General features: G+C 42.9%; 2 protein-coding genes across 9 annotated transcripts; one reads left to right on the top strand and one right to left on the bottom strand.

Moving 5' to 3' along the window:
* Positions 1 to 11,604: 11,604 nt before the first annotated feature.
* On the top strand, positions 11,605 to 123,816 carry LOC110142110 (uncharacterized). Its single transcript, XM_070457386.1, has 7 exons — positions 11,605 to 11,740; positions 12,797 to 12,855; positions 14,987 to 15,196; positions 16,651 to 16,736; positions 16,922 to 17,001; positions 63,087 to 63,164; positions 121,688 to 123,816. Exons 1-6 carry the CDS (start codon positions 11,605 to 11,607, stop codon positions 63,155 to 63,157), a joined length of 642 nt encoding a protein of 213 aa, XP_070313487.1. The 3' UTR covers positions 63,158 to 63,164; positions 121,688 to 123,816.
* DEUP1 (deuterosome assembly protein 1) lies at positions 123,089 to 239,022 on the bottom strand. Of its 8 annotated transcripts, none has more exons than XM_070457129.1 (14): positions 238,810 to 239,022; positions 236,953 to 237,026; positions 208,901 to 209,072; positions 206,525 to 206,620; positions 198,253 to 198,387; positions 193,077 to 193,190; positions 190,869 to 191,111; positions 183,513 to 183,658; positions 178,731 to 178,836; positions 171,510 to 171,707; positions 169,530 to 169,616; positions 146,865 to 147,016; positions 141,280 to 141,394; positions 123,089 to 123,990 (listed from the first exon to the last, which is right to left on the bottom strand). In XM_070457129.1, exons 2-14 carry the CDS (start codon positions 236,997 to 236,999, stop codon positions 123,814 to 123,816), a joined length of 1,788 nt encoding a protein of 595 aa, XP_070313230.1. In that variant the 5' UTR covers positions 237,000 to 237,026; positions 238,810 to 239,022; the 3' UTR covers positions 123,089 to 123,813. The 8 variants fall into 8 exon arrangements, with proteins under 8 accessions (XP_070313230.1, XP_070313233.1, XP_070313229.1 ...); XM_070457132.1 differs by having other exon boundaries at positions 208,901 to 209,109; XM_070457128.1 differs by lacking the exon at positions 238,810 to 239,022 and adding an exon at positions 237,987 to 238,078.
* Between the last annotated feature and the right edge of the window lie 49,336 nt (positions 239,023 to 288,358).

A 288,358-nucleotide genomic window follows, 5' to 3' on the forward strand; every position in this document is an offset into this window, starting at 1 on the left:
AGTGCTTCCATTCCTATGCTCTTCATGCTATTTTCTTTTAATCTCCGCTCTTCTAAAGCATACTTTATTTGTCTAATTTGGCTCCTTTTTCATATCAGATGTTTACCATATGACTAAATGCCGAGATGAAGCCAGATTCAATTAAGCAGGTGTCCTCTGAAGAGCAGCTACGAGTCCAACTCTTTTCTGGGCATTGTGAGCATCATACAGGGAGAAAAAAGCAGTCCCCTGCTCTCCAAGAGCTTCCAGCGTAGGTGTAGAGGCTGCACACACATAGGAGCCAGGTACAGCGCTCATCTGCCCTGCCAGCCTAAGTGATGCACACTTCGGTGTTCAGTCGCTCAGTTGTGTCCCCACGTAGATTTGCAGCCCCGTGGACTGCAGCACACCAGGTTCCCCTGTCCTTCACCATCTCCTGGAGCTTACTCAAATTCAGGTCCATTGAGTCTATGATGCCATCCACCCATCTCATCCTCTGTCGTCCCCTTCTCCTCCTGCCTTCAGTCTTTCCCAGTATCAGGGTCTTTTCCAGTGAGTCAGTTCTTCGCATCAGGTGGCCAAAGTATTGGAGCTTCAGCTTGAGTGTCAGTCCTTCCAATGAATGTTCAGGGTTGATTTCCTTTAGGATGGACTGGTTTGATCACCTAGCAGTCCAAGGGACTCTCAAGAGTCTTTTCCAGCATCACAGTTTGAAAGCGTCAATTCTTTGGCGCTCAGCCTTCTTTATGGTTAGGTGAGACTTTACAAGCTGCCGCTGGGAGTCAGGAGTCGAGAGCAGGGTATGGGTTGAGTAGCAAAGCAAGACCCTGGGCATCCTGTCCTGGGTCTGTGCCTGTGTGGACACGGGGCTCTCTGGACTTCTTTCTGAAAGCAACGAGCCTTTGAGAAGTCGCACTTCTTGTCTTGGTCATGATCCAAGAAACACAGAATCTCTGAGTGAGGAGGACCATGTGGGCCCTGGGCCCCCCACAAGGGCCAACCCCCATTCACCGCCCAGGTCTCTGCTTTAAGGCACTTCCAGAAAGTTCCTCTCCAACCTCTCAATTTAGAACTAAATCCTATTATGAAACTTTCTCATGATACCTTGTTCTTTTTCTTCAAAACACTTAAGATCATTTGTAATTACATGTTTATTTTTCTTTCCACTGGTCTGCGAGGTTTTCTAGGTAGGCAAACGACTGTGTCTTTTTCGCTTGTCTCTGCATTCACAAAACTCAGTGCAGTGCCTGCACCTTTGAAGTGCTCAGGAAATACGTGCGGAGCCATTAGAGATTTAAGCATAGGCTACAGGCTTCCCTGGTGGATCAGGCAGTAAAGAATCTACCTGCAATGCAGGAGACCCATGTTCAACCCCTTGGTCAGAAAGATCCCCCTGAGAAGGGAATGGCAACCTCCTCCAGTATTCTTGCCTGGAGAATTCCATGGACACGGAAGGCTACAATCCACAAGGTCACAAAGAATTGGACATGACTGAGTGACTTACACTTCAGAAACCATGTCAGTGTTTTCTGATAATGATGAGGTTCAGTTGATAACAAGGACACCGTTGACAGGAAACACCGTTTGATGTTAAAATTGTGCCAGACCAAAGGGACAGCTGGTATATGTGTCATTGATGCAGATCTTAAGGGTTATGAATCTGAGAGTTAAGGTAATTAAGAAACACTGCTTTCTGGTTTGGAATTGAAAACCTGTAGTGAAGTACAACCTATGGAATAAAGCGGAGAGTCTTCTGCTCGGTTGCATCCATGCCAACTGTTTCAACTGTTCTGCCTTTAATGGGACTCTGGGGAGTTCTGTGTTACTGTGGTCTTATTTTCCCAAGCCAAAAAAAAAAAAAAAAAAAAGCCATGAAACCCTGAAAGGAATTAGATGACTACAAAGACAGGCAAGTTAATGAAACTCTTATTTCTCTTCAAACAGAAACTTAACATTTGCCAGCAGGGAGAAAGTTGTGAAGAAATGAAGTTGAAAGAATCCACTGGTGTTCCTGGCTTGAGAATTTGCTTTGGTTGTTGGCAGTGGGGTGGAGCAGGGATTCCTTTCCATTTTTTAGCTGAAGACTTAAACTTCAAAAATCAGAGGCAGTGAGCATAAAGGTCTTGGCTGAACTTTTCATTACTGCTCCAGTGTGTGTGTTAGTCACTCACGTCTGTCTCTTTTCGACCCCATGGACTGTAGCCTGCCAGGCTCCTCTGTCCATGGGGATTCTCCAGGCAAGGATACTGGAGTGGGTTGCCATTTCCTCTTCCAGGGGACCTTCCCGACCCAGCTGGATCTCCTGCACTGCAGGCAGATTCTTCGCAGTCTGAGCCGCCAGGAAGGCCCAGGGTCTTTGTACAAATGAAAGCAGAGATCCTGGAAGTTTCCTTACATGGGATTTTATAGCTTTATAAAAATGAGCAAGGCTCCCTTTACTGTAGAATTGAGTAGATATAATTTGGCTCAAAGTCGTTTTTTTTTTTTAATTTTGAAAAACTATGTATGTCTGATATTACTATCAGTGAGAAAAAAAGACGTTTTTATTGTAATACTTGTAACTTATGCAGAAGTCTTCTCTGAGGGATTCAAATTCCAGCTAAGTGTATGACATGGGCAGGCTTGCTCCTGGTGGGAATGTGAATTTATGGGACTTTATGCTACCCTTGAAAACACAAGAAGTTGGATATTTTCCTCTCGCAGCTTAGGGAAGATAAATTTCACCCCTTTTTTAGTTCTAGAAGAGTCTTTCTGGAATGTCAGCTTCTGGGAATTCATATTGGATTTAATTTTAACACCAGTTGAGTACCTGCAGAAGGAAGCATTGTCGAAGGTGTTAAGTGTTTGACCGCTGTATTCAGCTGGGCTTTGGTCTCAAACGTACTAGGTCTCAGTTTTCCCCTTTGTATGTGTGGGTTTTAAGTCTCTTCAATCATGTCCGACTCTTTGTGACCCCATGGACTGTAACCTACCAGGCTCCTCTGTCCATGGGATTATCCTGGCAAGAATACTGGATTGAGTTGCTATGCCTTCCTCCAAGGGATCTTCTCAACCCCGGGATTGAACATGCATCTCTTGTAGCTCCTGAATTGCAGGTGGATTCTTTACTGCTGAGCCAGCCGCCTGGGAGTCCCCACTTTGTAAGATTAAAACAACATCTCTTCTTCTTTTTTTTTTTTTCATTTATTTTCATTAGTTGGAGGCTAATTACTTTACAATATTGTAGTGGTTTTTGCCATACATTGACATGAATCAGCCATGGATTTACATGTGTTCCCCATCCTGAAACCCCCTCCCACCTCCCTCCCCACCCCCATCCCTCTGGGTCATCCCAGTGCACCAGCCCTGAGCACTTGTCTCATGCATCCAACCTGGGATGGTGATCTGTTTCACACTTGATAATATACATGTTTTGATGCTGTTCTCTTAGATCATCCCACCCTCGCCTTCTCCCACAGAGTCCCAAAGTCTGTTCTGTACATCTGTGTCTCTTTTTCTGTCTTGCATATAGGGTTGCGTTACCATCTTTCTAAGTTCCATATATATGCGTTAGTATACTGTATTGGTGTTTATCTTTCTGGCTTACTTCACTCTGTATAATGGGCTCCAGTTTCATCCATCTCATTAGAACTGATTCAAATGTATTCTTTTTAATGGCTGAGTAATATTCCATTGTGTATATGTACAACAGCTCCCTTATCCATTCGTCTGCTGATGGGCATCTAGGTTGCTTCCATGTCCTGGCTATTATGAACAGTGCTGTGATGAACATTGGGGCGCACATGTCTCTTTCAGATCTGGTTTCCTCGGTGTGTATGCCCAGAAGTGGGATTGCTGGGTCATGTGGCAATTCTATTTCCAGGTTTTAAGGAACCTCCACACTGTTCTCCATAGTGGCTGTACTAGTTTGCATTCCCACCAACAGTGTAAGAGGGTTCCCTTTTCTCCACACCCTCTCCAGCATTTATTGCTTGTAGACTTTTGGATAGCAGCCATCCTGACTGGCGTGTAATGGTACCTCATTGTGGCTTTGATTTGCATTTCTCTGATAATGAGTGATGTTGAGCATCTTTTCATGTGTTTGATAGCCATCTGTATGTCTTCTTTGGAGAAGTGTCTGTTTAGTTCTTTGGCCCATTTTTTAATTGGGTCATTTATATTTCTGGAATTGAGCTGGAGGAGTTGCTTGTATATTTTTGAGATTAATCCTTTGTCTGTTTCTTCGCTTGCTATTATTTTCTCCCAATCTGAGGGCTGTCTTTTCACCTTGCTTATAGTTTCCTTTGTTGTGCAAAAGCTTTTAAGTTTCATTAGGTCCCATTTGTTTATTTTTGCTTTTATTTCCAATATTCTGGGAGGTGGGTCATAGAGGATCTTGCTGTGATTTATGACTGAGAGTGTTTTGCCTATGTTCTCCTCTAGGAGTTTTACAGCTTCTGGTCTTACATTTAGATCTTTAATCCATTTTGAGTTTATTTTTGTGTATGGTGTTAGAAAGTGTTCTAGTTTCATTCTTTTACAAATGGTTGACCAGTTTTCCCAGCACCGCTTGTTAAAGAGGTTGTCTTTTTTCCATCGTATATCCTTGCCTCCTTTGTCAAAGATAAGGTGTCTATAGGTACGTGGATTTATCTCTGGGCTTTCTATTCTGTTCCATTGATCTATATTTCTGTCTTTGTGCTAGTACTATACTGTCTTGATGACTCTGGCTTTGTAGTAGAGCCTGAAGTCAGGCAGGTTGATTCCTCCAGTTCCATTCTTCTTTCTCAAGATTGCTTTGGCTGTTCGAGTTTTTTTTGTATTTCCATACAAATTGTGAAATTATTTGTTCTAGTTCTGTGAAAAATACCGTTGGTAGCTTGATAGGGATTGCATTGAATGTATCGATTGCTTTGGGTTGTATACTCATTTTCACAATATTGATTCTGCCAATCCATGAACACGGTACATTTCTCCATCTGTTTGTGTCCTCTTTGATTTCTTTCATCAGTGTTTTATAGTTTTCTATATTTAGGTCTTTTGTTTTTGCTATGGTCTCTTTAGTTTCTTTTGCATTTATTTTTGCCCTAATTTTTAAGATTTCTTTCCTTCTACTAACCCTTCTCTAGTTGCTTTAGGTGTAGAGTTAGGTTATTTGTTTGACTTTTTTCTTGTTTCTTGAGGTAAGCCTGTATTGCTAATGGACCTTTCCCTTAGCACTGCTTTTACAGTGTCCCATAGGTTTTGGGTTGCTGTATTTTCATTTTCATTTGTTTCAATGCATATTTTTATTTTTACGTTTTTTTTTATTTCTTCTATGATTTGTTGGTTATTCAGAAGTGTGTTATTTAGCCTTCATATGTTTGAATTTTTAACAATTTTTTCCCTGTAATTGAGATCTAATCTTACTGCACTGTGGTCAGAAAAGATGACTGGAGTTATTTCAATTTTTTTGAATTTACCAAGACTAGATTTATGGCCCAAGATATGATCTATTCTGGAGAAGTTTCCGTGTGCACTTGAGAAAAAGGTGAAATTGATTGTTTTGGGGTGAAGTGTCCTATAGATATCAATTAGGTCTAGCTGGTCCATTGTGTCATTTAAAGTTTGTGTTTCCTTGTTCATTTTCTGTTTAGAGGATCTATCCTTAGGTGTTAGTGTGGTATTAAAGTCTCCCACTATTATTGTGATATTGTTAATTTCCCCTTTCATTCTTGTTAGCATTTGCCTTACATATTGCGGTGCTCCTATGTTGGGTGCATATATATTTATAATTGTTATATCTTCTTCTTGGATTGATCCTTTGATCATTATGTCGTGTCCTTCTTTGTCTCTTTTCACAGCCTTTATTTGAAAGTCTATTTTATCTGATATGAGTATTGCAACTCCTGCTTTCTTTCGGTCTCCGTTTGCATGAAATATTTTTTTCCAGCCCTTTACTTTCAGTCTGTATGTGTCCCTTGTTTTGAGGTGGGTCTCTTGTAGACAGCATATATAGGGGTCTTGTTTTTGTATCCGTTCAGCCAATTTTTGTCTTTTGGTTGGGGCATTCAACCCATTTACATTTAAGGTAATTATTGATAGGTATGGTACCATTGCCATTTACTTTGTTGTTTTGGCTTTGTGTTCATACAGCCTTTCTGTGTTTCCTGTCTAGAGAAGATTCTTTAGCATTTGTTGAAGAGCTGGTTTGGTGGTGCTGAATTCTCTCAGCTTTTGCTTGTCTGTAAAGTTTTTGAATTCTCCTTCATATCTGAATGAGATCCTTGCTGGGTAGAGTAATCTAGGTTGTAGGTTATTCTCTTTCATTACTTTAAGTATGTCCTGCCATTCCCTTCTGGCCTGAAGGGTTTCTATTGATAGATCAGCTGTTATCCTTATGCTAATCCCTTTGTGTGTTATTTGTTGTTTCTCCCTTGCTGCTTTTAATATTTGTTCTTTGTGTTTAATCTTTGTTAATTTGTTTAATATGTGTCTTGGGGTGTTTTGCCTTGGGTTTATCCTGTTTGGGACTCTCTGGGTTTCTTGGACTTCTGTGACTATTTCCGTCCCCATTTTAAGGAAGTTTTCAGCTATTATCTCCTCGAGTAACTTCTCATGGCCTTTCTTTTTGTCTTCTTCTTCTGGGACTCCTATGATTCAAATGTTGGGGCATTTCACATTGTCCCAGAGGTCCCTGAGGCTGTCCTCATTTCTTTTGATTCTTTTTTTCCTTGTTCCTCTCTGCTTCATTTATTTCCACCATTTTATCTTCTACCTCACTTATCCTATCTTCTGCCTCTGTTATTCTACTCATGGTTCCCTCCAGAGTTTTTTTTTATCTCATTTATTGCATTATTCATTTTTAATTGACTCTTTTTTATTTCTTCTAGGTCCTTGTCAAACATTTCTTGCATCTTCTCAATCCTTGTCTCCAGGCTATTTATCTGTAACTCCATTTTGTTTTCAAGATTTTGGATCATTTTTATTATCATTATTCTAAATTCTTTTTCAGGTAGATTCCCTATCTCCTCCTCTTTTGTTTGGCTTGGTGGGCATCTTTCATGTTCCTTTACCTGCTGGGTATTTCTCTGCCTTTTCATCTTGTTTAGATTGCTGTGTTTGGGGTGGCCTTTCTGTATTCTGGTGGTCTGTGGTTCCTTTTTATCGTGGAGGTTTCACCCAGTGGGTAGGATTGGACAATTTGCTTGTCAAGGTTTCCTGGTTAGGGAAGCTTGTGTCGGTGTTCTGGTGCGTGGAACTGGATTTCTTCTCTCTGGAGTGCAATGGAGTGTCCAGTAGTGAGTTTTGAGATGGGTCTGTGTGTCTGGTGTGACTTTGGGCAGCCTGTAAGTTGACGCTCAGGGCTATGTTCCTGTGTTGCTGGAAAATTTGCGTGGTACATCTTGCTCTGGAACTTATTGGCTCTTGGGTGGTAGTTGGTTTCAGTGTAGGTATGGAGGCTTTTGAATGATCTCTTATTACTTAATGTTCCCTGTAGTCAGGAGTTCTCTGGTGTTCTCAGGTTTTGGGCTTAAGTCTCCTGCCTCTGGATTTCAGTCTTATTCTTCCAGTAGCCTCAGGACTTCTCCAACTATACAGCATTGATAATAAAACTTCTAGGTTAATGGTGAAAAGATTCTCCACAGTGAGGGACACCCAGAGAGGTTCACAGAGTTACATGAAGAAGAGGAGAGGGAGCAAGGAGATAGAGGTGAGCAGGAAGAGAAGAAGGGGGACTCAAGAGAAGAGAGACAGATCTAGGCAGCACTCTGTTCCCTAGGTGTTCTCCGCAGCCCAGGACACCCACAGAGATTCACAGAATTGGACTGAGAAGAGAAGGGGGAGGGAGGAAATAGAGGTGATCTGGGGAGCAAAAGGAGAGTCAAAAGGGGGAGAGAGTAATCATCACAATCCTGAGTAAAAATGGGTACTGAATATTGGATTCTTAAATGTCCAAAATTGATATCAAATACTTGAAAACAAAGATTAAAAATCTAGAGTAGAGGTTAGACTCTTAAAAATAAAATATTAAAAGCAAAAACAAAAACAAAAAATTTAAGAAATATATATGAAGTTTGCTTTAAAAATAGGGCCTTTCCAGAGGAATCGGGTGGAGAGGGAGGTGGGAGGGCGGATCAGGATGGGGAATACATGTAAATCCATGGCTGATTCATGTCAATGTATGACAAAAACCACTACAATATTGTAAAGTAATTAGCCTCCAACTAATAAAAATAAATGGAAAAAAATAAAAATAGGGTCTTTTTGTTTTTTGCAAGGTTCTAGTGGGTTATGAAAATGAAAATTAAGGAGTAATAGAGGAGTAATAGAGGACTTTAAAAAATAAAATAAAATAAAAAAAATTTTAATTAAAAAAACAGTAAAATTACATCTAGGAATTTCTCTGGAGCTGTTGCGAGCAGTGTGGGTTTGGTTCAGTTTTAGATAGCTCCTTGTTCCAGCTTACACTTCTCGGTATCTATAGGCCCCTTCCAGTGCAGTCAGTGTTAACTACGGGATTTTAATCTGTTGCACCTGTCACTTTTGAGGCGGTTCCCTTTGTTTATTTGGCTTCTGTTTGCAGGTCTCTTCAGTGTCTAATTTCTGCCCTGACACAAGCGGGCGGAGGGGGTCTCTTGTTTAGGTTCGCTTGTTCAGTCATGCTGCGGGGAGGGAGGGGCGCTGCAGACAAACGTCACTGGTGTGTGTGGGGAGCACTCACAGTGTTCCGGCCACTCTGGGTTTGCCCCTGCTCACGGTGTGTGTCTGTCTACACTGCTGAGGCTCCAGGCTGCTCTACAGGGAGCGGGCTCTGAGTTGCTGCACTTCCCAAGCCTAAGCTGCTCAGGATCAGGTTCTCGGGTACTCCACAAAGGCGAACACTTGGTTGGGCCTGTGTTTTGTGCCTTCCCCAGCCCGAGCAGCTCAGGCAGCCAGGAATTTGATGAGCACACTCTCCCCGGGTGCACGGCGCCTTCTCCCCTCCACGGTCCCAGCCTCAGTTTCCACACGCGCGGTTTGGTGCTCCTTGTGTCTCTTCTGGGGAGCTGCGACCCTCCCAGTGAATGTCAACCATCCAGAATCTCAGGAAGTCTTTGGTTAGAGACTAGAAGCCTGATTGCAGTTTGGTAGGGGATGCTGTCTCTGGGGCCGAGTTTACCCCTTTCCCCTCCCCCTGCCTCCTGCCTCAGGCGGGGGTTGGGCCAGTCTGCAGCCGGCTAGCTCTTCTCTGGAATTGCTCAGTCCTTCCTTTTTTCTGGCAGTGTGTTCAGGCCGGTTAATTTTCTCTCTCTCTCTTGCTATCCCACAGTTTAAGTTGCTGTCTCACATTAGCTCCCTCCGATTGCCCTCAGGGCATTCAGGCCTGGTCCTTACCCTAAGCAATGCCAACCACTCCTCTCCGTTCTGCCCCCACTTGCTGGTGGTGGATGTGAGCATCTGAGGTACTTTTCTGCTAGGAGTTGCTTTTAGGCATGTAATCTGTGGGTTTTATTTATTTTTCCTCCTGGTTAGGTTGCCCTCCAAGATTCAAAAACTTCCCCCAGACCCACCAGTGTGAGGATTTCCTGGTGTTGGAAACTTCCTCTGTTAAGACTCCCTTCCCGGGACGGGTCTCTGTCCCTAACTCTTTTGTCTCTCTTTTTTTATCTTTTATATTTTGTCCTACCTCCTTTCGAAGACAATGGGCTGCTTTTCTGGGCGCCTGATGTCCTCTGCTAGCGATCAGAAGTTGTTTTGTGGAGTTTGCTCAGTGTTCAAATGTTCTTTCGATGAATTTGTAGGGGAGAAAGTGGTCTCCCCGTCCTATTCCTCCACCATCTTAGCTCCTCCGATACAACATCTCCTTTTAGGGTCAAGTAGCCTCCCTCTGGTGAACAGTGTTGGTGACCTAAGGACTCCCCCTGCCACAAGCACACACCTGTGAGTGTGCACGCATATGCGTGTGCACACACACGTACACACACATACTCTGTCACTGACCAAACCCCAAGTCCAAAGTTTCAGTCCTGAGTCACCCCCAGTTTCTTCCTGACCCACAGCCACAGACGCAGTCCCTGGAGTGATGCCTCTTCAGGCTCCATATTCTAATCTGTTAATGTGTCTGCCACATAGGTGAGACAAAGGGAAGCAGAGGCGTGATTCAAAGGCTGAATCTTTGCAGGGGTCACCCAGATCTCTGAGATTGTAAGGCAGTCACATCCAAGGCTTTCAGAGGGCATGGCCCTGTAACATTACAAAAACATTTAAGGGGAAAACTGAGACTGTCAACGTTCTATTTTGCTGAAAACAAAACCCTAAGCCATCACGAGTATAATATTCACTGGTATAAAAATGGAATGCATTTAGCTTTACATTGCTCTAACAAGATCTCATTTTGCTTCTGAGTAGCAAAAACCTCTCCATGGGTCTGCAGCCATCAACAATGAGCCTGGGACCCTGCTGTAGAGAGGATACCAGGGCCAGGCCCGAGGGAGCAGTTTCGTGACCACAGATGCTGAGCGGTGCTCGGGGTGGCTGCAGCTAGGCCGTGCACCCAGCTTCAATTTTGAGGACTCCTGTCTGCGAACATGCAGGCCTGCTGCCTTCCTTGTCCCAGACCTCCCCTGTGAACACCCAGGCCTGCCACCTTCCCCACCCCAGACCTCCCCTTTCTTACTTCGTGGCTTTTAGAACTCATTCCCCAAGACTGGCAGTCCTGTGCCAGGGATTAGGAGTTCGCTGGCCAGTTCACAGGGCATGGATTTAATCCCTGGTCTGGGAAGACCCCACATGCTGAGGAGAGCTCAGCTGTGAGCCCCAACTCCTGAGGCCCACACACCCAGGGCCCACACCCCAAAATGAGAGAAGCCCCCCTGCTGAGGAGCCTGCACATCACAACAGAGGGACACCTGCTTGATGCAACTAGAGAAATCCATCCGCAGCAACCAAGACTTAGCACGGCCAAAAATACATACAACTAAAAAAATAAAGACAGCATAGTCCAGCACAACACGGCCCATCTCAGATGTGCAAGGTATCATTTCCTCCTTCACCCTGAGGGTAAATACGTGTCCTCCTCGCAGTATCACGGACAGACCCAGCACGGTGTGTCTTCCACAAATCTATACCCACCACATTCTCTTTGTTTTATTTTTTCACCATTCCTATAAAGCTAATGTCATATGGAATGAGTCAGAAGAGTCAAAGGCCTAGATTATTCATTCATTGATTCGTTCATTTAATAAATTTTGAGAGCCGATTATGCAGCAGACTCTACATCAGGTTCCAGGGATACAGCAGTGGGCAAACAGCACAGTCCCTTCTCTCATGGGGGGAGACAAACAAACAAACAAACAAATATGTAATTATAAAATGTGATGAGGACAGTGAAATGTCAGGAGTGTCATGACAGAGTATAAGAGATGCAGAAGGTAAGAGAAGCTTTCCTGAGAAAGCAACAGCTGAGCTGAGGCCTGAGATGATGTAGTAGATGCCCATTGGTTTTGGTCACCTTTGGTTCACTTTCTCTTCTTTTGATGACAACACATGATGATTCTTTGGGGGCTTTCTTTAGGGGAGGCCTATTCTTCTTGGGTTGGTGCTGTGATCAAGCTAGGCCACGTGACCAAGCCAGGTCCAGCTGGCTTTCATTCAGGGCTTGGACTCTGAGTGGAGTGACACAGGATGGAAGACAACCGGAGAGGGCAGGGCGTGACCAGCGACAGAAGGAGCCGAAACGATGCTCCCGAGGGCTGGCTGCACCAGGCTTCGTGGGGCCAGATGAAGGCTTTGGATTTTATCCTAAATGCAAAGGAAAGTTGTAAAGCTATTTTGAGCACAGGGAGGATATTTTTGTGAGCAACCAGTGTCACAGAGGAAAAACAACCCAACAAACAATCCAGTCCAATGAACAGTGTGAAGATTTTTGGTCTTCTCAGTTCTGCCCTAAGCTAGCTCCAGGACCCTGAGAATTTGTCAGGCTCTTGTAATCTCTAAATTCTCTGAGCCCCAGTGCCTTCATCTGCAAAATGAGGTAGGAGATTAGCTGATCTTTAATTTCCCTTCCTTCTCGGATGTTTCACGATCTACAGAGAAACCCTGTCAAATAGAACGAAGTGCTCATCATCAAGAAGTTTATAACCAAATGGGAGATATGAACACCCAACCTCTATAACCCCTGCTGTGTTCCAAGGAGCTATGTTTAAAGTGGTTTTTAAGCTGGTTTTGCCAGCTCATTGTCTTATTGGCTGCAAAAGGATTTTAACCAGGTTCAGTAGTCATTCAATGCAGAACTTTGAGAAGGCATTACTTGAAGTGTGATACTCTGTTAAGCTGAGACATGTTAACTTCAACTGAGTGCTTCATGACAGAAAACACGAATGAGTGTATTGACTCTTGTCTGAATTTCACCAAGACCTTGTAACTGTGGAAATGGCTGCGTGTGATATGTCTGCTGCTGCTCTGTAACTAAGTCACATCCAACTCTGTGACCCCATGGACTGCAGCATGCCAGGCTTCCCTGATTTCACCAACTCCCGGAGCTTGCTCAAACTCACGTCCATTGAGTCAGTGATGCCATCTGACCATCTCATCCTCTGCCGCCCCCTTCTCCTCCCGCCTGCAGTCTTTCCCCCGTGTCTGTCAGTTTATCTATTGCTGCCAACACTCAGTGGCTTAAAGCAGCCACCATTTTATTTCTTACAACTCTTGGGACGGCTGGGTCATTTTGGCTAGACTTGCCTGGGCTCAGTCATATGGCGGCATTCAGCTGGTGGGTTGGCTGGGGAACTGCTACAGCTGGGATGACAAGCCTCTCTCTGCCTCAGGCTTTCATTTTTGAGGAGGTTGGACCAGGTGTTTTTCACGTTCTTCACAGCATTTCAAGAAGGCAAGGAGCAAGGCGCAAGTGCTCGTCAAACAGCCCTCGTTTGCCGTGTTTGTGGATGTCCCAGGGGCCAAGCCCAGGCTTAACAGAGGAGGCTCCACACCAAGGACATGCATAGGAGGTGAGAGTCATCAGAGGCCATTAGGGTGACTGTGTGAACTGTCCCTCTTAGATATGCATTGCAAGACGTGCAACTTTAACCTATATGGTGCTTTCACAAAGACACAATGTTCATGTTATTACTAGTATAAGGAAGCATTTGGAGTCACCTTATTAAGGGACTGAGTCCTACATCAAGTGGTTCTGCTTGCCTCATAAAATTATTCATTAATTTTTGCAGTGGCCTTGGAAAGTTATGTACATATTTAGAGGAAAATACCATTTACAATTATAATGAATTAAAGCAATCTTTACTGCAGTACCACTGCCTCAGATTGGAACTAAGGCTTTCTAATTTCATATTAGCAGCATCTATGTCCGCCCAACCCCTCTACCCAAGGATGTGGGTGCCCTTCTCGTCGAGCAGACCTCAATCTCTTTTGAGGGCAGGAATCCTACCTCACCCATGTTTCTCTCCCTCCCTCTCCCAGCATGTATGACACTCAGTGGATGCTCCTTGAGCTGTGCTATGCTAGGCTCAGATGCTGAGTCGTGTCTAACTCTCTGCAACCCCATGGACTGTAGCCCGCCAGGCTCCTCTGTCCATGGGATTCTCTAGGTAAGAATACTGGAGTGGGTTGCCATTTCCTCCTCCAGGGGATCATCCTGACCCAGGGATCGAACCTGCGTCTCCTGCATTGGCAGGTGGATTCTTTACCACTAACCACCTAGGATGCTCCCTAAATGCCGGTTAAATAAACAAATCGACAGTTGCCTTTTAGTAAACACCTTTATGTTCCAGGCACTTCACTCACAGATTGGATCACCAATCTCAAGGCCACAGATGTGTCATTCTCCACAGTTTACAACTCAGGGGACTGAGTTCCAGAAAGCCCAAGGTGGACAGGCTGGGATTCCAGCCCAGTCCTGGCTGATGCAACTTCATTGGACCCCCTGCTGTTTTTCATGCAAAGCAGAAAGGAGACTGTCAAAAGTGAAAAGACGGCCTCCAGGTGTTGAGATAGGGGCAATGAGGAAACAGTAGAGGCTGTAGATTGCAGAAGCCTTTAAGCATTCACTGCCTTTACAAGAAGATAAACACTGTTCATTAAGAGATTGGCCATCAAAACCCAGGTGGAAAACCAGTAGGAGAGCCGGTTCTACAGCTCTTAAAAAACCCACTACCAATTAGTTAATTCTTGCGGGTGGGGAAGAGGAGAGACAGGAGAGGCCCTGTTGGGTAGGTGACAATTCCACACTCATAAGGGGTGTCCTCAGACGAAAAGATGGCCATTAGTTTACATTTTGCGTATAGTTTTTATTGCCTACTAGGTCAGTAATAATAGTAACAATAGCTACCCATTAGTGATCATAATATCGGCTTCTACCACTTAGTTCTGCAGCATAGGTGGGTGGAGGGGCTGAGCAAGGCACTTCACATACAATGCAAGGTCTCAATGCGAACAACAGCCCTGGGAAGTAGGTTTTACTATTCTCAGTGTATAGACGAGGTAACCGCTCAGAGAGATTAGCTTTCCCAAGAGCTTCCAGCTTTTAAGTGGAAGATCTAAATCCTAAGTCTGTTCGACTAAAAGCCCCTAGTAGCTGGGCGGTGGGGCCTGTGCCGCTCGGTGCTGGTCTGAGGTCTGAAACTGTGAATCTTATTTATTTATGCAACGCTGAGCACGTGTCTGTGTGTGTGTAATTCACAAACGAAAAAACAAATCCAGGTCTGGGTATCTGTTCTCTGGAAGTTTAGAAGCCTGCGTGGTGGAGAGCTGCCAACGTCTGTCCTCATTCATTCGCTCCTTGGATCCCGTAAGAAGTGTTTGTGGCGCACTTGGGTATTCCGGGCGGGGCGCGAAGCTAGGGGAGGGGACTGAAGCCGGCTGCTTCCCAGCCTGACCTGACTTTCTCCGGGGCAAAGGCTAGGGTTCAGGGAAGCAGAAACGGTATGGAGCCTCCTGGGGCGCGACCCGCACCGGCGGCGGGGCGGCGAGTGGCAGCTGGCCGGGGCGGGCTCCCCGAGGCCGGCCCGCGGCCTCCGGCGGAGCGTCTCGGAGCAGCGGCGGTGGAGAGTAGGGCGAGGGGCCGCGCGCGTCGCACGGGTGGGCGGCCGGGCCGGGCCGGCGCATTAGGGTTAGGGCGGGAGGATTCGGCTTCCCGGCGGCAGAGGGCGCCTGGCGCTGCCGGCCGGGGCCGCGCGCCCGGGCGCCGGGAGGCGAGGCGGGGAGCGCGAGCAGCGGCCACCGCCACGTCTTCCCGGCAGCGGCGGCGGTGGCGCGGGCGGAGGTGAGCGGCGGCGCGAGCCGGGCCGGGCCGGGCGGGGGGCGGCGGCCCCGCGGCTCCCGCCGCGCCGGCCCTGCGTAGAGCCGGGCGGCCGCCGAGGCCCGGGCTCCGAGCGCGTCCCGAGCGCAACTCGTGCCGGCCGCGGGCGGGGGCCGCGGGGCCGCGCGTCTCTGAGCGGGGCCGGGGTCCCCGCGCTGCGGGCCGGGGCCGCGCCCGGGAAAGTTGGGGCGGACCGCGAGCCCAGCGGGCCGGGCGGGAAGTGCGGGAGCGCGGCGGTCCCGGGGGACGAGGGCACGGGGGTCGCCGGAGGCGGCGGGCGCGGGTGCTCGGCGCGCGGAGAGGAAGGGGCGCGCTCGGGGTCCCCGGCTGGAGCCCGCAGGTGCCCGGCGGGGCCCGCGGTGAGCAGGGGGAAGGCAGGCCCGCGGGGGGCGCCGGGGAGCCGGGGGCGGAGTGGAGCGGCGGTGGGCTTGCCCCCTCCCCCCTGCCGGGGCGGACGCGGCGGTGGGGGGGTCGGGCTCAGAGTTGGGGACGGCTCTGGGCGCCCGGAGACCCGGTGGGGAGTTCCTGGAACTGCTGGAGGAGGCGGCAGAGCCGCGCTTCCTCAATCGCCTGGGCCAAGTACCTCCCCTCCCCGTCTGCTAGACTCGCCTCCCCGACTGCGGCGCTGCTGTCTGGGAAGTTGATGAGGGACCCCTGAGTGGATGGGATATTTAGGGGTCCCGTGGGCAGTAGGATTGGGCTGCATGCAGTCATAACCGTTGCCAGGAGAAAACGCAGCTCTGACCCCCCTCTGAGCCTCACGCACCCACCCCCATTCCCCTCTTCAGCACCAGCCTCGTCGGTATTTCCTGGGTTCGGCTACGGATCCGCAAAGCCTAGCAGCCCCTCTGTTCGCAAAGTTGTGGTCTTCCTGAAGGGGCTTAAGACATGGCCTTTGATTCTCGGGCTGAGGCTGGCTATTTCAGAAACAAGTGGTTCTGCAGATCCTTTATTGGAATAATCTGTGTGGTGCCCCTTGACAGTGGAGATGACTCACGTTAGCTTTTTTTTTCCCCTTCAAATAAACTTTGTATTCAAGACACAAGCTTGCCAGGTCATTTGCAACAGTGATAGAGCTGGAAATCCACACTGCAGGCCTTGAGACCTTGTGCTAGTCCTAGATGTGTTAGCAAGGATTATGGCCTCCAATAATGGCATCATCAACTTGATGGACATGAGTTTGAGTAAGCTCCGGGAGTTGGTGATGGACAGGGAAGCCTGGCGTGCTGCAGTCCATGGGGGGCAAAGAGTGGGACATGACTGAACGACTGAACTGGTGGCCTCCAGTGCATCACTTCCCCTCTTTGGAACTCAGTTTCTTTATCTGCGAAATGTGGTATACAGAATGAGCTAGGCAGTCTTAGGTGCCAGGAGTAGCTGTTTGAGGGAACCTGATATCTTTTTCCTTATGAACCTAGATCAGCCACACAAAGTCCACCTCAGCCTATTATGAAGAAATTAGGGTGGACTTAACACAGCTCAGAAGCAAGAGAGGCTGCATAAGGTAAAACAGAACCAAAAACTAACAATAATTGGTACTGGATTTTCAGTCGGGGTACTGTTCTTATGTGGACAATTAGTGTATTGCCTGTTCAGCTGTCATTACCGTAAAGTTGTTAACTGTGCTTTAAAAAATTATGTATGTCTCATCTGTGGACCTGAATTTTTTCTTTTGTTTGAACCTTCAAGCCTGGAGTGGATGTGCAGTGGATCCACTTGGAGCAGTCTTACTCGAAGAATAATACCCTCAGGGTCTCCCCTTGCTGTGGGTGAGTGCTCAGTCATGCCCGACTCTGTGACCCCGTGGACTGTAGCCCACCAGCCTACTCTGTCCATAGGATTTTCTGGCAAGAATACTGGAGTGGATTGCCATACCCTCCTCCAGGGGATCTTCCTGACCCAGGGATTGAACCTGGGCCTCATGCACTGCAGGACGATGCTTTACCGCTGAGCGACCTGGAAGCCCCTCCTGTTGCCACAGGACCATGCGTTTCCTTCTGTCTGGCTGATGCTGCCATCTGTGTACCACCACACTTCTGTCATCTCTTCCGTGCTGACTTGAGAAGTGGGGGGCTGATTCCTGTTGCATGTGGCATTTCTGAACCTCCCAGGTTTCAAGTGAATGAAGTTAATAGGCAAATAGTGCATTAGATACAGCACATTAAAAATAGCTCAAGGTAATAATGTGTCTGCTCCACCCCTATTCCCTAGACCTTCTGGACAGTCTGTCAGTGGAAGTTGAGAGGCACTTCCCGGCCATCTTGTTTTGGATGCTGAGAAGTTGAAATGCCATGGCTGGGTCAAATGGCACATTCACGGTCAAGCCATGGTGCTGGTAGGCGGGGAGGCTTCTGTGTGTGTGTGTATATTTTATCATAACTGAATGTTCTCTTCCATTAGTAGCTTTCAAATCCATATTGGGTCTGATCACATTATTTTCAGTAATCCTTTTCTGTCAGTTTCTTGTATAAAATTTTACTTTAACTGAGAGCTATTAAATTAATAAAAATTCTGGTGCTAATAATAGTTGTCATTTGAGCCCCTACCATGTATCAGGCAGGACAAGATACGGTGGCTCAGCGATAAAGACTCTGCCTGTGATGCAGGGGATGCAGCAGGGGTCGTGGGTTCGATCCCTGGTGGGGAAGGTCCCCTGGAGGAGGGAACGGCACCCACTCCAGTGTTCCTGCCTGGAGAACCCACGGACAGAGGGGCCTGTCAGGCTACCATCCATGGGGTCACGAAGAGTCGGACACGACAGCATGCACACATGTAATGTTTTGTGATAGTGGAAGAGTAATTTTTTTTTTTAACTTTTTATTTTGTTTTGGGATGTAGCTGATTAACAACGTTGTGTAGTGTCAGGTGAACGGCAGAGGCACTCAGCCATGCATATGCATGTACCCCTTCTCCCCCAAGCTCCTCCCCCACGGAAACGTAATTCTTAACTGTTTCTTACAGGATTGAGATATTAAATGAGATCTTATATGTGAAAACCAATGTGTAAACTATAAAGTGCCCTCCAACCCGGGGCAGGTTTTATCCTAAGCACCTGAGGACTCTGGAAGCTTATGAGTCCATGACTCAGGAGCCCAGTGTCTGGTGGGCCTGGTGTACATGCTGAGCCCGTCGCCTAATCCCTCTGAGCCTGTTTTCTGTGTATGTAAAATTAGGCTGATAATATCTGCCTTGCACTAAATGAGATGCACTTGTGAGTTGCAGCAGGTACTCAGTGATGGTTAGCATTCACCCCTTCCTCTCCCCTTGCCCATGGGTGCTTGGAATAATGGGATTGATTAAGTCTTCCAGTAGGAATTGTCCTCCAGGGAAATAGGCTTTAAAGTACGTTTTTGTACTTATAAATAATTCTTTTAGTTTTTGGTTTCCCACTGCACTCTCAACACAGTGAATATTCTGGGTCTTAGCATCATCCGAAAGGAGGGGATTGCTGGAACTGGCTCAGCCTTGTGAATCAACTACAAGTGAGAATTAAAAGAAAGGTGGGGCTTGAAGCAAACTAGAAACCAGAGGGAACAGGTCTTTGGTAGGGGCTAAAGATGGATGTGGCTAGTTACCTTTTGCCCGTTCTGTGCAAAAAGGGAAAGAGACCGAATTTGGGGACTTCTGGCCGGAAGGAGGCATTGATAGAGCTGTAGTATATGGTGGGAGGGTAGGGAAGCTATGGGCTGCGAAGAGGATGGAAGAGGTGATTTTGACGGTAAAATCTGGACAGTTTGTCATGGGGGAATTCGGTTAGATGAGGATTTGGCTAAATATGGGACCAATTTCCATCAAGTCCTATAGGATCTCTTGTGGCACTTTGAAGTTTTTGTGCTCCAGGCAGATTTTGACTGGTTGTGGTATCATCATAAATGAGTTTCCATAGTAAGTTGTATGCGGAAAATGAAATTAAATTCCAAGAGGGTGTTTGTTGTGACTGATGCCAGAATTTCTCTGAGAATTTTATTAAGATTCAGTCAGTCTATAAAAGTACTTCTTAGTTCTCTGAAGATATTAATTAAGAAACAATTTTAAAAAAAACCCCAGAAATGTCTCCTTTGTGAGCTTTTGAAATGTAATCTTCCTAAATCTTTGGAAAAAATGAAGTCTAAGAAAAAGTCGCAAGGCCATATATTTTAAAAGCAGTTCCTCCGAAGTGATTTTTTCTTCTCTTCCAGTCTCTTCCCTCCTCTCATATTATTGTGATAATGAGTTAATTTTGGTGTCTTTCACATCTTGGGAGCCTAATTTTTATGTTTATGACCCTTCATCTTTAGATCGTGAACGTGCCTTTTTTCTGAGCTTGCCCGTGTTCGTTCATTGTGAGGAAGTAGCACAACAAGGTCGTGAAGAGCGGAGACCCTGGGGCCAGCATGGGGACAGGGAGAGTCGTGGTCCTTCTTGGATAGCCGGGGTGTCCTCTGCTGGGCTCACAGGGGCTCCGGATGTCAGTCGTGTTATTCCCCTGCTCAGATGAGGAGACAACTCAGAAGCGCCTGCATCCCCAGAGCCGGGGTGGGATGTTCGCCCGCGTGGCAGCCCTGATGTTTGTGAGTCCAGAGTGCGGGAGGCAGGGGCCAGGCCGCCCTGCTGGCGCTGGACTCCGTCCCGGAGACGGGCTGGGTCGGGCTGCGGTTAGAGGCGGCCCCGGGGGCTGCGTGGAGCCCCCGAGGGGCAGCAGAGAACTGAGGCCGTCAGGGTAACTGGCCCGAGAGAGCGTGAGCGTTGGACTCACGCCGTTGAGGCTGGCAGGTGGTGGAGCACGGGGGCTGCTGGCCGTGGACGGTGTTCCGTCCTTAGCCCTGAGCTTGAGAGATGAGGGGCCAGGTCTCCGCTCTCCCCACTTACCCTCATGGCCAGTCTTGTGCCGCAGGCGGGTATTAATGCCATGTGCAGACTGAGAGCCTCTCTAGAAACCACGGCGGCCTCCTGTGGGCTCTCAAGGAGGAAGGTGCCAGGATAAGCCCCAAGCCCTGCCCTGTCTTCGCCCACCCACCTGGCCTTCGTTGCCACCTTCCCTGGAGCAGCTCGGGATGGAATTCAGGTTCTCAGACCCCAGTCCCTGAGGGATGGCAGGCTTGAATGTTCACACTTCAGGCGAAACGATCGCAGGGGAAAAGCCCCCGTGGAGGCCGCCTCCCTGGGTGGAGTCCGCACCCTCCTGCTCCCGGGGGACCCAGCGGGCCGCGCTGGCCATGGGCCTCCGCTCTGGATGGGGGTGGCGGGTGGTCACTAGGCATCCGGGGCTGGTTGTTGGGCAAGTTTTCGGGGTGGCCGGCCCTGCTGGGAGGTGAGCCCACCCCCCGAGGGGTGCAGTGCGGTGGGGAGCAGGGAAGCGGCGTCAAAGCCCAGGGGCGCTCGTGGGGCCTACGTGTCCTCATTGTACAGGGCCCGCCGCCACGTCAGGAGTGCGCTGGTCCCAGGCCCTCTCCCCTCGCCAGTGCCGGCGTCCGTTGCCCAGGCTTCTCATTTTCTTTGCATAAACACTCGGACTCTTTAGGTAGCTCCTGCTGAGCTGTGGCCCGGTGGTTAGGTCCTGGCTTTTCTTGGGCCGCTTCCTCACTGCGAGGTGGCTGAGGGTCCCTGCTGGGCCTGCCTGCTCCCGGCTTCTGCAGGCAAGGCCTCGCCTCGGTGAGTCACGCACAGCGACTCCGCTGCCCCGCCGTGTGGGGGACACGCCTTCCCCCCAAGACGGGGCTTCTGTCCCTTGTCCTGAGGGTGGTTGCCTCGCTGTGGGCTGTTCCAGTGCCCCGTGTGTCTGGTGCACTGATGGGTACCTGTTCCAGTGGGAGGAAAGCACCTGACCTGGGGACGCCAGCTCTCAGTCTGCCTCCTGAACATCATGTCCTAAGCAAAGCCCCTCTTTTTCTTTTTGCTCTGTGTTTAGCTGTGTATTTGTGTGTTTGTTTTAGTTATTATTAGGAAGCAAACAAGGTCTTTATCAAATCTTTAAATTTACAGACATGTTACTGTGGGCAAGCAGAAAGAGTAATTGTGTTTACCTAGGATATCACTGATTGATCTCTCCTTGTTCCACGTGGTTCTTGTTCTGTTGGCAGAACCCTCTGATGTGTATACTGGTTCAGCTTCAGTATTGAATGTGAAGGGAGGCTTGACTGGTTGTTCAGAGGGAGTTGAATGGGTGGACGCTGGGCTGCCAGCCCGGCTATCCTTGGAGCCTCAGAAAAGTGGCTCAGATGGTAAAGAATCCACCTGCAGTACACGAGACCCGGGTTTGATCTCTGGGCTGGGAAGACGCCCTGGGAAAGGAATGGCAGCCCACTCCAGTGTTCTGGCCTGGAGAATCCCATGGACAGGAGCCTGGTGGGCTACAGTCTGTGGGACCGCAGAGTGTGACACGACTTAACGACTGATACGTTTCCTGCTTTCCCTTGTTCTCCAGCTTCACTTGGGAGTGGCTCTGCTGGTGACAGGGTGACCTCCCCTCTGCTGTGGGAAAGGGAATTCTCCTTCACTCTGGTTCTTTCTTTCTTCTCATCCCGTGGGGTGAGAGGGAGGCAAGTCTTGGAACAGTGGCTCCTGGAGCCCAGCGGCTTCAGGGGGCAGCTGCTGCCCCACAGCGCTGCCCAGAGCTGTCTGCGCCATCTGCCTTGCCCTTCCTCCTTGTCGACCCTGATCCGTGTGTCTGTGGCTTAGAGATTGCACTTGAACTTCTTTATCCATTCTGGTGAAGACCTTGGAGTGTGGCCCCAAGCTCCTTCAAATTGCTGTGGCAGCTTCTGGCCAGAACACAAACAAATCCTGTTTTGGTGGTGGTGGTATTTTTCAATCAGTTTGTTGCCACTTTTCTAAGCCATACATGAATTTGTTACCCTCTTGCGCCCACCCTCCCATCATGATCAGTTTGTTGGCCTTTTTCTAAGCCATTCTTGAATTTGTTACCCTCTTGCCCCCACCCTCCCATCATGATCAGTTTGTTGGCCTTTTTCTAAGCCATACATGAATTTGTTACACTCTTGCACCCCATCCTCCCATCACTTAGTGAAGTCCAGCAGCAGATACAGAGTTCTCCTTCCCCTGGGACCCCTCCCTCAAAGGGCCCCTCTCTGCTGACTCCTCAGCCATGACCCATCGGAACTTCCAATCAGCCTGTCCAGACCCAGAGACATACAGTCTTGTTTCTTCTGTAAGCATAAATTGGATTGCATCATATATGTTGTTTCATATATATGGATCTTTTCATATAATGGATCTTATAGATCTTTTCATGCATTCTTCTTTCTTTGTCTACAAAATATTTTATAGTATTGATGTATCATAATTTATGAGTCAGTCCTCCATTGACAGACATAATCTAACTCGTTAATTTTGCTATTATATCTTCATACATGCATACTGTTAGGCACACATTCTCTAGGAGTGGAGTCAGTATGCCACAGGTTCCACATGTTTGAACTGGTAGAGCGAATCCCCATGCTGTGCTGTTGAGGGCTGGGCGGGTTTAAAGCACCAATAGATAATGAGGTCGCCCCTTCCCCGTGGGCTGCCGTTCTGCCAGACGATAGAAATGGATAGTGCTTAGTAGGCGTTTCTCCATCGCTGGTGTGGCTATGAGATTCACTTGACTTTCGGATCTTTCTTGTGGGGGAGGCATCACGGCCCTGGAGAATGGGGACGCTGAGCCCCCAGGACCACGGCTCTGCTCAGGGTGTCCTGCAGACAGGGGTGGGAATGTGGCAGTGGAAGCAAGTGCTCCTGGTTTCACGTTCTCTCCACTTTTCCCAGAGGCTGGGCACTGTAATGGATCGTTTTAATTCTGGCATGACCTGCCAGAGTCTTTCTGCGAGCCTCTCCCCAAGGAGGCAAGTGCTTGTAAGCAGCGCATTGATAGCAGTTCTGTTCTGCGTAGACGAGGCAGAGGTGCCAGGCCAGGGAGCTGAGCTAGGGGAACGCGTGCCAGAAAGTCAGACACTCTGGCTTCGGGACAAGCTCTGTTCCCGGTGTGAAGCAGCACCCTGCGGCGGGGCTGTCCCTGCAGCAGGCGGTGCCCCTCTGCCCCCTCCTGGCTCGCTTGGGAAGATCGTGACGGGCGGTCCCTGAGCGGCCTGGGCAGGCAGAGGGAGCATCTGGAGGCCTCACCTGGCCTTTCCCTGTGGACTGAGCCGCACAGTGGACTTTGGGAGGCTCTGACTTAATGGCAGTGTCCTGCACCTGCCGGTCAAAGAAGGCCCGGAGGCAGGAGTGATGGAGGCGTAGCTGGGGTGGGAGGAGGCTCCACTTCCTGCTCTCGCTGTCGTTCGTGGCTGTGTGACGTAAGTAAAGTTGTCTTTTCCCCCAGCCTCGGTTTCCTCATCTGTAAACCAGGAATAATATCAGCACCCACCCCACAGGGCTGTTGCGGGGATTCCGAGAGTCACGTGTGTAAGGATCAGCACACTGCCAGCACGCACTCAGCAGTAGTAAGCAACTACTACTTTCGTTTATATTCTTTCCTTAATGGCGGTTTAATCACTAGTTCATGTCCGACTCTGCGACCCCATGAACTGTAGCCCACCAGCCTTCTCTGTCCGTGGGATTCTCCAGGCCAGAATACTGGAGTGGGCTGCCATTCCCTTCTCCAGGGGATCTTCCTCACCCAGAGGTTGGACCCAGGTCTCCTGTGCTGTGGGCGGATTCTGAGCCACCTGGGAAGCCCCTTTCCTTGCGTTTCTGAATGCACAAAGGAGTGTTGCCTTCGGTAAATGTGGTAGTGCGCATCGTCTGGTGACGTCGAGGAGGATACAGGCAGAGCCGGGTCAGACGGGGCTGTGGGAATGCCGCGGGGTGCAGGGTTCGGGGTTCTCTTCCTGTGCCAGCCCTACCGTGGCTGTCAGAGCAGAGGCCCCCCTGCTTAGGGTGACTGGGTCCTGCAGATCCTCTTACAGCCTCTCTGCTTTGTTTCTGAGGCCGAGCCGGGCCGTGAGAGGGGCTGTCCAGCTGTGAACCTGGTAGCTCAACGTGGAGGTGGGATGGGGTTCTGGGCTTGAGGCTTGGGTCTGTTTACCCTGTTCTCCACGCCGGGTAAATGGGCCACGTGCTGCCTCTTCTAGCTGCAGGAAAAGAGGACCACGCAGTGTTCGGGGTGCCCTGCAGAGTCTGCTGTCTGCTGCTCCGGGCTCCTGTGAGCTGAGGTCGCTGCAGGGAGGGCCGGCAAGTGCAGCCCACAGTGGGGGGCTCTCGCTTCACCCCCTGCCTGGTTGCGCTCCCAACAGCACCAGCCCTGGGGTGCTGTTGCTGCGGCCTCCTGCCCTGACCGCGCGCGTGTGTGCAGTGCATGTGGGTGCAACGGCACGCTCTTCTGAAGTCCCTGCTGTTTTCTGATGGTTCCTGCAAACAGGAGAGGCCTGCCGGCTGAGCGTGGGCAAGGCTGTGCCCAGGGTTCCAGAGGACCCTGGCTGCCCGGGTGCAGAAGGGAACCTTGGTGCTGGGAGCAGAGCGTGCTGGGGGAGCCCTGTGTGCGCGGGGGACGAACAGAGCCGCCCGCCCAGTGGGGACACAGGTGAGCCCACAGACCGCAGGGCTTGCAGAGTTCTGAGTGCTGTGAGGCCAGGCGTGTGTGTGCCAGGGTGTGACTGTGGGGCGTGCAAGCACAAGTGCCCTGCAGCGCGAGCCAGACTTCAGAGCAGCGCTCAAAGGCGCTGCCCTGCGTCAGCTGCTGGACAGTTGTCCCCCGGCTCCCGGGCCTGAGAAGGCCTCGCGGAAGCAGCCCGGGAAGACGGGCCTTGCTTGCGTCTTCACCAGCAGGCCGGCCGGCTGCCCTCACTCTGCAGGCGAGGACACGGCCCTGGGGTGGCCTGGGTCAGGTCGAGGCCCTGCCCAGGGGGCGCCTGCGCTTCCTGCACTCTACTCCACGCGTGTGCTCTCCGAGGGCGCGCGTGGCCATGGCTCGCTCAGCGCCCGGAGGAGCTCAAGGTTGCTTCTCAAAGGAACGAACAGTTCTCGATTCAGTTCTGGTCCTGACTCTGCTGTCCCTGAGTGGAGCTGAGACACTGGCCCCTCAGCTGTGCCCTCTGTAGGGTGGGCACAGCCCCCCACCTCACTTGTAGGCTTGTCTTCATTCACTCAGACTCTGTCCAGCAAATACATGTTTTCAGGCGGACACTATTCCATGCGTTGGGCATTTTGCATTGAGCAAAAGACAGCAAAATCCTTTTCTTGTGGGGCTTAGTTTCTGGTGAGGGGCAACAGACCATAAATAGCTGATCACAATTCATGGTACACGTCCCAGTTTCCTAGTGTGCTGCAACAAAGGACCAACCAGATGGCTTAAGCACCAGGACCTTGTTCTCTCGCTGTCCTGGGGCTCCGAGGGCAGACCTGTCCCTTGATCGCCCCATTCCTGGGGGTGCCTGCGTCCTCTGCTCCCTGCCTTCATCACCGCACGGCGTCTTCCCTGTGTCTGTGGCCCGTCTCCGTGCCGGCCCCTCCTCCACGTGGCCTCGCCCTGACCGTGTACATCTGAAGGCCCTCTCTCCAGAAGGGGTCACGTTCTCAGCTTCCAGGTGGCTGTGGGTTTGTGGGGACACTGGTGGACCCAGAACAGTGTGTGAGGTGGGGATGGTCGCTGAGACGTCAGGGGAGCGCCTGGGCACGGGGTGGTGAGGCGCTGAAAGTGGGTCCAGGCAGGCCTTGTTGAGCAGTCGTGTCTGACGGGAGTTGTAGTGTGGAGGGGACGCGGTCCGGCCATGGAGGCCTCAAGGTGGATGCGTGCGCCTGCCGGGCTGGTGTGGGGGCGCGAAGGTGGAAGGTGTGTGTGTGCGTGCGCGTATGTGTGTTTGGCGGGGGGGCTTTTGCCCCCGTGGGATGGGAGCCAGTGTCGAACCGCAAGCACAGTGAGCATCACTGGCAGGTGGGCAGCCGGAGGAGGCTTTTCCAGGTTTAGATGGCGCTGCAGCGCCGTGTTCCTGGTGCCTGGGTATTTTGCTGCGGTTGTTTCTCTCTGCTCTATTGACCCTCGACCTACCGCCCTCTCCTGTTTGTCCTGCCTCCTCACAGATGCCTGTGCACCACCCGCTCCCCACGCGGAAATCACAGGCAAGAAGAGAGAGCAGATGAGGCTGGGGCGCGTCTTGCCGCCAGCCTGGCGCGGGTGGTGCCGCCCAGGATGGTGCCGCGCCCCGGCAGGCGTAGAAACTACTGACTGAGGCCTGTGCGCCCAGGGCGCTCGGCGCCCGCATCCTTCCGTGGATCCCGCCACCGTGAGAAGAGCGGAGTCAGCGCCTCGGGCCGCCTCCCCTGGCCTGCAGAGCGCAGGGCGCGCGGGCAGTCACGGCTCGCAGACCCTCCCTGCCCCCAGCTCATCGCCGCCCGGCAGAGCTGTGCGCTGTCGTTCCTATTTGCTGTGAAAACACTCGGGCCCGTGTCCAAGCCCCGTCGTCGACGGAATGAAGGCCCCCGGGCATGGCTGGCCTGATGGCCCGGGCCTGGGCTGGTTTGGCCCGCATGGCCCCCAGGGACTCATAACTGCGGATTGCTCGGCGTCGGAGTTCCTTATCTGGCTCCCGTTTGATTTCCTCTCGGCGTCTCCAGAGGAAAGGGCCTGGCACAGCTGCGATCCGGGCCTGAGAGGACTGGGCTGCGGGTGGCCCTGCTTTGGGCCGTCTCCCAGGCCTCCCTCTGCGACACTGGTGAAGGAGCAGCCGGTCCAGGAGGTGACCTGGGGCCACTGGTGCTGTCAGCCCTCTGGGGAGCGCTGCTTTAGGAGATAATTATGTGTAAGCAGAGATGGAAATAGAACTCCCCAGGGCCCGGAGCAGCTGCTCCTCTGTCAGATTTCAGGAATTGCCTTGAGGGTGCCCCTCGCTCCCTGCCCCTGCTTCCCTACAGAATACTCACCCGCCTGAAACGAAAGTGGGGGAAGGCCATGCCTTGCTGGGGACAGAACCTTAAAGTGCGTTTTGTGGGATCGTGTTTCTTTCTCCGGAGTTGGTCCTGGGGCTGCTTCCCCAGCCCAGCAGAAGAGCTTCCTTTTTTGCTGGATGCCCCGGGAAGTTTTGGCTCATGTGGCATCCCCAGAAGTCAGTGGAGTCTGGCCTCATTTTCGCATGAGAGGCAGAGAGGCCTTGCCGGAGGGCGGGAGCCAGGCAGAGCCCCAGGGTCCCGTTAGAACAGGCCCTTGTCCTTGCCCAGGCGCCACTGTCTCTGTGCTGATGCGCTCCCAGCGTGTGCGCCCGGTCGTGTTCAGCTCTTTGTGACCCCATGGACTGTAACCTGCCAGGCTCCTCTGTCCATGGGATTCTCCAGGCAAGAACCCTGGAGTGGGTTGCCATTTCCTTCTCTAGGGGATCTTCCCGACCCAGGGATCGAACCTGCGTCTTCTGCGGCTCCTGCGTTGGCAGGAGGGTTCTTTAACGCTGAACCACTGGGGACGTGCCCCAAGCACATAGTAAATAAGGACTATACATACATACTGGATATTGGCCTTGATGATTTCTTTTTGTTTATTGTGTGTTTTAATTTTTAAACTGGGCATCTGTGAGCTACCTCAGGACCCTGAGCTCAGCCTTCTGGCCCGAAGTTGGGACTGGTTTCATCCTTGCAGCCTTGGGGCCGTCACTTGTCTCCTGGACCTGGTGACCTCCTCCTTCCCGGGGGCTGGAAGGGATGGCTGTCATGCGTGTCTCCTTCCAGGCCCCAGGGTGATTTGCCTGCAGCGGCTCCCCTGTCACTGCAGGAGCTCCCAAGGGCGGGGACCTGGTGCGCAGAGGTCCCACTGGCTTCCCCGTGGCCCCTGTCCTCCTTGGCCAGGCCCCGGGGTCTTGCTCTCTGGGTGAGCGTCAGTGGGGAGGGAGGAACAGGTGGCCGGGGTTTGATGGACACCTCCCTCCTGGCTTTGGGGGCAGGTGTCCCCAGCTGTTCAGCGTGAGCTCTGTGTTCCTGCCTCAAGTTTCATGCAACTTTTGATCCTTGCCCTGAACAAAGTCCCTTTATTTCTGGATGTTGTAGAGAGAGTTGTTTCTGCAGTTTTGCAGAAAAGAATGGATCATGACGACAAAGTTGACTATATATTATATTCCAAATTTACGAAATATCTATGCTTCGGAAAAATACCATAAAGAATTTTATTTCAGTGGTTGCCTCTGGATTTTAGTATTAAAGGAGATTCTTTTTATCTTTTTGTTTTTCAGCATTCCATGTTGAGCACGTATTGCCTAGATAATAAAGGCTATTAATATTAAAATTTCTATAAATAATAAATAGCTATTTATTTCGCTTTAGTATGTGCTGCACACATACGAATTGCCATTAAACTCTTATTTAATCCTTGTTAAGAACCTGTGAGGTTCTCTAAGAATATAAATGCTAGCCCATTTTATTTTATTGTGGTGAAATATAGAAAACTTACCTTTTTAACCATTTTTAAGTTCTGTGGCATGAAATACATTCATAGTGAGATCCTTTTTTTAAACTCCTTATTTTAGAAATGAGGAAGCTGAGATTTAGAGAAACAAAGATGCTTAAGGTCACAGAGAGTAAGGAGTCCCGGAAACAGGATGTAGACCCAGGGTGCTGGCACTCAGAGGTCTAGGATCTCTGATTTGTGGCTGCTGGGGTCTGTGATTACCTACCCTGCCCTGCGATCACCATGTGATTGCAGAAAGCAGTGTGTGTATCTCTCCTTTGAAAGCTCTGGAGTTGTGTTTAGTGTGTTTACAGGGAGGTGGGTGGTCACCTGGCTTGGGGCACAAGTGGCTGACGTAAGTGACACCACGGTTTCTGCACCTGTGTGTGTGTGTGTGTGTGTGTGTGTTGCCTGTGTGTTAGAGTTCTGTCTCCACAAGGTACTCAGCCATAGGAGCTAGTGGGAAGACCAGCGGGCTAGAGCTCAGGTACCTGAAGGTCTGTGCAGTAGACCTGATTTTTACCATGGGGTAGACCTGGTGGCTCAGAGGTTAAAGCGTCTGCCTGCAATGCGGGAGACCCGGGTTTGATCCCTGGGTTGGGAAGATCCCCTGGAGAAGGAAATGGCAACCTACTCCAGTACTCTTGCCTGAAGAATCCCGTGGACGGAGAAGCCTGGCAGTCTACAGTCCATGGGGTTGCAAAGAGTTGGACACGACTGAGCGACTTCACTTTCACTTTCTTTCTTTCTAGACATGCTGTGGCCTCAATTTCCTCATTTCTAAGTGGGCGATGAAAGCAGGCTTGTTCTACTTGCCTCGTGATTGCAGAGGATTAAATGTCATGATGGGGTCAAAGTGCTAAACAAACTAAAGGCCTACCGAGTAAATTTCTGGGATGGATATTTGAGAGCTCAGTCTGGGAGAGGAGTCTATGCTGCTGATGCTGGAGACCTGGGAGGGTGGATTTGGATGCGAAGACTAGCAGCTTTGCTTCGACTTGTTCCCTTTGGTTTTGGCCGTCAGCTTGCTTCCTCCACCGTTGCTTAGTTGCTGAAAGACAATATTCCATTGTCTGCCTTGTGCTGTATGTTGGAATGCTCTGGGATTTTACTGGCTTTGACTCTGCCAAGGCCCTTGGATTCACTTTCCTGGTTCCCCGGTCTCCTGCCCCAAGGCTCACACCGTCCTAGTGAAATGAATTATGATAGAGGAGGTCTGTTTTGTAGCTACCTAGTGATTGAAACTATGTAGTAGCTTTCCCTGGTCTTCTGTGCCTTTCTCATCTTTATAGCCAGCAACGTCTGTCTCTTCCTATTCCCTAATCTTGAGAAACCAAGCGTGGGAGTGGGTGGGACCTGGAAGACTAGCTGGTGAGGCAGTGCTGATGAACGCAGTGCTTGCTTCTCGCTGCACCAAGATGCTGTGAAATATCACGAGTAAGAAGACAAGGTCTCAAGGAGCCCACTGTGTCCTGGCGAAGGTATAGATACTCCAGAAACAACTGTGAGGGTGAGGGATATAGGTAGCTTGAAAATGGACTGTCAAGAGAGGTGGCAGCCTTTTGTTTAAATGAATGAAAATACATCATGGGAGCTGGTCAGAGGGGTGCAATTTCATCATGACTTTGAGACTCTGCTTTTTAACAACTGTTTGAATCAGCTGTTTTTAAGCTAAGGTTTCTGTCTGGCCCCTCCCAAGATAATTTCTCTAGCCGTCACTGTTTCAGTGCACAATTTCGAATGACAGGAAAGCTGGGGTGCTGTGCAGGGCCCTGCGGAAGTCAGCGGGCCCGCCCGCCCCCTTGGGTCTGGCGTTGGGAATGGTACTGGAAGACTAAGTAGGTCACAGAGATCTATTTTGAACTCAGTGTGGCCGGGCTGCCTGGACGTCTAATTTCCGGATCAAATATTGTTGGGCTTGTTTAGCCCAGGAGGTTGGCAGCGAGCACTCTCTGGTGGGTCGTGTGGTATATTTATAAAGTGTGAAGAGTCTGGAGGTAAGGAGAGACCTGCCAGCCACTTCTCCGTCTGGTAGGGGCGCCGGTGGTGGAGAGGTTTCAGAATCCTTCCAGAAGGCGGGGGAGTGTAGTTTTCCCCACTCCGCGGCCTTGATTTTTCTGAAAATGGTCAGTCCTCATTAACTTTCTGAAGTCTTTTTCTTTTCGAGAATGAGATCTAGTTATTACCCAGGGCTGGGTGGTTTCTGCTTATGCTACTAGGAGTGGCTGTTTGCTGATGCAGTCTTTTAGGTGTGTTGTTTCATTTACTCCTCACAACAACTTAGGAAATGGGGAATCACTGTCCCTGTTTTGTAAGGCAAGAAACAGCATCAGGGGATGCCAGCAGACCCGGTGTGTAAGTTGCAGGGCTAGAGATTTGAACCCAGGTCTTTCTGTTTTAATTTCATTAAAACCTCTAATTTTGTACTGGAGCATAGCTGACTAGCAGGCTGTGATGGTTTCAGGTGCACTACGGCCCAGCCAGCATTGTACCTGTATCTGTTCTCCCCCGGGCTCCCTCCCATTCCCGCTGCTGCGTAACGCTGAGCAGAGGAACCCAGGTCTTTCTGCTCAGTGTGGCCTCTTGCTTCACTCCGCATGCTCTTGGGAGCCCATCTGGGAGTGGGGAGTTGGGTAGTGGCTCCTGAGCCTGTTCGGAGGCAGGAGTGACCTCCCCCCGGAGGGGAACAGGTGTGGGTGCTGGGGCACCGGCCTCCCGACTCAGAGATTCTGTGCGCAAATGGGGCCACATTTCAGACCAGCTCTCTGATCTGATGGACCACAGAATCGTTGGAATTTTGCTCTTTTTTGGAGTTTTCTCCCACTTCCCTTTTTTTTTTGTAGGTGGTCTTGCCTAAGGCCTTGGGTGAGTGCAGTGGGGCGGTGAGGTCCGTGAAGAGACGCAGGTGGTGATGGAGTCACCTCCACCCACTCCTCGGGACGCAGGGCCTGTCCGCCTGGACATCCCTCTGTCCTCAGGACTGCTTTCCCTGTGTTTCTGGGGAGTAGACACACGCGGCTCCTCCCCCCGAGCCTCTTGCAGCGCCCCGGCAGTCAGCCTGCTGCTCCTGGTGTCTCTTGTCGCGGGCGTGTCATTCTTCTCGGGCGCTGTGCACAGGCTTGCCTCCCAGACTCACAGACTGGTTCTTTTTCTTTTCTTTTTTTTTTTTTTTTTTTTTTTACAAATTTTGTTTATTTACTGACTGCACCAGGCCTCTGTTGCTGCGTGTGGCCTTCCTCGAGCTGCAGAGCTCTGGGCTGCTCTCCGGTTGCAGAGCACAGGCTCAGTAGTTGACGCACCCGCCTTAGTTGCTCCGCAGCATGAAGAATCTTCCCAGACCAGGGATTGAACCCGTGTCTCCTGTATTGGCAGGTAGATTCTTAACCACTGGATCACCAGGGACGTCCCCAGATGGCTTCTCAAGGGACATCACAAACCTGAGACTTTAGGGTAGCATACTGCTTTCAGACATCAGAGGGGGTATTAACTGAAACTCAGTTGTCTTCTGAGAGTGAACGTGTGCCCCCTTCACATGCTGCCCCTGCTGGCACAGATGCTGTGGGGCCTGGGGGCAGCGTCTGGGCCCATCTGAGTGTCCCTCCCAGTCACCTCCTGGCTTTTTACTCAACCTCTGTGTCTGTGTCCCCTAAGCCAGGCATCATAATAATAGCTGAAGGAGCTGAGTAGTGGTAAACGAGACAGTGTACGTGAGATCGCCTGTAACTCAATGAACAGGTTACTGCTTTCTGTCTTTATTTTAAGCCAGCATGACTTAGAGAGACCGCAAACCTTTAAATCGGGTGCAGAGGCCTGAGACACTCCCACCGCCCCCAGAGCCTTAGTGACTGACCTCCCCGGTGCACTCCCTCCTCCAAAGCGAGAGAGAGAGAGGACGGAGCATAAAGAGTCCTGTTTTAGCCAGGTGTTTTCTGAGATTTTTGGTTTGGGAGTTGGGTAGCTGACATTTGCTTCATTTGCTGGGACCAGAGCTCTAAGAGTGTCCTTGTTAACCACATGGCCATTCTCAAGTGCCCAGGCCCAGTAGTTTAAAAAATGAAGAAATGCCAAAATAGGATATTAGAAACAGATTTTTTTTTAAAATTGAAGTATGATATTTTGGGCTTCCCTGGTGGCTCAAATGGTAAAGAATCTGCCTGTAGTGTGGGAGACCTTGTTTCGATCCCTGGTTTGGGAAGCTCTCTTAGAGAAGGGCATGGCAACCCACTCCAGTATTCTTGCCTGGAGAACCCCTGTGGACAGAGGAGCCTGGCGGCTACTGTCCGTGGGGTTGCAGAGTCAGACACAACTAAGCATCTAAGCACATCACACACACATGGTAGATTTACAATGTTGTGTTAGTTTCAGGAGGGCAGCCAAGTGATTCAGTTATATACGTACATGTATATATAGCTTAAGATACTGAATGTAGTTCCTTGTGATACACAGTCCTTGTTGGTGATCTATTTATGTATAGTAGTCTGTATGTGTTCATCACAAATTCCTAATTTATCTCATCCTCCTCCCCTTTCCTCTTTGGTAACCATAAGTTTTATCTTCAGTGTCTGTTTCTGTTTTGTAAATAAATTTATTTGTGTGATTTTTTTAGATTCTGCATGTAACTGTTATCATGTGGTATTTGTCCCTCGTTGTATGACTTACTTCACTTAGGGTAATCTCTCGGTTCATCCATGCTGCTGCAAATGACATTATTTCATTCTTTTTTATGGCTGAGTAATATTCCATTGTGTATATATACCACATCTTCTTATCCCTTCATCTGTCATGTTGCTTCCATGTCTTGGCTATTTAAACAGTGCCACTATGAATAGTGAGGTGCGTGTATCTTAGACGAGTTACAGTTTCCATATTTTCTGGATATATGCCCAGCAGTGGGATTGCTGGACCATGTGATAACCCTCTTTTTAGATTGTTAATGAATCTTCATACTGAGAAGCAGGTATTTCAAATATACACATTGGACATATGAAACTTTTAGTACACACATATACAGTGACTTTATAATCTTAAGATGACTTTTAAAGTCTAATTTTGAGGGCTCTGGCCTCATCTTTCAGAAGACCTACTTAAGCATCCAGCAGATTCAGTCTTATTTTTGACTGCCTTATGGGAGGCTTTTCATCCTACCCACCCTTCCTTCCTCTTGTAATTTTGATTCTGGACAAATATAGAGCAAGTTCCAGAGGAACCGGAAAGGATTTTCCATCTTTCAAGATTCCAGTCTTGTGATATTTGTAATGTGATTTTGAACAGGTGACCTTACTTCCAGCCTCAGGGAGCTTACAGTCACACAGGGGGGGTAGCGCTGGAGTCGTGACAGTCCTGCTGTTGCTGTGGGTATATCTGAGGATGGGCTTCCCTGGTGGCTTGGTAAAGAATCTGCCTGCAATGCTGGAGATGCGGGTTCGATCCCTGGGTTGGGAAGATCCCCTGGAACAGGAAATGGTTACCTATTCCAGAATTCTTGCCTGGGGAATCCCATGGACAGAGGAACCTGGTGGGCTACAGTCCATGGGGTTGCAAAGAGTTGCACACAACTTGTGACTAAACAACAACAAGAGCAGACAAGGATGCTTTTCTTCCGGGCTTTAGACTTGGCTTGGTGGTGGCAGTTTCTGATTCTTAATACATTAGCAATTTGTGGTTTTTTCCTACTAAAAAATTCAGCTAGGATTAAGGAGTGGGCCTTCCAGCATGAGCTGCTCTCTCCCTGGACTCCTGGGTTTCCATTACACTGTTTGGCACAGTGGGTTATACAGTCACCTGTTTACCTGTCCATCTGCCCAGCTTGAGGGTGCGATCCGAGGACGGGCGCCTGGCTGAGGCCCCATCGTAGCTTAGGCTTGCTACCACCTCACTGGTCTCGCTTCCTGTAGAAAACAGACCTTTTCCACCTGAGAGGTCAGAAGGCGTGGTGCAGGGGCCGGTCCGCAGCTACAGAGCTGCCCGCGACCACTGGGGGGTGTCAGGCGCTGTGGGGTGGAGGCCAGAGTCAGATGTCTCCGCCTGTCTGGCAGCGAGGCTTGGCCCCCTCCCGCCTGCGTCCTAGGCAGTCCTAGGCCTCTGGAGCAGTGGGGACCAGCTCCCGGGCAGGTGGCCTGCGACAAGCTTGGGGGTGAGTGGCATTGGCTCGCAGTTTACAGTCAAGAATCCGGAGGGCTTTGGCAGTGCTTGGGTGTGGGTCAGCGGACTCCAGATGCAGGCTCACGGCCACCCTGGTCACTGCTGTGTCCGCCCCGGGACGTGTGCAGCCGTGCGTGTTGAAGTGACCTGGAAGCCTAAGACACTTAAGCTAGCTGTGAGGGCCAGCTTCCTGATTGTTTTTTTTTTTTTTCTGTTTTATTTATTTATTTTTAAAATTAGAGCTAAAACAGGGCATTCTGGAACAGGGCTTTTCAAGCTATCATCCAGAATCTTCGATCACAGAGTCAATTTAGTAGGTTGACACATTGAAGAAAAAGAAAAGGGCTTCCCTGGCAGTACAGCGGTTAAGACTCTGCACTACCAATGAACCTTCCGTAACAGGTTCAATCCCTGGTAAGAGAACTAAGATCCTGCATAAGCCGTGTGTGCGAGGTGCAGCAAAAAAAAAAAAAAAAAGGGAAAGGAACCTAAGAGTATGGGATTAAGAGATACACACTACTATGTATAAGATTAATCAGCAACAAGGGTATATTGTGGAGTTTCCCTGATGGCTCAGCAGTAAAGAATGAATCCGCCTGCAGTGCAGGAGACTGGGGTTGGATCCTTGGGTCAGGAAGACCCCCTGGAGGAGGGCATGGCAACCCGCTCCAGTATTCTTGCCTGGAGAGTTCCGTAGATAGAGGAGCCTGGCAGGCAACAATCCATAGGCTTGCAGAGAGTTGCACACAGCTGAGCGACTGAGCACACAAGCACATATTGTACAGCACAGAAAATATACCCAATATTTTATAATAATTTTCAATGGAATATAATTTATATAAGTATTGAATCATTATGTTGTACACCTGAAACTACTGTAACATTGTAAACCGACTATACTTGAATTAAAAAAGAAGGAAAGAGGGTTAGAAAGTGTCAGCGCGTCACACACAGCATGTGTCCCAGATCAGATGGAAATACATTTCAGGGCCAGAAATGCCCTAGAGATACAGGGATTTGTTTAAAGCCGTCTAGCTTAGACTGTGGAGTTCTTAGGGGCAGAGATGTTCTCTGTTCCTTTGATGCTCCCTCCATGCAGCTGGTTTGTCTGGGAGAACCCCTAGCGTTTTCCCGTCAGACTGGAAGTGAGAACCTGCCCTGTCCCAGGAAACGGCAGGAGGGCCTTCCTGGGCTTTGTGCCTGAGGGGAGGGAGAGCCCCGCGGGTCGAGGGCGCCAGGGCTGGGCGCTCACCTCTGAGGGGAGTGGGGGGCCCCCCCGAGGGGAGAGGGGGGCTGGGCGCTCACGTCTGAGGGGAGGGAGAGCCCCACGGGGCGAGGGGGCCAGGGCTGGGCGCTCACGTCTGTGTGACCCGGCTGTGTGGGTTGGCAGCGCGGGGTGTGCGGCCCTGGGTGTCTCCCTTAGTCCTGCTGAGCTTCACTGTCTCTGCCTTTAAAGCTGGCGGTAAGAGGGGCCACACGTCTCAACGTGGGGGGCGTGAGAAGAGAGAGCTGGAGCGCAGGGCCTTCACGCAGCACTGGGCCTCCCACCGTGTGCTGGAAGCCTCGCTGCCCTCGTCTTTGTGATACATATTGGGGATTGTGCCTCACCGGGGGCCTGCGGCAGGTGGCCCTGGTGGAGCTGCAGTTCTCTCAGGGTGTACGTCATGATCGGACCAGAAGCCCGAACCCCTGGTTTGCTTGTGCGGGGAAGGCCATGATGTTGCGCTGGGGCAGGTGTCTGCAGGGAGACGCCTGGTTCTGCAGCTTAGAGAACGAAGCATCCCCCGTGTAGGATGAAATGGCACTCTCACTGTGCTATCTGAGAAGATACATGCATTTCTTACAAAAGTCAGATGCTTTTTATTTAATCAAAAAGCATCAGTTTCAATTTAATGTCATTTTTTACATTTTGACAATTTTCAAAAATAACTCTTTTCTGAAACTGAAGGTAGCCACGCTTATGATTAAACTGGTGATTCTGTGATGTTTTTAGTGGAAGTGCCAAGATCTGGTAAACACTGATTTCTGAAATCACCAACTGGGCCTGGCAGCACCACTATCCAGTCAGAATTAACTATGTGAAAATAAATATGGAACTCATTGAAAGTGCGAGATGCCAGACAAAAATCCCAAAGGGACGTGTTTTGGCTCCAGCCTCTAATTTTTCAGGTCTGAGTCTAATCAATTCTGTTGTCTGGGCTGGAGAGTCTTAAGCCTTCTTTCTCACCAAAGTTAAAATATTTTTGTTCTTTATATCCCTTAGTGCTGATTTTTTTTTTTTTTAATTTTGAAGGGCAAGGTGATAGACAATAAAAACTATCCAGTGATAAGAAGTTTTTGGTGTACATTTTACTTAAAAATGTGACCTCCTCCCTTGTTTGGAGGCAGTCAAGTATTAATATAAGGGTCAAGAGCACAGATTTCAGCTAGACCTAGGTTTCTATCCTTCATGTGCTGCTTTTTTTCCCCTCTTATTTATTTTTCCTAGCTGTACTGAGGCATAATTAACAAATAAAAAGTATATTTTTAAGGAGTACCACAAGATGATTTGATGTACATACACTTTGTGAAGTGATTATTGCAATCAGGTAAACTGACACATGCGTCACCTCACATAGTCACCACTTCTGCTGTGTGTGGTGAGAATACTGAGGATCTACGCTCGTAGCAAATTAGGCACTTGGGTTATTAACTGTAGTCTCCGTGTTGCACGTCACACCCTAGGACATATTCATCTCATAACTGAGTCTGTGCTCTCTGACCATCATCTCCCCACCCCCCCACCCCAGCTACCACCATTCTGTTCTGTGCTTCTGTATGGGTTGTGACTTTTTTAGATTCCGCGTATCAGTGAGATCATGCTGTGTTTTATCTGTTTTTCTGTGTCAGGTTTCTTTCACTTAGCATAATGCTTTCCAGGTTCATCCATACTGTTGCACATCTCCCTGTGCTTCTACCAAGCTGTGTGACTTTGGGCCAGTAGCTTAACCTCTCTGCACCTCATCTGTGAAATGGGCTAATAATAGTACTGCATGTGCCCTAAGTCACTTCAGTCCTGTCCAGCTCTTTGTGGCCCTTTGGACCTTAGCCCCCCAGGCTCCTCTGTCCATGGGATTCTCCAGGCAAGAATACTGGAGTGGGTTGCCATTTCCTCCTCCAGGTTATCTTCCCCACCCAGGGATTGCACCGGGGTCTCTTATGTCTCCTGCCTTGGCAGGCATGTTCTTTGCCACTAGCACCACCTGGGAAGCCCAATAATAGTACTTACTACTGCCTTACAGTTTGTTGAGGATTGAATGGGATAATACATGTAAGGCCCTCATTGTAATGTTTGCTTGTAAATCCTTTAGCACAAGGGTGCTGTCACCAGCACCACCACCAGCAATACTGTTTGGTGGAAGGCCTTCCAGGAGACCAGTGTTTTAGACCTGGCCTTGCCGTTGTTAACAGTCAGTCCTGGATATGTTGCTGGATCTCTCCGAACCTCAGTATTGTTTTCTCTAAAACAAAGGAGGGGCATGGACGTCACACACTCCTCCTCGCTCTAATACTCCACTTTGCAGCCAGACATTCCATTTTTTCTTGGGCCTGAGTGATGTGATGCTGGGTGCCAGGAGAATCCCACTTTATCTCTGTCCTGATAACCTTTGTTTTTTTTTTTTTACCTAGATTTTATATTATTCTCAGGGTATGTCTGTTTCCCTTGCCTCTGTCAAATGAGTCCTTGTGCTTTTCTATACTCTTTCCCATGTATTCAGACCATAGGTCTACCTGGTAGGCGGGAATTAAGTCTCGACTTTCCAGAAGTTCACACATAAGGGATGTTAGAAGCAAGGGTGTGTGTGTGTGTATGCGCTCTAAGAACTGTAGCCACAAGGCTCCTCTGTCCCTGGAATTTTCCAGGCGAGAATCAAACTTGCAAGATTGCAAACTTGCAAAACGCAAAAGGCAAAAATGCAAACTTGCAAGAAGCCTCTTGCTTCTCTTGCATCGGCAGGTGGATTCTTTATCACTAGCGCCCCCTGGGAAGCCCACTTTGCTGTTGGGTTTTAAATCATGTCCATGTTTGTCTTTATCACGTTCCCCAGTCCACGAATCAGGTCTGCCTGTATCTGAAGCGACCAGGCAGAGCCACTCTTGAGAATGGAACGACTTTTTTTGATTCTTAATAAGCTACTTTTCGCTTTGTTTCCTTCCTGGCCTTGGTTTTAGTTTGAACTTTAAAGGGCTTGCTAGAGCTAATCTGGCAAAATTGGCCAAAAGGCAAAATTTGCCTTTTGCACATTCATCTTTGCTAGACTCTGCTGTGGCCAAAAGTGGGGCTATGGAGTTAATCTCAGGCCACTGCTGGTGTTTCAGGTGTGTCTTTGTGGGGAGCCATGCACAGTCAGCTGATGAGTTGCTGTCTGATGGGCCCCCTGCCCCCCGAGTGCCGCTGGCTCTCCTGCCTGTCTCCTGGCTCGCCGCCCCCGTCCTGCCGGTGTCTTGCTTGTGTCAGAAGAGTCGGTTTTGTCATTTGTGGTTAGCTCACTCTGCCTTCAGCGAGCTATTTTCTTCTTCACTTAATTTAAAGGTGTCGCTGTGGCCTCTCCTGGTGCAGTCCCTCCATGTTTCTGTCTTGCCACTGGCTGTCCTGCTAAAGCGTCGGCGGTGATCAGCCGCATGAAGCCGGTGAGGCAGGTGCAGAGAGGCTGCGTCTGTGCCCTGGGCCGCTCTCAGCTTGCTCATCCCTCCTCGGCCCAGACAGAGTTTCAGCGAGTCCTTCTGCAAGTGCTGCTCCTGGCTTAGAGCCGATTCGAAATACTATTTTAAGGGATGGGGCATACTTTTTTTTTTAAAATTAAGACTTTACATTTTAGAGCAGTTTCTGGGGCTTCCCTGATAGCTCAGTTGGTAAAGAATCTGACTGCAGTGCAGGAGACCCAGGTTCAATTCCTAGGTCGGGAAGATCCGCTGGAGAAGGGATAGGCTACCCACTCCAGTATTCCTGGGCTTCCCTTGTGGCTCAGCTGGTGAAGAATCCCCCTGCAATGTGGGAGACCTGGGTTTGATCCCTGGGTTGTGAAGATCCCCTGGAGAAGGGAAAGGCTACCCACTCCAGTAATCTGACCTAGAGAATTCCATGGACTGTATAGTCCGTGGGGTCACACAGAGTTGAACACAACTGAGCAACTTTCACTTTCACTCTAACTCTAGTTCACAGCAGTCTTGAGCGGAAGGTAGAGATTTCCCACATTCCTCCTGCTCGCCCCCACCGTGTACAGAACTGCCCCATCATCAGCCTCCCCCACCGGAGCAGCAGTTGTTGAAATGGACAGACCTGCATAGACACATCCTGATGGCCTGGAGTCCATCATTTACCTTGGGGTTTATTCTTGGGGCTGTCCAGTGTCCAGGTTTGGACACGTGCGTGCTGGCGCGTATCCGGCATCGTGGTTTCACACAGGGTCCCCCTGCCCTGAAACCCTCTGCACTCTGCCCCGTCCTCCTTCCTCTGTTTACGGTCCCCCTGGTTTACCTTTTGCACCACGACCTATGGTTGGAATGCACAGAGTGGAGCCCTCTCAGACTGGCCTCTTTCACTTAGGAATGCACTACAGTTTATCCACTCACCTACCTTGGTTGGATACGAAGGCTACCTTGGTTGCCTCCAAGTTTTGGCAGTCATGAAAACAGCTGTTATAAACATCCAAGTTCAGGTCTTTTGGGTGAACCCCAAGGGGTGTGATTTCTGGATTGATGATAGGAGTATCTTTAGTTTTGTAGAAGCTGCTAAGATGTCTTCAGTCTTCCAGTGCCTGTTTTACGTTCCCACCAACAGTGAATGAGAGTTCTTTGCTCTACATCTTCGCTAGCATTTGGTGTTAGTATCTGGATTTTGGCCATTTTAATAGGTGTGTAGTGGAATCTCATTCTTGTCTTAATTTGCACTTTCCTGATGACAAATGATGTGACAATATTATCTTTTAAGCAGTTCTGTTTTTTTTTTTTTTCCCTTTTCTTTTACACTAGGGACTTCTGTCTTTCCAAAGAGAAAAATGGTTTCACTAAAAATGAGAGCCAGAGCAGAGAATCCAGTCTTCCAGAAAGCCCACCCCACTTAGGGGCTGTGCTGGGCCCTACCAGCTGTTTTCTTTGGTTCAGAAGTCTCAGAGCCCGCCTCGTGGTTTTGAGTGGACTCCTGGCTTAGGAGTGATTTTGTTTTTAAAAATATTGTGGAAATGCAGCAACCCTTGTTAATTATCTGGTAGAGTTGCGTGAGAGTCCCTTGGACTGCAAGAAGATCAAACCAGTCAGTCCTAAAGAAATCAGTCCTGAATATCCATTAGAAGGACTGATGCTGAAGGTGAAGCTCTAATACTTTGGCCACCTGATGCAATGAACCAGCTCATTGGAAAAGACCCTGATGCTGGGAAAGATTGAAGGCGGGAAAAGAAGGGGACGACAGAGGATGAGATGATTGGATGGCATCACCGACTCAATGGGCATGAGTTTGAGTAAACTCCAGGAGGTGCTGATGGACAGGGAGGCCTGATGTGCTGCGGTCCATGGGGTCGCAAATAGTCGGATATGACTTAGTGACTGAACAACAAGAATTACGTGTCTTAGCTTTCTCCTGCTAGTGTTCTTGGCCTTTTAAAAAGAAGTGTACTGTTTGGGTTCCTTCTGCCCAGACTTGAGCTTATTGAAAGAAGGGGTGAGACTAGAAAAACTTTTTTTTTTTTTAGCTTCTTTGATCTCACTGAGGTTTTGCATTTTGCTTTCAGTGTCCTTCTGGCTTTTCTTTGTAGCATTTCCTATTTTCAAGACATGTTTAAGGGTTCCTTAAAAGTTAAACATAGCGTTACCATGTTGTTTAGTTTTGTTGTTGTTTAGTCACAAAGTTGTATCTGACTCTTTTGTGACCCCATGGACTGTAGCCTGCCAGGCTCCTCTGTCCATGGGATTCTCCAGGCAAGAGTACTGGAGTGGGTTTACATTTCCTTCTCCAGGGGATCTTCCTGACCCAGGGCTCAAACCCGAATCTCCTGCGTTGCAGGCCGATTCCTTCTCATCTGAGCCACCTGGGAAGTGCCCAGTAAATACTCGTGTTTGTCTCTGGTCTGTGGACGGAGCTCAGGAAGAGAAGCACGATGCTGAAAGCAGAGAAATGGAGGTGATTCCAGTGATCCAGGTTTAGGCTAGACCATTGAGAAAAGGGTCAAAAGCTCCCACTTCTTGGATTGCTTTTAGAAGTAATCATAGCCATGCACAGCAGTGGGAACAGCGACCGCAGAGAGTGTTTGTGAAGCAGCAGCGAGGTTGAGAGCTGTGTCTGATGAAGGAGAAGGAAGCCCCGGCGGGCTGCAGGCTGCTCGCCTCCCCCACTTCCTTCCTCCTGCGGGCCTGCTTCCTGTGTTGGCTCTTTAGTCTCTTCAGAGAGTTGGGCTCTGGCCTTCATCTTGGTTGACTTGGGTTTGTGTTTCTGATTTCTGCTTCCTTCCTGAGAAGCAGGGCCTTTAGTTGTCACTTGGGCAGAGAGGAGTAAAAAGACGTGGATCCAAGGAGAGACCTTTCACTCAGCTGTAGGGAGTCAGAAGGGAGCTGGGAGGCAGGCCTGGCTCTCGTTGGTGAAGAAACATGGTTTCTGTTTCATCCTAGCACAAAACTGAACTGTGGAGATCTCTCAGTTCAGTTCAGTTCAGTCGCTCAGTCGTGTCCGACTCTCTGCTACCCCATGAACTGCAGCACACCAGGCCTCCCTGTCCGTCACCAACTCCCGGAGTCCACCCAAACCCATGTCCATTGAGTCAGTGATGCCGTCCAGCCATCTCATCCTCTGTCATCCCCTTCTCTTCCCACCTTCAATCTTTCCCAGCATCAGGGTTTTTTCAAATGAGTTTCAGTTCTTCACATCAGGTGGCCAAACTATTGGAGTTTCAGCTTCAACATCAGTCCTTCCAGTGAACACCCAGGACTGATTTCCCTTAGGATGGACTGGTTGGATCTCCTCGCAGTCCAAGGGACTCTCAAAAGTCTTCTCCAACACCACAGTTCAAAAGTGTCAATTCTACGGAGATCTTTAGTTTTAGAGTATTCTGTGGATGTAAATGGGTGCATTGATTTCTCTGAATTCTGTTTGCAGTAAGCATCTTTATTGCACAACTGCTTTACAATTTAGTGTTCAAATAATGTCAGCTGTGGTGTAGAATGAGTTAGATTACTGGACTTGGGATCCGAAGAGCAGTGGCTTGGCGGTTGTGTATGCAGGGTTTCTGAATACTTAGGTGTGTGGTATTATTTCATCTGCCTTAAATAAGCCTTCTTCCTTTGTTGGAGACTGGTGCATCCTTCCTGTTTTTCTGGGGAAGCACCTTTCCTCTGTTTGAACTTGGGACCTGCCATGGGTTCTTGATTGGTCCCTGTGCTGTAAGTAGATTCTTGACCTACTTGGGCCAGGCAGGGCTCCCTTTGAATCTTCTTTTCTTTTTTTTTTAGTAAAAGGGAAGAATTTATTATGAGCCCCAGGCGTCTCACTCCAAGGCAGTAATTGTAGTCATGTGGGCTTCCCTGGTGGCTCAGATGGTAAAGAATCTGCCTGCAATATGGGAGACCTGGGTTCGATCCCTGGGTCAGGAGGATCCCCTGGAGGAGAGCATGGCAACCCCTTCCAGTATTCTTGTCTGGAGAATCCCATGGACAGAGGAGCCTGGTGGGCTACAGTCCATGGGGTCACAAAGGGTTGGACGTGACTGAGTGACTAACACACTAACAGTAGGATGTTAAAATGGTTTTCTTTTCCTGCCTCTGTTTATCCAGAGCTGCCAGTGCGGTGCTGTCCTGTGCCATTGCAAGCTTGAGGCAGCCTCCTGTGTGGAAATTACAAGGGGAAAGCATAATGCTGGTTTTGCCACTTTTGGACCCCTTGGCCATGTCAGAGAGATGAAGGGGAGGGCTTCAGACGTGGAGAGGATGTGATGACGGGATGTCTCTGGGGGCCATCCATCCCCCATCGCCCACCAGCACAGGGCTGGGGAGCAGCAAGGCATTTCAGACTCACCCCCAGAGTCCCGAACTCCAGGCCCCAGAGCCTTTCCGTGGGCAGGGACGCGGGCTCCGCAGTGCCGGTTTCCTGTCTGCAGGGGAGGTCTGGGCCGTTCAGGGCGGGAGGATGCTGCAGGCAGGGGGGGCACTGGGAGCCCCGCTGCCCGAGGCCCTCCTCCTTTGTCCTGTGACCCTGCTGCTCAGAGCACTTTCTTTTGTAGCTTATAACCAGGTCCTGAGTCACAGGAGCTGTGACTGTTGGGGACTCACTGAGCGTCTCTTAGTCTTGTTTTGTTCTTACCCCACAGTTACTGAGATGCTCAGATGAAGCCATGTATGTGGGGGAGTTGGGGAGACTGAAACACAGCAGATATGGAAGCTGTTACACATTTTGTGACTATTTTACTAATGACCTGACACTAATAGTTTGCTTAGTCTGAGCATAGTTAGTTTCTTAGTTTAACTAAACATTCTTAAAAAAAATTTTTTTTAATTAAAAAAACATATTTTTTAACCCTGCTGTGAGGCTTGTGGGATCCTAGTTCCCCAGTCAGGGATGAAACCTAGGCCCCGTTCAGTGTAAGCATGGAGTCCTAACCACGACCCTCAGGGAATTCCCTAAACGTTCTTTCAGAAAGAAGTGATGCCATTAGCACATTCCATTTTTTTTTTAAGTCGTGGAGTTAAAATAAGCTTGACTTGACCTATGTGCTCGTAGGAGATGAATGAATGAGTCTTGATAAACTGTGGCTTTCTCAAGCTTAAAGAAGCTTTCTGTGAGCTGAGCCCTGCTTAGGTCTTTGGTGAGTATTGACTATGGACTCCATATCAGATGGTCTGTTCTCTGGCCTCTGTGCCAGGGGAAAAGAGGGCAGAAACTTCAGAGTGATTGGTTTATTTGTCTTTGGAGTTAAGCAGCCTTAGGTCTGCATTCCAGTGTTGCCACTTACTCAACTGTGTTGTCTCTTTGAGCCTCAATCTTGTCATCTGTAAAATGGAAATAATAATCCCTACCTGCAGATTGAGGATTGTAGGAAATGCTGTATTTAAGGTCTTTAGTTGTGCATTGTATGTGCAGGTGCTTAATAAATATAGCTGTTACTATTAAAAATGACAGCTTTAGTAACAGTTGCAGCTAAAGGGTGTAGAACTAGAAAATCTGAACCTGAATTTGGTATTTAATGCAAACATGATCAGTATAAAAACCAGTCAGTCAATGGCTATTGAGTGCTTTGTTTATGCAAAGGATGGTGGTGTTTCCATAAGAAGGTGTGTATTACCATTCCAGTTGGTTGGGGGGACGAGTCACATACATGTAGGAAAAATAGGTAACCTCCAAGGAGCTGGGCTTTGGAGGATGGCAGAGGATTGGAATCAGAGGCGTGCCTGAGAAGGCCTTGAGCTGATGGAAAAATATCAAGGGGAGTGATGAGAAGAATCCAACATCCAGGGTGACCTTGGGAGAGGTCAAATTACATACACATGTTACGCCCCATCTTTCCAGTTTTATTTTTCCTTTGTCTTCCTGATTCCCTCCTGAACCTGCTTAATACTTCCCATCATTATGATGAAGATCCACACCCATCTCGTGTTGCGGAGTTTTTGCATTGTTTTGCAGCTTCCTTTTGTCTGTGAATTTGTTGGCCCACATCCTCAAGTGACCACAAATTCTCCTGGCAGGTTCTCCTGGCCTGTCCCATCTGCTGTACCTTATATTAGTGTCCTGAACTGTAAGTGGCCTTTTTGGGGGTTTTTATCATGTTGAATCACTGAATTGAGCACCTCCCAGAGGCAGTGGGCAGGGCCGCGTGCTGGGGAGGCTTGGGGAGTAGAAAGATGCGTGACCCAGGGTGGTCCCTACCCCGAGCAGCTCGCTTAGTGGAGGAAACAGGTGGGCAGATGGACTCTAATTGAATGTGATTAGTGCTTGCTGCTGGGCGGACCAGGAGAGACGTTTGGCCGGGGCCCTGGGTTGCCAGGTCCTCCGTTACTCACTCTTTGTGGGCGAGTTCACAGAGGCTGTCCATCTCCCCAGCACAGTCTGGAAAAACGCATTCTTCATGTGTAGCTGTGGTTTTGGTGTGAGATCTCTCCGCTTGGTTCCCTGCTTGGTGGACCGTGAAGGCCACTTTGTCCCCTCACCCTGTCCTGGCAAGAGGTTTAGACCCAGAGTCTCCTCTCTCCCTCCCCTCCCACAGACCCACAGCTGCACCCTGCCCTGGGGCTCCCCATCTCAAATGGCAACATCGCAGTAGGAACGGGGATCCCTCTGGGGCTGAGAGTGGGCTCTTGTCTAACACTTGGAAATGAATTTTCCCAGGAGACACAGGTGCCGACAAGGCAAGAGGCTTCATTGGGAAGGGTCGCCCAGGGAGCCAGGAGGACTGCTCTACTGTGTGGCGCGCAGTCCCGGGCTTGATGGTGCTGGTGAGTTTCCTCCTGTCTCTGGCCAGCCCTTCTGACTCAGGGTGCTGCCTCCTGCCGCACGCAGTGTTGAGCCAAGGTGGACACCAGCGAGGATTCTGGCAGGTTGGAGACTGGTGTCTCATCTCTCTTTTTGACTTCCTCAAAGTCTTTTGTTTGGTGGTAGCTTGTTAGTTCCTCGTTCCTTACTAGGACCTCCTGTTTAAGATAACTTCTGCAGGTGGCCACTGTGGTGCCTGGCCAGGGTGGGTGGTCTCAATTGGTTTTTCTCCCAACAATGTCATCACCCCAGAGGACTGAGTCACCTGACACCCCCTCCCCTGTAACCAATCACCCCAAAACTATCAGCTTTGTCCCCTCCATTGCCATCACCCAGGTCCAAGCCCTTGTCTCCAGCTGGAGGTCAGGACCGCGGTAATGGGGTTCCGAAGTTAATCCAGAGGGTCTCTGCCAGTATTAAAAAAGAAGACAGAATGGGAGGAAGGCATGTGAATGGAATACACTTAGTCAGGTTGAGTTTTGTGAAAGTTGTGCTGTGTACAGTAAGACTCTTACAGAGAAAGGCTGACGCTGTGAGCGCTTTACACACGTTGACAGACTTCTCCACAACTGAAGTCGTGGTGTTGTGGTTCTTGTCCTTGACTCACAGGGGAGGAACTGGACTGCCGGAAGTGGAGAAACTGACCAGGGTCAGGCCGGAAGCCTGCGTCTCAGAGACGCTGCGTGCACACATGCGTGTGTGTGCGTGCGCGCGTGCGTGTGTGCGCACGTACTGGGTTGCCATGTAAAGTGTCTTTCTCACTCTGCAGGTTGTGGTGAAAACAGAAGTTGGACGGTTTCTGTTTGACAGACGTCTGGACCTGTTCCCGTGTCCTCTCCCCCTCCGAGCTGCATCCTTGTAGCCTGGGTGCTCCTGGTCTCTGTCGCAGGGTCCGGCTGTGTTGGGAGGGTGTGCAGTCTGTGTGGTCACAGGGCCTGTGAAGCCTGGTCCTGCTGACCTCCTCGGCTTGGAAGCTTTGAGGGCCCCTGGGGCACCTGCCTGTGCTCCTGAGACCACGCAGACTCAGGCCTCCACGTCCTGCCCCGAGGCTCCCTGGACCGCAGGTTCCCAGCACATGTCACTGTTGTTTAGTCGCTAAGTCATGTCCGATTCTGTGTGGCTGCATGGACGGTAGCTCGCCAGGCTCCTCTGTCTGTGGGATTTCCAGCAAGAATACTGGAGTGGGTTGCCATTCCCTCCTCCAGGGCATCTTCCTGACTCAGGGATGGAGCCCACCTCTCTTGCATTGGCAGGCGGAGTCTTCACTGCTGCGCCGCCTGCAGAGCTGTCCCAGCACCTGCTCCATCTGCAGAGAAGCAGCTCCTTGTTCGCCTGGCGTCTGTCTGGGGGCCAGGGGACAGTGTTCGGCGCGTCAGTCAGTGAATGCGCCCTGGGTATTGAGTTAGCTGTGCATGGTGAAGGAGGGTAGGTCTCCGGCTTGGCTTGGACGAGGGGCTCTCAGCCCGCATCTGTTAGGTGGGCTTTCAGGGCCCTGTGTGGGCAGGCAGGGTGGTCGGGTGCAGGAGTCCTGGCCTCAGGTCAAGCGACGAGGTCTTTGGCTGCACCGCTTCTTGGCAGCTCAGCCATGAGACATAAAGTGGGTGATACCAGTGCACCCACCCGCATCCTGGCTGATGACATCAAAGGAGATAAATTGTGTGTGGAAGTTAGATGACCGTGGGGTTGGCTGTTCCGGAAGGTGATGCTTTGAGGTTTTCTCCCTTCTTGCTTGAGTCTCCTTGTCCTTGACGTGTCCCTTTGTGATTGGAGAGGCCCGCTAGGCTCCATGGTAACAGGCCCATAGGTCAAGGGCAGTTCTCTTGAGTGCATGTAGCTCTGGGCCAAAGCCATTCGAATTCCTGTTTTAAGCTTATGCATTGGTGATTTTTCCAACCACGTTGGGAACTTTCTGGCTTAGAGTAATGCAGTGACAGTTCTGTTCCGCATTGGCCCTGAAGCCGTGACTCCAGGGGTGTGAGTACAGCTTGCATCCGTCGAGCATCCGCTGCATGCCACTGCCCGCTCCGCTCCCTGTCCCCAGCTTTGGGCGGTCGGTGGTGGACTCCCCGCCTTGCAGATGAGGAAACCAGGGCCCAGGGAGTTTGGGAAACTTGCCAAGCTCTTCTGTTCTTCAGAGCACACCATTCTCATTTTCGCTATAACTAGCCTATGGATTTTTGTGGGTTTTGGTTTTCTTATCGTTCTTGTCTTTTTTGTTTGCAGCACTGCAAGGCATGAGGGACTTCCCCAACCAGGAACCAAGCTTGGTGCCCCTGGAGTCTTAATCCATGGACTTCCCTGGACAGCCTGGGAAGGCCCTTGGTTTTTGTTTTTGATTTGAAAAAATGATTAGAAGCTCCTTGAGAGCAGATTCTAATAGTTGTTGAGTCTGTTCTCGGTGGTCTGGGTTTCTGATGGGCGTGATCCATCTTTTCCTGGGCGAGAATCTGGTTGTCCAGGTGAGGATTCCCAGGCCTCTGCCTGTGCTGGACTCTGCAGGGGTCTCCTTCCTCAGCAGGTGCTTCGCGCCCTGTTCCCCCAGCAGCTCCCCAGCCCCCGCCCCACCCTGGAGTGGAGGGAGCCCATGCTCTGGAAATAGGAGCTGATTTCCTCCCAACTTTTTACTTGTGAAGACGTCTGTCTGTCTTCTCTGGGCTGCATTCATTTCCCCTCTTTACTGCTGCGTTTACTGCTCTTTACTGGCTCCTTTATTTTTACTTTTCAGATGTGCCCAAAGTGTACCTTGATTTTGGTATCTTTAGATCTTTAAAGCCCTGTACTCTGTTACTGATGATTTACTTCATTTTGCAGAATTCTAGTTGGTTGCAAGTCTATTTTGTGAGACCCTGCTTCTTTCCCTTCTGTCGTTAAGTTTTAATACTTTTCTCTTCCTCCTCTTTTATAGGAATTTGTATTTCATTTTTTTTAGATTGTAGTAATGGACCTTCAGTGTCCTGCAGTCTGACTTCCCATCAAACTGGCATTTAGAATCGTATGTGCATTGAGTAGGGGTCAGCTTTATGGTGTCCTTGCTCTTTCTTTGGCAGGCATGTCTGTTGCATCCTCTTGGTGCTCCCCACCCCTTTGCTGACTCTTATCGGATCAGCCCTGGCCTCTCACCACAGTGGGGGCCACTGCTGGCCCTCCGGCTGCCTCTTCACCCTCTCCTCTCCTTCCCCCACAGCAGCTCTCTAACTTCATTTCAGGACCCCTTTTAAGATTCTTAAAAGCTAGTGAGATCCCCAAAGAGCTTTCATTTATGTGGATTATATCTAGCAGTACTTAAAATATTAGAAATTGAAGTTGAAAAGATTTTAAAGTGTTTATTACATTAGTTTAAATGTAGCAGTAATAAACCTATTACATAATCCAGATAAAACTGTTAATGAAAAAATAACTATTTCCAAAGCAGAAAATGAAGGGTGACATTGTTTTGCTACTTTCCAGATAACTTTATTGCCTGCCTTAATGGAAGACAGCTGGCTTCTCATCAGTGGTTTTGCCTTCATTCTGTTGCAGTATTTTTTTAAGAATTAAAAAAAGTTAAGTTAATTTACTTGTGGCTGTGCTGGGTCTTCATTGCTCTGTGGCTTTTCTCTAGTTGCGGGGGCCTCACTTCGTTGGCGCGCACAGGCTTCTCACGGCGGTGGTCTCTCCTGTTGCCGAGCACAGGCTCCGGGGCGCGTGGCCCAGTGGCTGAGGTTCTGGCCCTCTGGGCGCAGGCTCGGTCGCTGTGGCACGCAGGCTTTGTTACTCTGCAGCACGTGGGATCTTCCCAGATCAGGGATCCAACCCCTGTCTCCTGCATTGGCAGGTGGATTCCTCTCCACTAAGCCACCGCGGATGCCCTGTTGTGTTTTATGTATGAAGAAAATACAGCCTTACCTGGATATAGTTGGAAAAGGGAGGAATGTTTTAACAACCTATTCAGTTAATTGTGGATAGTCTTTGAAATTACATCAGAGCTTCACAAGTGGTAGTTTCTTCAAGGTTTGTTGCAGCATAGAATCTGAACTCTTATATCAAAGAGTCTCTCATATTCTGTTACATTAAAATCTCAAAAACCACTGCAATGTTGTAAAGTAATTAGCCTCCAACTAATAAAAATAAATGGAAAAAAAAATTAAAAAAAATAAAATCTTTTGGTCTGTCTTGCACTTTGAAAGGATCTTTTATGCATTTTGTAACATCATGCATGAGTCATTTGAATAATATCACATTAGTTACTGTCACTACTGCTCTCCTCTGAAAAGCCTTAAAGTATTGAAAGACTGTAAAGCTCATGGTGGCCAATAGAGTTTTTCCAAATTTTAATTTTTGCTTGAAAGCTCAAATTTTTCTTTACTAACAAATACTGTCAGTTTTCCTTGAACTAACAAGCTCCCTTTATTCATTCTAAAAACACTCAGATCTGAGTCACCGTAGCTTTTCTGTCAGTCATTCTTTCAAGTTAAAATGGTGTTCATTGGGAAAGAGTGGCCAGTTCGGCTTGCCGCTCGGTTGTATGAGTGCTTTTTCCTGCCGAGAACCACCACGCTTGGGCTTATAGCAGAAGTGCTGTGTGTGTGCTTCTCATTCTGTCAAGGGATAGTAAAAAGATGTGTACTCAAGGTTAATATTTAATGGAATTAATAACTTTTACTGCTTCCATTAGTATATTCTTAGATGAAACTGACCTTTTTTTTTTTTTAAACTGTGAGAGTGTGGTGGTGGAGATTATAGTGACGGCTATCACAGTCAGATGCCACTGCCTTATTACTGGCTAAGGCTCCAGCCACTTTCCCCACCATTGTTTTTTTTTTTTTTTGTGAATTGAATTTTTTATTAGAAAAAATGCCCTATTTTATAGATCACCATTTATGAGAATCCTACCAAAGCACTACAACAAACTGGCCTTGAAGAGAAACACCACAATGACAGAAAACTCAAAATACTGTATCTTTGAGGAGCCTGCAACCAGGCTAATTGAAAATCAACACACAGCTCCCACCACACCACACACAATTTTGCACCATCAGTGCAGATGTCACACAACTGAAGATAGTTTTGACCTGGCAGCACCCCCAGAGAGGGTCTTGTACCATATTTTGGAAACCACTGGATAAGAACAATGTGTGCATAAAACCTCTGCACACATTGGACTCTCTTGCTTCTCATCTGTCTGGAAAACCCTCTCCCTTCCTATGTGCATGTGCAAATACGCACACTCATACATATATACATGTATGTAGCTATATGTGCATATATGTGCATGTCTTTGTCACTTCAGTTAATACTGGTTCTCCTCATCACATGTTCATGGGTCTCTTCCAGTGGACAGTAGACTGTGAGCCAGGTTTCACATTTATCTTAGGCAGTGAGAGCACCAAGTACCATGCCTATTAAATATTAATTTGTTTAATGTTGCCTGTCCTCATCACCCTTATATTATTATTGTTTCCAGGGTTTAATAAATGTGTTTTGAACAAACAAAGAATTGGGTTAGTATTTTCCCAGGGTTTTCTTAGAATGTTGGTTCTCTTATATCAGCAAGTGTTAAGCATGAAAGGGCGTCTGTGGTTAAGTTGATTTGGGAAGTTCAAAAAGTGTTTAATTGAAGGCTTTCCTGTATTCTTCATTGTATGATGTGCACTGTGAATTTTTAAGCGGGATGGGAGGCTACAAAACGTACTATTTCTCACCAGTTGAATAACACATGAACCTTCTTTTCTTGGCATGTCTCACAGGATTAGGTTCCTTGGAATTTTCTTTAGGAAATAATTGTATAAACTTCCTTTTCCAGTTTTTACAGATTAGTAAATTGATTACGTGTGTTTATTCATGCATTAATTTATACCTTGTATTTAGTTAGTACTTCTTAAGGTTAGACACTGGTAGATTTAGGCATTCAATGGCTAGCAAAAAGAAAAAATACTTTGAGAAAAAATTAATACACTACTTGTGTGGAGTAGATGGTCAAGTGGAAGATTCAACTATCATCAACTGATCCCTGCAAATTACAAGTGTTATGTTGATGGTATGTTTGAAGGTACAATTATCTCTTGGTACCCCTGGGAGATTGGTCCCAGGACTCCTGCAGATACCAGAATCATAAGATGCTCAAGTTTCTTGCATAAAATGATTTACTATTTGCATAAAACCTGTGCACGTCTTCCCGTATACTTTAAATCTATAGATTATGTATAGTACCTTCCCGTATACTCTAAATCATCTGCAGATCCTGTGTAAATAGTCATATGTGTGCTTGGTCGCTCAGTCATGTCCAACTCTTTGCGACCCCATGGACTATGGCCTGCCAGGCTCTTCTGTCCATGGAATTTTCCAGGCAAGAGTACTGGGTGGGTTGCTATGCCCTCCTCCAGGGGATCTTCCCAACCCAGGGATCGAATCCAGGTCTCCTGCACTGCAGGAGGATTCTTTACCATCTGAGCCATCAGGGAAGCCCAAATAGTCATAAACATAATGTAAATGCTATGTAAATAGTTGCCAGTGTGTGGCACATTTGTTTTGCTTTTGGGGACATTTTGGAAATTTCTTTTTATATTTTTTATTTTATTATTATTTTTTCATTTATTTTTATTATTTGGAGGCTAATTACTTTACAATATTGTAGTGGTTTTTGCCATACATTGACATGAATCAGCCATGGATTTACATGTGTTCCCCATCCTGATCCCCCCTCCCACCTCCCTCCCCATCCCATCCCTCTGGGTCTTCCCAGTGCACCAGCTCTGAGCACTTGTCTCATGCATCCAACCTGGGCTGGTGATCTGTTTCACACTTGATACTATACTTGTTTCAATGCTATTCTCTCAGATCATCGCACCCTTGCCTTCTCCCACAGAGTCCAAAAGTCTGTTCTATACATCTGTATCTCTTTTTCTGTCTTGCATATAGGGTTATCATTACCATCTTTTTAAATACCATATATATGCGTTAGTATACTGTATTGGTCTTTATCTTTCTGGCTTACTTCACTCTGTATAATGGGCTCCAGTTTCATCCATCTCATTAGAACTGATTTAAATGTATTCTTTTTAATGGCTGAGTAATATTCCATTGTGTATATGTACCATAGCTTTCTTATCCATTCATCTGCTGATGGCTATCTAGGTTGCATCCATGTCCTGGCAATTGTAAACAGTTCTGCAATGAACATTGGGGTGCACGTGTCTCTTTCAGATCTGGTTTCCTCGGTGTGTATGCCCAGGAGTAGGATTGCTGGGTCATATGACAGTACTATTTCCAGTTTTTTAAGAAATCTCCACACTGTTTTCCATAGCGGCTGTACATAGTTTGCATTCCCACCAACAGTGTAAGAGGGTTCCCTTTTCTCCACACCCTCTCCAGCATTTATTGCTTGTAGACTTTTGGATAGCAGCCAATCTGACTGGCGTGTAATAGTACCTCATTTTGGTTTTGATTTGCATTTCTCTGATAATGAGTGATGTTGAGCATCTTTTCATGTGTTTGTTAGCCATCTGTATGTCTTCTTTGGAGAAGTGTATGTTTAGTTCTTTGGCCCATTTTTTGATTGGGTCATTTATTTTTCTGGAATTGAGCTGCAGGAGTTGCTTGTATATTTTTGAGATTAATCTTTTGTCTGTTTCTTCGCTTGCTATTATTTTCTCCCATTCTGAAGACTGTCTTTTCACCTTGCTTATAGTTTCCTTTGTTGTGCAAAAGCTTTTAAGTTTCATTAGGTCCCATTTGTTTATTTTTGCTTTTATTTCCAATATTCTGGGAGGTGGGTCATAGAGGATTTTGCTGTGATTTATGTCAGAGAGTGTTTTGCCTATGTTCTCCTCTAGGAGTTTTATAGCTTCTGGTCTTACATTTAGATCTTTAATCCATTTTGAGTTTATTTTTGTGTATGGTGTTAGAAAGTGTTCTAGTTTCATTCTTTTACAAATGGTTGACCAGTTTTCCCAGCACCACTTGTTAAAGAGGTTGTCTTTTTTCCATTGTATATCCTTGCCTTCTTTGTCGAAGATAAGGTGTCTATAGGTACGTGGATTTATCTCTGGGCTTTCTATTTTGTTTCATTGATCTATATTTCTGTCTTTGTGCCAGTACCATACTGTCTTGATGACTGTGGCTTTGTAGTATAGTCTGAAGTCAGGCAGGTTGATTCCTCCAGTTCCATTCTTCTTTCTCCAGATTGCTTTGGCTGTTTGAGTTTTTTTTTGTATTTCCATACAAATTGTGAAATTATTTGTTCTAGTTCTGTGAAAAATACCGTTGGTAGCTTGATAGGGATTGCATTGAATGTATCAGTTGCTTTGGGTAGTATACTCATTTTCACAATATTGATTCTTCCAATCCATGAACACGGTATGTTTCTCCATCTGTTTGTGTCCTCTTTGATTTCTTTCATCAGTGTTTTATAGTTTTCTATATGTAGGTCTTTTGTTTCTTTAGGTAGATATACTCCTAAGTATTTTATTCTTTTTGTTGCAATGGTGAATGGTATTGTTTCCTTAATTTCTCTTTCTGTTTTCTCATTGTTCATGTATAGGAATACAAGGGATTTCTATGTGTTACTTTTATATCCTGAAACTTTACTGTATTCATTGATTAGCTCTACTAATTTTCTGGTAGAGTCTTTAGGGTTTTCTATGTAGAGGATCATGTCGTCTGCAAACAGTGAGAGTTTTACTTCTTTTCCTTTCTTGATTCCTTTTATTTCTTTTTCTGCTCTGATTGCTGTGGCCAACACTTCCAAAACTATGTTGAAGAGTAGTGGTGAGAGTGGGCACCCTTGTCTTGTTCCTGATTTCAGGGGAAATGCTTTCAATTTTTCACCATTGAGGGTGATGCTTGCTGTGGGTTTGTCATATATAGCTTTTGTTATGTTGAGGTATGTTCCTTCTATTCCAGCTTTCTGGAGAGTTTTTATTGTAAATGGATGTTGAATTTTGTCAAAGGCTTTTTCTGCATCTATTGAGATAATCATATGGTTTTTATCTTTCAATTTGTTAATGTGGTGTATTACATTGATTGATTTGCAGATATTAAAGAATCCTTGCATTCCTGGGATAAAGCCCACTTGGTCATAATGTATGATCTTTTTAATATGTTGTTGGATTCTGTTTGCTAGAATTTTATTAAGGATTTTTGCATCTATGTTCATCAGTGTTATTGGCCTATAGTTTTCTTTTTTTGTGGCATCTTTGTCTGGTTTTGGTATTAGGGTGATAGTGGCCTCATAGAATGAGTTTGGAAGTTTGCCTTCTTCTGCAATTTTCTGGAAGAGTTTGAGTAAGATAGGTGTTAGCTCTTCTCTAAATTTTTGGTAGAATTCAGCTGTGAAGCCATCTGGTCCTGGGCTTTTGTTTGCTGGAAGATTTCTGATTACAGTTTTGATTTCCGTGCTTGTGATGGGTCTGTTAAGATCTTCTATTTCTTCCTGGTTCAGTTTTGGAAAGTTATACTTTTCTAAGAATTTGTCCGTTTCTTCCGAGTTGCCCATTTTATTGGTATAGAGCTGCTGGTAGTAGTCTCTTATGATCCTTTGTATTTCAGTCTTGTCTGTTGTGATCTCTCCATTTTTATTTCTAATTTTGTTGATTTGGTTCTTCTCCCTTTGTTTCTTGATGAGTCTGGCTAACAGTTTGTCAGTTTTATTTACCTTTTCAAAAAGCCAGCTTTTACCTTTGTTGATTTTTGCTATGGCCTCTTTTGTTTCTTTTGCATTTATTTCTGCCCTAATTTTTAAGATTTCTTTCCTTCTACTAACCCTGGGGTTCTTCATTTCTTCCTTCTCTAGTTGCTTTAGGTGTAGAGTTAGGTTATTTATTTGACTTTTTTCTTGTTTCTTGAGGTAAGCCTGTATTGCTATGAACCTTCCCCTTAGCACTGCTTTTACAGTGTCCCATAGGTTTTGGGTTGTTGTGTTTTCATTTTCATTCGTTTCTATGCATATTTTGATTTCTTTTTAAATTTCTTCTATGATTTATTGGTTATTCAGAAGCGTGTTATTTAACCTCCATATGTTTGAATTTTTAATAGTTTTTTTCCTGTAATTGAGATCTAATCTTACTACATTGTGGTCCGAAAAGATGACTGGACTGATTTCAATTTTTTTGAATTTACCAAGGCTAGATTTATGGCCCAGGATATGATCTATTCTGGAGAAGGTTCCGTGTGCACTTGAGAAAAAGGTGAAATTGATTGCTTTGGGGTGAAATGTCCTATAGATATCAACTAGGTCTAGCTGGTCCATTGTGTCATTTAAAGTTTGTATTTCCTTGTTAATTTTCTGTTTAGTTGATCTATCCATAGGTGTGAGTGGGGTATTAAAGTCTCCCACTATTATTGTGTTATTGTTAATTTCCCCTTTCATTCTTGTTAGCATTTGCCTTACATATTGCACTGCTCCTATGTTGGGTACATATATATTTATAATTGTTATATCTTCTTCTTGGATTGATCCTTTGATCATTATGTAGTGTCCTTCTTTGTCTCTTTTCACAGCCTTTATTTTAAAGTCTATTTTATCTGATATGAGTATTGCGACTCCTGCTTTCCTTTGGTCTCCGTCTGCGTGAAATATTTTTTTCCAGCCCTTCACTTTCAGTCTGTATGTGTCCCTTGTTTTGAGGTGGTTCTCTTGTAGACAGCTTATAAAGCATATATAGCAAACAGCATATATGTGGAACAGAGGGTGGATGGTCCATAGCGCTACAGCATTTGCGTTTTGTTTTTCTCCTTCCTAAACCTCTCCTGGGCCTGTTCAGGCGTCCCTGTCCGCATTCTGCTGCTGCTGGCATTCTTGGGATCCAGAAGGATGATGGAGAGGCTCAGTAATGATGGGGCCTCACCTGACCGTGTCATCAGAGGGGATGGCGTGTTGGAGACTGGGCCTTTAGACATGTGAGCCAGCTTCCTCTTAGAGCCTGGCATGTAGTAGGTTCGTGTACGTGGATTGGCTGAACAGTGAGTGAATACATGTGCTCAGAGACTAAAGGATAAACCACACTGTGACCCCATCAACCCAGTGCCTGAGCTTGCTCCGCTGTACAGGGTGGGCTGATCAAAGCCCTGTACCTGCGTCTCACACCCTCGGCTCTGACCTGGCCTGTGTTGTAGGGAACCAGTGACTCTTCAGCCTTCTCTGCCACGCAAAACAAAATGTGAAGCATGCCCTCTTTTCTGCATTGATCCAGTTCTGTCCATGCATTGGGAGAAGATGTTAATGCATTCTTGATATGAAAGTATTTAATCGAAGGATATGATGTTGATACAGTGAAATTGGCCTTTGGTCCTCTGACTTCCTGGACAGATGATAGCAGGAGGGTTTTGCAACAGAATGAGCTCAGAGTCCGGACTTCAGTTAAGATTAAGCCCATGTTTAGTGTGATGTTTTGCTCTGTGAAGTCACCCACAGAGAAGGCAAACATTCCATTTTTAGTAACTAGTCCTCTTGGTTCTTGGCATGTGGCCTATGCCAGTTTGGGCTGGATGGACTCTGGGAACATGCAGACTTCTCCCAGTGCTCCCCTCTCCCCACCACCTCTTGTGGATGGGTAGATAGGAAAACATGCACCCACTCAGACTGTCCTCTTCTTTCCAAGCCTGAAACTTCTTCAGCCACATCATGGGCCTGCCAGACTCTGAAAACTGGTAGGTTTTAGAGAGGCTGAAGTTTGGCTAATGTCTTTTAGGAGATGAAATGCACCCGGGTGGTTGGTTTCTTTAGGTGTTGCTCTGAGACCGAATTAGGAAAATCCTCAGGGAGTTTTCTTGATTTTTCATTTTTGTGATTGAGTTAGAGTTGCAGAAGTATCATGAGTTGCTAATTAAAAAAATGTTTTTTTTTTCCATTTCTTTGTAAAAGAATCACATTAATTGTAGAAATTTGGAAAAATATCAAAAGGCATAATTCTGAAAATTACCCATAATTTCTAGTATTCAAAGATAATCACTACAAAACGTTTTGTTGTATTTGCATGCATTTTAAGTGCATAATTAAGATCATTGTGTATAAATTTTGATTTCTCCTTTTCCCATTTAGCATATTTTATCTTGCATTGAGAGCACTACAGCATGGGAACTTATATTAGTTTCCTCTGGCTGCTGATTTCCACAAACTGGATGTCTTAAGACCATGGAAATGGATTCCCTCAGTTCTGGAGGCGAGAAGTCTGAGCCGGGCCTGGGCAGGGTGCGCCCCCTGGAGGCTCGTCGGGGGAGTGCACCCCTCGATCCTCGGTTTCTGGTGCCTGCGGGCGATCCTGGCAGGTGGCCCCGTCTCTTCAACCTGCCTCTGTTTGCATCTGCCTTTCGTGTGTGTGTGTGTGTGTGTGTGTGTGTGTGAGTCTGTGTGTGTGAAATCTCCCTCTGCCTCTCTTGTGAGAGCATTTGGGAGGGCATCTAGGGCCCACCTGATGATCAAGGATGTCTCTCTATCTTAAGATTCTTCACTGGCAGAGGTGCCATATCTACCCAAGGTAGCATTAGGACCTGTTACCTTTGGGGACCATTATTCAGACTGTCAGAGGATTCAAGAGCATAGACTTTTGAGCCAGACTGGGTGGGCTCAGACCCCGTGCGGTCTCTTACTAGCAGGGTGATCTTGAGCATGTCTTAACTATTGGTGCCTCCATTTTCTGATCTGTAAACCAGGAATAATAACGTTAGCAAGCTGAGGATTAAGAGGGTTAATGTTTGTAAAGCACCTGATAAACTTAGGACAGTGTTTGACCCATATAAGGATTAGCTGTTGCTATTGTAGTTGGTATTTTTATTAGAAATTCTTTGTAAAATGTCCTTTTCATGGCTGCATAAGACATTATTGACAAATCTGCCATAATTTGTCTAGTCATTTTCTTTCGTTGACTATTAACTTCATTTCCAGTTTTTTTAATCTCATGTAAAACATTGCTGTGGATACCCTTGAGCATTAAGTTTTGTCCCCATTTCAGATTCATTTCCTAGGGTAGAGTTCTGAAAATGGATTTATAATATCAGAGGGTGTGTACAGTTTTAAACCATTTAATAAGAATTTGCCAAATTACTTCCAGAAAGATTTTGCCTTTCATACTCCTAGTTGAATGATGAGAGTAGCCACTTTGCTATGGCCATACCTGGATTGAGTGTTGTTATTTAAACATCCTCACATATTTTGACATGGTCTGCCCTTAAGGCTGAAATGTGACATGTAAAAGGACTCAGAATTGTAGTTTCTTTGCCAAGGAATGCTCCTGCAAGGCAAGCAAGCTTCTAATGAGAAATGAAATCCTTGCTTTGTCAGATTTCCAGGTGCCTCTTCCATCCTGTTATGAAGCCTGGATCTGAGTGTTTTAAAAGTTATAGGGCAGGATGTTGCTGGGAAGCAAATATTACTAGTAAGACAGTGCTGTGGACACAAGGATTCTAATCAAACAGTTTTGTTTCTGTTCTCAAACTCGGACATTGAAAATTCTGAGCATCATGGGATGAGGGAGGCACCCTTGAACAACAGCAACAGCAACAGAGGATGAATTTAATCCCTTCACAGCTAAAGCTGTTTGGGGGCAGGTAGAGAGGAGTGGCCCCTGCACTGCCTGCTGGTGAGGGGGCCTGCCCCATGCCCTGGCCTCCTGTCAGCCTCCTTTCCTTTCCTGGTGGTTCCAGGCTGATCTCACCCGGGCTCCTGGGCTGTAGCGGCGGAGCCAGGGTCCCAGCAGAGCAAAAGTCAGGGCAGTGGTTTTCTCTTCCAGTTGTGAACTAGTATGAGTGTACAGTGCACACCATGTAACAACTGGTCGCACATGAAGTCCACAGTATCTGAACCAGTTGAGGTGGGTGGGCTGTATGGTGGCCCCAAAGATGTGTCTGAGTAATCTGACCTTATTTGGAAAAAAAATCTTTGTAGATGTAATTCAGATAAGGATTGGAGATGAGGTCATCTTGGGTTGAGGCTTTCCTGGTGGCTCAGATGGTAAAGAATCTGCCTGCCAGTGCAGGAGACCCAGGTTTGATCCCTGGGTCGGGAAGATCCCCTGGAGAAGGGAATGGCAACCCACTCCAGTATTGTTGCCTGGAGAATTCCGTGGACAGAGGAGGCTGGTGGACTGCAGTTCATGGGGTTGCAGAGTTAGACATGACTGAGCAACTAATACACACACACACACACACACACACACACACACACACACATCTTGTGTTATCTAGGTGTGTGACTGTGTGCTCAGTCATGTCTGATTCTTTGCGACCCCATGAACTGTAGCCCACCAGGCTTCTCTGTCGGTGGAACTTTCCAGGCAAGAGTACTGGAGTGGGTTGCCATTTCCTTTTCTAGAGGATCTTCCCGACCTAGGAATTAAACCTGTGTCTCTTGTGTCTCCTGCTTTGGCAGATGGATTCTTTACCACTGCAGCACCTGGGAATATTGGGTTATATCTAGGTGGGTCCTAAATGTGACCACAGGTGTCCTTAGAAAGGAAGAGAGTGATTTTGCGTACACGCACACAGACAAACACACACACACATGTGTACACATGAGAAGGCACTGAAAGGAAAGACTGGTGCGGCCACAAGCCAAGGAATGCCAGCAGTCACCAGCAGCTGAAAGAGGCCAGGAACGGACTCTCCCCTAGAGGCTAGAGGGCATGTGGCCTCACCAACACCTTGATTTCAGCTTCTGGCCCCCGGAACTGTGAGAGGATAAATTTCTGTTGTGCTATGCTGCTCAGTTTGTGGTGATTTTTTTTATTGCATTTGCAGGAAACTCATACAAAAGTCTGTGCTCTGTTCAGCAAGACAGTCTCCCTGATCATGTGCTTGGCTGTGTAGCAGTGTCATAAGCACTAAAAGCTTTTGAACTGCTCTTAATTTCTTTACTTGGCTTGTTGGGAACCGGCAGCAGAGAGGTCTGGTCTGCAGACCACCCTCTGAGGGTCATGAGTCCTGTCTCCCTCCCCGGTTTTGTGGATAAGGAAACAAGCCTAGAGAGGAGAAGGTAGGGCTGAGATTAGAGCAGGTGCCTCTGCTGCTTGGAACGGACAGATGGGGATGGATGCTGGCCTCCTGGGGGCCAGGTCTGGGGTGAGCAGACAGGATCGCTGCCCTTCAGCCTGCTTTGCAGGCCAGCTGGTATCCCTGTCGCTGGTCTGTACCCCGCAGGGTGAATGCTGATGCTCCAGTGAACCCCTGGAGCACCAAGCTGCCTAGAAGGCCCGAAGCCAGGAGATGCTCATGAAGCCCTTGCTGCAGCTAATGAGCCAACAGCAGCAGGCAAAGTACCCTGTCAAGGGTAAAGATCATGGCTACTGTCGACTTAATTTCCAGCTGACTGCTTTCGTCTTTGTGCTTTGGGTCGTATTTTCCCTCTGTAGCCCAATTTTAACATTCTACATTTTCAGAGTGGTAATTATCTCTCAGACAATATGGGATCAGCCTACAGTCATCTTGACTCTTAAGCTGCTTGAATAAAGTCCATCCAACTTAACTTGGGGCTTCCCAAGTGGTACTGTGGTAAAGAATGTGCCTGCCACTGCAGGAGATGCTGGTTCAATCCTTGGGTCCGGCAGATCCCCTGGAGTAAGAATTGGCAACCCACTCCAGTGTTCTTGCCTGAGAAATCTCATGGACAGATGAGCTTGGTGGGTTACAGTTCACGGGGTTGCAAAGAGTCAGACATGACTGAGTGAGCATGCATGCAATTTAACTTGGCGTTCAGACCCCCTGAAAAACCATCTACTTTCTAGTCCTGCCTCCCAGCCCTCCCTTTCATAGCCCTTATCTTTAAACTTCATGGAAATTTTACTCCCTAGAAGAGGGATTAGAAGGGATTAGAGTCCTGAAGCCCTACAGTAGGTGATTTCATGGTTGACCCACTGAGAAACCATTGGAAAATCAGGTCAAGGGGATGGTTGGCATAAATCTTTCAAGATCTTAGGGGAGAAAAATGTTTGCATTTACTAAAATAGACTCTAAAGACAGCATGAATAACTAGTACCAATCACTAGTATGTGAACTGAGGCAGCTGGTCTACCATCTGGCTCAGCTGAGTCACAGATGCCTGTGGCCACATGGGTAAACAAGGCAAGACCAGAAGAAAAACCACCCCACTGAGCCCAGCACTAATTGTTGACCCACCAACCATGAGTAAATAAAATGTTTATTAAGACCAAAATAGGACAGCACAGTACATCAAAACTTATCTTTAAATTATTTCACTTCTCATTGTAGTATTGATAGGCATTGTATGGTTACTCAATTATTCCTCATGTGCTGTAGAAACTTTCAGAGTCTCTCACCTTTATATTTTTATTGAAATTCTTTTTTTATTCTGTTATGGGTAATACCCATATTAGGAGCCCTCTTTCCCCAGTGTCTGGGTCTCCGTCCTAGTATTGAATACCGCCGAGATTTTATGACTTGTTTGCTGGGCCTCCTCTCTGGGTTTCACACCTCTCTGTCTTCCTCTCCTCTTAGATATTATGGGACAGTAGTTGAGAGGCCCAGGTCACTGTCTCTCATCTTTTATTTTTCCTGAGGCTTTGTTTCAGAAGTCTATTTCATCACCCTCTACTTGTGTTTTTTTAGTCCCAACCCTGGATCTCATCGTTCTAAATAAATAACTTTTGGTTGCAAGGAAAAGAAATGCTCTCTTTCCAGCTTAAGTCATCAGAGGGTCTGTTGCGGGAAGCTCAGGAAGGCAGGGAACAGCCTGACCTCCGTGCTGGGGGCTGGGGAGGCCGCTCCTCCGGCTGGGGCCTGGGATCCCGCCTGGTGTGCTGGAGGGAGGGGTGGACTGGGTGAGGGCTGGTGAGGAGCAGCGGGGGCAGGGGAGCCACCTGACCGCCCTCTCAGCAGGGACTTGGTGGCAGAGTCACAGGAGGTCTGCAGAAAGCAATCCCACCAAACCTATTACACCTCTTCTGATTTCTCAACAGGAATAATCCAAGTCGCCTTTCCTGGAAGTCAGTTTGCTGAAACTACTGAAGCAACAGTTCTTGGAAGTTGAAAAAAAGGTAAATAGAAGCAAATTCGTGTCTGCTAAAGTCCTCTTAAGAGGGAAAGCCGTGTTTGGAGGGTCCCTGTTGCTCCTTGGACATACCCAGCCCTGTGTGTAATATTTTACCTGCCTCTGCCCGGCCACGCCCTGGTTTGCCTTCACCCGTGGCTGCCGCCTCGGAAACGAGGGCTTTCCCCTCTGGCTGGTGTGCTTTCTCCTGCCTTTGAACCCCCACTGTACCGCGTTCTCCTTACTGACCTGTATCCCGGGGGCCACTCTGTGGCCCTCCTCTCTGCCCTCCCGCAGCCGTGCGGAATGTGGGGGCTGCTTTCTGTGACCTGCACCCCGTCGTAGCACTTCCATGCTGGTTATAGTTACCTGTTTGCATGTTTCCCCCAGTCACTTCTTTACGATGTATCTGAACTGTGCCTCAGACATAGAAGCTGCCTCCACGAACATTTATCGAATGAGTAGTGGTCACCTCATGTGTAGATTCACTAGTACCTCCACCGTTCCACCCTTATAGGGCCTATACTACAAATCCTTCTCAAATTGATTTTATTCTTTGAGCACTCACCAGAGATTTCTAATCTCTGGTTGCTTTTTGTGTTTTGGCTATTGGGGAAATGAAGCAAAGCTTTCATATCTAGTCTTTCTTTTTCGTGGGCACTTTGGTTCCACATTAAGAGCTGTGATCCAGAAGCTTGAGGGGAAGGAAGGTGACAGGCAGGTCGGGGAACCAGTGACCTTGGAAGCGTGGCTCCCCACCCCACTCCGCCTCTCCGTGGGTGGTGAATGGGAATGCAGGAGGTGGGGTTTGGTCATGCTCTGTCTGTGGCCCTCTTGTCTGCTGGATGGCAGACCCCTCCTCCACCCACCCACCCATCTATTCATCCATATGATCCTCCAGACTGCCTCAATCAACAGAGAGTTGCATCTGAGCCCACCTCCCTGCTCCAAACCTTTTTTTTTTTTTTTTTTGCTTTAAATTATTGTCAGTAGATTCCTTTTCTCACCTGCTTTTACTGAACATGTTGAATATCCCAAATATGTTCCTTACTTATTTTATCTGTTTTGTTGGTCACCATCCTCTTAAGAGGACTCATTCCAGCCACCTGCCAGTAACCAGCAATTTTCTGCTACATTTGATGAGTTCTTCCCCTTTCAGAAAGTGCTTCTATACTCACCACCAGAGTTCCTTCTCCCACCAATCCTAGGAAATAGGCAGGGGCAAGTAGTAACTTCCCATTCCTGGAAACTCGGAGTACTAGATATTCCATGTGAGGCCCACTGCCAGTGTGAACAGCGTCTGGTTTTTCTCTCCCTGGCACCATCTTGCTCATTCGCCTTGAAAGCCGCTTCTGTCACAAAGCTGGGGGCCCTTTTCACTCACTCCAGTGTCCTCTCGGGTGGGAGCCTTGACCTGTTGACCAGAGATGTGTCAGGTGTTTCCTCTACCCCCAGCCAGGCCACTTTCTTAAAAAAGTAGATCTCTTCTTCCCGAGAGCTTCCAGTCTTGTGAGTTTTATTTTTTGTTTGGGCTTATTTAAACGCAGGATATTGAGTTAGTTTACATGAATGCTGCACTGTTTTACTCTCAGAGCACAGAAAGACGCTAACAGGGATTGGGGCGGCTTAATCTGGCTGTCTGTAACAATCTTCCTGCCTCTCCTCTAAGTAACTGCAAATGGGGCTGTGCATCAAGGCGGGAGAGCACAGTGCTTTATTGCCGTGTGCGATTGTTTAGTTAAATGTGTGGTTTTTTTTTAAAAAAAATGGCTCAACTTTTAATTGGAAAGCAGAATGTTGAATGGCATTTTGATTTGTCCTTTGGTGGCAAAACTGGAAAAATAGATCCATCCTGATAGGAAACTAGGTGCCGGTCCTGAGGAAGACATATTAACTTCAGAGCAGGATGCAAGCTCAGAGTCATTGTTTCCTTAAGACAGGCCAAATTCAGAGTCATTGTTTCCCAAAATCAGGCCATCTACTCTGGGCTTTTTCTTGTGAGACCTTCTTCTGCATCTGTACCACCTAGACTGAAGTTTCCCTGGGGAGGTTCTGTTTGGGATCCTCCAAACAGGGCAGTACCCCCAGCAATGTAACTGTCAGGACACAGGGTGAGATACTGAGACCCTTCTGCCTGGATGCCTTGAAAACATCAGTGTCAGGAAATAAGCACACCTGTTACAATGATTGTAATTGAAAAAAATACCAGGCTGTATACTTCACTTCGGGCTTCCCTGGAGGCTCAGATGGTAAAGAATTTGCCTGCAATGTGGGAGACCTGGGTTTGATCCCTGTGTCAGGAGAATCCCCTGGAAGAGGGCATGGCAACCCACTCCAGTATTCTTGCTTGGAGAATCCCATGGACAGAAGAACCTGGAGGGCTACAGTTCATAGGATCACAGAGAGTTGGACATGACTGAAGTGACTTAGCACACATGCACGCTTTACTTCTCATTGTGCTATGATGCAAATTGCATTTAATTGTTAACAGGACTGTTTTCTTAGCCCCAAAGCTGGTGTCTGCTTTACTTAAGGTGATCTTAGAAGCAGCTTGCACATGTCCTGGCTGAGTTTGGCCACATGAGCTCCCCGTGAGGTGCATCCCACCTTGAGCTGGCACAGAGGTGGACATATGAGCACCCAGAGAGAAGGGCAGGAATGATCATTTGTGAGATCCGCCCCAGGCTTCCATTACTCCATCCTCTGTGCTTCACGGCTCTTTTTGTATCTTTTAAAAAATGTTTGTTTATTTTTTAATTGAAGAATAATTGCTTTACAGAATTTTGCTGTTTTCTGTCAAACCTCAACATGAATCAGCCATAGGTATACATATATCCCCTCCCTTTTGAAACTCCCAGTCCCTTCCCATCCCACCCCTCTAGGCTGATACAGAGCCCTTGTTTGAGTTTCCTGAGACACACAGCAAATTTCCGTTGGCCATCTATTTTACATATGGTAATGGAAGTTTCCATGTTACTCTTTCCATACATTTCACCCTCTCCTCCCCTCTCCCCATGTCCATAATTCTATTCTCTATGTCTATTTCTCCTTTTCTACCCTGCAAATAAATTCTTCAGTACCATTTTTCTAGATTCCATATATATGCGTTACAATACGATATTTCTTTCTTTTCTTTCTGACTCATTTCACTCTGTATAATACAATCAGTTCTAGGTTCATCCACCTCACCAGAACAGACTCAAATGCGTTCCTTTTTATGGCTGAGTAATGTTCCATTGTGTATGTGTACCAAAACTTCTTTATCCATTCATCTGTCGATGGACATCTAGGTTGCTTCCATGTTCTAGCTATTGTAAACAGTGCTGCAATGAACAATAGGATACATGTGTCTCTTTCAATTTTGGTTTCCTCAGGGTATATGCCTAGGAGTGGTATTGCTGGGTCATATGGTGGTATTATTCCTAGTTTTTTAAGGAATCTCCATACTGTCTTCCATAGTGGCTGTATCAATTTACATTCTCACCAACAGTGCAAGAGCATTCCCTTTCCTCCACACCCTCTCCAGCATTTATTGTTTGTAGACTTTTTGATGAAGGCCATTCTGACCAGTGTCAGGTGATCAGTTCAGTTCAGTCTCTCATTCGTGTCTGACTCTTTGTCACCCCATGGACTGCAGCACGCCAGGCCTCCTTGTCCATCACCAACCCCCGGAATTTACTCAAACTCATGTCTATTGTGTTGGTGATGCCATCCAACCATCTCATCCCCAGTCATCCCCTTCTCCTTCTGACTTCAATCAATGCTGGGAAAAGACCCAGCATCAGGGTCTTTTCAAATGAGTTAGTTCTATGCATCAGGTGGCCAGAGTATTGGAGTTTCAGCTTCAGGATCAGTCCTTCCAATGAATATGCTGTTCTGATTTCTTTACGATTGACTGGTTTGATTGCCTTGCAGTCCAACGGACTCTCGAGAGTCTTCTCCAACACCACAATTCAAAAGCATCAATTCTTTGGTGCTCAGCTTTCTTTATAGTCCAGCTCTCATATCCATACATGACTACTGGAAAAATCATAGCTTTAACTAGACGTACGTTTTTTTGTGTGGTGTGAGGTGATATCTCATTGTAGTTTTGATTTGCATTTCTCTAATAATGAGTGATATTGAGCGTCTTTTCATGTGTTTGTTAGTCATCTGTATGTCATCTTTGAAGAAATGTCTGTTTAGGTTTTTTACCCATTTTTTTATTGGGTTGGTTGTTTTTCTGGTATGGAGGTGTATGAGCTGCTTGTATATTTTGAAAATTAATCCTTTGTCAGTTGCTTCATTTGCTATTATTTTCTCCCATTCTGAGGGTTGTCTTTTCCCCTTGCCTATAGTGTCCTTTGCTGTGCAAAAGCTTTTAGGTTTAATCAGTTCCCACTTGTTTACTTTTGTTTTTATTTCTGTTACTCTAGGAGGTGAGTCATAGAAGATCTTGCTTTATGTCATCAAGTGTTCTGCCTATGTTTTCCTCTAACAGTTTTATAGTTTCTGGTCTTACATTTAGACCTTTAATCCATTTTGAGTTTATCTTTGTGTATGGTGTTAGGAAGTGTTCTAATTTCATTCTTTTACATGTAGCTGTCCAGTTTTCCCCGCACCATTTCTTGAAGAGGCTATCTTTGCCCCATTGTATATTCTTGCCTCCTTTGTCAAAAATAAGTTACCCAGAGGTGCATGGGTTTATTTCTGAGCTTTCTATCTTGCTCTGTTGGTCTGTATTTCTGTTTTTGTGCCAGTACCATACTGTCTTGATGACTGTAGCTTTGTAGTATAGTCTGAAGTCAGGAAGGTTGATTCCTTCAGCTCCATTACTCTTTCTCAAGATGGCTTTGGCTATTCAGGGTCTTTTGTGTTTCCATATGAATTGTGAAATTGTTTGTTCTAATTCTGTGAAAAATGCCATTGGTAATTTCATAGGGATCACACTGAATCTGTAGATTGCATTTGGTAGTATAATCATTTTCACAATATTGTTTCTTCCTACTCAGGAACATAGAATATCTCTCCATTTGTTTATGTCATCTTTGATTTCTTTCATTAGTATCTTATAATTTTTTGGGTACAGTTCTTTTGTCTCCTTAGGTAGGTTTATTCCTAGATATTTAATTGTTTTTGTTGCAGTGGTGAATGGGATTGATTACTTAATTTCTCTTTCTGATTTTTCATTGTTAGTATACAGAAATGCAAGTGATTTCTGTGTATTGATTTTGTATCCTGCAACTTTGCTAAATTCACTGATTAGTTTTAGTAATTTTCTGATAGTATCTTTAGGGTTTTCTATGTACAGTATCATGTCATCTGCAAACAGTGAGAGCTTTAGTTCTTTTCTGTTATGGATTCCTTTTATATCTTTTTCTTCTCTGATTGCTTTAGCTAGGAATTCCAGAACTATGTTGAATAATAGTGGTGAAAGTGGACACCGTTGTCTTGTTCCTGATCTTAGGGGGAATGCTTTCAGTTTTTCACCATTGAGAATAATCTTTGCTATAGGCTTATTATATATGACCTTTACTATGTTGAGGTAGGTTCCTTCTATGCCCATTTTTTGAAGAGTTTTAATCATAAATGGTTGCTGAATTATGTCAAAGGGTTTTTCTGCATCTATTGAGATGATCATGTGGTTTTTATCTTTCAGTTTGTTAATATGGTATATCAAATTAATTGATTTCCATATATTGAAGAATCCTTGCATGCCTGGAATAAACCCACTTGATCATGGTGTATCAGCTTTTTGATGTGTTGCTGAATTCTGTTTGCTAAAATTTTCTTGAGGATTTTTGCATCTATGTTCATCAGTGATATTGGCCTATAGTTTTCTTTTTTTGTGTTGTTTCTTTCTGGTTTTGGTATCAGGGTGATGTGGCCTCATAGAATGAGTTTGGAAGTTCCTTTCCCTGCAATTTTTTGAAAGAGTTTTAGAAGGATAGGCATTAGCTCTTCTCTAAATGTTTGATAGAATTGTCCTGTGAAGCCATTTGGTTCTGGGCTTTTGTTTTTTGGGAGATTTTTGATCACAGCTTTAATTTCAGTGCTTATAATTGGGTTTTTCATAATTTCTATTTCTTCCTGGTTCAGTCTAGGAAGATTGAACTTTTCTAAGAGTATGTCCATTTCTCCCAGGTTATCCATTTTATTGCCATATAGTGATTCATAATAGTCTGCTATAATCCTTTTTATTTTGGCATTGTCTGTTGTAACCTCTCCATTTCTAATTTTGTTGAATTGGTTCTTCTTTTTTTTTCTTGATGAGTCTGGCTAAAGGCTTGTCAATTTTGTTTATTTATTAATCTTTAGTATTGTTCCTTTCATTTCTTTCTGCTTGGATCTTTATGATTTCTTTCCTTCTACTAGTTTTGGGGGCTTTTCTTCTTCTTTTTCCAGTTGTTTTAGGTATAAAGTTAGGTTTTCTATTCCATGCTTTTCTTGTTTCTTGAGATAGGATTGTCTTGCTATAAACTTCCCTCTTAGAACAGCTTTTGCTGCATCCCATAGGTTTTGACTTGCCATGTTTTCATTGTCATTTGTTTCTAGAAGCTTTTTGATTTCCCTTTTGATTTCTTCAGTAACCTGTTGGTTATTGAGAAAGGTGCTGTTTAATCTCCATGAGTTTCTGTTTCTCACAGTTTTTTCTTGTAGTTGATGTCTAGTCTCAGTGTGGTTGGAGAAGATGCCTGATGCAACTTCAGTTTTCTTCAGTCTACTGAGGTTTGACTTGTGATCAAGGTTGTGGTCTATCCTGAAGAATGTTCCATGTGCACTTGAAAAGGTGTATTCTGCATTTTGATGGAATGTCCTAAAGATATCAGTGAGATCCACCTCATCTAATGTATCATTTAAGACTTGTGTTTCCTTATTAATTTTCTGTTTTGATGATCTGTCCATTGGTGTGAGTGGTGTCTCACAGTGTCTCCTACTAAAGTCTCCTACTTTTTTTGTGTTACTGTCAATTTCTCCTTTTATGTCTGTTAGTATTTGTCTTATGTATTGAGGTGCTCCTATGTTGAGTGCATAGATATTTACAAGTGTTTTGTGTTCCTCTTGGATTGATCCCTTGATCATTATGAGTGTCCTTCCTTATTTCTTGTAATATTCTTTATTTTAAGGTCTATTTTTTCTGATATGAGGATTGCTACTCAAGCTTTCTTTTACTTCCTATTTGCATGGAATATATTTTTCCATCCTCTCACTTACAGTCTATATGTGTCTTGATGTCTGAAGTGGGTTTCTTGTAGACAGCATATATATGGGTCTTGTTTTTGTATCCCTTCAGGCAGTCTGTGTCTTTTGGTTGGAGCATTTAATCCATTTACATTTAAAGTAATTATTGATATATATATATATTTTTTTTTCTCTTGCCATTTTCTTAATTGTTTGGCCTTGATTTTGTAGATCTTTTTTCTTCTCTTGTGTTTCTTGACTATATAAGTCTCTTTAACATTTGTTGTAAAGCTGGTTTGGTGGTGCTGAATTCTCTTAACTTCTGCTTGTCTGAAAAGCTTTCTATTTCTCCCTCAATTTTGAAAGAGATCCTTGCTGGGCACAGTGATCTTGGTTGTAGATTTTCCCCTTTCAGTACTTTAAATATATCCTGCCATTCCCTTCTGGCCTGCAGAGTTTCTGCTGAAAGATCAGCTGTTAATTGTACGGGGTTTCCCTTGTATGTTACTTGTTGCTTCTCCCTTTCTGCTTTTAATATTCTTTCTTTGTGTTTAGTCTGTTAGTTTGATTAGTATGTGTCTTGGCATGTTTCTCCTTGGGTTTATCCTGTATGGGACTCTGCGCCTCTTGGACTTGATTGACTATTTTCTTTTCCATGTTGGGTAAATTTTCAACTATAATCACTTCAAAAATTTTCTCGTACCCTTTCTTTTTCTCTTCTTCTTCTGGGACTCCTATAATTTGAATGTTGGTTTGTTTGATATTGTCTCAGGGGTCTCAGAGACTATCCTCAGTTTTTTCATTTTTACTTTATTCTGCTCTTCAGAACTTATTCCACCATTTATCTTCCAGCTCACTGATTCGTTCTTCTGCTTCAGATAATCTGCTGTTGAGTCCTTCTAGAGTATTTTTAATTTCAGTAATTGTGTTGTTTGTCTCTGTATGCTTATTCTTTAATTCTTCTATGTCTTTGTTAATTGATTGTTGCATTTTCTCCATTTTGTTTTCCAGGTTTTTGATCATCTTTGCTATCATTATTCTGAATTCTTTTTCAGCTGTTTCTTCTTCATTTATTTGGACATCTGTGTTTCTAGTTTGTTCCTTCATCTGTGTAGTATTTCTTTGCCTTTTAATTGTTTATTTCTTTTTTTTTTTTTAAATTTACTGTGTTTGAGGTCTCCTTTTCCCAGGCTTCAAGGTTGAATTCTTTCTTCCTTTTGGTTTCTGCCCTCCTAAGGTTGGTCCGGTGGTTTGTGTAAGCTTAGTATAGGGTGAGATTTGTGCCGAGGTTTTGTTTGTTTTCCCTCTGCTGGGCAAGGCTGAGTGAGGGGTCCTCCTGTCTGCTGATGACTGGGTTTGTGTTTTTGTTTTGTTTGTTGTTTAGATGAGCTGTCCTGCACAGGGTGCTACTGGTGGTTGGGTGATGCCGGGTCTTATATTCAAGTGATCTCCTTTGTGTGGGTTCTCACTATTTGATACTCCCTAGGGTGAGTTCTCTGCTAGTCTAGGATCTTGGAGTCAGTGCTCCCCTCCAAAGGCTCAGGGATTGATCTCTGGTCAGGAACAAAGATTCCACAAGTGGTTTGTTATGGCATTAAGTGAGAGTAAAACAAATAACCTAAAATAAGAAACTAAAGGCGAACCCAAGGCAAATGGCAGTTACAAAATCAGGGAACAATAATTAAAATAATGGAATATACACATATACATATACACCCATCAACAAATCAAAACAGTCTAACAAAAATAAAGTACAATAGATTGACCTGGTGAACAAAGGAAATCAAAAATTATATTTACCAGTTAAGAACAAAACTAACTAAAGCACAAACTGGAAAACAAAACTGAAGCAAGGTGCCATGTGGGAAATAAAGTTATAAAAACAAAACTAACAAATTTGTTTAGAGGAAAGGAAAGAAAGAAAAGAAAAAAAGAATAGATATGCAAAGTTAAACAGAGGTAGATAAATAAGACTTATATACATTAAAGTTTAACTCCAAGGGGTAAAGAACAGTAGGAAAAGCAAACAAAGGAATAAATGTAGAAAAAATAAAATAGGTTTAAAAAATTCAAATTAAAAAAAGAGGGAAAAAAAGGAAGAAGATTGAAAAACAAAAAGGATAAATCCACAGAACTGCAAAAGCCCAATGTAGAGGCAGAGGTTTATACCAACAATAAAAAATATGACTTAGAAAAAAAAAGCTCAAAAGCTTAATTAGATTTCACAGTGCCAATAAAATCGATAACTACAACAGAGGGAAAAAAGAGAAAAAAAAATCCAAAAGAATCTATAGAACATGTCAAAACATAAGAATAATAAATGTTTCTCTTGAGTCACTGCTGTCAGAGTCCTTTCCCACGCTGGGAGTCACAGTCCACCTCACCTCCCTGTGATGCCCTCCAAGACTGTGCTGGTCTCTGGACCTGCTGTGGGGGAGTCTAATCTGGTCCTAGCCCTGTGTGTTCTTGCCTCCAGTGTCCATAGCTATCAGAACTAGTGCGTTTTCTTTTGTGGGAGCTCTCAATGGCCTTTATATATTCCATAGACACAGAGAGGGGTTCTGACAGCACCAGGTACTCAGGGGGGTTGGTGGCAGCGAGGGCAGCAGGAAATAGAGTGCTCCAGAAGGGTATGGCAGCCAGTATTGGACAATATGCTCCAGCATTCTTGCCTGGAGAACCCCCTGACAGAGAAGCCTGGCAGGCCTCAGTCCACAGGGCTGCAAAGCATTGGACATGACTGATGCAACCCTGCATGCATGTACAAAAGACTTCTTTTGCCTGTGGCAGCTCTGCCCCAGTGAGGGTTGAGCATGAAGGTGGCGCAGCTGCTTGGCTTGCAGGGACCCTGGCGACGCCAAGTGTGCAGGGACACAGACTGCCTCCGCTGCAGGAGTTATGGCCCTGTCAGAGTCTTTTCTCCAGCCTCTCGTAGCTGGCAATCAGAAGGCCTCTCTGGCCAGTCTTCTCTGTAGCTCTGCCCGCTCAGGCACTTAGAGGGCTCCCTTGCCTGGGGTCCTTCTCTGTTGTTTGGTGCATCAGGCACATACAGGGGCCCCCGGGTGGGGTCCTACTCTGTAGACTGGCGCATCAGGCGATTAATGGGCCAGCCTCTCTATTGTTCCCCTACAGATGCTGGCTGTGGGGAGACAGGCCATGGTGATGCTCCACCCCCTACACGGGACTCAGCAGTATCACCTTGCTTCCACGGTGCCTGGCTTTCCTCCACAGGCATTTCCCACCATGATCTCCTCCCTCACATCCCCTGGATCCTTCTCTCCACAGTCAACAGCCGCCCTCACCCTGGGGTTGCTCCACAATCCCTAAACGCCAGCTCCCAGCCACTGTGCCTTCCAGGAGGCCAGCGTCCCTGTCCGGGGTATGCATGGCTGCGGCAAGGACTATCTGATTCTCATTCCATTTAGGCTGCCACAGATCAGCTGTTTCACTCTCAGCCTTAACTGTTTCTCCTCTGACTCAGACAATCGCCCCGCTGTGGGAATAGGACCCTGGCTTCAGTTCCCTCACCCACTGAGGGCAGGTCCAGTCCTACTAATACTCCTGTTTTTCCCCCTAGTTCCTTCGTCCAGCAGAGTTTTGTGTGGTTCTATACAGTCTTTTCCACTGGTCAGGTCCTCCTGCCTGTCTCAGCTGGTGTTCTGCATGCACTTCTGTGTCTGAAGGTGTGTTCCTGATGTATCCGTGGAGAGAGATGTACTCCACCTCACCTGCTCCTCCACTGTCTTCTTCTTGCTTCTGTTTATACCTTTGATAGGAGTTAGTGAACTTCGCTGTCTCATGGGCCCCTCAAGCTTAATGGGTCCCAATTTTAACTCTTGGTCTCCTTCTACCACAGCTCCATTCTAGCCTTCCCTTCCCCCCATCTCATTAAGGAGCACAACTGTTAGTTCACTTTTTCTGTCCAGAAACTGGGGAGTCATCTGTCATCCCTTACCTTTCTCTTCCTCCAAATTGTCAAGTCCTAGTGGTGCTTCTGCCGCCTTTCCTCATGTGTCTCCCAGGTCTGGTGACGTTGTTTGCCTGGGTCACTACAAAGTCCCTTGAACTGGTTGCACTGCTTCTACTTTTCCTCCATTTTGTTCACCATGTTGGAGGCAGGGGATCTTTAGCAATGCTTGTCTCATCATTCACTTCTTTCTCAAAGCTTCAGTGACCTCCTCCTGCACTGGGATGGAACCCATGCACGCAGCAGGGCCCGTGGAGGGGACTGCGAAATCTGGGCCCTGGGCCCGGCTAGAGATCCCACAGCATTGTTGCCCTCTCATTGAAGTAGGTCGTGAGATGCTTTGCCCTTTCACTTTTGACTTCCTGGGCAGATCGCAGTGACTCTGATTTTCCTAGTGCAATAAAAGATAACACTTAGGGTGGCTACAGAGCTCTGGGAAATGGTGCAGGGACTACTTTGTTCCTCAAACTCCAGAGTACCAACCTATCGATGCTTAGAACACAGAGGTGGGCCACTTTGTTCCTCATGCCCCAGAGTATCAACCCACCAATGCTTAGAACATAGAGGTGGGCCACCATTTCATCTGAAGCCTTGATAAGTAAATAATCAATATGTAGTTAACGAAAATTCTAAAACCTAATACTGCTAGTGTCTAAATGCCCCTCCAAGTATTTTGACATAAAAATGTGTACAACGTTTTAGCTTAGAAAATCATGAAATGAAACTTGGTTCCAGGCCAGTAGAAGAAAAGACTGACATTCTATAAGGGAAAAAAGAGACAGACGAAATACCAGTACACAGCTTTTCTTTTTATACACATTTCTCCTGTTATGATGCCTTCTTGCTTTTTTCCCTTTTACCTTGAACTTTGCTTGTGTGTGTGTGTGTGTGTGTGTGTGTGTAGCCATGCACACACAAACAGCACCTGAAAAGTGGGTTCTGTCTGAGTCCAGTGACACTCTCCATTCTCCTTGAGCCTTTCAATCAAGGTAATGGGAATACTGAAATTCCAGCTTTATTTTTGGTGCACTTTAGCTTCAAGTTAAGACAACTTTTCTGTGGCCTTGAGTTTGGAATTTTTTCTAGTACCAGTTGGATGAATCACCGTGATGACCTGCAAACAAAGATTATAACGTGATGGGAATAGCAGACGAGGGCTCTTAGTGAGTGTGGTGAGTGCTGGGGTGCAGTTTGTCCCCAGGTGTTGTGGGAGAGATGCACAGATGTGTTGTGCACACAGATGCACTCACGTCAGAGACCAGGAAGTCATGAAATGTTTTCAGGAGTGTGCGACCCTTGAGATGGGTCTTGAAGGAGGAGTTTGCCAAGTGGAAGGGTGGCTGGGAGAAAAGACGTGTATGAGGGCATTTCAGATAACTGCACAAGTGGAGGCCTGGGAGGTCAGCAAGGGGGTGGCACACCCAGAGGGCCCAAGGAGGATGCATAGTCACTGTAGTTAGAGGCATGGACTGGGCTGGGGGCTGAAAGGTGGGCAGGGGTTAGGTCATTCTGTAGAATGCCCCCATGGGACTTTACACAAGGGAGATCCTGGAGGTTTGATTTTACAGGAGGGATTCTATAGTCTGGGTCTCTACTTACAAGGCTTCTCCTGGATGCCAGTGATCTGATTCAGGCACGCAGTTTCTTTAAGCGGTTCCTAAGGGTGTGGGTCTCAAAATTCCACAGACGTCCAAGTTGAAGGTATGACTGCAGGCTATCTACTTGTGATCACAAGGATGTCATTAAAAGCTACCGAAACGTGACTGGTGTTAAGTTGTGGTCTGACCTCCGTGTCCTTGAGTTCCCCATTCGTGGCTCTAATCAGCCTTGGATCGAAAATATTTGAGAAAAAGAAAAATTCCAGAAAGTTCCAAAAAGCAAAAGTTGAAGTTGCCACATACAGCAAATAATTACATATCATTTACATTATGTTAGGTATTACAAGGAATCTAGAGATGATTTAAAGTATATGGGAGGCTGTGCCATAGTTTATATGCAAATACTATGCCATTTTACACCAGGGACTTGGGTACACATTGAAGATGGGGGTCCTGGAACCAACCCCCTGCAGATCCTGAGGGATGACTGTCCTGTCTGCTGGAGTTTCTAGATGAGTCTGTCTTGTCCTTCAGTTGGAGTCTAGTTCCTCACCATGTGAGCAGTCATGGGTTTCAGGTTCCCATAGAGCATGGACTTAGACAGGCCATAGAATTTCCCATAGATTTTACAGCACTGTAATAGAGTGTACTATTGCCAGCATCTTGAATTTGTGACAGTTTTTAATTGCTAGGAATCTACTTGTTTATCAATCACTGATAGCTTGGCTTTCTCATTATTAGTTGGTTGATTGTTTACCTTAAAGTGTGAAGTGCTGCCCATTTACACTAGGAATGTGTTTTGGCTTATGACTTTCCAACAGTTCAGTTCAGTTCAGTTGCTCAATCGTGTCTGACTCTTTGTGATCCCATGGACTGTAGCACGCCAGGCCTCCCTGTCCATCACCAACTCCTAGAGTTTACTCAAACTCATGCCCGTTGAGTCAGTGATGCCATAGACTTTAAAACATGTATGCAACTTAAATGAGTCATCCACGTGAAAAAAGTGAAAGTGTTAGTTGCTCAGCCCTGTCCAACTTCTTGCGATGCCATGCCCTGTAGCCTGCCAGGCTCCTCTGTCTATGGAATTCTCAAGGCAAGAATACTGGAGTGGCTGGCCATTCCCTTCTCCAGGAGATCTTCCCAACCAAGGGATCAAACTGGGTCATGTGCCTTGCAGGCAGATTCTGTACTGTCTGAGCCACCAGCGAATGAGTCATCCATACCTTAAATGTGTACATCTCCCGCATTTGCTTCTGCAGTGATTCTTCACAACTACTACTGCATATGTTTTGCTCAGAAGGGGAGAGTGTGTGGAGTGGGTCCACACCCATCCATGGGCAGTGATTTTAGAGAGATTTAGTAATGTTTGTACTACTTAGGGCTTGAGAAAGCAGCAAGGCAAGGCAGGGAAACACAGGTTAGGCTGTTGCAAAAATCTGCATGAACCAGACAAGGGCCTGACCTACTGGTAGTGGGAGTGGAGCAGGAGAATGTATTTATTGAGAGATGTTTAGGAAAAGGGATTAGTAGGTCTGTTTTGCCAAAAGTTTTACTTTCCTTTTAGGTTCAAAGGATTCATTAACAAAAGAAACCACTCATTACATACATAAACAATTTCCATTTTTTGTAGAAGATTATTTGACTTAATTCCAATATGCATTCATTAAAAGAAAAGAAATAGAAACAATAGAAATAGCAGTGTACACATCACCAAATTGGGCCCACCTACATCCAGACTTCAGCAGTGCTGGAAAGCCCTCATTAACAGCAATCTGGGGTCCCAACTGGGACAGGGTTCCCAGGTGGTGTGTCATCCATGGGTGACGTTTCAAATTGCAGTTTTGTGGGCCCCTGCTTGTAATTCCAGGCCGCAAACTGATATTGTCATCAGTTTGCATGCAAAAATGCAGGTCTGGTTTTACACTGTAACCATTTTACAATGTTCATTTCAGTTTGTGAGTCATAGGATTTCGTTAGACCCTGGGGGGAGTGGCCAGACCTCCAGGGACTCAAAAATTCCAAGACCCACTCCCTTTCTTATCTGAAGTGTTGCCTGACTTGCTGTGTTTACAGGCAGGCAGGGAATCTGGGCAGTGTCCAGGCAGGTCAGAGGCCTGCTCTCCTGCTTTGAAGCCTGAACAAGACTTCCTCTATTTTAATTTCCCTAACACAGGTCTTGGGGGATAATTTGATACAAGGAATTGGGGGAAGGGGAGGCATCCAAAAACCCCCAAACTTCTGCCTTGGGTGACATTAGTAAGAGGAACAGGTTTAGACCATTCAGTAAATGCTTACTGAACTTCTTCTGGTGAGGGAGGTGGACAAAAATGATGAACTCTTTAAAAAGAAAGAAGAGTGGAGCAAAGACGGGCTATTTTAAAGGTGTAGACGTAGGTAAAGGGGCACCTGAGCTTTGACTAAGGGGCCAGGCTCTCTCATCTGTGTGTGAGCAAAGCCAGCCGAGGTGAGAAGCCGTGGGCATGAGGGCATGTGGGCTGTTGGTGTCGCCACGTGCAGGGGGCCAGGGGTGCGGCTGCTGCATGCCCCATGGGGACCGGGCAGTGCTGCGCTGGGGAGGCTCTGCACAGCAGCCTGGCATGCTGATGCCTTTTGCAGGGTATTTGGACTTTGTCAGCGGTCAAGGCTTGCGGTGAAGCTGTGGGTCTGTAGGGTCCGCTTTGGTGTGATCTTCTCACCTCTGCTCCTCCTTGCGCTCATCGGCCATCAGGCACCTGTGAGCCCTCACTGTGGTGCTGCAACGGTGCCGTCTGTTCAGGCCCTCCTTCCCTGGTTCTGCTCAAGCCTCACTCCTGCCTCTCCTGGAGGCCTCTGCGGTCTAATCAGATGCAGGCCCTGTAAGGCTGTTGGTGTGACAGTGTGCCCTCTGCGGTCTAATCAGATGCAGGCCCTGTAAGGCTGTTGGTGTGACAGCGTGCCCTCTGCGGTCTAATCAGATGCAGGCCCTGTAAGGCTGTTGGTGTGACAGCGTGCCCTCTGCGGTCTAATCAGATGCAGGCCCTGTAAGGCTGTTGTGTGACAGCGTGCCCTCTGCGGTCTAATCAGGTGCAAGCCCTGTAAGGCTGTTGGTATGACAGGGTGCCTTCTGATGTCACCTTACGCTGCTTTGTCTCTCTTCACAGCACTTCACTCCTTGACACGCTATGTATTGATTTGTCTCTTGTCCGTCTGCCTTTCCTGGAATGTGTGTTCCATCAGAGCTGGAACTTTGTGTTGTTCGTGATTCCATCTCCACTGCCAGGACAGTGCCTCACGCATCCAGGTGAATCAGTGACTGACGAGATGGACCGGTCAGTTCATCTGTCTGTATGTGCAGACGAGCAGGGCCTGGTGTGCAGTAGGTGCCTGCTAAGTGCTTGATGGGATGAACTGGTGAGTGAGTGACTGTGTGTGTCACTGGCTAGTCCCCACACTTAGGTGCCCAGCGAGTGTCTGCTGAAAAGATGAGTGGTCCAGAGAGCTTGCCCGTCTCTGTGAGGCAGGCCCTCTGGGGCCAGCCCCAGTGTCTGCGCTTGAGAAGAGCCCAGGCCTGCAGTCTCGGTGTGTGTGGTTGCCGTTGCTCTTTGCACCTGATGTTTCAGTCAGTGCCTCACTCTCTCTCAGGATGTCTGCCATCAGCCAGGTGCTGTAATTAACTTGCCATAATTTAGCATAGAGATGCATTTTTTATTTTAAAGATGCCACAAAAAACTGGCGCTTGTGATACATTGGTTGTTAATGAAGTTCATGCCTAAGAGAACATGAGGATGGTGTCCCATGTCTAGGAGAGAAGGGCTCTTAGCCCATGCCTGGCCACAGAGTGTGAGAAAGCCAGAGGAGTTCTGGCAGACTTAGGGTTCCACACACCCAAGGTGCTTCCCAGTGTGTGGGCAGAGCTTTGGGTTGAGTGTGGGTCCTGTTTTACCCAAAGGTTTGGGGGAAACAACGTTTAAGAATATTGCTCAGGACTGGGGAAGCAGACTCTTGGCAGGCACAAACAGAACCTTGTGCACCAGGACCCAGAGACTCCACAGAGACTGAGCCAGAACCGTGTGTGCGTGTCTCCTGTGGAGGTGCGGGTCAGCAGTGGCCTGCCACGGGGGCTCTGGGTGCAGCAGACCTGGGTCACACAGCCTGTGGCATAAGCCCTCAGGAGGAGGTCACCATTAGCCCCAACAGAGAGCAGCCTGAACTCACACAGGCCTGGGGAAGCAGACTCGTGGAGGGCACAAACAGAACCTTGTGCGCACCAGGACCCAGGAGAACGGAGCAGTGACCCCACAAGAGACTGAGCCAGACTTGCCCGTGAGTGTCCAGCAGTCTCTGGCGGAGGCGTGGGTCGGCAGTGGCCCGGTGCAGGGTCAGGGCACCGAGTGCAGCAGTGCATGTACAGGACCTTTTGAAGTAGATCATTATCTTCATTTTCTCCACCATAGTTTGGCCTCAGGTCAAACAACAGGGAAGGAACACAGCCCCATCCATCAGCAGAAAATTGGATTAAAGATTTACTGAGCATGGCTCCACCTATCAGAACAAGACCCAGTTTTCCCCAGTCAGTCTCTCCCATCAGGAAGCTTCCATAAGCCTCTTATTCTTATCCATCAGAGGGCAGGCAGAATGAAAACCACAATCACAGAAAACTAGTCAAACTGACCACATGGACCACAGCCTTGTCTAATTCAATGAAACCATGAGCCATGCTGTGTAGGGCCACCCAAGACAGGTCATGGTGGAGAGTTCTGACAAAACATGGTCCACTGGAGAAGGGAATGGCAAACCATTTCAGCACTCCTGCCTTGTGAACCCCAGGAACAGTATGAAAAGACAAAAAGCTATGACACTGAAAGATGGAGCTCCCCAGATCGGGAGGTGCCCAGTATGCTACTGCAGATCAGTGGAGCAATAACTCCACAAAGAATGAAGAGACGGAGCCAAAGCAAAAACAACAACCAGTTGATGTGACTGGTGATGGATGTAAATTCCGATGCTGTAAAGAGCAGTATTGCTTAGGAACCTGGAATGTTAGGTCCATGAATCAAGGTAAATTTGAAGTGGTCAAACAGGAGATGGCAAGAGTGAACATTGACATTTTGGGAATCAGTGAACTAAAATTGACTGGAATGGGTGAATTTAACTCAGATGACCATTATATCTACTACTGTGGGCAAGAATCCCTTAGAAGAAATGGAGTTGCCCTCATAGTTAACAAGAGTCCGAAATGCAGTACTTGGATGCAATCTCAAAAACAAGAGAATGATCTCCGTTCATTTCCACGGCAAACCATTCAGTATTACAGTAGTTCAAGTCTATGCCCCAACCAGTAACGCTGAAGAAGCTGAAGTTGAACAGTTCTATGAAGACCTACAAGACCTTCTAGAACTAACACCCAAAATAGATGTCCTTTTCATTATAGGGGACTGGAATGCAAAAGTAGAAAGTCAAGAGATATCTGGAATAACAAGCAAATTTGGCCTTGGAGTACAGAATGAAGCAGGGCAAAGGCTAACAGTTTTGCCAAAAGAACATACTGGTCATAGCCAACACCCTCTTCCAACAACACAAGAGAAGACTACACATGGACATCACCAGATGGTCAACATTGAAATCAGATTGATTATATTCTTTGCAGCCAAATATGGAGAAGCTCTATACAGTCAGCAAAAACAAGACCGGGAGCCCACTGTGGCTCAGATCATGAACTCCTTATTGCCAAATTCAGACTTAAATTGAAGGAAGTAGGGAAAACCACTAGACCATTCAGCTATGACCTAAATCAAATCCCTTACGATTATACAGTGGAAGTGACAAACAGATTCAAGGGATCAGATCTGATAGATAGAGTGCCTGAGGAACTATGGACAGAGGTTCGTGACATTGTACAGGAGTCAGAGATCAAGACCATCCCCAAGAAAAAGTAATGCAAAAAGGCAAAATGGTTGACTGAGGAGGCCTTACAAATAGCTGTGAAAAGAAGAGAAGAGAAAAGCAAAGGAGAAAAGGAAAGATATACCCATCTGAATGTAGAGTTCCAAAGAATAGCAAGGAGAGATAAGAAAGCCTTCCTTAGTGATCAATGCAAAGAAATAGAGGAAAGCAATAGAATGGGAAAGACTAGAGATCTCTTCAAGAAAATTAGTGATACCAAGGGAACATTTCATGCAAAGATGGGTATCAATAAAGGACAGAAATGGTATGGACCTAACAGAAGCAGAAGATATTAAGAAGAGGTGGCAAGAATACACAGAAGAACTATACAAAAAAGATCTTCATGACCCAGATAACCACGAGGTGTGATCACTCACCTAGAGCCAGACATCCTGGAATGTGAAGTCAAGTGGGCCTTAGGAAGCATCGCTACAAACAAAGCTAGTGGCCGTGTGGAATTCCAGTTGACCTATTTCAAATCCTAAAAGATGATGCTGTCAAGGTGCTGCACTCAATATGTCAGCAAATTTGGAAAACTCAGCAGTGGCCACAGGACTGTTACAGGTCAGTTTTCATTCCAATCCCAAAGAATGGCAATGCCAAAGAATGCTCAAACTACCACACAGTTGCACTCATCTCACACGCTAGCAAAGTAATGCTCAAAATCCTCTAAGCCAGGCTTCAATAGTACGTGAACCATGAACTTCCAGATGCTCAAGCAGAGGAATCAGAGATCAAATTGCCAACATCCATTGGATCATAGAAAAAGCAAGAGAGTTCCAGAAAAACATCTGCTTTATTGACTATGCCAAAGTCTTTGACTGTGTGGATCACAACAAACTGTGGAAAATTCTTGAAGTGATGGGAATACCAGACCACCTTACCTGCCTCCTGAGAAATCTGTATGCAGGTCAAGAAGCAACAGTTAGAACTGGACATGCAACAATTGACTGGTTCCATATCGGTAAAGGAGTATGTCAAGGCTGTTTATTGTCACCCTGCTTATTTAAGTTATATGCAGAGTACATCATGCGAAATGTCTGGCTGGATGAAGGACAAGCTGGAATCAAGACTGCTGGCAGAAATATCAATAACCTCAGATATGCAGATGACCATGCCCTTATGGCAGAAAGTGAAGAAGAACTAAAGAGCCTCTTGATGAAAGTGAAAGAGGAGAGTGAAAAAATTGGCTTAAAACTCAACATTCAGAAAACTAAGATCATGGCATCTGGTCCCATCACTTCATGGCAAATAGATGGGGAAACAATGGAACCAGTGACAGACTTTATTTTTTGGGGGCTCCAAAATCACTTCAGATGGTGACTGCAGCCATGAAATTAAAAGACGCTTGCTCCTTGGTAGAGAAACTATGACTAACCTAGACAGCATATTAAAAATCAGAGATATTACCTTGCAGACACGGGTTGGTCCAGTCAAAGCTCTGGTTTTTCCAGTAGTCATGTATGGATGTGAGTTGGACTGCAAAGAAAGCTGAGCACTGAAGAATTGATGCTCTTGAACTGTGGTGTTGGAGAAGACTCTTGAGAATCCCTTGGGCTGCAAGGAGATCAAATCAGTCCATCCTAAAGAAAATGAGTCCTGGATATTCATTGGAGGGACTGATGCTAAAGCTGAATCTCCAATACTTTGGCCACCTGATGAGAAGAATGGACTCCTTGGAAAAGACCTTGATGCTGGGAAAGATTGAAGGTGGGAGGAGAAGGGGACGAGAGGACGAGATGGTTGAATGACATCACCGATTCAATGGACATGAGTTTGAGCATGCTCCTGGAGTTGGTGGTGGATAGGAAAGCTTGGCCTGCTGCAGTCTGTGGGGTTGCAAAGAGTTGGGCATGACTGAGCGACTGAACTGAACTGAAAACAAATATGGCTCTTTGTTAGAGGAGAATTCAAATAGCTTAGTGGTTACGGTGGGGTTCTGAAGCTGGACTGGGTGCATTTGAATCTGTCCTACCACTTCCTTGCTTCATGGTCCTGGGCAAGTTACATTGACTCTCAAGACCTCATTTCTCAGGACATCCCTGGCGGTCCAGTGGCTATGACTGAGCTCCCAATGCTCAGGTTCCCAATGACCCAGATTTGATTCCTGGTCCAGAAATTAGATCCTACACGTCCCAACTAAGAGTTCACATGCTACAGCTAAGTTCACATGCCGCAACTAAGCATCCTGCATGCCACATCAAAGATCGAAGAACCCGTGTGCCACAACTAAAACCCGGCACAGCCAAATTAAAAAAGAAACAAAAACACTCCTTGCCTGTAAGGTGAGAGCCTGGGACACTGAGAGCCCCTTTAGCACAGTGCCATGCACGTCCCAAGTGAACAGTAATGGCTGATGTCATATATGATTGCTTGACATTTTAAAACAAAGAGAGAAATTTTAGTTCTGTGTTGGCTTTGCCTCCAGGAATGATTCTCCACTCCTCTCTGCCATGCTTGAGATGGAAAAGTTAGAGAAACATTGTCTTAAAAAAATAGACATCCAGGGCAGTGCATGTAATTGGCTGGTATGATTATCTTCAGAATTTTCCTGCAACCTTGTCTGAGTTTTCACCTGTCACAGAGTTGAGCTCTCATTACCAAGGTGATAAATTAGTGATGCTTACTTTCAGTACCTACTATCTAAAAGTACCTAACTGAATAGCAGATGAGGTTCAGGGAACCTGTAGGTCTGAATCAAGAATTGCCACTTAAGGATTGACAATACCTAGAAGAGCTTGTAACTTCACATGTGTTTCTTCCGTTTCATTCTCTTAAGAGCGTGTTATTCATCAAGGTGGAAAAGGCTGTCAGGCTGTTTCTGTGACTTCTTCTGGGAATGAGACTGAAACATTTACCAGCCCTTCCTGGTCTCCATCCAGTGTTTTTTTTTTTTTTTTTAACTGCAAGTCATTTTCCATGGATTGAAGTGGCGTTTTCCCTAATGAAAAAAAAATATGAAATATCAGAGCATGCTGCCCATAATAAGCTTGCATTGGTGTTTAGTCACTAAGTCGTGTCCAATATCATCTGTAAAATTTTGGTTTTAATTTGTGTGGTGTGTGCTGCTGTTAACTGTATTTCTCTCTGGGCATCTAAACCATTTCAAAAGTTACTGTTTTGGACACTCTTACAAGACTTTCACATTCCTTTGCTTCTGCTTAGTCGTCTCCTTTGCCCTTTCCGCGGTTGAGTTTGCTTTAGGTCAACTAGTTAAAACAAATTGCTGTGTGCTTGACGTTGCTGATCACTATAAATTTAACTCTGACTTGTTTTCGAAGGAGGGCAGTGGGCCGTCGGGGCTCAGTGGTGAGACCATCAGCGGCTGGGCATCCGTCACTTTGCCTGCCTCATGACCGCCCCATCTTTCCCCTGCCCCTGTGTGGTGCCTGCATTCTGTACTTGCTTGGGCCACAGAACCTTGAGTCGTTGTACTGTCGTCGTAGTTTCACACTCCATTCCCAGTCCTCTGGTGAGTCGTGCTGGCACTCCCTTCAGAAAGCTCTCAGTGCCCGGCTGCCTTTCACGACACCTGCCCCTCCCGGGACCAAGCCACCACGTCCCTCCTGATGATTCACTGGCATCTGCACCCCTTTCCTGGCCTCGGCCCTGGCCCCCCGCAGCAAGCGGTCCAGCGTTGCTCTTCTCAACACAGGCAGAGCCCCCGGTGACTCCAGTCGCCTCGGTCACTTTCTCGCCTCCTGGAGTCTCTGGTCCAGTGTCACTTTCTCAGGAAGCTTCTTTGATTGATTTCTCTAAATTTGCAGCCTCTGTTTCCCTCATTTTTATTTTCTCTAAAGCATGTAGCATCATCTGACACATAGGCTATTCATTCGTGGGTTGCCCATCCCCCATGTTCCTGTAAACTTCCCACCATGTCTCCTATATAGATGCTCAAAAAATATTTGAATGCTAGGAATTTTTATCCCTCTTTTAGAGACAGTCATTTAAGGTCTAAGAGATTAAAGGTTCCTTGCCCAGACCCTACAAGTGCCCGGATGGGAGTTAAAACGCAGACGTGAAGTTGCTCTGTACGCTCCTCTTTCTTGTTAAAACGAGCAGTAGTAGATAAGATGCAGAGTTACCACGCGAGGAAACAGACTCTGTACAGAAAGCACTTGGCTGGAAGGCTTCTCATCCCGCTTATCGATATAACCCCAGCTTTTTACGTCTGTGTTATTCAGCAGCCCACCCAAGGTTCTTTTAGTGTTCCCGGATTTTTATTTAGGAGTAGCGGACCTGGCCACCACCCAATTACCTATTTTCTTCTTCCAGCCTCTTGAGAGAAGCATGCGCGCTGGTTGGTGTCTGTCGGCGTCTGTCTGTCTGCTCTTCCCGTAGGCCCTCGAGCTCCCAGCCCAAGGCCGTGGGCAGTGGGGTGCTGCAGGCTGGGGGGCTGTCTCTGTGTGCCCACGTCTGTGCCCCGGGAGGCACTGATGTCAGCCGCTCGTGCAGGCGAGTGTCGGGACTCCCAGCCTGCTCAGTTCTCCCAGTGACCCGCCGGCCGCCTGGCAGAGGGGAGTGGGGTCATCACTGGCCCCTTGTGGCTACATCTGAGGACAGAAAGTGAAGCAGGCTCCCCGATGAGTCGCGTACGTTTCCCTGCACAGGGTGGCTCCCCCGGGCTCGTGGCCGGGAGTGCGGAGCAGGTCGGCCTTCTGATGCTGTACCGTTTCAATGACGCAGCCAGGAGAAGAGCTGGTGAGGTCCCGCGCCGCCTGCACACACACACCCTTCTTGGTGGTGGTGGGTTAGTCGCTCAGTTGTGTCTGACCCTTGGCTCCTCTGCCCATGGGCTTCTCCAGGCAAGAATTACTGAAGTGGGCTGTCATTTCCTTCTCCAGGGGGGTCTTCCTGACCCAGGGATCGACCTGGGGTCTCCTGCATTGCAGGCGGATTCTTTACCACGGAGCCACCAGGGAAGCCTGCACCCTTCTTCTGTGCTGTTTGTTTCCATTCCTGATTTAGAAGTAGGAGAAGAGTGCAGCATTTTCTTCACAGGCACCTCACACTCACTGCCTTTTCTGGAGACGGGAGGTCTGGGGGCTTTGAACAAGTGGACAGCACAGAGGTGGGCTGCAGTCTCTGGCCGTCACCCCTGGGAGTGGTCTCCCCGGGGCTGCCGGCCGGGCCTGGTTTCTGTCCTCCCGTTGCCCGCGTGGGGAGGCTGCAGCCCACAGCTCACAGCCCCTCCACATGGTCACCGGGACACGCTGCTCTTAGCGGGAAAAGCCCCTTGAATGGCCGGGGACATCCCGGGGGCCTTTCCGACGGCCTAACCCATGGCGAGTCCAAGCAGTGTGTCTTTAAACCCGGGATAGCGGCCCAGCCGGGGTGGGCATGCAGGATAACTTCCAGGACTCGGGGCGAGTCGAGAACAGGCTTTACCTGCTGCCAAGTGGGGCAGGCCACAGATGGCCTGGCTCCCGCTCACCCTGCCCGCCCCGCACAGCCTCCCTTCGGAGGCGTGGACCCTCCGAAGTCCACTTGCTTCCAAGGGATGGCCTGGCCGCCTGGAGGCAGCCGTGGGACTGGAGCAGACAGAGTTGGGGCAGAAGCCCAGATGCACTCTGACCTGGTTCTTCTCTGAGCCGCAGTTCCCTTGTCTGCAGAGTGGGAAATAGGTTTGTGTGTTTGTAGAGGGATTTAGTGGGACCTCCCAGGTGGCCCAGTGGTAAAGAATCCGCCTGCAGTGCAGGAGATCCGGGTTCAACCCCTGAGTAAGGAAAATCCCCTGGAGAAGGAAATGGCAACCCGCTCCAGTGTTCTTGCCTGGAGAATCCCATGGACAGAGGAGCCTGGCGGGCTGCAGTTCACGGGGTTGCAAAGAGTCAGACACGACTTAGCAACTGAGCACACATACATGTAGAGGGATTTAGTGCACAGTGCAACAGGAAGTGAGTCTTCAGGATGTGATAGGTGACGTTCTTAATTGTGGGGTGACTGAGAGGCACTGTGGGGTCATGCAGAGAGGATGCATGGACTGGGAATTAAGTCCAAATTCAAATCCTCAGTCCATTCACTCATTCAGTGTTTAACGAGTGATAATGCTTTTCGAATTGTGGTGCTAGAGAAGACTCTTGAGAGTCCCTTGGACTTCAAGGAGATCAAACTGCTCAGTCCTAAAGTAAATCAACCCTGAATATTGATGGAAGGACTGATCCTGAAGCTGAAGCTCCACTACTTCAGCGACCTGATTCAAAGAGCCGACTTATTGGCAAAGACCCTGATGCTGGGAACCACTGAGGGCAGGAGGAGAAGGGGAAGATAGAGGTTGAGATGGTTGGATGATATCACCGACTCAATGGATATGAGTTTGGGCAAACTCGGGATGGTGAAGGACAGGAAAGCCTGGCGTGTGCTGCAGTCTATGGGGTTGCAAAGAGTCAGACATAACTTAGTGACTGAACACACACACACACACACACATTATGGGATTTACACTGGAATTGAGACGATGTTGGTTAGTCTTTGATGTTGGCAAATCACCATACTTCCTGAATCTCAGTTTCTTCATATAAAGTGGGAGTGAGGATACCAACCCTGTGTGGAGAATGAGATGAGCATTTCCAAGTGGCAGCTAGCTGCTTGGTTGCTTTCTGCTATGGCTTCTTCCCCTTTACTGAGGCATTCTCCGCTGTAACTCTGGTCAGTGCGTAAGATGACGGCTTGTGTTAAACTCTTCCACCTTTGCTGTTCAATCCGGAGACGCTTGTGTGAACCCCTGTTATGTGAGCGGCGCCCTGCCAGCCTAGGGCGAGTGCCTGGTCCTGTGGCAACATCAGGGGCCCGGCTGCCGAGTGGTGGCCCCTGGTCAGCGCTGCAGTAGGCATAAGCTGAGGGCTGCGCTGGTGCCGAGGAGCGGGCGCTGAAGGCTGGGCGTGGGGCGTGGCCACGGATGAGCGCACAGAGAGCATGCCAGTGCATGGCGAAGGGCGTGAGAATTACACAGCGGGAGGGCGCGTGACAGAGCTCTGGCGTGCGTGTGAACACGGACGTGGGGTGTGAGTGTGTGCGGTGCATGCTCAGGTGCGTTGGTAGCTGTGGGTCGCATGAGCTGTGAGGAGGCTGAGATCCACTGGGGCTGGGCTGTGAGGGGTCTAAAGTCCTCGCCATTGCGAGTTAAGGTCGCGCTGTGGGAGCTTCCCAGGGGGCTGAGCCTGGTGCTGATTTGCATGGGGAAGGCATGTTCAGTTAAAATGCCACGTGAGCCACTCGTGGAATTTGATGTTTTCGAGTAGCCCACATTAAGACTGTAAGAAGAAAACAGGTGAAATAACTTTAATAATATACTTTATTGGACCTAGTATCTCCAAAATACTATCATTTCTTGTAATTAATATAGAAGATATTAATGAGATATTTTATATTCTTTCTTTTGGTACTGAGTCTTCAGTCTCTGGTGTGTATTTCAAATATTTCAAGCTACAGTACAGCTCAGTCTGGATGGCACCATGTCTTGGGGCTCATAGCCGCATGTGACTCTGGCTGCCTTACTGGGCAATGCGGGCCCAGCCCGTCTGGGATACAGGAGCTGGGCGTGGTCTCCGTGATTCTGAACCTTCCCTCAGTTGCCATGCCAGCCTACTTCTCCCATTAAACCTCTGGGAAAACCTGCCCAACAGCAGATTGGTAACAGGTGGTTTTCAGCAGGGAAGAGAGAAAAACTGGGGGATTCTGTCATCCAGAGGTTACATGGTTCGAAACCAAAAAAGGGGCAGAATTCCCTGGTGTCTCCCTCCTCACCTGTATCTGCACTGCACAAACATCCCTGGAGACGGAGTTACTCTGTACTAGTATATTGAGCATCTAGTTTGGCCTGTTAATCAATACTTCGGTCTTTCTCTTTGTTTTCAGTAACTCCACAAAACGGGTTTTCTTGTCCCATTTTATAGAGGAAAGCCCGTGAGAGATTAAGTACATTGCCCAGGGTTGTATAACTGAACATAGCACAGCTGAGGTCAAACCTGGTATCAAACCCACGTTCTAACCTCTGCTCCTGACTGTTTCCCTCATAAATTCTAAGGCTGTTATGTACATTATGATCTCTAAGTTGGAAGAAATATACATAAAGATTTTAATAAGCATGTGTATGCACACAGGTATACACACACACACACACACACACACACATGCACACACATATATAGAAAAGGCTATGGTTTTTCTGGTAGTCATGTACCAATGTGAAAATTGGACTGTAAAGGAGGTTGAAGCCAAAGAATTGATGCTTTTGACTCTTGAGAGTCCCTTGGACAACAAGATCAAACCAGTCAATCCTAAAGGAAATCAACCCTGAATATTCATTGGAAGGACTGATCCTGAAGCTCCAATACTTTGGCCACCTGATGCAAAGAGCTGACTCATTGGAAAATACCCTGATGCTGGGAAAGACTGAGGGCAGGAGGAGAAGGGGGTGAGATGGTTGGATGGCATTGCCGACTCAATGGACATGAGTTTGAGCAAACTCCAGGAGATGGTGAAGGACAGGGAAGCCTACTGTGCTGCAGTCCATGGGGTTGCAGAGTCAGACACAGCTTAGACACAACTTCAGTCTTAGTGACCGAACAAAAATATAGCAAAAAGACTGGAAATCTTAGCAAAAAACCATAAAATGAGTCAAAACTAAAGGATGTGTTTCCTCCTCTTCTCTACCCGCCTCCCTTCTAACCACGCACTGGGGACCAGTTGGAATGTTCCAGTGCTGACCGGTTGCTATGGGCCTGTTGCGGGGGAGGGTCATCGGTGGAACTGCAGTGTTTGTGAGGTCTTCCATTTCCTTGGTAGGGGAGCTCAAGACACTGGGGTGGCCAGGGGGCAGTCACAGTCGGGCTATAAAGCTAGAACTCAGCTAGTGGCCTTGATCCGGCCTGGGCTGCTTGCTGGGAAAGAGCCAGACTGCACCTCGTGAGTTTCATCTTCGACTTTCTCTCCAACGGAGGCTGGTGAGCAGTGATGTGGCCGCAGAGGGGGTAATGGGCTAGGAAGGTCCATGGGGAAGGCACCGGAGGATGGTGAGGAGTCAGGCTTCAGGGTCAGACTGCTGTGGGTTTGACCTAGGACTCTGCCACTCCCTCATTTTGGTCTCCTCGTTTGTAAAACTGGAGCGATCGTTTTGGCCAGGGCTCCTTCATTAGAGGCCACAGTGACCCACTGGAAATAACTCCAGTTCAAAGAGATTCAGAGATTTCCCAAGATACAGAAGCATGTGTACACAGGTCAGCTCAGGAGCCTGTACCGAGCAGGCCCTTGCAGGCTGTGCTGGAGAGACAGGGGCGGACTGCTCCCCAGCTCTTAGGAGGCCCTGAACCCCAGCTCCTGTCCGCAGCGCGGCCTTCTCTGCCATCTGCTGCGCATGGCCTCAGGTTGCTTCCCCGGTGCCTGCCCCCGCAGGATTTTCCTGCTTCAGTGTCCATTCAGGTTTCTTAGTTTAGATTTCTGAAATAGAGGTGGATTGGCCCGATTTCCTTTCCAGGCAAAGCCACACATTTCAAAGGTCCTGGCAGGCCTGGAGGACCCAGCGCTGGGCTGGCTGGCCACCCGGTCCAGGCGGCTGCGGCCAGAGTGGGTGAGCCGGTCCTCAGCCTGCCAGAGGGGGGCCGCGGGCACAGAGGACGCAGGGGGGTCGGCCGTGTGGGCTGGTGTTTCCCTGTTCAGCTTGACTTCTCCCTCTCCATCAGGGTTATTCCTGCCTCCTCTTCCCTCCAGCCTGCCTCCCAGCTCCCTAGGTTTGCCCAGAAGCCCTCCGCTCTTGCACGGAGAAGGGGAAAGCCTCTCATCCCTGCCAGGCCGCTCAGACCTGCCCCCTGCTAAACTTCTTAGTCTTGCCTACCGCTGGATTCCAGCTCCTGCCTTTGCTTCTCTCAGAGGCAGAGCTGTCCTTTTGTGCTCCCAGCTTTCTCTTGAAGATTTCCCCCCTCTTTTCTTCAGCCTTGAGGTTTTCTCCCTTCTGTGGGAACCCTCATACGTCCTCGCATTTCTCTCTGGGCCCCCCAGGGGCTTCCAGCGGAGCCTCAGACCAACTGTCTGTCCAACGACCAGGCAGAGTGCTGGGGTGTGAGTCTCTGGTCACGAGTCATCACAGGACTGAAGTTTGTGATGGGATGTTGATCAGCTGTGCACTGCAAGCACTTTAGTTCCGCTGACATTGTTTCACGGCGGAACTTTCTCGATGAAGGAGGCAGTGTGCCGTTTACAGTCGGGCACAGCTTCTGTCTGCTCAGGGGCAGTGTGTGGCCGCTCCTGTGATAGCCCCAGCCTGGGCGCTCCCCTCCTGCCCTGAAATGAAGCTCCTCACGGCAGCTCCCCGGTCAGCAGGTCTGCAGGCTCCTTCCCTTTGTGCCGGTGGCATCTGAAACATGCTCTTCTAGACTCTTGGTCCCCAGGGCTCCACCGTCTTTTCTCTTCTTCACTCGCCTCTTCTCCATAGGCTCCCAAGCCCCCCGCTCCCAGAGACACACACACACACACACATGCTCCCTGTGCTAACTGTCAGATGCCTGGGCTGGGCCCTCTTCTGCATCTGCCTTGTCCTTGCTGAGCTCACATCCTCAATCACTGGTGACTTCCAGTGCAGGCCTTCAGCCCAGACCACGCTCTGGACTCATGTCCTCCCCACTTACTGAGTGTCTTCATGCTGATGTCTGACAGTCCTCCTCACGTGAGGGTAGGTGCAGGCAGAGCACTGATGGCCTTTCTCAAATCCAGCCCCACTTCCTGTGACTCCCCTTTACCTCACGAGCGTGATTACCGTCCACCCAGTTGCTCAAGCTCCAGACCCGAGGTCTTCCCCATGACTTTCTTTCCCTCTCGTGCCATGTCTAATCTGTCATTAGGTCTTGTTCGTTGTACCCCTTGAATTAAAGCCCACTGGCTTCCTTGCTGGCTCAGATGGTAAAGAACCTGCCTGCAATGCAGGAGACCCAGGTTCGATCCCTGGGTTGGAAAGATCCCCTGGAGAGAGACAGGAATGGCAACCCACTCCAGTATTTTTGCCTGGAGAATTCCATGGACAGAGGAGCCTGGCGGGCTACAGTCCATGGGGTTGCAAAGAGCTGGACACTTCTGAGCAACTTTCACTTTTACCCTCGTGTTTATCACCCCTGGTCGTCCCCACCAGGTCTGCGCCACCCTTGTCCCTCCCTGGCCAGCTCTGAGCACCTTCCTTCCCATCCCCCTGTACCCGGGTCTCCATGGCCCGGCCTGGAGAGCTTTTTAGAGCTTGTGCCTCCCTGTGTGCAGCCCTTACGCTGCTCTGAGCAGCCTGACCCCTAGCCGTGGTCCAGCAGCCCCTGGGTGGCCTGGCCTCGGTGCCGGCTCCACGTCCCCTCCCGCCACCCTCGGGTTCTGTCCACTCCCTCTGCCTGCTGCCCTTCCCCGTGCTTCGCCCTCTCCCCTCCCCGGCTGTGAGCTCAGAGGCATTTCCCTCCCTGCCCACCACCCCCTCATCAGCCGAAGACGCGCTCAGGGCCGTGTTTCAGGCCCACAGCACAGGTGACTGAGAGCAGGGAGGCCACCACTGAGCCTTTGTTTGTCCTCTAAGTCCTGGCCAGACCTGCCCTGTCCCCAGGAATGAGGCTTTTTTAAGCCTCGGGGGACTTCTGACACTGAGGCTTTGTGAAGCCCCAAACTCTTCAACCAGCAAGTGATCCATCCTGAGTTTGAACCCAGGTTGACCTGCCAGTTCTCTGAAAGATTTGAAAAGGAGGGTTTATAAAAGGAGGGTTTGTAAAGCCAGGGGCTCCTACACCTGTCAGGTCCTAAAAAGTAGTGGCCTGTTGGTGGTAGAGGGCTCCTAGCCTCTTACCATTCCTCTCATCCCAGACAGACCCCCGTATCTTTTTTGTATTATCCACAGTCAGGCAGAGTTTCTCGAAGGGCAAGAGGGCTGATGTTACTGCAGCGGAATGACATGATGCCAGCCAATAGCCAATAGTAAATGTTCCGGGCAGCCCCATTTAGGCAGACATATGATTTCCATCAGGCTTTGGAACATAGCCATTATTCCTTTCTTAAAAGAAAGGCATCCTTTCCCAGCTGGGAACTCACATTCCATGTCCTGCCACTTCACACGTTCCTTTGGGTGTAGATGTCATCTTCCTCACCAGGATGGGGACAGGCCCCCGGCTGCCCTGGGCGAAAACTGAGAGCACAGTACTGTGGTGTGAAAGTCTCTGTTGGAGGAATACTGGCGCCCGCTGCTCCTCCGCCTCCGGAAGGGCCCGGCTCGTACCAGGGCCTGGCAGCTTACGATGCTGCTGCTGCGCGACTTTAGTCATGTCCGACGCGGTGCGACCCCGTAGACGGCAGCCCACCAGGCTCCTCTCTCCCTCGGATTCTCCAGGCAAGGACACTGGAGTGGGGTGCTGTTTCCTTCTCCAGATGTTAAGATGGGCGTTGTTCACCCTCTGCTCCTTCACTGTGCTCAGAAAACGCTCGCCTGGCTTGTGGAGGTTGGACGGCTGGGCTGCGGGCCTACTGGGCCTCTGCCTGTCTGGTTGTGTGCCCATGGTGACGCAGGAACGCTGGGCCCTGGGGGATCCTCCAGAGCAGTGACAGCGGCCTGTCTGGTCCCTCACCCCTCTTCGCCCCCATCCCCCCACCCCCACCACCCGGCTCCAGAGGCAGCGGCCAGGCAGCGCTCCAGCCCGAGGCTGCCTCACAACCTGAGGTGTCAGTGACCTCTGGGGATGCCCGCTGGCTCTGGAGTGCTCAGTCGTGTCCGACTCTGCAGCCCACCAGGCTCCTCAGTCCATGGGATTCCCCAGGCAAGAATTCTGGAGTGGGTTGCCGTGCCCTCCTCCAGGGGATCGTCCCCACCCAGGGATCCAACCTGCGTCTCCTGCACTGTGGGTGGGTTCTTTACCCCTGAGCCACCAAGGAAGCCCCTTGTCACACTGTTTCCTTGATCCCGTGCGGTGCCCATGGCCATGGCCTAAACTCCTTCTCAACTTAAGTCAGCCGCAGCCTGTTTCTGTTGCTTTAAACTCTGTATGGGACTTTCACGGAGTTACCCCCGGGTTTCCTTCCTTCCCCGGCCCCCGGCAGCACTGCCGCAGCCCTGGAGCGCCTCCCTGGGGCACAGATTTACAGACATGGGATGAGTGGGCGGCAGGGCCCTGGGCTCAGCCAGTCCCGTGTTATCGTCGGCCTGCGCCAGCTCTCCACTCCGCCTGCAGCCCAGGGTGCACCCCCGGAGCACAGACCGTGGGTGCCACGCCTTCCTCAGCCCAGCAAGCAGAGCCTGGCACGCAGGCGGTGTGGGTGGGCGGGCGAGGGAAGCCACCGAGAGGCAGAGGCGGCGGAGCCCGAGCTCTCTGCAGCCCCACTGAGGCGGCCCGGCCTGTGATCAGGCCCCAGGTCGGGGGAGCCATGGGCGGTCCGGCGCTGGGCCTGGCTCAGGAGATGGTGGGTTTAGAATGAGGTGAGTACGCGGAGCCTTGGGCGGGAGAAGGGTGCCCCAGCCGCTGAGTGGAGGCGGCAGTGGGCGCTCTCTTCACACCATGAAAGCACTGGTGTCCATGTGTGCCCAGGCCTGGCCGGCCGCCGTGGGGCTGAGAAGCCCTGTCTCAGTGCCCAGGAAATCCCTGGCCTGTCCCCGCCGCCCACTGCCCGGAGGCGCGGTTAGGACTCTTGTGTCCTTCCCCCCCACCCCGGGCCTCGACTCGCAGATCCTCCTCCTGGTTTAGCGTTTGCCTTTCACTCTTGATTCCTTTTCCCCTTCCCTCCGTTGGTTCTTGACCGTGGTTCTCTCGCAGGAGATCGAGCGCCTTGACTCGAGGGGCGTGGCCCTCCCATCGGAACCGGCTCCAGACGCGCCCTCCTAGCGGCCCGGGAAGATGCGGCAGCTCAAGGGGAAGCCCAAGAAGGAGACGTCCCGGGACAAGAAGGAGCGGAAGCAGGCCATGCAAGAGGCGCGGCGGCAGATCACCACGGTGGTGCTGCCCACGCTGGCCGTGGTGGTGCTGCTCATCGTGGTCTTCGTGTACGTGGCCACGCGCCCCGCTAGCGCCGAGTGAGGGCGCGGATGAGTGGCTTCCGTGCGCAGGGTTTCCTGAGCTCCGAGCAGGGCCCCCTGTCTTCTCTGGTCTGTGACTTGATTAAAGTTTCTCCACTTTTCTCGGGAAGGGAATAGGGAACGTTTTATCAGTGAATGTGCCATACACCTTATGGTCCACTTCATGTGCCTTTCAGACTTCAAAGCTGCGCGCGCGCGTGTGTATGTGTGTGTGTGTGTGTCTGTGTTTCTCTCCAATCGATATGTCGACAGCTTCACCTGATGAGAGGAGGAATCTCTGGGTCACGGATCAGTTGGGATCAGTGCTTCTTACCCCATCCCTGTTGCTTTGAACATGACTCTTTTCCTACACGTGTTCACGATTTCTGAAGGGACTGTAATTCTTCTCTGTGCTTCATGTGATTTGAAATATATGTCGACTCAAAAGTGAAATATTTATTTTTTGAATAAAGGAGATAATAGCCTTAAACTGGACATTTGTCTTATTTTGCCAGGAGGTGGTCTTTGCTCTCCGGGGACCACAAGAAGGTGGTGTCTGTCTGTGGGGGTCCTCCCCTGGCTGGGCAGTGTCCCTCTGGCCTCCAGTCCCCTGGGCGTTGTCCACCTTGCCCTTCACTCCCTACTGTGAATCACTTCCAATAAAATCATGCTATTTGACTGGCTCATTTTAAGATTGAGAGAATCTTGAGAGGGCCAGAGAGGAGGCATTAATCGGTCTGTTACAGCAGACTAAGAGTTATCCACAAGCACTTTAGACACTGGTGAGCAAAGAGCACCACAGACCTGGACTTGGAGGGTCAGGTCAGGCTTTGTTCTGGTCCTGGGCCACTGGGGACAGTCCCGCTGAGTTCTGGGAGCAGGCTGGCCGTGCTGGACAGGCTGCTTCATTGTATTTCACGGGCATCGTCCGCCGTCCTGCCTGCTGGATGCAGCGGGCCCCTTTCTAAAGTCAGATGCACGGCAGCTGTTCCGAGGGTGTCTGTTCCCTGGTCACTGCTGACTAGGGGAGGTTTGTGGGGAGAGAAGCACTTGTTTAGTCTCGCGGGCTGCGTGACTTGCTCCCTGACTGTGAGGGCATGCTCTGAGTCCACTCCCTCCTGTAAAAGTGGAGCTTATCTAGCCTCATAGGATTGCTGAGGAAGGAATCAGTTGAAATAGTGTATTTATGATACCAAGTCTTAACGCCTGGAACCCAGTAGTTACTTGTCGTAATTGACAGCATTTGACATGTGTATGTGTACAGCTCATGTATGTGTACACATGTTACTTTCCATGTATTCATTGATTTCTCATACAGCACTAATAGGTAGGTACTGTTAGTGATTGATTTTACAGATGAGAAAACTGAGGTGCTGGTTTGATCTGTAGTTGGGGAACTAAGCTCACATATGCCTTGGGGCCAAAAAAAAAAACGAACAACATAAAACAGAATCAATATTGTAACAAACTCAGTGAAGACAAAAATGGTCCACATAAAAAAAAAAAAAAAAAAAGTCCAGGCAATCTGGCTCCAAAGTCTATCCTCTTCATTGTGAAGATCTATTATGTGTGTGTGCGCTTAGTCGCTCAGTTGTGTTCAACTCCGCAACCCCATGGACTGCAGCCTGCCAGGCTCCTCTGTCCATGGGGATTCTCCAGGCAAGAACACTGGAGGGGGTTGCCGTTTCCTCCTTCCGGGGACCTTCCCGATTCAAGGATTGAACCCACATCTCGAGTCTCTCGCATTGGCAGGTGGGTTCTTTACTACTGCATCACCTAGGGGGCCCTGTGAAGATCTATTGCCTCTTAATGAATGCTAATCTCCTCCTCTCTACTCTCCCAGCCTAAAGCAAGCTTTCCTGCCCAAAACCTGTGGACCGTCTTCGATGCCGTCTTTGGACCAGCAGGCTGTTGTGATTCAGCTTTATCCACCGAGTGTCTGACACCTGCTCAATCTCTCACCCTCGTGGTGACGGAAGAGAAAAGCCTGTTCCACAGGCTCCTCGTGAAAGCATCTTAGTGCTCGAGCTTAGGACATTCTGGGCGTAATGTGAGAAGAGTGTGAGGCTTGAGAAGCAAGGACCGAGCCCTCCCTCGCCCCCTTGCGAGCCAGGTGACCTTGGTCCACGACGTGAGCTGCAGCTGCCCGCTGCATCAGGCAGGGTCATGTTACTACTGATGCAGAGGGTATTGAGGTGATGCATGGGAACAGACAGGGGCCTGGCCCTGGGCCTCGGACGCTAGATGCTCAGTGAACAGCCCTTTCCTTCCTCCTCGTCAATGTGCTCAAACCCCCAGGGCATGCCTGGAGGCCGGCCTCCCGGGCACTGCGTGTCACCCTGGCAGCAGAGCCTCAGGTGCTTCTGGCTCTTCTGTTCACCCACTGCTTTCCTCTTCACTGTCCGCCCGGAGGCCTGGTGGACTTGTCCTGGGTTCTTAGTGAAGGCACTTATCAGGCAGGCTTGGTGAAAGCAGGCTGAGAATGGACTCCTGAAAGTGAACACAGCTTTGATGTGAGCCCCCTCCTGGCAGGAACTGGATGCCAATTACTCGGGACTTGCTGGGTGGAACTGAACAGATCTCAGGGTAAACAGTACTCTCCTGTGGAGGCACTGGGTCATGATTTGATACACAGCTTCTAAATTATGCCCAGTTCAAACAGCTTCAAAGCCAAGTCGAATGGTTTATTAGGAGTGTCACAGAAAGTCGTGCTGTGGTTCTTCAGCAGGATCTGGGGCTCTTGGTTTTTGGAATCCTCATTTCTGAGCCTAAGGTTTCTCAAAGAGCAAATTCCAAAAGAGGAATCAGGTTAGAAACGGGAATAGAGGCCATTATTAGGGTCTTTCCTGGTGGTCCAGTGGTTAAGACTCCTTGCTTCCAGTGCAGGGGCCATGGATTTGATCCCTTTTCGGGGAACTAAGATCCCGTATGCTGTGTGGTGTAGCCAAAATAAACCCCAAAAAACCATTGTTGTTGGTTTGAAAGGTGTTACTTGATGTGTTTTAAGAAAGTTGTACCGAGATGTGTCTGTGTGTCTGCTGGTTCTAAAGTCGCCCCTTTAATTCCTGCCCAGCTGGTTCAAAGATGGAGCATCACACTCTGTCTTCCCTCCTGCATTCTTCATGAGCCACCGGGAAGGAAACAGGAGGCCAGACTCATCTGTAAGATGGAGATGGTGTTTAACACCTGCTTCAGGGTTGTGTAGGACTGTGAAAGAGATGATTGTCGTCCTCCTTCCCACAAAGGATCTTAACATCATTATTTACTTGCTAGAGGCAGAGAAAGAAGGACAGCTCTTAAAATTATGGCTCTTAGATTTCATTTTGGAAGTCTGCCATCACATACACGTGTGTGGATGTATGTGTATGTGTGTGTACATGAGCATGTTTATCTTTTATAGCTCTATATTAAAAATACCCCCGAATGCTCCGTCACCTGAAGATGTCTCTTTTGCTTTTTTTTTTCTTAGATTTTTCTTGATGCAGACCATTTTGAAAGTCTGTATTGAATTTTTTACAATATTACTTCTGTTTTTTGTGTTTCTGGCATTTTGGCTGTGAGACCTGTGGGGTCTCAGCTCCCTGACCAGGGATCGAACCCTCCCCCACACCGGAAGGCAGAGTCACAACCTCTGGGCCTCCAGGGAAGTGCCTATCGATTTACTTTGAATACTTTTTTTTTTGGAACCAAGTTTAATTCTATGTTCTCTACAGTATTTGCCACAGACTTGCTTAAACATTAAAAATGAGATACAGAATCTTTGGATCAAGGAAATCGATGAGTAGCTTCCTCCCGATCCTTCCAGAATATCTGTACTAGGATTGTGTAGGTGCTTGCACGTACTCTGAAGTTCTGTCCCACCTGCCCCTTGCTTCAAAGACCAGGGAAGCATAGTTGTGTACCTGTGTCCTGCCTCACCCACTCTATTAGGCATCTTTGTGTCTTGCAGTAGCCAGGCTGTCCTCTGTTGTTCTGAATATTTGCTCATTATTCTATAAGGCAAATGTTTCTGACTTCAGTGTATTCTAGCTGGGTCATCCATATTATCTCATCACCTGCCAGGTCTGTGGAAAGGAGCCAGTCTTTTCAAAAAGCTTTTAATCTCTTGAGCTGTTGAGTAATAACTTCAGAAAGGTAGACCAGAGGGAACTTTGGGTGCTCAATGATGCAGTGGTTAAGGTCTATGCTTCCTTTGTTCACTTCCCCGTCGTACAGAAGACTGTCTTTGAACCCTCCCAGGAAGGAAACTTCTCCAGCCTTGAACTGTTCCCTTTCTGATTGGAACAAAGCGCAGCTAGCCACATGGATCACAGTCACTGTTACAGAGAGCACAGTGAGCTTTTTGGGTTTAGGCCCAACTCCCAAGGCATCACTTTCTTTGGACTGGAACAAATTCAGAAGTCCAGGATGAACTCCTTCTGCAAGGCCCTCCACCTGGAGTTACTTCTACCTCTAACTGTGTTACAGCTTCCTTGAAAGTCTTTCCATCTAGTTCCTTCACCTAGATTCTCCAGAGACATTGAAATTCTCTGCCAGGCTGGGTATTCAAAGATGTAGTAATAGCCACAAAAGACATATTTAAAGCCAAAGTATATTAAAGACAAAGTATATTAAAGTATATTAAAGTAAAAAGATGGAAAAAATACATGTCAACAGATTGAACAAAAGCCATGGTGGTAATTTTAACATTAGCAAAACAATTACAAGATGAATACGCTGTAAGGGGCAAAGGGTGTCATATATTATTAGTAACAAATGATATTATGATCATGGATATGTATGTTGCTGCCAATATAGCATCAAAATATATCAAGTGACTACAATCGACTAGAAAGAGATCAACAGTTTTAGTTGGAGATTTTAAGTGGATAGATCAAAAGCTGAAAAAAACAAAGATACAGATTTGAATTACAGTGTTAACAAACTTGATCTAATAGATAAATATAGATTTTTTTCAGTCAAGAGAAAATAAACGGTTTTTAAGCACACAGATGGGACAGAAATAAAAATTAGCTTAAAATTTTTCAAATTTGATGAAAAAGATAAACTCAGAGATTCAAGAATGTATAACAGTTTCAAGAAGACCACACTTAGGCATCTTAAAGTCAGATTTGTAAATAAGGTAACCATCAAAAGGTAAGAGTATAAAGTTTTTTGAATGATCAGAGCACATGCAGAAACAAAGGAAACAGTCATATATAGGAAGTTATTTTAAAACATCAGTGGAAAGACCATGTGTCATGTAAAATATGATGAAAAAAACAAGACCAAACACCTGTCATGTCTGTAAATGTAAATGGTCCAGATACACTTAAAGAAAAGGACTCAAACTGGATTATAAGGAAAATCCCAAGTATACGCTATGTAAAAAAGATACACCTTGAAGTGATTCAGAATAGCTGATAGGCAAAGAGTATGATATGTCAGTGATACATGTGGAAATAATGCCATTCAAGGAGTGCTGAGAGAAACATTTACAGCTTTAAATACTTATATCTGTAATCATGAAAAAATGACATTTCAGAGAAACTAAAGGGAGGCAGTGTTTACAACCTCACTGTTACAGGTGAATGGTAGCAAAAACCTAAGAGAAAGGACACATGGTGATGAAGTATATAATTCACAATGAAGATGCAAAAATTATAGATATGTATAAAATCACATTTTTCTCATCAAAAATTACAGGAACTACAAAGGGTGGTAGAAGCCTATTAGTATTAATAAGTAGGGACTTCAGTTCACCATTTTCAGCTCATGACAGGGCAAGTAAATAAAAAATAAGGATTTAGAAGACCCAAACCACATAATAAAATATCAATAAATCTGACTTATATCAAATTCTGTGTCTAAAAACAGAGGCTCTCTTTTCAAGTTCCAGAAACATTTACAAAATGTATGTGTTTGTCTACTTCCTCTAAATGATGAGCTCTGAGATGGGAAGGTGACCAGCAAACAGTTCTGAACAGAGAACACAAGAGGGAAAGATATAAATGGTCAACAAGGCCAGGAGGGGGGAGGCACATCTTTATAAACAGAGGTATTCCTGTCCAAATAATAAAAGAATACCGCTTTACCTGTCAAATTGGCAAAACACAAAAAATAGCATGCTCTAAATCCTTGCTTTGTATATATAAACGCATTCCCAGGTACTGCGTCAACTCTGCGAAATGTCAAGCAGAACAGATAACACGAACAGTTCTTCCCCGTTCCTGATCCTCTCAGGCAAGCATCCAGGGTGAGCCCTGCCCCTGTGGGAACGTGCTGGCTGCCTTAGGGCCCGCTCTCAATGCCCCTTCATCAGGGGCCCGGGCAGGACGGCGTGTCCCCTGGTAGGCGCACAGCTGCACACGCGTATGCTCAGCCGCTGTCGTGTCTGGCTCTCTCTGACCCCGTGGGCTGCAGCCCGCCCAGCTCCTCTGTCCATGGAATTCTCCAGGCAAGGATCCTGGAATAGGTTGCCATTTCCCACTGCAGGGGATCTTCGCAACCCTGGGAGTGAACCTGAGTCTCCTGTGTCTCCTGCGTTGCGGGTGGATTCTTTGCCTGCTAGGGAAAGCCCAGGCCCACTGCTGGGGACCACCCATTTCTGAAGAGCCCCCAGGAACACCCTGCTGAGCTGCCATCACCCAGCACATCAAGTCTGGAGCTCTGCCCCAAGGGAGTGTGTCCCCCAAGCTGGCATTTAGTCTGTTACTGACATGTCAGGTTGCTACATGAAACTCAGAGCACATTTTCACAAAGCAATAAAGGCGCATATTTGATGGTTAGATTTCCAGACCACCCCACAAAACACTACTTGAACTTCAGAAACTTAGAGCCAAAAGACCCATCTATAGAAATTACTGGTTTAATCTCCTGCCTCCTCCTGGAACAGGATCCGTTCTGATGAACTATCTATGATTAGGAGAGCATACAGTTGGGGAGGATGGGCCCCCAATCCTGGTATAATATTGACAAAACAAAAAGCAGGAGAAAATAGATTTTGAAGAAGATGCCACATCCAAATACTTCCTCCTTCAAGTTAGGTTTGGGATTTGACTTCCTGCCTACTAGCCTAACCATCTCCAGTGAAGAGAACTAATCTCAGCTATATCCAGAATGATCATTTGAGTTCATGTGCTTGACGTAACTATGGGGCTGGGGGCCAAGAATGATGACAAACCAAAACAGAAATTAAAACACACACCCCCACACACAAAGAATGATGAGAAATCTAGATGTCATGTTAAACCCTTCCTGCCATTTTAATTCCTCATGTGTTGGCTCAGATTATGATGATTTAAATGAAGACTTCTAGTTAGTGATGGTGAGTCAAACACATGCTCTCTCCTGATGATAAGACAACAGTGAAGGAAAAAAAGAACTTCATCCCAGGATGAAGACAAAATGAGCAGCTTCCCGCCCCCCATATCTAGCACCCAGAATGTGTAAGGAAGATCATAACCTTAAGATGGAAAAATAAAGCATCTTCTCCAGGTAATTTAATAGACCCAGGAGAAAAGACCTAAGGACACGAATGTTGTCAAAGAGTGATCTACTTGGGATCAACCTTCAGTAGAGCCCTTGGTCAGTAAGCTCCACGAAGCCTCGCCCGTGAGCACACAGCTTTCTAGTGCCCTACCCTTAAATGCAATCAGCTAAGGATCACAGTGCATTTTTTGTTTTTTTTCAGCTGTGCCTCATGACTTGAGGAAATCTTAGCTCCCTGACCAGGGATTGAACCTAGGCCACCGTGGTGAAAGCACCAAGTCCCAACCACTGGACTGTCAGGGAATTCCCCACAATACAATTTTTTAAAAGAGAGGCCAACATAAATAATTACAATGCAATAGAAAGGAAACAGGCCACAGTGAATGAATAATGATTACTGGAGCAAAGATTTTCTAATATGAATGTGAATATAGACACTTTGTACATGCATGCATGCTCAGTTGCATCTGACTCTTTGGAACCCCATGGACTGTAGTCTGCCAGGCTCCTCTTTCTATGGAATTTTCCCAGGAACCCTGCTGGAGTGGGTTGTCATTTCCTCCTCTAGGGGATCTTCCCAACCCAGGGATCAAACTTGTGTCTCCTGCATTGGCAGGCCGATTCTTTACCACTACCTGGGAAGCCCTCACAGATACTTTTTCACACAATTAACACAGTTGTGTGTGTGTGCTGCACAGTGGACAAAACTGACACTGAAATGGAAAAACTGAGAAAGTGAACACCAGTCTATGCAATTCAAACAAAACTCCTGTTCAAAGAATGATCATATTTACATGACCCACACCAGAGTTGAATAAAACACACACTTGTGTCCATGATGCAGTGAAAATCCAGGAGGTAGGAAGACGGGGGCAGCATATACCTGGGGAAAGGGAGCTTGTGATACTGATATGAGAGCAATGATAAGAGAAAGAGGATTTTGAAGATTCTAAAACCAGAGGGGTTACATATCTGCTGCTCCTATCCACTTCAGGTTAGCTTTGGGAATGGACACTTGCCATCTAGAAAAGCAATGAAGACACACTTTAAGACGTCTAATTGTGGCCACATCTCTCTACAGTTTTAACAACTAAGACTCCACTGAATGAACGTATAGTGTTTCTTGTTGTTTGCATTAAGCTCTATAAACTACTACAGCCTGTGGGCCAAATTCAGCCTACCACCTGTTTTTGAACAGATGGAGAGCTGAGAATAGCTACTTTTAAAAAATTAAGCCTTTTATTTTGAGATTATGTCAGATTCAAATGCAGTTGTGAGAAGTAATGCAGAGCGATCCTGTGTTCCCTCTACCTCATTCTCCCCAGGATTGACTTCTTCAAACCCGTAGAACAAGGGCCTAGCTCAACTGGGATACTGACATTGGCATGGTCCAGACACAGAACAGAGACCAGAGGATGCTCTGCTCCCCTTTTTAGCGACGCCCACTTCCCTCTTGCCCTCACTCCCTGCGCTGTCCCACAGTAACCACTCACCAGATCTCCATTTCTATGATCTTGTCACATGTATTTGTTATTTTTTTATATAGAAAAAAAATGTAGCCATTTGTGGTTAACTTTTCTGCTCAGCATAATTCTTTGGAGTGTCCTCTAGGTTGTATTTGAATTAATTGTTTGCTCGTTTTTTAATTGCTGAGTGGTTATTTCATGATATTGATGTACCCTGCAACCACTTCCCCATTTTAAATTATTCACATGTTGAAGGACATCTGTGTTGTTTCCAGTTTGGGGCTGTTATGGATTAGGCTGCTATGAACATTCATGTATAGCTTTTTGTATGTGAACATAAGTCCTTCTCTGGGATAAACACCGAGGAGTGCAATTGCTGAATCGTATGGTGGCTGCAAAACTGTTTTCCAGAGTTGCAGTACCACTTTACATTGCTACCAGCAATGTGATCCAATTTCTGTGTGTTCTTGCCAACATTTTGTGTTGTCACTGCTTTAAAATTTTACCTATTCTGATAGATCTGTAGTGATATCTTATTGTGATTTTAATTTGCATTTCCCTAATGACCAATCATGTTGAACATCTTTTTATATGTTTATTTGCAACCTGTATATTCCCTTCAATGAATGTGTCTTCATATCTTTTCCTCATATTCTAATTGGATTGTTTATTTTTTAACCTATTTTTCTGTTGAGTTTTGAGACATTTGTCCACATTCCAGATGCTAGTTCTTCTCTGCATATGTGGTTTGCAAATATTTTCTCCTGGTGGTAACTTTTTTCATTCTCCTATAAGGGCCCTTGGGGCTTCACAGGTGGCTCAGCAGTTAGACCTGCCTCCCAATGCAGGAGACTTGGCTTCAATCCCTGCATTGGGAAGATCTCTTAAAGAAGGAAACGACAACCCACTTCAGTATTCTCTCCTGGGAAATCCCGTGGACAGAGGAGCCTGATGGGCTACAGTCCTTGGGGTCACAAAAGAGTCAGACACGACTTAGCGACTGAACAACAACAAAACAGGGCCCCTAGCAGATCAAAAGTTTTTAGTCTTTGAAGACTTCCAATTTATCCGTTTTCCCTTGCATGGAACATTCTTTTCTTTCACATCAAAGAACTCTTGGCCTAGCCCTAGGTCTAGGGGCTTTTCCTCATGGATTTTTCCTATGTTTTTGTTCTAAAATGTTATAGCTTTACATTTAAGTCCATGCTCCATTTTTGTATAATTAATTTTATAATTTTTATTTTTTTTTCCATTTATTTTTATTAGTTGGAGGCTAATTACTTTACAATATCGTAGTGGTTTTTGTCATACATTGACATAAATCAGACATGGATTTACATGTGTTCCCCATCCTGATCCTCCCTCCCACCTCCGTCTCCACCCGATCCCTCTGGGTCTTCCCAGTGCACCAGGCCCGAGCACTTGTTTCATGCATCCAACCTGGGCTGATGATCTGTTTCACCCTAGATAATATACATGTTTCGATGCTGTTCTCTCGAAACATCCCACCCTCGCCTTTTCCCACAGAGTCCAAAAGTCTGTTCTGTACATCTGTGTCTCTTTTTCTGTCTTGCATATAGGGTTATCATTACCATCTTTCTAAATTCCATATATATGTGTTAGTATACTGTATTGGTCTTTATCTTTCTGGCTTACTTTACTCTGTATAATGGGCTCCAGTTTCATCCATCTCATTAGAACTGATTCAAATGAATTCTTTTTAATGGCTGAGTGATATTCCATGGTGTATATGTACCACAGCTTCCTTATCCATTCGTCTGCTGATGGGCATCTAGGTTGCTTCCATGTCCTGGCTATTATAAACAGTGCTGCAATGAACATTGGGGTACATGTGTCTCTTTCAGATCTGGTTTCCTCGGTGTGTATGCCCAGAAGTGGGATTGCTGGGTCATATGGCAGTTCTATTTCCAGTTTTTTAAGAAATCTCCACACTGTTTTCCATAGTGGCTGTACTAGTTTGCATTCCCACCAACAGTGTAAGAGGGTTCCCTTTTCTCCACACCCTCTCCAGGATTTATTGCTTGTAGACTTTTGGATAGCAGCCATCCTGACTGGCGTGTAATGGTACCTCATTGTGGTTTTGATTTGCATTTCTCTGATAATGAGTGATGTTGAGCATCTTTTCATGTGTTTGTTAGCCATCTGTATGTCTTCTTTGGAGAAATGTCTGTTTAGTTCTTTGGCCCATTTTTTGATTGGGTCATTTATTTTTCTGGAATTGAGCTGCAGGAGTTGCTTGTATATTTTTGAGATTAATCCTTTGTCTGTTTCTTCGCTTACTATTATTTTCTCCCAATCTGAGGGCTGTCTTTTCACCTTGCTTATAGTTTCCTTTGTTGTGCAAAAGCTTTTAAGTTTCATTAGGTCCCATTTGTTTATTTTTGCTTTTATTTCCAATATTCTGGGAGGTGGGTCATAGAGGATCCTGCTGTTATTTATGTAGGAGGGTGTTTTGCCTATGTTCTCCTCTAGGAGTTTTACAGTTTCTGGTCTTACATTTAGATCTTTAATCCATTTTGAGTTTATTTTTGTGTATGGTGTTAGAGAGTGTTCTAGCTTCATTCTTTTACAAGTGGTTGACCAGTTTTCCCAGCACCACTTGTTAAAGAGGTTGTCTTTTTCCCATTGTATATTCTTGCCTCCTTTGTCGAAGATAAGGTGTCCACAGGTTCGTGGGTTTATCTCTGGGCTTTCTATTCTGTTCCATTGATCTATATTTCTATCTTTGTGCCGGTACCATACTGTCTTGATGACTGTGGCTTTGTAGTAGAGTCTGAAGGCAGGTTGATTCCTCCATTTGAGGCTTTTTGTATTTCCATAAAAATTGTGAAATTATTTGTTCTAGTTCTGTGAAAAATACCGTTGGTAGCTTGATAGGGATTGCATTGAATCTATAGATTGCTTTGGGTAGTATAGTCATTTTCACAGTATTGATTCTTCCAGTCCATGAACACGGTATGTTTCTCCATCTGTTTGTGTCCTCTTTGATTTCTTTCATTAGTGTTTTATAGTTTTCTATGTATAGGTCTTTTGTTTCTTTAGGTAGATATACTCCTAAGTTTTTTATTCTTTTTGTTGCAATGGTGAATTATAAAATTATTTAAAAAATAATAATGATTTTATAATTTTTAAATTGCCAAAAAATAATTATTGTATAAAGCCTGACAAATTCTCTTAGTTTTCCTTCACCCAAGAATATCTTGACTTCATTTTCTGAGGACCTTTTCACTGTGTATGAGATTCTTGGTTAACAGTTCTTTTCTTTCAGCCCTCAAAAATACTGTGCCATTTACTTCTGGTCTCCATGGTTTCTGATTAGACATTCGTTTTAATTAAAATTGTTTTCTCTTTAGAGTTAAGGTGTTTTCTATTGCTGCTTTCAAGACTGTTTTGTCTTCAGTTTTCAGATGTTCGAAATACAGGCTTTCCCTGTTATCTAAAAGTAGAGAGTTCTATGAAACGTTTTGCATGCCGAAATGGTGTAAAGCAAAGAAGCAATTTTTTTTTTCATAAAAGCAAAAATTTTCTTCAGATTGCTTTCGGTTAGTGAAAACATGTACTAATGTAGGTCTTCTGTTTTAGTGAAGTGGTTTAAAGCAAACTTTTGAAAAACAGGCAAAACCTGTGTGTAACAATACAGATTTCTTGGGTTTATCCTGTGGGCTTGTTCAGACCCTCAGGAGGTTTACAGGCAGATCTCTTTGAGAGCTTTTCCAGTACTAACCTCTCTCCCCTGTCCTTCCCAGATTCCAAAGAAGCAGCCCTTAGGTCCCTTGTTACAGTGTTACATGTTCCTGAGAGCTGGTAGATTTGTTTTAAATTTTATTATAACTTTATTCTATATTGGAGTATAGTTAATTAACAATGTTGCATTTCTTTTAGGTGTACAGCAAAGTGATTCAGCTATACATATACATATATCTATTCTTTTTCAAGTTCTTTCCCATTTAAATTGTTACGTGATATTGAGCAGAGTTCCCTGTGCTATAAAATAGGTCCTTGTTGGTTATCTGTTTTAAATATAGCAGTTTGTACAAGTCAATCCCTGACTCACAATCTATCCTTCCCAAACCACCCTTCCTTCCTGGTAACCACAAGTTTGTTCTCTAAGTCTGTGAGCCTCTTTCCCCTTTGTAAATAAGTTCATTTGCATCATTTTTTTTAGATTCCACATATAAGCAATATCATATGATATTTGTCTTTCTCTGTCTGACTTACTTCACTTAGTATGATTATCTCCAGGTTCATCCATGTTGCTGAAAAGGCATTATTTCCTTCTTTTTAATGACTGAGTAATATTCCATTGTACGTATGTACCACATCTTCTTTTCCCATTCATTTGTCAATGGACATTTAGGTTGCTTCCATGTCTTGATCATTGTAAACGGCACTGCAATGAATATTGGGGTGCATGCATCCTTTCAAACTATGTTTTTCTCTGGATATATGCCCAGGAGCGGGATTGCTGATTATATAGCAGCTCTATTTTTAGTTTCTTAAGGGACTTATATATTTTTTCTCATAGTGGCTGCAGCAATTTACATTCCCACCAACAATGTAGGAGGGGTCCTTTTTCTCTATACCCTCTCCAGCATTTATTGTGTGTAATGACAGACATTCTGGCTGGTGTGAGGTAATATCTCAATGTAGTTTTGATTTGCATCTAATTTTTAGTGTTGCTAAGCATCTTTTCATGTACTTTTTGGTCATCTGATGTCTTCCTTGAATATATGTCTACTTAGGTCTGCCCATTTTTTGATTGGGTTGTTCGTTTTTTCATATATAGAGCCACATGGGCTGTTTGCAAATTTCGGAGACTAATCCCTTGTTGTTAAAATCATTTGCAAATATTTTCTGCCAGTTTCTGGGTTGTCTTTTCATTTTGTTTATGGTTTCCTTAGCTGTGCAAAAGCTTTTGAATTTATTTAGGTTTCACTTGTTTATTTTTGTTTTTTTTAAAATTTTTTTTTTTAATGGAAGGATAATTGCTTTACAGAATTTTGTTTTCTGCCAAACTTCAATATGAATCAGCCCTAGGTATACATATGTCCCCTCCCTTTTGAACCTCCCTCCTATCTCCCTCCCCATCCCACCCCTCTAGGTTGATAGAGCCCCTGTTTGAGTTTCCTGAGCCACGCAGCAAATTCCCTTTGGCTCTCTATTTTACATATGGTAATGTAGGTTTCCACATTACTCTTTTCATTTTTTAATTTATTTTAATTTTAGCTGGTAGATTTTAATTATCATTCTGTTTTTTCTGTCTTTCAGGTTAATGGTAACAGTAGTGCTCAGTGACTCTTTGTGAGCCCCAGGGTCACATAGCCCGCCAAGGTCCTCTGTCCATGGGATTCCCCAGGCAAGAATCCTGGAGTGGGTTGCCATTTCCTTCTCCAGGGGATCTTCCCGACCCAGGGGTGAACCTGCGTCTCTGTGTCCCCTGTATCGGGTTCTTTGCCCCTGCGCCGCCTGGGAAGCCCAGGTGTTCAAGCTGGGTAGCCTCTACTGTTCATTGATTGTTTCTTCCGTCTCCTCCATTCTGCTTGAGCTCCTGCACTGAGTTTTGATTTGATATTGTGTTTTTCAATTCTGAGATTTCCACTCAGTTTTACTTTGCATCTTCTATTTTTTTTGCTGAAACTTTCCATATTTTCTTCCCCCATTATGTTTCTGATTGCTTGCTGAATCATTTTATGATGGCAGCTTGAAACCTTTGTGGACTCATTCTGACATCCATGTCATCTCAGTGTCCTGCACTGACTGTCTTTCCTCATTCAAGCTGAGGTCTTCCAGGTTCTTGGTATGACAAGTGAGTTTGAATATTTGGGGCATTGTATTCTGAGATTCTGGATGTTATCTAAATTTTATGTTTTGGAAGGCCTATTCTGACAATGTCAGATGGGGTGTAGCAGCATTCCTGCAGATGGTAGTGGAAGCTCCAGTTCTTGACTCAGCTTTTGCTGATGCCCGGGGAAGGGGCTCCTCATTACTGCTGGATGGGGAGAGTTCTGGCCCCCAGTAGTCTGTACTGATACCACCCTGGCTGAGAGGGGCAGGGTGCCTCATTACTGCTTCCTCCATGGACTCGCTCCCCATTGTGGGGCAAAGGAGGAGGACCTCATTACCCCTCAGCTGTGGTTAATATCCTGCCTCTCCACTAGGCCTCACAGACGCCCGCAGTGGAGAGGGGAAGGGATGTCTTGTTATCACCTCCTCTGCTCTCCCCACTGGGACTGCAGGGGTGACGCCTCCTCCCCGCCTGGCAGGGATGAAAGTGCTTCTGTCTTGCTGCCCTACTCAGCCTTCCGGACAGCACTTTGATGCAGGCTTTGGGTCGAGGCTGGAAATCTAGGAGCTCTGTCCACCTTTGCTGGTGTGGCTGGGGAGGGGACACAGTTCTTGGTGTGTGACTGAGTGAGTGTTGTTGTCTAAAAGGTTTCTACTTTTCTCTGCTGCCCCTTGCTTTGTCTTCTGTGTAGAGAGAGCAGGCTCTGCTGGTTTTTTTGTTTGTTCGTTTGTTTGGGCCCTTTGCTCTTTCAAGGTTGTCAGCTTTTTCAGCTCCAAGTAAGTGTTCGCCTGGGCTCCTGTACCAAAGTGTTATAAATTGGGTGACTTAAACAGCAGACCCAAAATTTGGAGTGCCTTATACATCTAGCATAGTGTCTTCAATGAAATCAGGGCATTTTCTCCAAAATGAAGCTGTTATGTTTGGCCATTAAATCCTTTATTTCCTTAAGTACTCATATTTTTAATATTCACAATAGTGACTAAAACCAAATTTTCTAAGCTCTGAGACTGTTTTTGACTCACGTTCATTTTTGTAAACCACCGCATTGAAATATGATTGACATATAAAAACTGTATATGTTTAACGTATACAACTGGATGCATTTGGAGATATGTATACACCTGTGAGGGTTTCCCAAGTGGCTCAGTGGTGAAAAACCTTCCTGCCAGTGCAGGAAATGTGGGTCCGATCCCTGGGTCAGGAAGATCCCCTGGAGAAGGAAACGGCAACCCACTCCAGTAGTCTTGCCTGGAAAATCCCATGGACACAGGAGACTGGTGGGCTATAGTCCATGGGGTCGCGGAGAGCCAGACATGACTTAGTGACTAAACAGCAAGAAACAACAATGATACATCTGTGAAACCACCTGTGCCATTAATATTTCTGTCACCTCTAAAAGTTTTCTCCCTCTCTATTTATTATTAATTGATTATTTTCAGAGCTTCAAGTGTGTGTATATGTAAGTATGTATATGTTGCTTACATATACATACATGTACACACACATATGTATACATGTTTATTCTCCCAAGATTTTCTTGGGTGCAACTCTTATTAATAAAAAAACTTTTGGTTCTAAACTAAACTTTTTATGTAGCAACTGAAGCTAAAGAGCTGTTTTAGTTTGGTTACTTTTATCCATCAAAGTCGTTTGGGAATGACTCATCAAATAATTTATCTCAGTCAAGAGATATGTTTGGGATTTGTAATGGTTTGAAATCGAACAGTACTGATTTTTGGAAGATTTTCCTAAAGCTGATGAATATGAGGAATTTCAAAGCTGTTCTTGTCTTCAGAAACAAACAACAAAGAAATCATACCAAAATGGGAAGAATGTTAGCTCAGTTCTTTTCTGTTTTATTGCTTTAATGTATACAATTTTCTGATAGAGATCTGTTGTGTGCACCTTAAATACAACATATACAGTCCATGGAATTCTCCAGGCCAGAATACTGGAGTGGGTAGCCTTTCCCTTCTCCAGGGGATCTTCCCAATCCAGAGATCAAACCAAGGTCTTCCGCATTGCAGGTGGATTCTTTACCAGCTGAGCCACCAGTGAAGCCCAAGATTGCTGGAGTGAGTAGCCTATCCCTTCTCCAGTGTATCTTCCCGACCCAGGAATCAAATCAGGGTCTCCTGCATTGCAGGCGGATTCTTTACCTGAGCTATCAGGGAAGTCCTAAATACAACATAGCATCTACTTAGCATGGGCCCTTTGGCCTCATCTTATATAATAATCTTTCAGGAGATTCACTAGACCTGATAAAAGACACGTTGACCAGATAAGGGAGAAGCCTCATTCTTTATTTTCTGTGAAGCACACAGAGCCCAGTACATTTTATCACTGATGGTTCTTCCCATGAGGAGAGCAACCATATCGTTTCTGCATGAGAAAACAAAGTTCAGGAAGCCACATATCAGGCTTCTCTTAAGCTAGCAGGGATATTGATTATCAGTTGTCACCTATCACTGTCAAGACAAGTGTGGTTCAGTCTAGCCCCTTACGTCCTTTGCAGGGAGAGGACTTTGAATTGTTAGGTGCGGCCTCTGTCACCGGGTGTCTTCCCCAGAGTTTTATTGTTGTTCAGTCACTCAGTCATGTCTGACTCTTTGTGACCCTGTGGACTGCAGCACGCCAGGCTTCCCTGTCCCTCACCATCTCCTGGAGTCTGCTCAGACTACTGTCCATTGAGTCACTGACGCCGTCCCACCATCTCATGCTCTGTGATTCCCTTCTCCTGCCTTCAGTCTTTCTCAGCATCAGGGTCTCTTCCAGTGTGAGGGCTAGTCACATCAGGTGACCAAAGCACTGGAGCCTTGAGTTTACCTGAGAGTATCACACTGGGTAGAACGTCTTGAGGCGGAGACCCTTGATGGGGTTTTGAAGAAAGAGAACCCTAGGCTGTGGGCAGCGTCCCTACTGCCAGCAACTGAACTCCAGGGAGTCACACGTCTTTGACTAAAAAACCCTAGACTTGGACAGACCAGGGCTTCCACAGATACATAAGGTCATTTCAGTGGCGACCCTGATGAGCATCTGCTTTGGGGCAGCGTGGCCTGGTAGAAGCAGCATGGACTTTGCAGCTCCATTGACTGGTCACGTTCCAGATATCTGACCTTGAGAGAAATCACTCAGTCTTTTCAGTTCAAAGTAAAGCAGGCCTTATTCTTATTCTCACTTTGTGGAGAAGGAAATGGCAACCCACTCCGGTACTCTTGCCTAAAAAATCCCAAGGATGGAGGAGCCTGGTAGGCTACAGTTCATGGGATCGTGAAGAGTCAGACACGACTGAGCAACTTCACTTTCACTTTTCACTTTCATGCATTGGAGAAGGAAATGGCAACCCACACCAGTGTTCTTGCCTGGAGAATCCCATGGACAGAGGAGCCTGGTGGGCTGCCATCTATGGGGTCGCACAGAGTCGGGCACGACTAAAGTGACTTAGCAGCAGCGGCAGCATTCTTACTTTGAGGGATGATTATAAAGATTACATTGAACATAAAAAGCAACAATCATCAAAATTGACTCAAGAAGAAATAGAACACTGGAACAGATCTATAAAAAGGAAAAACACTGAATTAAAAATTAAAATGTTCCCACAAAAAGCCCAGGCCTAGACAGCATCAGCAGTGAACTCCATCAGATAACTGAAGAAGCAGTGCTAGTCCTTTACAGACTCTACCGGAAAAGAGAAGACTAAAGGAGACTTCCCAGTTTGTTTCATGATGTAAAAAATTACCCTGATACCAAAGCCAGAAAAGATATGGCAAGAAAACTGTAAACCATTGTTGCTTATGAATATAGACACAGAAATCCTCAACAAAAGGTTAGGAAACTGAATACAGCAAACATGTGAAAAAAGTACTTCATGATCAAGTAGAATTTATCCCGAGAATGCAAGATTGGTTCATTCTAAAGCAAGTTTATATACGATACTATATTGTGGTGGTTTAGTTGCTAAATTGTGTCTGACTCTTGTAACCCTGTGGACTGTAGCTCACCAGATTCCTCTGTCCATGGAATTCTCCAGGCAAGGAATACTGGAGCAGGTAGCCTTTCCTTTCTCCAGGGAATCTTCCAGATCCAGGAATCAAACCCAGGTCTCCTACAGTGCAGGCAGATTCTTTACTAACTGAGCCAGCAGGGAAGCCCAGTATACTATATTAATAAAGAACAAAAGCCAGATGATCACCTCAATAGATTTAAAAAAATGCATTTGACAAAATCTAACGTCCAATCATAAAAGCTTTCAACAAACCAAGAATAGATGGGAACTTCCTTAACCTAATAAATAGCACATACAAAAAAAGAAAAAAGCCAACAGCCAACATCATGGTTAATGGTAAAAGACTGAAGTGTTTTTCACAAGCTCAGGGACACAGGAAACAATTTGCTTTCACTACTTCAAGTTGGAGTACTGGAGTTTCTAGTGAGTGCAATCAGGTAAGAAAAAGAAAGAAAACGCACCCAGAAAGGAAAGGAAGAAGTAAAAGCTATCTTTATTTAAAGACAACGTGATCTTTATGTAGGAAATTTTAAGAAACCACACTGTGAGTAAACAAGCTCAGAGGGTCACAGATGGCAAAATTAATGCACAGAAATCGACCGTATTTCTATGTAATAGCAATGAATAATACAATAACAGAATTAAAACAATTTCATTCACAATAGTATCAGAGAGAATAAAGGAATAAATGTAACAAAAGAACTCAAGACTTACACCTTGAAAACTGTACAGTGTTTCTAAGAGAAACTAAAAAGATCCGACGCAGCAGTTAAGAATCCACCTGCCAATGCAGGAGACGCAGGAAAAGCAGGTTCGATTCCTGTGCAGGAAAATTCCCCTGGAGGAGGAAGTGGCAACCCCCTTCAATATTGTCTGGAGAATCCCATGGACAGAGGAGCCTGGCGGGCTACAGTCCACGGAGTCACAAAGAGTGGGACACAACTGAGCACGCATGGAAATAAATGGAGAGGTATTTTATGTTCACTGATTTCTTGGATGACTCAATCATTAAGCTGGTAATTCTCCATAAATTGAGATTCAATACTGGTTGATTTGGAGAGAATTGTCATTTTAACCCCTATCAAAAATTCCAGCAGGATTTTTTTTGGGGGAGACGGCGGGTAAAAACTAAAAAGCTGACAAGCTAATCCTAAAACTTACCTGGAAATACAGAAGGCCCCAAATAGCAAAAGCAATCTTATAAGCTGGAGGATTTACACTTCCCAATATCAAAAAATACTACAAAGCAATAATTAAGACTATGTGGTGCTGGCATAAGAATAAACACATAGATCAATGGAAAAGAATTAAGAGTCTAGAAATAAGGCCTTATATTTATATTCAGTTGATTTTTCAGCAAAACGTACCAAGACAATTCAATAGGGTAAAGAACAGTCTTTTCAACAAATGGTGCTGAGACAGTGGGATATCAATCTGCATGTAAAAAATGAATCTAGACCCTTATACTATACAAAAATGTTAAACCAAAATGGATCATAAACCTGGTGTAAAACCTAAAACTATAAAACCTTTAGAAGAAAATGTAGGAGAAAATATTTGTGATGTTGAGTGGAACAAATATTTCTTATATATGATACCAGAAACACAGTCCTTTATGGAAAAAATTGATGAATTGTACTACATCAAAATTAAGAACTTATGTGTTTCAAAGGACACTGTTAAGAAAATGAAAACAGAAGCCACAGACTAGAAAAAATATCTGCAAATCATGTATGTGATAAAGGATTTGTATCTAAAATATGAAAGAATTCTTATAACTCAGTAAAAGGGGAATTGATTATAACTTGGCAAAAGGTTTGAAAAGATGTCACCAAAAAAGATATATGAATGCTCAATAAGCCCACAAAAGATGCTCACATGGTTAGTCATAGGGAAATGCAAATTAAAACTAGCCTGAAATACCACTTCACACACTTGTGAAATGGCTGTCACCGAAAAGATAGAGGATATGAGAGAGGATATGGAGAAATTGGAACCTTTAGACCTTGCTGGTAAGAAAATGGTAGCTACTTAGGAAAATAATTTGATAGTTTCTTTTAAAAGTTAAATATACATTTACCATGTGAATCAGAAACCTGCTCATAGGAATGTACTCAATAAAAACAAGACATACTCACACACAGACCTGTATGTAAGTGTTCTTAATAGCTTCATTCATAACAGCCCTGAACTGGAGACAACTCAAATGGCCATCAACTAGTGAAACAGTGGTTAAAGAAAATGTGGTTTGTCAGTACAACAGAATACAATTCAACAACAATGAAAAGAACAAAATATCAATGCATGCTACCATATGAACCACAAAAATATACCAAATGAAAGAAACCAGATGTAAAAACCCACAGAGTATCTGAGTGCATTTATATGAAATATCCGGGTAAATCATACGGACAGAAAGTAGTTTAGTGACTGCCTGGAGCTGGGCCTGGGAAGGAGTGATGGCAAGCAGGCACTAGGGATCTTCTGAGAGATGATGGGAATGTTCTAACACTGGGTTGTGGCGATGTTTTGCACAACTTCATAAATTTAGTAAAAATCATTGAGTTGTACCCTTGAAATGGATGGATTTTATGGTATGTAAATTATTAATAGAACTGGTAATGATTAAAATGAGCTTATATTACAGAAGTTGGCACATGGTCCCCAATAAATGATAGTCTGATTCCTTCGGGATGTATTTCATCTTCTGAGCTCAGACCTGATGCCTCAAGAGGCCGAGGACGGTAAATGCTCACAACTAGCATTTACTGAGTACTCATCTTTGTAGCCTGGAGAATCCCATGGACAGAGGAGCCTGGAGGGCTACAGTCCACGGGGTCGCAGAGAGTTGGACGCGACTGACCGGCTAACACTCACTCTTCCAGACTCTGTGCTTCCGCCTGCTTTAAGAATTAATCTCATAACAGTTCTCTGACCCAGGTGGTAGTGTGATGCCTGTTCTACAGGAAAGGAAATGGAAGCTTCGTTAAGGTCATGGGGTTGTGGCATGGAGAATCCCCTGTGTCCAGCAGATTTAACCCGGCCAAACGTCCTGGGGCCCTTTAAAACCTAAGAATTCCTAGTCTGCTCGTGGAGCCGGCTAGGTTGTTCGGAGCATCTTCTTTGTTCTATACTCGGTCCTGCTGAAACTGTTGCTGTTTGAGGCCCGCTCTTCCAGGCTACCTGGCAGTTCTGCTGTGTGATGAGATTGTAGCTCACCATGACAGTAATTGCCTGACTGGCCCTGATTCACGTTTCTCCTTGTCAATACAGTATACTAATACATATATATGGAAGTTAGAATGATGGTAACGATAACCGCATATGCAAGACAGAAAAAGAGACACAGATGTATAGAACAGACTTTTGGACTCTATCGGAGAAGGCGAGGGTGGGATGATCTGAGAGAACAGCATCGAAACATGTATATTATCAACTGTGAAACAGATCGCCAGGAGGGGGGTTCAGGATGGGGAACACATGTAAATCCATGGCTGATTCATGTCAATGTATGGCAAAAACCACTACAATATTGTAAAGTAATCAGCCTCCAACTAATAAAAATAATTGGAAAATTTAAAAAAAAAGACTGTGACTATGACCCCTCTCTTTTTACGAGGTGCCAAATTCTGTTTTTAGTGAAGTACAGTTGATTTTGGTGGGCTGCAGCCCCTAGGGTCGCAAAGGGTCAAACCCAGCTGAGCGACTGATCACACACGCACACACATAGCTGATTTACAATGTTATCTTAGTTTCAGATTCTTCTCTAGGTTATTACAAGATATTGAATTCAGTTCCCTATGATACACAGTTGGCTCCTGTTTCTTTTATATATAGTAGTGTGTATCTCTTAATCCCATACTAACGCATCCCTCCACCGCCTTCCCCTTTGGTGACCATGTGTTTGTTTTCCATGTCTGGGAGTCTTTTTTGCTTTGTAAATAAGTTCATTTGTATCATATCTTTAGGTTCCACATATAAATGATATGGTATTTGTCTTTTTCTGTCTGACTTACTTCACTTAGTGTGATAATCTCTAGACTCAACCATGTTACTGCGAATGGCATTATTTCTTTTTTGACTGAGTAGTATTCCAGTGTGTGTGTGTGTGTGTGTGTGTGTGTGTGTGTGTGTAAAGCACATCTTTCTGTCCATTCATTTTTGATGAACATTTAGGTTGCTTCCATGTCTTTGCTATTACAGTGCTGCTATGAACCCTGGGGTGCTTATATCTTTCTGAACTAAGAGTTTTTGTCTTGTCTTTTCTGTATACATGCCCAGGAGTAAGACTGCTGAATCATATGATAACTCGATTTTTAGTCTTTTAAGGAACCTCCATACTTTTTTGTATAGTGGCTGCACCAGTTTACCTTCCCACTAACAGTGTAGGAGGATTCCTGTTTCTCCACAGCTTCTCCAGCATTTATTATTTGTAGATTTTTAAATGATGGCCATTCTGACAGGTGTGAGGTGATGCCTCATTGTGGTTTTATTTGCATTTCTCTAATAATCTGTGATGTTGAGCATCTTTTCACGTGCCTGTTGGTCATCTGTATGTCTTCTGTGGAGAAATTCTATTTAGGTCTTGCGTTTGTTTTTGATTGTGTTGTCTGTGGTTTGTTGTTGGGCTATATGAGCCACTGAGACCCCTTTTGACTCGTGTTGGAGGATGGTGACGTGTGGTGGGGAGCCTCTCAACACTGCTCACTGGGTTTCTGTGCCTCAGGCCAGTGTTCTGCCTCACACCTGCCTTGGGAGAACCTGAAGTTCACGTGTCCTCAGGCTTTTCCCTCAGCCCATGGTCCATCCATTATCGTCCTTAGGCCACAGCACATCCTCTCTGAGAAGAGCCTTTCATCAGATTGGAATGCTTTACCCTTTAGGGTTCAGCTCTGGGTGATGCTCCAGGCTATGGGTTAGATAGTGACACAGCTTCAGGTGCTAATTGGGCCCAAATCCCTCTCACAACTACTGCATCCCTGGGGTTGTAATGGTTCCTTTTGTTCTTTATTGGATTCCTATGAGACATTAGTTAACACGTGTAAGAGGAGCATGCAGACGCTCAGCTGGTCCTGTGTGAGGCTGGGTATGAGTCAAGTCTCCCACACCCACCAGCATTCAGACCCGTTCACAGTGTGCTCCTTCATGCAGCTGACAGTCTGAGGTGGCTAGGAGTTTGTCTCGTATCTAAACTGCCTCAAACTTCCTCTGCTTTTTACCTTTGCGTTCCCCATGTCTGGATTCATTGCACCCTTTAATCACTACTTCTCAAATACCTGCCATGACCAAGACCTGTGCTGGGTGCACAGAGGAGGCACAGAGGCCCTTTACTCCTCTTTTCCAGGAGCTTTCAGGCCAGTTGGAGAGACTGGAGGAAATGTAAGGAGGAAATGTACATTCCCTGAGCGAATGGGATGGGGAGAGGATAACCCCACAGCATGCAGTCAGGTTAAGCATGGCGGAGACAGTGCAGGGATCCAGACAAACCCACCACAGGGCAGGCCTCTGTTTAGGGAGCGAGGTGCCGAGAGACACTCCCACAGCGGAGGGCAGCGTCTCAGGACCGTGTCCTCCGCTGAGCCGGAGCAGAGCTGTGGACATGACCCAGAGTTGGCTATCATGTTAACGGAAGCGTGGGCGTTATCTGTGTTTTTCCAGCAGCCCCCACTCCCTCAAATTTGCTCAATTCTCAAACCAGTTTGCTCCTGGATAATTAAAAGTAAGGGCTTCCCAGGTGGCACAGTGGTAAAGAATCCACCTGCAATGCAGGAGACATGGGTTTGATTACTGGGTCGAAGATCCCCTGGAGAAGGAAATGGCAACCCACTCCAGTATCCTTGCCTGGAGAAGCCCTTGGACAGAGGAGTCTGGCGGGCTACAGTCCATGGGGTCGCAAAGAGTCAGTCAGACATGACTGAACACGTGTGCACAATCAGTTAAGAAGTAAAAATATATATCTGGCCCACTATGAGGCCAATGTTAACTCAAGTCCCACCTCCTCTTGGAGGTGATTCTCAGCATTAGACAGCCTGATGCGTCTTCCTCAGACAGCCTGTGTCAGAAATCATTTAACAAGAGGCTTCCTGTGTGCTGTTCTGGATCTGTCAGGAACCCTCTGGCCCTTACTGATTCCTGAATATCCAGAAATTAAAAGGAGAGGCACGCCTTTCCCGGGGCTGAGGAATCCAGGCATTTCTCATCACAGTGATAAGTACCCTCTTCCTTTTTATGAGCCAAATGGTAAAAGGTTATCGTTTGCAACTCTCTCTCTTTGATAGGGATCATCTTATGTTTCATAAGTCTGGAATTTTAATCTTTGTCTTTGCTGAGAATAACCACCTTGTAAGACAGTATATATGCCCACGCCATGTTGATTAAAACACCTTTGCTCTATCAGAGCTTTAGTCCCCGTGTCTCTTTCTTTCTATTCCTTCTCTCTCTCTCTATTTCTGGCTAATTCCTTGGAGCGCGGAGGCCCGCTGAGCTCACTTTCTTGCCCGGGCTTCTAAGCCCCTCTCAGAAGGCGCACTGCGCCTTCACCCACTCGAGAGGGCGCCTGGTGCCCACGCGCGGCAGCGCGAGCCCTAAGAACAGGACTCTATGGGTTTCCGCGTAAACCAGGGGATATCAGCCTCTTTCTCTTACTCTCTGGACCACCAGGTTCCGGTCCATTAAAGGACCAACAGGCCTGTGGCCCTCCTCTGCCTTCTCCATCATATTGTAGCTCAATCATGGGCTAAACAGACTTTTTTTTTTAATATTGGTTTAGCGTTTTCCTTTTATTATTTTTTAAATTTATTTATTTTTTAATTGAAGGATAATTGCTTTACAGAATTTTGTTGGTATCACACAAAGGAGGTTATAACTACTCTTTGCTGATGTAATAACAGGACCTCTGCCTTTTGTTCACTCCCTCCCACAGCAACACCTGGGGCAATTGCCCCTGGCCTCCTGGATCTGGGGAGCAGGGGAGGGGGAGGGGAGGGCAGAGGGGGGAGGGGCAGGAGAAGGGGTTGGGGGGAGGGGGAGGACAGGGGAGGACTGGGCAGGGTGGTGGTGGGGGGGGTGGAGCAGCAGGCAGGCCTCAGCACTCTCCTTTCAATGTTCAACCAGAGCTGCTTGCTTTTTATCTCAACAGTATATGTGTTGGGCCTCAGCCTATGATTTCTTTTGAATGTTGAATCCTGCTGTTAAGCAAAACCCATTGAAAACCACTGTTTTAAGAAACTGGGTATGAAGAGGAAAGCTGAAATAGTGATTTAAAAGAAGCTTGCTTTGCAAAGCAACTATACTCCAATACAAAACAAACAAAAAACAAAGGCAAAGACAAAAGTTTGCCTGTGGACTTGACAAAATGATCTGGAGAGGCAAGGGCACCATCAGTCCTGGACACCTCCATGTTCATGCTCTTGACTCTGTTGTGTGTGTGTGCACGCTCAGTCGTGTCCAACTCTCTTGCGACCCCACAGACTGTAGGCTCCTCTGTCCCTGGGACTTCCCAGGCAAGAATGCTGGAGCAGGTTGCCGTTTCCTTCTCCAGGGGACCTTTCCAACCCAGGGATCAAACCCTGAGACTCCTGCATTGCAGGCGGATTTTTTTTTTTTTACCACTGAGCCACATTGGAAGCCCCTTGACTTGGTTAAATTTTAAGATAATTGTCATCTAGATCTTTGTTTCCGGATGCAATTTCCAATCATGTGTTAACCCTGAAGAGAATGAAATGGCATTCAGACATAGCATGTTTTAAATTTTTGCATTGTTTGCATTTCTATTAGGGATATAAAGGTTTTAGAATTTGCCCATGGACTGTTGTTTTCCTAAACACAAATTTTCTTTGCCTCTTCTAAAGATAACATTTCCCATCTTCTAAAGATAACACTGAAAAATACCCTTTGTGTCCAGGATAGAAATCACTCAGTAGTCTAAGGAATGATAACGCGGGTTGTTTTCCTCACGTGGAACTCTGTACCTGCGATGTTCTGTTGTGAAATGTGGTTTCTGCAGCCACAGCGCTACTCACCACCTGCATGCTCACAAGAGGCGACGCTGGAAAGTGGTAAAAGGCAGAGCCGGGAGTCAGAGGCTGGCGTTTCTCTCTTACCATGATTCCATAGTAAGTTCTTAACAGCTTGAATCCCAGGAACAAGGATACTAGCCTTGCTGACTTCCCAGGCTTGTTCTGGGTAGAGATAAATAATTCTCTGTGAAGCCTTTTTGCAAATATCAAAAGCTCTACAAATCCACGTGGCTGTGTCACTGAAGTGAACAGGGCTCTGCATTTCCCACGGCAATGGCACTCATCTAAAGGACATCGTGACTTATCTCTCTGTGTGTGGAGATTCAGTTTCTTCAAAGAGAAAAATAACACTATAAAAGCTGTAGGGCTTACCTGGAATAATGAAACAAGGATTTTTCATAATCTTTATATAAATGTCATTTTTAAAGAAAGAAAAATGGAGTATCACACTTGTTTATTTGTAACGAGTTTTATTGTTCACTACCATGCTATTACTCTTCTATACAGATGTAGCATTTGCGTTTTAAGTCCAAAGAATTTCTCATTCCTTTATTATATTTAAAACAGAGGTATTACAAAGGAGAAGGTACAGCAATGCTTTCTACTTTATCTTATGTCCATGGAGTAATTAGTACATGAAGCATTAATCTCAGGCACATGTTTTAAGCATGCAGACAGTATGTTCCACATCTTTTTGTGTTAAAACAGAAAGACATTACAAAGATGAATGCAGAAACAGTAAGCTATATGGTCTTTTCTAAAAGAAATTTTAGTATATTTACATAGTTTAAAATACTAAATATTTTTCATTAAAAAAAATCATTGAATTTTCAAACCTAGCACAATGGAGCTGCACTTCATCTATTTATACTTAGAATATAGTAAAGCCCTTTCCCTCATCATGTGATGTTACAGAGGAAATGGGCTCCCATACACATGACTAAAGTGGGAGAAAGCTGCATATTTAATTCCAAACAATTCTTTAAGACTGGAGGGAAAAAAATCTCTTTTGGAGTAGTCATGTTTATTGTATAGTAACTCTGTAGCTGAACAATTTATTATGTTAATACAGAAATACAAAGAGCTTTATCAAACAAAATATTTACTATTTTCTAGCTGCCTTACAGAAATGATTTACTCAAGAAAACAGAACAAAATTTCTCAGTTTCATTAATCAGCTTTGTAAATATTGTGCCAGAGCTTTGTTTTCCTGGGGTGGGGGAAGCAAATAAAAACGTTTAAAAGCTCATATGTGTCTATTTTGTTTTAGCTTGGTGTATTTATTAAGAGTAAATTCTGTGTGTCTTTGCAGTTCATCAATATGTGTATTTAGGAGTTTTTCAAGTTCTTTTGCTCGCTTCTCCTCCTCCAGAAGGAAATGCTGTGCGGCCAAAGAAGCCGGGAAGGATATATCTGGGGGAGACTAAAGAAAGAAGAAGGAAAAGTTAGATGAGGAACACAAGACCTTTTACAATCTTCGCATTTCTTGGTATGCTTCACCCCTGACCGACTGTCAAACACTGCAGCTCTGAATGAAAAACGTGTCTTAAGCTGAACTCTACACCAGTGTAACGCAGTCACTGCTATGAGGTCCTTAAGAAATGAATTTAAAAACTGGCTTAAAAAGGGGGCTCATGGCTGCCTGCAGTTAGCCAGGCGAGGCGGGATAAAGGCATGATGTTTGGTAGGAGGCTAAATATTGTCTGTCCAGTTGCAGCGGAGATCACCTCAGTGACGAGTGCTGGGTTGCACCCTTCATGTGGTGTGGAAGTGCTCAGTTAACTGTGACCTGTCTAGTGCTTATTTACACACACACAAAATGTGTGACTGAGGAATAAAGAGCAATGATAGGTAATTTTACAGTGCTTCGTTCAAAATTAATGTTTTAGGTTACTTAAAAAAATAAGTTGGGGAAATTTTTACTTTTGTTTTTTAGTTCTGCAGCACCCCCAGGCTCTTCTTCAACTTTTTATTGGGAGAATTGGGGTTTTTATAAAGCCTAAGAGGAGTCCACAATCTGAATGCAGGTGAACTCTTACAGGGAACCTAGTCCACAAGCCTGGTCTCTGGCAGGGGTGTATGGACTGGGGCGGAGGGCGGTGGCGTGCAGCCAGCTCATGGGCCAGCCCCAGCGCAGCTGCCGGGCCAGGTACCACGTCTTCACTCCAATAGCATATGGCAGTCTGGGGGCATGGGACGCCGCTGTTGATCTGGCAAATACATTCTTTTTAATACTAAGGAGGAAGGTCAGAAGTAGCTAGTATTCTTCTGGGACAGACAACAGTACACATCCGCGTTCTCACCCCAACATGATGTTTTATGCTAACGATGCTGTCATAATACACTCTGGAGGAGCCTGGATCAGCTGGACATTCCAAAGACTGCAGATATAGTAACACGAGCGTTGTGCTAAGACATGATGACCAAGAACTGGTAAGCATGCTGAAGGCTCGGAAAGACAGAGGTACTTCAGAGAGTTAAGAGGGAAACCCCAGAAGCAATTCAGGGCTTGACACTCTTGTTTGTAGGTGTCTGGAGATATGGAGCATGTCAGGACATCTTTTTAAGCACAAATTAATGTACCTTGCATTTCTTATCACTATGAAAGAAGCATAAAGCCTGGTAGGTCTCTTGAAGTTTTGGAGGCAGCATGTTCCACTCAGGAGGAATAATCTGAATCATTTATTATGTGATACAGAGGCTGTTTTGTTTGTTTGTTTTTAAGAAGGGCCCAGAGCAAGAAAGGGTTCTGCAGTCAGTTGGGAGCGGGGCACAAGCCGCTTGCTCCTTGGGTGAAGTGACTTAGCAGATTTCATACTAGAAGAAGTTGTGATATAGAAAAATTGTGGCAGACTCTTTGTGAAGCCTCTGGCCAGTTTCAAAGGGAAAGCTGTATTACAATCCCTTAAGCCATGCCACCTGCAGCAGGTCACTATACTATTTGCAAGACAGTTCCTGTCATGCTCGTGAGCCCTGGCTGAGCAGAGCACCTAAGAAGCAGACAGGATGACTTGGCCTAGCCTCTGACATGGCTGTTCCCGTGGAGTTATGCATGGTCCGCCTGCACCATCTCCCTGTACCCAGGGTCACTGAGCGACTGTTCCTGTTGAGTGTCTGATCTGCTCGCAATAGAGACCAAAGCTGAGCTCCTGATATGGCACCATCCAAGGAGATCAACCAGACTCTTGATGGCAAACAGATTACATCAGGTCCCTCAAACCTTGGAAAGGGCAGAAAGGGCAGTATGCCAACAGAACTGACGTGTATCCTACAGTCTTTATCTCCTGCCTGCAGGACCGTGGCCAGCACCACTGTCTGAGGGCTCAGAGGAACTGGTGGATCGACCTGAGATACTGATGAATAATACACGAACCTACTTTATAGCAGAGGAGTATGGCAGTGAGGGCGTGATCAGGTGTCCACTGGTCCTACCACGCACGGCATATTTGTCCTCAGAGGGTGCGCACCTGATAGGCTTTCTGAAGGCACAGCTGAGGCGTTAGCTTGTCAACCATGTCCTGTGACCATGGCGAGCCGTTCTTCAGGACATGGTGTGGACTTTAAACCAATGGCTGTCACAGGCTACTGTGTTTGTAACAGTGATCTGGGAACAGAAGGGAGGACGCAGGAACGGCTTCCCTCCCTGTTCACCCTCCTGGAGAGTCTGTACCTTCTCTCTCTCTGTCTTTTGGCTCTGTTGGTCTACAGGTCTTCGGTGTCAGAGAAGGAATGCCTCTCACCGAGTGAGACCGTGGAGTCTCCGCAAACTTAAAGCTTTGGCAGCATCTGATCACAGGACTCTTCATGCTGACAGGTCGGAGGCACAGAAAAGAGTTGTGCTACCGGCAGAGGTACCTGACCTGAGCATCATTAGGGGTGAGGCCGTTACTACACGGGGGCAGGGAAGAATACGCCTGGGACTCAGGTAGTCCACGGAGGGGCTCACTCGGTGCTCTCCTGCCCAGTTTTAAGTATAGATGCCAAACCACATCCTGCTGAGGGCACAGAAATAAGGGCTTACCCCACGAGTAAGCTGGTCCGGGTGGCCCAGCCACCTGCACCAACAGGAGTGTCGGCTGGCGGGGTGGGGGGGGATCTAGAGTGGGTGAGGAGACTCGAGACGGCATCAAGGGCTACAGGTTGTTCCACTGACCGTCCTCCTGTAAGTTTCCCCAGAAATCATGACCAGTCAGCATCTTGGAGAAGCTAGGCCTGAATGGAGTGAACAGTGTGAAGAGAACATGGGTCTGAGTGGTTCACGCAGGGGAATGGATGCTGCCCGTGTCTACCCAGACCCTGTCACCAGGCTGGCACATCTGTCTTCCAGCTGCCCTGGGTTTTGGTGCTAACAGCTCACAGGTGGCCCCTTCTCTGGAGATCGGCCTATGGCTGAACTGGAGCCTCCTGCCTCACCTGGGAAGTTGCAGTCCCCCCTCTTCTCAGGGGCGGTGACTTATTGACACGGGGCTACAAAACACCAGTGGGGAAGATGGTGGCTAGACAGGCCCTGAACTCACCTCCTCTCACAGGCGTATCAGAATCACAACTGTCTGCAGAGCAACTATCATAGAAAAGGACTGGAATCTATCAGAAAAGATCTACAATGAACGACGTAAGAAGGAACCACAGCAAGACAGGTAGTGGATCCGTGACACAGTGAAATCTCACACCCCCTGGGGAGTTGGCTCACACATGGGAGAATAATTAAACTGCAGAGGTTCTCCTACAGCAGAGAGACTCCTGAGCGCCACACCGAGATCCCCAGCCCAGGTTACAGTACTGGGAAGAGGAGCCTCCAGAGCATTTGGCTTTGAAGGCCATCAGGGCTTAATTGCAGGAGCCCCACAAGACTAGGAGAAAAAGACTTCACTCTTAAAGGGCTCACACAGAATCTCACGTGGACGAGGACCCAGGGCAAGAGCAGTAATTTGATAGGAGCCTGGGCCAGATCTACCTGCTGGCCTTGGAGAGTCTCCTGGAGAGGCAGAGAATGGCTGCAGCTCACCCTGGGGACAAAGACACTGGTGTCAGACACATTGGGGAACATTCAACTGCACGGACACTCTTGGCAGCTGATATCTTGGGTCATTAGCGCCACGACCTGGCCCCACCTAACAGCCTCCATGTGACAGTGCTGGGACACTTCAGCCCAAACAACTAACTGGGGGGAAACACAGCCCTACCCATCAGCAGACAAGCTTCCTAAAGACGAAAGGACACACAGCCGCCTGTGGATACACTTAGATAGGGTCTGGACCACCAGAGGGCCAAGACCCAGCTCTACCTACCAGTGGGCACGCATCAGCCTCTCTTTCTAGAGAGCCTGCACAAGCCTCTAGACCAGCCTCACTCACAGGGAGCAGACACCAGAAGCAAGAAAACTATAATCCTGCAAGACACACCAGACCTTCCTGGCACTAGCCAGCCCTTGCGTGATCACTATCAGGCTAACACAACCTCCAGACACCTTAGTCCCATACTCAACTGTATCATGAACTGCCTCCCCCACAATGATCTGAAATGAGCTCTGGGATCCCTGGGCCCTGCAGCCAGACTCCAGGAACTGGGTGTGCCTGACAGTAGGCGGGCACTAACCCCAGGATCTGGCTTTACCTGCCAGTGAGTGGGCAAAAGCCTCAGTGTTTGGGACCCTGATCCTGCCCACCAGTGAGCCAGCACTAGCCCCAGCCTCCTTTGGATTCCACAACCAGGCACTTCACGACCATGCCCTACTAAACAGCAGCCAGCACAATCTGCACAAGACAGGGTCTGGCAACCAACCAGACGAGGGCCCAACCAAGCTTCCTGGACCACCCATACACCCTGCCACAGGAGAAGGACGCATGCAGCCCTCTCAGGGGGAACCTTTAGCTTGGGCGACAACAGGGGAGTGCACTGCTCAGATGCAATACGAGGCCTTCTCCAAGGTCAAGCAATGTTAACTGATCTACTGTATGCATGAAAATACAAATAGCAACTTAGACAAGATGAGCTGGCAGAGGAGTATATTCCAAATGAAGGAACAAGATAAATCTTTACAAGAAGAACTAAGTGATGTGGAGATAGGCAATCTACCCAAGAAAGAGTTCAGAGTAATGATCATAAAGATGATCAAGGAACTCTGGAGAAGAATGGATGCACACAGTAAGAAATTAGAAATTAAGAGTTAGAAACTATAATTAACAACCAAACAGAGATGAGTAATACAATAACTCAAATGAAAAAATACACTACAAGGAATCAATAACAGAATAAATGATTCAGAAGAATGGATCACTGAGCTGGAAGACAGAGTAATGGAAATCACTGCTGTTGAACAGAAAACAGAATTAAAAGAAATGAGGACAGTTTAAGAGACTTCTGGGACAATATCAAGTTTTGCATTAAATATTAATATTTGCATTAATATTAATATTTGCATTAAAGGAGTCCCAGGAGGAGAAGAGACAAAAGGGACCCAAGAAGATATCTGAAGAGATAATAGCTGAAAATCTTCTGAACCTGGGAAAGGAAATAGCTACCCATGTCCAGGAAGTACAGAGACTCCCAAACAGGATTAACCCACAGAGTAACACACTAAGACACACAGTAATCAGAATGAAAAAATTAAAGCAAGAATACTAAAATCAGTAAGGGAAAAGCAACAAATAAAATGCAAGGGAATTGGCAAAAGGTTATGAGCTGATTTTGCAGCAGAAACTTTGCAGTTCAGAAGGGAGTGGTAAAATATACTTAAAGTGGTGAAAGGGAAAAACCTACAACCAAGAATACTCTGCCTAGCAAGGCTCTCATTCAGATTTGATGGAAAGATCAAAAACTGTAGACAAACAGAAAAAAAAAAAAACTTTGTAGGCAAACAGAAGCTAAGAGAATTCAGCACCACCAAAGCAGCTTTACAAATATTAAAGGAACTTCTTTAGCTGAAAAAGGCCATAACTAGAAAAAAGAAAATTATGGAAGGAAAAATCTCACTAGTAAAGGAAAACATAAAGTAAAGGTAGGAAATCACACACACACAAAGCTAGCAGGGAGGTTAAAGGACAAAAGTAGTAAAATTATCTATTTCCACAACAAGCAGTTAAGAGACACACAAAACAATTAGATATAAAAATGATATTAAACACGTGGTAACTGTGAGGGAAGGAGAGTACAAATGCAAGGCATTTTAAATGTATTTCAAATTAGAGATCAGCAACTTAAAATATTTATATATAACTATATGTAAGGACTGCTATACATACACATATAAAACTATATATATATATATATATATATATATATATACACTGCTATACTAAAACCTCATTGTAACTACAACTGAAAAATCTATGATAACAATACACACAAAAAAGAAAAATGAATACAGGCATAACAGTAAAGAGAGTCATCAAATCACAAAAATAAAGGAAATAAAAGACCTACAAAAACAAATCTAAAACAATTAACAAAATGACAATGAGTACATACATATTAATAATCACCTTAAATATAAATGAACTAAATGCTCTAACCAAAACACACAGACTGTCTAAATGGATCAAAAGATCCAAGATCAAAAGACTGGCATATTGCTGCCTATAAGAGACCCATTTTGGATCTGGAGACACATAAAACTAAGAGTGGGGGGATATTCTATGCAAAAGGAACTCAAAAGAAAGCCAGAGTTGTAACACTTATATCAGACAAAATACTTTAAAATAAAGACTCTTACAAGAGACAAAGGACACTATATAATGATCAAAGGATCAATTCAAGAAGAAGTATAACGACTGTTAATATATATGCACCCAACACAGAAACATCTCAATATATGAGGCAGATGTTAACAGACATAAAAGGAGAAATTGATAGTAATACAATCTTCCAACAACACAAGAGAAGACTCTACACATGGACATCACCAGATGGTCAACACCAAAATCAGACTGACTATATTCTTTGCAGCCAAAGATGGAGAAGCTCTATACAGTCAGCAAAAACAAGACCAGGAGCTGACTGTGGCTCAGATCATGAACTCCTTATTGCCAAATTCAGACTTAAATTGAAGAAAGTGGGGAAAACCACTAGACCATTCAGGGATGATCTAAATCAAATCCCTTATGACTATACAGTGGAAGTGAGAAATAGATTTAAGGGACTAGATCTGACAGACAGAGTGCCTGATGAACTATGGACGGAGGTTCATGACATTGTACAGGAGACAGGGATCAAGACCATCACCAAGAAAAAGAAAAGTAAAAAAGCAAAGTGGCTGTCTGAGGAGGCCTTACAAATAGCTGTGGAAAGAAGAGAAGTGAAAAGCAAAGGAGGAAAGGAAAGATATACCCATCTGAATGCAGAGTTCCAAAGAATAGCAAGGAGAGATAAGAAAGCCTTCCTCAGTGATCAATGCAAAGAAATAGAGAAAAACAACAGAATGGGAAAGACTAGAGTTCTCTTCAAGAAAATTAGAGATATCAAGGGAACATTTCATGCAAAGATGGGCTCGACAAAGGACAGAAATGGTATGGACCTAACAGAAGCAGAAGATATTAAGAAAAGGTGGCAAGAATACACAGAAGAACTGTACAAAAAAGATATTCACGACCCAGATAATCATGATGGTGTGATCACTCACACTCACCTAGAGCCAGACATCCTGGAATGTGAAGTCAAGTGGGCCTTAGGAAGGAAGCATCACTATGAACAAAGCTAGTGGAGATGATGGAATTCCAGTTGAGCTATTTCAAATCCTGAAAGATGATGCTGTGAAAGTGCTGCACTCAATATGTCAGCAAATTTGGAAAACTCAGCAGTGGCCACAGGACTAGAAAAGGTTGGTCAGTTTTCATTCCAATCCCAAAGAAAGGCAATACCAAAGAATGCTCAAACTACCACACAATGGCACTCATCTCACACGCTAGTAAAGTAATGCTCAAAATTCTCCAAACCGGGCTTCTGCAATACATGAACCGTGAACTTCCAGATATTCAAGCTGGTATTAGAAAAGGCAGAGGAACCAGAGATCAAATTGCCAACATCGGCTGGATCATTGAAAAAGCAAGAGAGTTCCAGAAAAAACATCTATTTCTGCTTTATTGACTATGCCAAAGCCTTTGACTGTGTGGATCACAATAAACTGTGGAAAATTCTTCAAGAGATGGGAATACCAGACCACCTGACCTGCCTCTTGAGAAACCTATATGCAGGTCAGGAAGCAACAGTTAGAACTGGACATGGAACAACAGACTGGTTCCAAATAGGCAAAGGAGTACATCAAGGCTGTATATTGTCACCCTGCTTATTTAACTTATATGCAGAGCACATCATGAGAAATGCTGGGCTGGAGGAAGCACAAGCTGGAATCAAGACTGCTGGGAGAAATATCAATCTCAGATATGCAGATGACACTACCCTTATGGAAGAAAGTGAAGAAGAACTAAAGAGCCTCTTGATGAAAGTGAAAGAGGAGAGTGAAAAAGTTGGCTTAAAGCTCAACATTCAGAAAACTAAGATCATGGCATCTGGTCCCATCACTTCCTGGCAAATAGATGGGGAAACAGTGGCTGACTTTATTTTTTGGGCTTCAAAATCACTGCAGATGGTGATTGCAGCCATGAAAATAAAAGACACTTACTTCTTCGAAGGAAAGTTATGACCAACCTGGACAGCATACTAAAAAGCAGAGACATTACTTTGCCAACAAATGTCCATCTAGTCAAGGCTATGGTTTTTCCAGTGGTCATGTATGGATGTGAGAGTTGGACTATAAAGAAAGATGAGCGCTGAAGAATTGATGCTTTTGAACTGTGATGTTGGAGAAGACTCTTGGAGAGTCCCTTGGACTGCAAGGAGATCCAGCAAGTCCATCCTAAAGGAGATCATTCCTGGGTATTTGATGGAAGGACTGGTGTTGAAGTTGAAACTCCAATACTTTGGCCACCTGATGTGAAGAGCTGACTCATTTGAAAAGGCCCTGATGCTGGGAAAGATTGAGGGCAGGAGGAGAAGGGGATGACAGAGGATGAGATAGATGGATGGCATCACCGACTCAATGGACATGAGTTTGGGTGGACTCCAGGAGTTGGTGATGGACAGAGAGGCCTGGCATGCTACAGTTCATGGGGTTGCAAGGAGTCAGACACGACTGAGTGACTGACCTGAACTGACCTGAATAAACCTTAAAAGCTTTTTCAGAGGAAAGGGAACAATAAAGAAAATAGAAATACAACCTACAGAATGGGGGAAGATATTTGCAAGCAATGTGACCAACAAAGGCCTAATTTCTAAAATATCCAAGCTTATACAGCTCAATGACAAAACAAACAAAAATCCAAGCAAAAAGTGAGTAGAAGACCTAAACAGACATTTCTCCAAAGAAGACACACAGATGGTCAACAAACACACGAAGAGCTGCTCAATATAGCTAATTATCTGTTGTTGTTCAGTTGTGGGGTCATGTCTATCTTTTTGTGACCCCATGGACTGCACTGCTAATTATTAGAGAAATGCAAATCAAAACTACAGTGAGGTACTACCTCACACAGGTCATAATGGCCATCAACAAAAAGTCTACAAATAATAAATGCTGGAGGGGGTGTGGAGAAAAGGGAACCCTCCTACACTGTTGGTGGGAATGTAATGGTGCAGCCACTGTGGAAAATAGTATCGAGGTTCCTTAAAAAACTAAAAACAGGGTTACTATCTGATCCAGCAATCCCATTCTTGGGCATATATTTGGAAAAGATGAAAACTCTAATTTGAAAAGATATATGCCCCCTAGTGTTTATAGCAGCACTATAACAGTTTACAACAGTCAAGACATGGAAGCACCTAAATAATGAACAGATAAAGAATATGTGTCACACATCTATATACATACACACATAACACACACAATGGAATATTACTCAGGCATAAAAAAGAATGAAATAATTCAATTTGTAGCAACATGGACGGACCTAGAGATTATCATACTAAATGATGTAAGTCAGACACAGACAGATGTCATATGTCACTTATTACTGGAATCTTAAAAAAATGACATAAATGAATTCATTCAGAGCAGAAATTGACTCAAAGACAGAAAACAAACTTGCAGTTATCAAAGAGGAAAGTGGGAGAGGGATAAATTGGGAATTTGGGATTAACAGGTACAGACTACTTGTGTAAAATAAACAAGGACCTACTGTTTAGCACAGGGAACTATATTCAGTATCTTGCAATAACCTATAATGGAAAAGAATCTAAAAAAATAGACATGCATGTATAACTGAATCACTCTGCTGTTCACTGGAAACACTGTAAATCAATATACTGCAATAGAAAACAAACAAACCCACACTGGCCGAACTTCTTATCTCCATGGGAACCAACTCTTTTGTGCAATCCATGTTCTAACTCCGGGTGAGACCAGACTAAACTAATCTCTAACTAAGATCTCATTCTTACCTAGCCTTCCTCCCCTTCCCTAGCCTACTTCCCTCATTGCTTCTGCTGAGAATACTCCCTTAGTAAATCACTTTTACAAGAATGTTCATCTCAGGTTCTAGGAAACCTGACTTCAGACTGATCATCTCCTAGATTCTGGCTCGAGTGAATGGATGACATCAATGCTAGTTATGGAGGAGAAAGGAAAAGACAGTAAGAGGCCCATTAAGGGTAATGTCTTAGTTACTTTGGATTCCCCAGATTCTAGCATAGGTTCTTGCACAAAGTATGCTTTCAGTAATTTTTTGAATTAATATGTTAATGAAGGAAATATATTCAACTCTGAATAATGCTGAGTTAGAGGTGACTTGGGACACAGATTGTCAAGTAGACAGTGGGATATATCAGACCCGATCTCAGAAGACAGGTGTGGACCAGAGAGGTATATTTGGAAGTTATAGGTAATAATTAAAGCTGTGACTCTGATTGAAATCATCCAAGATCTGAAAATAAAAGAAGAGGAAGAAATGGAAAAGTGGAATCCTGGGGAACACTTCATTTTAGGCACCCACTCCCACTGTCGTCAGTGATAACTGCATTACTTACTAATAAAGATTTTATGTAACCCACCTTGTATGCTTCCAACTGACTTAGTCTAGTATTCCCACTCTCTCACATCTAATTCTCTCATATCTCCCTTTTCGAACTAAGCTCGCATTCCATATCCATCACAATAGCCGTTCAGCAACTGGTCCCTCCCTTTATCCTAGCTCAATGCTAGACACATGGTGAAACTCAGGCCTAATTAAAACTGCTTGCACCAAGCATGTACCTGAGCGGCTGAACGCTGGGTGAGTGAATGGAGGAGAAATTACATTACACAGGGACTAGTGTCACTTACAATTCATGAGCGCAAATTCACATGGTTAGTTAGCACTGCCCGGCCATTCTCCTGCACTTCCCTAGTATGCTCACTTCCTTAATCATGGCCAGGTAGCCTTGCCTCTTTCTCAGGACCTTCATCACTCCGTGCCACTAGCATTTAGAGCCGTAGTTGAAGCCACACTCTGTTTCAGAGACCCTTCCTTCTACCCACACTGTGGATTCTATTCCGTCTTACCTTCTTAATGACCCTGCTTCTACAAATAAACCTCACCCCTTGGGTCCCACTCCACCTCTTTTACCACCAGACGTTCCTCTCTCTTTGAAGATTCCCACTGGAGCACTAAACATTATGGTCTAAGGTTTGTCTTGGGAAAGCTTCTCCATTTACACTTTTCTAAGTATTATCATCTAGTTTGATAGATTTAAGTATCAGTCTCATGCTGATTAAAATGCCCCATTTTTATTTCGAGCTCTGATTTATTCCTTGAACACCAGATTCACATATCCTATTGCTTAATTTGCATGTTTAGTAAACACTTAAGTTTAAATGTCTAACCTGGAAATAATGAATTTTCTCCATTAATACTGCTCCTTCCTTGTCTTCCACATCAGAGAGTGGTGCTACTATGTACCTGAGGCTCAAGCAGAGATCCTAGGAGTCATCTCTGAGTCTTTTCTTTCCCTCATTCTCCACAGCCAATCCACGGTCAAGTCTCATTTGCTCTCCAGAATATTTCCTGGATCCAACACCTCCTGGCTCCACCTCCACCATCTCTTGCTTCGACTACTGAAATAGCCTGACAGCTGTTCTCTCCACTTTTACCTCTGCCCATCTATAATTTCTTTATTTGGTAGTCAAATGGATCTTCAAAAAATTTTAAAAACAGATTATATTCTCTACCATTTGCAACTTTCTCATGGCTTCCCATTGCTTTAAAATAAACTCCTAATAGCTTCCCATGGCCTACTGTCTCTACAGATCTGGAGTTCTCCTGCCTATTTCTCTGTCCCTATTTCATTACACACTTCTTAGCTCCTGACCACTCACTTCCCCTTTTCTGGTTCTCAAACTTAACAAACTTTGTTTTGCCAAACAGATTTGCCCCAGTCATTCCATCTGCCCAAAACTCTCTATGTTCAGATTTTTGCAAGGCTGGATCCTTTTTTGTTATTTAAATTTCAACCTAAATGTCCCCTTCTCAGTAATCATTTTCCTAACCACTTAACCTAAAGTCATCCCCCACACTATCATCACTTCCTATCACATCATTTGCTATCTTTTCATCAATTTTTATAGTATTTATAACTTTTTGATTTTTTAATTTATTTCTAGTCATTAACTGTTCCCTCTTTTTTGAGATAAAATTTACATAAAGAATAACCATCTCAAAATGAACAATTTGGTGTGGATTTAGTATAGCCACAGTGTATTAAAACCACAATTCTATCTAGTTTCAAAGCATTTTCATCATCCCCAAAGGAAGCTGTACCCATCAAGCCTTGCTCCCTGGCTTTCCCGGCCCCTTGTACTCCTGGCAACCACCAATCTGCAATCTGTTTTAATCAGATTTACCTTTTATGGGCATTTTTATGCAATATATAACCTTTTGTGTCTGGCTTCCTTCAGGTAGCATGATATTATCCAGGTTCATCCACATTATAGCATGTATCAGCACTTCTCTCCTTCTCATGACTGAATAGTCTATGGTGTATACATACTACTCTTTGTTTATCCATTCACCCACTGATGGAGTTCCCCTCTTTTTTCACCAGACTGTAGACTTGTCTATCTCATCAATGAGTGTTTAGAACAGAACCTGCCATATAGTGAGTGCTCAATACATGTTTACTCCATCAGTGACTGAGGGAATGATAAACACTAGTAGTTAAGGGACATGTATAGAAGGGAGAACCTTGTAAGCAGACTGGGAGAGAGTGATCAGAAAGGCAATGGGAGAATCAGTGGAGAATAGTGTCTTAGAAGTCAGAGAACATGCTATCAAGAGAAAAAGATTAAGGAAGATGAGTTCTTTAAACTGTCTATTTAATTAACAACAAGGATGCCATTGGTGGTCTGAGCAGGAACAGCACTGATGCAGAATAAAGAATGCAACAGTGGATGGAAGTCACTGGACTCAGAATGGCAGTCTGGGCCATGTCTTTCAGAAGCCTCCAGGGCTGCCATCACAGCCAAAGTTCCCCGTGCCCAGACCTACAACAGTAGAGAATTTTCCTTCCTGGATGACTCTGTAGTTATGAGCTCCTCAAGTAATAATGTAGAATTTTAGAGGTGGAAAGAAATTCAGTGTTCATTAAGTTATACAATAGACACTCTTGCATGTCTTTTATGTGCCTACCAGTGCCAGCCATTATTTTAGGTGCTAGGGTTAAAATAGTAAGCAAAAACAGAAAAAAATCCTACTTTAATGGAGTTTAAATTCTAGAGGAAAGAGGCAAACAAAATATGTTATAAAAAGGTGCTATAGATAAAACAAAAAAACAGAACATGGTGAGGGAGGTGCTACTGTAGGGTAGTTTCTCAGGTGCTTCTGATGAGATGATACTTAAGCAGAAACTAATCATCCTAAAGTCACCTGATACTGGAACAGTGAAGTCACATCACGTGCATGCTCAGTCATGTCCGACTCTCGTGACCCCATGGTCTATAGCCCACCTGGCTCTTCTGTCCAGGGAATTTTTTAGGCAAGAATACTGAAGTGAGTTGCAATGAAGCCTTTGGCAATTTATCACTCCCCCCCCCCCCCTTGCTGGGTTGGAGTATGTGTTTACTTTGGAGTCCTTAAAAAGAGTTTTGTTGATACAGAACTTGCTCTTGGAGGTTCCCTGAGCTTAAATGAAGAAGTTTATTTACTTCATTGTTATGGAATTTTATTCTGTTCAGATAATTTTGACATTTTATGTTGAGATGAAACAGAAGAGCATTGCTGGGCTTTCAGTTCAGTTCAGTTCAGTCGCTCAGTCATGTCCGACTCTTTGCGATCCCAGAGACTGCAGCATGCCAGGCTTCCCTGTCCATCACCAACTCCCGGAGTTTAGCCAAACTCTGTCTATTGAGTCGGTGATGCCACCCAACCATCTCATCCTCTGTCATCCCCTTCTTCTGCCCTCAATCTTTCCCAGCATCAGGGTCTTTTCCAATGAGTCAGCTCTTCGCATCAGGTGGCCAAAGTATTGGAGTCTCAGCTTCAGCATCAGTCCTTCCAATGAACACCCAGGACTGATCTCCTTTAGGATGGACTGGTTGAGATCTCTAAAACTTCCAGAGTTGATGGTTTTAAGTCTTCCTCTTTCACAACAGCTTAACTACTTCTTACTACCAGCAGCTTACTCCTTACTTCCCAACAGCTTCTTACTACCAGCCTCTCCCAAAGCAGCTGACAGATTCCAGAAAGGCAGAGAAGTGTTCATGGCACGCCTCGACCAGCTCAAACATTTTCTGTTTTTTGTTTGTTTGTTGTTGATATTGTTGTTTGTATCATTTGTACCCAATGTTGGTATATCATGGACAGGTAGTGAAAAATCACATAAAACACTGAATACAAGTGAAGGTAACTGCAAGAGCACTACTAATTTCTGAGGTAAAAACCTGCATATCTTTGAAAAATGTGATTATGTTCAATAAACCAAATCACAAGGTAGAAAATTTCAGCAAGGCACTGGAAACTAAAAAAAAAATCAAATGAAACTTCAGGAACAGAAGAAGACGTTAACCTACAGTACGCGGCCACGTGCTCAAGGCTGGGAGCAGTGGCTCTTTATGCACAGACAACAACACCGGAAAGAGAGCAGGGTGCGGAGGTCAAAACCTCTCCCAGCTGTTTCACGAGGACGGCATCATCGGGCACCAAAGCTTGACACGGATAACAGTGAAACGGTACAGCCTAATTTCTCTCATGAACATAAAGGAAAACTAAACCAATATGAACAGATCAAATCCAGTGATCAAGTGTGGATTATTCTAAGAATTCCAAGTTGGGTTAACAATCTAACATCAAGAAAAAAAAAAGCCACATTAACAGATCAAAGGAAAAATTATATGGTCATTTCAACAGCACAGGAAAAAGCAATTGATAAATTCAGTACCAACTTGTGAAAACAAATATAGCAACCTAGGAATAAAAGGAACTTCTTAATCTTTTAATAAGGAACATGCAAAATATTTACAGCAAAATTATGCACAATGGTGGCATATTGAATGTTTTCCCTTTGCAATTGAAAATGAGAGAAAGATGCTGGCAATATCACTTCTACTGCTTTACATTTACTAGAGGTCCTTGTGTACAATAAGACAAGAAAAAGAAAAAAAAGGTATAAAGATTTGAAAGTAGGAAGTCTAGCTATCATTATTTTGATTCTGAGTATAGAAAATCCAAAAGAATTTATAGAACTGGAAAGCATATATAAATCTAATTGAATATTTCCATGGGAAACGGGACTGAGGTTGTTCCTTGCACCATATGCAAAAATTGATTCCAGGTCTATAATTAAGTAAAAAAAAAAAAAGAGCCAAAGCTTCTAAAAGATAACAGATAATAACTTTGGGACAGGTAAAAGTTGTAAATAAGACACCAAAAATATCAAGCATAAAGAAAAATATTTATAAGTATGAACATATTAAAATGAGGAACTTCTGGTTATCAAAACATTCTATTAAGTGAGGAGGCAAGTATGAATGGGAGAAGATATTTGCAATACCTATAATCACCAAAGGGTTTAAATCTAGAATATACAAAGAACTCCTATAAATCAATCAGACAGTTCAATAGAAAATTAGACAAACAGATATCAAATATCAAAATAGTCAATAAATTTATGAAAAGGCACTCACCTCATTAGTTTCCAGGAAATAAGAATTAAAGTCACAATAAGATGTTACTACCCACTGACCATGGGCTTCCTAGGTGGCACTAGTGTTAAAGAACCTGCCTGTCAAGCGCAGGAGATATAAGAGACACAGGTTCAATCCTTGGGTCAGGAAGATCACCTGGAGGAGGGCATGGCAACCCACTCCAGTATTCTTGCCTGGAGAATCCCATGGACAGGAGCCTGGTGGGTTACAGTCCACAGGGTCGCAGAGTCAGATATGACTGAAGCGACTTAGCATGCACGCATGCACCCACTGACCATAAAAGTTAAAATTAAGACCAATGTAGTTAAAAGCTGTTGGAAAGAATACAGAAAAGGAGAATACTCATACACTACTTGCAGGACTGTGGACTGACTCAAACAGGAAGAGAGCTTGACAGTACATGCTGAAGCTGACCTTGTGCGTATTCTATGACCTAGCAAATCTGAGTGAGGTGGCTCAGTCGTAAAGAATCCACCTGCCAATGTAGGAGACATTGGTTTGATCCCTGGGTTAGGAAGATCCCCTGGAGACGGAAATGGCAACCCACTTCAGTATTCTCGCCTGGGAAATCCCATGGACAGAAGAGCCAGGCAGGCTACAGTCCATGGACTTGCAAAGACACAACTTAGCAACTAAAACAACAATGACCTAGTAATTCCATTCTTAGGTATAGATCCAATGGAAACGTGTACACATGTGTACCAAAGGACACTTACAAGAATGTTTTTAGGAAAAGTATTTGTAGTCACCTCTGAACAGGAAGTAATTCAAACGTATGTCAATAGTGGAATGGATAAATTGTATCATTATGGATAAGGTATCATTATATATGGTATTTATATATAATGTAATACTAATAGAGAAAAATGGGTAAACTACAGTCAACAATATGAATACTGACTCTTATCTAACAATGTTGAAACAATGGTGGGAGAACAAGTCCATACAAAAGAGCACATGCAGCATGATCCCATTTATCTAAAATTTACAAATGGCTACAGCCAAGTTATGGCCTTAAACGTCAGGACAGTGGTTATCTTGGCAGCAGGCTGGAGTGCCTGGAAGGACGTGGGAAGGGGGCCTCTGGAAAACTACTAACGCTCTGCTTATCACCTGGGTGGTAGCTGCGCTGCTCTGTTACCTTTTCAATAATTCATCAAGCTGTCCAATTCTGATTTGTGCATCTTCCTGTATGTATGTCAGAGTCAGTAAAACAGACTTTTTTTCAACAGTCACAAAAGATCACTTGTAGCTCTTTAAAATATATAGATCTTTGAGGCTCATGGAATGTCCAGAAGTGACTTGCATAGTTAAAAGTCACCAGTAATTTCAGCCTGTACTTGAGGTGAAATACTTCATGAAACATTATGGATGCTTTTCCTTCTACAGATAGTCACAGCTGAATTACTTGCAGACCTCTCTTGGAGTCCTATTCAAAGAGCAATATATTTTTTTAAACTACTGTGTACACATCAGTAATATCAGTATCAGTGTAAGGGTATTCACTCCATAAAGGAAAAACGTAGTAACCAACAATCAGCAACTCACCATGGGAAATGCCTCATCATCACTGACCAAAGGGCTGGTTACTTCTTTGGTCTGAAACGGCAAAGCCGGCAGTGGAGGTGTGGCACTTCTGCTTGGCTCACGATCGTGGCTAAATCTAAGAGAGAAGGGCTCGGTGTCATTACTGCTATCAAGGACACCTGCTTATTTATGGAGCTAAGAATGTCTCAAATTTCTAACTGTGAGGAAAGCACAACAAAATATTTGGGCTTGTTATCTGGGTATTACTTTGAAAATAATTTTGCTAACAACTTCGATTCCACTTAAAAGACTTAGAACAATTAATAATGAAGCAGGAAACTTTCATAACTGTTAAAAATATTCTGCCATTCTTATTGCCTATATGGTTTCTCTTTCTGTGTTTTACTGTTTTGTCTCTTTGCTATTTAATTAAATAACATTAAACCAATTTAAGAAAAATTTTGAACAGCTACCACGGCTGCCCTTGACAATTCTAATAGATACTCTTTTTCTATTCTCATTTTACTTAACCTCACTGGCTTTCTTAACATAATCATTCTTCTCTTTTTTTTGACACTAGAATAAGTCTCTGTACAATAATAATAATTCTAATTTCTATAGAGCTTAATAATTTATAGTATGTTTTCAATTTACATCATCTCCTAAACTCCTCCACACTTAGTTGTATGACCTTGAGCGACAGGTAACTATATCTACCTGTAACTTTTTTTCATTTATAAAGGGTTGTTATGAGAATTGAACTCCACAGTTTGATGAAAAGCACAGTATAGAATTTGTTGTTTGTGCCAAAATACAGGGTAGAAGATTAGACTGAATAAAATGCCAGTGGGATTTTAAATTTTGGTGTGCTGACTAAACAAATGAATAATAAAATAAACAAAAAACCAACTTACCCTAAAATTTTACACAAAAAGGTCCTAACAGTATGGGCTGTTTGGAACTAAATAAGTATCTTCTCTGAACATTAATTCATGAAAATGGGGTTTAATCAAAATCATCAAAGACCATGGAAACATAAAAATCCTTTCAATGTATTTATTTTTACTAACAATTCAAATTCTCTACAGGTATTAATTAACCATTTTCAAAGTCTTCATATTTTAACTTCACACCGTTCAAAAAATTTACATTATTTTTCTCTGTTCTTATCCAAAGACTATCTATATAGACTTCTTTTATTATGCAAACATTTTCAAAGCTATGCATACAAATAGCAATAAAAGTTAAGTGAGACATCTGTAAACTAGTACATAAAAACAAACAAAATATGCTTTCCATTTTTACTTATCTTGAAATAGATCTTTTTTTTTAATCCATTCTTCCAAACCATAATTACCATGGAAACAGAACAGCAAATTAAACTGAAATAACATGGTTTATGATGTGCAAAATAAAATGAAACATCCCACAATTCAAATAGAATTATAACAATTGCCTTGTACATCTGCATAGAATCTTCAGCTGAACCTTTTAATCTGAATGAGTCCATCTATACTTCAAAGCACAGTGGAAAAAAATAAGATAATTATAGAAGTAGTTCAAGAAATATACATCCCTCTGTAATCTCAATTATACAGAGATTTCAGGGAGTGTATTATTTGCCCTAAATTATCTAAATAATTATCTCAATTATCCATTTTGCTTTGGATGTATAGATACAATTTTATGATCTTAATTACTAAAATTTATATATGAACATTTTCTTTATTGTAAGATCAATAAAGTGCAGAGAATGAAAGGAAAGACTACATTATGAAGCAAAGCACTTTTGCTTTAAATCATCTTTGTATCTGACAGGAAAGTTCTTCTTCTAGATTATAGCTATTCAAATACTTCATAAAACCACCTTGCAAAAAAATGCTAAGTATATCAATTTAAAAGCTATCTTAAAAATTATTTCAGAAAGCTTTTACTACCATCTCATAAGCTGGTCTGTTCAATTAGCTTTTCCAGAGACCCTATTCCAAGGTCCCTCCTTACTTGGCCAGGAGGGCAGGAGCCGGCATCTTTGTTGGACGCTCTGCCCAACTCGAGCAGGCTTGAGAGCCGAGTCAACTGCACAGGTTACAGGGCTGTCCTGGCCGTCCATTAAGTTTACCAGCCTCCCTGGGCTACATACAGTGTGAAACGGGATCCCTTCACAAACTAAGCTGATTTACCACTTCTGGCCTCCCCTTCTAACACTCCACAGGACACTCCCTTATTCCATGCACTACCCATTATTTCCTAGCCTGGAACTCTTCAGTTCACTATGTTTCTCTCCTAACTGAGCAAGACCATGGTGCAAAATGGACTCAGCTTGCTGCTTTGCTTCCAGGTAAATAACTATTCATTCCTTGACAAGGGATCCTGTAGAGTGATTATGACAAACCTGACTTTGTGGTGTTTTAGTATTAGAAACTTTTAATTTGCTGACTAGATCTGAAGCAATGTTATTGATTAGCTTGTGATTACCAAAATCTTTCCAGTACATGATATAATTCTTAAAGCCATATATTCAGTTTTAAGTATGAACTGTATATAGAGAGAAAACTCCATACACTACAAAACTGATTTGCCATTAAAATTAGTTATATATTAATAGTTCTGGATACCACTATTCCAAGTTAGCTTGTAAATGATCCTTAAACTTCAAAACTCTGACTTAATTCTAAAAGTGTTGAAAACATTTCCTGCCTCATTGCCAGATTCAGTTTCACCTCAGTCACTAGCCTTGTTTGTGTGTTTCTGGCCCCATCACACTGCTTGCAGGATCTCAGCTCCCTGACCAGGAACTGAACCTGGGCCACAGCAGTGAAAGCCTGGAATCTTGACCATAAGGCCACCAAGGAACTCCATTAAGTTTTTTAAAGTGCTGAATAACTTTTTCATTGGAAAATAAACCCTTTCAAATATCCTAAAATGCTTCACATTTTAAGTGGATGAGCACAAAAATCTTATCACTTCTAACAGGAGTGAAAAACAACAAAAACTTAGTTAACTTCCAAGTAGACAAAAGATTATTTTAGCAATATATTATACAAATCTTCCTCAGGCAAAAGCAAGAAGGGGTTAAAAATTAGACTACAGACTTCAAAATGTTGTGGAACATTATGTTCATATACCTTTATCTAAGAGCTTTTTCCTTTCTAAAATACTTCAATAAGACCTTATTGCATTATCCATTGATATGTAAATACAACTGTGTTTCTTGATTATTTTCTTCCTAATAAATACATACAGCTTTTAGTATTTGACTTCACTGAGCTGTGCTGTGAAGGAAGGAAAGGACACTGCCTTTTACACTTGCTAAAATTAATAGATATGTGCTTTACAGTTCTCCACCCGTGAGTTCACAGTGTCCTTGCCTCTCAACAATTCTTTCCCCATAGTGGGTTTTACATGGTACTAATTTATTCAGAACATTTGAAATGCTGTTTTCTTTTTTAAATCAGGTCACTGGAGAACACTGAAATCAGACAAGCCATTAAAACAAATTTAATGAAACTTTCAACAAATGAGACTGGCAGGACACAGGGCTCTGCGGTGGGAACCGTCGCCGGAGCTGCTTATTAAGACAGTCTCCTGCTGAGCATTTTACCTCTTACACCGCTCTGTGTACCCTAGCGCCTTGCTTCTGTTAGGCACTCAACACATTCTGCACTGCCCAAGCAAGCCAAACAATGAAAACACTCTTTAAAAACAGGAAAAGGCAGAGCAACTGTCTTTTTGTTTAAACAATAACATCTAGTACCTTCACCTAAGGCTTTCCAAGTTATTCGCAACAAACAAGAATAGGAAACAATGTTCTGCATTAACAGGGGTGCAGTACAGACCAGTGGCTGGAGAAGATACGGTGAAGACCCTTCATAACATCACCAGGGTCCTGTTTTTCTCTTACAGAGGGAAAAACTAGATAGAGGGGGTGGGGATGTGACCCATGGAGAAATGAATCCTTGTGGAGAGAAGCACTTTGTAAAGGGTTTATTCTATATTAGAAATTATATTCTTACCCCCAAAATCAAGGCTAGCTTCTTCTGGACAGATTTTCAGTCACACTGGCCAGTCAGCATGGGGACACTCACCAGAGAGCCGCCCTCTGGCTGCCGCGCACGCCCCTCATCCTCCCCACATCCCTTGGATTCCTGCTGCGCTGCGCCCCTGGAGCAGGCTTCTCTCATTCCCTCCCCTGACCGCCTGAAGGGCGATTAGCTCAGCACTTCTGGGTGCCTGCTGTTTCTTACACTGGGTTAGAACATATCCTTCCGGCACACACAGGGCTAGGGTGGTGAGAGCGGGAGACGATGTAGTACACGCACAAGGATGCTGAGACGTGTCGAGCACGGCCCCTGGACTCATGGACTGTCTAGAACTGGGCTGCTTGGTGAGCCGGGCATCACCCTTCCCCAACAGCATTATCTTTAGAGGAAATGTCAGATTCAGCCATTTGTTTATCCACCAAAATATACTTTTTAGGTACTGGGAGTTGGAGAAGTATTCATATTATTGTAAATATTAACAATTTTGTTAGAATAATAATATCAATGATAATGTCTAACATTTAGGGAATTAAACATTTTACAAAGAAATAGGTTTTCTCCTATAATCCTCAGAAAACCCTTATAATTATTATCCCTGCTTGTCAGATGGGAAGATAAAGTTTAAATATTTGAATTCCCCAAAGCTGCAAGTATTAATTATTTGTATGTGAAGTTTTCATGCTAAGTATTATGAGCTTTTAAACAAAAGTTGTATTGATGTTAGGTCTGGACCTATTGATTCACCATTTCTTAGCACCATGGAATGTTAATAAACTTGATATCAAATAAGTTTGGGGAATATTGCACACCATACCTGTTCCTGGAAACTCACAAAGTAATTAGCACATTAATGGCTTTGCAAAATCCTGTAAAAAAGAAACTTGTTTGTTTTGCTGAGCATTTTCCCAGTACTGGAAAATGGTGAAAGGACTCCAGAGACAGTTCTGACTCCAAACATATTTTATTAAAGTTGAAGAAATTAGTCAAATGTTAAGGCTGATGTATTTACTTAAATTTGAAAGTAAGACATTTTAAAGAGCCTGGGGATAATGTAGGCAGCAGGTACTGATTTTCCACATGCTTCTCTTCACTCAGAAAAGACCTCTCTTACACATCCACAGGTTCTTTCCTATGAAAAGACCACAGTTTGTCACCACTGCTGGAGTGTCAGTATAAAGTGTACATACATTTGAAGTTAAGCCAGACATGCTATCTTCCTGTATTCCTACATAAAAAAAGAGATTACTTTTGCATATTCTGTATGCCACATCAGGTTCTAAGAAGTTCTGAACTGACAAACATTCATTTTAACAGTCTACTCAATTCACTGTTGTCCTTTGAAAGCTACTGAGACCATAGAGTTTCATGTATCAGTGTATTCTAGACTATGGAATTGTCCCCATAAACAAATTTTAAGCAGCTGAAGGGAAAGTGTATAAAATTACAATTTGATTATTTAAAAACAAATTTCACTTGAATGTTTGTACATTTATATCCTTATGTAAGTGGAGCCGGCATATCCATCTTCATTTTTACCCCATTTTTATTTGGCTTTGATAGGCATACCTTCCTGCTTCTTCATAGGTATTTTGATGAGCCCATGTTGATTTTCCACTGGCATGAAGTTTTGCGAGATCATTTCGGAGCCTTTCATTCTCGTATTCCAGTTTGTTAATAGATGTATGCCTTGAATGTTCCCTGTTAGTGAAGTCTATACTCTAGAGAATAAAATAAACTATCATTGAAAAAGTTGTTACTTACAAGTGATGCATGTTTTCTGTGCATTTGCACACATGTTGGAAAGACCCTTTCATGTAAGGTGAGGCGTGTGACTTTACTCCTGTGTACCTCCTAAATGCCTCTCTTCACCCCCCACCTCCTCACAACGCAGGTCCTCAGTGACGGTTGCCGCTGAACACTTCGCAAGGAAAGGGATGCCCATGCTCCAGCACAGAAAAGGCTCACTGCCTGCATTACTGTTCTCCATAGCTAGAACAAATTGCTAGTTTTAAGACTTTCTGTGTTAATACTGTATGCCTCCTAGTGCTGATTAGTAATGGAACCAGAATTAACATATCTTTTAATTTTAAAACATTTTTTTCACATTAAAGCAATATATGTCATTATAGAAAATCACCTATCAACCCCTCACTGTTGGATGATATGAAAAATTATATATTAACTCCATATGATGGCAGTCTGATTCTGGGCCATTCTATATCAGGATCACTAGATCCTGGATGAGACTGTGCCAACACCACACAGTCTTGAGCAATGCAGCATCATGAAAAAGTTTCACTGTCTGGTATGGGCAACCCAATGGTTAATGTAATAGAAGAATAAGAAACAAATTTAAATCACAACATGAAAAATTTAGAGCAAGATTAAAGATTTCTGATGCTCTTTTAATTAAATGCTGTAAGAAGTTTTTTAGGGAGAGTCTAAACTTTTCTTCTCACAAAATTTTTAGAAAACAGGATATATTTTGACATGAAAACTCATGAAAATGCTTTAAATAACCCCATGAAGTCCTTTATAACAGAACAATGATTTGAATACCCATGAATTATGTAGTTGCTGATTAAACAATAGTTCTCTGCTTTCAGAAGAGTAATATTTTAGTACAAAAAGCACAACATGAGTAAAATATCTTTTTGAAGCTCCAATTTTCTATGTTTAAAAGCTCATAAGACTATAGATGACTATGGCTTAGAACTGTCATTTTTAAGTTTCTAAATTTAAGGCTTTGAGTGCCATTGCATATGGGCTGGCATGTGATAAAGTCACTCAAAAATTTTTGACTAATTGCACATGTAAAATTATTCATATACTATATTAATATAAATATTGATAAATAAGAATAGAAATGTATATATTAAGCATTAAAAATGCTCACCTGTTTTATGTTTTGCTTCAAAGGACAAATCTGTTCATTAAAACTTCTGTTTACTGCCTAATTATTACGTGTGTGTGTTAGTCACTCAGTAGTGTCCGACTCCTTGAGATCCCATGGAGAATAGCCCGGCAGGCTCCACTGTCCGTGGACTTCTCCAGGCAAGAATACTGGAGTTGGTTGTCATTCCCTTCTCCAGAGTATCTTCCCAACCCAGGGATCGAAACTAGGTCTCCCACATTGTGGGCAGATTCTTTACCATCTGAGCAACCTATACTATACTTTTATAGAAGTTTATAAATCTTTACAACGGTCTACTTTTGAATGGAAAAAAAATGCTCCAGGAGGTCAAATGTTCTCAAAACAATATTGGCCAATGTGACCTTTGGAAAAGAAGGGTCATTTAAGGTATTTCTCTGCTTGTTAGGCCCTTGCCTTTAGTATACGTTAACTTTTTGCTCATTTGAGATATACTAGTACAGATAAAAAAGTCATCTATAATCTGCTTTAAAGGAGACAGGATTGCTTATTCTAAAATTTGAGCCCATTTGTGATAAATATAAAGAAGGCAGACCTAATACAATTTTCCTCTCCAAAGGAGAACACTCATGGGCAGATCTGTTTGAAAAACAATCTTGGAAAAGATTCAAAATTTTACTCCTAAAAAGACATCTCCTAGTCAAAATATATAACTCTTGATAGTCTCCTGCTCTGTTACAATTTCATTCAAAAATTTCCTATAAAATTAGATTTCACCTGTGACTTTTCGGCCCAGTGTTGGCTTAAAGTATTTAAGAATGATAATAATGATTTTTTTTTTAACAACCCACAATTTTCTAAATGTACCATAATCAAACAAATGTTGTAAGTATGACCTGAAAGAATTACACAGGTGATGGATTTATACAATTTGTATTTAAAAACATTTTCCATTTTACTGGATAGCATTTTTGGTGCTCTCTCATTTCATTTTTTTTCTAAATACTTTTCCAATGATTTCAAAAATATATCATCCAGTAGATGGTTATCATATGAAAAAAGGCACTGATTAAACTTTACCTATGTACTGTTGATGGGTTCTTTTTACAGGCCCAATCAATTTCTTATTTCCTACCCCCACCCCCCAAACTTTAAGGTTTCATAGTTTTAACTGACTTTTCTTCTTGAAATGGTGAAACCTCATGCTGTCTGTTTACTTGGACACACAGTTGGGTTACTGAATTGTCTGAATGATAGTATTTTATGAGTACTTTTTCTCTTAAATAATAGTTAGACTAACAAAGTATTTCTACAGAAGGGCTGACTTTAATCATGTTTTAAAGTTAGTACATTAATTTACAGCACGTAAATGAATGTTTTAGATGCTTAAAGTTAGTCACAAAATTGTGTCCAACTCTTGGTGATCCCAAAGACTGTAGCCCGCCAGGCTCCTCTGTCCATGGGGATTCTCCAGGCAAGAACACTGGAGCAGGTAGCCATTCCCTTCTCCAGGGGATCTTCCCACCCAGGGATCGAACCCGGGTCTCCTGCATTGCAGGCAGATTCTTTACCAACTGAGCTACTAGGGAAGCCCTTTAGACGCTTATGAGGGTACTAATATTTTATGTTGTTATTTTATTTAGCAAACTGTATGGATAGTGAAAGGCCAATTAGTCTTAAAAATTACTGTAAGTTCTGAGTTCTGACTAAATCTAATTTTATAACACCTTCCCTAAGTGAAAGAAAATTTAACAAATACAAAGATAAGTCTAAGTAAATATGGAATCACAAAAAAGCCTATCATGATAAACTTGATTCTTTGTTAATTACCCAGGAGCAGAACAAGGATAAACCGCTCACTTTTCTCTATATAGGCAAGCTTTTGCACAAATCCATGGAAAACATCTTTTTAAAGGCAACAAACAAACAAAAAAACACCAAAAAATATCCAAATAAGCCAAAAACCTCTTGCTAATTCTGGCCTTAAATATGTCACTGAGACCAGAGTAAAACTTATATGCCAGGTGGTTAGTTCCATTAGTAAATTCTGCAAAGGAAAATGGGGGTTGTCACAGCCCCAGGTGTGCAACAGGTAAAGGACTGAGTGCCAGACTGCTGTTTCTACTACTGGGTGGGTATGAATTTCAACCTTTTTTCCCTAAGTGTAAATAATCAGGGAGCTTCACACTTAAGCAGAAAAGTTATCAAAGCTCTAGCAATTCAGAAATGACCTACCTTCATATCAGTAATTCCACTGGTCTAGGAAGGAAAAAATAATTGTTATTTTAATATTATAGAAATACTACATATATAGAAGACTTAAAAATAATGATGTAAATATTATGGTTTTTATTGCCCAAGGTAAAATTTCAGCACAAATTATTTAATTATATGCTTACTTATTCATTCCAATTATTTTAGAGAGAATTAACTAATTATGGGATATTAACACATAACAGATACGAATTTTCTTTATGAAATCTTTAAACTAATAAGTGTAAATAAATGACCTAACAGATTATAAAAGCTTACAAGACACAAGAACCACACGGACCTCTTTTTTATTTCTCAGTAGACACTTGAGATTTTTCTCTTAGGACAACGGCTTGACTGTGTCAGTTAGCAAAGCTAATTCCAAATCTTCACATATAGAAAATGGAGAGCAGTTATAAAGTCCGCTTCCTCTATGGGGGGAGCATGTTCAAGATGCCATAGCATAGCATAGTATGAAGACCCTGAACTCACCTGTTTCAGGGGCAAACTATAATAACTCCTTACACAGCAACCACCTATGGGAACAACCTGAAGACTAGCAGAGAAGATTCTACATGTCTAAAGATATAAAAATGGAACCATAACGAGATGAGTGGAAGGGGTGGACTAAGAAGGATGTAGTCAGAATCACATCCCTGGATCAGCAACTCTCAGACTGAAAGAATACCACCACTGCAGACGTCCTCCCCAAGCAGCAAGGGACCTGAACCCCACATCAGGCTCCCTAGCTTGGGGGTGTTGTCCTGGGAAGATGAGCCTCTAGGATGCCTGGCTTTGAAAACTAGCAGGCCTTACCTTTGAGGAAGCCAGAGGGCTACAGGGAACAGAGACTCCGCTCTTAAAGAACACACACACAATTTCTCATGCTCTGAGTCTCAGCACAGAGGCAGCAGTTTGAAAGGAGCGTGGGTCAGATGGACTTGCTCATCTTGGAGAGGGGCGTGGCAGCTAGGACAACCCTGGGGATGGAGGTACGCGTGGCGACCACTCCTGGGAGCTTATTCTGCCATATGGACATCAGCACTGACAAGCACCATTCTGGAGACCTCCCTTTAACCTCTCTGTGCCAGAGGTTACCTGCCCACCAGCTGGCTGGCCCCAGTCCCAGGACTTCATGGACTGAACATTCAGCTGTGCCCGGATCTGGCCCCACCCACTAGAGGGTTGACACCATCCTTGGACTTCATAGGCCCCATGATCAGCTATGCTGGGATTCAGCCCCACCCACCAGTGGAAAGCAGCCAATACATGAGGCAGGGGCTGGCAGCCACCTTCGCAGGGGGCCAGCCCTGCCAACCAGCATGCCCACAATAGCTGGCCACGCCAAGAGGAGGGTTCACACAGCCCACATATGAGGCAGCCCAAGAGCATAACTCCAGTGAACACAGGGAGTGTTCTGCGGGGCCCCATGGGGCATCTCCAACATAAAGCCACTTCTCCAAAACCAGGAATCATAACCAACCTACCTAGTATGAAGAAACAGAAAAGAAAATTGGGCAAAATGAGGTGAGAGAGGTATAAATCCATATGAAGAAGATGCAGGATAAGCAATCTACCCAGTAAAGAGTTAGAGGTAATGACGTTAAAGATGTTCAATGGACTCAGGAGAAGAATGGATGAATACAACAATAAGTTTAACAAAGAGAAAACACAAAGAACCAAAAAGAGCTTAATACAACAACTGACATAAAAAAATACACTACAAAGAATAAATGGTAGATTATATAATAGAAAAGAACAGACCAGTGAACTGGAAGATAGAGTAGTGGATATTACCCAAGAAGAGTTCATGCTGATCCTTTTCAAACTATTCCAAAATACTGAAGAGGATGGAATGCTTCTGAACTCATTCTAGGAGACCAGTATCAGATGATGCAAAAACCAGACAAAGACACCACAACAAATAGTCACGGGTCAATATCACTGCTGAACATAGATGCAGAAGTTCTCAACAAAATGTCAGCAAATCAAGTTTAACAATACATTAAAAAGATTATACACTGTGATTAAGTGGGATTTATCCCAAGGGTATATGGATGGTTCAATATCCACAAATAAATCAGTGTGACATACCACATTAAAAAATTGAAGAATAAAAGTTATATGATCATCACAATAGATGTAGAGAAAGGTTTTGACAAAATTTAACATCCATTTATGATAAAAGTTCTCCAGAAAGTAGGCATAGAGTGAACATATCTCAACATAATAGAGACCCTATATGACAAACACATAGCCAACATCATATTGACAGTGAAAAGCTGAAAACAGTTTCTCTAAGATTAGGATCAAGAGAAGGATACTCATTCTTGCCACTTATTTAACAGTACTAGAAGTCCTAGCCAAGTAATGAGACAAGAAAAAGAAATAAAGAGATTTCAAATTGGAAAGGAAGAAGTAAAACCATCAATGTTTGCAGATGACATGAAACTATATATAGAAAATCCTCAAGATGCCACCAAAAAACTATTAAACATAAAAATTAATTCAGTAAAGTTGCAGGATACAAAATTAATATACAGAAATATTTTGCATTCCTATATACTAACAATAAACAAGAAAGAGAAATTAGGAAAACAACCCTATTTACAATCACATTATAATAATAAAATGCCTAGGAATAAATCTACCTAAGGAGGTAAAAGACATATACTTGGAAAATTATAAGACACTGATGAAAGAAATTGAAGATATCACAAACAAATGGAAGATACACTGTACTTATAAACTAGGAGAATTAATATTTTAAAACTGACCTTACTCCACAAGGCAATCTGCACACTCAATGCAATCCTTATCAAAATACCAATTGTATTTTTCACAGAACTAGCAGAAATAATTCTAAAATTTGTTCAAAAACACAAAAAACCTTGAATAACCAAAAAATATTGAGAAAGGAGAACAAAGCTGGATGTTTCATGCCTCCCTGTTTGGACTGTTCTACAAAGCAAAAGGGGGCGTGGGCAGCAGGGGATGAGATGGTGAGATAGCACCACCACCCAGTGGGCGTGAGTGTGAGCAGACTCCAGGGGACCGCGGGGGAGAGAGGATGAGATGGTGAGATAGCACCACCACCCAGTGGTCGTGAGTGTGAGCAGACTCCAGGGGACAGCGTGGAAGAGAGGATGAGATGGTGAGATAGCACCACCACCCAGTGGGCCTGTGTGTGAGCAGACTCCGGGGGACCGCGGGGAAAAGAGGATGAGATGGTGAGATAGCACCACCACCCAGTGGGCGTGAGTGTGAGCAGACTCCAGGGGACAGCGGGGAAGAGAGGATGAGATGGTGAGATAGCACCACCACCCAGTGGGCGTGAGTGTGAGCAGACTCCAGGGGACAGCGGGGAAGAGAGGATGAGATGGTGAGATAGCACCACCACCCAGTGGGCCTGTGTGTGAGCAGACTCCAGGGGACAGCGGGGGACAGAGGATGAGATGGTGAGATAGTCCCACCACCCAGTGGTCGTGAGTGTGAGCAGACTCCAGGGGACAGCGGGGAAGAGAGGATGAGATGGTGAGATAGCACCACCACCCAGTGGGCCTGTGTGTGAGCAGACTCCGGGGGACCACGGGGGACGAGGACCCTGGCCTGCTACAGTCTATGAGGTTGCAAAGAGTCAGACACGACAACAAGAACAAAGCTACTGTAATTGAAACAGTATGGCTCTGGAGCAAAAACAGTACATTGACCAATGGGACAGACTAGAGCATCCAGAAATAAATCCACACTTATATGGTCAATTAATTTATGACAAGGGAGGCAAGAATATACAATGGGAAAAAGACAGCCTCTTCAGTAAACAGTGTTGGGAAAATGGACAGCTACATGCAGAAGAATCAAACTGAACTACTCTCACACCATGCACAAAATAAATATAGGATGGATTACAGACTTATCTGTAAGGGCTTCCTTGGTGGTCCAGTGGTTAAAAATGGCAGGTCTGCCTGCCGATGCAGGGGACATGGATTCGATCCCTGGTCTGGGAAGATTCCCAGACGCCCTACATATCCTGGGACAACAAAGCCTGTGGACCACAATGACCGAGCCTGCGCACCTAGAGTCCATGCTTTGCAACAGAAGGAGCCCACACGCCCCTGCTAAAGAGTAGCCCCCACTGCCGCAACTAGAGAAAACCCACGTGCAGCAACGGAGACCCGGCACGGCCAAAAGTAAATACTAACCCTTAGGAAAGACCTAATGTGAGACCTGAAACCGAAGAACTCCTAGAAGAAAACACAGTATACTTACCAACACTGGTCTCAGTGGTATTTTTTTGGATCTGTCTCCTCAGGTAAGAATAAAAAAGCAAAAATAAACAAATGTGCTTGCATCAAACTAAAAAGCATTTGCACAGCAAAGGAAACTATAAACAAAATAAAAAGGCAGCTTAATGAATGGAAGAAGATATTTGCAAATGATACCTCTGATGAGGACTTAAATTTCCAAAATATATAAAGAACTGATACAACTCAACATTAAAAAAAACTCATTAATTTCAAGAGAACAGCATCGAAACATGTATATTATCTAGGGTGAAACAGATCACCAGCCCAGGTTGGATGCATGAGACAAGTGCTCGGGCCTGGTGCACTGGGAAGACCCAGAGGGATTGGGTGGAGAGGGAGGTGGGAGGGGGGACCGGGATGGGGAATACATGTAAATCCATGGCTAATTCATTTCAATGTATGACAAAAACCACTGCAATGTTGTAAAGTAATTAGCCTCCAACTAATAAAAATAAATGAAAAAAAAAATGAATAGAGGATATGGACAGACATTTTTCCAGTGAAGACATACAGATGACCAAAAGATATGAAAAGATGCTCAACGCTAATCAGAGAAAAGTAAATCAAAACCACAATGCAACCATTTTACACTTGTTAGAAAGGCTATCATAAAAAAGACAATAATTACAAGTACTGGTGAAGATGTGGAGAAAAGCAATGCTTGTGCCCTATTGCTGGGAATATAAGTGATACCATTTCTATGGAAAAAACTATGCAGTTTCCTCAAAAAATAAAAAATAGAAGTGTCATATGATTTAACAATTTCACATCTGTGTATTTATCTAAAGGAAACAAAAAGACTAACTTAAAAAAATACATATATCCCAATGTTCACTGAAGCATTATTTTCAACAGCCGAGATACAGAAGCAACCTAAGTGTCCATCAAAAGACAAATGAATAAAAAATGATATGGTGTATATATACAATGGCATATTACTCAGCCACAATAAAAAAATGAAATTTTGCTATTTGGGACAACATGGATGAATCTAGAGGCTATTATGTATGTGAAATTAGTCAGACTGAGAAGGACAAATATATAATCTCACTTATATGTGGAATCTAAAAAACAAAACTAAACAGATTTAAGGATACAGAGGACAGACTGAGAATTGCTGGAGGGGAGGGTGCTGGGGGCAGGTAAAATAAGTGAAGGGGGTTTAGAGGTACAGACCCCCAGGTATAAAATAAATAAGCAATCATATGTGCTATATAGCATATGGAATATGGTCAATAAAACTGAAATAACTTTATATGGGACAGATGGTTACTAAACTAATGTGGTGATCATTTCATAAAACACGCAAATGTTGAATTACTATGAGGTACACCTGAAACCAACATAATATTTTATGCCAAGTAAATTTCAATTTAAGAAAACACCCTCCTAGGCTTCTCTGGTGGCTCAGTGGTAAGAGCCCACCTGCCAATGCAGGGGACATGGGTTTGATCCCTGACCTGGGAAGACCCCACGTGCCACAGGGCCACTGAACCTGAGCGCCGCAGCTACCAAGTCTGGGGCCCACAGCCCGCGCGCCCTGAGCCCCGCCGAGCCCCGAGCCCATGCTCTGCCAGAGGCCGGCGCAGTGAGACGTCTGCTGCCACAACTAGAGAAAGAGCCTGCACAGCGATGAAGACCCAGCACTGCCAAAATAAGTAAGTAAAGCCACACTAAAATTGTTGGAAAAAACCTTCCTATACAAAGGATAATCCTCATAAAATATAAATGATTAAGTGCTATTTTAATAAGCATCATGTTGAAGGCTATAACCAATGGCATCCATTATATGACAGCCCATTAAGCAACCTTTAGACATATATATTATGTATGTAAACATGTGTGCTAATGTAAAAGTTCTACAGAGATAATCAAATATCAAAAACTGACTCTGCCTTTATTGAAAATATAATAAAACTGAGTAAAGTAACATGCATGAGAAATAGTAAATAATATAATATGATGTAATTTATGTGCTAAATTATACTGCACCAAGTAGGAACCCAAATGTTTTTTGAATCAATCAATGTCAATAACTACTGGGACTGAGATCATGTAGGAAGTGAGATAAGACAAAGCTTTGGTTAACTTTTTAATGATATTAGCAGTGGTTTCCTTGATAACTTATTCATGTCTCTTAGACAACAGGTGAGTCCCATAAATCCACAGGTGTTCATTGAGCCTTGTGTGTGTGTGGTCAGTTGCCCAGCCATGTCTGACTCTTTGTGACCCCGTGGACTGTAGCCTGCTAGGCTCCCTGTGCATGGAATTTTCCAGGCAAAAACACTGGAACGGGTTACCATTTCCTACTCCAGGGTATCTTCCCGACCCAGGGATGGAACCCAGGTCTCCTGCATTGCAGGCAGATTCTTTATTGTCTGAGCTACCAGGGAAGCCCTCATTGAGTTTTATACTATACCAAATCCTATATGAAGAAAAACATGAAATGTAACCCCTTTCTCCCACAAGAACTATGACTGAGACAAAACAGACCCACAATAAAAAATAAAAGAAGACAATTCAAAACTGAGTGCTGAATTGTTATAATTAACACTGCTAAAGAAAGTCAAAGAGAACTAACTGGGCCCTAGAGTAATGGGAGATGAAATTCAAGGAGGAGATAAAATTTAATCTGGTCCCTTAAGGGACTGGTAGGATTTAGTAAAGAAAAAGGTATTTCTTTACTTTGGAAAATGAAAGCACTCAGGCAGAAAACACATAAGGGACTGATTCATTCCTCATTCACTCATCCATTTGTTCATTTATTCATCAAACACAACATTTTTCAGTGCCTTCCATATTCAGGGACTACGCTAAGTGTTGAGGTATAGTGGTCAACTAGGACCATAATCAGTGAGCCTCCTGGTAAGCGGATGGGTAGCTTACAAAAAACAGGCAATTGTAATACTGTGGTACGACAGATGCTAAGGAAAGGATGGCTTCGAGGAGTGACACTTAACAGGGGAAGATCAGAGAAGATTTTGTATAGTGTAAAATTCATGCGGAAAAACTTGAAACATTCACAGAACATGGCCATGTGACGTAGGGAAAGGGGATATTTTGGTGGAAGGAAAAGCATGCGCCAAGGTCGGGAAGTAAGAAAGAGCATGAGAAATGAGTCACATAGACAGACAGAATAAGCTGTTCCAGCTGCAGTGGACGCTTTGTGAGGTCTCCTCAGGGAAACAGAGCAGGTGACCCGGGTTAAGGAAGCCTGGGACGCGAAGGGTTCTGGCTTCCTGTGGGAAACTGCGCACATGTTGCACCAGGAAAGGTCGCATAAGGAAAGCATACCTGGCGCGAAAATGGACAACTTGGAAGCCATTCTGAAGAGAGGACCTGAAGCTGTTCTGTGATGCAGAAGAGAGAAGCTGAAGGTGTCTCCATCCTTGGAGGGGAAGCACACAGCCAGAGGAGCAGCGCTGGGGCTGAGTCGGGGCAGCGATGGAAGGGCGGGGATCAGTGACGAGAACAGAACGGGCAGGACCATGGGGTCTGACAGTCGACACTACGCATCTGGAGCTATCCAAACCAGTCACAAGCTGGATGATCTTGGGCAAGTTGCTCTAAAACTGAAAGATCTCATGTCTTTTCCTGTGGGGATAATAGCCCCCCGACACACGGTATAAGGATGTAGGCATTAATGCACGAAAAGTATTTGGCAGACAGCAAGGCACATAGTGAACACGCAATGGCCAGCAGCTCTTTGTCGTTACAGAATTCTACCAGTCTCCTTGGCTTTCTGTCTCGTCTCTGCACATTACATTACCTTGTGTGCCCAGCCACTCAGTCATGTCTGACTCTTTGCGACCCAATGAACTGTAATCTGCCAGGCTCCTCTGTCCATGGAATTTTCCAGGCAAGAATACTGGAGTAGGTTGCCATTTCCTTCTCCAGGGGATCTTCCTGACCCAGAGATCAAACCCACATCTCTCGGGTCTCCTGCACCGGCAGGTGGGTTCCTCACCACTGCAGCACCTGCATTATATCACCTTATCATGACTCCCTCCCACCACTGTCTGGCTGGCTGGCTATTCCTCAGAAGCCTTTTCTGATCCCAGTACAGTGTCAGGTAGCTCCCACACAGCCCCTGCACTCCACAACCTCCTACCACTCTATCATAACCATCCAGTTAACTGTTTATAACACTAAGGTATGTTTACAGCCACTAATGTTAATCTCCATGAGTTCAAGGATCTAGTCTGACTCATAATCCTAGAATTCTGCTAGACATATATCAGGCATTCAATAAATATTTATAGAGTGAATGAAAACATTCTGTGGTGACTGTGGCATGTGATAAATGCAGAACAAAGAATCTGGAAATAAACCCACACGTGTAGGTCAAATAATCTTTAAAAAGGACACCGAAAACACACAATGGGGAATGGGTGGTGTCTTTAACAATTGTTGCTGGAGAACTACATACTCACAAGAAAACATGTAGAACTAGACCTCTCTCCTAGACTACTCAAAAACTAACTCAAAATAGATTGAAGGCTTAAATGGAACACCTGAAACTAAAAAACTCCTAGAAGAAAACATGGGGAAATAGCTACTTAGCATTGCCCCTCACAATGATTTTTTGGATATAATACCAAAAGCACAGGCAACAAAAGCAAAAACAGACAAGTGGGACTACATCAAACTACAAAGTTTCTTTCACAGCAAAGGAAACCAATTAACAGAGTTAAGAGGCAATCTATGGAATGGGAGAAAATATTTCTCAACTATATATCTAATAAGGAGTTTCAGCTTCAGCATCAGTCCTTCCAGTGAATATTCAGGTTTGATTTCCTTTAGGATGGACTGGCTGGGTCTCCGTGCAGTCCAAGAAACTCTCAAGTCTTCTCCAACACCACAGTTCAAAAGCATCAATTCCTCTGCGCTCAGCTTTCTTTATAGTCCAGCTCTCACGTCCATACATGACTACTGGAAAAACCACAGCTTTGACTAGATGGACCTTTGTTGGCAAAGTAATGTCTTTGCTTTTAATATGCTGTCTAGGTTGGTCATAGCTTTTCTTCCAAGGAGCAAGCATCTTTTAATTTCATGGCGGCAGTCACCATCTGCAGTGATTTTGGAGCCCCCCAAAATAAAGTCTGTCACTGTTTCCAAGTTTCCACATTTATTTGTCACAAAGCGATAGGACTGGATGCCATGATCTTAGTTTTCTGAATGTTGAGTTTTAAGACAACTTTTTCACTCTCTCCTCTTTCACTTCCATCAAGAGGCTCTTTAATTTTTCTTCACTTTCTGCCATAAGGGTGGTTTCATTTGCATTTCTGAGGTTATTGATATTTCTCCCGGCAATCTTAATTAGAGCTTGTGCTTCATCCAGCCTGATGTTTCACATGATGTATTCTACATATAAGTTAAATAAGCAGGGTGTCAATATACAGCCTTGACGAACTCCTTTACCAATTTGAAACCAGTCTGTTGTTCCATGTCCAGTTCTAACTGTTGCTTCCTGACCTGCATACAGGTTTCTCAAAAGGCAGGTCAGGTGGTCTGGTATTCCCATCTCTTTCAGAATTTTCCAGTTTGTTGTGATTCACATAGTCAAAAGCTTTGGCATAGATAGTAAAGCAGAAGTAGATGTTTTTCTGGAACTCTCTAGCTTTTTTTGATGATCCAACAGATGTTGGCAATTTGATCTCCGGTTCCTCTGCCTTTTCTAAATCCAGCTTGAACATCTGGAAGTTCTCGGTTCATGTATTGCTGAAGCCTTGCTTGGAGAATTTTGAGCATTACTTTGCTAGCATGTGAGATGAGTGCAATTGTGCAGTAGTTTGAACATTCTTTGGCATTGCCTTTCTTTGGGATTGCAATGAAAACAGACCTTTTCCAGTCCTGTGGCCACTGCTGAGTGTTCCAAATTTGCTGCCATATTGAGTGAAGCACTTTAACAGCATCAACCTTCAGGATTTGAAATAGCTCAACTGGAATTTCATCACAGCCACTAGATTTGTTCATAGTGATGCTTCCTTAGAACCACTTGACTTCGCATTCCAGGATGTTTGGCTCTAGGTTGGTGATCACATCATTGTGGTTATCTGGGTCATGAAGATCTTTTTTGTACAGTTCTTCTGTGTATTCTTGCCACCTCTTCTTAATATCTTGTCCTTTATTGTGCCCATCTTTGCATGAAATGTTCCCTTGGTATCACTAATTTTCTTGAGGAGATCTTTAGTCTTTCCCATTCTTTTGTTTTCCTCTATTTCTTTGCATTGATCACTGAGGAAGGCTTTCTTTCCTCTCCTTGATATTCTTTGGAACTCTGCATTCAAATGGGTATATCTTTCCTTTTCTCCTTTGCTTTCTGTTTCTCTTCTTTTTTCAGCTATTTGTAAAGTCTCCTCAGAAAACCATTTTGCCTTTTTGCATTTCTTCTTCTTGGGGTTGGTTTTGATCACCGCCTCCTGTACAATGTTATGAATCTCTGTCCATAGTTTTTCAGGCACTCTATAAGATCTAATCCATTGAATCTATTTGTCACTTCTACTGTATAGTTGTAAGGGATTTGATTCAGGTCATACGTGAATGGTCGAGTGTTTTTCCCCACTTTCTTCAGTTTAACTCTGAATTTGGTTCATGATCTGAGCCACAGTCAGCTCCTGGTCTTGTTTTTGCTGACTGCATAGAGCTTCTCCATCTGTGGCTGCAAAGAATATAATCAATCTGATTTCAGTGTTGACCATCTGGTGATATCCATGTGTACAGTCTTCTCTTGTGTTGTTGGAAGAGGGTGTTTGCTATGTCCAGTGCATTCTCTTGGCAAAACTCAATTAGCCTTTGCCCTGCTTCATTCTGTACTCCAAGGCCAAATTTGCCTGTTACTCCAGGTATCTATTGACTTCCTACTTTTGCATTCCTGTCCCCTATAATGAAAAGGACATCTCTTTTGGGTGTTAGTTCTAGAAGGCCTTGTAGGTCTTAATAGAACCTTTCAAATTCAGCTTCTTCAGCATTACTGGTCAGGGCATAGACTTGGATTACTATGATATTCAATGGTTTGCCTTGGAAACGAACAGAGATCATTCTGTAGTTTTTGAGATTGCATCCAAGTACTGCATTTTGGACCCTTTTGTTGACTATGCCGCCAACTGCATTTCTTCTAAGGGATTCTTGCACACAGTAGTAGATATAATGGTCATCTGAGTTAAATTCACCCATTCCAGTCCATTTTAGTTCACTGATTCCTAAAATGTTGATGTTCACTCTTGTCATCTCCTGTTTGACCTCTTGTTCAGGAACCTAACAGGAACCTCTTGTTCCTTGTTCCAGGAACCTAACACTCCAGGTTCCTATGCAATATTGCTTTTTATAGCATCGGACTTTACTTCCATCACCTGTCACATCCACAAGTGGGTGTTGTTTTTGCTTTGGCTCCATCCCTTCATTCTTTCTGGAGTTATTTCTCCACTCTTCTCCAGTAACTTACTGGGCAATTCCTGAGCTGGGGAGCTCATGTTTCAGTGTCATATCTTTTTGCCTTTTCATACTGTCCATGGGGTTCTCAAGGCAAGAATACTGAAGTGGTTTGCCATTCCCTTCTCCAGTGGACCACATTTTGTCAGAACTCTCCACCGTGACCCGTCCATCTTCAGTGGCCCTAGACGGCATGGCTCATAGATTCATTCAGTTGGACAAGGCTGTGGTTCATGTGATCAGTTTGATTAGTTTTCTGTGATTGTGGTTTTCCGTCTGTCTGCCCTTTGATAGAGAAGGATAAGAGGCTTATGGGACCTTCCTGATGGGAGAGACTGACTGAGGGGGAAACTGGGTCTTGTCCTGATGGGTGGGGCCATGCTCAGTAAATCTGTAATCCAATTTTCTGTTGATGGGTGGGGCTGTGTTCCCTCCCTGTTGTTTGACCTGAGACCAAACTATGGTGGAGGTAATGAAGAAAATGGCAACCTCCTTCAAAAGTTCCCTTACCACACTGCCGCACTCAGTACCCCCGACCCTGCAGCAGGCCGGAGACTCCTGGACACTCACAGGCAAGTCTGGGTCAGTCTCTTGTGGGGTTACTGCTCTTTCTCCTGGGTCCTGGTTTGCACAAAGTTTTGTTTGTGCCATGAGTCCTGTGAAAGTTCTGGCGGCTCTATGGTGGGGTTAATGGCAACCTCCTCCAAGAAGGCTTGTCCCTCACCCAGGTCCGCTGCACCCAGAGCCCCTGCCCCTGCGGCAGGCCACTGACGATCCACACCTCCACAGGAGACACTCAGACACGCAAAGGCAGGACTGGCTCAGTCTCTGTGGAGTCTCCTGGTGTGCACAAGGTCTTGTTTGCGCCTTCCGAGCATCTCTGGTGGGTTGGAGTTTGATTGTATACATGATTTCACCCCTCCTACCATCTTGCTGGTACTTCTCCTTTGCCCTTGGACATGGGGTATCTTTTTTTGGTGGGATCCAACATTCTCCTGTTGATGGTTGTTCAAAAGTGGGTTGTAATTTTGGAATCTTGCAGGGGAGATGAGCACATGTCCTTTTACTCCATCATCTTGGAGTGGTATCTACCTATATATATACACACATTCTCCTTTATATTCTTTTCCATTTTGGTTCATCTTCACTGGTTCAGTATCAAGATGGTTTCATAGCTAAGTTCCTTCTAACCTTTAAAGTCCTGTAATTTCAACATTATTTAAACTATGGCAGACCACTCATAAATACAGAATACTCCCTACTTATATTGTAAAGTCAACATAACTGTATAACAAGCCAGAAGAAAGAGAACTATATACAAATCTCATTTACACACACAAATCTTAATCCCACATAGAAGGCAGTAATATACCAAAACTGTTAAGAGTATGACTGTTACATGTTGAAGTCCCAGCCATTATTGTTACCTTAGAATGTGATCTTATTTGTAAAAGGATCTTCACAGAGGTAACCAAAAAAAGAATGAAGTCATCAAGGTGGACTCTAATGCAATATGACAGGGACTCTATCAAAAGGGGAAATTTGGACACCAGAATAGACATACATAGAGGGAGATGGTATGAAGAAACAAACAGAAAGATGGCCATGTGGAGACAGGGAACTGCAGCAATGCATTTACAAGCTAAGGACTGGCAAAGATTGTCAGCAAATCACTAGAGGCTATAAAGAGGCAAGGGTGAATTCTCCTCCAAAGATTTCAGGGGGCGCATAGTTCTATTGAGGTTTCCCTGGTGGCTCAGACGGTAAAGCATCTGCCTACAATGCGGGAGACCTGGGTTCAATCCCTGGGTCAGGAAGATCCTCTGGAGCAGGAAAAGGCAACCCACTCCAGTACTCTTGCCTGGAAAATCCCATGGATAGAGGAGCATGGTAGGCTACAGCCCATGGGGTTGCAAAGAGTCGGACACGACTGAGCTACTTCACTTTCTTTTTCTTTTCATAGTCCTATTGACACCTTGATTTTAGACTTCTAGCTTCCAGACTATACAACAGTAAGTTTCTATTGTCTTAAGACACTAAGTTTGTGGCAGTTTGTTAATGGCACCACTTGAAAATGAATATAATAATCAGAAAGGTTTATTCCAGGAATTTAAAGGTGGATCAATATCAGGAAATCTATCAATCACAGTGTATTTACACATCAAAAAACTAATGGACAAAAACTACATGATGTCACATATGTTGAAAGGGCATTTGATAAAACAGAAGCAAATCTTAAAAATTCTAAGTAATTTAGGAATAGAAAGACATAATAAAGACCATAAATCAAGAATATTATCCTAAATAGTAAAACTCTGAAACGGTTTCACCTAAAATCAGAAAGTAGACAAATTTGGCAATAATCACTATGACCTTAATATTCTCTTGGAAGTTTCAGCAAGTTCAATATGGCAAAAATTACTGACATGAACAGTAGAAGAGATACAACTATTTTTGTTAATACAACTGCATATCTCAAAACACTTAAGAACCTCTAGTAAAAAGCCTACTAGAATTAAAAGATAGTTTGATGTTTTTTCGATATTAACAGTAAGTTTTTGAATATGGAAAAAGGAAAACACTCCACTTACAATAGTGACAAGAATTATAAAATACTTGAGAATAAACTTAAAAAGAAAGGCACAGAAACTATATGAAGAAAATTGTAAGGTCTTATTGAAAAGCATAAAATAAGAGATGAAGAAATAGAAAGCCATGCCATATTACTGGATAGGGAAATTTACTATTATAAAAATACCAGTTCTTTCAAAGATAATATATAAGCTTAATTCAATTCCAAATAGAATCCAACAGGAAATTATCAGGAGAAACTGGATTAACTGAGCTTAACATTTATTATAAAAATCTTTAATTGGATTCCTATTTTATACTACATGCAAAAGTGTAATTCAAATTAATTAAAGATTTAGATGAAAAATATAACAATCTTTGAAGAAATTATACATATTGTCCAGAAGTTAGAAGAACCATGTTACACAAGGAAGGAAATTCAGGAGATGTAAATGAAAAATTGTACATGTTTGACAAATTAAAGTTTAAAACATTTCACATGACAAAAGATATCAAAGTCAGAAACAACAAATTAGAAAAATGCTGTTACAAACTAACATGAAAAAAAGAAAGCCCAAAGAAAATGAGTTTCAGCTTTGCCCAAGAAAAAAGATCAAAGAATATAACTAAGTCATAGTACATTACCAATAAATATGCAAAAATATTCCCTCTGCAAGTCAGGGGAATGCAAATTAAAGGACTATTGAGAAATCACTTTACACCCACCAGACCAGCAAAAATTTAAAAGAGCAATAACACCTATAGTCAGTAAGGATGAAAAGAAAAGGTTACTCTCATATAGAGATGGTAGAAATATGATTTGACAACAAACATTTTAAAATTAAAACATACATATTGTTTGAATCAGCAATTCCATTCTCAGGAAGCTATTCCAAGATGTATGGACAAGGATGTTTTTCACAGTATTGTGTATCTATGTAAAAATCTAAACATAGAGTTGTTAATTATGAATGAATTACAGTTAACCCCTGAACAACATGAGTTTGAACTGTGTGGATTTGTACACATATTTTTTTCATTTTTCCTAAATATGCACTATAGCACCACACATCCACAATTGGTTGAATCCTCAGATATGGAAGAAGGCTGGCTGTAAAATTAGCTGCAGACTTTTGACTGCATGGAGTCAGTACCCCTAACCCCTGTGTTGTTCAAGGATCAATTGTAATTCTGGAAAAATAGCTGAATAATTTTTGATACACTCACATCATGGGATATTCTTAAGCTACTATATATAATCAGATAAGACCTAAACCTGATGACTTATAAGGATTTACAAAGGATAAAGAACACAGAGAAGTAGAGAAGTGTACAAAATGCAATCCATTTTTAAAAAAAGTTAAAACCCCTGAATAGGTATATGACTACACACACACACACACACACACACACACACACACACACACACACACGAAAAACATAAAACGATGCATACCGAAGAGTTAATGTGTTATCTAATGGATCGGTTATGAGGTGGCTGGAGAAATGGAGGGAAGGGGAGAAACAAGAGAAAAAGAGTGACAACTCTAAAATCACTGGTATAGGAGTTGTGCTTCAATTCATTAAAATTTATATGCAATTTACATGAGTGTATGTGTTTTTTCTGAGAAATTAAGAAAAATTAAAAGATGTTTCTCTACTGACTTGTAGAGATATCCATGATATATAGTCAAAAGACAGTTTAGAATAATGTATATATTGTTGTTACTGTAATCATCTAATTACTTAGTCATGTGTTACTGTCATCATCTAACATTACTGACATCATCTAATCACTTGGTCTATCTCTTTTATGACCCCATGGACTGTAGCCTGCGAGGCTCCCCTATCCATGGGATTCTCCAGGCAAGAATACTGGAGTGGGTGCCATGCCCTCCTCCAGGGGATCTTCCCAACCTAGAAATCAGACCTGAGTCTTTTACATCTCCTGCACTGGCAGGCGGATCCTTTACCACTGAGCCACCAGGGAAGGCCCAATGTAAATATTATTCATGTATTTCTGTAAAAGAACACTCAACTCATCCCATCTAAGTGTTTACACAAGCAAGGAAAACGTTTTATAGAATGCAATACACTAGTTGGTTAGCATTGAGTATTTCTGGAGTCCAAACTGGGACTGGGGATGGACATGGGGATAATTAGCTGCTTATTTACACATCTTTCTGTGTTTTATTTCTTGAAAAATTGAAAACAAATAAACAATCAGAGCCAAATGCCAATAGGGGTCAGAGTGAAGCAGGCTTAGTGGGGCCTGTAGTGAAGCAGAATGCACAACTAAAGACATTCAGATTGAAATTTTGAAAAATAACACAAAACCACTTTTTTGAGAGAGAGAAAAGACATAGATGAAGGCATAATCCAATTTAACTTTTTTGTGTATACAGTTTAGGAAAAACAGTCCTTGCATCACACAGACTTTCTGTAACTGACAGGGAAATCACACATACCTTATTTTTATCTATACTCCAGTGGGGCTTCCCTGGTGGCTCAGATGGTAAAGAATCTGCCTGCAATGTGGGAGACCTGGGTTTGACCCTTGGGTTGGGAAGATCCCCTGGAGGAGGGCATGGCAACCCACTCCAGTATTCCTGCCTGGAGAATCCCCATGGACAGAGGAGCCTGATGAGCTACAGTCCATGGGGTCCAAACAGTCAGACACAACTAGATGACTAAGCATAGCACAGCACATCCTCCATAACAGGATCCATAGCAAGGTGCAAAGAAGAATGCAGAAAGCTTCCAGAATGATTCTATTCTTTGAGGCTAGATTATGGACTATTAGGAGAATTAAGGACATACTATCACAGAAATACAGCATCATCACAGAACATTTTGATGCAAATTGTAGCAATATTTTTTGCATCTATCTCCTGCAGCAAAGCAAATAAAAGCAAAAATAAACAAATTGGACCTAATTAAAAGGAAACTAATGACAAATTGAAAAGACAACCTACTGAATGCAAGAAAATATTTGCAAATGATATGGTCAACAGGGGTTAATATCAAAAGTATGTAAACATCTCATACACTCAACATCAAAAAAACAAGCAACCCAGTTAAAAAATAGATATTTTTCCAAGGAGAGCATTCAGATGGCCAACAGGCACATGAAACATTGCTCAACATTCTTAATCATCAGAGAAATGTAAATTAAAACCACAATGAGATTATCACCTCACACCTGTCAGAATGGCTACCATCAAAAAGAATACAAATAACAAATGCTGGTGAGAACGTGGAGAAAAGGAAACCTTCATACACTGTTGATGGGAACGCAATTGGTGCAGCCACTGTGGAAAACAGTAAAGAAGTTTCTCAAAAAACTAAAGATAGAACTATCATATGACCCAGCAATTTCACTCATGGGTATATAAATATCTGAAAAAAACAAAAACATGGTTCAAAAAATACATACACCCCAATGTTCATAGCAACATTATTTACAATTGCCAAGATATGGAAGTAACCTAAGTGTCCACCAACAGGTGAATAGATAAAGATGATGTGGTATGTACACACACACACACACACACACATACAATGGAATACTACTTAGCCATAAAAGAATTAAATTTTGCCATGTGCAACAACATGGATGGACTTGAAGGGTATTATGCAAAATGAAATAAGTCAGAGAAAGACAAGACTGTATGACACCACTTCTATGTATAATATAAAAAATATAACAAATAGTGAATATAACAAAAAAGAAAGATTCACAGATATAGAGAGAGCAGGAGGGAATTAAGAGGTACAAATTATTATGTATAAAATAAATTATGAGGATATATCATACAACACAGGGAGTATAGCCAATATTTTATAATAACTATAAATAGAGAATAACCTTAAAAATTGTGAATCACCAAGTAGTATACCTGTAACTTACATAATATTGTAAACCAACTCTACTTCAATTAAAAATTAAAAATAAAAATACTGACAAAGAAAGAAATACAGTATCCTGACTTAAGAAAGGACCATGGAGAATGCCTAATCCAACTTTATCACTCTACGGTGAGGAATCTGAGGCCAGGTTAAGCAACTCAGATCCCCTGCATTCGCAGAAAATTATTTTATCTCAGAATTTTTACTCAGAACAAATAAATGATACTATGATATTTTATTAGTTCAATAAATAAACATTCTCCTATTTTACATGTAAAAAACCAAACCTCAACTGTTGTATTAAACAACTGAAAAGAAAGGCACATAACCTGTCTAAGTTGTCTTGTGTAAGCCTGTAAAGACACCAGTTAAAAACCACAAGGTCAGACCTCAATCGTTCACTCACCCATTCTTTTTATTCAACCAACGGTCTGTAGCCCTGATGCTGGGAGGTACTGGTGATATGTTAACTAGGCACCATTCACTCCTTGTTCACCATCTGGGGCGGGGGAGTGACAAGCTATGAAACACATCGGCCCAAGTGTGGCTGGGACTACCTGTTCTGACTGGAGTCTCAGGGGCACGTCATCAAGCAGAACTGACAGGAGTCGGGCCATGCAGGGTGTAGGAGACCAGACGCAAAGGCAAGGACAGTTATATATGTTTGAGGAAATAATTTAAATTGAGCCCAATTCAAGAAAAGACCAAGGAGAAAACCAGAAATTCAAATGTTCCAGCCTGCAAGATAAAAGTAAATTCCATCCAAGTGTGAGAGACTTTGTCAGCCCGACTTCTACATGCTTGACAGGTGGAAGACATTCAGTAAACAGCATCTGGCCAAGGAGGCAAGCTCTCTGCTCAAGCTACTGAGCGGCGTCAGCACATTACCATGCACCGTCCGGGGTCCAAGTCTCCCATCATGCCTTTCAGGTGTGCGTTCTCAGTCCTGACAGCTCTGTACCTCGTATCTGACATCTGAAAGGAGGTTAGTAGTTAAGAGTGAGTGTAAAATTAGTCATAAGAGCCCACAATTCTATGAAAATTAACTTTGCTTTGTTAATATAAATATTTTCCAAGAGTAGCAAAGGGAGACACTTAGTTAGGCAGGCTTGTCATACATTGGGTATTCTTGTTCAGTTCTCTGACCTTTGGCAGGCCCCACTGGACCCTCCTTTCCTGATTGCTGCCAAATTAAAAACAAACTATATGAGTGATTACCCTTTCCCATTCCCAAATTCCATTTCTCACTTCTATTTTTTATGGTATGCAAATTGTCACCAGAAAAAAAAATCACAATTTTAAAAACATGCTTGAATAACACTGTCCATTAAGTTTCTTCATTACCTGATTAATTTTTACAACATGCAAAAATGATTTCATGTTTAGTTTTGTTTTTCCTGATACTCCTACCAAATTTCCTTCTTTTTTGTGACTACTTAATTTTGTCTCCTAATTTATTTTCTCCCTAATTTCTTCTACTTGACAGTACTTAAACACAGCATCTGCCCTTATTTATCTAGGGTTCATTTCTACATAAAGCACTTTCTTTAAAAAGATTTACTTTTGTAAATTACAAAATATATTCTCTTTGACAAAGTAAAAATAAAGAAGAGTATAAAGGTTAAAATAAAAACCATTCATAATCCAACTACCTAGATCACTGTTAACACCTGTAAAATATCATTTCCTATACAGTGCAGCCAATGCTATCATCCCATCTATGTAGTTTTCCTGTGTATTTTACAGGTTAATCACAGTTTAAGGCTTATAATAGGGCAAAGCCAGACTCTTTTCTTATTTGTACAATACAGAGGATTTAAAGAGCCCTGTTACTGACTTTCTGCATGGACTGTAGCCCACCAGGTTCCTCTGTCCATGGAATTCTCCAGGCAAGAATACTAGAGTGGGTTGCCATTCCCTTCTCCAGGGGATCTTCCCTACCCAGGGATCAAACCTGGGTCTCTCGCATTGCAGGCAGATTCTTTACCATCTGAGTAACCAGGGAAGCCCCTTTAACTGTCATAGATCTAGAAAATTATTGAATGGTGCTCTCAAAACTATACTTGGGGTAATAATGCAGAGAAACCCTACACTTTCAGTAGCAGGTCACCAATTTGGCAATGAGTACAGGATTGAGGTGGTAAAGGAAATGGCAACCCACTCCAGTATTCTTGCTGGAGAATCCCATGGACAGAGGAGCCTAGTGGGCTACGGTGCACGGGGTCGCAAAGAGTAGGACACGACTAAGTGACTAAACCACCACCACCACCACAGGATTGAGGGAATTTCAAAATAAATAGGAGGGGAAGGAAGAAGGAAGGGAAGACTTAGAAGTCACTTGCAGTATATGAACAGTAGAATGTTATAATCACTATTTTTTCCCATGAACCATGCTATGCATTAAGTGAATATTCAGTGCATATGAGCTAATCTTCATTTTCAATATCCACTTTTCAAAATTGTAAAATAAAGATATGAAATGGGAGTGAGAAGTGTCCACAAAAAGCTAGAGTAAAAGCTCTTCTTAAGTTAAAAATGTTAATTGATGAGAACTAAGGAAAACAAATTCAGGAAGCAATCTGTGACCACTGCATGCTGACGATGTTGGGGGTGATCAGAACATGGGTCACGGGAAAATGTCAGCATGAGATTTACAGAAATTATCTTGTGCTGTCACTTGCTTCCCTGGTTTTTGGTTGATGACACTGCGTTATCTCACCAACGTGTTATGTGACTCCACAAAGCATTTCTGTGCTGTTAGACTCAGAAACCGTAGAAGAAATAGAATGCTTTCAGTAATTAATAAGGAAGGTGACTCCCTGCACTAAACAAGAGTGACCTGGACAGGCGCTCCAGCTCCTTACATACCTGTTGTTTCGATAGCATTTTCTCTTTTATCTCTAACTCCATTTTTAACTGTCTTTCCAGAAGGGCAGCTTTCTTCATGACAGTTGCTATAGTGATCTCCTTCTGATGAAGCTCCTGTGTCAGGTCAGAGATTTCATTCCTCATTCTTTCCTGCTCAGAGCTGTGGTACTCTTCCTCCTGATAGAGATGACTTCTTATCTGCAGCAGATATTTTCCAGAAAACAGCAACAAATCCTTCAGAAGGCAGCTGAAAGGGTTCACTGGCCATGTGCTGTCTTTCTATCCTATCTTAAAACTTAGGCAGACTGCACCTTACCCTCCTTTTCTGATCAATGCTGAATTAAGAAGATACTTACAATAATGATTCATTTACTTTTTCCTTCCACTTTCAAAATTTCTTTTTCACTTCTACTTCCTTTGTATGTAAGTCATCACCAACTACTGATACCACTTCCATGACTACTTTGACGGGAAGATGGGGAATGTATTATCTAGCACTTTCCCCCCAGCCTCACTGACACATACTTGGTATACGAAAAGCGGCACAGAGTTCAAGGATAAAATCTGGTGAGTTTGGACACAGACATAATAATCATTACAGCTGCCTTTACAAGTTTCTCTGTGTCCCCTTGTGGCTTTATGAATAATTGTGTGTGTGCAATAAGAACACTTAAGCTCTGCCTTCCTAACGAAGCTTTACCCGCACAACACGGTCCCGCTGACTGTGGCACTGTGCTGCACAGCAGGTGTGGAACATACGTGTCTTGTATGACTTACTTTACACCCACTAAACCACCACTCTGGGTTTGGTGCCATGGAAGGGTGCTGGACCCACCACCCAGAGACTGACGAACCAGTTTTTAGGGAGGAAAAAGTTGGCTCAGAGAAGGGACTTGCTCAAAGTCATAAAGCTATTAACCTGGAAGAATGAGGTATAGAGCTTAGGACTGTTGGCTCTAAATTCTATGCTTTTTTTTGGACTAAATTGTGCTGTACTATTTGTGACTGAACACTGTGTTTTTCAGAATCATGTTATAATAAATTTCAAACTTCATGTGTTCACGAAAAAGCATCACTCACTTATCTTAGCCTGTGGAATCTCATATTCTTAACACTCGCTAAACCTCCCATGGTAGAAACCGCTGGATCACCCTGGACTCCTCCCCTCCTTCATCCTCCCAAATCAAGTCAGGTAGGAAATCATGTCCTCCTGTTTCAGCCTCTCCTAAGTCCTGCCTCTGGCTCTCATTCCTACTACCTCTGTCTTAGTTCAGCCTCCTCTCATCTTCCTAGAAATCATTTGCACGCCTGTGGACCACAGCCCACCAGGCTCCTCTGTCCATGGAATTTCCCAGGCAAGAACAGCAGAGCGGGGTGCCATTTCCTTCTCCAGGGGTCTTCCCGACCCAGGGATCAAATCCATGTCTCTTGCGTCTCCTGCATTGCAGGCAGGTTCTTTACCACTGAGCCATCTCGGAGGCCCGTAGAAATCGCTCACCGTTTCTAACTCACTGTCTCTGATTCGTGACGTTCTGAGATAAAGCACATAATTACTGCTCTCAAAAAAAGAAAATCGTCATCAGGGGAAGCAGGAAAATAAACAGTTACAACGAGGTGCAGCACCAGTACCAGCGGCCTGTGGTGGAGCAGGGCTGACTCCAGCCCTCGGGTGTCAGGACAGGGTTCCCTGGGACTGACACGGAGGGGTGAGCGGAAGCCCAAGGGAAGAGAGAGATGGGCTCGGGCCCCCAGGCAGCGAGTGCAGCCAGGAGAGGCGTCAGAGGTGGGGTGGGGGGGGCGCTCAGTGAGCCAGAAGCAGCCTGACGAGGCTGGGGGGCTCAGTACGCTGTGAGAAGGAAGGTGGAGGTCAAGCAAGGGCCATGCACAAAGAGATTTATATGAATTCACACCAGGGAACTTACTTCAAAAACTTTTTTTCATTTCATCTTTAAAAATTTCAAGACATAATCTCTAAAAGATTAAGAGTTTGCTCTCTCTCTTCAAACATACCCAGAATAATGTCTTAAAAATATTAACAATTCCTCAATATCATATAATACCCAGGCAGTATCAAATTTATATTTGCATCAGAGGTGTGATGAATGTTGTTGACTGTATTTGTTTGAGTTGAGATCTAAATGTGGTGCGCGCATGGAGACCAGCTCCTCTATTTTAGAGCCTCTCTTTGCGCCTGCGTGCACGTGTGTGTCCTCTAAATGCTCTACATACGTCACCTTACTTAATCCCCATAAGCTCTGCTTTCCAGATTAGATAGAAAAGTAAGATATGTGACTGTTCCTAAGTCACATTGCTGGTACCAGGCAGTCTGATTACACTGTGCCAAGTCACCTGTCTGGGCAGAGCCCTGGAATGTGGTCCCCACACTGAGAACAAGCCAGAGAGGGATGCCCTAACATGGAAAGTGCTCAGGTCAGGAAGGCAGGTGGTCCAGCCTCAGGCTTCATACCACCACCCTCTCACCTGGATCTAGTCTTTACACTAACATTTTTAGAATTTCAGAGTTGGATGTAACCTTAGCAATCACATGGTCTAACCCCATCACTTAAAAAAATAAATGGAAAAAAAAAAAGACTCTCAGGAAAGGAACTGGCTGGGTCTAAATTACCCAGTTGTAACAGCAGAAGCAGAGACTAGGAGGCTGGAGTACAAGACGATCACCCCAGAACAGTATCACACATCTCCTTTGTCTCCCGTCTCCCCTCTCCAATTTTTTTCCTTACAATTTATATGATGAACACTGGGGTTGTTCTATAATACGTCTCAATTTGGATTTTATGATTGCATCCCCGTGATGTAGAATACACAGAACAACTATACAAAAGAGATCTTCATGACCCAGATAACCACAATGGTGTGATCACTCATCTAGAGTCAGACATCCTGGAATGTGAAGTCAACTGGGCCTTAGAAAGCATCACTACGAACAAAGCTAGTGGAGGTGATGGAATTCCAGTTGAGCTATTTCAAATCCTAAAAGATGATGCTGTTAAAATGCTGCACTCAATATGGCAGTAAATATGGAAAACTCAGCAGTGGTCACAGGACTTGAAAAGGTCAGTTTTCATTCCAATCCCAAAGAAAGACAATGCAAGAATGTTCTAACTACTGCACAATTGCACTCATCTCACATGCTAGCAAAGTAATGCTCAAAATTCTTCAAGCAAGGCTTCAATAGTACGTGAACAGTGAACTTCCAGATATTCAAGCTGGATTTAGAAAAGGCAGAGGAACCAGAGATCAAATTGCCAACATCCATTGGATCATCAAAAAAGCTAGAGAGTTACAGAAAAACATTTACTTCTGCTTTATTGACCGTGCCAAAGCCTTTGACTATGTGGATCACAACAAACTGTGGAAAATTCTCCAAGATATGGGAACACCAGAACACCTGACCTGCCTCCTGAGAAATCTGTATGTAGGCCAGGAAGCAACAGTTAGAACTGGACATGGAACAACAGACTGGTTTCAAATTGGTAAAGGAGTACGTTAAGGCTGTATGTTGTCACCCTGTTTATTTAACTTATATGCAGAGCACAGCATATGAAATGTCAGGTAGGATGAAGCACAAGCTGGAATCAAGATTGCCAGGAGAAATATCAATAACCTCAGATACGCAGATGACACCACCTTTATGGCAGAAAGTGAAGAAGAACTAAAGAGCCTCTTGATGAAAGAGAATGAGGAGAGTGAAAAAGTTGGCTTAAAACTCAACATTCAGAAAACTAAAAAAAAAAACCCCAAAACTAAGATTATGGTATCTGGTCCCATCACTTCATGGCAAATAGATGGGGAAATAGTGGAAACAGTGACATACTTTATTTTTTGGGCTCCAGATCACTGCAGATGGTGACTGCAGCCATGAAATTAAAAGACGCTTACTTCTTGGAAGAAAAGCTATGACCAACCTAGACAGCATATTAAAAAGCAGAGACATTACTTTGCTGACAAAGGTTGATCTAGTCAAAGCTATGGTTTTTCCAGTAGTCATGTATGGATGTGAGAGTTGGACTATAAAGAAAGCTGAGTGCTGAAGAACTGATGCTTTTGAATTGTGGTGTTACAAGACTCTTGAGAGTCCCCTGGACTGCAAGGAGATCCAACCAGTCCATCCTAAAGGAAATCAGTCCTGAATATTCACTGGAAGGACTGATGTTGAAGCTGAAACTCCAATACTTTGACTACCTGATGTGAAGAACTGCCTCATTGGAAAAGACCCTGATGCAGGGAAAGACTGAAGGCAGGAGGAGAAGGGGACGACAGAGGATGAAACAGTTAGATGGCATCACTGACTCCATGGAAATGAGTTTGAGCAAGCTCCGGGAGATGGTGATGGACAGGGAAGCCTGGCATACTGCATTCCATGGGGTCACAAAGAGTCGGACACGACTGAGTGAATGAACTGAACTGATGTAGCTGAACATGTTCTCTTAAAACAGTACTTCTAAGATGTGGGAAAAAATGAATATACTATCATGAAAAAGGAGTAAGTTTTTTTTTATTATTTTCACAACATTTAGATATTAAAGCATGCTATACTTCAAAACTATTTAAATGAGCGTAATTTATCTAGCTCTAAATGACTTTTGGCTTTATTAAAAATGTCAATTTTATCACAAAATTAGTGACTAAAAATCATTCTATATTGAAAAAAGAAAAATAAAATACTTGCAAGATTCATAATATGTGGCTCTTGTTGGTTTTATTACAGAATGAAAATGCTCTCTCCAAACACTTCCTGGAAACTATAGCTATTTATACACAATTTATTTGCTAGCTTTTCTGCACAGCAATGCATCATCTAGAAGCCTCCCAGAGCCTGTGCAGAGATTTGTGTCTGGCATTCTCTCCCTCCATATCAAAACTAGGCAGAACCAGTAGATTCCATCTATCACTAAGCTGTATTACTCTACCTAAATCTATAAGGTTAAGAACAGTATAACTATAGTTTGGGAGGCTTTAATCAACCTTTTATCATAAGGTATTCACTGGGGTCTCCAGTAAAGAATAGTTTAACAAATTATATTTTAAAATATCAGTAAAATTAGTTCCAGGAGATTATGTGAAAAGCATAAGAAAAATGGTCATTAATTCATAGCAACTTTTTCTACACTTAATAGTGTAGTCAATTTTTTAGGAGATGGGACTTGTCTTTTACATTATTGTATTTCCTACAGAAATAAGCAGAATAGCACTAATCCTGAAGTGAAGTGAAAGTCACTCAGTCATGTCTGACTCTTTTTGATCCCATGGACTATAGTCCATGGAATTCTCCAGGCCAGAATACTGGAGTGGGCAGCCTTTCCCTTCTCCAGGGTATCCTACCATCCCAGGGATGGAACCCAGGTCTCCTGCATTGCAGGCGGATTCTTTACTGGCTGAGCCACCAGGGATTTTACTAGATACTCAATAAATGTTTGTTGAATTTATACAAATAACAGAATTTATGACCCTATACAATTATGGGAGACCTCAGCATTAATATTGATTTGGTCGCTAAATATTTCTTTTCCCTCATTGTGTTCAGGCACTGTGCTGAGCACTGGATGAATTCAAAGCCATGCCCAGGTTTTTCCTAGTTTTAACAATTGTTTAGACTACACAGTAATGAATATTCTGTGTAATCCTTAAACATAAAGAATAGGGAAGTGAGTAGCAGCCATGATGAACTTATGGGAAAAAAAGCCACTGTGGAATTTTACTAGAGGAAGAAGAGAAGATACTTTTTGTAGGAGAGTTGAAACCCACACGGTCTTCCAGGGCAGTGCCCAGGTCTTATCCATCCTCCTGTTCCCAGCTTCTGGAAAAGTACTCGCCACACGTTTGGTGTAACCAAGAGTAACAGCAGCGAACATCTATTAGGTGCTTCCCCTGAGCTAGGGAGGCCCTGTTCTAAGCAATTTGCATTGTTTTCTGGATTTTAACTTAAATGAAGAGTATGAACTCTAGAGCCAGACTGCCTGGATTCAGATCTGGCCTCTGCCACTTATTAGCTATAATATTGGTGGAAATTACTGACCTTCTCTGTGGTTTAGTTTCCTCAAATATAAAAGAAGATAGTATTGGTATCTACTTTATCTGATGGGAGGGCTTCCCTGGTAGCTCAGTTGGTAAAGAATCCGCCTGCAATGCAGAAGACCCAAGTTTGATTCCTGCATTGGGAAGACCCCCTGGAGAAGGAACAGCTACCCACTCCAGTATTCTGGCCTGGAGAATTCCATGTACTGTATAGTCCATGGGCTTGCAAAAAGTCGGACACGACTGAGTGACTTTCACTTTATCAGACGGTTGTGAGGAATATAAGAATCAGGTTTTGCTAAGTCCTTAGAACAGCTTCTGGCACATGGCAAGAACAATTTAATGTTAGTTACTCAGTTGTGTCCAACTCTTTGTAACTCCATGGACTGGGGCTCCCCAGGCTCCTCACTCCATGGAATTCTCCAGGCAAGAATTCTGGAGTGGATAGCCATTCCCTTCTTCAGGTGATCTTCCTGACCCAGGGATCAAACCGGGGTTGCCTGCATTGCAGGCAGATTCTTCACCATCTGAGCCAGCAGGGAAGCCCAAGAGTTGTTTAAGTAGCAGCTAGTATTAGCTCGTTTACTCCTCATCACAATCTTCCGAAGTGAACTGAAGCGAAGTCAAAGTCGCTCAGTCATGTCTGACTCTTTGCAACCCCATGGACTATACAGTCCATGGAATTCTCCAGGCCAGAATACTGGAGTGGGTAGCCTTTCCCTTCTCCAGGGGATCTTCCCACCCCAGGAATCGAACGCAGGTCTCCCGCATTGCAGGAGGATTCTTTACCAGCTGAGTGACCTTATGAGGTAGGACTAATTATCCCAGCCCCTTCCTAGAAACAGGAACTTGAGCAACTGGCACAGGCAACTTCCTCACTTATGCCCCTGGCGTGTGACTGAGTGCCTGGCTGAGCTCTCGCTCTTGCCATCAGCTGCCTTTCAAAGAGCCCGAGGCCCTCCACCTGCTAAGGGCAGCATCCCAGCAGCAGAGTGATGACCTGAAGTTTGTGTTCCCTATGGCTTCACACTGAGAAGTGTCAGAATTAGCAGCGTGGTAGGTTATTGTCTTAGGAGAAAATACATCAATAGCAGGAGGAAGAAGGGAGTGAGAGGAAAGACTTTTCCCCTTTGTATTCAAAGATTTCAGATCTGCCTGAAGAACTGAACTCCTTATTTGCCATACCTTGTTCAACTCTTTTCCATGATCTGGTGGATCTGGGGTTGCTGAAAACAGCTCTTTCCTTTTTTTTTCTGATTCTTTAATAGACGGTGAATAAGATGATTCAAGTCTACAAATTAAAATGAATAAAAATTAAACCTGATAAATTGTTATGATTACATTGTTAATTTAGGCCTTCGTAGGCTGAGGGATAGATTATTAGTCTGCTGGAGACATTTCTAGTCACACACATGGCAAGTTCTAATACATTCAGGTCCCATAAGTATTTACATATTTAACTGAGTGCAAATAATAGTGTTAGTGAAAATAAAACACAGTAATTAATATGGAATTTCAATTATACATTACAAATTGGCTGAATACTCAATTTGCATATGTAGATAAGATTTTTGGATAAGAAGAAAAAGATTGTTGCATATAACAAAATAGCTTGGGAGCCAGTTTAAAAAAGGAAATACAACCTGACCTGCTTCTACATTGTGGAAAGAAACTATGTCAGGATATGTCCGAGGGGAGCAACTACTCCATAAAAGTGATCCAAAATGATTAAATCTGACAGCCTACCCAGAGAAAGCTCAAATAGTCTATTCTTCAGTTGCCCAATTTATAAAATGGAATAGCAACCACATATGGGCACTAGAGAAGAAAGGCAGGAACTAGTATGAAAAGTAAAATTTCCACAGGAAATTTGAAGAATTAGAAACAGGTAATGTTCACTTCCACATCAGGGAGATTGGTAAAATAAAAAATCACTGACACATGAAAAATAAAGATAACCATGCTGCCAAAGAATTAAACAAGACATTTCTCTGAAGAAGACATACAGATGGCTATCAAACACATGAAAAGATGCTCAACATCACTCATTATCAGAGAAATGAAAATCAAGACCATAATGAGGTACCATCTCACGCCGGTCAGAATGGCTGCTATCCAAAAGTCTACAAGCAATAAATGCTGGAGAGGGTGTGGAGAAAAGGGAACCCTCTTACACTGTTGGTGGGAATGCAAACTAGTACAGCCACTATGGTGAGCAGTGTGGAGATTCCTTAAAAACTGGAAACAGAACTGTCATATGACCCAGCAATCCCACTGCTGGGCATACACACCGAGGAAACCAGAATTGAAAGAGACACGTGCACCCCAATGTTCATCGCAGCACTGTTTATAATAGCCAGGACATGGAAGCAACCTAGATGCCCATCAGCATACGAATGGATAAGAAAGTTGTAGTACATATACATCATGGAATATTACTCAGCCATTAAAAAGAATACATTTGAATCAGTTCTAATTAGGTGGATGAAACTGGAGCCTATTATACAGAGTGAAATAAGTCAGAAAGAAAAACACCAATGCAGTATACTAATGCATATATATGGAATTTAGAAAGATGGTAACGATGACCCTATATGCAAGACAGCAAAAGAGACACAGATGTAAAGAACAGTCTTTTGAACTCTGTGGGAGAAGGTGAGGGTGGGATGGTTTGAGAGGGTAGCGCTGAAAAGTGTATCTTATCATATGTGAAGTGGATCACAGGTCCAGGTTCGATGCATGAGACAGGGCGCTCAGGGCTGGTGCACTGGGATGACTCTGGGAGATGGGATGGGGAGGGAGGTGGGAGGGGGGTTCTGGATGGGGAACACATGTGGGCCCGTGGCTGATTCATGTCAATGTTTGGCAAAAACTACTATAATACTGTAAAGTAATTAGCCTCCAATTAAAATAAATTAATTAATTTTAAAAAAACTTAAAAAAATAAAGATAACCATGCAAGAAACGTAGCATGCTTTCCGCTACTGCTGGACTAACCTGATAGTGTCTGGGGTTTTGAGGAACGTACCTACCTATAACTGAGCATGATTTTAGATTTCCAAAGAGCCTTTAAAACAGTTCCACAAATCAGAAACTTAAGCCACACATGCAAACAAAACAAAATCTGAGAGATGAGAGAAATCATTAATGAAAAGATGGAAAATAAAGGGCTCTTTTAAAATGTGTAAATTATACATGTATCCATTCTCCCCTATCCATACTTCCCCTTCCATTCAGGCAGAGTTCCCTGTCCTATACAGTAGGATATTGTTGGCTATCCATTTTAATACAGCAGAGTGTATATGGATACATGTTTATGTATGGCTGAGTCCCTTTCCTGTCCACTATCACAGTATTGATAACTGGCTATACTCCAATATAAAATAAAAAGGTAAAAAAATATAAGGTATAAATTAATAGTGATATCCTTGAGGTGCATGTGTCTGGATTAAACTACTTTTCTTCAGTCATCAAGTATACATGTTAACTCTGTAGAAAACAGAGTTTATCAGAGTATATATACTGCTATAAGTTGTCATCCAGGAAAAACCACTGTCAGCATTTTTGTGTATACTGTCTTTTTTGTCTATGCATATGTGTAGAAACACATGTTTCCCATACAATTAGCATGTACTGTACACACTACTTTTCAGGCCCCTTTTGTTTCTCCTCAGTAATATATTATGAGCATTTTATCCAGCATTCCCATAAAACATTATTTTAGGATCAGTCTTAAATTTGTCTTCTTTGCTATGATTTTTAAATGGTGAAAAATGAAATTTCCTATTTTTAATTCTTTCTAAGCAATTCAGGGAGTGGAATGCTGAACTGAATGGTAAAAACCTCATAATGATCTCATAAATTTCAGTGAGTGAGTGGAACAAACATCAAGCTTTGATGTGGACAAGTTCAAGAAGAAAAACAATAATCATGTTAACATAAAGACATAAAGGAACTATCATTTATCATGTAAGAAGGGAATGTAGGAATTGTTTTTAATAACTCTCAGAACATGTCAGCCCAAGATGCTTCTATAAGTAAAGAAAAGAAAAAACTAACAAAATCTTGGCATTATATGGAGAAAAGTTTTGAAAATAAATAAAAACACTACAATGCTACTGTTATAAAACTATTGTGTGTTTATACTCAGTAGCTTTGGCTGCTTCACCCTAATAAAACTGTAAAAAAGAAACAGAATTCAAATAAAAAAACAATAAAGAGGAAAGAATCATGTTCAAATGAAAACAAACTAAAAGGATTAGAAATTTTCAATGGGAAAGATGAAGGCTGAGAAGACTATGCCCAAAGTCTAAAATACAATAGAAGCTGTGAAAAGTAAAATACCTATTTTTCATCGAATCTCAGAATACTAGCACTGAAGACTATCCTCCAAATGAGAAAAATGTGGTTTGGAGACCAAAATATATACCAGCTTAAACAGAAAACGGTAAGCAGGCATAACAGAAGAGTTGTATTGGCCAAATATGCAAACAACTGCAAGATTTTAGATTAAGTCATATATTCAAGGAAAGCTGGCCATGTCTGGAATTAAAAACTGACTGTGTGAGATAGAGCTCCAGAGTAAATACCTACAATGCTCTTCATAAACCAAAGCTAGACATGGGCTGGATGGTTTGCTCTTCTAGGAAATTTCTTATGTTTTTAGGCATATACATTCCATAAGTGAAGACATTTTTCACCAACTCACCACACTGGAACAGTGTCTTGCACATAATATATTTCCAATGGATTTATTAATGATCAGTAGTGATGACATATAGCTTATATATCTGACCACTCTAAAACGCATATTGGCTAACAGGTGTTTTACCACCCTTGGTTAGACAGATGGACAAGAGGTTACTTTGGGGAATATTAATTTGCTACTTGAAGACCTCAAAGGAATGCTAGCAGGTCCTACAGCTTTGAGAAAATAATGCTTCCCTTGGTGGCTCAGATAGTAAAGAACCCGCCTGCAATGCGGGAGACTCCAGTTCGATCCCTGGGTCAGGAAGATCCCCTGGAGGAGGGCATGGTGACCCACTCCAGTACTCTTGCCTGGAGAATCCCATGGTAAGAGGAGCCTGGTGGGCTACAGTCTGTGGGGTCACAAGGAGTTGGACAGGACTGAGCAACTAACACTTTAGAACAATGTGATCATCTTTCAGTAAATGTCCATCATCGTTTGGGTGTTCAGTGTCTGAAGCCCTATCACTGATCTAGCATTACCCTTCAGATGTGAGAAGGACTCAAGGTCTACTCAGAACCAGAACAGCAGGGAAGAGTTAGAACAGTCTAATTCAAAAACATAAACATTTAATAATCCTCAGCAGTGCCATTTCCTTTGTGGTTATACAGTACACAATTCCTGACTTTAAAAGAGGAAAAAACATCTGCCCTAACAAAACTCTTAATGGAACTGACAAGGTGATGAGTTTGGAGGCCAAAATAAATAAAACATTTATGAGTGAAAAGTTGAGGCTTAAGGCCATCAACATAAAAACATTTGAAAAACATGTAGTAAATTTTATTTATAAACACTGATAATTAAATATAAGCTCTATACTGTTGTTCATACAATATTCTGAAGAATAAAAGTTCTAAGAAAGTCTTTGACTTCATAAGTATCCATAATATCAGAACATGCTATAATTTTCCAGGTAAGTAAGAACATTGATTTTGAAGATAAAATATTCAATAACTTTATTTTTAATATCTAATATTACCTAGTAATTAATAGTATTAATAATAATACCTAATATTACCTAATAATTACCTAATACCTAATAATGAATTACCCAATAATTAATAATTTTGAAGATAAAATAATCACTAGCTTTATTTTTAATATCTAATATTACCTAACAAAATGGACTTTTGATTCTAATTCAAACATAAAACTCTTAGAAATATTTAAGCATCATATTTTGAACAGTTCTTCTCAGGTTGCTGAGTATAAAAATATACCTTTTCTTATTTTCTTGAGTACTTTGGGACTCTCCTAGTTTTAACAGTTCTCTGTGCAACTGCAATCGTTCCATTTCTATAATTCTCAAGAGATCATCACGTGACTGTAACTCACTTTTCACTTCTGAGAGTCCTGCTTCCATGGCCTAAATAAAAATATCAAAAAATTTCAATGCTCACATTTGGATATCATGATGTATGCAATACATTTTAAAATATTTAATATCTATGAAGCATCCTAATTTCAAATGATCTGATACCTAGTCCTTTGCTGGCTCAGTCTTACAGAATTTCATTCATTTATTCAACAAATATTTACTAGCTCTTAACTCTGCTCAGCACTGAGGATACAGACACAGGATCTGTCCTCATGAGCTCACAGTCTAGTGATAAAGACAAAGAATCATCCACATACAGCCATACTATATGAAAAAGGGAAACATAAAAGCCTGAGTACCAATGCATAAAATTTGGATTAATGCAAATAACTGTGAATGGCCAAGAAAAACTTAATTTCAAAGCTGGTCAACAAAGTGAATTATAAACTATGGTCTACAGTTCCATTACTGCCCGACAGTAGCCCTACCTTAGCTGGTAAATAGAAACACCAGCAATGCTGTGAGCCCCGTGTTTTATTTGGATGATAACAGAGGCTTGAGCAAGTTTAGAAGCTGTTGGGCAGGATCCAGCTGGGAGAGAAGGGTTAATACTGACGGTGTCATGGTGCTGAGAAGGTGGGCGAGGTGGGTCCCAAAGCACAAGTGAAAGAACTGCCTAGAGGAGGAGAGCCCCGCTGCCCTCTCAACAGGAAAGAAGGAAGGAAGACAGAATGGGGACGCACGGACGCATTTGGAAGGCGGGGTAGGAGAGGGGCTAACTGTTGGCTTGTATTGTCCTTGTGAAGGACAAAGGCAATGCCACTGGAAGGAGAGGTGGATGTGGTGCTTGGGAAGGGAATTTCTGAGAGTGGGGAAGGTTTGAGATGGCCTGCAGTGGATCAGTCATCAAATCCATTGCCATTTTTACAGATGAGTAAATTGAGGGCCAGGCTTGGCCCAAAGTTACACAGCTCATAAGTGGCAGATTCTGCAATGGAAAAATCCAAATCTTTTGTCTACTAGTCCACTTAGAACATTTAAGACTCAAAAATAATTGTTTCATGAAAAATAAGTAAAAGAGGCCTGTAGCTTATTGGTAAAGATGGGGGCAGGGCTGTTCTTAGGGCACTGCTAATAAAGACCATAAAAACACTATTGATATTTTCAGAAAGTCATTTGTTTAACAATTCTTTATACATCAATAACAGATTCATTCGAATATAATCCATATATCATTATATTCACCCACTTAAAGTGTACAGTTCAGTGGATTTGAGCATACTCACAAAGTTGTGCAAGTATCACACAACTTAATTCCAGAGTATTTTCATCACAAACCCATCAGCCACCACGCCTCATTTTCCCTTCCTTCCCACCCCCAGCAACCACTAGTGTATGTTTTGTCTCTATGGAATTACCTATTCTGTACAATTCTGACAAATAGAATCATACACTAGGCGGCCTTTTTGTGACCGGTTTCTTTCTCTTGATATGATGCTTCCAAGGCTCACCCGTGTTGCAGCAGGTATCAGTACTTCATTCCTGTTTATTGGCTAATAATACTTAACCATATAGATATACCATTTTGTTTACTCATCAGCTGATAGACATTTGGATATTTCATCTTTTTAGCTATTATGAATAATGCTGTTATGAAATTCATGTATAAGTTTTCATGTGGATATGTTTTCTTATTAATTCTTACCCAAAATTTCACAGCTTAGAATTATAATTGTGTAGACAGTATAGGACATATGAGGTCCCAGGTATACATTTTTTTAACCAAAGTCTTAAATGTAACATATTGTTTTCCAGGAGACCTAGAGATATTCCTAGCCCCAGATATTCCTAGCTGATTTGGAAATAAGTAGGAAAATATGTTCAAATAGATGATTTAATAAAGTTCCTGTCTCAAACAGTGCAGATTTTTCATATGAGATTACAAATCCAAAATAAACAAAAGAAATATGAAACAAGAGACTAGCAAATAGACAAATAAACTTGACGTGAATGTCATGCATTACTTTACTCAATTGAAGAAGGTATTCTCTGGGCTCCCTGCATTGCAGATTTGCCAGCAGGGAGCAATGGGACGTGAAACTGCACGTAGAGGAGCGTGCCTGCCTTCCTTGGGGAAGAGGGGTCACAAGAGGGCTCTAACTCCAGACCGGAGAAATGCAGTATCACCATGGGTGAGAATGACAAAAGTTCTGTAAAATCTGAAAATAATGAAGTCTATTTATGTACTGTCATTAGACAATAATACCTAAAAGCGTGACATTTGGAGATATTATTAAGAGATAAAAGGCTTATCTGTGATCCAGCTACACAGATAAGAGAAGTTAAAACTGAAACTTACAATAAATAATGATTTGACACGTTCTTCTAACATGTAGGAATATGTGAAAGCTTTTAATTGACAGAATCATGTAAATTTACTATAGAGCATAAGAAAAGAAGCTTTACTGATAATTGATAGATCGAGTTGCTTTTTTGACTTATGTAATATCCCTTTGAATTCAAAGTCAATAGTACTGGGTTGACACAAGAATTGGGGATTTAACTTAGATGTAGTTTAAAATTAGCATGCTTTTGTATAAAAAGTCAAATCAATTATTTGCCAATGTGTATGCAAATATTCAGGAAAATGATTCTTTGGTACTTGATTCAGTTATTGGAACACTGTCAAGTTTATTTGGAACAACTTGTGTATTTGTATGCAAGTCTAAAATTTTAACTGTAAATTTTATAAAATCTAAATACAGATCAGGTATTCCCGGTGATACTTAATATCCAAACTGAGATGTGCCGCAAGTGTAACATATACACTGGATTTTAAAGGCTAAATATGAAAAGAAATGTAAAATATCTCATTGATAATTTTCTGACATTGATATTATGTCAAAATGATAACACTTTGGATATGTGTTGTGCTGAATAAAATATATTACTATCATATATTAATTTTACCCATTTCTTATGATGTTTTTTTAATGTGGCTACTAGTAAAAGTTTAAATTATATTTGTGTATTATATTTCTAAGGACTGTGCGGCTCTAGTACCTTAATGACACAATAATGAGCAAACAAAAAAGGTCATATTTTTTGGCATAGATATTAGAAAAAATACAGAACAATTTATTTCTGTCACTGACTACCAATGGGAAATATCGCACACTTTCAAAATGTGAGTGTAGTGCAGCACAGAACATAAATATATATAGTGGAATAGATTTGTCTGCTGACACATTTCAAGGTTGTAGAAAGACAAGTGAGAAGATGTGATTCTGTGAAAATTCAGATGCAGCTGGCATTAAAGTATGTTGTAAATGAAACAATTTTACATACAATAAGTGACAGTAATTCAGACTGAATGGTATGTGCAAGATGTGGAGTACTAACATATGACAGTTTTGCAAAAAGAGACAAGAAACTTCGTTCTAAAAACATGCACTGGTTATAGTGATTATTCACCTCTAATTATTCCCATTTGGTAAAACATAATTTTTGTAAAACAAGTTTAAGGCCCATCTGTTTAGTTATAAAATTTTTAGACATCTTGAAGTTTTTGAAGCAAATTATTTCTCAAAAGTATTTTCATTAGAACTATAACACTTTCTGGTGTGTGAAACTTAATCCAGCATAGTTTGAATTGCTTTTTTTAAATAAGTGAATCCTTTGTAAAGTATAAAATGGAGATGTTTAAATTTACTAATGCTCCTAGATCCGAGGATAAATAAATTAGTTTTTATAGAACAAAAATCTGTAAAACTAATTTTGGTACACTTTCTCATAGAAATTGGTGGATTATAAATAAATAAATTCCAGTCACAGTAAAATTTATCATTAACTCTGGAAAACATCACATGTACAGTTAGAGAATTACTGGTGAAGTCTATGAGAAAAATAACATTTCAAAATTTAAAACAAGGTTTCTCAGCCTGAGCAAAATTTACATTTGGTCTGCACAATTCTTCATTGTGGGCTTTGTCTTGCGCATTGTGAGACTATTAGCTGATCAGCAGCAAGCCAGACCTGTACCCACCAAATGCCAATAACACCCCTCTTCTCTGCAGTGATGATCAAAAATGCATGCAAGCTCTGCCGAGTGCTGCTGGGCAAGAAAAACCACCTCACAGAGAGTCACTGATTTAAGGGAGTGTCCACTCCCTGGTGGCTCATGGCGGAGATGGTTAAGAATCTTCCTGCAATGCAGGAGATCTGGGTTCGATCCCTAGGTCAGGAAGATCCCCTGGAGAAGGGAATGGCAACCCACTCCGGTATTCTTGCCTGGAGAATCCCATGGACAGAGGAGCCTGGCAGGCTACAGTTCATGGGATCTCAAAGAAGCAGATACGACTGAGCGACTAACACTTCACTTTCAGAACAATTAGGCAATTAAGATAGTTACATTTATAAACTTCAGTATAAATATCAATCAAAATATTTTATAATTATATTGACTTCTACGAGTAGCTGGGTTTTTTTGTTGGTATATATTTAGGAATGTTAATAAGTTAAGTACATTAATAAATGTCTATAAGCAAAAGTCAAAGTGGGTGACATGGACTTTCATTTTTTAAAAACTTTTATTATTGGAATATAATTGCTTTACAATGCTGTGTTAGTTTCTGCTGTATAACAATGTGAATCAGCTACAGGTATACACAGAGCCCCTCCCTCTGGGCCTCTGTCCCACCCAGCCCTCATCCCACCTGCCCAGGTCATCACAGCACCGAGCTGAGCTCCCGTGCTACACAGCAGCTTCCCACCACCCATCCATCTTACACGTGGGGCTGTATATATGGCAGCGCTCCTCTCCCGGTCTGTCCCACTCTCCCTTTCCCCTGCAGGCTCCAGGAATTCGTTCTCTGCATCTGTGTCTCTATTCCTGCTTAACGTGGACCTTCCTCAGCCCAGACAACCTACAGAGCCTTCTCAGGAGGACAGGTAAGCCCCCCACTCCAACCCTGCAAGTCTGTAAAGATCTTGGGTGAAGGATGAGTCATGTCACGGGTTAGAAGGGTTAATCAATGTGACAGTCGTGCTAAAGGACGGACACCATGGCCTTGGCCATCGGAAGGTTCACGTCCTCTGCCTCCCAGGGATGCATTCCCTCTTGGGCTGCACTTTCTCACTTGGCCACAGGAGCCCGAGTGTGACAGGGTGAGCAGCAGAGGCTCACGTTGCTCACATGGAGAGCAGGGGTTGTGATCTGGACCGGGAATGTTAATTTATTAATGCTTCTCAATGCACACACTTCCTCCATTTGCAGCCTTCTTTCTTTTAACAAGATTCTCCAGTGTACTTCTTGGAAAAGTATAAAAGATGAAGTTCTGAGAAGGAGAAAAGTGGGGTTGATAAAGGAAAGCATTATAGAGAAATTCAGTCATGCTGCCATGAAAGGGGAACAGAACCTCTTCCTAGAATACTGGGCAAGAATAGAGATTTCTATTCCACATGTGAGCCAAGAACCAAAAGCTGAACCTCTGTCTATAAAGGACAATGTTCTTGGGCTGTAATAAGTCTAAACAGAATTCTTTGGGGGGGAGATTAAAAGGAATTAATGTTCTTGAAGAATCAGGATCTCACTAAAAGGTAGAACCAAGCTTCATAACTAGAGCTATGGAAGAAATATGTTTCACGTAAATCAACAAAAACATAACAAAATAGGTCAGAGCAGAAAACAGATTCTTAGGGACCAGAGCCAAAAAGACCTAAAGAAAGGACAAAGAGAAGTCCTTAGTCTGAGCAGGATGACCTGAAACAAGGGGAGAATATTCAGGTAATACCCAGAAAAACAATTTCATTTACTGACTGTGACCCTGCTGCAGGATTCAACCACTACAAAGACAGCTACAAATATGTAAATATAAGTTGCCTTTGACGCAGGGCCAGAGGTGTGACCGGTGGCTCCTATCTCAGGAGATGAAGGGGAAGCAGGCCCCGAGGGGAAGGGAAGCCCGTGAGGAGTGAGAACCACGGAACTGCAAACCCAGCTCCGCCAGCACTGCGGGGCTGAGCCCTAGAGCACAAGAGGAGGTGCTCGTCTCATTCACCTTCTAGAAGCCAGAGAAAGCAGCATCGATGTCTTTTCTGTTTCTAGAAACTGTGTGAGGTCCTCAGCATTGAGTATTTGTGGTTTAACTTGGCTTGTTTATCTGCTTTCTCCTGTGCATTCGAATAACAGCCCCTCCTCCAGTGAAGCTGCAGTTTGGAGTGGGGAGCTGTACTTCTCTGAGAAATGCCGCAGGGCAAGAGAAGCTGGCAGTCTGTGTTCTGACCCTTTGCCAGCCTGGGGACAGGGGACACAGAAGGTGGATGTAGAGAAAGAAGGGCAAGGATGAGGCCCACGTGTCATCTCACAGACAGCGCGGCAGGAGGAGGGAGGCAGTCGACCCAACACTGAGAAATGGCCCTGGAAGAGGAGCCTGAGGCGGAATACCTTAGAGACACACTCAGGAGGTGACCAGGAGCCCTGATCTCCACCTGGGGGGGGAGAGAGTGGGACTCAGAAGTGGGCTGACACGGAAGAATCGGTAGAAAGAGGCTGAAGGTTTGCAGGGGGGAGGTCTGATGGAGAATGCGAGAGAAAACCATTGAATGTGTCAAGTGACTGGGACAGCCATGAATATGAAGTACACACTTCGGCAAGAAGTTGGTGATGACCAGTTTTAACGAATGCTACATAACCTTCTTAGTGGTTCCAAGAGAGAGACAACAAAAAAAATGTTTGCGTTAAAAAAATTAATCCTTGGAAAAACCACTGATCATATCTATTAATATGGAGTCACCTCAAAAAACAAAACTCTGGGCTACTATTTAGTAAACCATTATGATAAACCTAACAGTGATAAATCACAGGGAGTGACCCACATGCCTTTCATCGAGGTGATTAGAGGGTCAAACCCTTGATGGTTTCCTGAGAGTCAGAGGCACAGGGTCAGAGAATGGACGTGGGTTCAGATGCTGTGGACTGGCTAAAGAGCCACGGTGTTTAGGAACAGAGGTCTGTGAGAGACCACTGTCCTACTGCGCTGGTAATTACTACTGCATTGCTGAAGGTCCCAAGAGCACCTCGCGGGGGACAGTAGGGATCACTAAATTCACTCATCAAGTAAGAATTACTTATCAAGAGGAAATGTGAACTGGATTTACATGTATAATAAAAAAATTAGCTTTCTAATCCATATACCTGTTGAGTCATCATTCGTATAACTCAAGGGCAGTATCAGTTGAAAAATAAATAAATCTTTACCTGGCACTGTCTTTGGTACATTTTCAGTTCTTTTAAGAGCTTCTGATTTTCATCTTGTAACTTATTCCTGCTTAATGCTATTTCACTCACAGCTGATTTTAATTTTTCAATAATGAATTCATCTCTTTCACTGGTTTCACAAGTGGAATCTGGTTCACATATCAACCGAGGAATTTCAGGGCTGCTGTCTTCTATGTCCTGTTTTTTACCATTTAGCTGAGTTTGGTAACTTTGTGCCTGTTTCTGAGAAATTTGAAAATTGTGTCAGTGAAGCGGGGAATGTCTAAGCTTATATGTAAAGTTCAAGAGTGATTGAAAAAATTAGGAAAAAATCTTTAAACATATTATTAGATAATGAAGCTCTGTCCTTCATAATTCAGCCTAGTATTTATTCTAAAACCTCAATTTCAGATGGCATAAAGAGAAATCATATTTCTATAATCTCAGAGCAAAGATGCAGAGGGCTTTGGGTTGGAAATTCTTATTCAGCAAAAAATAAAATATAGAAGATATGAAAAAGAGGAAAAAAGTATGGGTTTAATTACACAATAGTTGAAAATGTCTCTATGACCCAAAATAAACAAATCTGGATTGTAAAAAAAAAGTTGTCAACACATATAACACATGTAATTCCTGAAGTACAAAAACTTCTACACATCATAAGAAAGGGCAAATAGCACAAAAGAAAAGTGGGCAAAGTCTGTGCATAGGCAATTCACAGAACAGGAAATGAAAAAGGCTAAGAAACACATGAAGAGATGCTCAACCTTACAAGCAGTCAGAGAAACATAAAGCAAATCAAGCCAACATTACTATCAGTTTCTCAAGTTGGTAAAAATCAAAAGACTGATATTCCATGTTGACAAGACAGTAGTCTTTGACTGTTCATGAACTGTAAATTGCTATAATTTTTTTTAGAAAATAACCTGCTAATATTGATTAGAAATTTGAATGAACATACCCTTTGGCTCAACAAACATTTCTAAGATTTTTGTTTAACAAAATGAGAGTATTGGTATTTAAAGATGTTTATACAAGGACATTTGTTACACTACTGTGTAACAGCAGAAAACTGGAAACAACCTGAGTGGTCATTAATAAAGAAATGTTTAAAAGAATTATGGTATATCTACTATATACTATGGTGTATATGATATATATATAAATATATATACACACACACATATATATAATAAATACTCTGAAATATAATTAAGCAGCGACTGAAAAGGTTATCCATAGCTTATTAAGTAAAAAAGCAAAATTTAAAAAAGAAACAAATATAATTTCCATCCAAACAGATTTTCGTATGTGTACAAACAAAAGAAAAATTATGTGAAGATAAACACCTAATTGTTTACCTTATTGGTATTAAATGGATAAGAATGGAGTAGAGGATGAGGTTAGCAATTTTGTCAGATTATTTTGTGCTGTTCAGGGAACACGTAGAACATATTCAAGTAACTTAAAGAAAGAATGAAAAAGCAGCATATACGAAACAAAACAGCGTCTTACTGGCGTGAGTCAACTTTCCAACTCCCTAGGCAAGCGTCCGGCTGGTTACCGCCTGCACCAGCCCCCACGCCCCGCCGCCCACGCGCCCTCCACCAAGCCGGCCCAGTTCCATCAGCGAGCTCGCCTTCTGCTCTCTTGCCTCGGGACTTTGCTCTTGTTATTTCCACTACCCCGAATACATTCTCTCCTGTCTCAAAATACCTCCCTTCTTCCCTTTTTCAAGGCCCACGCCGCATTCCACTCCTGCTGGAGGTCGTGTCCTGACTATCTCAGTTCAAAATTTTCCCTTATTCCTGTGACCTCGAAAAGGATTTGAATCCTTTCCATTCACTTGTCATTAATTATCTGTCGACCTGTACCTGTATTATCTCTGTGTCTAGACTGTAAAGTTTTAGGGGGCAGGGACCAGGCCTTCTTAAACATAAATGACTTGTCATAGGCACGCAAAAACATGCTATTTAATGACACAATAACAATGGAGACTTTTAATAGCACCACCTTCTGGGACATATAAGGTCATTAAGGATATTTCACGCACTTGTAACTCTACCTAGTGTTGGACTGACTCTGGTTATTTTCCATTGCTTGGCATTTCTATCTGTAGAAAGATTACATGCTGAATGGTAAAGAGAGTAATAGTGTTTAACCTCTAATTTATTCTAATTTAGTATTAGACAGTATTAGAAAACGTACCTGAAATTGATGACACTTCTCAGATAATATTTTTTGTTGAGCATCTAAAGAAACCAGATGAGTCTGATGCAGTATCTCTTGTTTGTCCCATTCTCTTGACTTTGCTCTAAATTCCTTTAATAGAGAGAGAAATAGAAGCTAAAAAAAATGATTCATTTTAAAGCACAATAAATAAGACCTTTCATTTGCACCTTTGTTCTGAGAAAAAGGTATGGAACTTAATCTGCATTTTTTTAAGAAATAAGGATTTTGTTAAAATTTTTTTTCTTGTAACAAATACTGATTATTAATAATGGAGTTTTAAACAACTCTTTGCATCAACCAGTACTTCCTTTTTATTTCCTAAGCGGACACCAGAAGTTTTTTTTCCCTTCTTTATACTCAGTCAGCAAACCTGCTACCTTGCTGGTGAGGCGTGGGGCTTGGGCTAATTTAGTGACTTTGTCCCCTGTGGCTTTCAGGGAAGCCAAGAGCAATCCGTTCTCAAGAATGGAGCCGCCATCTCAGGCCTCCCTTAGGCAGAACCAAGTGGGCTGAGCTGAAAGAAGGGACGCTCAGTTCTTCACGCTTTTGCTCAAGTTGTGTCTTCATGGAGAACGATTATCTGTTCACAGATTTACAAGACAAAAGGATGCGGCTTTGGGGACCCTGAAGAAAACTTCACGGCTTCAGGCTTCCCTGCCTGCAATGTGGGAGAAGAATCTGGTTAAGAATCTGCCTGCAATGTGGGAGACGTGGGTCCAGTCCCTGGGTTGGGAAGATGCCCTGGAGAAGGGAACAGCTGCCCGCTCCAGGATTCTTGTCTGGAGAATTCCATGGGCTGTATAGTCCATGGGGTTGCAAGGAGTCAGACGCGACTGAGCAACTTCCACCTTTTCTGTTTTGCCTGGGGCTGGCCGTTACATCTTCTCTTTCTGTCCAGGCTGTAAACAACTCAAGACTAAGCACTACAGATTTCATTACTTTCGCATTGCTTCATTTCTTGAATGTACAAAGAAAAGCACAGTATTAGTATTTCCAGAAATGTAAACAGTTCTCACTAAATTTTGCAAAGAAAATAACACGGCTGGAAACAAACCCTATAGCTCTGAGTCCATATGAGATATTACTGAATGTAGATACATGGCATGAACATATTGATGTTTCCAATCATCAATTCAGCAGTATTAAGCATCTAGTGTTCAGCAGGTACTGTGGAAAGAGGAGGATTTAAAAATAATACGTGCTTAAAAGAAACAAATTTTTCAAAGGAGAAAAAAAACAAGGACTGAGGGCTTCCCAGGTGACTCAGTGGTAGAGAATCTGCCTGCTGATGCAGGAGACCCCGGAGATGCGGGTTTGATGCCTGAGTCTAGAAGATTCCCTGGAGGAGGGTGCTGGCAACCTACTCCAGTATTCTTGCCTAAAGAACCCCATGGACAGAGAAGCCTGGCGGGCTACAGTCCACGGGGTCACAGAGAGTCAGACACGACTGAGCACACATGCGCATAATAAAGTAGGGAAATGTACCTGTAAACAAATGATTTTACAGTATTAGTACAATAACACTGCCACATAAAAGTCATACAGATGATGCCACGATTATCTCAGCCATCTCCAGTAATACATCAAATTGGAAAAAAGTTCATTTGAACTATTCTGAGAGATTGCTGGTGTTTCAAAGATGGCTGAAATGACTGGATTGGCTATCCAGGAAAATAAATATACTAATTTAGAGAATGAAAGCTATATCGTGTTTAAAATGAGAATATGGCATTTCACATTTTCTACAGAGTAATGATTTTAAAGAATTTGGGGGGAAATCTTCATTTTATAAATCCACAAGCTCCCAAATAATCAGTGAGGGAAGACTTCACTACTAAAGTAGTAGGCTTTTATAATAATTAAAAGTGACCTGAAATTGAGTGGTGGTAATAAAGTTGGAGATATATATATATAAACTCTGTTTTAAATGTATAATAATACCCTGATACATAGACTATATTTATTAAGATAAATGGAGACAGTTCATTTAAAGTAACTGACTTTGATTCTGACATTTGACAGTTTTAAATAAGGTACATGAAAACAGGGTCGTCAGAAACAGTGACAAATTTATAAAACTAGGCTCTAATAAAAAAAATAGGTTAAATTTTCAAATCAATACAAGGTGCATTATAAAAAATGTTTAATTTAGGAAGGAGTTTTTAGAGTCTGAATTAAAATGTGGCTAAGGTTGACTTGCACAGTTCACATCTTGCAATAATATGATATGAACTGTGCAATAATACTAATAGATATAAATGTAATAATATTAATATATACACCCAACAACCTCAATCTTGAAAATAAACATTTCCCAGCATGCTATAAGGGAAGGCAGGAACATTGGTCTCTCCCTTAAAAATTCTACAACAGGTAGAAATGAGGCCAAGAATGAGGCCAAACAAGGCTACAAATGTGTGTCATGAACATGTCAGCTGGTACTTATAATAGTCCTGGCTTTCTTGGTCTTAGATGTATTGGTTTCAAGCACACAGTATCCAGTAGTTATGGGGCCATGCAGAGACTGAGAAAGAGACTGTAAGAATTTTGTAGAGACTGGAGATATCAGCCCAGGGTCCAGTTCTGGCACATCTGTACACTTGTCTAACCCTTCAGATTAAGTTCTCCATGGATAGAAACCTTTTCTGGGTCTTTAAGGTTGAGAGTGGATCAGAGGCATTAAAATCAGTTTATAGCAGAAGTTATATTGTTAAATATATATTTTAACCCCTCTACTAAATCTTGATAGGTAGAACGAACATTTCTTTAGTGATTACTATAGGTCAGGGACTCTATGAACCTTCATTTGTAAGATAGTTTTTAACTTTTTCTTATGAAAATTTTCGTACTTATATAAAAGCAGAGAGCAAAACAAGCTCCCATGTATCCTTCACCCAGATTAACTCCTGTCAAGTCAGTCCATCTGTATCTCATCTCTACCTTTTTCACTCGAGTATTTTAAGGCAACTTTCAGGCCTCATGTGTTTTTACCCCAGATGCTTCAGAAAGCATCTAAACACACACACACACACACACATATTTTCCTCTTCCATAATCACAATGTCACTTATAAGATAATCTTAACCCCCATTTATTGGTGAAAAATGTAATCTCCGTGAGGTCATCAGCTTGTCCAAAGGTCGCAGGACAAATAAGCGAGACAGTAAGGCCCTATTTTAAGCTGTAAACTGTCAAGTTCTTTCACTGGAGCAAGCTGTTTCCCACTGTTCAATCACTGCATCAGTATATAAATGTTTGTCCCAAAGGAGAAACATGCTTAGATGTAGGCTAAAACTGGAACAGTCCATCTCCTACACATTAATTTTTCAGCTGCCTCTAAACTAACACAGGTACATGAAGTGTTTCCTTTATGATATAGATGAAACTGTATTTACATATTATGCTTAAAAAATTTTGTATAAATACAAATATACCACATATTTGCTACTAATTTCCACTATAATTTCATGAGGTACATTTTATGTATTTAGATCTCTAAATGTAAAATGTGCACAGTACTTGATACTAATTTAAGGCTTTTTCTTTAAACAATTTATATAAATGTAGTTCTCTCACTAATCCCCATGAGAAGTCAATCAAATGAAGAGTCAGTGATTTAACTGCATTTTCAGTGAAAGTCCATGTATATTATATCACAATCTTTGGGCATTTTCTGTGAGACCAGAATATTCTAAAAATAAGTCTAGTTACACCATTGCAAGAGGCAGGAAGTTATACAAAGTGCATTTTCCTAGAGGGTCATCCTTACTTAGTGGTAGTAATTTCATATTTTTAAAAACGTATGTTCCTTATGCAGTACAATATAAAATTTACAGGAATTTAAAAACTAAAGCCAAACACTTGCAACAAAATTCTTGAAATAGGCTGGTTTTAGGGCTGTGGTTTGAGTGCTTTTTTTATTTTTTTCCTGCTCTGAAAAATATTTTGGAGGAAAATTTTGAGAAGGGCTGTTAACTGAAGAGTTAGATGACAAAGAGGAAGAAGTATAAAACAGGACAATGACAGGAGGAAGTCAGAGATAAGAGGCATTAGACACAGAAAGGGGCAAATCTGGGCTGGAATAGGAGTAGTAAGAAAGGAAAACATCCAAGATTCCTAAGAGGTTTCTACCTGGCTGATCGGGACGCACAGTGAGTGAAGTCAAAGTCGCTCAGTCATGTCCGACTCTGCGAGCCCATGGAATTCTCCAGGCCAGAATCCTGGAGTGGGTAGCCTATCCCTTACCCAGTGGATCTTCCTGACCCAGGAACTGAACCGGGGTCTCCTGCACTGCAAGCAGACTCTTTACCAGCTAAGCTATCAGGGACACAGAGAGCCATTAACTATGAACAAAGCAGAAGAAACTGAAATCACTGGCTGGCTGTGGGGAGAAACTATGGTTTAGGGCTTGAGAACAGTGGGAAAACAAAAAAACCCTGAGTGGGATAACATGATAGGGATCAATTTGAGGTCAATTAGAAAACAATAATTGAGCCACAGTGGGAATTTAGCTAAGGTTAGAAAGGGAACTCACAGCAGACTATCTGCTGTTACATGGCCAGTAGCAGGAATACACCAGGGCATAGGGAAGAAAAATAGCTTATTTTTTCCAAGGTTGGAAAGTTAACAGGATTGAAATAAGTGTTTCTATGACATGGTTAACCTTTTTAGGGACTGAGATTTTAGGAGTTCTGGGTGACACAGGGTCATTATATTGGAGTGAAACTACCCCTTTAAAGAAAAGATCCTGAAACTTCAAGTTCTGTTCTGAAAATTGCTATGAGGCTTCATTGAGACTTAAGTACCTAATAGTTAAATAGCCATTAAAAGATTTATTAGACATTCTCTTTAACTGACCCCAGGGATGTCCTTCAATTTCACTCAACATCTGCAGTTTCTTTGAACATTTTTTTGCTCTCCAAAATGCTGATATGTATTAAAGATGTATAAATTAAAGTGATGTTTTAATTCACTAAGTGCCTGAAGGAAGGTGCACTAAGAAAATATCTTCAATGGGAAGCAGGTTTCTAATGGTGCTTTGTAACCACAGTGGTGCATGCCACTGTGCATTCTGGAGACAAACAGCCCTCAACAACAACAACAGAAACCAATCTTAATACACACAGGGATAAACTAAGACAACATAGCTTACCTCTAATTTCTGGTTCAAACTGTTCAGTTCAAAGGGCATTTCTTCTTTCAGGTGTGGTACTTCTTTTTGTCGAAATTTATTTTGTTTTATCTGGTGTAATCTCAGTTTTTCAAAGCTATTAGTTAGTGTGGAAAACTGTAAATAATAGAGAATGCTAATATTTTATTATTGGTTATTTATAACTTGATTTCATGATAGTTCTCTTGCATACCTCTTTCAAAATTTAAGTCATGATTAGGAAATGCAGTAAAGCTTAAATGTTCCAATTAGTGAAGCTAGAACCAGTTATTAAAACTAAATTGTTGAAGCTGAACACAATTCAGCTTTCAAGCAAATCTGGAACTTCATTGACTGCACAGTTTAACAACAATTCACTTGATAAAATGTTTTGTTCAGTTTTATCTTAACCATACATAGAAAAGCTCACAATTTAAAACACCAAGTTTTTTTCTTACTTTTATTTAGTGCCATCTTGTGTTGACAATTTTAATTTCAATAACTCAATCTATAAAGTGACCAACTTACACTTCTTTTAAGGAAACGGAGGACTTAACATAAAAAATACAAACACACTTATGTAAGTTAAAATAAAATTAAATATAAAGCTTGATATAATCTTTCTCTTATCAGTAATTCTTGTTATAACTTAAGACTGTAATTTTTTTCTCTTGTTCTACCTTCAAATAATAGATTAAAATCCTCATGGTCTATCAACATCTGTTAGGAAATTTCTAAATAACTGTTTACAAAACTTTTCTTTTTTCTTTTGAAATAATTATAGATTCACAAGAAGCTGCAAAGATATTACAGAGAGATTCTGGGTTCTCTCCACCCAGTTTCCCCCAATATTTACATCTTAGTGAATTTTGTACAGTATCTAACTCAGGAAATTGATGTCAGTACAATATGTGATCAATGTAACAATAGTTCACTCCTTTTTATTGCTCAGTATTATACCATGGCATAGACGTAAACACAGTTTGTTTGACCATTCACATATTGAGATATTTTTGGTTGTTTCCAGTTTTTGACTATTACAAAGAAAGCTATGAACAATTGTGTCTATTTTATATCTGATAGTAATGCAGTCATTTCTGCTTCCTTTTTCTTTCTCACATAGTTTTAAAAATTGAGATATAGTTCACCTACCATAAAATTTAAGAGTATTACTTCATTAGTTTTTAGTATATTCAGTTGGATAATCATCACATTATCTAATTTCAGAATACTTTCATCATCTCCAAAAGAAACCCTGTATCTATTAACAGTGACTACACATTTTCTCCTTCCTCAAGGCCCTAGCAACACTAATCTCTGTTTCTATGGATTTACCTATTCTGATAATTTCATATTAATGGAATCATACAATATGCAACCTTTTGTGTCTGGTTTCTTTTACTCAGCATAATGCTTTTAAGGTTCATCCATGTTGTAGCATGGGTCAATATTTCATTCCTTTTAATGGCTGAATAATACTTCATTGTGTGGATATACCATATTTTGTTTATTCATTCATCAACTGATGGACATGTGGATTGTTTCCACTTTTTCAATATTATGGGGAAATGCTGCTATGAACATTTGTGTAGAAGATTTTGTGTGGATACAGGTTTTTATTTCTCTTGGTTATATATACCTAGGAGTAGAATAGCTGAAACTAGAAACTGAAGTGTAGAAACTGTAAGTTTAATTTTTTAATGAACTGCCAAACAGTTTTCCAAATTGGCTGTACCATTTTCCACTTTTCAGTGGTAATGTACAGGGCTCCAATTTCTCCATATCCTTACCAATGCCTGCTTTTATCCATCATTTGATTATAGCAATTAGCAGGTGTGAAGGGATATCTCATTATGGTTTTGATTTGCATTTCCCTAAGGAGATGGCTGGATGGCATCACCGACTCGATGGGCATGAGTTTGAGTAGACTCCAGGGGTTTGTGATGGACAGGGAGGCCTAGCGTGCTGCGATTTGGGGTCACAAAGAGTTGGACACGACTGAGAGACTGAACTGAACTGAACTGAATGACTAATGGCATTGGGCACTTTTTCACAAGCTTATTTGGCTATTTATATATCTCCTTTGGAGAAATGCCTATTTATATCTATGCCCATTTTAAAATTTGATCATTTGTCTTGAAGAATCAATATTGTCAAAATGGCTATACTCCCCAAAGTAATCTATAGATTCAATGCAATCCCTATCAAACTACCAACAGTATTTTTCACAGAACTAGAACAAATAATTTCACAATTTGTATGGAAATACAAAAAACCTCGAATAGCCAAAGTAATCCTGAGAACGAAGAATGGAACTGGAGGAATCAATCTGCCTGACTTCAGACTCTACTACAAAGCCACAGTCATCAAGACAGTATGGTACTGGCACAAAGACAGAAATATAGATGAATGGAACAGAATAGAAAGCCCAGAGATAAGTCCACGAACCTATGGTCACCTTATCTTCGACAAAGGAGGCAAGGATATACAATGGAAAAAAGATAACCTCTTTAACAAGTGGTGCTGGGAAAACTGGTCAACCACCTGTAAAAGAATGAAACTAGAACACTTTCTAACACCATACACAAAAATAAACTCAAAATGGATTAAAGATCTAAATGTAAGACCAGAAACTATCAAACTCCTAGAGGAGAACATAGGCAAAACACTCTCCGACATAAATCACAGCAGGATCCTCTATGACCCACATCCCAGAATTTCAGAAATAAAAGCAAAAATAAACAAATGGGACCTAATGAAACCTAAAAGCTTTTGCACAACAAAGGAAACTATAAGCAAGGTGAAAAGACAGCCCTCAGATTGGGAGAAAATAATAGCAAACGAAGCAACAGACAAAGGATTAATCTCAAAAATATACAAGCAACTCCTCCAGCTCAACTCCAGAAAAATAAATGACCCAATCAAAAAATGGGCCAAAGAACTCAACAGACATTTCTCCAAGGAAGACATACAGATGGCTAACAAACACATGAAAAGATGCTCAACATCACTCATTATCAGAGAAATGCAAATCAAGACTACTAAGAGGTTTTTTTAAAAATTCTGGATATGAATACCTTATTAAATATATTATTTTCAAATGTTTTCTCCCACTTTGTGAGCTTTTTTTTTTTTTTTTTTTGGTGTGCTCTGAAGCACAAAGGTTGTTAAAATTTTGATGAAATCAAGTTTAGTTTTCTTGCACTTTTGGTACCAAATCTAAGAAACTGTTGCCTAGTCCAAAACCATGAGGATTTACTCCTGTTTTCTTCTAAAGAGTTTTAAAGATCTAGTTTTTACATTTAGGTCTTTGATTCATTTTGTGTTATTTTTTGTCTATGGTTTAGGTAAGGGTCCAATCTAGTTCTTTTTCGTGTGGATATCCAATTGTCCTGTCACTGTTTGTTGAAAAGACTATTCCTTTTCCACTGAATTATTTTTGCACCACTTCTGCTTTCTTTTGATTAGTATTTGCAGGGTATATTTTTTCTATTTTTTTCTATCTTTTTACTTTCAACTTACATATGTAGTTACATTTGAAGTGAGTTTCTGGAACAAAGCATACAGTTGGGTCATATAATTTTTATTTACTCTGCAAATCTCTTTGAACTACTATATTTAGACCATTTTCATTTAATGTAAGTATTGTTATATTAGTGTTTAAGCCTGACTTTGTTTCATGCTTGTTGCCTAGTTTTTGGTTTATCTGTTTTAGTTTTCCTGTCTTTCTCTGCGTTCTTTGAACATTTTTTAGAAGGCCATTTTAATGTATCTATAGTATTTTTGAATGTATTTATTTGTTTAGCTTTTTTAGTTATTTCTCTAGGTATAATATTATACTTACATAGCTTATTACAGTCTACTGGTGTTGACATTTTACCAGTTCAAGTGAAGTTTAGAATCTTAGTTCTCTTTGCCATGACCCATTTCTGATGTTATTATCTTAATTATTTTCTCAGTATACATTAAGAACCACTTTAGCTATTATTATAATTTTTGCTTCAGTTGTCAAAAATTTAGAAAACTCAAGAGAAGTAAAATCTACTGCATTTATCCATGCTTTCACTTTTCCAATTTTTTCTTATCATTTCCTTCTTACCAAGGAGAAATTCCTTTAGCTATTCTTTTAGGGTAGATCTATTGGTAATAAAACTTCTTTGTTGTCCAGTCGCTGTCATATCTGACTCTTTGTGACTCCATGAACTGCAGAATGCCAGGCTTCCCTGTCCTTCACTATCTCCTTGAGTTTGTTCAAATTTATGTCCATTGAGTCGGTGATGCCATCCAACCATCTCTTCCTCTGTCAGCCCCTTCTCCTCTTGCCCTCAATCTTTCCCATCATTAGCGTCTTCCCCAAAGAGTCAGCTCTTTGCATCAGGTGGCCAAAGTATTGGAGCTTCAGCTTCAACAGCAGTCCTTCCAATGAACACTCAGGACTGATTTCCTTGAGGATTGAATGGTTGGATCTCCTTGCAGTCCATGGGACTCTCAAGTCTTTTCCAACACCATGGTTCAAAAGCATCAATTCTTCCACACTCAGCTTTCTTTGTAAGTCCAACTCTCACATCCATACGTGACCACTGGAAAAACCATAGCCTTGACTAGGCGGACCTTTGTTGGCAAAGTAATGTCTCTGCTTTTAATATGCTGTCCAGGCTGTCTTGGTTGCTTTTTAATATGCTGTCACATTGGGTAATTTCTATTGTGCTGTGTTCAAGTTCACTCATTATGTATGTCTTCTACCCTCTCTATTCTGCTTTTGAACCCATCTATTGAAATTTTTTAGTTTGGTTATTGTATTTTTAAGTTATAAAATTTCTAGCTGCTTGTTCTTTATCGTTTTCTTTGCTAAAACATTCTAATTTAATTTGTTTCAAGCATGTTTGTAATGGCTCATTGAAGCATTTTTATAACAGTTACTTTAAACTCCTTTTCAGATAATTCTAACATCTGTATCAACTCAGTGTTGGTGTCTCTTAAATGACTTTTCTCATTCAAGTTGAGATCTTCCTTGTTTTTGCTATGATGCGTGATTTTTTTAAAAATTGAAACCATTTTGGGGTATTGTTATGTGACTCCAGATTTTGTAGCAATACTGTGTTTTAGCAGTCGTCTTCTGACAGCGCTCCAGCAGGGAAGATGGAATGGTGCCTCACTGCTGCCTCGTGGGAGTGAGAGTCCAGGTCTTGGCCTCAGCCGGTCACTGGGGGGAGGTAGGTGTTCCTTGTTACTGCTGAGTGGGAGCGGGAGCTCAGGACCCGCACACTTTCACTGGCACACGTTGACCGAAGGGGCGCAGATGCCTCCTGGGACTAGAGTCCAGGTCTTGGCCTCAGCCGGTCACTGGGGGGAGGTAGGTGTTCTTGTTACTGCTGAGTGGGAGCGGGAGCTCAGGGTCCGAACACTTTCACTGCCACATGTTGACCGAAGGGGCACAGATGCCTCATGACTGTTTCTCGTGTGGCCTTCAGCGGTACTGTGGTGAGGGAAGGAGCCCTGTTAGCACAGAGGCGGGAACGTCCAGACCCCTGTTAGGCCCCCCAGACGCCACTGCAGAGAAGGGCGCTGCACCACCGCCAGAGGTTCTCCTACGGTCACCCTGACACCACGGACTGCGTTTCCACTGTCTGCTCTGACTCCCCGAGGCTGTGTCCTGGACTACCTCAGCAGAGGAGGCGAGGGTAGGGCCGAGGCTGTCTACTCGGTCTCTGCTGGTGAAGTGGGTTTGCAGCTGTAGTCCTTTTCTGTGCCCTTTGGCTAGAGCCGTGCAGTTATTATCAAAAAGCTTTTAATCTCGGTAGGCTGTCTTTCTTCGGGTCTTTCAGTTGCAAGGAGGAGGCTTTCTTACTCTTTTGGTTTGTTTGTGCCCAGTGGAGAGTCTGGCCTGCTGGCTTCTCTGTTATCCAGTCTATGATATGAGAGGCAAAAAGAAATTCCAGGAACTCAACACCACGTTTTGCCTTGGGTCCCAGGTCCTAGTTGGTCTGTCTTTCCTCTCCACTTCTCAGTCTTATGTTGTTTTATAAATAATGTCCAGGATTTCTAGTTGCATTTGGCAGGAGGAATAGGGGAAAGTACATTGACTCCACCTTTCCAGAAGAATAAATCTCAAATGCATATAATGTATATAAAGTTATAGTTTTATAATTTTAGAAGGAAAAGAAAATATACCATTTTAAAAAAGGAAGCAATTTCAAAAGAAAGTTTTGTCAGAGTTTTTTAAGGCAGAATGTGGTATAACGTATCCTTAAGGTATTTTAGGAAAATAAGGTTGTAAATAAATGAAGAATTTCAAAGAAGGGAGCAGTGGAGTGAACTAGCAGCAACAAAAGCATGTTTGCCACAGGGTCATCTTCTGCTTAGAAAACTGACGTATTACTAGCTATTACACAACCTGAGGCAAGCCCACAGCCCTTCCTCTTCCTTTTACCCCTTCTCTCCTCTTCCTTCTCTTCTGCTTTTCCTCCCTACCCCCTTCCTTTCTCTCAGCCACAGGGGAAAAGAAATGCGGAAAACTGCAGTGGAAGCAGATGGCCGTCCTCTCAACCACAGTGTGGGGTTCCCCAAGTGTATCCTGCGAAACACCTCTTCATGGCGTTTACACTGCAGCTGTGCTACAGTCTTCACTGGTTTTAGCATAAAAAACAAAAGGGTTCCATGGTCAAACGTGTCTGAAAACTGGGGGATTAAAAAGGCTAGATGGATGTTTTCAGAGCAGGGCTTCTCGCAGCCTATAGCACGCTCCTATGCACTGTGAATGCCCGGCAGCAAAGGCGCACACAGCGCTTCCTGAGCTCCCAGGGCCGGCGCACGCAGCCAGTTTCTGTGAAAACTGCTGTAAAGAGACTTGTTGGCTAGCTGGCAGCCAAGTGATAAAACAGATGCAAAGCATCAGATGGTCAGGATTCATACAGTAAACGACCGCTCAGTGTCTGTAACCAAGCCCAACACTTTTTAACAATAGACATTAAAAAAAAAACCCCAGAAATTAAAGATTTGGTAAGCTGTGACTGAACTAGTTAAATGTAATTTACAGATGGTACTTAACTTGTATCTAGATCTCTGTATTTTTTTTTTCAGACTTATTCTAGATCATGTTCTCTGTTTACACTAAATTATTATAGTGATTCAATATTTATGTTGCTATATTAGAGCTTCATCTTTATAATAATAGAAAAAACAAGGTTGTTTGACTTAAGTGTTAAATGCTTCAAATCTTAGCTAGGAAAATAAACATATAAAGTTTCATAATTCAAGTTACCATCTAGCAGAAGCTATTTAAATTGAAGGCAAAATATCTAGATAGACTTAAGAGCTAGTCTTGTAAGATAATACCCATTAAGTGCATCAAATGCTTCATAATCCTATCATAATGGCTGATCACTTCCCTATAAAGGTATGTTAGGAGGAGCTTTAACTACTTTGGGCTCCCTTAACCATATTACCATTTGTGAAATCTCTGCACTTCAATAAAAGTTGGTTGTAAAGTAAAATTCATAATCAAACCATTTTCCCCACTGATTAATTTACTAAGTGAAGCAAGGATGGACTTAGTACCTACTAGACCTGAGATGCTGAGATGCTTATTGCCCTGTGTGTCATCTGTGTGAAGAAAGAAACTTTTTGCTCGTCAGCACAGTGGGGAGTATGACATAGGGATAAATCAGAAAGAAATCCCTCTCACCATATAAGCAGAAGCCCTCTCATTTACGAAACACCTGTGAGTAACAAAGCAATAAAGATCAGTTTTTTTCTTTCAATGATCTATTTTATAATAGTGAAAGTCATTCAGTCATGTCCAACTCTTCACAGCCCACGGACTGCAGCCTGCCAGGCTCCTCTCTCCATGGAATTCTTCAGGCAAGGATACTGGAGTGGGGTGCCCTTTCCTACTCCAGGGGATCTTCCTGACCTCCATATTTTAAACTGCCATAGAAGAAGGACACCCCTATTAGGGAGCAGTGACTAATAAGTTGATATTTTGTTGTTGTTTTTCACATAGCTAATTATCATAATGTAATCAGTTAGTCACTTGATTAATAGAAAGCCATTAGTCTGGCATTGTGCTAACAGGGATAGAGAGCGGACAATCTAACACAAGAGACAAAAACAATACTCAGAAAACAACGAAAGACAGGACTAAACATATAACCTGTACTTAAAATACAACAACTTTTGCTTATATTAAAATACTTAATTTTAGCAAAATTAACACAGTATTATAGGTCTAAACACATATCAAAACATGATACTAAATTGCAACGAGTTTCTTTACTTGAGCTTTCAGGGTTTGTAGTTGTCCTTCGTAATTTTGAGTCGTTGCTAAGTTACGTTTTTCCAAACTGTCCAACTTCTGTCGAAGTAACCCCACCTGCATTAAGAATAAAACTTAATTTTAATTTTTCTAAATTTTGCCTGACAAAATCACAAAATGTACAAAAGAGGAGTACAATTCAAATAACACCACTATACCAAACCAAGAATAAATATTTGTACTGTGGTTCTTAGAATAGTCATTAATAATTAAATTCACAAAACACAGATGTGGCTAGGGCTATTCCACTGGGTACACATTAGGACAGTATGGCCTGGATGTTGAGCCTTCTCACTGGCACATTAAAGCAAGATTTAAAATTTACTTCGCATTATGTTTTTGGGAGACTAAATGTCATCAGTCTTGGGGCAGAACTCCTGCCAACACATTTCAGCCTTTATTTCAGGCCCTGCTGCCTTCAGTGGGACTCTGTTTTAGTGGTGTTATGGAATAATTGTTACCTTTTTTTTTTTTTAATAAAAACTAACAACTTGAAAAGAAAATTAGGACTTCCCTAGTGGTACGGTGGGTAAGAATCCACCAGCCAATGCAGGGAACATGGTTCGACTCCTGGTCTGGAAAAATTCCATGTGCCTCAGAGCAAGTAAACCCCTGCGCCACAACTACCGAGCCATGCTTGAGACCCCGGGCTTTGCAAGTGCAGAGCCTCACGCTGCAGTTACTGACGCCCGAGGGCCCAGGGGCTGTGCCCTGCAACAGGAGCAGACACCGCAATGAGCAACCGCAGAGCCTCATGCTGCAGTTACTGACGCCCGAGGGCCCAGGGGCTGTGCCCTGCAACAGGAGCAGACACCGCAATGAGCAACCGCAGAGCCTCATGCTGCAGTTACTGACGCCCGTGGGCCCAGGGGCTGTGCCCTGCAACAGGAGCAGACACCGCAATGAGCAACTGCAGAGCCTCATGCTGCAGCTACTGACGCCCCGTGGGCCCAGGGGCTGTGCCCTGCAACAGGAGCAGACACCGCAATGAGCAACTGCAGAGCCTCACGCTGCAGTTACTGACGCCCGTGGGCCCAGGGGCTGTGCCCTGCAACAGGAGCAGACACCGCAATGAGAAGCCGGTGCAGCCAAGAGTTAGCCCCTGCTCGCCACAGCTAGAAAAGCCCAGGAGCAGCAAAGAAGACCCAGCAGAGTAAAATATAAAAAAAGAAAAAATGTCTAAGAGGAGTTCATAGGGATTTGGCTTACAGAATTTGTCTGCTTAAACAGCACATGAGCCTTCTGTTTGCACATACGGGTTGTGACAGGACCAAAAGTCAGAAAGTAGCCCTTGCATGTGCAATCTCATGACCTGCCCCTACTGATAACTATGCTAACTTGGCCAAACAATAACAGAGTTAACCAAGACAAAAACTTAAGTTCCGTTGAGAGTCCATCAGAAGTAGAAAAACAACTGTGGAACAAGTTGACTGTTGATGTTTTAGTTATTAGCATATGATCAGTAAACATGTCTTATGCCTCATCCCAAAGAAAATTCACAGACATGAAAGTCCGCGTCAGGTGAAGCGTATGACTTTGCTGAACTCCGCAGCAGGCCCGCGAGCACTCGGATGTCCCTCCAGCTTCACCAGCTTGGCTGCAAGCAGCCCCCACAGGCCCAGGACGCTCCTCCTAAGTGGTGCACGTGCTCGGTCACTCAGCCAGGTCTGACTCTTGGCAACTCTACGGACTGTATGCAGCCCGCCAGGCTCCTCCATCCACGTGATTCTCCAGGCAAGAATACTGGAGTGGGGTGCCAATTTCTATTCCAGGGGATCTTCCCAACCCAGGGATCAAACCTGCGTCTCTTGTGTCTTTTGCTTTGGCAGGCAGATTCTTTATCACTGAGCCATGTGGGCACCTAGGTATACATTTGCCCCCTTCACCGAACTCTTTTCTCTCTTGACCTACAATCAAGGTCTTTATCTTTCACTTCTTCTAGGAAAGACTTTCCTAGCAGATGAGAAAAGGCAAATGCTCCTGACCTCTGCCTGCTCCAAAGGCACACCTCTCATGGCTACTTTGTTTCTGTGGCAGCAAAAGCACTGACATCCTTGCTTGAAAACAGTATTTCACATACATGTCAAATATTTACTTTCCTAGATGGCATCGATTGGACTCTGTCTGCACTGGCAAATTTCTATAGGTTTAGGCTCTGCTTGACACTTATTTGATAGAATACATACATTTAGCACATTGTGACAGAATTTCAGGGCATTTCAAGCTATTGCTGATGCTTATACAACGTGTGTGTGATGAAAAACACATTCCGATGGAACTAGCACTATCTGTAACAGTCTGAGGAATGAACAAGTTATTAACGCAGCTATGCACTACCTCTTGGCCTTTCTGCTCCAGACACGTCTGTGCATTCGCCAACGCTTGATCCCGAAGATCTAGTCGTGTCTCCAGAGCCCGCATCTTCCTTTCCCAATCCAGTTTTTTGTTGTTTACCATGATGTCAATTTGTTCCATTAATTCCTGAAGCTCAGCCTCACAAGGAGAAGCTCTGGCAATTGTAGAAGAGTGAAATGCATTTTAAAAGACTGAAATGTGAGAACAAGAAAACTTAAGATTTTGTTTTGAATATCTTGATCATTATTTTCTCAAAATTTTCAATTATTTAAATGGGAAGAATTCTGAAAACTAGAGGCTAACATTTTAAATTAAAACTAAAAGCTAATTTCAGAGCTAACAGAGTACATACTTTTCAGTGGCATTTTAAAAAGTACAGCTATGCCATAATACAATGTAATATATTGATAAAGTTAATATATTGATACAGTTATAATCTACATTTCTCTTCCTACATATTGTGTGGATTACATCAGAAATAAGGCCACCATAAATAAAGTTAATTTAAAAATAATAAATTTTAGAGTGGGTTAATTCGAGGAAAATTCTAATTATAACAAATAATCCCAGGGACTTCACTCGTGGTCTAGGAGTTAAGAATCCATCTTGCAATGCAGGGGATGCGAGTTCGATCCCTGGTCTGGGAACTAAGATCTCACATACAGCAGGGCTACTAAGCCCACGAATCACAAGTACCGAAACCTCATGCTGCAACTAAGACCTAATGCAGCCAAAAACAAATACATACATAAATATTTAAAAAATAATTCCATCCTCTTACATGTAAATATACATATACCGATGTGCTTATCATAACCTGAGGAGGTTTGATGGCAGGCTAAAAAATAATTCCATCCTCTTACATGAAAATATACATATACCGGTGTGCTGATCATAACCTGAGGAGGTTTGATGGCAGGTAACTGGGCCTCACAGTGCCTGCCAGGGCCAGAGGAACAGACCCAGGCAAGGAAGGACCAGTTTCACAGGCACCTGGGCTACACTGCTGCTCCTTCAGGACATAAGCTTGATGCCATCTGGCTGGTGGTGTCTGCTGGAAGAAAGCTGATTGGGCAGGTGTGGGCAGAGGAACGCAAGATTTTAGACAGTGCAGACATTATTGGTCAGAAAAGTAGCAACAGCTGGTCCTAGGAAGGTCTACGGTGTTTGAAACAGGACCCTTGGTGTGAACTAGCACTGTGGAGGCTGAGAGTTGCTGAGGTTGTAAGTGCTCTCAGGGCAGGATTCTCCTTCAGAGAAGCACAGCTCTCCCCAAGGATCTGATGTCAGTTCACTCATTCAGTCCAGATAAGCAGGCAGACACGAGGCCTCAGGCTTCAGCTCAAGACACGCACAAATGTTCAGGTTAGAGAAGCAAGTTGCTTCACTACCCGTCTGTTCAGTGGTGATGGGGCTTCTGGTGTATTTGTGTAGCTGGGAGTAAGGCAGGAGAGGCAAGTGTAAAATGACACCATTTCCTCCATTTAGTCTCACTGAGTAAGAATTTTAGGGCTAATTAAGGATCATTTAGCATTTTACAAAAACTGAAGCCCAGACACATTGAGGTCACAAACTGATTAATGGAAGAGCCAGAACTAGACCCTACAGCTGCTTCTAAATTAAGTGCCTTCCTGTATCCACAGCAAAAGACAGGGTGTTTTTCTTCTTCCTCTCTCTGTTTAGTTATGACTTTGTTTGTAATGTAACATGCAGAGTTGACAATCTTCATTTTCTCTAGTAAAGTGTTGAGGACAGTGGTAACAGGGGACACTGGCCGCGGAGCTGGTGGACTTACTGTGACTATTGCAGTTACTGCACGGTCTACATTAGTACCATCTTCACGTTTTGAATAAGAACTTCCTTGAAAAATGTAGTACAAATGAGCTCTGCTGTGATAAGGTTCAAAATAGATACATGAACTCAAAGGACTCAGAACTTCTAGAATCCCTTTCTAAAATACCCAGAGTCAACCTGAACAAGGGATGTCCCTTTGACTTTGACTGGCTTATTCAACAGCCTTCTTACCAGTTGTGACACCAGAGTGATTTTAAGTACAAAAATGCATCCTGAAGTCTTCCAGTATTCCTGGGCTAAGGCCCAAAGGCTCTCAGTTTTTACTTAAAACCTAAAACCTGTCTGAGGAGAGGAATTACTAATTCCTCTATGAATAACCTGACTGGATTTTAATTGGAATTCTGATGTGGGGAAAAACAACAGAACAAAAAGAATGGTTTTCACACCATTTTTTTTTTTTCGTAGCAACATGTATCCCCTTTACTGTAGACACAATTTATTTTTTCTGCTGGTGTAAACTCTGAAAGGAAAAGGACTCTGTCAGTCTTGCTCATCACCATCTCACCAAGACTGAGCAGAGTGCCTCAGCACATGGCAGATGCTCAGTGAATCTTTGTGTCAACAAACAAGTGTTTTCCATTACTATCTCCCTGGCATTTAGGAGGGAGCCACGCCTATGGAATTACAACATAGGCCTAAAGACCGTGGCATTACTATGAGGTACTCAACCAATATTGTTAAATAAATGAATGAAGGATTTATTTCCTGCATATGACTATGTTATACAAAAGTAAGAATATTAGACTTCAGGGTGGGAGGACTTTTACAAGTCATCTAGTTCAACTACCCACTCGGTGTTTGCATACCTTGCACAGATTGGAGAGAATCGTCTATCACACCCGCACTGATCAGATTCAGCAAATCTAGGACAGACACCAGGTTCTGCCCTGGTAACAAAGGCATCAAGTACATTCCACTTGGTGCTGCTTAGCCGCTAAGTCGTGTCCGACTCTGGTGACCCCTTGGACTGTAGCTTGTCAGGCTCCTCTGTCCGTGGGACTTCCCAGGCAAGAACACTGGAGTGGGTTATTATTTCCTTCTTTATGGGATCTTCCCCACCCAGGGATCAGACCCTGTCACCCTCATTGCAGGAGGTCTCCTGCATTGCAGGTGGATTTGTTAACAGTAAGCCACCAGCGAAACCCCCTCAGTATCAATATTTGCTCCTAAATCTAGTGAACTTTAAAATAGAAGACAAAAGACTGAGTTTAGCCTCCTTCATTATCTGGACACTAACATTATTTATAATTTCTTTCTTTATTTAACTAAATACTAACACTATGCTAATTACTCTGCTGTACTTCCTCTCATGAATCCTCACAATATCCCATAAAGTAGATCTTGTTCTAACTTTATAAAAGTTGATTGAGGAGCTGAAGGAGAAAAAAAAAACATTTCTCTAAGCCTTTCAGCACTGGAGACTGGGTGGACAGGTAAACCCTGGCCCTAACTATTGGGTTTATCTGTGGAAGCAATTCACAAGTGCAAACTGGAGACTGGGTGGACTGTGTCTAATACACTACATAAGACAGGTAAACCCTGGCCCTAACTATTGGGTTTATCCGTGGAAGCAATTCACAAGTGCAAGATTCTGAGAAAGGCTAGAGGTCTAAATGCATTAAGCCAGAAAGGAAGGGGCACACTGAGGCTTGTAGAGTAACATACCAGTCTGAGGATCCTAGAGTTAAGAACATCAGGACATCATTACTTGGAGCTGGAGAGCAAAGTAGAAAACTGATGCCATAAAAGGAGGCAGGAGGGGCAAGTGTGTCGGGAGGAATGGCAGGGGGATGGATGTGGAGACAGGCACTCAGGGAAACAGGAGCTGGGTAAGACCCACGACATGCCTGTCACGCCAAAGTCCTTTACCAGAGGCTGAGGGGCTGCTGCTTAAAAGGCAGAACCTAATCAGACAGACAGCTATGGTGACGTACGATCTGTTCATTAACCCAGGATAATTTTAAAAGTGAAAAGGTAACTATTAATTATTATTTCAGGACAACAGATACAAACAGTGACAGTTCTAGGCAAACTGAAATGTAGGGTCAGTCCATCCATCAACAACTGGGAAAACAGAAGTGGGTATCAGGTTGTTTATTTAAAAAAAGAGTGAGCTTAGTTCAGGACATGAGAGATGTCTGACAGAAATGGATCTTTAGTTTGGGAGAGAGAAGAGGGGATTTGGCTTAAAAGACAAATATAGAAGTCATCATGGAGAAAGGGGAGAGGGGAAAGGAAGCATGGAGGAAGAATAAAGAGGAGACTGCTTCATGCATCGTGGATGAGCCTAAGAAAATGAGTTTCCAAAAAACTGATGAGCAATCTTATCAGGTTTTAACTTATCCAAAATGTTTCAATAAAACTCATTTTTAAAATGTATTAACATATTATTTGCTTTAGGTATATTACTGTTATTTAGCTGTACTCACTGGAAAAGGTCAGTTTTCATTCCAATCCCAAAGAAAGGTAATGCCAAAGAATGCTCAAACTACTGCACAATTGCACTCATCTCACATGCTAGTAAAGTAATGCTCAAAATTCTCCAAGTCAGGCTTCAGCAATACATGAACCCTGAACTTCCAGGTGTTCAAGCTGGTTTTAGAAAAGGCAGAGGAACCAGAGATCAAATTGCCAATATCCGATGGATCATCAAAAAAGCAAGAGAGTTCCGGAAAAACATCTATCTCTGCTTTATTGACTATGCCAAAGCCTTTGACTGTGTGGATCACAACAAACTGTGGAAAATTCTGAAAGAGATGGGAATACCAGACCACCTGACCTGCCTATTGAGAAACCTAAATGCAGGTCAGGAAGAAACAGTTAGAACTGGACATGGAACAACAGACTGGTTCCAAGTAGGAAAAGGAGTACGTCAAGGCTGTATATTGTCACCCGGCTTATTTAACATATGTGCAGAGCACATCATGAGAAACGCTGGGCTGGAAGAAACACAAGCTGGAATCAAGATTGCCGGGAGAAATATCAATAACCTCAGATATGCAGATGACACCACCCTTATGGCAGGAAGTGAAGAGGAACTAAAAAGGCTCTTGATGAAAGTGAAAGAGGAGAGTGAAAAGTTGGCTTAAAGCTCAACATTCAGAAAACTAAGATCACGGCATCTGGTCCCATCACTTCATGGGACATAGATGGGGAAACAGTGCAAACAGTGTCACACTTTATTTTTTGGGCTCCTTTCACTGCAGATGGTGATTGCAGCCATGAAATTAAAAGATGCTTACTCCTTGGAAGGAAAGTTATGACCAACCTAGACAGCATATTAAAAAGCAGAGCTATTACTTTGCCAACAAAGGTCCGTCTGGTCAAGGCTATGGTTTTTCCAGTGGTCATGTATGGATGTGAGAGTTGGACTTTAAAGAAAGCTAAGCGCCAAAAAATTGATGCTTTTGAACTGTGGTGTTGGAGAAGACTCTTGAGAGTCCTTTGGACAGCAAGGAGATCCAACCAGTCCATCCTAAAGGAGATCCGTCCTGGGTGTTTATTGGAAGGACTGATGCTTAAGCTGCAATTCCAACACTTTGGCCACCTCATGCAAAGAGCTGACTCATTGGAAAAGACCCTGATGCTGGGAGGGATTGGGGGCAGGAGGAGAAGGGGATGACAGAGGATGAGATGGCTAGATGGCATCACCGACTCGACGGGCATGAGTTTGAGTAAACTCCAGGAGTTGGTGATGGACAGGGAGGCCTGGCGTGCTGCAATTCATGGGGTTGCAAAGAGGTGGACACGACTGAGCGACTGAACTGAATTGTAATATATAATGGCACAATATATTCAAAGTGGTGAAGGAAAAAATTTTCAATAAAGAAAACTAACCGGCAAAGCTATCATTCAGAAAAGATACAGAGTTTTCCAGAAAAGCTAAAGGAATTCATCACCACTAAACTGACCTGACAAGAAATGTTAAAGGAAAGTCTTTAAGCTGAAAAGAAAGGGCACTGATCACTAACAAGTACACATTTGAAATAATAAATCTCACTGGAAAGGTAAATATATAGTAAAGGTAGTGGGTTAATCACTTATAAAACTAACATGAAGATTTAAAAACACAAACCATAAAAATATGATTTTATAATTAAGGGATAGACAAGATGAAAAAATGTAAAATGTGACATCAAAAACATGACCCAGCAATCCCACTTCTGGGCATACACACCAAGGAAACCAGATCTGAAAGAGACACATGCACCCCAATGTTCATTGCAGCACTGTTTATAATAGCGAGGACATGGAAGCAACCCAGATGTCCATCAGCAGACGAATGGATGAGGAAGCTGTGGTACATATACACCATGGAATATTACTCAGCCATTAAAAAGAATTCATTTGAATCAGTTCTAATGAGATGGATGAAACTGGAGCCCATTATACAGAGTGAAGTAAGCCAGAAAGATAAAGACCATTACAGTATACTAACACATATATATGGACTTTAGAAAGAGGGTAACGATAACCCTATATGCAAAACAGAAAAAGAGACTCAGATGTATAGAACAGACTTGTGGACTCTGGGAGAAGGCGAGGGTGGGATGTTTCAACAGAACAGCATTGAAACATGTATATTATCTAGGGTGAAACAGATCACTAGCCCAGGTTGGGTGCATGAGACAAGTGCTCGGGCCTGGTGCACTGGGAAGACCCAGAGGGATCGGTGGAGAGGGAGGTGGGAGGGGGGACCGGGATGGGGAATACATGTAAATCCATGGCTAATTTATTTCAATGTATAACAAAAACTACTGTAATGATGTAAAGTAATTAGCCTCCAACTAATAAAAATAAATGGAAAAAAAAAAAACCATGAAATGCAGCAGAGGGAAGAGTAAGGTTAAGCTTTACAGTGGTATTAAACATAAGTTATTTACAACTTTATATCGACTGTTATAAATTGTTAACATGAAAACCTCATGGCAACCACAAAGCAGAAAAACCACAGTAAATACACAAAAGGTAAAGAAATACAAGCAAAGCGCTAAAGAAAGCCATCAAAGCAAAAAGGAAGAGAGCAAAGAAGAAGAAGGGACAGACAGGAAACACGAAAACAGCCAGGAAACTATTAACAAAATGACAGTGCGCGCACAGCTATCAATAATTACTTTAAATGCAAATGGACTAGATTCTCTAATCCAAAGACAGAGGGAAGAAAACACACAGAGCGGATGAATAGATAAGAAAATAAGACCCATCTGTATGCTGCCTACAAGAGACTCACTTTGGATGTAAGAACACACATAGACTGAAAGTGAAGGGATGGAAAAAGAGATCTCCTGCAAATGGAAACTACAAAAAAAAAGTTGGAATAGCTATATTTTTATCAGATAAAATAGACTTTAAAACAAAGACTGTAAAATAAGAGACAAAGAAGGGCATTATATAATGATCAAGTCAATCCAACAAGAAGATGTAACATTTGTAAATATTTACACAGCCAACAGAAGAGCATCTAACTAAAGCAAATATTAACAGACCTAAAGGAGAAATTGACAGCAATACAAGAACAGCAGGAGACTATAATACTCTACACTTACATCAATGGATACACAGGACAGATAATCAACTAAAACACATCAGCCTTTAACAACATTTGAGATCACAAATATTTACAAAACACTCAATCCAAAAGCAACAGAAATGCATTCTTCTCAATATTTCCCAAGTTACATTATATATTAGGCCACAGAACAAGCTTACTACATTTAAAGAGACTGAAATCACATCAAGCAGCTTTTCTGACTGCAATGGTATGAAACTCAAAATTTAATTACACAAGGAAAACTGGAAAATTCACAAATATGTGGACATTACACAAGATGCTACTAGACAGCTAAAGGTTCAAAGAAGACATTAAACGAGAAATTAAAAAAAATACCTTGAGACAAATGAAAATGGATATGTAACACACCAAACTTTATGGGATGCAGCAAAAGTAGTTCTAAGAGGGAAGTTTACTGTGATAAATACTTAACCTCAAGAAACAAAAAGGCTCAAATAAATAATCTAACTTTATACCTCAAGGAACTAGAGAACGAAAAACCAGCAGAAGAAATAAAATAAAAAGATTAGAGCAGAGAAGAGTAAAATAAGGGTTAAAAGACAGTAAATAAGATCAATGAAACTAAGAGCTGGTTCTTTGAAAAGATAAATAAAATTGACAAACCTCTAGCTAGATTCACCAACAAAAAAGAGAGGGGACTCAAATAAAATCAGAAATGAAAGAGGAGCTATTACAACAGGAATTACAACAGATATTGTGAAGTGAAGTGAGTGAAAGTCGCTCAGTCATGTCCGACTCTTTGCAATCCCATGGACTATACAGTCCATGGAGTTCTCCAGGCCAGAATACTGGAGTGGGTAGCCTTTCCCTTCTCCAGGGGATCTTACCAACCCAGGGATCAAACTCAGCTCTGCCGCACTGCAGGCAGATTCTTTCCCAGTTGAGCCACAGGGGAAGCCCCAAACAGATATTACACAGAAATAAATAGATCATAAGAGACTACTATGAGCAATTATAAATTACAAATTGGACAACCTAGAAGAAACAGATAAATTCCTAGAAACATACAATCTACCAAGATTGAATCATAATGAAATAAAAAAGCTAAACAGACTGACTGCTAATAAGGAGACTGAATTAGTAATCCAAAATCTCCTAACAAACAAAAGTCCGGAACCAGATTGCTTCACTGGTGACGTTTACCAAACAGTCAAAGAATACTATCATTCTCAAACTCTTTAAAAAAAAAAAAAAGGACGGAACTCTTGCAAACTCATTTATGAGACCAGCATTAATTACCCTGATACTGAAACCAGATAAGAATGCCAAAAGAAAAGAAAATTATCTGGGGAACACAGATGCAAAAATCCTCAACAAAACATTAAATTCAACAGGCATACACTGTGATCAAGTGAGATGCAAAGATGGTTCAACAGTCACAGACCAGTCATTTTGACATGTCCCACAGACAAAATAAAGGACAGAAATCATGTGATCATCTCAATAGACAGATGTGGAAAAAGCATTTGACAGCATTTGACAAAATTCAAGATCCATTTATGACAAAATCCCTCAACAAAGTGGGTATAGAGGGAATGTACAAAAGTACTTCAACACAGTAAAGGCCACATATGATAAGCCTACATCATATCCAATGGTGAAAAACTGGAGTCTCTTCCTCTAAGATCAGGAATAAGGATACCTATTCTTGACAATTCCATTAAATATAGTATTGGAAGTCCTAGCCAGAGCAATTAGGCAAGAAAGAGAAATAAAAGGCATCCAAATTGGAAAGGAAGAAGTAAAACTATTTCTATATTCAGATGACATGATATGTATATGTGTGTGTATATATTATATATATATAAAACCCTAAAGACTTCATCAAAAACTAACAAATTTGGTAAAGTTGCAGGACACAGCATCAATATACAAGAACTTGCTTATTTAAATAAATAATGAAGTATTAGAAAGAGAAGTTAAGTAAACAATTCCATTTATGATTACATCAAAAAGAATAAAATACCTAGCAATAAATTTATCAAGGAGGTGGAAGATCTGTACATTTTAAACTATAAAACATTAAAGAATTGGGAATGAAAAGACCTATACAAGCAAGTAAAGCCGCAAAGATAAAGCACTCATATCCAGTAAAAACGACTTATCTAAATCAGGAATAAGGAAGCATCTGTAATCGATAAATATTTATGCCAAAAAGAAGAAAGAGAAATCAAAAGCATCAAATTGGACACGGAGTAAACTATTTCAATGACAGATGAACATGATATTACTATGTGTGCTGTATCATCATTAGTTATATAGAAACCTCGGACTTCATCAAAACCCAAATTGGTAAAGTTGCAGGGGACCACGCATCAAATACATGAAATCATTTAATTACATTTCAATAGTTATGAAAAAAACTTAATCATTCCATAATAATGTAAAGTAATTAGCCTCCAACTAATAAAAATAAATGGAAAAAAAAATTAAAGAAATTGAAAACAATACAAATAAATGGACAGATATCCCATGCTCACAAATTGGAAGGATTAATATTGTTAAAATGTCCATACCACCCAATCAATCCACAGATGCAATGCAATCCCTATCAAAATCCCTATACCAATGGAATTTTTCACATAAATAGGACAAATAATCCTAAAATTTATATAGAACCACAAGAGACCCCTTAAATAGCTAAGTCAGTCTTGAGAAAGAATAAAGCTGAAGGCATCACACTCACAAATTTCAAACTATGTTATAAGCTATAATAATTTAAACAGTATGATATTCACAGAAAAGCAGACACATAGATCAATGAAACAAAATAGAGAGCCCAGAAATAAACCCACATATGTACGGTCAATTAATGGGGAAGAACAGTCTTTTCAATAAATGGTGTTGGGAAAATTGGACAGCCACATGCAAAAGATTGAAACTGGACCAACACTTTAACACCATGCACAAAAATTAACTTAAAATGAATTAAAGACTTGGGTGTAACACCTGAAACCATAAAATTCCTAAAAGAAAACATAGGTGGTAAAGCTCCTTGACATATGCTCCTTGATGGTGGTTTTTGGAATCTCACACCAAATGCAAAAATAAACAAGTGGGACTACAACAAACTCAATAGTTTCTGTATAGCAAAGGAAATCATCAACAAAAGAAAAAGGGAGAAAATATTTGCAAATACCCAAAATAAATCAAGAACTCAGACAACTTAATACACAAAAAAGTGATTAAAAAATGAGATCTGAATAGACACTTTTCCAAAAAAGACATACAGATGGCCAAAAGGCACATGAAAAGATGCTCTACATCATTAATCATAATGCAAATTAAAAACATAATGAGATTATCACCTCATGTGCTAGAATGGCTATTATCGAAAAGACTAGAAATAAAAGAGTATTGACAAGGATATGGAAAAAAGGACCCTTGTACACTGTTGGTGGAAATGTAAATTGGTACAGTTTCTATGGAAGACAGTATGATGTTTCCTCAAAAAATTAAAAATAGAACTATAATACAATCTAGCAATTCTATTTCTGGGCATTTATCTGAGGAAAATGAAAATACTAACTTGAAAAGATACACACATCCTCATGTTCATGAAAGCATTATTTACAATAGCTGAGTTGTGGAAAAACCTAAATGACCATTGGTGGATAGATAAAGAAAATGAGGTATGCATGTGTATACATGTGTGTGTGTTCACAAACATACACACAACGGAATATTACTCAGTCACAAAAAAGAATGATATCCTGCCATTTACAACAACCTGGATGAACCTTGAGGGTATTCTGTTAAGTGAAATAAGTCAGACACTGGAAGACAAATACCATATATACTCTCTTATATGTGGAATCTAAGATATAGATATGAAAATGAAAGTGTAAGTCACTCAGTCAGGTCTGACTCTTTGCAACCTCATGGACTACAGTGTCCATGGAATTTTCCAGGCCAGAATACTGGAATGGGTAGCCATTCCCTTCCCAACCCAGGTCTCCTGCATTACAGGCGGATTCTTTACCAGCTAAGCCACCAGGGAAGCCCAAGAACACTGGAGTGGGTAGCCTATCCCTTCTCCAGCGGATCTTCCCGACCCAGAAATGTAGATATATATACATATATATATATATGTGTGTGTGTATATATATAAAATCGGGTTCATAGACACAGATAACAGATTGGTGGTTGCCAGAGGCTAGGAGAAATGGGTAAATGGGCTTTTTTCAGTTTCAAAAATAATAATAAACAGATAGAGTTTAACTTTCCTATGGGGGCTCACAGACCCCATGCGCACATCATACACTGTGCCACAGAAACATAATTAGAACCAAAGGGAGAGACTCCAGAACTCCCAGAACCCACTTTCACAGATGTGTCTGTGGTGTCAGTCTGTTCTTTAGCCAATCGTCTCTCCTGAAACAGTAAATGAAAAATTTATCACTTCATGATTTTCAGGTCATAGCTTCAAGGGTGCCCTTGTCCCAAATTAATTATTGAATTATAGTATTGAATTATAGTTAAAAGTAACTTTTTCTCAAAGACTTTTTTTGTTGTCCAAAAAATGTTATTTATTGTCACCATGAGGTTTGCTGACATAGAGGCATTGCAATGCCTATTTTTACTGTATACCCGAGGTGGGGGCTCATATTGAGTCCATTCTTCACTCTCATTTGTGATAAGCTTAGTGTTAGAATGTGGAGGAAGCATAAATCCCCTATTCCAATAAAGCATGCTTAAATATACCTATAATGGGGCTTATCCTAAAGCCTTCATCATAATAATCAAAGAAAGAAGTTTATAGAAATAAAATGTAATGTCACAACTTTCAAGTCTCTATCAATGTTTTTAAGAAGTCTAATTCTCATTTTTAAGTTCTAAAGAGAATGGAAGTTCTGTTAAAAAGGCTTCATTACAGATAAAGTTTTTCTTGAAACCTCTATAATTATTCACATTCTAAGTAACATCTTACATAACAGCAATACGTGAACTGTGAACTTCCAGATGATCAAGCTGGCTTTAGAAAAGGCAGAGGAACCAGAGATCAAATTGCCAACATCTGCTGGATCATCGAAAAAGCAAGAGAATTTCAGAAAAACATCTATTTCTGCTTTATTGACTATGCCAAAGCCTTTGACTGTGTGGATTGCAACAAACTGTGGACAATTCTGAAAGAGGTGGGGATACTAGACCACTTGACCTGCCTCTTGAGAAACCTGTATGCAGGTCAGGAAGCAACAGTTAGAACTGGACATGGAACATTCGACTGATTCCAAATAGGAAAAGGAGTACGTCAAGGCTGTATATTGTCACCCTGCTTATTTAACTTCTATGCAGAGTACATCATGAGAAACACTGGGCTGAAGGAAGCACAAGCTGGAATCAAGATTGCCAGGAGAAATATCAATAACCTCAGATATGCAGAGGACACCACCCTCATGGCAGAAAGTGAAGAAGAACTAAAGAGCCTCTTGATGAAAGTGAAAGAGGAGAGTGAAAAAGTTGGCTTAAAGCTCAACATTCAGAAAACTAAGATCACGGCATCTGGTCCCATCACTTCATGGCAAATAGATGGGGAAACAGTGGAAGCAGTGTCAGACTTTATTTTTTTGGGCTCCAAAATCACTGCAGATGGTGATTGCAGCCATGAAATGAAAAGATGCTTACTCCTTGGAAGGAAAGTTATGACCAACCTAGACAGCATATTAAAAAGCAGAGACATTACTTTTCCAACAAAGGTCTATCTAGTCAAGGCTATGGTTTTTCCAGTGGTCATGTATGGATGTGAGAGCTAGACTGTGAAGAAAGCTGAGTGCCGAAGAATTGATGCTTTTGAACTGTGGTGTTGGAGAAAACTCTTGAGAGTCCCTTGGACTGCAGGGAGATCCAACCAGTACATCCTGAAGATCAGTCCTGGGTGTTCATTGGAAAGACTGGTGCTGAAGCTGAAACTCCAATACTTTGGCCACCTACTGTGAAGAGCTGACTCATTTGAAAAGACCCTGATACTGGGAAAGATTGAGGGCAGGAGCAGAAGGGGACGACAGAGTATGAGATGTTGGATGGCATCACTGACTCAATGGACATGGGTTTGGGTGGACTCCGGGAGTTTGTGATGGACAGGGCGGCCTGGCGTGCTGCGATTCATGGGGTCACAAAGAGTCAGACACGACTGAGCGACTGAACTGAACTGAACTGAAGTAACATCTTGGTTCACAGATCACATGAGGTAAACAGACTGTGAAATGTTAGCAAGCACTAACCCTTTTTCTTCAGGTGATTTCTATAATCATCTAAAAGTTTAAATAATCCGAAAAATAATTTCATGTTAATACATAGAAGCATATGGTATAATTAATAATAAATAAATCTTACACATGCATTAGCTTAGATTCCTTTTTGTTTTTCATATTTCCTTTCTTAAGCCTATGGGAGAGGCTGAAATTAAAGTATATTCGGACATCTTATAAAGCCACTGAAAAAGAATAAACTCCAAATCTAATTTGCACCTAAAGTATACTGTTGTCCCATTTTCAAAATCTAAAATTACTCTTGGTACTTTTTTTGATTACTTAAACATTTAATTATTGATTTCCACCAATAACCATGGCTTGGATTCCATAAGCCAATCTCTAAGATAATTAAAATTCCCTCCTGCCAAAAGGTCTATTTAATGAAAGACTGTAAAGTGAATACATATGAGGACAGTCATTTTACTCTTTTTCTATTTAAAACTACAGCCATTTCACTAGATCCTAACAGTAGAGTATTAGGCAAACACTGATAAAATCTGTTTTTCCAAAGCTAGAAAACTAAGAAATACACTGTTTCTTGTAAATAGTGGAAATTTCTAAGGAAACTTGAGTGCCAGCTTGTTCCAATAACTTCCTAATCAGTATCCGCAGCCTGAGCTGCTGAACTCTGGACTTCTCTATCCAATTACCTAGTCAACACTGACATTCCCACAGGACATCTATACACATCTCAGTCTTTACAAGTTCAAAACAGAGTGAGAGGCTCCTTGTGCCACAAACCTGCTCCCACTCCAGTCCACCCATCTCTTTAATTGGCACCACCGCTACAGTTGCTCCAGATAAAAACCCTTCATGACCCTAGATTTGTGTTTTCCTCAAACCCCAGAACAATAGTTCTATCAGCACTGCCTCCAGTATTCTAAATCCTAACCACTTCTTACCATATCCAGTGATAAAACCCTAGTCTGAGTCTTCCTTACCGCATGTCTGCCTCCATCCTTATCACCTACGTGGCTGGCTGTCTCCTCAACATACCTCTCCCTTTCCCCATGCCAACAGAACTCTAGTGTGCTATTCAGTATGAACTGTGTCTGGCTGAGGACCTGCCTACATCTCCCAGTTCCCCCTGGAGCTGTGCTTGGCCATGTAACGAAAGCTAGCCTATGAAATCTAAGTGGAAGTTATCACGAAGCTGGTGAAAGGAAGGCCGCGGCAGTTGCTGTTGATGTCCCACACATCTCTCATGCTCACCACTTCCGGGCACTAAGCCTGATTTCCAGTGGACAGAACCTGCATTTCTTTGCCTGAGTGATTCATCGGTCAGAAGTGATTGGGAACTGAAGCCCTTCTGGGAGCAACCTTCAACCAACAACTGTTGGCTACTAGTGTATAAACTCTCACTTACTTTTTGGATGGAACAACTCTAAGGGGTGTGACTTATACAGTGTTTCAGAATTTCCCCATCAGGGTTTTGCTGCAGTCATCCTCATTTGTAACTTGCTTTGATAACTTGCCTTTGTTTCAATTCCTCAATCCTGTAGGTGATAGGTGGAAAAATGGCCCCCAAAGATATCAGATCTGAATCCCTGAAACCTACAAATGTTATTTTATTTGCAAGAAAGTTCTTTGTCTAAATTAAGTGTCTTGAGATGGGGAGATTACCCTACATTATCTGGGTGGGCCCTAAGAAAGAGGCAGAGGGAAATCTGACACACACAAGAAAAGGGGATATGAAGATGAACCAGAGAGAGAGGTGAAGGTGTTGGCCTTAAGGGTCAGAGTGATGTAGCCACAAGCCAAGGAATGCTGGCAGTCACCGAAGCTTGAAGAAGCGAGGAACAGATTCTCCCTAGAGCACTCAGAGGGAATGTATGTAGTCCTGTTGACACCACAATTTTAGCCCAGTGATACTGATTTCAGATCTTTGTACCCTAGAACTGTGAGTGAGTAAGTTTTGATTATTTTAAACTACCAAGTTTGTGATACAGCAGTCATAGGAAACTAATAGTCCATACTTTCATCTCCCAAATAAACATCTTGTATCCACATCTTTATTTCAGAGTTTTGGCTTCTGTAGGAACTCCAAATAAAATGCTGGCAGTGTTCTTCTGCATTTACTCACTGCCCTTCCTCTGCTCCCTTCCTCGAGGCAGATGTGCTGCTGGAGACGGTTCAACCATCTTGCAGTCATAAGGTGATGCCAAACAATAAAGCCACACACCGAGGGTAATAAAGCAGAAAGGTACAGCTAGACCTGCACACACAGCTAATCATCTGAACTTCACTTGGATATATAACAGGCGTCTCCAACCAAGCTTACATTTTCTCCAGTCTCCCTATTTTAATAAATGACAATCTTATTATTCCAACTGATGGGCCAGAAGTCCACTATCTCATTTCCTTCCTGCTTCCCCCATATCCAGTCTATGATTTCTAAATATTATCAGCTCTTCTGTCACAAACTCCCCATTTGTCACTATTGCTCCCAACCTGATCCAAATCACTGCCATCTCGCACTGAATTAGTCCAGCTTGTCTTTTATTCCTACCCTTGCGTTGAAACGGCCTAGTCTTCACATAGCAACCAGAACGAGCCTTTCAAGTCAGAAAATGTCACTGCTTTACTCAAAGTCTTCCAGGGACTTCCCACCCCACACAGTGAAATCTAAAGCCTTTCCCAGGTCTGCAAAGCCCTATCTGCCTCTCTGATGCTCCTCCTGGCTTCCTCCTCTAACCCGCTGGCCTATTTTTTTTTTTTTTTTTTGTTCCTTCAAAATACTAAGCATGTTCCTGCCCCAGAACCTTTGCTTTTGCTGTCCCCTCTGTCTGGAAAGCCACCCCCAGGATGTCCGTACAAAGACAGTTCTCTTCAAATGTCACCTTACCAGGTTTACCCTGTAACTCTCTGGCCCTATAATAACCTGCGGAACTTTTGCTCAGAGCAGCCATCACCACCCCCTGACAGAACGTATCCTCTCTGATGTGTGGTAATCTGTCCCCCTGCTCCATCGTCAGCTGCACAAATCCCTGATGGTACCCTACAGCCACAGCGTAGCTATGAACTGCCAACCTCCAGAAAGATAAAACCCCTAATGTGTTTGGGTACTGTGTTCTAAGACTCTGGGTCTTGTGTGAATGCTGTATTTAGCGCCTTTTCTGAGAAGGCTCCGGCAGAGGAGTGGGAGCTGCCTCATCACCGCCAGGCGGGGAGCCCGACGCCAGTGCCCACACCTGCTGCTTCTTGGGGACGGGACTCGCGTCGCTGCTGGGTGGTGGGGCTCAGGCGGCCCACTGGCCAGGGGCCACCACCACAGTGGATGGCAGGGGTGCCTCCGCGGCCCCAGGGACACTGCGGAAGGTGGGCAGCCTTATCATTCACCCCTAAGCGTGTCCTGCTTTTCTCTGCACTGTGAGTGTGGACGACAGTGCAGATCTCCCGTGGGACTGTCCACGAGCTGAGATCTGATGTGGGCATCCAGGGCTCTGGGGTCATGGCACCCCACTCCGCAGCTTCTCATATGATGGGACAGACTACATCTGTACTCTGACCGGCTGTCCTTACGAGTCAGCTGTTTTGCTGATCCACACATTTTTCATATTCTTGAACTTTTTAAAAATAGTATATAACTTGAAAACCATAAGATACTTGCATTTATTTCTCTTTTATTAGAGAAAAACTGGAAGCCATTTCACTGCATGATTCTAAAAGGCAGCTGGCTCTATTAAACTCTTTTTGTACAAAGCTTTTACATGAATGCTGTCTAATGAAACCACTTCCTCCCCCCACACCCCCCGCCAAGGGAGAGAACTGACAAGCTTCTGTTTCCACCACCTTCATGTTTTGGCACCTGTTTCACCAATTCTCTGACAAGAGGTTCGCAAGCATTCCAAAGTGCCAGATTGCTGAATACCTGGAATGCCAGGTCAGGCTGAGTGTGCCTGGGTCCTGATATATATGCCTAGGTTTACACACATGGCTTTGTCCTTTAAAAAAAAAAAAAAATAAAATGTAACTTGTAACTAATACAATTAACCTTTGGTAAACACTGTCCTATAAAAAGTACTATCTCACACAGAGGTAATCTTTCATCTTTGCCTTAACAGGAGCTTAACAAGTCTTTCAGAGGAATCTTTCTCTTCCCCTCTTTCCTTCCTCCCTCTATCACCTTCCTTCCCTCCCCTTCTGAAGTGTTTTGCTCTCCTTTCAAAATCCTCACTGGATTCTTACGATCACTTACCACTGTGCTAACATTTCAGGATCTAACTTCAAACTCTGAGATACCAAAATTTCACCCTAGGTTGGGCTTCCCTGCTGGCTCAGACCGTAAAGGAGACCAGGGTTCGATCCCTGGGTCAGGAAGATCCCCTGGAGGAGACGGCAACCCACCACAGTATTCTTGCCTGGAGAATCCCATGGACAGAGGAGCCTGGCGGGCTATAGTTCACGGAGTCGCAAACAGTCAGACATGACCGACTGATGCTGTCACTTTTTCACCACTTTACCTTGCTTCTTCAGAGAAATAAGAAACAAGAACTTGTTAATGTGATTACTCTGGAAAGGAATATGTGTATTTTCTGGGAGATAAAGTACGATGGAGGGAGCATATTGAGGTATAGTCTAGGCCATTCAGATACCATGAGAGTCAATCAAATTAAAAAGAAATCTCAGTGTGCAAAAATAATACATTACAATTTACTAAACTACAAGTATATATTGACTAATATTAGAATTTTTACAAACTATAATTAAAACTGTATTTGACTCATAGGAAACAGGCAAGTGAAGTTGTGATTACGAACATCTCTCAGAGGGAAAGGACACTCTGAAGGCTCAGAAAGTTGTACATGTAGAAGAGCAATCCTTTGAAGGGTTTTTCTGAACTCAGATGTGAGAACGTGCTTTACTATTCATCCGCCTTGGTCTCTGAAAATACGACTTTCACAGCAGATAAAAAAATTTGGTAGATCGTGTAGCACCTAGATTTTTAGAAAGGATTTGACAAGATTCTATGAACAAGATCAATGAATAAGATATGTCACAGAATAAAAAGTAGAAATAAATGATTCAGTAGAGAAAATGAGATTGAAGATGGAGAAACAAACAAATTTTGCTTCCTTCCCAAATCCTACTAAAATAAAGGAAAGGAATATTTTTAACCTAATAGGTTAGACCTACAAGGACAAAAAAAAAAAGGAGCTGGTACTGGAGAAAACCAAGAAGCAACCTATTAGGTATTTCTGGAAGTCAGGGGTGAATGCTGGCTGCCCAACTTACACCCTGTAAGCAGAAGAATTTAGAATCATCTTCTCTGGAAACTGAGCAGCCTGAGACAGAAGAGACTAGCCTAATGACCAGACGGCAAAGACCCTGGTCAACAAGCCCTGCTCATGTACACTGGAGCTTCTGGTCAGCTTTTGATGCCATTATTCTTAACTAGGAGCAAGCAGTCAGAGATCACAGGCATCTGATGAAGCGGTTCACACAAAGAGGTCTAATACAAGTGGAAAGACATTATTTGAAGAAAATTACACAGAAAGGGGAAAACTTCAAACAAATTTATAATCAAGATACTAGAAGTATTAGTTCCAGGAAAAAACAAAATGTGCAAGAAAAGAAAAGCAATCATGGTATATTGTGATATATGGCTCAGAGGTGAAGAGTATTTATAAAGCTAGAGGTATTTATAAAGTCATAACAAGGCAAACCGAATACTGACCCAACCAAAATGACAGTGTATTGGGAGAATGGAGGAAGGGGAAATGCGTGTGTGTCTGTATGTGCACATGTGCCCATGTTCACACACGCAGCAGGTAAGATTATGAAAAATAAGTATTATGGATGTCAATGATCAAATGATCATTGATCATCATCATCATTCGATCATAATGATCGAAACTGAAATATCAAGAAGTAGCAACATAAGCTTGTTATTTAGAGATATGGAATAAATATCAAAAGAATCAGCCAAAAGGACTGAAAGTGGTTGCTTCTGGGGAATGGAATACTGGGGCAGGAACAGGGAACTGCATTTTTTTTTTTTTTGGTAACAGTGATAACCAAATGGGTTTTTTAAATTACATACATGAATAAGTAAAGGAAAAATCTAGATAAGTGTTTTTCAGTTAGAAAAGGTATTTTAAAGAAAAAAATCCATCACATGTGCATTCAGTTATACAAGGAAATGACATTTTTCAAAACGTCACTCCAGAATTCAGACATTTGGAGACTCTACGTATGTGTTTTTATTGACCTTAGCATTGCTTGATGCATTTGTAGAATTCTTATTTAGAAGTGGCCTTCAGAGATAAGTTTGTTAAACATGAGACTTAATAATCTTAAATATATTAGACTACACAGCACATTGGATGGTGGTTACACTGAGCCCTCAGGATGTTGTAGCTGCACTGTAATTGGTGGACTGATTTCTCAGGAAAACCTAATTGATTTCTCTTCGAGAGTAGAAAAGGTTGGGAGAAAGGCTGGGCTGTGGAGCAGCTGGGGTTTGGAAAGAGACAAACTGAAGGATGAAGAGAAATATACCAGAGCTACACCCACAGAATGACTGACTGTAAAGGAGTTAATATAAGAAGCAAGAGATCACTTCAAACACTTCTACTTGTACTTGTAATGAGTCAATGGTATATTATATTAATAAGAAAAGCAATTTACTAAGTAAAAGGAACAATGAGATAAACATATAAAAAAGAAATATTGGAAGTAAAACCATTGTTGTCAATACTAAAAATCTCAAGAGAAGCAATTAAGAAAAAAAAAAAACCAAATGCAATCATTGCTGAAATAAAAATGAGAAAATGGAAGAAATTCCTCCACAACGTAGAGCAAAAGAGAAAATGATGGAAATTATGAAAAAAAGGAAAAAGATACAGGTGTTCTAGGAGATGAGAATGAAACAAGATGGGGGGAACCAAAGAAACAGAAGAAAAATTCACTGTGCTGAAAAGCTTTGAATCTTTAATAATAAAAGTGCTCACCAAATGCTTTGAAGGGATTGAGAGCGGATCTATACCTAGAAAGTTATCCTGGTAAATTTGTAGACTCCAAGGATAAACAGAAATCCCATAATTCTCAAGATGCTAAGAAACAAAGAAAGAAAGAAAAAAACCCGAGAGAGAATGAGACTGGTATTGGACTTTCCATGTAACACTTCACACTGCAACACCACGGGACCAGTAGCTCTCCCAGGGTTCCCGTGGAGACGGGCAGGAAGGCATCTGAACATGAAAAAAGTTAAGAGGCATATAAAAGACTACCTGAGGAGGTACTTCAGTCAAATTAAAAACGAATTTTTAAAAAGTTTAAATTAAAAACAAGGAAGAGTCTATAAAATAGTAATAATCAATGCAATCAAATTTACAGCTTCTAGAGAATTCTTAAAAGAGGAATAAAATAATTAACATTATCCTATATGTAATCATTTATATATAAGTTAATAGTCATCAGTACTAAAAATCCAGATTATTTCTTGGAGGCGGAATAAGCAAATGCAGAAGCAAAAACAGTACTAAAGGTGAAGTCTTAACAGGGTTGAGAGAAGTCAAAGTTACAGTTAAAATTCAGGAAGCCAGAAGAGGGATCCAATTTTAAATGTTTGTAAAAAATGTAAATTAACGTGTAAAATAGGATATAGAACTTGTAAAAGAAAAAGAAGAAAACTAGATAAGACTAGTAAATACTGAGAAAGCAAAACAGATCCAATGTTAATATATTAATGATTATAAAATACTCTCTTTAATGGGGAGGGAGGTGGGAGGGGGGTTCAGGATGGGGAACACATATACACCCATGGCTGATTCATGTCAATGTATGGCAAAAACCACTACAATATTGTAAAGTAATTAGCCTCCAATTAAAATAAATGAATTTAAAAGAATAAAAATTATACAGAGTGAAGTAAGCCAGAAAGATAAAAACCATTACAGTATACTAATACATACACATGAAATTTAGAAAGATGGTAATGATAACCCTATATGCAAAACAGAAAAAGAGACACAGATGTACAGAACAGACTCTGTGGGAGAAGGCGAGGGTGGGATGTTTTGAGAGAACAGCATTGAAACATGTATATTATTTATAGTGAAACAGATCACCAGCCCAGATTGGATGCATGAGACAAGTGCTCAGGCCTGGTGCACTGGGAAGACCCAGAGGAATCGGGTGAAGAGGGAGGTGGGAGGGGGATCGGGATGGGGAATACATGTAACTCCATGGCTGATTCATGTCAATGTATGACAAAACCCACTACAATACTGTAAAGTAATTAGCCTCCAACTAATAAAAATAAATGAAAAAAAAAAGAATAAAAAATTAAAAAATAAAATCCTCTCTTTAATTGCAAAGACCTTCCAACTGAGGTGTATACACACATTAATCTAACCATATGCTACTTATAAGAGACACATATGATGTTAAAGAAATGACTGAAAATGAGGGTATGAGATAATAGAAAATATATATTAGTCTCTATACCTGGTTCCGGCACAGAGCTCCTAAAACGCTTGCAGTTTCCTAAGTGATAAGAACACTAGGGGCATCTTTTACTCTAATATTGGTCTTAGACCTTGGTTCTTGACACCCAAATAATTTTCTGGGTGACAGGAATTTCTTTTGATCTGATGAGGCAACTCTGGGCGGGCTCCTAGATGATTTCTGGATTACAGCTGATCACCTGAGAGACCAAGTCATTATGAGAGGTTTGGAATTTTCAGTCCCACCTCCCCCCGCTCCATTCTCTTGTTCAGGGAGATGGGCTGAAAAAGGAATTAATAATCAATCACGGCTACATGATGAAGCCTCTATGCAAATCTCCAAAGTATAGGGTTTAGAAGCAACAGTTAGAATTGGACATGGAACAATGGACTGGTTCCAAATTGGGAAAGGAGTATGTCAAGGATGTATATTGTCACCCTGTTTATTTAACTTATATGCAGAGTACATCATGAGAAATGCCAGGCTGGATGAAGCACAAACTGGAATCAAGACTTCCAGGAGAAATATCAAAATAACCTCAGATATGCAGATGACACCACCCTTATGGCAGAAAGCAAAGAAGAACTAAAGAGCCTCTTGATGAAAGTGAAAGAGGAGAGTGAAAATGTTGGCTTAAAGCTCAACATTCAGAAAACTAAGATCATGGCAGCCGGGCCCATCACCTCATGGCAAATAGATGGGGAAACAGTGGAAACAGTGACAGACTTTATTTTTGGGGGCTCCAAAATCACTGCAGATGATGACTGCAGCTATGAAATTAAAAGATGCTTGCTACTTGGAAGAAAAGCTATGACCAACCTAGACAACATATTAAAAAGCAGAGACATTTCTTTGCTGACAAAGGTCCATCTAGTCAAAGCTACGGGTTTTCCAGTAGTCATGTATGGATGTGAAAGCTGGACTATAAAGAAGGTTGAGTACCAAAGACTTGATGCTTTTGAACTGTGGTGTTGGAGAAGACTCTTGAGAGTCCCTTGGACTGCAAGGAGATCCAAGCAGTCCATCCTAAAGGAAATCAGTTCTAACTATTCTTTGGAAAGACTGATGCTGAAGCTGAAACCAATACTTTGGCCACCTGATGCAAAGAATTGACTCCTTGGAAAAGACCCTGATGCTGGGAAAGATTGAAGGCAGAAGGAGAAGGGGACGAGAGGATGAAATGGTTGGATGGCATCACTGACTCCATGAATATGAGTTTGAGCAAGCTCCAGGAGTTGGTGATGGACAGGGAAGCCTGATGTGCTGCAGTCCATGGACTCACAAAGAGACAGACACAACTGAGACTGACTGAACTGAACTGAACTGATAGGGTTTAGTGAGCTCCTGGGTTGGTGAGTAGGTGGTGGTGCTAGGACAGCAGTAAGCCCCTTTCCACATACCCTACCCTATGCACCCTCTCCATCTGGATGCTCATCTGTATCCTTTAATAAACTGGATGAAAGTAACAGTTTAAAAGCTAAGTGTTTCCCCGAGTTATGTGAGCTACTTTAGCAAATTAATCAAACCCAAGGGGGGCGTTATCTATAACTGTTTGGTCAGAAGCACAAGTGACAACCTGGACTTGCAACTGGAGTTTGAAGAGCGTGGCAAGAAGTCTTGTAGGATCAAGCCCTCAGCCTGTTGGGTTTCATGCTATTTCTGTGCAGACAGTGTCAGAATTGAGTTGAATTGCACGACTCCCAGCTTGTGTTCCAGAGAATTGCTTGGCTGGGGGAGAAACCTCCATATATACGGCAACCACGTGTGTCAGACGTGAAGTGTTTCTATGAAGCTAAAGGAGGCACACAGGGAAGAAAGACACAGTAGGGAAGAACTGGGGTTTTTCCCCATAAAGGGAGGAAAAGATTGAACTTTTTCCTTTATAAAAATGATGAACAAGGCTATTACAGGCTAAAGCAAGTTAAAGAGAAAACAGAGATGGCAATATCAGCAACAAGAAAGTAAAATTCAAATAAAAACCATTCACTTATATTTGTGAGATATTCTATATGGCTAACTCATACAATATACCAGGAAGATATAACATCTGTGAACCTCAATATATTGAGCAACAGAATATAGAAATACATAAAATAAAAGCTATCTGAAGAAGAATTGGACAAAACCCACAATTATAATAAAGATTTTTCTTAAAATATGACAGCTCAAATAAACAAAAAGATAATGAATTTGAAAGGCACACAATTTGAACATAATAATAATAATTAAACAGTTTGATTATATATGTAGAACTTTTAAAACCTTTTTTCTTAAGCAAAAGAGAATATACATTTGCTTTCAATGCCTAAAGGACATTTATGAAAGTTGATCACACAACAGATCATAAGAATAATCTTTATGAAACCAAAATATAATACAGGTCATATTATATGACCATAGACGTAGGGGGATTAAAAAGTAATGAATAAAAAAATAATTAAAACCTGAAGTTATATCTGGAAATTACATCTCCCAAATATCTACTGAGTCAAAGAGGAAGTCAAAGTTGAAATAATAGACAATTTAAGAAAATGAGAGTGGGTACACTAATCCTATGGCCTGTAGCAAAGCTGAGTCCAAGAGGAACTCCAGCTTTAAATGCTTGTATTATTCAAAGAAATCACGAAATCCAGAAATCATGAAAATAACTGAATCATATTTTCAACTCAGAAATCAGAGCAAGTAAAATAAAACATAAAATGACAAAGTAACAAGAGTAGAAATTCAGGAATAATAGAAAAAAAGAAGAATGTAGACACGGTTCTCTTATACAAAGCCGATTTTTTACTCGTTCTATAATTATTTATGTTCTGGGCACACCACTCGAAAAACAAAAAGGGCAAACTCACTTAAATGTGATCGTTTCATTTAGAAGGAGTTCAAGTTGATTATTATGGTACGAACACCTGTACTGGGGAGGAAATCTTGAATAAACAAAAACCAAACCCTGTTATAAGCCAGAAGTCAGAGAATAATGGCTCACCCACGTCATAAATGCTCGTGTAAAAGCTCACACCTGAGGCCTTTGCACTTTCTGTTCCTCCTGTTGGGAACTTTCTTCTCCGAGACAGAAGCTCTGCTCGAACACCACCCTACCAGGGAACCCGTGTTTGACCACCCCATTCACAGTCCATTCCTCTCATCCTCAGCCTGTTTATCTTCCTCCTATCGCCACATGAAACATGTTTATATCTCCCACTAACGTACAAAGCCCTTGAAGGAGTAGTCTCTGCTTTGTTCACCACTGTCTTCCTGGTGCTTAAACCAGTGACTGGCTCATCATGGGCTTTAGATAAATGAAAGTTGCCCCACAAAACATGACTGTGTTATGTAGGTGACACCATTTGATAAGCACATACTGAATCCCTGATGAATGAGGTTTCATTATCTTCATGATCTAAATTTTTACCTATTTCTCAACAGTTCACAGGACACAAAGCCAACCTGGTTCTCCATTCTTTGGAGACCATGCTCAAGAAGGTCCGCTCCCGTGTCCGCTGTGGTGAGCTGTGGCTTCCACATGGAAACCTGCAGTGATTCTCCTTCACTTCTGGTTTGCAATTACACTGTACCCAAACAAGCCTGATGGTTTCCTACTAAGTTTTGAGTTCCTTAAAGGCCTCTGTATGAGTCAGAGAGCTTAGTGTTGTGCCTGGCATACGGTCAGTCCTCCATACCTTTTCCGAAAAGAATGAATGATGAGAAATAGCAGTCTCCACGGCCTCAGATTTGCGGGACTGAAATGCTATCTGGTACCCAGCCTGAGGTTTAAGACCTTCGATCTGCATCTTAGCCTTCAACGCCATTGTCACACCAGGAGTCTACCCCCTCTCAATCCAGAACCCTAGGCTGGCTGTGGTACAGATACCAGGCAGGCCGCTCCCCACATCTTTCTGCCATCCATTTACAGTGCAGCGAGGAATGCTGATATTGGAGCTGGACATATCTGAAATCAAATCCCACCTCCTCCAGTGACCCAGCTGTGTATTCTAGGGCAAGTTCCTGCTTTATTTCTCTTTCTTTCTGCCGTTCTAAATTCAGTGTGACAGAGGCTTCTAGTTGTCCACTAATATTCATTCTTCTTCCTTTCATTGTGTGTGTGTGTGTGTGTTCAGTTGCTCAGTAGTGTTCAGCTCTTTGCAGCCCCATGGACTATAGCCTGCCAGGCTCCTCTGTGCATGGAATTTTCTAGGCAAGAATACTGGAGTGAGTTGCCATTTCTCACTCCTTTCATTATAGTTCCTCTAAACTTTAACTGACTACACGGCTGCCCAGTTAGAGACCATACTTCTCAGCCTTCCTTGCAGCTAGTCTTGCCCAAGGCTAAGCTCTGGCCAATGGGAAGTGAACAGAAGCGAGGCTTGCCACTCCCGGGTCACACTTCTAGGAGGACTGGTCTTCCTCTCTCCTCCTGCTCTTTCCCCTTCCCTCTGGCAGAAGCACGGTCATGATGGTGGGGCCCAAAGCAATCATTTTGGGCCCGGAGTTGGAAATCATGTAGTGAGGTTGGCAGAGCTGCCCTACCAGCCCTGGTCTGTTTGTCTCTGACTTTGTACGTGAAACAGAAATATTCCTCAGTCTTTTTTAAATCCCCATATTTGGGGGTCTCTTTGTCAACAAGAACTTAAGAGTATGCCAACCTCTAATACACTCAATTCTATTAGTTGTAGAATGAGGGCTGTTCTGAGGAGGAGTATGCTGTAGAAGTTTATAAGGCATAGCTTATTACCCAGACTTGTGCACCTTTGCTTTAGCCTGATGTCAAAGTCACGGTCTGAGCAGAATAACTGAACGTGACATACCAGAAGTGGTTTGACTAGCGACACGGTCACAGTCGATATCAAGCATATAGTAACCACGATCCCACCCTCACTTTCTCTGCTCCCCCCACCCTCCAAGTTCTGGGGGCTCATCCAGGGGTCAGTTGGCTGATGAAACAGTAGAAAAAGGAACCTTTATGATGCTGGTGGCAGGGAAGGGGTCAGGACACATTTGTCGAAAAGAATTTACTTTTTTTACAATGGCAGCTGTCATACAAACTCTATTCCTAATTGCTTCCTGAAACTTTTGAGAAAATACCCAGTTAATGCTGCAGTTTTGAGGAGCTCCCTGGTGGCTTAGTCGGTAAAGAATTTGCCTGTGATGCAGGAGACCCAGGTTCAGTCCCTGGGTCAGGAAGATCCCCTGGAGAAGGGCATGATAACCCACTCGAGGATTCTTGCCTGGAGAATCCCATGGACAGAGGAGCCTACCCCATGAGATCACAAAGAGTCTGACACAACTTAGTGACTAACACACACACAAATCTGTCTGGAAGCTGTGCTTAAGTTTTGAGTTCAGCTTCAAAGGCAAACTTCCCTTGTGGCTCAGCTGATAAAGAATCCGCCTGCAATGCAGGAGGCCTGGGTTTGATCCCTGGGTTGGAAAGAACCCCTGGAGAAGGGAAAGGCTACCCACTCCAGTATTCTGACCTGGAGAATTCCATGCAGTCACAAAGAGTCAGACAAGACTGAGCGACTTTCACTTACACTTTGTCAAGGGCAAGCCTAGAGGGTGCCTGGACACTCAGTACAGCAGAAAACGAGCAAGCCAGCCAGGAGCTGCTACATTGTGGAAATGCAAAAGCATGTGAGGCCCATGTGGCTACCCATCACCCCAAAACACTGGAGAAATTCACTAAAAGATGGAAAATGGTGATTTCTGCGTACAGATCCATAGTCAAAACTGGACAGACTCAAACTATAGGTTCTTAATTAAAGCCACTTGAATTTCTCTCAACCTCCTCACCAAAAATAATTGCTACATCCTCCATTAATACTAAATTTCCAAATTCACATGCCATCAGGGAGATTTTGGCACTCATTGTTAAGCACCAATTCATTAAAAACAAATGTCTCAGCACTTACCCCAATGTATTATGGGTTTGGTTCTCCATGTCAAGAAACTGCTGCATCTGCTTTGTATTTCTTGATTTTTAAACCTGTGAGAGGGAAAGATGATTTGGATTCCTTAAACGTTTACATTATTAACCTCTAAAACAAGAAAATTTTGCTACTGGCAAAGCATGATGTTCTATGAGTTTTTCTGAGTGTAGTAGCTCTTGGTTCCAACAAAATGTAGAAACTTGCACACGTGTGTGCAGGGGTGTGTCACACGTATTTATGACACGGGCTTAGCGGTGAGTTGAAATAGGTCCTCCTGATTGAGATGAACTTTCATTTACTATCTACTGAACAGCAGCTTGGTGCAGGTACTCTGCAAAGAGCCAGCACATGAGGTGAGTAAAACCAACTCCTGTTCCAGACCACTCTCAGCTGAACGTCCTCAAGCTTTCCTTCCTTGTGGGTCCTCTAAAGGTTTGCCTTTGAATAGACTCTTTCTTGGCCCCTGTCTGGTTTGGTTACAGTGAGTATACTATGAGATTTAGGACAGAAAGGTTAAGAACTGCTCATAGACTGAAATCTCCCAGTCCCTCAGTGGCTTTGTAGGCACTGCTTACCTTTTTAACAAAATAAGGATGTTAGTACTTGCCTAAAGTAAAAGAAAAACATTTCCCAGGCAACAAAGTTTTAATTAAAAAATCACCTATGCGGATAAATAGGATAAATTTAAGAGAGATCCGAAACCGCGAGGAGCGGAAGGGCAAGGAGCAGAGGTGGAACAGAAACTCGACTAGTACGTTCAGGTGAGCGAGTTGACTTTCTAGGTTCTGAAATCCTCTTTAACATCAGGGAAAGTCAGGACAGACGAGCCAGGTGACTTGCCCAAAGTCACATACCTAGAACCTAGATATTCCAATTTAGAGCGAATCTGTCCTGAATTCGCAGGGTCGGACCGAGCCTGTCTCCACCCTCCCTGCGCCCGCGCCCCCACCCCAAGCCCGGCCAGCCCGTTAGGGCCCCGGGACAAGCCGGGCCGGGCCGGGCTCCGGGGGGGTTACCTGAGCCGCGCCGCGCTCTCCGGGTCCGAGGCCCCTCGAGTGGCAGCGCCCCGGCCCCTGGCAGCCTCGAGGGCCCGCACCCGCCGCCGGGCCCGCCTCCGGCCCGCGCCCGCGGTCGCCATGGAGACGCGGCCGCGAACCGCCGCGGGGGGGAGGGGCGGGGGGGGCGAGGAAGAAGGGACGCGGGGAGGGGGAAGAGGGGCGGGGAGGGGCGCGGGGAGGGGGAAGAGGGGCGGGGAGGGGCGGGGAGGAACGCGGGGAGAGGGAGGAGAGAGGGGAAGGGGAAGGGGGAGGGGAGGGGAGGGAGCGGAAGGGGGAGCCCGCGCCGCCCGCGGTCCCGGTTTGGTGTCGGTTCAGTGGCCGCGGGGCTCCCGGGCCCGCCCTGTCGGCCCTTTCCTCTCCGTGGCCCGCGCGGCCGAGCCAAGTGTTCGGTACCCGACGGGAGCACAGGGAGGGCTTGTCGGATGAGTGAATGAACCAAGGATCAGAGGAGCAAAGTTTCAACAGCTGCGGTGAGGGGGATTCTGCCTCCAAGCTCCTTAAATCCCCGTGGCCTCTCCCCTGCCCCCTCACCGCCTTGGGCTCCCCTCGTGGTTCAGTTGGGAAAGAGTCCGCCTGCACTGCGGGAGACCCAGGTTCCATCCCTGGGTTGAGAAGATCCCCAGGAGGAAGGAACAGCTACCCACTCCAGTATTCTGGCCTGGAGAATTCCATGGGGTCGCAAAGACTTGGACACGACTGAGCTACTTTGATTTCACTTCTCTTCCCCACTCTTAACCACTTTAGAGATGACAGGAAATAGACTTAGGACAAAGAGAGTTGCCTTTCTATTCGCCGAAGTGTCCTCCAGCTGTGAAGAGCTGGAGATTACTTTAACTGCATTGCTCAGGGCTCAGCTACTCCGGTCGCTCTAATAGAAGCGACTGCATCTGTCTTTTCAGTGGAGCACATCGATCCCTCCAACAGCTTCAAGTAAGCCTGAGTAGACAATGTTGCCTCCCTTTTAGGGAGAAGGAAATAGCTCCTGAGTGGGGAAACCCAGACAGAACTCGGAGTGATTGATTCTAAGTTCTTTTGTTCACTAAATTCTGAGAATAATTGATGACTGAGAAATGGAGCATTCCTGCCCTATTAGTAAACAAGGATGTTACAGTCGTGAACATGTGAATTTCAGAGCCCTAAAGGCAACCAGGAAGGAAAACAATACATGTAATACTTCAGCCATTAGGCTGCAGCCACTCCCTAAGATGAGCACTGAGCAAAAAACAAACAAACCAGGATACTGGGCTCAGATAGCTGAGATGCGTATGAAAGGAATGAGTTCAGTGAGCCCAGACTCTTACATCTTCCCATACATAGGAAAGGACTAAATTTCTTAACTTGGGAAATATGGTATCCTTTCATTAACAATAATCACTTGATGGGGGCTTCCCTGGTGGCTGGCTCAGTGGTAAATAATCTGCCTGCCAATGCAGGAGACCTGAGAGACTCATTGGATCCCTAGGTGGGAAAGATCCCTTGGAGGAGGAAATGGCAACCCACTCCAGGATACTTGCCTGGGAAATCCCATGGACAGAGGAGCCTGGTAGGCTGCAGTCCATGGAATCGCAAGAGTCAGACATGACTTAGCTACTAAACAACAACAAAATCTCTTGATGTTCATTTAAGATGCTGTCACCCTGGCTTGAAATCCTAAAAATTCTCACCAAATAAAACATAACTCTCAACTTTTAGGTTGTGATTATTTTTTAAAGTTGACAGCAGAAGCTCTGTCACATTGTTCTGATGTCAAAGAAATGATACACACATATACACATTTTTTTCCCACTGATTTACCATGAGTGATATTTTAAGCACTTGAATTTTATGTTTAAAAAAATATTCTAGCATCTATTTTAAGGACAGAATTCCTTCCCAGTTCTTTCAGTTGATTAATCTCTAATCCTTAAAGTTTTTATTTGCACTCCACTTTTTTCTCTCACTCCAGTATTCTTGCCTAGAGAATCCTGTGGATGGCGGATCCTGGTGGGCTGCTGTCCATAGGGTCGCTCAGAGTCAGACATGACTGAAGCGACTTAGCGTAGCTGTAGTGTTCATAACAGTGACATTAATTGGCTACTTTATTTTTATTTTTTCTTAATTGGCTACTTTAATATTGTTGTTGTTTAGTTGCTAAGTTGTGTCCCACTCTTTTGCATACCCATAGATTGTAGCCTGCCGGGCTCCTCTGTCCATGGGATTTCCCAGGCAAGAACACTGGAGTGGGTTGCCAGTTCCTCCTCCAGGAAACTTCCCAACTCAAGGATTGAACCCACATCTCCTGCACTGCAGGTGGATTCTTTACCACTGAGCCCAATACTTTAATATTGCCATCAATTTAATACTGACCCAAATTCCTCCATCCAATTCCACCTGAATTTCCAAAAACCATTTGCTGTTTCTTGACAAATTGAGCTTCATAAATGAACTGTGTAAGGTAACTCAGGTTATTAATTCTAATAAGTGTTTCATAGCTCTCATTATGATTGAATGAAGAAAGTGATCATTTTATCTTGACTTGAAACCTTCCATTATTCTGTAAATCTTAGTCATATTCTCTATTCTTGTCTAACTGAACAGGTCAGTGTTTTATTCTGCCTCAAGGAAGGGGAAAATAAAACTAAGAATGAAAATTAATGAAGTTTCAGGATGCCTAATATCTCTCACACTGTAATTTTTTTACAGGATCATTGTTTCCTTATCTGCTCAGGTGTACCACATGACACAAGTGTAACAGGTGTTATTACAGTTCCTTTTAGCAGATTAGGAACCTAAGGCTTAGAATAAAAAATATGTCCAAGAGGGTGCATCTGGTTCAGTTCAAGTGCAGCTAAGTTATGAACCAAGATCATTTTACTTCAAGTCCACTGCTCTTCAAACTCTATCCAAAAATTAAGGTTGAGTGGGTTTCTTTAAGAGTCAGAATCTTGCATAGGTAACTGTAGATGTGTTTAAAGTCATATTTTCACAAGAAAGAATGAATGTGAGCAGGACTTGCAAAGCATAGGAATATGAGAGTTCACATACTGTGACAGAGTCTAAGAAAATTTCAATATAGTTTAGAAATACCCTGTTTAATTTAATAAGAATAAAGTTTTCATTTTAAGGTGAGACTCAAGGCTTCAAGTGCTAAGACCTACACACTCCCTTCCCTACCAATCCATGACTCCCTGCTATCAAGTAAGAACTTCAAAAATTTGAATTTACCCTGAAATGTACCTTTATTATATCTTTTCAGGTGAAACTGTTTTGAAAAAGACGAGGAGAGGATCAAGGGATAGTCTATGGGAGAAAATTGCCACAGACTGAACTTTAAACATGGAAAACCCTTCATTAACACAGTTTTCATGCCAAAATGTGCAATGTGGATGTGTATGCTCAGTCACTTCAGTCGTGTCTGACTCTGTGACCTTATGGACCACAGCCTGCCAGACTCCTCTGCCCATAGGATTCTCCAGGCAAGAATATTGGAGTGGGTTGCCATTTCCTTCTCCAGGAGTGACCCAGGGATTGAATCTGCTTGTGTCTCCTGCATTGGTAGGTGGATTCTTTACTCTTGTGACATGTGGGAAGCCCAATGACAAAAATAGAGATTGGAATTCAGGTTTTTTTCCTCATTGTATGTTTCCACTTCTATAAGTAGAAGCAGGCTGAGGGAGTTCTCTGAACATTAAACCTTTACTTATGGTTCAATGCATATTCCCGTTGAGAAAACAGCCATTCGGGAAAAGGAGATTCAGTCTTTAGAACCAACACCACCCAAGAGATAGCATTGTCCCACAGAAATATAATACACACCACCTATCCACCTATGTAATTTGAAATACTCTAGTAGTCAGATTTAAAAAGTAGACTAGTGAAGTTAATTTTAATAGTTTATTTATTTAACCCAATGTATCCAAAATATGTTTTCAACATACAGTTAGCATAAAAAATTGAGATAGTTTACATTCTTTTTTTCTATACCAAGTCTTCAAAGAAATCTGGCCTGTAGTTTATACTTTCAGCACAATTAGTTCATAGAGTCATATTCAAGTGCTCAATAGCAACACATGGCTGGTGGCTACCGTACTGGACAGCATAGGCCTGGAATTTGGGTGCTTGGTCAATGTAATAAAGCCTTTTGTTAAGTGTGAAGGGTCATACAATGAAAAGGATTCTAAGTAATTTGGGTATTATTTGAAAGGGACTATGAGAGTCTCCTCCCTCAAAATCCTTATTAACCTTCTCTGTTGGGAAAGGGTTAGATAAAACCACAACTGGGCCCCATACCCAGGCAGGGTGAAGCATTTGACTGCATCATGACTCACAGTCCTGTCAATTCTTCCATTCGGGCTGCTTTTCCAAAGACAATTTAGAAAATTCAGATTTGAGGGGAGGGCTTCACTTATTATCAGCTGGCCAGGGGCCCATGGATGCATATCCTCCTGATGGAAATTAGGAGCATCAGAACTCATTTCAGGTTCAGTAAATAAAACTGAATTCTCTGGAAAATGGGTATCATGTTTTTTCCTTACACTTTTCCTTCTTAGAGGTCCATTGTTTTTTTGCTTTGTAGCTGTGAAAGCATCATCTTCTCTTGGATGTTGTAAGAGCTGTGCTCACTCACTTCAGTCGTGTCCAACTCTCTGTGACCCCACGGACTGTAGCCTGCCAGGCTCCTCTGTCCATGGGATTCTCCAGGCAAGAGTACTGGCAAGGGTTGCCATTTCCTTCTCCAGGGGATCTTCCCAACTCCGGGATTGAACTCATGTCTCTTGTGTCTCCTGCATTGTCAGGCAGATTCTTTACCACTGCACCAGCTGGATAGTGCGGCTGGAAGCCCCATCTTGGGTATTAAAGGGAACCAAAGATTTTGTATAGTCTTGGATTAAAGTTTCATGGATGGAATAGCTTATTTCCCAGAATCAAGCATGGCAGGGTTAAAACTGAAGTGAAGAGTTCCCAGTGGGAAAAACAAATTTGGAACCAGGGACTAACTCTTTTCAAGAACTCCTCTCTGTTAAAGCCTTTCAGGTCCTGAGCTAATATGATAGTGAGAAACTATTGGGTTAAATATTGTTTTCCTCTATTTCTTTGCATAGAATAAATCAATGCAAGAAATAGAGGAAAGCAATAGAATGGGAAAGACTAAAGATCTCTTCAGGAAAATTAGAGGTACCAAGGGAATATTTCATGCAAAGATGGCAACAATAAAGGACAGAAATGGTATGGACCTAACAGAAGCAGAAGATGTTAAGAAGAGGTGGCAACAATACACAGAAGAACTATACAAAAAAGATCTTAATGAACTAGATAACCACAATGATGTGATCACTCGCATAGGGCCAGACATCCTGGAATGCAAAGTCAAGTGGGCCTTAGGAAGCATCGCTATGAACAAAGCTAGTGGAGGTGATGGAATTCCAGTTGAGCTATTTCAAATCCTAAAAGGTGATGCTGTGAAAGTGCTGCACTGAATATGTGAGCGAATTTGGAAAACTCGACAGTGGCCACAGGACTAGAAAAGGTCAGTTTTCATTTCAATCCCAAAGAAAGACAATGCCAAAGAATGTTCAAACTACTACACACTTGCAGTCATTTCACAGGCTAGCAAAGTAATGCTCAAAATTCTCCAAGCCAGGTTTTAGCAATATGTGAAACGAGAACTTCCAGATGTTCAAGCTGGATTTAGTAAAGGCAGAGGAACCAGAGATCAAATTGCCAAAGTCCACTGGATCACTGAAAAAGCAAGAGAGTTCCAGAAGAACATCTACTGTGCTTTATTGACTATGCTAAAGCCTTTGACTGTGTGGATCACAACAAACTCTGGAAAATTCTTAAAGAGATGAAAATACCAGAGCACCTGACTTGCCTCTTGAGAAATTTGTATGCAGGTCAAGAAAAAACAGTTAGAACTGGGCATGGAACAACAGGCTGGTCCCAAATAGGGAAAGGAGTATGTCATGGCTGTATATTGTCACCCTGCTTATTTAACTTATATTCAGAGTACATCATGCGAAATGCTGGGCTGAATGAAGCACAAGCTGGAATCAAGATTGTCAGGAGAAATATCAATAACCTCAGATATGCAAATAGCACCACCCTTATGGCAGAAAACAAAGAAGAACTAAAGAACCTCTTGATGAAAGTGAAAGAGGAGAGTGTAAAAGCTGGCTTAAAACTGAATATTCAAAAAATGAAGATCATGGCATCCAGTTCCATCACTTCCTGGCAAATAGATGGGGAAACAATGGAAACAGTGACAGACTTTATTCTCTTGGACTCCAAAATCACTACAGATGGTGACTGCAGCCATGAAATTAAAAGATGCTTACTCCTTGGAAGAAAAGTTATGATCAACCTAGACAGTGTATTAAAAAGCAGAGACATTACTTTGCCAAAGGTCTGCCTAGTCAAGGTTATGGTTTTTCTAGTAGTCATGTATGGATGTGAGAGTCAGACCATAAAGAAAGCTGAGTGCCGAAGAATTGATGCTTTTGAACTGTGGTGTTGGAGAAGACTCTTGAGAATTCCTTGGACAGCAAGGAGACCCAACCAGTCCATCCTAAAGGAGATCAGTCCTGAATATTCATTGGAAGGACTGATCCTGAACCTGAAGCTCCAGTACTTTGGCCACCTGATGCAAAGAACTGACTCACTGGAAAAGCCCCTAATGCTAGGAAAGATTGAAGACAGGAGGAGAAGAGGACGACAGAGGATGAGATGGTTGGATGGCCTCACCGACTCAATGGACATGAGTTTGAGGAAGCCCCGGGAGTTGGTGATGGACAGGGAAGCCTGGCGTGCTGCAGTCCATGGGGTCTAAAAGAGTCAGACATGACTGAGTGACTAGACTGAACTGATTGGGTTAAAATCTAAGAAAGGCAAGAACTTACAGAAGCAAGCCCAGACATCCATGCTGCTTCTACTTGGAAGGCATTTAACGCTCTGGAGGAATAGCCACAAAACTGAGCAGCAGTTCTGGTACTCTTGCAAAGAAATACAAAGCCTGGGCTCATGCCAGATAAGGATTCAATAAATACCTCTGCCTTAAGCTGGAACCCCATAGAGCTTTGTTCTCAGGAAAATAGTGATGTGGAAATATATCTCACCGACTTGCAGCCCATCTTTGGATCACCAAGGTAATTCAGGACAATCTCAGTCTTTGTGCATGGATGAGGCAGTGCTGGGCTGGTAGATTAAAATACCTGGAGGAAGGAAGCAAAAATTTTCTCTGCTGAAGATTAAAACAATTTAGTCCTCAAAATCTTCCTAAGGATAATTTCTCAAATACAATGATCAGAACACACTCAAATATATTCTAGAATTACGAAGCAAGATACCATTAGGGAAAACCAGTAGAAAGTAATGGCCACAGAAATAGGACCACAGGAGCTTTATATATTGGAATCAGACAGAGATTATAAAAATATGGATAATATGTTTAAAGAAATACTAAGATTGAAAAAATCTGTAGGGAGCACTATATGTAAAAAGTGATTTAGCATTTTTGCAAAAGAACCAAATAGAAATTCTAAAACTAAAAACAAAAATGAAATTGAAGAACATAGCAGTTGTGTGTAACATTAAATTTAATATAGATACAGAGAGAATTTGTGAAATTGAAAATAGATCAGAAGAAATTTTCAAGAAGTAAGGAAAACACAAAATATTGGAAAATATTTTATGATGAAGGGTTATAACATTTGTACTTATTAATATAATTATTTATTGTTTTGAAAATCAAACTTGCTAATATATATCTACTACATGCCTTTGCATATAGTGGGCACTCAAGAAGTATTTGTTGAATTTGAAGTTATAGAAAAGTTAATTTGGTTTTTTCACAAATCATCTTTGTCATTTTTTATAACTGCAATTTCTTTGATAAATTATTAAGATTTCTCTTTTAATTTTAGTCATTTTCTATGTGACTAATCATAGTCATTTTCTATTTTGTGTCTTGTAATTTCAGTCTCTGAAATTTTGGGAGCTATTACTCTTATCATATTATCTTATTTTCTTGTGTGTTTTATGGTTTTTTACCAGAAGATAATTTGAAGGGGGATTTATTTCTGAGACATCTTTGAGGGTAGTTCAGTTCAGTCACTCAGTTGTGTCTGACTCTTTGCAACCCCATGCAACACCAGGCTTCCCTGTCCATCACCAACTCACGTAACTTGCTCAAACTCATGTCCATCAACTCGGTGATGCCATCCAACCATCTCATCCTCTGTTGGCACCTTCTCCTCCCACCTTTAATCTTTCCCAGCATCAGGGTCTTTTCAAATGAGTCAGTTCTTCACATCAGGTGGCCAAAGGATTGGAGTTTCAGCTTCAGCATCAGTCCTTCCAATGAATATTCAGGACTGACCTCCTTTAGTTTGGGCTGCTTGATCTCCTTGCAGTCCAAGGGACTCTCAAAACTCTCCTCCAACACCACAGGTCAAAGGATTAATTCTTTGTTGCTCACATTTCTTTATAGTCCAACTCTTACATCCATACACGACTACTGGAAAAACCATGGCTCTGACTGTGATGGACCTTTGTCAGCAAAGTGATGTCTCTGCTTTTTAATATGCTGTCTAGGTTGGTCATAACTTTTCTTCCAAGGGTAGAATTAAGGTTAAATTCTTCCAGAAGATTGGCAATTTTTTTCTTAGTTGGAGGCTAATTACTTTACAATATTGTAGTGGTTTTTTCCATACATTCACATGAATCAGCCATGGATTTACATGTGTTCCCCACCCCGATCCCCCCTCCCGCCTCCCTCTCCATCCCATCCCTCTGGGTCTTCCCAGTGCACCAGCTCTGAGCACTTGTCTCATGCATCCAACCTGGGCTGGTGGTCTGTTTCACTCTTGATAGTATACTTGTTTCAAAGCTGTTCTCTCAGAACATCCCACCCTCTCCTTCTCCCACAGAGTCCCAAAGTCTGTTCTGTACATCTCTGTCTCTTTTTCTATTTTACATATAGGGTATCGTTACCATATTTTTAAATTCCATATATATGCATTAGTATACTGTATTGGTCTTTATCTTTCTGGCTTACTTCACTCTGTATGATAGGCTCCAGTTTCATCCATCTCATTAGAACTGATTCAAATGAATTCTTTTTAATGGCTGAGTAATATTCCAATGTGTATATGTACTATAGCTTCCTTATCCATTCGTCTGCTGATGGGCATCTACATTGCTTCCATGTCCTGGCAATTATAAACAGTGCTGCGATGAACACTGGGGTGCACGTGACACTTTCAGATCTAGTTTCCTCGGTGTGTATGCCCAGGAGTGGTATTGCTGTGGCATTTGTTTTTGAGAGTTGCCTTAGGGCATAACCAATCCCAAATTACCTTAAATTAAATTTTTGACAGGAGCTTTTCCAGATAACACAGGTACTGTGAATGAATGAAAAAGAAGTATAGGGATAACTTATGACACAAATTTCCAGAGAAAGAATTTTCCTTCAATCAGGGTCAAACTTGAGATAGGTATGTGTTCTGCTGTTCTATTTTTGTGACTTCAAAAATAAATGTCTTTTATTTTAGAATAGTTTTAGATTTACATGAAAATTGTGAAGATTATGTGGAGAGTTCCCATATACCCCACACACATTAGCCCTTACTATTGACATATTAGTATGGTCCATATGTTACAGTTAGTAAACAAATGCTGAGATATTATTGTTAGCTACAGTTTGTTCTTTACTCAGATGTCCTTAGTTTTCACCTAACATCTTTTTTCTTCCTGTTGAAACATCTCATCCAGGATAACACATTACCTTTAGTTATCATGTCTCCTTAGGCATCTCTTGGCTATGACACTTTTTCCTTGTTTTTGATGATCTAGATAGTTTTGAGAAGTGCCGGTCAGGTATTTTGTAGAATATCCTTCAGCTGGAATTTGCCTTGTGTTTTTCTCATGCCTTAGGCTGAGTTCATGGGTTTGAGGGAAGAAGATCACAGAAGTAAAGTGCCGTCTTCATCACGTGGTGTCAGGGTACATACTATCAGCACGGCTTATGGCTGTGGAAGTTGCTTTTGGTCATTTGGTTGAGACAGTGTTTGGCGGGTTTCCCCTGGAAAGCTCCTCTTCCCTCCTTTCCCATTCTGCTCTCCTCACGTGGGAGTTATGATGTACAGTCCACACTTAAGGAGCAAGGAACTTTGCTCCAGAACCTCCTTAAGGGCAGAGTAGCTATACAAGTTACTTGAAATTCTTCTACATGGAAGGTTTGAATCTCATCTTGCCTACTTATGTATATCAGTATGGACTCATGGATATTTATTTTATGCTTTGAATTATAATCCAAAGCTATTTTACTTATTTATTTTGTTTCTCAAATTGAGAATTCTTTCAGTTAACTTCTGTGTCCCTTTGACATACCCTCATCATTGTGGGCTTTAGTCAACTTTGTTTTGGAGCATTTCATTACTTTCTGGCATTATGAGATGTCCCAGCTCATCTGTATCTATAAATATCTATAAGTATCTATAAATATTTCTATATGTAACCATTTGTTTCTTTATTAGGCTAAACATGAGTTCCCATTGTAATCACCAGCTCTGATCTATTACTTAGGTGGATCATTCTGACCTGCTCCCCTTGCTTATGTGTAAACATCTACTCCAACAGGGAAAAAACTGGCTGCCACTATCCAACTTATATTTACTTAATTATCCAACTGCATTAGTATATAGGTATGACAGTATTAAAAGTGTTGGCTTGTACCCTCTGAAAAGCAACTTTATCAATTACTGTACAGTGCTTATGACAGTTAACTTTGTGTACTTTATTTATGACATTTAATTTTAACCTTTGTCTTTACAGATTCTATTCACATTCAAAGATAGAGCAGTGCCTTTTCCTCATATCTCTTCATACATTTGTAACACTGTTATGTGCTTTTGTCACATTCTGCATTCCACCCTGGGACCCTTTTAAATTTTTTAAAAATGTATATGCATTAAGGTTCACTCTCTGTCTCTCCTTTACTTCTATTGTGAGAGTAGCTTTTGGGGATCCCAGTTTAATGCAGAGGTCTTCTAGTGGAATCCTTATCTTGACTGGTCCTGGGCTTTGTATCCCCTTGTTATTCTGCCCATAGCTGTTCTACTGGAAGAAGAAACACTCAGGGCAAAGCTGCTTTTAGCATTCACTCCCTTGTTAGAGGTCTTGCTTTTGCTTGGGTTTATAAATCTACTCATTCTATTCTGTCTTTCCAATTCAACAATATATTTGTATTTTATGTGATATTTTGTTTTGATAAGGAGTATTGTTCAGTATACCTAATCAAACATGCTGCCTGAAATGAAAGTCATTTTTACATTATTTTAATTTTTTTCATATCCTATTATATATAAATGTTATTTAAGTTTCTTCAGCTCTTTATTTTTAGAAAAAGGAAAGGTAAAAATTATGGATGGATAAATAAATAATGCTTCAGTATCAGCCCACATCTGCTATAAAGAGTGTTGTGAGTGAGAAATTAAAAAATATAATAACCATTTATAAAGTAAGAGAATATGTCTTTAAAATATATTTAGAATACAGGATTTTTTATTAGGAAATTAAATTGTTTTGATTTTGATTTTATTTAATTTTATTGAAATGACTTCTATGAATTGGGAATGACTTTCTGTGTATTTCTGAGTGTCATGTTTCCTAGTTAGCCTATAAGCAGTGGTTAATGGGCAGCTGGCTGAATTAAACTGAGTTAACACGAAGAAACAAATTTTAGTGAATAAACATTCTGTCATTACCATGAGAGACTGCAGCACCTGTTTTAGAGAGATACCAGTGTTTTATCCATTTTAGTGTCACCCTTCCATGAGCATGTGAAACAACACGCAGGTTGGAGAAAAACGACTCCCAGTGCCCTCATTCCTTAGGCTTGTGTTGAAAGACCACTCATCATATTGCCACCATTATGCCTCTTTTTGCTCCTGATATAAAGCATGTTAGCTCTGCCACTGTTGCCACCGAATATGAGTTGTTATGCCTATAATAAAGTGCTATTCCAGGAGGCATCTGAGTTCAGCATTGAGGGAGCATGAGTTTGCCACATTCAATAGGAAACAAGAAAACTAAAACATTTTTTCTTTTCTTTTTCCTGACAAAAATGATGAAACCTCTTAGATATGTCTCAGGGAAGGCAGCAGGGAAATGTGTACCATGAAACCTAATTCCCAGTGCCCTCACGTACAGAGCCACTTACCCCCACCTGCTTGCATCCTGCAGTGCTTGATTCTACAGAAGGCTTGTTAGAAAACCACTTTTGGCAACTTGGGGAGTGACCATCTCTAAGAAATACATTTGTGTCATTCTGATGGAACATTTTGGAATGTTATCTGAAAAATATACTCACCTTCTCGTGTGCTTACTCACTCCATCATGTCCGACTCTTTCTGGCCCTTTGGACTGTAGCCCGCCAGTTTCCTCTGTCCACGGATTCTTCAGGCAAGAAAGTCCCAACCTGGTGTGGGTTGCCATTTCCCTCTCCAAGCTCAACATGCAGAAACCCAAATTATCTCTGAAAGTTTGTGAACTGCTTAGCAAAGAAGCCATCAATCCCATTATCTTGGTGTTGTGTTGAAATTCATTATGCAGTTCTTTATTTCTGAACTGACTGGGAGAATTTTCTCAGCCTGCCGTAAATCCTTAGATGGTAGAGACTGATGATCTTTGTGAGAAAAAGCACATTTTCTTTTTTTCTCTTTCATCATTATAAACGTTCCAATTGTATTTCTCACTTTAACGGGGTCTAAGTCACTTACCCATTAATGGCTGAATTAGTTTGTTAACAATGAAGAAAAAAATTCATTGTTCTTAAAAGAGAGTTTTTCCCTTTAGGAGGGGAAAAATATAATTTCAGTGTTCATCATTTAAGTTTGTGGAATTCTTTTCTTGAACCCTTCTTTTTCTTTGGACATACAATATGAGAATACAAATATACAAATGATTTTATATCCGAGCAATTCAGCTGAGTGTTTAGAAATAAGACAGGCTTTGAATTCAGACAGACAAGAGTTTGAATCCCAACTCTTATCATTTAGTAGCTGTATGACCATAGCTGATGTAGTTAATCTCATTTAATGTTAGTTTCCCCATTTCTATAGTGGGAAATAACAATAGTTACAAGGCCGTCACTCAGTAGGTACCCAAAAATATTGGAATCAGCATCATTATATTGTTGTTTCTATTATAATAACATTATTATTGTTATATAACTATTCTGCTATGTTTTAAATATTCAGAGAGGAAAAGTATACTTTTAGAGGCAAATTAGCTTGAACAGGTTAAGATAAAGAGCTTAGAGAACACTTGAATGATAATTAAATATTTATAAAGGTAAAGGGAACAATAAATTAATTGGTTGCTAAGGTAATATTTTCCCAATTAAAAGTCAGTCCCATGGGGTTAAAAAAAGACTGTGTCAGAGTTTCATTTACTGTTCCATCAACCATCCATTTAAAAACAGCACATCTGTGTAATGTAAACTGTATGCTAGGCATTGTGGAAGATGACAGATCACGGGATAGTAGCATGCAAAGAAAAATTCATCTGAAATAAGAAACGTGCTTTCTCCAAATAATAAATATACAGAAAGATGCTCATCCTTGCCAAAAAAGAATACAAGTTAATAAAACTATCCAAAAGACTGAGAAAAATTAGAAAGACTAATAACATTTAGAATTGGCAAAGATAAAGAGAATTCTCATACACTGTTTGGGTATAAATTATTGCAATTATTTGGGGAGCCAATTTGACAAAATCTACCTAAATTTAAAATGTGCAAGCCTGAAGTTCTGATTTTTAGTATTTATCCTACAAAAATAATATCATGAGGACATAAAGATATGCATACAAAGAGGTTTTGTTGTAGCATTGTTTATAATAGCAAAAAAGGTAGGGGGGAGCAACAGAATAGCTTATGCCTGTATTAGGTAAATGTTGCCATGTAACAAATTACCCCCCAAATTATTAGCTGAAGACAACAAATATCTATTATCTCACATTTCTTTATGGGTCATGAAATTGGTTTTTGGCTTAGTTGGGTGGTTTTGGCTCAAGGTTTCTCATGAAATTACAGTTAAGATGTTGACCAGGACTGGACTCCTCTGCTTCCAAGATGATTCACTTATGTCTATTGGCAGAGAATCTCAGTCAGTCTCTACACGGACTACATGACCTTTCCTGGGAGCTGCTTGAGCAGCCTTGTGACATGGCAGCTGGCTTCCCTCAGGGAAGATGGTCTAAAAGAGAGCAAGAAGGAAGCTGTTGTGCCTTTTATGAATTAGTGTTGGAGATCACACATCATCGCTTCTATATCCTATTCATTAGCACCAAGTCAGCAAATCCAGTCTAAGCTCAAGGGAAAGTGAATTAGGCTTGTTTGTGAATTTTTGGAGGGAAGGGTGTTGGTTGATTTTTAGACCTATTTAACTTGTTTTCTGACAACAGATTAAAAATACTTTCACATCGAAAATATGCTCATTCTCTTCCAACACTCCCCCACCAACTCCGTTTCAGCCATTTATAGCATCAGCTTAAAGTCCAGAAACATATCAACTTAATCAGGTCCAGGTGAGGCTTCAGCTTCTCAGGTGTCATTCCTTAAGTATAAACTTTTTGGCCAACCACACACACACACACACACACACACACACGTGTATATGGGACAGGCACAGGATAACCACTCTAGACTTTCTTGTTCAAAAAGAGGAAAAATGGAATGCCCAAAGTAGTCACTGTTCTATAGGAATTCTGAATCCACTCAGCTACATGTTAGGTTTCTTGATTCAAACATATTCCTGCTGGTGCCTGGGAATGATTTTCCATCACTCTTGGCTTCAACCCACCTCTGGGTTCTTGGTCTCCTTTTCTGATTCATTCTTCTTTTTTTTTTCTGATTCATTCTTTCTTTCTCTGCAAAGTGAACCTAATTTAGAGCTGTGTAGTTTTCCCAGTAAAATTTAGGAGTTCCAAATGCCTGTTTTCATTGTGTACTATCTATTTCCTTCAGTTGATATTATTTCTGTAATTATAATTACTTTCAGAAACTTTGTGGGCCTTCTATGAATCTTATCAGGGTTCACTTCATTAGGGAAATGCCATACCCACAGATCTCTTCAAGGTAAATTCTTCTCTACCTCGAGCTTCTGCTGAACGATGGGACAGTATCCTAAGTTTCTTTAAAGTTCTGTTGTTTGAGCATTTCTCTGAGGCCCCATCTTAGCTCTTTCTGAGGACATATGGTATTTTACAGCTATACTTAGCCTTATCTCTAGACCTGGCTTTCTTGCCAGTGGCCTGGAATTGATCTTTGCTGCAAATCTGTTTCTTAATTTTAGTTTTATGTGCCATCTGAAAAAATTGGGAATTTTTAAAACCACCCAGTTCTGGCTTCTTCATATTTAACTGTCCTTCCTTTGGTTTATCTCTTTCCTCTCATTTCCCCCCCCCCTGTTTTTCTTAATTTATTGAAGTACTACTGACTTACATTTGTTTTAGGTGTACAACATAGCGATAATACTGATTCAATATTTTTATAGATTATAAAACCATACAAATTTGTTATAAAATATTGGCTATATTCACTGTTCTCTTTACAACATCCTATAACTTATTTATTTTATAGTTGGCAGTTTGTTCCTCTTAATCCCATTGACCTTTTTTGTCCCGCTCCCACCCATGTTCCCTTGGCAATCACGTTTCTTCTCTGTGTCTGTGAGCCTGCTCTGTTTTGTTATATTTCTTTGCTTCTTTTACTAGATCCCACATGTTAGTGAAAACACTCAGCACACGCTGGTTCCCTTTTCTCCATGTCCGTGCCAAGACTAGCTGTTATCTTTCACAGTAGCCATCCTGGTAGGTTTTAGGTGAGCGATCCCTGTGGTTTTGATTTGCATTTGTTTGATTATTAGGGATATTGATATTTAATATTTATTCATGTGTTGGCCTTCTGTATGTCTGCTTTGGAAAAATGTCTATTCAGGTCTTCCCATTTCAAAATCAGGTTACTTGTTTTCTTGATACTGAGTTGTGTGAGTTCTTTATATATTTTGGGTATTAACTTCTTACTGGACATGTTATTTGCAAATATCTTTTCCCATTCATTAGGTTGCCTTTTTGTTTTGTTGATGGTCTCTTTTATTTATTTTTTTTCTGTGCAAAGCTTTTTGGTTTGACTAGATCCTATTTGTTTTTTTTTAATTGGAAGATAATTGCTTTATAATATTGTGCTGATTCCTGCCATACGTCAACGTGAGTCAGCCACAGGAACACATATGTCCCCTGCCTCCTGAGCCTCCCTCTTATGTCCCGCCCCATCCCACCTCTCACACGTTGTTACCATCAGCAAGAGGAAACCAGGTGGCACCGTCAGCAGCTGGACCACCTGGCCCATCGGGTACATTCTCTACTTGCCACATCGCCACGGGGGCAGCACTACTAAGCTCCCTGCCACCGTGTATTCAGGACCTCCTTTTGTCCAGTTTCCCTAAAGTTTTCCCTCTCTCTTCTTTAAGTTCTCACCACAGCCTCCCTATCACAATCAAGCTTCTAGTAACACTTTCTGACACTCTTCCTCAAAGCCCCTATAGCCTTTACCCGCTGCCCAGTGTCAAAATCATTTCCACATTTGTAGGTACTTATTATGGTAGCACCCTACTTCCAGGTATCAGAATCAGTATCAGTTGTTTACTGCTATGTAACAAATTACTCCTTAACATAAGCAGCTTATCACAACCATTTATTACATCACAGTTGCTGCAGGTCAAGAATCAGGCAGCAACTTACTGGGTGGCTTTGGCTCAGGGTCCCTCCTGAGACTGGGTTTCCCAGGTGGCTCAGTAGTAGAGAATCATCCTGCCAATGCAGGAGACACAGGAGACACGAGTTCGATCCCTGGGCCAAGAAGATCCCCCAAAGGAGGAAATGGTAACTCCAATATTCTTGCCTGAATAATCCCATGGACAGAGGAGCCTGGCGGGCTATAGTCCATAGGGTCACAAAGAGTCAGACACAACTGAAGATACCTAGGACACACACACACAGCAATGATATGTATGACATGATTATTTGCGGAGAAGTAAAACTAATCTTGCCTATGTATGTATAAACATAAAGATTTCTGGAATCCTACAGATCAAAATGTTGATAATGCATACAGAGGGTATAGTAGGTGGTTTGAAATGAGCCTAGTAGACTGAAGGGGAGTGAGTTTTACATACTACATTGAGAAAGAGGTATAATTACAAGTGATCAGCCAAAGAAGAAAATGAGAAAAATAAACTATTTCCACTTGGGAGATACCTAATGAAATGCTATATTCTACTCAATTATCCTTCAGTGAAGCCCAGTCGTTAATAAACTGACTCTCTCACCATTTTAAGGCCTGTCTCTTAAATATGAGCAAAACAAAAATGACAAGAGATTGGGGAAAAAACTTTTAACATCAAAGAGACTAAAACAAATAGAAAAGGGTAGCACAGATGAAACAAACAAAAACAAAAACACTACAATTATCTTCAGGGATGAATACATCCTTGCATTACATCTATGACATATGCACATAAACATTATAAAAAGAACATTTAGAAAACAAGATAGACCTCTTAGAAATTTTAAAATATGATACAAGAAATTACAATTTCAAAGAAGACATACAGATGGCTAACAAACACATGAAAAGATGCTCAACACCACTCATTATCAGAAATGCAAATCAAAACCACAATGAGGTACCATCTCACACCAGTCAGAATGGCTGCTATCAAAAAGTCTATAAACAATAAATGCTGGAGAGGGTATGGAGAAAAGGGAACCCTCTTACACTGTTGGTGGGAATGCAAACTAGTACAGCCACTATGGAGAACAGTATGGAGATTCCTTAAAAAACTGGAAATAGAACTGCCATATGACCCAGCAATCCCACTGCTGGGCATACACACCGAGGAAACCAGAATTGAAAGAGACACGTGTACCCCAATGTTCATCGCAGCACTGTTTATAATAGCCAGGACATGGAAGCAACCTAGATGTCCATTGGCAGATGAATGGATAAGAAAGCTGCAGTACATATACACAATGGAATATTGCTCAGCTATTAAAAAGAACACATTTGAGTCAGTTCTAATGAGGTAGATGAAACTGGAGCCTATTATACCAAGTGAAGTAAGCCAGAAAGAAAAACACCAGTACTGTGTATTAACACACACATATGGAATTTAAAAAGATGGTAATGATGATCCTATATGCAAGATGGCAAAAGAGACACAGGTATAAAGAACAGACCTTTGGACTCTGGGAGAAGGCGAGGATGGGGTGATCTGAGAGAACAGCACTGAAGCATGTATATTGCCATATGTGAAATAGATCGCCAGGCCAGGCTTGATGCATGAGACCGGGCGCTCACTGCCAGTGCAATGGGACAACCCAGAGAGATGGATGGGGAGGGAGGTGGGAGGGGTTTCAGGATGGGCGGCCACATGTACACCTGTGGCTGATTCATGTCACTGTGTGCCAAAAACCACCACAGTATTATAAAATAATTAGCCTCCAATTAAAAGTTAAAAATTAATTAATTTTAAAAAAGGAAATTACCATTTTAGAATAAAGTTTAGAATGCCTTCATGGTAGATATATAGAAAGGTGGGGCTTCCTAGGTGGCTCAGTGGTAAAGAACTGCCCACTAATGCAGGAGACACAAGAGACAGAGGTTTGATCCCTGGGTCAGGAAGATTCCCTGGGGGAGGGCATGGCAACCCACTCCAGTATTCTTTCCAAAAGAATCCCAGGGACAGAGGAGCCCGCAGGGCTATAGTGCATAGGATAACAAACTGTCAGATATGACTGAAGTGACTTAGCATGCATGCGTACATATAGAAAGATACCAAATGAAAAAGCTTAACTATTAATTCCAGGGAAAACATAACAATATATAAGGAAAAATATAACAACATATTTGGCTAAGATAAAAATAATGTCCACTTAGACAAATCAGTATTTGCAAGCCCAAATACTGATCTATTTTAAAATATGATACAGCTAAAGTTATGGGTAGATGAAGAAGGAGTTTGAGTGGTGTCCATGGGAATTATGATGTATCTTCAACAGGTGGGGAAAGCCTAGAAATTATCTAAAAAACAAAATGAATAAATAGTAGAATAAACTTGTGCATTGGAAAGCTGTTATAGGGGCTGCCTTGGTGGTTCAGTGGTTAAGAAACTGCCGGTCAGTGCCGAGGACGCAGGTTTGATCTCAACTGCGGTAAGATTCCACATGTTAAGGGGAAATGAAACTCATGCGCCTAGAGCCTGTGCTCTGCAAAGAGAGAAGCCAGTGCAGTGAGAAGCCCCCACTGACCATGCGTAGAGAAAGCCCGTGTGCAGCAACAGAGATCCATCAAAGTCAAAAAATAAATCTAAAAAAAATCTTTCCCCACTTAGTCTTCCAAAAAAGCAAGCAAGCAAGCAAGCTGTGGTTGACACTCGCCATTTCTGTTCATGCTGTGCAGATCCTTTGAACAGCATATCCTTGTATTGGGGGGATTTACCTCCATATGAACTCTGCATCCCCAAAATAAACCCTCAAAGTTTCCCCCAGTGTCCTTTGCAGATAGCACAGACATGTGACCTGGGCTCCGCCAGCTGACTCACTCACATCAGATTTTGACTTAGAAGTGAGTGACTTGAGGAAGCTGGTCCCACACAGGAAGGGTTGGCTGGTGAGGGCTGCGGCGGAGTCAGGCAGCTTGGGAGGGTGACCCCAAGACTGAGTTCCTGGGTGGAATTGGCATCTGTGGAGCGTGTGGTGGCGGAAAGTGTTTCTTTCTTCAGGGCAGGCTGCTGTGTGGTTTAAGCATTGTTCCTGAAAGCTTAGCATCCCCATGAGCTAAATAACATCTGGAGTCAGTCTGCGGCTTGCAATTACATAACCACACTCAGAACTACAGAATATTTTTTTTTTTTTTTTTAAGAACTACAGAGGCTAAAGAACAGCTAAAGAACCTCAAATGGTTCCCCTTGGGAGTGAAAATCAAGCATGGCCAGTGGTTGATCAGGAAACTACTGCTTTTCATTAAAAGATTTTGTCTTTCTCTTGGGCTTTTTAACCATGACTATTTGACTTTCTAGCTATATAGCTACGTAAGCTTGATAAAAATTAAAACTGAAACAAAAGAAAGCAGAGAGACAATAAAGAACTATCTTTTGGAGAGTATAAAGGCACTGCACCACAGAGTGTTTCCTCTCCTTTTTCTGTCTGCAGGAGACATCACTAACTAATAAGAGCTCTCATTCCCTCTAGAGCCCGGAAACAGACTCATAGTCCTTCCCAATATCAATTTCCATGTATATTGGAGTTAGGTCTTCAGTTGAAAACTCTTTTCCATTCTTGGCCTAAGAGGAAATGCTCAATCTGGTATAGGCCTAAACTTGCATTCTGAACTTGAGTGAAAGTAAAACCCAGAATACGTTTTATGGTATACAGATTTAGAACTTATATCCTGGTATACCTAAGTTTGATAAATACCTTAATTAAAGAATACAAGTCAGCACTATAGAACTCTATTATTCCAGTGAAATTGCTACAGTTGATAGAAGTCGTTTAGATTTCTGAACATTAACATGAAGATATACTTTGAAGTTTTATAGCACTATGATTAATAGAATTGTATTACCTGAGAGTTTTCAAAGGAGCTTAATCGCTTCACTAGCTGCATTGGCGTAGCATTTTATAAGAAAACCATGTCGTTTTGAGTCAACATGTATTAATTCACATTTGGAGATGAGGCTACCATGACAACATGACAATTTAATGAGCTTTGAGCACCTTCAGAAAAGGAATTATTAAAAGGAAGAGAACAGAAATGCTTTGTGATAGAAAAAGAGAACACTGGAATTAGCTGGACAGTTTGTAACCTTCATTTGCAAGGACTTATTGTCCCTCTTTTATCATGGCTTTCTTTCTTCCTTTCTTTCATTCCTATGACTACAGAGGTAGGATTCTTTGCTCTATAATGAAAATGAGTTTCAGTACATGATTCAAGAAACATACTTAAATCCATCAAGCACAGCATCTGTTAAAATCTCCTGGCATTAAAGAAAATGTTTAACTGGATTTATTTCCAACCTTTTCAGGCAATGCAGAACAACTTAGAACTAATTAGAGATCTAATAACCCTCCCTGCTGTTTCTATAGTTTGTACTACTGCTTTATGTAGAGAGAAGTATATGAAAAAAAAATCACTTCCAAAACAGCTTTAGGTGGACAGCTCTCCAATCCCTTCCTACTGGCAACCGCCTATTTGTTTTTTGTATATGTAGGTCATTTCTGTTGTGTTTGCTCATTTGTTTTGCATTTTAGATTCCACATACAGGTGAAATTATAAAATATTTGTCTTTATCTGACTCACTACACTTTGCATAATACCTCTAATTGCCTCTATGTTGTCACAAATGGCAAAATTTTATTCTTTCCTTCCTGCTGAGAAGTAGTCCATTGTATATGTATGTGTGTGTATAAGGTTTTCTTTGTCTCTTCATCTCTCCATGGGCATTTCAGTTGCTTCCATATCTTGGCTCTTGTAAATAATGCTGCAGTGAATACTTCATTTAGTCACTGAGTCATGTCCGACACTTTTGTGAAACCATGGACTGCTGCCCACCAGACTCTTCTGTCCATGGAATTTCCCAGGCAAGAACACTGGAGTGGGTTGCCATTTCCTTCTCCAGGAGATTTTCCTGACCCAGGGATCAAACCTGTGACTCCTGCATTGGCAGGCTTATTCTCTACCACTGAGCCACTGTAGGGAAACCCTGCAATAAATACAGGGGTGCATATATCTTTTCATATATATATCAGTTCAGTTCAGTTCAGTCGCTCAGTCATGTCTGACTCTTTGCAACCCCATAGACTGCAGCATGCTAGGCTTCCCTGTCCATCACCAACTCACGGAGCTTACTCAAACTCATGTCCATCTCACCCTCTGTCATCCCCTTCTCCTCCCACCTTCAATCTTTTTCAGCATCAGAGTCTTTTCAAATGAGTCAGTTCTTCCTACCAGGTGGTCAAAATATTGGAGTTTCAGCTTCAGCATCATTCCTTCCAATGAATATTCAGGATCAGTTTCCTTTAGGATGGACTGGTTGGATCTCCCTGCAGTCCAAGGGACTCTCAAGAGTCTTCTCCAACACCACAGTTCAAAAACATCAATTCTTCAGTGCTCAGCTTTCTTTATAGTCCAACTCTCACATCCATACATGACCACTGGAAAAACCATAGCTTTGACTAGGTGGACTTTTGTTGGCAAAGTAATGTCTCTGCTTTTTAATATGCTGTCTAGGTTGGTCATAACTTTTCTTCCAAGGAGCAAGCGTCTTTTTATTTCATGGCTACAGTCACCATCTGCAGTGATTTTGGAGCCCCCAAAAATAGTTTGTCACTGTTTCCATTGTTTCCCCATCTATTTGCCAGGAAGTGATGGGACTGGATGCCATGATCTTAGTTTTCTGAATGCTGAGCTTTAAGCCAACTTTTTCACTCTCTTCTTTCACTTTCATCAAGAGGCTCTTTAGTTCTTCTTCACTTTCTGCCATAAGGGTGGTGTCATCTGCATATCTGAGGTTATTGATATTTTCCCTGGCAATCTTGACTCCAGCTTGTGCTTCATCCAGCCCAGCGTTTCTTGTGATGTACTCTGCATATAAGTTAAATAAGCAGGGCGACAAATGCAGCCTTGACTTACTCCTTTCCTGGTTTGGAACCAGTCTGTTTTTCCACGTCCAGTTCTCACTGTTGCTTCCTGACCTGCATACAGGTTTGTCAGGAGGCAGGTCAGGTGGTCTGGTATTCCCATCCCTTTCAGAATTTTCCACAGTTTATTGTGATCCACACAGTCAAAGTCTTTGGCATAGTCAATAACACAGAAGTAGATGTTTTTCTGGAACTCTCTTGCATTTCGATGATCCAACAGATGTTGGCAATTTGATCTCTGTTTCCTCTGCCTTTTCTAAATCCAGCTTTAACATCTGGAAGTTCGTGGTTCATGTACTGTTGAAGCCTGACTTGGAGAAATTTGAGTATTACTTTGCTAGCGTGTGAGATGAGTGGTTTGAACATTCTTTGGTGTTGCCTTTCTTTGGGATTGGAATGAAAACTGACTGTTTCCAGTCCTGTGGCCACTGCTGAGATTTCCAAATGTGATGGCATATTGAGTGCAGCACTTTGACAGCATCATCTTTTAGAATTTGAAATAGCTCAACTGGAATTCCATCACCTCCACTAGCTTTGTTCATAGTGATGCTTCCTAAGGCCCACTTGACCTTGAATTTCAGGATGTCTGGCCCTAGGTGAGTGATCACACCATCGTGATTATCTGGGTCATAAAGATCTTTTTAAAATAATTTTTCTGTGTATTCTTGCCACCTCTTCTTAATACCTTCTGCTTCTGTTAGGTCCATACCATTTCTGTCCTTTATTGTGCCCATCTTTGCATGAAATGTTCCCTTGGTATCACTAATTTTCTTGAGGAGATCTCTAGTCTTTCCCATTCTATTGTTTTCCTCTATTTCTTTGTAATGATCACTGAGGAAGGCTTTCTTATGTCTCCTTGCTCTTCTTTGGAACTCTGCATTCAAATGGGTATATCTTTCCTTTTCTCCTTTGCCTTTCAATTCTCTTCTTTTCTCAGCTATTTGTAAGGCTTCCTCAGACAACCATTTTGCCTTTTTGCATTTCTTTTTCTTGGGGATGGTCTCCTGTACACGGCCTCCTCTACAATGTCAGGAACCTCCATCCATAATTCTTCAGGTACTCTGTCTGTCGGATCTAATCCCCTGAATCTATTTGTCACTTCTACTGTATAATTGTAAGGGATTTGATTTAGGTCTTACCTGAATGGTCTAGTGGTTTTCCTTACTTTCTTCAATTTGAGTCTGAATCTGGCAATAAAGAGTTCATGATCTGAACCACAGTCAGCTCCCAGTCTTGTTTTTGCTGACTGTATAGAGCTTCTCTTTGGCTGCAAAGAAAACTATCAATTTCGATATTGACCATCTGGTGAGGTCCATGTGTAGAGTCTTCTCTTGTGTTGTTGGAAAAGGGTGTTTGCTATGACCAGTCCGTTCTCTTGGCAAAACTCTGTTAGCCTTTGACCTGCTTCATTTTGTACTCCAAGGCCAAATTTGCCTGTTACTCCAGGTATCTCTTGACTTCCTACTTTCATATTTCAGTCCCCTATAATGAAAAGGGCATCTTTTTTTAGTTTTTGCCAGGTGTTAGTTTCTGCTGACATATATATATGAAACATATATATCTTTGCCAACAAAATTCTGCCTGGTCAAAGCTATGGTTTTTCCAGTAGTCATGTGTGGATGTGAGAGTTGGACTATAAAGAAATCAGAGCACTGAAGAATTGATGCTTTTGAACTGTGGTGTTGGAGAAAACTCTTGAGAGTCCTGTGAACTGCAAGGAGATCCAACCAGTTATTCCTAAAGGAAATCAGTCCTGAATATTCATTGAAAGGACTTACGTTGAAGCTGGAACTCCAATACTTTGGCCACCTTATGTGAAGAACTGACTCCTTGGAAAAGACCCTGATGCTGGGAAAGATTTAAGGCAGGAGGAGGAGGGGGTGACAGAGGATGAGATGGTTGGATGGTATCACCAACTCAGTGGGCATGAATTTGAATAAACCCAGGGAGTTGGTGATGGACAGGGAGGCCTGGCGTGCTGCTGTCCATGGGGTCAGACACGACCGAGTGACTGAACCGAACTGAACTGATATCTTTTCATATTGGTGTTTTGCTTTCTTCAGGTAAATATCCAGAAGTGGAATTTCTAGATTATATAGTAGTTCTGTTTTTAATTTTTTTTTACAGAACCTCCGTAGTGTTTTCCATAGTGGTTGCACCAATTTACATTCCCACCACCAGTGCACAAAGATTCCCTTTCTCCATATATTTTGCCAACAATTATCAACTGTAGAATGTTTTTCAGCTGTTCTTCCAGGTTTCTCAGAGATAGTTTCCCCATATGTTGTTGTAAATTTGGGATGTCCATGGGAGGAGGTGAACTCAGGATCTTCCTACTATGTTATCTTGTTCCACCTCCACTCCTTCACCCTGGCACATTTCAATGGCACTTTTCTATTCCTTGGAATTTGATTGTATCAGCTTCCCTGGTGGCTCAGATGGCAAAGAATCTGCCTGCATTGTGGGAGACCTGGGTTCGATCCCTGGGTTGGGAAGAAGCCCTGGAGAAGGGTATGGCTACTCACTGCAGTATTCTGGCCTGGAGAATTCCATGGACTGTGTAGTCCATGGGATAGCAAAGAGTCGGACACCACTGAGCTACTTTCACTGTTACTTTCATCTTTATTTTAATCACATGGCTAGTGTACAAGGTCAAATGTTTACAGCTTCAATGTTCTGGCCCACAAAGTCTCAGAGGAAGTTGTATCTCAGACTCTGGAGAGGAAGACCCAGCAGTGCGTGGTAAGTGGGATACAGGGCAATGTGGGTAAGGGCACAAAGCATCAGAAAAACTAGGGCCCCCAAATCCTGCCAAGGCAATGGAGTGACTTTGGGTGAGCCATTTAACCTCTGAATTTCATTCCTCTCATCTGTGAAATGAGATGACTGGGTTTAATCACCTCTGATATCTTTCGCTGCACCCAAATCCCTTAAAATTGCTGGACACACCTCTCATCTTTTAGGATTCCTATGAGTGAGAGTTAAACAGAAACCATGTAGACAGGAAAACTATATTCTCCTATGGAAACCAAGAGTTTCCATGGGAAGCCAGGGTTAAGAGCAATCCCAGACAAGTAGAGTTCACACATGAATCCCTTTGAGTAGTTTTAAGGTTGCTATGATTACGTTTAGTGAGAAAAAGGTGTTAAGAAGCTGAGTATAAAGTATCTTTATTAGAATTATCTATAGAAAGAATAAAGCTTTTAGAAAAATGAAAACTAAGCTCCCTCAAGGCAGAAAGTGACTCATATATGTTTTTAGTTGTTTGGGGACTATGTGTAGAAAAGAATAGTATCCTTTTTTGATAACGAGACTTGGTTTGGTGGGACATGGGGGACTGTGCAGTCAAGTCACAGCCTTAGCTGCATCTCACAAATTTGGGCAAATTAACTGTTTTTATTCATTTCTGATTTATCATCTGTTAAATTTTGAAGGTCTTGTGTTTATGTTTTAGTACTATATAACGGAACATAATTCAGCAGAGTGGTCAGAAGACAGACTCTAGAGTCAGACAGAACAGGATTTGAATCCCAGTTCTGTTACTTCTCGTGTGTCCTCGGGGAAAATGAAGTCACCTCCCCGAGCTCAGTTTGCTCATCTGTAAGGAGGGAACAGAAGTCTTCTGTTTCGGCCTACCAGGTATCCCCCCCCCACTTTTGGAGCCCCTCTTTCCTGAAGGGACACTCAGTCCATGTGGTTAGTTCAGTAAAGACTGAAACCATTCTGTCTGATTCACATGGGAGGATATGACCTAGGTGTGGCCAACCACATTACCCATCTCACTAACCAATCCCAACATCAGGGAGAGACATAACATCCAAGGCAACCGATCAGAAAACTCCCTGGGAGGTTACCCAGAAAGCTGTGGAGAAGATGCTTCCTTTCTTTGGGGGTTACTAAAAGACAGAATATAAGTTTGAGTGTATCAATGCCCACCATGATTGCTCTAGAAAGAGAGGCTTTTGGAGAGAGAGGTAGAGAAAAGGATGGTGTGTGTATGCATGCTGAGTCCTGTCCAACTCTTTGTGACCTCATGGGCTGCAGCCTGCCAGACTCCTCTGTCCATGGAATTTTCTAGGCAGGAATGCTGGAGTGGGTTGCCATTTCCTCCTCTAGGAGATCTTCGCAACCCAGGGAATTCACGTCTCCTGCACTCGCAGGCAGATTATTTACCACTGTGCCCCCTGTGAAGCTCAGAGATAGGATAGGAGTATAGATAAGGATCAGGACAGAGGTGAGTATAGAGACACAAGTGAGGAGAGGAGTAGCGTTGGGGATAGGAACACAGTTAGACGTGGGGATAGGGTCAGAGTCGGAGGTAGGGACAGGGACAAAGGTGAGGTTACAGATAGCGGTGGGAATAGCACCGTGACGGCACGTTAGCACTCTAGATCCAGATGAACCACTACCTTCAGGTCTCTTGGCTAATTGAGCCAGGAAATTTCTTTTGCTTAAACTAGTTTGACTATTTTCCTATCATTTACAACTAAAAGAGTTTGAACACAACACTAACTCATGGGTTATGGTAAAAAAATAACTAAATAGAACAGGGCACGGCCAGTACACACCGCTGTGCCTGGCAGGGCCAAGCTGCCACCATAAGATGCTGAACACTCAGTAGCCACTATGACAAGTGATTAAGTACAAAATGTACTTATTGTTACTCCTACTCCATTTTTACCCCCAAAATACTCAAGATGAAGAAGATAAAGCATTAAAAAATAAACAGTAGACTATGAAATTCTAACATGATTTTTAAAGCATTGAGGATCTGTAACCTAGGCAACTAGGAATTGGGATTAGATTATTTAAAGTGGAATGGGATTCCCAGGTGGCACTAGTGGTAAACAAAACACCCATCAATGCAGGAGATGTAGGAGGTGAGGGTTCAATCCCTGGGTCAGGAAGATCCCTTGGAGTAGGAAATGGTAACCTGCTCCAGCATTCTTGCCTGGGAAATCCCATGGGCAGAAGAGCTGGGTGGGCTACAGTGCACAGAGTTTCAGGAAGAGTTGGACACGACTTAGGGACTAAAAAACAGCAAAAACCTCACATGTATCATCAACAGTTCCTGGAGCAGATGGAAATTTAACGGTGTCATAGATTTCATAAGTTTGTTCTTTGCTGATGCTAAGAATCCGCTGGACTATTTATTTTAATGGCTTGTTCTCTTTGGAGTCTGAATACCAGTCTCTGACTGACAGATACACACAGTGTCTAAAACAGTGATTTAATGGCTATTCTTAGTTGGCTATTACCTCAAATATTGAAATCTTAGCTCTTAAAAATTTCCAAATTCCTCAAAACCCTTTGGTATAGTAGAATATTCAGTGTTCCCTTGATCTTGAAAACCTTTGTAAGGAATACAGTCTGGAGTTTATGCTAAAAAATATTTCTAAAGCTGTTTCTAATTTTACTATTATTAAAAAGAAAGCTGAATCATCTGGATTTTGGAATTGATAGGATTGCTTCATGTTTATTATTAATCTCTGTGATCAACCTACTTGGAACTGTGTATGATATTTTTGATCCATCGTGTAGTGTGTGCATGTAAGTATGTGTGTGTGCATGTATGTACACACATGTGTGCATGTACAGATCTTTATGGAACAAAGCAAATGTACAAATGAATGCACGAGTGTGGGCTTGTCCTTGTGATTATTGTTGCTTGCACAAGTCAACGTGTTCTTGCTTACACCCTTAAACAATGACAGGAGTCTTTGCACTCAGCTCCATCCCTGTCACATTGCCTCGAGGCCTGGGTCAGCACTGTGAATCGCTTCCCAAAGTCCCTTTTATCCCATCCTAGGAGTATCCTGATGAATTTTAGCAGGATACACTGCTGCCACTCAAATATAACATTTTTCAGTCTGTTTTGCAGCTAGGTGTGGACAAATGAGGTCATTTTGGACAAGACATAAATGGAACTGAGTGGAGTGCACACTCTACCCTTCTTGGACTCCTTCCATCAACCTGCTGCCTAGAACATAACTTGATGACTCAGGCGCCAGTGGAGGGGGTTGCCATTTTCTTCTCCAGGGGATCTTCTCCCACTCAGGGATCGAACCTGCACCTCCTGCAACTGCAGGCAGATTCTTTACCGCTGAGACACATTTGGTTATCCAGGTTCTGTTTCAAAGTGATATGAGTCGTTGGGACTGTTAATCATTTGCAGACTCACTTTGTGAGGAAGACACAAGCCAGGTGCAAGGCAGCAGATGCAGTCTCCAATTTACCAGGTTCCTGTCACAGTTCATTCCCATTACGGCAGCCTGGTGCTCAAAATCTGCTCTCAGCTAGACAAACATATGCTGGATGGCTTCATGTTTCTTAGGCTCCTATATTATACCTAGCAGGTTGCTGGCTAAATTAATTTATTCCTGATCTGCAAGAATCATTTGGAATTGTCTCTGGACCTCTGTGTCAAAACCTTAAAGTGCTAGAGACTAAACCAGGATGAAACTCACAGGCTTGCCAAGACCAAGACAGCCTTCTGCATTTGATGCTAATATATTGTAAAGTATGTGCTAATGAATTACAAGTGGTGTCACAAGTCTCTGCACCTTGTCATATTAATTCAAGATTTCAGAATTTCAAAATACATTTTCAGTATGATTCAAGTGTATAAATATTAAGGAGGCATTAACCTTTATCAAAATGATTTTTTTTCTGTGTTAAAAAGACCAGAATTTAACATAACAGGGCATACAATTTGACTGTGCTGTAAAGTGGTTGATGAGGAGAACTGTATCGGTCCCCAAATTATTCAATGAGGACTGTAAGACCTTTCATTTGCAGAGTTTTTTGGGGGAATGGCAGGAATGGGGATGGGAATTAGGGGAGAAAGAAGAATATTTCGAGTAGTGAGAAAAGAGTAAATTGAAGGATGTCAGTTCTTTAATTAACATGCTGCTTGTCATCTTTAGCACAGAGAATCACAAAACCCTGCAGGCACTAAATAAAATGAGCTTTTGAGAGGTTTCTCATCTTAGGTAACCTACAGAGCTGTGTCAATTTGGAGTCACTGATGCAAACATTTTGTTCAAATACATTATTATTTGCTAGCTGCATGACATACACAAGAATGGTCTCAAGGTCAAGTGAATATTTTGAAAAGCCAGAGGGTCGGTTCTACAAACTGGGCTTCTTGAGGTTGATCAGGGACTTGATGAAGCAAATCAGAGCTTAACCTCAAGTCCCCAGACCGCCAACACACTAACACAGCCATCAGTTCCCTTTTTTAAAAAAATTAAAAAAAGCACTTTCGCTCTAGCAGGATTTACAACCAGAGTCAATCAGTTCTAGCCTCAGGGAAGCCCATACAGAAGGAAATAAAACAGAAGTCCTTAGTTTTGTCTTACCTTTGCAGAATCTTCGCTTTCAGGGGCAAATGTTTTGGGCAGCTTTATGACCACTGCATCGTTCCCCACACCACTGGGGCAGCAATCACGCTGAGCTTGTTTACTGCCAAGTCCCCATTTTCTGTCTCAGTGCCCGACACATAGCAAGTACTCGGTAAATATTTGTTGATTAAAAAAAGAGATTCAAAGGTCACGTTATTAAAACTATCTCTTCAAGTTAACTTAGGAAACATCACAGGGAGTTTTAAGCAGTAATTAAAATCTTATCTTTATGACTCATTTCCCATAAACTTCTTAAGGGACTTGTGAAATCCTAATATGCTAACTTCTCATTTTTTAAGTAATTTTTGTTTGTGCTTGTGGTGGTTGTTGTTGTTCAGTCTTTAAGTCCTGTCTAACTGTTTGTGACCCCATGGTCGGTAGCATGTCAGGCTCCTCCTTTATGATCTCCCAGAGTTTGCTCAAATTCATGTCCATTGAGTTGGTGATGCCATCCAACCATCTCATCCTCTGTCGTCCCCTTCTCCTCCTGCTTTCAATTTTTCCCAGCATCAATCTTTCAGTCTTTTCCAATGAGTCAGCTCTTCAAATCAGGTGGCCAAAGTATTAGAACTTCAGCTACAGTCCTTCCAATGAATAGTCAGAGTTGATTTTCTTTAGGATGGACTGGTTTGATCTCTTTGCAGTCCAAGAGACTCTCAAGAGTCTTCTCTAGCACCACAATTTGAAAGCACCAATTCTTTGGTTCTCAGCCTTCATTATGGTCCAACTCTCACATCCGTATATGACTACTGGAAAAACCATAGGTTTCACTATATGGACCTTTGTTGGCAAAGTGATGTCTCTGCTTTTTAATACACTGTCTAGCTTTGTCATAGCTTTCCTTCTAAGGAGCAGGAGTCTTTAATTGTGCTTGTAGACTTACACGCAAACAGATAATTGAAGTATTTGTCAACTCAAAACTGTAGAAAATGAGTCCAAATTATAGGAGCTTTCTGTATTAAAACACCGCCCCCCTCAAAAAAGATGTACTCTTTGGGGGAATAACATAAGTGTTGGACATTTTGAATTGTGATTACATCACCCCATGGGAGAATTTTATCTAACTTTTTCTCTTTCGTTGGGAACAGCTTGCGTGGCAGCCATGACAGGGCATCAGTAGCATGTCATAGCATTGGAAACCTGCCCTCCATCATACTGAACAACACCTTAATATGGGTATCTTGGGTTGGACTCTGGAGAGTTCCCATGGGTTTATTTGGGAGAAAAGGTAGAGAGCTAAGTGATGAGCTCCCTCGAAGTAAAAACACAGTGGGACTTCCGTTCTCCATTCCCAACTACTGTCATTAATCAAATCGGTTTCATATTGTCATTTGCTGGATACTTCCTAACATGAATATTTAATACTTAATTTAGTTTTTAAATGGTTGCTGTGGCACTGATGGCTTGCTATTGCTGCATATGTTATATAAATAAAAATGAGTTATATAAATATGTCATAAAAGATGGTCCTCGTGTATTGATTGACCCATGGGGTGTTTATCACTTCACCGCAGGTCGAGATCTATTAGTTAAAAAGCCTACTAGCATCACGCAAAAAATTTTATACACCCAGTTATTTTAAAAATAGCCCCAGTAAGCAGATTTTTGGACTTCCCTTGTAGCTCAGTCAGTAAAGAATCTGCCTGCAATGCAGGAGACCTGGGTTTGATCCCTGGGTTGGGAAGACCCCCTGGAGAAGGAAATGGCAACCCACTCCAGTATTCTTGCCTGGGGTTGCAAGAGTTGGACACTACTTAGTGACTAAACCACCACCAAGCAGATTTTTAGCCTTTTAAAACCTGTTTGCTTTGTATACCCTGTGATACCTTACCCAACATCTGTTGTCATGATAAGCTAGAGCCCAGTGGTTATAAGGTCACAAGGTGCAGGAGGAGAGGGCAGGAAGAACTGAGAGAGAAGCACTGAAATACGTGCATTACCACATGTGAAATGGACGGCTAATGGGAAGTCGCTGTGTAATACAGGGAGCTCAGCCTGGTGGTCTGCAACGACCTAGAGGGGCAGGATGTGGTGGGAGGTAGGAGGGAGGTTCAAGAGGGTGGGAACATATGTGTACCTGGGGCTGATGCATGTTGACCAATGAATCAACATGTAAACCAATACAACCAATACAACATTGTAAAGCAGTTTTTGTTGTTCCTTGTTCAGTCACTCAATCGTGTCCGACTCTTTGTGACCCCAGTGGACGGCAGCACGCCAGTCTTCCCTGTCCTTCACTATCTCCTGGAGTTTACTCAAACTCATGTCTATTATAAAGTTGGTGATGCCATACAACCATCTCATCTTCTGTCACCCCCTTCGCTTCCTATCTGCAATCTTTCCCAGCATCAGGGTCTTTTCCAGTAAGTCAGCTCTTTGCATCAGGTGGCCAAAGGATTGGAGCTTTAGCTTCAGCAAAAGTCCTTCGAATGAATATTCAGGGTTGATTCCCTTTAGGATTGACTGATTTGATCTCACTGTAGCCCAAGAGACTCTCAAAAGTCTTCTCCAACACCACATTTCAAAAGCATCAATTCTTTGGCAGTCAGCCTTCATTATAGTCCAACTCTCATATCTACACACGACTACTGGAAAAACCATAGCTTTGATTCTATGGACCTCAGTTGGTAAAGTGATGTCTCTGCTTTTTAATGCATTGTCTAGGTTTGTCATAGCTTTTCTTCCAAGGAGCAAGCCTTGTCTTTTAATTTCATGGCTGTAGTCACGGTCCACAGTGATTCTGGAGCCCGAGAAAATAAAGTCTGTCACTATTTCCGTTGTTTACCCATCTATTTGCCATAAAGTGATGGGAAGTAATGGGATAAAGCAATTATCCTCCAGTTAAAAATAAATACATTAAAAAAAAAAAAAAGATCCCAAGCTGCTATGGCCCTTCAGAGCTCTCTGACCCAGAGACTTAGCACTTCTCCTACCATCCTCACCTCTGAGGTCCCTTGCCCTCATCCACCCCGCACTGTAGACTCTGAACTTTCTCCAACACCCGTGGACTTCTCTTCTCACACAGTCTTGCTAAAGTGATACCCATGTGGGTTTGTGCTAAGTGGCTTCAGTCGAGTCTGACTCTGTGTGACCCCATGGCTGTAACCCTCCAGACTCCTCTGTCCATGGGATTCTCCAAGAAGAATACTGGAGTGGGTTGCCATTTCCTCCTCCAGGGATCTTCCCAGCCCAGGGGTCGAAACAGCATCTCTTACATCTCCTGCACTGGCGCCCCCTGGGAAGCCGGTGTGAGACACAGCAGGAAGACAGCTGTCTGCAATAGGGAGTGGGTCCTCACCAGGCACCAAGTCTGCCAGTGCCTTGAGCGAGGACTTCTCAGACTTCAGAACTGTGAGAAATCAACGTTTGTTGTTGAAGTCACCCAGTCTATGATACTTTTGTTACCGCATCCCAAACGCACTAAGACAACAGTCACAGGAGAAGGATCACAGCTGAGGCTCAGAGAGGTGGAAGCAGGAAGGATAACTGGGGAACAGCAAACAGTCCAGGGGGTTATGTCATGCTGTGCATGAAGGCAAAGATATGGAGAAAAGTTTGGAAAATGTATTTGGGTCACATTAGAACTAAGCCCTTACACAGCAGGGCCCTGAATACCATTGATTTTGGTGGGTGATAAAGGGTCCCTATAGGCTCCTGAGTGAGATAGGGATGTGACGGGAGCTGTGGGCCTGTAGGATGTATCTGGAAGCAGTGTGAAGGCTGCACCGGAGACAGGGAAGACAGGAGATTGAAATGATACCACTGCGGTGGCTTTGTAGTAACCCAGGAAGATAATGAAAGTCTGAACTAAAGTGGTGGAGGGGGAGGAGACAAGAAACATTCAGGAGGTTATTGATCACTTCTCCAACCGTAATACAGATGATGCTATCCTAAGTGTCTCATTCCTGTCTATTTTTATCATTATTGCTATAGGTAGCCAGATACAAAGTGGCATTGCTTATAGCATGATCATATTTCTTCCCATTGAGCACATCAAAATACTCACACAGACATCTTAAGCTTCCCAGAAATACAGAGTGCATAGGTAATTTACCAAAAGGATAGAACTGGATACTCTAATAGAATAAAAACAAAATGGTTCACTAAAGAGCCTTGTTGGCTGGAAACAGCAATTTCCCATAAAGACATTTATTTAATTAAAAATGAAGTTTATAAGTTCATGTGTGGATTTGGTATCTTTCTATAAAATACATTTGCATTTTTCAAAATACTTGTCTCATAAATTAATAAAATATAGGTTAACTATTTTGTTGGGAAGGAAATAATCAAGCATAGTGGGTTTCTGCAGTACATCTGAAGGAATTATCTCGAGTAATTTTAGTTGCCCAGGTGCTGCTAACAGGGCACAGACAATTGGGACATTACAATTGGAGCTATAATGGAAAATTATTTCATAAGTTACTTTCAAATGCTTTTGTCTGTTAGTTTCTGTGGAGTGTCTGCCTCTCTGGCATTTCTTTTACCTCTTCCTCTTTCCCCAAGTATGGAGCAGTCCTTTAGCTCTTGAAAGTAATTTGGAAGAAACAAGTGACCTTTGCTATTCTAATTATTGTTTTCCATCACTATGTGTTTCCATTTCCACAGGGAATGGTTTAGCACTCATGATCTGAAACAGGGAATCTATAGAAGATCACTAACTTTTGTTGTTAACAAAAACTCTAACTCAAACTGGCTAAAATATCAACAATAAGGACAATTATATTCTCTTGGAACAAGAAGTCTAAAAGGAGATCAATCCCAGCCACATCATGGTAAGGGTTCCAAGTCTCAGCTTCGCCTCTTCCACAGGTTGGTATTGTCCTCAGGATGTTTTTCCTCATGATCACAACGGCTGCCAGTAGCAACTACCACAACACACTTCCTTTCTCATACCTAGCAGGTGAAATAGAGAGGGAAACTCTTTGTCTTTTGATATGACTGGACTAATTTAGGATGTAAGCTCAACCTAAGGTAATAAGACCAGAATATTTTCCCGATTAGCTCAAACCTTAATTCCTAATTCAATCATTGATAAGAGGGTAAAAATACTATGCTTGGATTATACTAAGCAGGATCCATGTCAGGAACTAGAGATGGGATGAAGGGATGAATACTTCCCCCCAAATCCCTGAAAGCAATGTTCTAGGAATGGAAGAAGTTAGAGGGGAGAGAGGAATTCTGGTGCAAAAGATGTTAAACATGGCTTATCAACCGAGGCAACAGTACAATCGAGTTGCAAAACTGATTACTCTGCAGAAATGTTAATGTAGGTGGCAGAGGGGGCAGAGAACTGATTAGACGAGTCACTCCTATAAAGGACTTAAATGGTTAGAGGGTTGATATTGAGAGGGGATTTAGTGTGAAGGATTTTTTAAGAGACGCTCGTGTGTTATGAGTCCCCATCCTAAGGGGGAAGCTGTCTCCTCCTCTGGGTAGAAAGTGTCACCTGCATTTCAGTTAACAAAGAATGTTGCCTGCCATCAAGCTGTCAACCTTTGCGGGAATACCACCCCACCCACCCCACCCATGGTGTGCCCTGGAGGGAATTCTGATGGAGAAAAATGCATATTATCCCTAGATAGTTAAGATGCATATCAAAAGAATAATTTCAATGAGCCTAGGTTCTTGAATTTTCCTATACTTAGAAAAGCACTAAAATTATTAACTTGAGATATCCGTTTTTGTGGTTAGAAGTAATCTTTTGATGTTCAACTACATTTTTTTTCTCCTGCAAAAACTCCTATATTTCCTGGCTTCTCTCTCTAACCTCATTGGAATAGTTCCTCAGATCTGTCTGAAAGCTTGTCCCCCAGGTATAGTCCTCAGTAAGGTCTCAGAATAAATAGGTTGTGTGGATTTTTTCTTTCTTTCTTCTTTTTTTTTTGTCAATACCTAACACAGACTAAGAAGGGCCTCAAGGGACTCGTTTGGGTAGCTTACTTTTTCCCCTGCAGTTAGAGAATCAGTATGGCTATTGCTTGACGACTCCTGGAAAGCCAAAGACGAGATGGGCTGGCAAGCTGTGCTGGCGGCAGAGAGAAGGAGGGTTGCTGCTATGCTATGATAGACTGCGCTCACAGTGTTTGGGGGATAGGAAATGTATGAATGCTGCCTGTGGCTGGGATGTGGGCTATGTATGTGAACTTGAGAGTCAGGGGGAGAACCACCTTTGATGCTTTCCATTAGGATCAGCAGAGGAACAAAGAGACCTTAACAGAAATGATACTGATGTGGATCACCATTCCCTAGAGTTTGCAGAGGAAGGAGTTGCAGAAATAGCACATGTTTGCCCAGATAGGAGAAACCGCACGCGGGTCAACAATTACTGTGATGTCAAGGTCTGTAAAGACGCTCCTACAGCAAGTAAACTTAAAACATCGGCCAGACACAGAAAGTGTGAAGCCGTGTTATGAGGTGCTGGTCAAATGAGAACTCTCCTCTCCCCCTTCCTGTCTAGCTTCTGTAATCTTCACTCTCCAAAGAGATCGTACACTGGAAAGCAAACTGGATAAAGAAGAACAAGGAAAGAAAGAAGGGCCATATATGGAGTCCCCTGCAAGTGGCCAGCCCACAGCAGGACCTGGCTTTGCTGACTTTAAATCACGCTTAGAGGACACTGTATTTTTTTTTTTCATTTATTTTTATTAGTTGGAGGCTAATTACTTTACAACATTGCAGTGGTTTTTGTCATACATTGACATGAATCAGCCATGGAGTTACATGTATTCCCCATCCCAATCCCCCCTCCCACCTCCTTCTCTTCCCGATCCCTCTGGGTCTTCCCAGTGCACCAGGCCCGAGCACTTGTCTCATGCATCCAACCTGGGCTGGTGATCTGTTTCACCATAGATAATATACATGTTTCGATGCTGTTCTCTTGAAACATCCCACCCTTGCCTTCTCCCACAGAGTCCAAAAGTCTGTTCTGTACATCTGTGTCTCTTTTTCTGTTTTGCATATAGGGTTATCGTTACCATCTTTCTAAATTCCATATATATGTGTTAGTATACTGTATTGGTCTTTATCTTTCTGGCTTACTTTACTCTGTATAATGGGCTCCAGTTTCATCCATCTCATTAGAACTGATTCAAATGAATTATTTTTAATGGCTGAGTAATATTCCATGGTGCATATGTACCACAGCTTCCTTATCCACTCATCTGCTGATGGGAGAGGACACTGTATTTTTAATTAATTGATTGATTAATTTGGCTGCCCTGGGTCTTCACTGCTGCACGTGGGTCTCTCTCACTGTGTCTGGGGTGGCGGCTACTCCTCAGTTGCGCGTGCGGTCTTCTCACTGCATGGCTGCTCTTGTTGCAGAGCCCGGGCGCTAGGACAAGCTGGCTTCAGGAGTTTTGGCCGGTGGGCTCGATAGTTGTGCAGCCCAGGTTTAGTCGCCCAGAGGCATGTGGGATCTTCCTGGAGCAGGGATCAAACCTGTATCCCTTGCACTGACAGGTGAGCTGACCTGGACCACCAGGGAAGTCCCTGGTGAATAATTTAAATGACTGAATTGACACATCTTTGCATTCTAAAGTGGCTTTTGAACCTTGTATGACTTAAAGGAGATTCTCCAAATCATGTTCTTCAAGAGTTTTCACCTTGGAACCACTTTATGCTGGCCATAATCTGCATGAGCAAAAGGGACCTTCTGTGCAATGCCTTCAATGTCCTGGAAGCTAGTGACCAGACTCTAGGACCTTTGCTATAGCTGCCACAAAAAAGCAAGTGCTTTGACAATGGTGCTTGCAGAAAGCAGCATAGTGTGGCCTCTTATGCATCATCATGTCACTTCCTCCCAAATCTGGCCAGGGCCATCTGCTGGGAGTCTCTAGATCAAGGGAGCCTGGGTGTGCCGTCTTAGCTTTCCTAGGCTCCAGCATGAGGCAAGCACACTCCTGTCAGGTGTCGGCATGGAATCAAGGAAGCCAGCCTGCAGCATCTTCCACTGTGCCCCCACCACGTGCCTGGGAGTCTGTGTCCTGAGAAGTTTCACTGCGTGAATGTGTCTGCTCAAGAGATAGGGTTCATAAGAAATTGCTTCGTGGATTCACCCTGCACTTGGAAGCCAGCTGCTCACTGCCATCCAAGAATGAGCTCCAGAGCCAGGTGACACCCAGGTGGGACCCCTCACTCTCTCCTGCCAAGTGGCCACACTTCTCCTGGATTTTCCTTTTCTTTGAGAAATGAAGCTTCTCCCCTCGGGTCTCTTCAGAGACTGTTCACATCTTACCCATCCTCTGGGGTCTCCCTGAAGGCCCACCTCCCCCAGAAGCCTTTCCTTAGCTTTCCAGGCTCCTCTGAGTTCCCTCTTTTTCTGTAAATTTCCAGCACTTCCTGTCCAAGACAACATTTTTACATGGTATTATTATACAAGCCTGAAATTCATCTGCTAATTCATTCATTCAACAGATGTTTAAGGAGTCCATACAATGTGATTTGTTGGATGCCAGGTGGTGAACAAGACAGGCATGGTCCCCGTCTTCTTAAAGCTTACAGACTACTGTGGAGGAAACAGACATTAAACTCATAAACAACATGTAAATATAGAAATGCAGGCTGCCATCAAAGCTATGAAAGAGCGTTTTTAGATGTATTGAGAGAGTAGATCAGTGGTCTGTCTTAAGCTGAGTGGTCAAAGAAGGTGTCCCCGAGGAAGTGAAACCTGAAATAAGAGGTCTAAGTAGGAGCTAGCCAGGTGAACAGGAGAAGGAAAAATATTCCAGGCACAAGGAACCATATGTTCAAAGACTTTGAGTCAGGAAGAGATGAAAACACCTTAGGAACTGAGAGGACAGTACGTTTGGGACATTGTGGTGGGGTGCAAGCGGCAGGGGTGAATTTACGTTAGAAATATAATCTGATCATGGGACTTCCCTGGTGGCTCAGCGGCAGAGAATCTGCCTGCCGTGCAGGAGCCACAGGAGACGTGGATTCAATCCCTGGGTTGGAAAGATCCCCTGGAGGAGGGCATGGCAACCCACTCCAGTGTTCTTGCCAGAAGAACTCCACAGACAGAAGAATCTGGGTGGGTACAGTCCATAGGGTCACAAAGAGTCGGACATGACTGAAGTGACTTCGCATGCATGCATGCGTGACCTGATGACCTGATGACCTGGGTCTGTCCTTGTTGTGTTAGGAACTCTGGACTTAAAATTAAGGATATTGAAACTTTTTTTGCAAGAAATTATAGCAGAGCGATAATATGACCCAGTTAAAGTTTTAAAAGAATGCCCTCATTCCTCAACGGAAAATGGATTTCAGGAGAACAAGAGCAGAAAAAGAGGAAATTAGCCAGGGAGCAATTACAAAAGCCCAGATGAGAAGTCATAGTGGTTGGCCACTAATGGTGGTTGCAGGGGAGATGGAAAGAATGGTTGATAATTGAGATCATAAGCTTTGCATCTTTGCTGCATGCCAGGCATCTGGCTTAGTGAAAAACCCATAGCTCTACTCAGTAAGTAAATATAATAAATCAATACAGTAATTAGTTAATTAATTACATGCTGTTTTAACCTTTTAAAAAGAGAAACTGATCTATATTATTAACTGGATCAAGCATTTCACAGCAGCTGAGAAAGCAATTATGTAGACACATAATCAATCTGGTTTGTTTGTCAGTCTGGTTACTTTGGCCATATTAACAACTGAATAATATAGACCATATGGTTATCCAGAGTTCTGTTTAGTCACTGTAAGTCCAAGATGATATGAATTCTGTTTCAGTTGTTTTCACTGTTCATTAGATAGTGCTTTGAATGCACAACTTAGAATTTTATAGTATATAAGGGTGATCACTAAATATTTTTTATGCCATAAACCAATGTTTTTTTTCAAATATTGGAGGAACTGCTAAATGTGCTCCCTTTGAGGCTGTCAGGAATGTGTATTAGAACAAACAAATAACTACTTACACAGCAAGGATTCCTAGCTGCAAGCAATAGAAGCTAATTCTGTCGGGTGTAAGGAGGAAAGAATTTATGATGAGAGTTTTGTTTGGTTCACAGAATCACCAGGAGGGCTGGATTCTTAGAGCCAAGTTATCGAGAACATTGTTCAAATCTTTGATGTGACAAGACCCCAGAGCCCCATGCAGCCCCTTTAAGGAGTAGACGCCATGGCTTAACCACGAAGATCCCCAGTGCTACAGCGGGGAGGTCCAAGAACTGACACATGGTTCGAAGCAGGTACAGCCTCTGCTGATGCTGGGCAGTCCTTGCTTCATAATGCTCTTCCGGTTCAGAGACTGGTGTGAACTTCCCACTCAGGAAGCAAAGTTCAGGGGCTTGTTTCCTCACTACGAGGAAGATGGGAAAGTGAGCTTCTGGGGCTGGAGGTAGGCGGAGCTTCCTACTGAGCTCTGTAAAGTGCAGGATTTTCCAGATAAGAGAATAAGGTTTGGTTAATAGGATCCTAAAAGAGAGCGACAATTGCCATTTATTATCCCCATCAGTGCATAAGAGAAAAATAAAACAGTTCTGAAAGGTAAAAGGGGACAAATTACAGAATACAGAATAGCCAATAAATGGAATAAAGTTTTTTTAATAGATAAGTCACCGTATTGTCTTTATTGTTTTCTTATCTTTGTTGTTGTTTAATTGCTAATTATTGTCTGACTCTTTGTGATCCCAAGGACTATAACCTGCCAGGGTCCCCTGTTCATGGAATTCTCCAGGCAAGAATACTGGAGTGTGTTGCCATTCCCTTCTCAAGGGGATCTTCCTGACCCAGGGATTGAACCTGGGTCTCCTGCATTCAGTTAAGTTCAGTTCAGTCACTCAGTTGTGTCCCCACTCTTTGCAACCCCATGGATTGCAGCATACCAGGCCTCCCTGTCCATCACCAACTCCCAGAGTTTACTCAAACTCATGTCCATTGAGTCAGTGATGCCATCCAGCCATCTCATCCTCTGTCGTCCCCTTCTCCTCCTGCCTTCAATCTTGCCCAGCATCAGCGTCTTTTCTAATGAGTCAGTTCTTTGTATCAGGTGCCCAAAGTATTGGAATTTCAGCTTCAGCATCAGCCCTTCCAATGAATATTCAAGATTGATTTCCTTTAGGATGGACTGGTTGGATCTCCTTGCTGTCCAAGGTCAACTCTTCGGCACTCAGCTTTCTTTATAGTCCAACTCTCACATCCATACATAACTACTGGAAAAACCACAGCTTTGACTAGAAGGACCTTTGTTGGCAAAGTGACGTCTCTGCTTTTTAATGTGCTGTCTAGGCTGGTCATAGCTTTTCTTCCAAGGAGCAAGCGTCTTTTTATTTCATGGCTGCAGTCACCATCGGCAGTGGATTTGGAGCCCCCCAAAATAAAGTCTGTCACTGTTTCCATTGTTTCCCCATCTATTTGCCATGAAGTGATGGGACCAGATGCCATGATTTTAGTTTTCTGAATGTTGAGTTCTAAGCCAACTTTTTCACTCTCCTCTTTCACTTTCATCAAGAGACTCTTTAGCTCCTCTTCACTTTCTGCCATAAGGATGGTGTCATCTGCATTTCTGAGGTTATTGATATTTTTCCCGGAAATCTTGATTCCAGCTTGTGCTTCTTCCAGCCCAGCGTTTCTCATGATGTAATCTGCATATAAGTTAAATAAGCAGGGTGACAATATACAGCCTTGACGAACTCCTTTCCCAATTTGGAACCAGTCTGTTTTTCCATGTCCAGTTCTAACTGTTGCTTCTTGACCTGCATACAGATTTCTCAGGAGGCAGGTCAGGTGGTCTGGTATTCCCATCTCTTTCAGAATTTTCCAGTTTGTTGTGATCCACACAGTCAATGGCTTTGGCATAGTCAAAAAGCAGAAATATATGTTTTTCTGGAACTCTTTTGCTTTTTCGATGATCCAGCAGATGTTGGCAATTTGATCTCTGGTTCCTCTGCCTTTTCTAAATCCAGCTTGAACATCTGGAAGTTCTCGATTCACGTACTATTGAAGCCTGGCTTGGAGAATTTTGAGCATCACTTTGCTAGTGTGTGAGATGTCTGCATTGGCACTCCTGCATTGGCAGGCAGATTCTTCACCACTGAGCCACTTGGGAAGCCCAGTGGGAAAACTTTGCCTTGAGGCAGCTTGATCTGCAGAACAATTTGATCTACAGAACTCATGTATGTAGACGACATAGGCTTTGTTAAAGATCTTTGCATTTCAGCTCTACCACTTATTAGCAGTTGTATAATCTTAGCTAAGTTAGATCTGAGATTCAAGGTCATCCTTTGTAAAATGCAGGTAATAGTTCCAAACTTTGAGATTGCTGGGGGATTATATAAGATAATGTAAGTAAATGTCTAACAGGACCTGGAAGGGCCCAGAGGTAGATACTCCTCTTCTGTTCTTCCCATTTTGTGCTGGGAGGAGTCAGCATCCTGCACTATAACCTGAATCTGTTAGTCCTTCCAGGCATGGACTGAGCTAGGGTTGTTTGCTGTTGAGATCATAGCACAATGCCTACATAATAAATGCTCAGTGACTGCTTGCCACACAGACAAGTAGCTCTTACTTAAATCATTACTAATTATGTGAAGTAATAATGCAAAACACATGACATCATTCTTGGCACAGAGCAGGTATTAGGTATAAATTTGAGTTCATGACTTCCACTTCCAGTAATAATTGACACGTTTCCTAAGACCAATCCCCCTCCTAGAATCTTTTTCAATGTGGTAAAATACATATAATGTAAAACTTACCATCTAAAGCATTTCTAAGTGTATATACATTTCAGTGGTATTAAGTATATTCCCATCGTTGTATAATCATTATCATCATCCATTTCCAGAATTCTTTTTCTGTAACTTTAAAATTTTATTATTTTTAGGGATGTCCCTGGTGGTCCAGTGGTTAAGACTGCACTGCGAATGCAAGGGGCATAGTTTCAATCCCTGGTTGGGGAACTAAGACCCCACATGCCTGTGGCACAGTAAAAAAGTACCATTATATTTTAGAGAAATTTTAGGTTTATAATAAATTTGAAAGGAAGGTGCAGAGATTTCCTGTAAACCTCCTGCCCACGTACATGCATAGCTTCTCCCATTATCAGCATCACTCACCAGAATGATTACCAAGGGTGAACCTATATTACCACAATCCTCCAAAGGATTTACTCCTGTGTTTTAACTCTGTGGGTTTGGACAAATATATCATCACATATATCCACCATTATACTATACAGAGTGTTTCCACTACCCGAAAAAGTCCTCTGTGCTCTGCTTACCATCTCTTGCCTTCACCCACCTCTACCCCTCACCCTCTGCAACCACCTATCATTTTACTGTCTCCAGTGTTTTGCCTTTTCCAGAATGTCATGTTGTTTGAATAGCACAGTATGTTGCTTTCTTAGATTGGCTTCTTTCACTTAGTTATATGTATTTAAGATTTCTCTGTATCTTTCTTTGTCTCAATTAACTCGTATCTTTTTAGCATTAAGTAATATTCCAATATCTAGAAACATCACAGTTTACCCATTTATCTACCAAAGGATATCTTGGCTGCTTCCCAGTTTTCACAATTATGAATAAACTTCTATAAATATCAATGTGCATGGTTTTATGTGAATGTAAGTTTTCAGCTACTGGAGCTAAATACCAGGGAGCACGATTGCTGGACCATATGTAAGAGTATGTTTAGTTTAATAAGAAACCTCCAAACATTCTGCCCAAGTGGCTGTACCATTAGCAATAGATGAGAGTTCCTTTTACTTTACATCTTTGCCATTTGGTGTTGTCAGTGTTCTGGATTTCAGCTATTCTAATAGGTGTGTGATGGTGTCTAGCTTTAATTTGCATTTCCCAGATGACATGTGTGGAGCATCTTTTCATATGCTTTTTTGTCATCTTCTTCACTGAGATGTCTGTTAAGGTGTTTGATTCATTTTTAAATTGGTTTGTCTGTTCTCTTATTGTTGAGCTTTAAGAATTTTTTGGATAATTGCCTTTATCAGATGTGTCTTTTGCAAATATTTTCTCCCCACTGTGTCTTGTCTTCTGTTCTTGATATTGTCTTTCATAGAGCAGAAGTTTTAAAATTTAACTAAGTTAAGCTTATCAATTATTCCATTGATCATGTCTTTGGTGTTGAATCTAAAAAGATATCACCATACACAAGATCATATAGATTTTCTCCTGTATTTTTTCTAGGAGATTTGCAGTTTTGCATTTTACATTTAGGTCTATCTGCTATCCATTTTTGAGTTAATTTTTGTGAAGGGTATAAGTGTGTATCTAGATTCATTTTTTTGCATGTGGATGTCCAGTTGTTTTAGCACCATTTGTTGAAGAGACTATTTTGGCTTCATTGTGTTGCCTTTCCTCCTTGGTCAAATATAAGTTGACTATTATGGGGATCTAGTTCTGAGCCCACTACTCTGTTCTGTTGATCTACTTGTCTGTTATTTCATCAAAATCACTCTTTTTTTTTTTTTTTTTTTTTTTACTGTAGCTTTATAGCAAGGGTAGTGAAAGTTCTCAATAATTTAAATTTTCTCCTTCAGTTTTGTATTAGCTATTCTGGGTCTTCTGCCTTTCCATATAAACTTTAGAATTTGTTTGTCAATACCCATAAAATAATTTGCTAGGATTTTGATTGCAAATCACACTGAGTCCATAATTCAAGTTGGGAAGATCTGATATCCTGACAGTATTAAGTATTCCTATCCATGAACATGGAATATTTCTCCATTTATTTAGTTATTTTCTTATTTTTTCATAAAAAACTACAGTACCATATTTCCTCATATAGATATTACAAATATTTTGTTAGGTTAATACTTAAGTGATGGAATTCCAGTGAAGCTATTTCAAATTCTAAATGATGATACTGTGAAAGTGCTGCACTCAATATGCCAGCACATTTGGAAAACTCAGCAGTGGCCACAGGACTGGAAAAGGTCCGTTTTCATTCCAATCGCTAAGAAAGGCAATGCCAAAGAATGCTCATACTGCACAATTGCACTCATCTTACACGCTAGCGAAGTAATTCTCAAAATTCTCCAAGCCAGGCTTCAACAATATATGAACCATGAACTTCCAGATGTTCAAGCTGGTTTTAGAAAAGGCAGAGGAACCAGAGATCAAATTGCCAACATCCACCAGATCATCGAAAAAGCAAGAGAGTTCCAGAAGGACATCTATTTCTGCTTTATTGACTGCTCCAAAGCCTTTGACTGTGTGGATCACAACGAACTGTGGAAAATTCTTCAAGATATGGGAATACCAGACCACCTGACCTGCCCCTTTAGAAATCTATATGCAGGTCAGAAAGCAAAAGATAGAACTGGACGTGGAACAACCGACTGATTCCAAATAGGAAAAGAAGTTCGTCAAGGCTGCATGTTGTCACCATGCTTATTTAACTTATATGCAGAGTACATCATGAGAAACCCTGGGCTGGAGGAAGCACAAGCTGGAATCAAGATTGCCAGGAGAAATATCAATAACCTCAGATATGCAGATGACACCACCCTTATGGCAGAAAGTAAAGAACTAAAGAGCCTCTTGATGAAAGTGAAAGAGGAGAGTGAAAAAGTTGACTTAAAACTCAACATTCAGAAAACAAAGATCATGGCATCTGGTCCCATCACTTCATGGCTTATAGACAGAGAAACAGTGGAAATGGTGGTAGACTCTATTTTGGGGGGCTACAAAATCACTTCAGATGGTAACCTCAGCCATGAAATAAAAAGATGCTTGCTCCTTAGAAGAAAAACTTTTATCAATCTAGACAGCATATTAAAAAGCAGAGACATTACCTTGCCAACAAAGGCCCATCTAGTCAAGTCTATGGTTTTTCCAGTAGTCATGTATGGATGTGAGAGTTGGACTATAAAGAAAACTGAGTGCCACAGAATTGATGCTTTTGAACTGTGGTGTTGGAGGAGACTCTTGAGAATCTCTTGGATTGCAAGGAGATCCAACCAGTCCATCCTAAAGGAAATCAGTCCTGAGTGTTCATTGGAAGGACTGATGTTGAAGCTGAAACTCCAATAGTTTGGCCACCTGATGTGAAGAACTGACTCCTCATTTGAAAAGACCCTGATGCTCAGAAAGATTGAAGGCAAGAGGAGAAAGGGACAACAGAGGATGAGGTGGTTTGATGGCATCACGACTCAATGGACATGAGTTTGAGTAAACTCCGGGAGTTGGTGATGGACAGGGAGGCCTAGCACACCTGCAGTCCATGGAGTTGCAAAGTGTTGGACGTGACTGAGTGACTGAACTGAACTGATTTAACTTTTAGGGATATCAATGTACATAGTATCATATTTTTAATTTCAAGTTCTGTCTGTTCATTGTTGCTGTGTAGAGAAGCAATTGACTTTTGTATGATAACCTTGCAACTTGCAACATTACCATAATCACTTATTAGTTCCAGGATTTTTTTGTTTGTTGGGTTTGTTCATTCTTTTGGGATTCCCATATGGACAACCATGTCATCTGCAAATGAGGACAGTTTTATATCTTTCTTTCCAATCTGTGTACCTTTTATTTCCTTTTCTTACCTTATTGATTTGACAATTACTTCCAGTATGATGTTGAAAAGTAATAACGAGAGGCAATATCCTCACTTTACATATAATCTTAATGGGAAAGCTTCAAGTCTGTCATCACTAAGCATGATGTTAGTTGTAGATAGCCTCAGTCAGTTTGAGGTTTCCCTCTATTCCTGGTTTACCGAGAGTTTTTATATGATGGATGTTGGCTTTTCAGAATGTTTTTATCTGGAAAAACTAGAATTATTTTCACATTGAACATCAACTTCCCATTCCCTTCTCCCCATGGCTGCTGGCAATTACCATTCTACTTTCTGTAGAAAGTATGAATCTGAATATTCTAAGTGCTTCATATAAATGGAATCACACAGTTTTTGTCCTTTTTGACTGATTTATTTCACTTGGCACAATGTCTTCAAGATTCATCCATTTTGTAGCATATGTCACGATATCTTTCCTCTTTAAAACTGAACAACATTCCATTCTATGTATAAACTACATTTTGTTTAGCTATTCATTATGTCAGTGAGCACCTGGGTTGCTTCTACCTTCTGGCTATTATGAATAATGCTGCTAGACATGAAGAAATGCAAATATCTCTTTGAAACCCTGCTTTCAATTATTTTGGATATATACTTAGAAGTAGAATTCTGGGTCATGTGATAGTTTTATTTTTAGGTTTTTGAAGAGTCACCATAATTTTTTACACTATAGCTGCACAGTTTTGCATTCCTACTAAACAGTGTCCAAGGCTTCCAATTTCTTCAGATCCTTGCCAACTTGTTATTTTGCTTTTTGATAGTAGGCATTCTAATGGGTATGAAATGGTACAGTAGTTCCCTCCCCTATGTGCAGTTTTGCTTTCTGAGGCTTCATTTACCTGAGGACAACCAGGTTGGAAAAAGTCAAATGGAAAATTCCAGAAATAAACAATTTCTAAATTTTAAATTTCACACTATTCTGAAGAGCATGATGACAGCTTGTGCTGTCCTTCTCAGTCACACCCTGGACAAGAATCACCTCTTTGTCTGGTGTATTCTGCCCTTAGTCACTTAACTGTTGTCTTGGTTTTCAAATTAATAGTCAAGGTATTCCATTACTTAACAGTGGCTCCAAAGTGCAGGAGTAGCGGTGCTCGCAATTCAGATATGCCAAAGAGAAGCTGGAAAGTGCTTTAAGCGAAAAGGTGAACATTCTTGACTTATAAGGAAAGAAAAACAATTACATGCTGAAGTTGCTATGATCTGTGGCAAAGACACATATTCTATTTGTGAAATTGTGAAGAAGGAAAAAGAAATTCATGCTAGTTTTCCTGTTGCAACTCATACTGCAAGTTATGGCCAGAGTGTGTGATAAGTGCCTGGTTAAGATGGAAAAGTCATTAATTTTGTATGATAAGATATTGAGAGAGAGAGAGAGAGACCACATTCACATAATTTTTATTGTTAAAATTGTTCATATTGTTATAATTGTTTTATTTATTATTAATTACTGTTAACATTTTTCTTTAATAGCAATTATGTACTTATTTTTGGCTGTGCTGGATCTTGATTGCTATGTGCGGAATTTCTCTAGTTGCAGAGAGCAGAGACTACTCTCTAGCTGCAGTCTGCAGGCTTCTCATTGTGGCAGCTTCTCTCCTTGTGGAGCCCAGGCTCGAGGGCTCACGGGCTTCAGTAGTTGTGGTGCGTGGGCTTAGTTACCCCATAGCATGTAGAATCTTCCCAGGCCAGATATCAAATTTGTGTCTGCTGCATTGGCAGACAGATTGTTAAGCACTAGACCACCAGGAATGTCCTATTGTTAATCTCTTACTGTGCCTAATTTATAAATTAAACTGTCATAGGTAAGTAACTATAGGGAAAAGCATAATATTTATAAAGTTCAGTACTATCCACAGTTTCAGGCATTCACTGACACTCTTGGAATGCATTCCTTGTGAATAAGAGAAGACTGCTGTAGCTTATTCCTCTTTGAATTTTAAATGCCAGATTAAAAATAAACTTCTTAATGGCATTAAAAACAGCAGTCACTCATGGAAATTATTTACTAAGTCAAAGTCTAAGACAAGTTTAAACAGGGAGAACTTCAAGTCACTTTCACCCTGGTTATTTTTATTGATTCAGAAGAAACAAGACTTTAATAAATGAGCCTCAGTTCTGATAGCTTTGCACTCCAGTGGGGACCAGATTCTATGTTTTCTGCCAGAGGCAGGGAGCCTGAAGGTTATCCCCGCATACATAAGCGAGAAGGGCTACATCCATGGGCTCAAGGTGGAAGTGTCATGATCCTGGCCTCAGAGGCTAGTGAAATTTAAGCTTGGAAGCTTCTTAATATAAGCCTCTTCTAAGAGAGCCTTGGATATATTTCAAATTGAGAACAAAGAAAGGTTCCTATACTCCTACATAAAAACTGGTTGTTCTGCAGTCTTTACAGTAAGAAGCCATCAGAACTGGCTTTGAACCCCTGTTCCATAGACCAAGGACATTTGTCTCAGTGAAAGTCAGTCATTGGTGTCAGTCACTTACTCTTGAAAGTCAGCCCATCAGGGACTCCCTCCAATGATCATGCCTCTGAATGTCAACTAAGGAACAAGAATCTTACCCAGTAACCATCTCTACAGAGGATCTCAGTCCCCTTACCCCCTGAAAATCACCAGTACCAGAACTCTGCCTTTATCAAAGCCCTATATAGATTATTAGTCTGCCCCGCTCAGAGAGGAAGTGCCTGGTTATAGTAAGCAATAAATTTAGTGTGTGTGTGTGTGTGTGTGTGTGTGCGTGCATGCATGCATGCGTGTGCATGCACATACATGCTTCTGTGCAGGCTCTCTTTCAAATGGTGAGTGGTGGTTTTATTCTTGACAACATGATCATGTGTTTTTGTAGAATTTGCAAAAGTAAGATATTTTAACTGTAAACAGGTAAGATTGGGGTCTCTTTTTAGTCCTGCTCCTCTGTCAAACTTCTTATTTGGGGCTTTTACTGGCTACATTTAATATGTTTAATATGGCTTGAGGCTATAGGCGTACTCATATACTAGGGATGCATGTATGATAAGTCACTTGTTTTATGTGACTTTTGTGTTTTGTGTATCTCAACATGTGTTGTGTCCTCAGTCATGTCTGACTCTTTGTGACCCCATGGGCTGTAGCCCAACAGGCTCCTCTGTCCATGGGATTCTCCAGGCAAGAATACTGGAGTGGGTTGCCATGCCCTTCTCCCTGGAACTTCCCAACCCAGGGATCAAAACTGCATCTCCTGCATTGCAGGTGAATTCTTTACTGCCAAGCCATCAGGGAAGCCCCATATGTTAAGAATATTGTCTGCATAAAGCTATACTAATACTGCCAAGTGAATTAAAAAATACAGCAATTATAATATTCAAGGGCAATCCACTCCAGTATTCTTGCCATGGACAAGAACATTTGAAGGCAAAAGCTTGGGAAAATATATACCTTGCAAAATTATTCACTAAAGAAAACTGGTGTAGCTACATTAATATTAGAAAAAATAAACGTTATGGCAAAACAACTACCAAAGATAGGGGGTAATTTCATATTGCTAAAAATATTCAGTTCTTTAGAGTATATAATAATTATAAATTAATGTGCACTAATTCAGCACACTATTTAAAGACATAAAGCTAACATTGGAGTACTACAGAGAGAAACACAAAAGTACTATCAGAGTGGC

Source organism: Odocoileus virginianus, chromosome 28 (genome assembly GCF_023699985.2).
Source record: "Odocoileus virginianus isolate 20LAN1187 ecotype Illinois chromosome 28, Ovbor_1.2, whole genome shotgun sequence".
Taxonomy (NCBI): Eukaryota; Metazoa; Chordata; class Mammalia; order Artiodactyla; family Cervidae; genus Odocoileus; species Odocoileus virginianus.

Excerpts from the sequence above, each read along its gene's own strand:
- LOC110142110 (XM_070457386.1), top strand. The coding sequence starts at position 11,605 with ATGGAAGACAACCGGAGAGGGCAGGGCGTGACCAGCGACAGAAGGAGC. Across the intron at positions 11,741-12,796 it reads CCTAAATGCAAAGGAAAGTT|CATTTCAAGAAGGCAAGGAG; the intron begins GTAAAGCTATTT and ends CGTTCTTCACAG. Across the intron at positions 12,856-14,986 it reads AAACAGCCCTCGTTTGCCGT|GGCGAGGGGCCGCGCGCGTC; the intron begins GTTTGTGGATGT and ends GGTGGAGAGTAG.
- DEUP1 (XM_070457129.1), bottom strand. The coding sequence starts at position 236,999 with ATGCAGCAGTTTCTTGACATGGAGAACCAAACCCATAATACATTGGG. Across the intron at positions 193,191-198,252 it reads GTTTGAACCAGAAATTAGAG|GAATTTAGAGCAAAGTCAAG; the intron begins GTAAGCTATGTT and ends TCTCTATTAAAG. Across the intron at positions 141,395-146,864 it reads ACCTATGAAGAAGCAGGAAG|ATTTAGCCACGATCGTGAGC; the intron begins GTATGCCTATCA and ends CTTCTCTCTTAG.